Source organism: Pelobates fuscus, chromosome 6 (genome assembly GCF_036172605.1).
Source record: "Pelobates fuscus isolate aPelFus1 chromosome 6, aPelFus1.pri, whole genome shotgun sequence".
Classification (NCBI taxonomy): domain Eukaryota; kingdom Metazoa; phylum Chordata; class Amphibia; order Anura; family Pelobatidae; genus Pelobates; species Pelobates fuscus.
The window spans coordinates 91836734-92059399 of record NC_086322.1 but is presented as its reverse complement, the minus strand read 5'-3'; the positions used below and the strand labels follow the sequence as shown (position 1 = coordinate 92059399).

General features: G+C 41.9%; 2 protein-coding genes across 2 annotated transcripts; one reads left to right on the top strand and one right to left on the bottom strand.

The window, feature by feature from the left end:
• Window positions 1–39817: 39817 nt before the first annotated feature.
• On the bottom strand, window positions 39818–65246 carry EXOC1L (exocyst complex component 1 like). Its single transcript, XM_063459980.1, has 3 exons — window positions 64872–65246; window positions 42495–42625; window positions 39818–40410 (listed from the first exon to the last, which is right to left on the bottom strand). Exons 1-3 carry the CDS (start codon window positions 64990–64992, stop codon window positions 40147–40149), a joined length of 516 nt encoding a protein of 171 aa, XP_063316050.1. The 5' UTR covers window positions 64993–65246; the 3' UTR covers window positions 39818–40146.
• A 9924-nt stretch (window positions 65247–75170) lies between these two features.
• On the top strand, window positions 75171–192452 carry LOC134615461 (uncharacterized). The gene is made up of 17 exons (XM_063459979.1): window positions 75171–75241; window positions 76988–77099; window positions 79778–79852; window positions 86207–86295; window positions 90682–90841; window positions 92061–92141; window positions 110453–110517; window positions 126598–126675; window positions 159685–159745; window positions 161083–161230; window positions 162688–162767; window positions 174826–174886; window positions 182660–182700; window positions 183380–183457; window positions 189234–189281; window positions 190818–190865; window positions 191985–192452. Exons 1-17 carry the CDS (start codon window positions 75222–75224, stop codon window positions 192189–192191), a joined length of 1452 nt encoding a protein of 483 aa, XP_063316049.1. The 5' UTR covers window positions 75171–75221; the 3' UTR covers window positions 192192–192452.
• Window positions 192453–222666: the final 30214 nt, after the last annotated feature.

Sequence of the window (222666 nt, the reverse complement as noted above, 5' to 3'; positions counted from 1 at the left end):
AATTAAATTAGGCCATGCCTCCTCCATGACCTCATGGGAGGTGGAGAGATGAGCAGCTCAGAGGCAGGAAAAAGATAAGTAAAATGCTTTATTTTAATAAAACGTATAAATAGTTGCCAACATTTAAAAAAATATATCCAGGGACACTTTGCAGCACAGTTATGAATCACTACCTTGAAAATTTACCATACCCACCACCACAAAGCTCTTCCCACTATGTCCAACCCACATAATTAATCTCCTATAATGCAGATTATGGGGTCTACTCAATAAAGAGAGAATTACAGGGAATTGAGATGGTAATTTTAAACTTAAAGGAACACTACAGTCACCAAGCAACTTTAGCTTAGTGAAGCAGTTTTGGTGTATAGAACATGCCCCTGCAGTCTCACTGCTCAATCCTCTGCCATTTAGGAGTTAAATCACTTTTGTTTCTGTTTATACAGAGGTCACACCTTCCCCGAATGTGACTGACACCGCCTTCCTTTAAAAAAAAAATAGTTTCACTTTCAATCAGATGTTACTTACATTAAACGTTTTTATCTCCTGCTCTGTAAATTTAACTTTAATTACATACAGGTGGCTCCTGCAAGGTCTAGCAAACTATTAAAAGAGCAGGAGATAAGGAATTCTCAATTACACAGAATTTGCAATAAAAGAAGTGGAAACATTAGAGGACTTTTTACAGGAAGTGTTTAAGAAGGCTGTGTAAGTCATGTGCAGATAGGTGTGACTAGGGCTGCATAAACAAAGTGATTTAACTTCTAAATGACAGAGAATTGAGCAGTAATTCTGCAGGAGCATGATCTATACACCAAAACAGTGTCCCTTTAAGGCCAAAGTAGCCAAGTTGAAAAAATTCTCCCATTCTGCTGCACTATTTCATCCTAAAGTTTGAAATTCTCATCTCAATTCCCTGCAATTCTCTCTTTATTACTGAGTAGACCTTTAGAACACCAAGTTCCCACCAACAGTACCATGCATACTTGGTGTGCGATAGTTACATTCGCAGCACAGTATCTATATCAGGCAGGTACATTTGATCTCTTTTAGGTGAGTTGTGTATCAGTGGTGACACTGTCAGTGCTTCAGTCAGAGAGCTATGTCTATACAACAACATACATTAGTTCACAAAAATAATTATATTGGAGAGTGAATATAGTAGAAAAACAAGCTGAACATATCTGCCTAGCTTACTATGTTTCTTTTAAAGTAAAAATGTGCAAACCCTGCTTGCCACTGTTTAGCCTATGTTTAAATATAAAAGCACGCTGTTGTGGCGTATGACTATGCTTTGTAATCACCTGCAAAACAAAAATAAAGAATATATATATTAAAAAAACAAGCTGAAAATAGGTAATGAATGATATAGAAGGAAAATTTACAGAAGGAAATTAATGAGTGAAATTGGAGCAAAATGAAACCATATGCACATACTCCATTACCTTTTCTCATGCCACCAATTGAACATGTTAAAAGTCTCAGATTGAGGCTTCAGTCACCACTCCACTGCTTCTGATTCTTCTAGTTCCAGGAGTCTGCGGGTATTATACGTGTATTATACAGAGAGCAGCACTATACAGAGAACAGCACTATAAAGGGAGCACTGACTGTCCCAGGATATTATACACACAGACCTGTATTATACAGAGAGCAGCACTATACAGGGAGCACTGACTGTCTCGGGATATTATACACATACCTATATTATACAGAGAGCAGTACTATACAGGGAGCACTGACTGTCTCAGGATATTATACACAGAGACCTGTATTCTACAGAGAGCAGCACTATACAGGGAGCACTGACTGTCCCATGATATTATACACATAGACCTGTATATATAGAGAGCAGCACTACACAGGGAGCACTGACTGTCCTGGAATATTATACACACAGACCTGTACTATACATAGAGCAGCACTATACAGGGAGCACTGACTGTCCCAGGATATTATACATACACCTATATTATACAGATAGAAGCACTATACAGGGAGCACTGACTGTCCCAGGATATTATACATACACCTATATTATACAGATAGAAGCACTATACAGGGAGCACTGACTGTTTCAGGATATTATACACATATACCTGTATTACACAGGGAGCACTGACTGTTTCAGGATATTATACACATATACCTGTATTACACAGGGAGCACTGACTGTCCTGAGATATTATACACAGACCTGTATTATACAGAGGGCAGCACTATACAGGGAGCACTGACTGTCCTGGAATATTATAGACACAGACCTGTACTATACATAGAGCAGCACTATACAGGGAACACTGACTGTCCCAGGATATTATACATACACCTATATTATACAGATAGAAGCACTATACAGGGAGCACTGACTGTTTCAGGATATTATACACATATACCTGTATTACACAGGGAGCACTGACTGTTTCAGGATATTATACACATATACCTGTATTACACAGGGAGCACTGACTGTCCTGGGATATTATACACAGACCTGTATTATACAGAGGGCAGCACTATTCAGGGAGCACTTACTGTCTTGGGATATTATACACATACCTGTATTATACAGAGAGTAGCACTATACAGGGAGTATTGTCTGTCCTGGGATAATATACACACAAACTTGTATTATACAGAGACCTGTACTATACAGAGAGCAGCACTATACAGGGAGCACTAACTGTCCCAGGATATTATACACACAGATCTGTATTATCCAGATAGCTGAGCATATACCCCATGTCCCAATCTCTAGACTACTAGTACCTGTCAACCACAGCTCCCAGACGCCTGTAACAGGGCTTGGCAATGCAGGCTTAAGTGTGTGCAGCTCACACAGGTGATTCAGTGGTAAAGCGCACTCGCTGGCAGGGCCGGACTGGGAATACAAAGCAGCCCTGGAAAAAAATGTATGCCAGCCCTATAAGCCAGCCTTACAAGCTCACTGATACACATGCTCAAAGACAGACAAGCTCACTGACACAAAACACAAACTCACTGACAGACAAAACTCTCTAACTCACACACAAGCTTACTACAGACAAACTCACTTGTATAGACACACAAGGCTAACTACAGACAAGCTCAGTGACACACGCAAGACATACAGACTGCTGAATACACACACACATGCACACATACACACAGACAGACTGAATACAGACAGACTACTGAGTACACACAGACAGACAACTGAATACATACACACAGTACCCTGAATACACACACAAACACATGCACACACTCACACAGACTGCTGAATACGCACGCACAAACACACATAGAGACTGCTGAATACACACATGCACAGACTGCTAAATACACACAGAATGCTGAATACATAAACAGACTCCTGAATGTACACAGACTGCTGAATACACACACAGATTGCTAAATACACACACACACAGACTGCTGAGTACACACAGATTGCTGATTACACACAAACAGACAGAGTGCTGAGTACACACACGGGCTGCTGAGTACACACAGTACACTGAATACACCAACACAAACACACACAGAGACTGCTGAATACACATACGCACAGACTGCTGAATACACAGAATGCTGAATACACACAGACTGCTGAATGCACACATTCTGCTGAATACATACAGACTGCTGAATAGAAACACAGAGACTGCTGAATAGACACACAGAGACTGCTGAATACACACACAGAGACTGCTGAATACACACACAGAGACTGCTGAATACACACACAGGGACTGCTGAATACACACACAGAGACTGCTGAATACACACACACAGACTGCTGAATATACACAGATCAACTGCTGAATACAAACAGGCTTCTTTTACACACACACAAAGACTGCTGAATACATACAGACTGCTGAATACATAAAGACTGCTGAATACATACACACACTGCTGAATACACCCAGACTGCTGAATACACACATACTGCAGTGAGGGATGCAGTGTATGTATTTGTGTGTAGGGGTGCTGTGTGTGTGTGAGGGGTGCTGTGTGTGAGGGATGCTGTTTGTTCATAGGGGTGCTGTGTGTGTGTAGGTTTGTGTGAGGGGTGCTGTGTGTGTGTGTTAGGGTGCTGTGTGTGTGAAGGATGCATTGTGTCAGGGGAGCGGTATGTGAGGGATGCTGAGTGTGTGTAAGGGGTGCTGTGTGTGTGAGGGGTGCAGTGTGTGTATAAGGGGTGCAATGTGTGACGGCTACTGTGTGTGTGTGTGCTGAGTGTGTGTCAGAAGTGCTGTGTGTGTGAAGGTGCTCGCGGGAGGTGCGCTGTGCCTGCCAGGTCCTCCCATACTCACTGTCACTAATAAGGGCCTTTGGGCCGATGGGGGCGTTCTTTGATCTCCTCACCGGCCCGAGAGGGCCCACAGCAAGAAAGCAGGTCTTCTCTGTTGCCATGGGCACATGGGCATCACGGTGGGGCCCTCATGCTTGTGGAGCCCCCAGGCAACTGCCCAGCATGGCCATGCGGAAAGATGACCCTGCACACAAGATCACTAAATACAAGCTCACTGACACACACAAGCTCACTACAGATAAGCTCACTGACACACACACAAGCTCACTACAGACAAGCTCACTGACACATATACACAGGCCCACTACAGACAAGCTCACTGACACACACACAAGCTCACTACAGACAAGCTAACTGACACACACACACAAGATCACTACAAACAAGCTCCCTGACACACACACAAGCTTTCTCACTAGCAGGCACACACATACACACAAGACTGAGTATATCAAGCCTACCTGGCACGGGAGGCTGTTGCTGGGAGGTCAGGTAGCCATCTTGGGCCTCTTCCTCCTGCAACAAGGTCTGCTGCTTAGCGGGGGTGGAGCTTTCAGATGGGAGGCGTGACTTCCATACGTGGGTGGAGCTTGCATTGTGGGTGCGGAGCCTGCATCCGCGAGGCAGATCAGAAGCCTGTGTGCTGGGGAAGCTGCTGGGAATTCGTTAGGGAGACTCTCAGTGCTCCCTCCGGCCCCCAGCAGCCTCAATGCAGCCCCAGCACCTCTCTCCAGCCCCCAGCACCTCCCAGTAACTCTCTCCTGAATTCCCTCGGACTGTAACAGGCTGTTACGGTCCGAGGGAACATAATAAAAGCACATGGCCCTGCAAGTTGCCTGGACTGTCCCGGGAGAGTAAATTGCAAAAACAGGACAGTTGGCAACTAGGATTTAACCTCTATATCTAGGAAGGTTGTAGGAGTTGACGAGTTAAGGGGAATGCTGATAGGCTTCTTTAAAATAGTATGTTTTTATGGATTTTTAGAAGGTCTGCAGAGACCGTGACCGTAGGATGTCCCGCAATAGGGCATTCTATAAAATGGGGTAACCCTGGAGAAGTCCTTCAGGAAAGAGTCTAGGTTGAAGGACAGGACTACAACAGGTTGTGGCTGAATGAAGAGGCCAGGGTGGAGCATTTCTGCTACTGAGGGATTATATGTAAGCAGGGGCACAGTAATGGAGAGGTTTGTAACTAAAAACAAGAAGTTTGTAACTAAGGGCAAGAAGTTTGAACCAACTCATAAATGAAACAGGAAGCCAGTGTAGAGACTGACAGGGGTGAGGTATGTGAATTCCTTGAGTTAAGGTAGATGAGTCTGGCAGAGGCGTTCATTATGGACTGTAGAGGAGCAATCTGTTTGCTTTTCACTCCAAAAATCAGATCGATATAATAATCATTCAGGAAACAACATGAGAACGAACAAGCATTTTATATGCATCTCGTGTGAGCATGTAAAGCGCTACAGAATTTGCTGGTGCTATATAAATAATAAACTAATAATAATGGGGCGAACGTACTATGTTTTTAAGACACGCCCATATATTTTAACTCTCGAAATTTAGAAGAAAACTAAAATAAAATGAACTAATAATTTGAATGTCTTACTACCTTTCGCACTTTTTGCGTCGTATTTCATTCAGATTTAATGTACAAAAATTTCATCAGAGTTTTGGATCAGTGTTTTTTTCTTTTTATTTAAAATACATTGTAGTATTCAAATACTTTCCCTACTAATACTAAATGCTTCCATGAGAGGGTTGGCAAGGGGGACAGGGACAGTAGGTCACAACTACACAGTTCTTCTGCTGATTAAAACCAGCTTGAAGTGTGTTGTTAGCAGGGAAGGAATTGTGGTGGACCTATGCTAGCCCAGCAATGTCTTGATTTGTTCATGGTCTGATATACCGGAATTCCAATGTCCTCCATGTTTGTCCATTGTGATATATTCCAGTGTCTGAGGTTGACCTGGCTTCCAGACCATGATGAAAATATATGATGTCCCTGGAGGTGTTTACAAATGACAGAGTGAGTTGTGTGCTCATAACATTTAAACAGTTTGTCTTTGGTGGCAGTTGAAGGGACAGTTTAGGCACCATAACTACTTCACATAAAGATTCCCCATTCACAAGTTTCTTTCAAGCCAGTTTTATGAGTGGGTATTCACTGATCTTGAAGAGATTAACCCCATAGGGCAAGCCAGTACCAGGGACCTCCTGGTACCATAAAAACTTCATTATCATGATGTTGTTTTGGTGCCCAGAGTGGACTTTTAAGTCTTTTTCTCATAGATGCTTACAGACATGAATGCTTACAGACTGTGAATGCTTTCCAATGCTTTACAGTTAATACTGATGGGTATTTGCTTGCATACACTACAACTCCAGCAGCCTCGGTCTACCAAACCAATATATACCATTCTCTGCGTGAAAATGTCGAGCCACACTGAGATCTGTGTGTAAAAAAATATATCTAATTTGCACTTACCCTAGGCCAACATTTACCAGCCCCTTGGATGTTTCTCATTACCCATCTGTTTTCATCTTTACAAAGAACCTATGCAGCAATATTTAATTCACTATTTGTATATATATATAAAAAAAAAGGACCCGCTGAACAGATAAAAATAATCAGCACATGGATAAGACTATTTCTAATTATCTTAAAAAAATAACATAGGCCATCTTTTTATATAGGCAGCCATGTTATTTGAGCTTTTATCTTACCCAGCGTGAGGATACATCAGCATTTCCTCATTATATCAAATCAATATTTTTAATAGATCAGCTGAATAAGTTTGCCCAGTTCCACATTAGGGCACGATGCCAGGCACTGCTTGGAAGCAGACCACTTCATAATGTGTCTGTGTCAAGCTGTGTGAAACTGATCACTAGACTTGTATGATTGTCTTTTTGCCAAGTGCTCATAATACTGGATGTATTTAGAGAGTGCTGAGATAGAATCACTGTGACCACCTCTCTAGTGTTTGAGATATTTGCTGTGCATTAGGATATAAAATTTATGAAGTGGGACATATGGAGAGGCTCATGGTCTGTAAAGGGCTGAATTTGTAATATGTTTCTGAGTTGGCTGAATTCTTAAATGCTGTGTGTTTACCTTGGAGAATATAATTTGCCGGAAAGTGAAATCCCTCATTAATCTTCTGCTAATGCGAGAGTATGAACCATTTTGAGGTGCTATTAAGTTGGAAGAAACACATTGTACTTTAGCCTAATGATAGAACTCTGAAGGTTCTGTTACCTCACTGCACCCTAATGTTTCCTAATACAGGCAAGAGGCATGTTTGTTCTTCTTTGATCCTCAAACTATCACTCTGTCAGTCTGTTAGTTCTGTCATTTTGGGAAAACTGTGAGCCTTGTAATGTGCATTTTATTTACCGATGTCATTATTATTATTTTATTATTTATATAGCGCCATCAGATTCCGTTTATTAGAACCAACCCATCCAATGGGTAATGACTAATGTTTTTATCAATTCTGTAATGTATTTGGCAAATCAGGAGTTTCAGGGCTATAATATTACATTTACGGATTAAAACCAGCTTGTCCATCAAGAAGATAGTGTGTACATTTTAGTATACCTTTTTAGTATGCTGATCCTACAACTATTTTAAGAAAACTAGCAAGATTTAAATGGAACCTTCAGTCACTAACATTGGCTTCCATTACTCCGATGCAATCATATTAACAAGGTCTACACCTACTCCTCCTCTGCTGCTCTCCAATTTGCCCATGCTCCTCCTGCGACAATCACTGATTTAACCTGCTTGAGGACACTTCACCAAGCAGGCCAAACGTCCTCAGTGATGCCGACATGTTGGCTTCACTGCTTGCACAATATATAGATGGAATTTTATGCTCTTTTCAAAGCGCTAAAGTTGTTTTCCCTTAATTTGATTCCCTGGTGTTTTAAAGGGACACTATAGTCACCCAGACCACTTCAGCTCAATGAAGTGGTCTGGGTGCCAGGTCCCCCAGGTTTTAACCCTTCACATGTAAACATAGCAGTTTCAGAGAAACTGCTATGTTTACATTGCAGGGTTAATCCAGCCTCTAGTGCAGGGGTAGGCAACCTACGGCACTAGTGCCATGCACGGCACTCAAGGTGTCTTTGCACGGCACTCAAGGCTGCTAGAGCCAAACAGGATCTGGCCTATCAGGAGTCCCAGTAAAACTTCAGATATCTGCTAATCCGAAAAGGTGGTGAAGGACAATCCTCAATTTATGCAATGCAGCACGTAGAGGTAGTGATCTCAGATCACTTCCTCCCAGCACCTGTGAAAATGGAATCCACACTGTAATAGAGCAGCTCGCAGTTGCTGTTGCAGCTCATGTCCTTGACATGTACCTGGCCGGCCTAGTCCCCACTGGAAGGCACCCACACTGCTAGATATACACAGAAATGCAGAATAACCCTCCCATGATACAAATAATACGGACAGCCCAGACACAAACATACACACAATCCGCACAAATGAAACACCACTAACAATCCACATGCATACACACAACCCCACATGCAATACCTCAAACAGCCCCCACACACTACCAAACACACACACTGTGACATATCCCTCCACACACACACACACACACACACACAATTCCACAAGCAGCCCCCATACACAGCCCACATTCATATGTATCATACACAATACCATAAACTACTCATGAACATATACAATATAATAGCTCATATATGCAGGGCCGTCTTTAATGCAGGGCAAACTGTCCAGCTGCACCGTGAGCCCTGCTGGCCTCAACAATTTCTAACCCTCTGGCCGGTAATCCGCACACTAAGGAGGCCCACCGGGTGGCCCATGCACAAAGGACCACCTGGTGGGCTTCTGTCAGCAGGGGCCCGGTCACACGCTGAGGCGCTTTAACAGCGGGAGCGGGCCCCTTGCTTTTCGGCAGCGGCTGGGAGGAAGTGACGGCCGCGCACCACTTCCTCCCACAAAGAGAGGAGCGCGCGGGAAAGAAGAGTAGGCAGATTGGAGGGGGGCTGGCCGCGAGCGCTAGACCCCAACTCCCAACACCTTTCAGCCACCAGTAGGAAAGGTAGGAAACTGGAGGGTTGGTTTTAAAGTGTATGTCTGTGTCAGTATATCTGTCAGTGTGTGTGAGTGTCATGTTTGTGTGTCAGTATATCTGTGTGTGTGTGTCTGTGTGTCAGTATGTGTCAATATGTCTTTGTGTGTGTCAGTATGTGTATCAGTATGTCTGTGTGTATCAGTATATCTGTGTGTGTGTCAGTATATCTGTGTGGGTGTCAGTATGTTTGTATGTCAGCATGTCTGTATGTGTGTCAGTATATCTGTGTGTGTGCGCGTCAGTATGTCTGTGTGTGTATCTGTGTGTGTGTGCGCGCATTTCAGTGTGTCTATATCTGTGTGTGTGTGTGTATATGTGCATACATCTCAACATTCACACACTAACACTACACACAAATACACCCCTGCATTCAAATTTCAACACTATGTACAAACACATGTCTGTGTTACACACCAAAATTATATGTAAATACACCCCTGCATTCAAAAACCAACACTACACAAATACATGCTTGCAATCACGCCAACACCACAAACAAACATATTCCATACAAAAACCTGTTTACATTCAAACACACAAAAACTGCTTAGTGCTAAATACAGACCTGCAAACATGGGTAAATGGTAGAGCCCCAGCTGTCAATGCATTCTGGAGTTGCACGACAGATGGGGATCTACCTTTTAATCATCCGTGCAACAGGGAGACCCCCCAAAAACTCTTGCACCTCTCTACTTTAGGTCCGCCACTGCGTTGAGGTGGAGGACGTGATTGCATGCCTGGGGAGGGGGGACAGGGTCCAGGGGGCCCCAAGCAAATGCTTTGCCCAGGGTCCAGTCACTATTAAAGACGGCCCTGCATATATGCACAAATACAACGACACAAAGCAATTACAGAAAAAATAACACAAGCAGAATACGGCAGCATACACACCTCGATAAAAAAAAAAAAAAAGGACCGGCACGCTGCGGGACATCACAATCCTATATCGGCACAGTGCTGCTAAAAGGTTGCCTACCCCTGCTCTAGTGGCTGTCTTCCTGACAGCCGCTAAAGGCGCTTCTCGATGCTGGATGCGAAAATCGCATTCAGCGTGCACAACGTCCATAGAAAAGCATTGAGAAATGTTTTCCTATGGACTGTTTAAATGCGCGCGCGGCTCTTGCCGCGTATGCGCATTCCACTCCACTCGGGAGCCGACGTCGGAGTGGGAGGAGAGGCCGCCAGCACCGAGGGGTTTTAACCCCTTCAGCGCCAAGGGATGGGGGCCCTGAGGGTGGGTGGACCTAAGAGTTGTATAGTGTCAGGTAAACAAGTTTGTTTTCCTGACACTATAGTGATCCTTTAAAACTTCAAATTGTATTAGTTTCTTTGCTATTTAGTAATTGTTGTTTGCTTTAATTTCACTATTTACCTCACTTTGGATGCTTTCTTTAACAGAGCTCTGGACCAGAGTAGGGTCTTTCCAACACTTTGTCTCCCTCCTTCAGTTCAGCCACCCTGGGATCAACACAGCAGTGACTAAAGCCTCTATCCCCATACACTAGTCGAGACTTAGGGAGGGTAAAACAAACACATTTTTATTCAGGGTTGGGATGTGTATTAAATCTGCAAGGGGTGATTACTAGAACAATCACAAGTTCCTTCCCTGGTGCCAGTCTGTCTAGGCTAATAAGAGTTAAGATGATCATAGTTAATGATATTTCCCCCCTGTTGTGTCCTCTCCAGACAGGGGCACCAGATAATTAGAGAAAACTCCCACCCACAAACACATAAGCACTGAAAACCTTGCAATCAGGGCTCGAGTCCTGTAGGAACACATGGGAACTGCGTTCCTGCACTTTTTTCACAGCAGGAACCACGTTCCCGTTGCTCCTGCAGGCACTCAGGGGGCGGCAAAAAATGCCGCCCCCAAATGCCCCCCATGGTCCCCATGTCATGGGGGGGCCCAAGAGGTGGCCTGATGGCCACCTGATGGACCCACCCCGGCGGGCGGCTGTCTGACGCGACGAGGGAGCTGTGTCCTCTCTGCTCTGCTCCCTCTTGCCGTGTGCGCTGTTTGCTGATGCCGGGAGGCAGAATATGACGTCATATTCCGGCTCCCGGCATCAGTAGACAGCCCGTGCGGCAAGAGGGAGCAGAGAGGACACATCTCCCTCGCCGCGTCTGACAGGGAGACAGCCGCCCGCTGCACTGAAGCCCCACTGGACCCCAGGGACAGGTCCATGCTAGCTCTCCAAGTAGGGAGACTGGGTGGACTTTTTAAATAAAAAAAAATAATAATAATAATTTGTGTGTTTCTATGAGTGTATGTGTGTGTGTCTGTGAGTGCATATCTGTGTGTGTGTGAGTGTATGTGTCTGTGAGTGTGTGTCTGTGAGAGTATCTGTGTATGAGTGTAGGTGTGTGTGTGTCTGTGTGTGTGATACCGGAGAAACTGACGGAAGCGAAGCACAGAGAGATGGACACAGGTTTCTTCAGGAAGGAAGAGATTCTTTATTGGATCACCGATCGGGACTCAGAGGGACTAACGTCACCAAAATACAGCAAGTTCTGAGCCCCGGACAATAGTGCAGGCTCCTTATATAGGCACATAACTCCTCCCATATTAAGCTCCACCCGCACATTCTCTTGACCAATCAATACAAATAAGAATTAACTTCCTGCTTGACCGCATGGCTTGTCCAGCACAATGGAGGAGGGGAATACTACATCCTGTATTCTTGCACATGCTCCGTACACTACTGATCGTATCTTGCCTCGTGCAACCAACTGATCGATACGTCAGCATATGCACGTACACATGCCACGTGGTAATCTCGGCCTACTAAATTTATTTTTACCGAGATTCCACCACATTCCCCCCTTTGATGCCTCTTGATATTTCACAATTACTTGAGGCATCACTTAACCTTGGTTTGCATACACCGCAAGTTACCTTGAACCAGACCAGACTTATCTTATGATGTGAATCTTCAACACTCATCTTCCTGCATTGGTTCTCCCTGATCTAGAGCCTCATATTTATAAATTGCCATTATCTGTGCAGCAGCCTTCCTCTCTGCTATATTTTCTATCAGGCTTTGCACAGACCTAACTACTAAGGGTATAAGACACGGCAGGAGTAGACACAACATTAAAATCAGTAGGACTCCACCTACCACTGCCTTAAGCCCTCCAAACCACTCATACCAGCTACCAAACCAACTACTTGGATTATACCCTTTCCATACCTGAGTAGGCACATGCGCTAGTTTAACCATATGGCTAGTAAGCTCAGCTATTGCTTGCCCTTCGTCATCTATTTGAAGACAGCAATTGCTCAGGTTAAACTTCCCACATACACCTCCCTCTACTGCCAAAAGGTAATCCAAGGCTAATCTATTTTGGTAGACTGCTGTCCTCATCCTGGTATTATGCTTCGCTAGAAGATTGAGCGCTTGTGATGTCTCGTTAGTAATAATCTCAACCACCGCCTGTAATCTTATAATACGGTTGAGCATATAAATAGGGGTTCTATAACCAAAGGTACCATCTTCTGCCTACGTGGCTGGCCCATAATAATCTATAATACGCTGGGGAGGCCATTCATTATCTTCCCAGGCGCCTATCTCTATGGGTCCCCTTTTCTTCCTATGATTCACATCATATACTTTAACACCTAAAGTCTCACCTGTTTCAATAGGTAACAAGAAGAAGGATGGTTTGAGCATACCCAACACACATGCCCCTTCCCAGTCCTGTGGCAACTCCGAATAGGCTTTCTTACCACAGATCCAGTACAAATTTGCTGGGGCTCTCCAGGTAGATGTGATAGATAGGTCAAACCACACATCCTTTAAATTGGCGTATCTAGCAAACGGGTTAGATGGTTCTGAGACATTTGAAGCCGACCACCAAGTTGTATTCTTTGTATCATCATCATAAGCTTTTTGCCCTAGACAAGTTAATTCTCCTACAGAAGTATTGTACATTATTCCTATCCTTGCTATGCAAACATAACCTATGATGGAGGTCTTTAATCTCCACTCAGATTTACCTCTAACACTCATATGATAATCGGCTTGTGTAGATATTAATTGGTCAACTGCCTCAGAACCGGACATTACCTCCTTTGCTTCCCAAGGCCATTGGTCTCCCATGTTAGTACCTCCACACACATAGCAGTTGGTAACATTAAGACTACCGGCAATACTTTCGGCTAAATCAATGAACAGTTTTTTAGCATTATGGGGGATCTTATTATCTATACTCATCTCTTCATAAAAGGAATGGTATACTTGATGAGTTTGGGAGGATACCGTATCAGTCTCTATCCCTATAAACAATACTGTCCCAGGATCTAAACCCGTCCCATATATTTGAAACCCAAATAAATTGCCATACTTGTCTAAGAACTTATCGGGGTTATTTATAAGTATATGGACTGGATTGCATTCCATAGACTTACAATATGGGCTGGTAGGCAACTTAGTCACTATCATGTCTTTGTCTACTGTCTGTCCCCAAGTTGCCCACCCCACACAAGACCAATATGGGCAAAAGTTATAATCTCTATTTGGGCATCTAGGACTCACATATTTATTTTTACTACTGGGACAAATATATTTATCGTTAGACCCATACGTCCTCTCCCATCTAAGATCCCCACATACATTCCACGGCTTTCTACCACTTGATATCGCCTTACATGCATCAAATAGCAGAACACCCGAAGAATATACGGATTCTAATACTGTCTTGTTAATTAGGGTCCCCTGAGGATCTCCATTCCTGAGAGTCAACCAAATTGTACGGGGTTGATACTCTGGACTGAAGCACTTAGGTTCTCCTACTCCTAAATGGCACACACTATATTCTATATTTAGGTATCTACATCTTGATACATCTCCTTTACACTCGTATTGTGAATGCCAAATTAGGGTTTGGGAAATATGGTTACCTGTTCTTGTAGTCTTAATGCATACCTCACAGCTAGGAGTGTCGGTACCTCTACCTTCCTGAATATAAAAATACACATAAATAAACATTATCAAGAACACATCTTTTGCCATCATCCTCAGTCTTCGTCCGTGCGAAGGCACCTCAGCTTCCAGGATGTAAGGGCTGCAGGGAATGGAGTTCTGCTCGTCTTCACAGGAGTCCCTTCGAGACTTTCCCTGGCTTATACACTATACGTCGGTGGGCGGACAGGCTTTATTATGGCCTTCTCACTCACGCACCAAATCCCTGAAACAATAAAATTTTGTAATCCACAAAGTTCCTCGTTACTCCGACTGAGTCGTGCGTTTTAACCGGATCTTGCTGGGATTCTCTGGGTCTGCTGTAACTTGCCAAGAATCGACTGCTGCTGGTTTAACCCTGGAGTGATGTATCCACGGAGTCACTTCGGCTACTTTTATCGCTGTAGGGGTAGACAAAAGAACAACATAAGGACCTCTCCACTTGGGCCCTAACGGTACATTATTCCACTCTTTAATCCACACTTGGTCTCCTGGATGGTAACTATGAACTGGGGGATAAATATTCACAGGTAATCTATCTTGTACCCATTTCTGTACCTCCTCCATAGTCTTACCCAACTCTACAACCTGCTGCCGGGTAATTCCTTCTCCCAACTGACTCAAGTCCCCCCTTAAGTTACCAAGTACGGGAGGTGGTCGCCCATACATGATTTCAAAAGGAGAGAGGCCCATCCTTCTGGTAGGGGTACTGCGGATTCGCAATAGAGCTATGGGTAAGAGAACGTTCCATTTAAGTTGGGTTTCCTGACACATTTTAGCCAACTGATTCTTAATAGTTCTATTCATTCTCTCTACCTTACCAGAACTCTGGGGTCTATATGCCGTATGAAGCCTCCACTTTATACCAAGCATATGAGTCAGTTGTTGTAGGCACTGATGAACAAAAGCTGGACCATTGTCCGATCCTATAGAGCAGGGTAGTCCATATCGGGGTATTATTTCTCGTAGCAGGAATCTCACAACTTCTCCTGCTTTCTCTGTACGAGTAGGACATGCTTCTACCCAGCCTGAATAGGTGCACACAATTACCAGCAGGTAACGATGTCCACCCGATTTAGGCATCACTGTAAAGTCAATTTGTAAATCGGACATGGGGAGTCCCCCCATAAACTGGACTCCTGGTGGCTTTACTGGTCCTTGTCTTGCATTATTTTTAGCACACGTTACACATCTTCGTACAATGGCCTGAGTCAAGTTGGACAATCTTGGTATGTAGAAATGTTTTCTGAGAGATTCTTCTGTGCTGTCTCTCCCAGAATTTCTACCGCTAGAGATGCTGGAATGACTATTCTTCCATCTTCTAGCTGATACCACTTGTTCTCCAAATACTTTCCTGGTTCAGTCTTTAACCACTCCTCTTCTTGAGCTGTATAAACTGGAGTCCATTGAGACAGTGGAGTTGGTATAAGGGCAGCTATATGCCCCACATATTCCTGTCTTCCCGATTCAGCGGCACGCTTAGCTGCACTATCTGCCATCCGATTTCCCTTAGTTACATCACCATCTCCTCTCAGATGCGCTCGACAATGTATGATACCGACTTCTTTCGGCTCCCACACTGCTTCCAATAGTTGTAGGATTTCAGCTGCGTACTTGATTTCTTTGCCTTCTGAATTCAATAGTCCTCTTTCTTTATACAAAGCTCCGTGGGCATGAGTGGTTAAAAACGCATATTTGGAGTCCGTGTAGATGTTCACTCTTAAACCTTCAGCCAATTGTAACGCTCGTGTCAGTGCTATCAATTCTGCCTTTTGTGCTGATGTTCCTTTCGCCAGTGGCCGAGCTTCTATCACCTTGTCTATTGTTGTTACTGCATATCCTGCATAGCGGATCCCTTCTTTCACATAACTACTGCCGTCGGTATAATATTGAACATCGGGGTTCTGGATGGGAAAATCACAAAGATCTGGTCTACTTGAAAATACTTCATCCATTACTTCCAAACAATCATGTTGACTTTCAGTAGGTTGTGGCAAAAGGGTAGCTGGATTTAAGGTGTTTACAGTCTCTAAATGCACTCTTGGGTTTTCACACAACATTGCTTGATACTTGGTCATACGGCTGTTACTAAACCAATGATTTCCTTTGTAATCCAACAACGTCTGTACTGCATGTGGGACTCGTACATAAAGTTCTTGACCCAGAGTGAGTTTATCGGCTTCAGCTACTAGCAGGGCGGCTGCAGCTACGGCTCTTAGACAAGGTGGAAGTCCGCTGGCCACTGCATCCAATTGCTTAGACATGTAGGCAACAGGTCTTTGCCACGATCCCAAGTACTGTGTCAATACTCCCACAGTCATTCTTCTTTGCTCATGTACATACAGGTAGAATGGTCGTGTGTGATCAGGTAGACCTAATGCTGGGGCACTCATCAAAGCCTTCTTCACATCTTCAAATGCCGTTTGCTGTTCTTGAGTCCATAAGAAGGGGTCGTGCTCTGTACCTTTGATAGCTGCATACAGAGGTTTTGCCAGTATCGCGTAGCTGGGAATCCATATCCTACAGAAGCCTGCTGCCCCCAAGAATTCTCGCACTTGTCTTCTATTCTTGGGTATCGGTATTTGGCACACAGCTTCTTTTCTCTCTGGCCCCATAATTCTTTGACCTTCAGAGATATGGAATCCCAGATATTTGACAGTTGGCAAACACAACTGAGCCTTCTTTCTAGACACCTTGTATCCTGCCTTCCAGAGAATGTGTAGTAGATCGTGCGTTGCTTGCTGACATATTTCCTTTGTAACTGCTGCTATCAACAAGTCATCTACATATTGTAACAATACACACTCTCCTGGGATGGACTCGAAATCCAGTAAATCTTGACTTAGAGCTGAACCAAATAGGGTAGGTGAATTTTTAAACCCTTGGGGCAGTCTTGTCCAGGTCATTTGGCGTTTTGAGCCCGTTACAGCATTTTCCCATTGGAAAGCGAAAACACATTGACTTTCTGCGGCAATTCGGAGGCAAAAGAAGGCATCTTTGAGGTCTAAGACTGTAAAGTAAGTAGCCCCGCCCGGAATTAAAGCAAGCAGGTTATATGGATTGGGTACAACTGGATGTATACTAACAACCGCATCATTGACTGCTCTCAAGTCCTGCACAGGTCGATACTCATCTGTACCGGGCTTTTGAACAGGCAGCAATGGGGTGTTCCAGGGGGAAGTACAGAATTTTAGGATACCATACCGTATGAACTTATCCAGATAAGATTGGATGTTCTTCTTAGCCTTCTGCGGAATGTGATATTGTCTTAGGCTCACTGGATAAACCCCAAGTTTTAGTTCAATTTTAATAGGTGGAATATTGCGGGCCAGTCCTGGTGGGTTGTTCTCTGCCCAAACTCCTGGTATGTTGAATAAGGACTCATCACTCCTAGGGTTTTGGCTAGTCAACGCTGTATAAAGTCGCCACTCTTCTTCCTTTGGTACGGATAATGTCATAATACCTGAAGGTCCATTAAACTTTAAGGATGTTGTTCCATTTGGTAGGAACGTAATCTGCGCTTGTAATTTTGATAGCATATCACGTCCCAGCAATTGGACTGGACATTCAGGCATATAAAGGAATTGATGTTTTACTACGTGGCCTCCCAATGTACAGAGTCGACTTTTAAGAACCGGTTTTTCAGCACTTCTTCCAGTTGCTCCTATTACAGTAATAGTCCTTCCAGATGGAGGAGCAACTAGATTAGTCACCACTGAATGTTCAGCACCAGTGTCGATCATGAACGCACTCCTTTTTCCCCCTATTGATACATCGACCATAGGCTCCGCTCGACCAAGGGGGATGGAGCCCGGTCGGTATCAATAGTCCTCCATGACCGTGTCAGCCAATCCTACAAAGTCCCTGCCTTCTCTATCGCGGGACCTTTGCGCTGCTGGGAAATACCTATCTTCCCTAACACTTCCTCTGTTCCCATTGCTCCCTCTATTACCATTACTCCCTCCGGGGCCTCCTCTACCTCTCGCTCTGCCTCTAAAGTTTCCATAACCTGCCCTGGGTTGGTCTCTCTCGTACTGCTCTCTTTGTGGACACTCGTTCCTCCAATGCCCTTCTTCCTTGCAATACGCGCACTGATTCCTACTCAAAGGCTCCCTATTCCATCTACTATCGCCTCTATCTGGGCCCCGTCTATCTACGCCTGCGATTGCTACCGCTAGCATATCTGCCTTTCTACGCATCTTGCGCTCTTCCTCTTTCTTACTTTCTGTTTCCCTGATCATGTATACTTTATTCGCTACCTCCATTAGTTGGGTGATGGACATACCTGCAAACCCTTCTAACTTCTGTAGCTTGCGCTTAATATCTCCGTAAGCTTGGCTGACAAAGGCGGAGTTCACCATTCGGGAATTATCTGCGTCTTCAGGATTAAAGGGGGTATACAAGCGGTATGCCTCCAATAATCGGTCATAAAAGACACTGGGCGCTTCATCACTTTTCTGAATCACCTCAACTGTCTTCGACATATTAATGGCTTTCTTTCCTCCGGCTTTCATGCCAGCAATTATAGCGTCTCTATAGGCTCTGAGTTGAACCATATCAGCACCATTTACATTCCAATCGGGATCGGTGTTGGGATAATGTGTTGCGGCCCATGCTGATGGATTGGCTTGATTCAAAGTACGGGCTTTATCCTCTAGCGCTTTAATGGCCGCTTGATTAATTCTTGTCCTTTCCTCATTGTTAAACAAAGTCATTAATAACTGCTGGCAATCAGCCCATGTCGGGTTATGTGTCTGTACTATTGAGGTGAACAGATCAGTCATAGCTTGTGGTTTCTCAGTATACGAGGAATTGTGGGTCTTCCAATTCAAGAGATCGGTTGTCGTGAACGGGACATATACGAAGACTGGGTCAGCATGTGCCATTTGACCTGCGGCATCGATATAGGCTGACCCGGGATTCAGACGAAGAGGCATCTGATAATGTTTTAATTGTTGGGTACCAGTCAGTTGTCGGGTTAGTATGGGGCTACGTGGAGGGGCGTCAGTTAGAGGTTCCGGTCGGGGGGTAATAAAACATGAGGATGTGGGAGCTTGGTTTTGGGAAAAGGTAGTAAATAAAACACTTCGAGCCGAGCTAGAAGAAGCTTAACCGGAAGTCTGAAGTGGCGCCAAATCAGGATATTCGGATCTAATGGGGGTTGGCTCTGGTTCCGGAAGGGGAGATTTAGTACGAGAGGGGGTGGATTCTGTACTGGAGGAGGAAGCGGAAGTGGATGAGGGCAATGAGGGAAGGGGTGCAGGACTTCCTGCATTTGCGTCACTTCCTCTTAACGGAAAGTAAGGGGGCGGCAAAGGGATCTCGGACTCAGGGGGCGTGTCCAAAATGGGCCTAACACCAGTCCTAGTGGACAAACAAGTCCTAGCCACCATGAGGCGACATTGCTCCTCGTGGCATGTCTGAATCCATTTTGGCGAGTCATTTACGGCCTGTCTCCAACAATCAATATAAGGAAACTGCCCGTAAAGTTCAGGCCTACCTGATACAGCCACGTGTAAGCGCTGTACCAGAGTTGGATCCAAACTGCCACGTGGCGGCCATGCCGCAACCAAAGTAGGCCACTCCCTAGTACACAAAGTGACCAAACGTACAGGAGACATTTTAACCCCAAAATCACATGTCTTGAATCCCTTTTTAAAATTCTTCACCATACAACCTAAGGGATCCGGAATCGTTGACTGCGACGCGCCCATACTTATCAATGGAACGTCGTTGGCAACGAATACTATGCACGCGTACTATTCAACAGTCACACCCGTTTCCTCTGGCAACAGCACCACGTGGTACAGTTACCAAGTGAAACGTATACAATAACACAATAAACACTCAGGGAATTCCCGTACACACACAGCTGTTACACCAGTCACTAGATAATCAATATTATGCCCTTTGGCGAAACTATACAGTCACCCACGCTATAATTCTCTATATACGAATTACCCGTCTATAACACACCCCAGTAACATCGTCTTTTACAAATAGCGGTTACAGTACGGTTAGCATAGGTCAAAGCACAATTTAAGGTCACAATACAATTATTAGTGGTTATGGTGTTAAACATGCAATGGACGACAATGATTAGTACTTATATACAGTGTCAGTAAATATACAAGGTTATGGTACCGTGCACTATAATACAGCAACACACTATTGACACTCTCGCTAGACGGCTGAGCTTGCGCTATCTAACAAGATATACACTTTACTAACAATCTTTATCACATTTACAATTCCCAACTAAACTATTGGCCAGTACCTTGAATGGACTACCTAAAACTATGTACACCCGTTTTGGTTAGCCACACTGCCCAAGCACCACATATAGCGAGCTAGAGGACCGAATTTACACAGACGCCTCTTAGTCGATTACTATCAAAAATCTAGTGGGTTCCAAATTTACACGCCTTACCACTTAGCCAAGATAGGTTGAGAGCTAGCGAACCGAATTTACACAGGCGCCGCTTAGTCTCCCGGTCCCTCCGACCTAGCGAACGTAATATACACCCTAGAACGCTAGTCTAGACAAGACACCGGTGTCCGGCTAGGGCTATTTACACAGGACCCCGCCTGACTAACCAAATCAAACGGTCTGACTAAAGAGCGTTCGATTGAGCGGTGCGCCTTCGCTCCTTCCCTCCGACAGAGGGGGCCGATTCCATACACAAATAACCCCTTATGGGCCTACCGCACAATCGGTATACCCCTAGTGGGTCTGCCGTCTAAAACAGCAGTTGTCTTACCTCCTCGTTCCTGAACCTGAGTTCACACTCATCGACGGGGACACCCCAGCACTTCTTACGTAGAGGCCGATGATCTCCTGGACAACAGACCAGTGGCGCCGAGACGAAGGGAGGTCCACGCAGAAGTTCAGGGGTGCAGCCGTAGAGAACGTGGGCAAAGATAGACCGTCTCACGCCTCTGCCTCTCAGCTACCGTTGAACGATGAGCTTCCCGGCCAATGCACCAAATGATACCGGAGAAACTGACGGAAGCGAAGCACAGAGAGATGGACACAGGTTTCTTCAGGAAGGAAGAGATTCTTTATTGGATCACCGATCGGGACTCAGAGGGACTAACGTCACCAAAATACAGCAAGTTCTGAGCCCCGGACAATAGTGCAGGCTCCTTATATAGGCACATAACTCCTCCCATATTAAGCTCCACCCGCACATTCTCTTGACCAATCAATACAAATAAGAATTAACTTCCTGCTTGACCGCATGGCTTGTCCAGCACAATGGAGGAGGGGAATACTACATCCTGTATTCTTGCACATGCTCCGTACACTACTGATCGTATCTTGCCTCGTGCAACCAACTGATCGATACGTCAGCATATGCACGTACACATGCCACGTGGTAATCTCGGCCTACTAAATTTATTTTTACCGAGATTCCACCACATGTGTGCACGCGTTTATATATGCATACGAGTGTATATTATTATTTTTTGGGGGAGGGGGGTGATCTTGGGTGAGTTCACACTCTTTATTCCCCAGGACTTGACCCCTGCATGCAATCCTAAATCCTCAGCTACCTCCTGTTCAAAGAATATCCTGATTTCTCATACTTTGTCCAATTGCCACCTGTTTAAAGGTTTAGGCTTGGCCTAAGTTTCAAACCAGTCTATAGTTCTGAGTCTCACCCTAGTTTTTATCAGAGTAATATCACAACCTCATGGATGTGAGAGTAGTCAACGTTCTGTGCCCGCAGGGAGGCTGGCCTCCAAGCCCTTTCACAACAGGGGCATCCATTACATTTTTTTTTTATATTTGTTATAGTTTTTAGTTTCTATTAGTTTTTTAAGTAAAAGCGAGATTGTGTCTGATTTTAGATAGCCCTAGCTATAGGTGTTTCTGTACTTTCACTACTTAAACAGGGTTGGTAAGTCTTTTCATTAAAATAGGTTAAACCAAAAGTGTAGCAAAGTGATATCAATATCCTCCAATAACACTGTATATTGAAGGTGAATTTGTTCCCTTTGCTAATGTAATCATTTTTCAATGTTTTTAAGATACACAAAGTATTTATGTTATTTTTCTTTTTCTCATTCACCGGTTTATTAGTATAGATGAAACTTGGTTTGCAAAACAACAACAAATATTATAATCCAATCAAGGAGCATATCATAGATCCATATGATTTTGTGTAAACAGCATCACGATTATGGTGAAACACAGGTCTCACGAATAAACTAGGAATATTTCCCAAAACAGGGAGGGAGAAATATAGATCTCATATGAATTGTAAATTAAATCGATACTATAAAGAAAATAGGGTGAAATAAGTTGACATAGTAAAATCAGAGAGTCAGGACATGGTAACGAGGGTGGAATTTCTGTTCTAAACTGCCATTGTGAGTGGTGTTAGTCTTATATGCAATGAAATGGTTTTCTCTGTAATGGCACGTTTGCGATCAAAGACAAGTTAGTGAGGTGTTTGTCTATTCTCAGTGTTCTGATAAATGCTGTTTTGTGGGTCTTTAAAGGAAAACTCCAGTGCCAGGAAAACAATCCGTTTTCCTGGCACTGCAGGTTCCCTCTCCCTCCCACCCCCCAATCCCCAGTTGCTGAAGGGGTGAAAACCCCTTCAGTCACTTACCTGGGGCAGTGACGATGTCCCTCGTCGCTGCCTCCTCCTCCGCGCCGCTCCTCCTACTGACTCCGTTGGCCGGTGGGCGAGACTGATCCTGCCCACTGGCCGGGGAGACCTAATACGCATGCGTAGACAGCCACTAGAGGTGGAGTTAACCCTGCAAGGTAATTATTGCAGTTTATAAAAAACTGCAATAATTACACTTGCAGGGTTAAGAGTAGTGGGAGTTGGCACCCAGACCACTCCAATGGGCAGAAGTAGTCTGGGTGCCTGGAGTGTCCCTTTAACAATTTGCCTACATCCTGTGATGTTTCACTTTCAGCTCATTTGGTATGAGACATTTGGATGAAAAGTTAGGGGCTAATTTACCTTGGTCGAAGTAAGTGTGGTAGAACTTACTTCTTCCTAAATCCCTCAACATACCTCCTTTCCTTTTTAAAAGTCGAGAATCATCTCCTACCCACGAGATAGAATTGTTTATTAAGGAGAAATAACACAAAAAATATCCTAGAAACTGTTGCCAAGATGGCTAGAGATATAATGTGCTTGTATTATGTATTTCTGCTATTTTATTCTACAAACACCAAAATGCTATTTAGTGTACTAAACAATGAAGCATAATGTATGAGAACAATAAATTTGACTATTGATGAAGGGAATATAAAGCAGCATCTTTTTTTATGTTTATTATTAAGTCTTAAAAGATTTCAAAATGAAACACTAATTTAGAAATATCTTTTTCAGGTGATATACAATAACTCTCCAAGACAGACTGGACGCAGGATTATATTTGAGATTGACCTGATGTTTAGATTATTAAGTCTGTCGCGTATCCAGTTAGATTTAAAGCCACTTAAATATTGAATACATTCTCTTAAACTAAAGGACACTAAATGTGCTGTATCATACTGCTAGCTATGAGGTTTATTATGGGTTTAAGTAGTATTGCCGGTTCAATTTAGGTACTACTCAAAGCTGATCTATAGAATATATTGGCTAGTTCTGGTTGTCATATGAAATAGACATTGATGGGTCTGTGGTCATTCTCAATAAGTGCAAAAGAACAAAGTATTCTTTCTAAGGTAGGTTCAATTTGCACTGAAGGGCAATATAGAAAGCATAATACTGTCGGTCATGTCACTGAATCAAAATGACCACAAATATCAACTTGCGGTCTGGAAGATATAAATGCCTACATCTCAGAGAGAAGTGTCTATGAATTCTCAGTAATCATATAAATAAATAAACTTATTGGATTCTTTCTTTTCATTTCTAAAACCAAATGGGCTAAATTAAGACGTAGACATTGTGTCCACTTATAAAATTGATTTTTTTTTTCTTTGTCTGGGTTTTGTTTGGCTTTTCTGTTTTTTGTTTAGGTATGTTTGATGGGAATTTTGAAAAAAATATTGTGTGCAAATATTTTATCTGTATACATATATTTTCTAAACCATTTTGTCTTGGTTTGGTAATGGAACTGCAACCCAACAGAAGGTAACTATAAAAAATTGAAAATGATGAATTAGACTCTATTATCAAATTAAGACTTGTGCTACCTTGACTAGGCAGCTATCCTGTATAGTGCATTTTAGATTTGTGCATGGCAGAACCATTTTTTCCAAAAATGAAATTTAGTTAGGGACGGCTGACACTGTTTCAGTTTCCTATTTGGCTTGTCTGATATCAGGTTGTGATATCATGTCTTTACAGTATGCAGCTAATCAGAGTGCTCGTACGAATGAGGCTGGTATGGGCATGCTGCTGGAGACTGCAGTGGAGAGAGACATACATCAACCACAAGGTAAGTTAGGAGAGGGCCCTAGGCAGAATGCCAGATTTGGCCCCCCTCCTAGAACCATGAGGTCTATTTTAATGAGTAGTGTGGGTATGTATTCACTAAGTGTAGTGTGTGTGAGTGTGTGTAATGGCTGCGTGTTGCATGTGAATGTAGGTGAGAGTGTATGTTTTGCCCCCACCCCTCCTGCTTTCCTTCCTTGGTGCTCCAATGGAGATTGAGCTAGATCCATGGTTGTCCAGTGGGGGAGAAGATAAGGTCTAATATGTGTCCAACTTGATGTTTAGGGGATTGGACTACTGTATGAGTCCATTAGAGCTGCAGAAGGCAGATGCCAATCCTACCAGACATTTGTTGGCTGAGATAAACAAACAAGAAATGAGTGTCCTATCAATAAAATATAACTTTTAATAGTTCTATTAAAATTAGTGAATTGATAAAATATCCAATTATCAAATATATGTAAACAAGTATTCAATATAGTGATGTACCAATGTGCAAATGCCAACTAGTTAGTAGAGGAAAAATAGATCACATTGTAAGATACTTTAAACCTTTTCAAATAGCTCAAAAAATATGCATCCAAATTTCCTCTAAGGTCAGGTTTAGAATCCTGAACCTTCTGATGCAATGATTAAGACGCAAAAAAGATAAAGAATTCTTAAATAAGAGGGTTAAATAACCATAAATCCGATCTGAAAAGGTAAAATATTACAACATTGGGAGGTTCTGTTCTAAAGTTTTCAGAAACCTACTCCCAAATACATGTGCAAAACATAGTTTTGCAATCCACAGTGGTCAAATTAAATGTTTATTGTTAAATGATTCGTGCAGAAATAGTCTCAATATTGCATTGTTACCCGCTGCTAAACCAATGCAATGTTACTGTTCTCTAACCTCTAAGTAGAAAACTAACATCCCTTCGTTATTGTATCAGAAAGGGGTGTACAAAGATAAAATGTTTCAAAGCTCAAAAATGAAGTTATGTTCCTAAAGAGGTACAGTAATGCTGCCTCTGTGCATAGAAAAAAAAATGGTGATTGCTGTGGGGACATAAAAGGGCTTTCTGTTTTAAATAAATGTCGAGAATAGCAAGATAGCTGAAAGTATAAAGAAAAAAACCCTAATCGTCTGAAGATAGCAATGACGGTTAAAAAAAATATATGTACTCAGGGCACGAGCTTGGTATAAATGAGAGATTCAAATAATAAATGTCTTAATAGCTCTAAGTCCCCGAGTGCCCATCAGATGAGTTGTGGGCGAAACGCGTGTCAGGGGCACTCGGGGACTTAGAGCTATTTAGACATTTATCATTTGAATCACTACTAGTGATTCCATTATAAAGATTTCACCCCCTTCCTCTCAGTGAGTCAGTAGTCGGGGGTGTACATGAAATGGAGGAATAGACATGAAATGGGGGGGGAGTGGGAAAATGGACATGAAATATGGGGGAGATATGGGGTTAAAAGTTTTAATAAGTTTTTTTATATGTTTGTTTGTATTGATATTTATATGAGTGCGGGTCTGTGAATGTATGTATGCAAGAGTGGATTTGTATATATGTGTGTGGATGTACGTATGTGTATATATATATATCTATATACATAGTGCACACCCTAATGCAATAGGCTGCGCACGCCTATGGTCACATTTAGATTTTTTATTCACATGGCAAAACTTTTACTAGTTGCCTCTATAAGTTTAACACAAAACATACAGAGAGATGGCAAACTGTTAAGCTAGTGCAGCAATCGCTAATTTTCATGATGGAAACATGTTCTTCATAACTCCATTAATACTCATTAGTCTTTATTAATCTTTCCTTATTCTTTCGTATTCGTGATAAATTAGTGTTTGTGAGTATGTACTAATGTTTATTTATATGTAGAGATAATTAAATATTTAGGATTTAAGAACGGATTTTCGGAAGAAAAACAAATAACTTGCGATCTTATGTAAATTAATATGTTGGTAGATGTTTAAAAAATCAATAATTTTGAAAAATCTGTATATCTAAACAATCTGCATTTATTGTTAAGAATTTTACTTTAAAAGCACGCATAACAATTATTGATGTACCGAACTATTCGCTGGCGAATAGTTCCCGGCGAACATAGCGTGTTCGTGTTCGCCACGGCGGGCGAACACATGCGCGGTTCGATCCGCCCCCTATTCGTCATCATTGAGTAAACTTTGACCCTGTGCCTCACGGTCAGCAGACACATTCCAGCAAATTAGCAGCAGACCCTCCCACCTCCTGTACAGCATCCATTTTAGATTCATTCTGAAGCTGCATTCTTAGATAGAGGAGGGAAAGTGTAGCTGCTGCTCATTTGATAGGGAAATTGATAGCTAAGCTAGGGTATTCAGTATCCACTACAGTCCTGAAGTACTCATCTGATCTGTGCTGTAAGGACAGCACCCCAAAAAGCCTTTTTTAGGGCTAGAACATCAGTCTGCTTTTTTTTTTGTTGCCTGCCTGCCTGCCAGCTTCTGTGTCAGGCTCACAGTGGATACTGTGCCCACTTGCCCAGTGCCACCACTCATATCTGGTGTCACAATAGCTTAAGAGAGTCTGCTTGTTGTCAATGTGTATCATGGTCTCTGAGGACAGGTGTCAATCCATATCTGCCAAGTGACCCTATGTAGGGGCAACAGTCTCTATTCTGCTCTGTGTCAGTGTGTATCAGGGGCTCTGAGGACAGGTGTCAATCCATATATGCCAAGTGACCCTATGTAGGGGGAACAGTCTCTATTCTGCTCTGTGTCAGTGTGTATCATGGTCTCTGAGGACAGGTGTCAATCCATATCTGCCAAGTGACCCTATGTAGGGGGAACAGTGCCTATTCTGCTCTGTGTCAGCGTGTATCAGGGATGTCAATCCATATCTGCCAAGTGACTCTATGTTGGGGGAACAGTCTCTATTCTGCTCTGTGTCAGCGTGTATCAGGGGCTCTGAGGACAGGTGTCAATCCATATCTGCCAAGTGACCCTATGTAGGGGGAACAGTCTCTATTCTGCTCTGTGTCAGTGTGTATCATGGTCTCTGAGGACAGGTGTCAATCCATATCTGCCAAGTGACCCTATGTAGGGGAACAGTCTCTATTATGCTCTGTGTCAGTGTGTATCATGGTCTCTGAGGACAGGTGTCAATCCATATCTGCCAAGTGACCCTATGTAGGTGAACAGTCTTTATTCTGCTCTGTGTCAGTGTGTATCAGGGGCTCTGAGGACAGGTGTCAATCCATATCTGCCAAGTGACCCTATGTAGGGCGAACAGTCTCTATTCTGCTCTGTGTCAGTGTGTATCATGGTCTCTGAGGACAGGTGTCAATCAATATCTGCCAAGTGACCCTATGTAGGGGCAACAGTCTCTATTCTGCTCTGTGTCAGTGTGTATCAGGGATCCTTAGGATAGGTGTCAATCCATATCTACCGAGTGACCCTATGTAGGGGGAACAGTCCCTATTCTGCTCTGTCAGTGTGTATCAGGGTCTCTGAGGACAGGTGTCAATCCATATGTCAAGGTGTCAATATGTCATATGTCAGGTGTCAATCCATATCCATTGTGATTTCGGAATGTTAGGTGATTTATGCCCTTTATGGATTAAAACCAGACTCTGCATCAACTGTGTAATTTTCCATGGGAGTTTTGCCATGGATCCCCCTCCGGCATGCCACAGTCCAGGTGTTGGTCCCCTTGAAACAACTTTACCATCACTTTTGTGGCCAGAAAGAGTCCCTGTGGGTTTTAAAATTCGCCTGCCCATTGAAGTCACTGGCGGTTTGCCCGGTTCGCCCATTCGCGAACGTTTGCGGAAGTTCCCGTTCGCCGTTCGCGAACCGGAAATTTCGTGTTTGCGACATCACTAATAACAATGCGCATAACAATTATAACAAACAATTATGACTTTAACTGTTAGAATTTCGTTTTTAACACTTACATATAGCTTATCAAAACTCTCTGTAACATTTTTTACATGATCTTATTTCCCATAAAAATCACTAAAATCAAAATCAGTATTACGGTATAGCATTATTTATCTTTTTAGCAAGGTTGGGTGCATTTGTACTTATTTATATAGTACATCACTTTGTTCTGTAGTAAAGGTAAATTATATTCATTGTAGCAATTATGGTGCAAGGACACTTTGGGTGCAGTCCTTCCTTTTAGTATGAAATTTTTTGAGTGTTAGGATAAAAAGGGTGTTCTCCTGGAACCCAATGTTTAGCCCTGACTTAGCTAAGACTTAATAGTCTATTAGTGCCACACTAAAATATTTTTTCCTATTAAAGGGACGCTATAGTCCCCAGAACAACTACAGCTTAAAGTAGTTGTTCTGTTGAGAATAGTCAGTCCATGCAGGCTTTTTGCAGTAAACACTGTGTTTTCATAGAAAAGGCATTGCTTATATTAAAGCCTAGGGATACCTCCACTGGCTACTCCTCAGGCATTCAGTGTCTCCTTGCTCTGCATGGAGATGCTGAACTTTCCTCATAGAGATGCATTGATTCATGCTGATTGGTCACGCTGTGTTACAATGCTACAATCCTACGGTGCTATAACGCGTAAATTGAGGATTGCCCCTCACCACATGCAATCACCGCTAGGGTTTCACTAGCAGATATCTGTCATCCCAGTGGGACTCCTGTTTGGCTCTCGCAGCCTTGAGTGCCATGCAAAGGCACCTTGACTGCCACAGGTTGCTGACCCCTGCCCTAGAGTAGGGGTTGAGAGCTCTCCATACCTCTATTCAGGCATACTTCCTGCAGAGGGACTGAAATGCTGCACCTAGGGATGTTGGGTAGTTGAGGGTAGAGTTGACGTGATTTGTAGAGGTATCCATAGTAAGGTCGAGTGTAATATCAAAATCGTCACACCCCAAAGTGTGTCCCTGGGATCCGTGTTTGATACTGGTGAATAAGGATTTAAGAAAATGTATTTGTTTAGTATTTGATGCATATAAATAGTGTATAGTCTTGACCATTGATGGTGCAAACTAAAATGATGAAACGGCCTTTGGCATCAATAACCTGGGCCTAAAGCTGAAAGGACAGGGGTTTATGTATGAGAATAGGTACTCCTGCAGACTGTAAACTGTTACCCTATGGGATAATCTGATGTATGGAGAAAGGGGTGTTTCAATGTTGCAAAATGTGTTTCTTGCAGACATACAAACTCAGAAGAGCTGGTCTCAATGAGAGGATTTTAAGAGCCATAATTTGTACTAATAACAGACATATGGTTGGAGCTCTCCCAGGGTACCTTAGTTGACCCCCCTTTGCCCCGGGCTCGTCGAGTAGGCTTCCATTCTGCTCCTCCCTCCCTTCTTTCCCCAGTCTGTCAAACTCCCACACATAAATATATGGATATGTATGTAACTTCCATCGGTCAAACTGAGCAAGAAAAACAGTACAGTAGCTACCAATGAACAATTTGTACAAAATAATTATACATAAATAGGTTGTACTATAGCTAAATAGCAATACATTGGATATCCTTCTGACCAAGATGAGATTAGCAGAAATATGGGTAAAAATAACATTACATGCGGCAGGTGCCACAGCGTATTTTGGCATAACTCTGGTGGTAGTCTCATCCCTTTAAGAAACTGAAACCCAGCATACAGCAAAGTATATCATGTGAGATATCGGATACATGTGCCCGACATTCCACAAAATGTTACACCTTATAGCAGGCTTCCCCAAACGCCGGCCCTTTCAGATGTTGCTGAACTATAACTCCCATGATTCTATGAATGAAATAGGCTAAGAATGATGGGAGTTGTAGTTCAGATACATCTGGAAGGCTGGAGTTTAAGAAAGCCTGCCTTATAGCATGGCACTCTGCCAGACTGCAGTGGTGGAGGAGAAAAGAGAAGCCATGAAGACGAAAAAGAGTGTGACAGAGGCAGAAATAGACAGCAAAGAAAAAAGCAAAGATTAAGCATGTAGCGGTGGCCTTGGTAGGGCAAAATGACCAAACTGCTCCAGCACAGGTGGGGGGGAAGTATCATCGGCATTCAAAGCAACAGGACATAAAACCATTCACTACTACGTGTTAGACATGTGCAATTCGTTTCGGTCCGATTCGGATGAATTTTGTGCAGTTTGGACATTCGGGTACTTCTGAATGTCCGAATAGCCGAAGTGCCGAAATGCCGAGGTCCCAAAGTTCCGAAAATACAGAATTGCCGAAGTGTCGAATTGCCGAAGTTCTGAAGTTCCGAAGTTGCCGAAGTTCCGAAGTGTCGAAGTTCCGAGGCACAGTATTGCCTAAGTGCAAATATACTTACCCAGTGGAATAAGAAGAATATTACACTGTATACAAGTTTAAATAAAAAGTATACAAACATAGCCAGGATTCAGCTTTAAGGATTTGCAATATTCTAATATAATAGGTCCACCCCCATTCTAATTTAGGGCCCCCACCTACCGCTCAGGGGTGGGGGCCAGGGGGGAGGACATTAGGTACCCCCCCTAATTAGTATTTAGGGCCCCCACCCACTGCTCAGGGGTGGTGTCCAAGAGGGAGGACATAAGATCTACCCCCCAATTAGTATTTAGGGCCCCTACCCACCGCTCAAGGGGTGGGGGCCAGGGGGGAGGACATTAGGTCCGTCCCCCCTCATTCTAATTTAGGGCTCCCACCCACCGCTCAGGGGTGGGGGGAAGGAGGGAGGACATTAGGTCCCCCCCCAATTAGTATTTAGGGCCCCCACCCTCCGCTCAGGGGTGGGGGCCAGGGGGGGGGAGGACATTAGGACGTTAATAGTATCATTGAAAAGGATAGTTGCCATTTCCAGCCTTGGTTAGATAACATCCCTAGAGGGCAATTTCTAAGATTAAGGAGAAATTGTTCACAAATTGAAAAGTATGACCTCCAAGTGGACATATTGTAACAACAATTTTTGGAAAAAGGTTATGTAGACGCAGATTTAAATGAAACAATAGACCAAGTGAGGCAGATGAACAGAGATGAACTATTGGAGTATAAACAACCAAAAGAGGAGAACGCAGAAATAGTTCCATTGATTTTAATAGAAATCATGCTCAGATAAAGAGGATTCTTGGAAAAAAAATGGCATTTGTTACAACAGGATAATGAAATGAGGGGAGCACAAAACTTAAAACAAGTCTTAACAACAAGTTTTCTAGAAAAAACAGACAAGGACTTTATAAATATCAATAGAGAATCACTAAAGGGTTTTAATTATTGTAAAAAATTGTATGGGGTGTAAAATCTTGAAGAATAGGGAAAAGAAAATGATAACCTTTACTTCATATTCTAATTTAAGGCAATATGTAATAAGGTCATTTATGACATGCAAAACTAAAAATGTTATATATGTGCTCGAGTGCCCGTGTGGGCTACAATATGTGGGTAAAACCACTAGATGTGTGGCCAGTAGGGTACGAGAGCACATATATAACATTAAGAGAGGGTTTAAAAATCACAGTGTTTCCCTACATTTTTTGGAATGTCATGGGGAAGATCCAAAAGGGACGAAATTCAATGGAGTTCAAAATATCAACCGCCATTGGAGAGGAGGTGATTTAAATTCAGCCCTTAGTTCATGTGAAATGGGCTGGATCTTTAATCTAGATACTTTATCACCCAAAGGTTTAAACTGTGACATGCCTACTACATGTTCAGAAAAGATTGAATTCCAAGCCATATTTGGAAGAGCCAAAATAAGGTTTATGAAATTGTGCTCAGTAGAACCTGAAAATAAATGGAAATGGAAGAAAAGTATATATATAAATATTAAATAGTGTAACTGTCAGTTTTTTAAAAAGTGTCAGTATGGGATGGTATGATTAAAATGCAGTCCAGCAAACAAATTTAAAAAAAAAAAAAAAAAAATCTCAAACGATAGTTGGTAAATCTGTGGCCAGATTCCCTGGGCCCTGTCCTCTAAATCAGTGACTTTCAGCTTTAGCTCCCTTTACCTGCACAGGGCCAAATGTTCATCGGAAAGAGTATTATGGTGGGTGATAATCTCATCTGCTTTCTCCTCCAGCATCTTAGTCCAGGCCCTCACATGGTTCCACGTGGTGGATTGACTCCTCCAAGTCAGAGGCCTCCACCTCTTGGTTCCACCATCAGAGAATTTCAGTTGCAGAAATTGGTAAATATTATGGCTCAGAACTTTAATTTGGTGTCAAAAGGAAAATGGTCTGCACAGAGTTGCTGTAGAACGTGTCCTGTTTGGCAAAAAACCTAGGCTCTGCCGGAGAATAAGAACCAACTTCTTTTCTGCAGCTTATCTAATTGAATCCAAGAGCTAAGCGGACTTCTGCATTAGACATCCAGATGTGGACAGCAGTGATCAGCAGACAGTTCTAGGGATTGGGCTAACCCAGCACTCTTAGCCTCTAAGAGCCTGGATTTCTGTCAAGCTGCTCAAACGGCTTGACCACACTGGGTCACAGGCACTTATAGACATTTTGCACTATAACCACTACAGTGAGCCATAGGGATTATGGCACTTAATGTACCACTTTAAATAACACATAAATCAATGTTCCACAAACTTCAATTTTGGGTAAAAAAAAAAATCTGAACTTTATTCAATTGTAGTAACAAAAAACAAAACAAAAACTCATATAACTAAAGTGTATCCTGAGCAATGCTATAGAAGTCACCCCTGAATATTATAATATACTGTTGTCTTATGACTTTTTATATACTTCTCTAACCTTATATTTTTAGGGTAACAGACCATAAATAAATAATCATCAACATACCTTAACCTGTATTCTTATTTCTCCAAACTGGCGTGTATATATTGATTATAGTCATGTGCAACAGAAACAGTTAATGTTCCATATTAAATCCCTGTACAGCTAGCAGGAAATTCCAATCAAATATACTAAGCACATCATTACATGTCAAAAATGATATATTCTGGATACTTTAGGTAAATAAACACATGTTTAAATATGTAACAGCAATAATGCATTTCTTATTATCCTGTACTTAAATATTATGGATAATTAAACACCCATTGGAATTTCACAAGGAAGTCATTTCATCTTCTAATCCTCTTTCATTAACACACAGTATACAATGATTATATGGAACAATTGGGGATTATTGAATTGCATTCTAATTCATTTATTATAGTTATAAGGATGGAATGTTTTTTGGTTGAATGTTGTGTCCAGTTTTCAGTTAAGTGCTGCTTTAAAACACTATGTGCAGAGAAACAGGTATAGGAGCTCTCCTTACACCATAACTTATGCCAGGGCTAAATATTTCAAATATTAACCCGTTAGCCAGTCTTGAAATACAGAAATACGTATGCAACAAAACTTTACATTTTCTTCAAAAGCATGGTGCTTAAACATGGGTGTGAGTATGGTGATGTGTGTGGATGAAATATCAGTTGAGTAAATGAATACCTGAGTGTGTGATATGTATATTTCCCCTCTCCTTCTCATATTACTGGTCACATTTATCCAGGCAAAAAGTCAGATCTGAATAAATGGGGACATTTCATTGCCACGTTTGTCTAAGTGTCACTGTTCCCCCTTCTTTCGAAATTCACTCCCTTCATTTTCACTGACTTGCTTTTTCCATTTCACTGTCTCATGGGTAGATTCTGACACTGAATTCAGAAGAGGCACTACTGGATGTTGTGTCAGATTTTTATGTTTAGAAAATGGACACATACATTTGCACAAAAAAAGAAAATTGACAGACACACACTCGAAAAAGGAATACAGCGACAAGTACCTACAGGGTGGGCCAAAATGCAGAGTAGGATTTGACAGGTAAATAACTAATTTGTTAGCAGTTATTTTTTTGTTGTTGCAGGTACATATTATCATTATTATTATTACTGCCATTTATATAGCACCAACAAATTCTGTAGTGCTTTACAATATTATAAAAATGGGGAGATGTAACAATAAGTAAGACATTACTGTAATTTACAGGAACAATAGGTTGAAGAGGACCCTGCTACAACAAGCTTTCAGTCTAGAGGATATTATAACTGAGTTTTAGGAGATTATTCATGGGTAATTTCACGAAGCAACAACAAGTAAAAATACATATCGGTATTTGATTGAAATTCTTTTAGGTCCTGTATTGAAAAATTGTCCTGAAATGGTCATACTACCCATACAGCCAGGGCCACAATGGACCTTCTGAGATAACTGTGCGGTGAGCAGATAATTTCAATAAATTCCCAGATTAATAGGCCACCATCTTTGCCCAACCTCTCCGATCCAGATTACTTCCTGTAGAGACATCTGAAGAAGCGGAGGAACATGAACAAACTCCGTCCACTCGAGCAGATCAAGGAGAATATTTGTGCAAAAATTCGAGCATTAAAGGGACACTCCAGGCACCCAGACCACTTCAGCTCATTGGAGTGGTCTGGGTGCCAACTCCCACTACCCTTAACCCTGCAAGTGTAATTATTGCAGTTTTTTTAAAACTGCAATAATTACCTTGCAGGGTTAAGTCCTCCCCTAGTGGCTGTCTATTAGACAGCCACTAGAGGACACTTCCTGCTTCATAGCACAGGTTTTCTGTGCTAGAGCGTCGCTGGACGTCCTCACGCTGTGTGAGGACCTCCAGCGTCGCTCTATTCCCCATAGGGAAGCATTGAAATTCATTTTCAATGCTTTCCTATGGGGTGCGCTAATGCGCATGCGCGGCATTGCCGCGCATGCGCATTAGGTCTCCTCGGCCGGCCGGCGAGATCAGTCTCGCCCACCGGCCGACGTAACCAGAAGGAGGAGCGGCGGGGGAGGAGGAAGCAGCGACGTGGGACCTGTCGCTGCCCCTGGTAAGTGACTGAAGGGGTTTTCACCCCTTCAGCAACTGGGGATTGGGGGGTGGGAGGGAGAGGGACCCTCCAGTGCCAGGAAAACGGATTGTTTTTCTGGCACTGGAGTTTCCCTTTAACTAACATTAAACAATAACTAATGTTATGAACAATGCAATTAAAAGAGTCGGACTTTGCGAAGCAGAAAATGGAGTTCATTTAAAAGATGTCATCTACTGTACCTAGTCAAACAATAGAAATTGGTTCATTAATAAAAATGATATTGACTCCTCGAACCCTATTCTGAATTTTGGCCCACGCTGTATATCTACACTTCTACATTTACAAATTCATATATATAACCAAATATAGACATAGACATACATCTACATACAGACAAACACATAGATATACACAACCACACAGAGATAGATACACAGAATCATATATACAACACAGCTACATGAATTTGGTGCATCCATGCAGCCAACACCATCAGCCAGATATAAATGCTCTGGACTTCTCAGAGGGAGCATTTGATTATTGATGTTGCTATACTCTCTCATTATACGCTGATTTTATGGGCCTTAAATGAGGACATTGATGATTGGAGACATCTACACTTTAAGGTCAAGTAAGCAAAAGTGGTAGATTAGAGCATGATTGCCATGCATTTGTTCTCTAGTAAAAAATGGTTTAAGGGACAAACATTAACACATAGAAATTTATTCAAGAATGTGCAAAATGTAGAATTATTAATTTGTGAAAATAAAAATAAAAAATAGATTTTTTGATTTTTTTTGGGGGGGGCAGGTTAATTTACAACAATTGAATGAGTAGGAAATAATTTGCAAACATAATTTTTTTTAACATTCTGATATATGTTTGAGCTACTGCAAGATATTGCGAAGACGTTAGTCACACAGTAACAAGCTCACCAATACTAGATTTAAAAAAAATAAAGAGGGGATCTGCACAACATTCATCTGGGCCATTATGAAGTGTAACAATTATTAGGTAAGTGTTGGGGTTCCAGGGCCAGATTAATAGCCCATTGGGCCTCGTGCTGACAATTAAAATGGGCCTTATTACAGAATTGTATTGACAAAAACACATGCTAGTCATACCTCCCAAGTATCATGAATCTGATGGAGGTGGTGTTGGTGGGAAACTTACTTGATGCAGCTATAAGAAAACACATACCCTATGCTGGTCTCTCATTTTTATCTCTCAAGCAAATCCATACCCTCTAACAGCAGATCCGACAGCATGCACCGCACAAAGGATGAACGCATGACAGGCTGCCTGCCAATCATGCAATTTAGCCAACTAAGGGCGTAATATGCAGACCGCATTCGGAGCTTTGCGCAAATGCGTCTAATGATTTGCTTGCTCTACTCCTGTTTTTTACTTCTTACTAGCAGGCAATAGCTCCTGGTATGCAGTCTGGGACAGAGAAAAGGTGGATGTAGTGAGTGTAGAAGAAAGGGGACACACTAGTAGAGAGACCAAAACAGCAAGAGCATTTGCACAGTGTGCAAAGTCAGCTTTAGCTTAACTAATTTCATTATCAGTTTTCCACACCAATTTTGTTCCCTTACATTCTTCTTAAGTTTTTACACATTTCCCTGTGCACAAAGAAAGAACATGTGAAAAGTAGTTTTATATATTTTTTTAAATCAATAGGCCTAATCCACGGGCATGGTCCCGGAGTTTCAGCCCCTATTTCATCCGATCCTGCCCAGATCCATATTAACTAAGGTAGGCCACACTATCCATCCCCTTGTGTACGTAAAGTGCCACAGCACTCCCTTTACAATTACAAACTGTCCCTCAAATAATATCTAATCTAACATCATATAACAGTAAGATACAATCAGTGCCACTACATACAATTAATAGGGTCCCGGTTGCATAACCAGTTCTCCTGGGTTAAGGAGCCTAGGTTAAAAAAAAGTCTAATAGGGTCAATTGAAGTAGAGTCTAAGGGGTCAAGATGTGGAGCCTATAAGATTTAGGGAAAGGAGTGTGAGTGGCGAAGGTATTTGGTGAAGAAGTCCTTGCTTTGGGTGCAAGACCCACATGTTTTTGGAACTTAGCAATATACCTGGAGATTGCATATTCTATCCATTAAAACATGCATTAGAAGCTACAAGTTTAAAGGAAATAGCATGTCGTGTATGTTTTTGTTTGTTCTTTGCATGCACCAAGACAGTAATGTATCATAATTTTGTGCTATTTTGCATAAATAAATGGCTTATCCATTGTACAGTGAGTTATGGTGAGCTAACAAACAGGTTGGAAAATGTAACTCGAAACTGAAGATTTTTTTTTTTACCTATACTGACATTTTGGTCTACATTTGGCAACTTGGTTGGCAGACCACCACAAACCACTGATATGTGACATAGTTTCCGAAGAGTTATATTGGTAATGTTATCTGTGACCAGTAATCATTCGATATGTAAAGACAATCCAGATATAGAAAGGATATCGTTAAGCATTGTAAAAATGTGTTAGAGAGCAGAGAAAATGCTATTACATTAATAACAAAGTGAGTCCAGCTCTACACAACATCTAAAAAGAGAAAGCCGAGCATTTGCTGTAACATTTCGATACCTTATATACAGGTAATAAAACAATCAAAAACAAATCAACTATAATCAATTCAAAAAAGCAACTTGGGGAATAGATGAAGATGCTGGTAAATCCAAATGTTAATACAATTCAAGTACACTGCATGTTGGCTTATAGTCCAATGCTTTTGAGTTTCTTCCCACTGGTTGGTGACAGATGCAGAATCTTTCTCTTCAAATGGAATGGGTTGGGGAGACCAGGTCCATCCTCTTAGAATGCTGACTGTAGGCAGAGTACAGTGCGCACTCACTAAACAAAGGAAGGTTCCATTTCTAGTTTACACTGACACAATAACTTGTCATGGTATTCCACTCTCTGCAATACAAGTGCCAGAAATGCATGATGCTCACAGCTTGAGGGCATGGAAGAGGAAGGGGCATTATACCAACATTTTCTACATTCTAGAATGCTTTTGTAGCTATGGACTGTGTACAGGGCTGAGGTTGCTTTTGATGAAGGGGAGGTTCAATTTAAATGAATAAGATTAATCTTACAATCATATCACTTTACAACAAAGTCTCTCTTCCCTCCCTTACTTTAGTCATCACTTAGCTTACCAAGAATTGCTCCTCACATTTCTTCTCTATTGTAGATCCTTGACCTTCTGTCTCTATCACCCCACCTAATGCTATATTGTACTCTTGCAATAGTAGAGCCCTCTGTCTGTCTGTACCAGTGTGTAAGTATGTCAAAGTTTATTTTAATGGGACACTATAGGCACCCAGACCACTTCATCTCATTGGTGAAGTGCCCCTGTTCTATCAACCCTGCAAGTGAAAACATTGCAGTTCCAGAGAAACTGCAATGTTTATATTGGAGAGGTAAAACACCATCTTCTTGGACTCTTATGTGCGAGGTGTTCGCCACACATACGCATTAGGTCCTCCACTGGCGTGATGGAGGAGGAGAGCGAGCCAGTGCCGAGGTAGCCTCAGTGCTGGAAAGAGGTAAGTGTTCTCGGGAAAAGGAGATCTAGTTAGTTAGGGACATGAGTAATATAGCGTTAGGATACAGGTTTGTATTCCTAATGCCATAGTGTTCCTTTAAAGACTATTAAACATCAAAGTGTCTGTAATCCTGTTATATCGTAAATATGAAATCTGTTTGAACTCTATGAAAGATAAATAATAATTACCCCTTTTGTTTCTGCCCAAACCATGCTATTTAAATGATATGCTACCAAATTGACTTTCTATTAACTCAAGCTCCATTTGAAAATATATTCTGTAATGTTATGGTACACCCTTGCCCACACATGGATAAAGATAGGACAAACAGCGTAGGACATTAAAAAAACAATCTATGCTGCTCTAGCCAACCTGCTAAATTAGGCGAACATATCTGGTTAGAAAATTGCTCTCATTCTTTTGGGTATTTTTCACTAGTTTTTGAGACTTGGCAATGGAATAAGACACTTTATACCTAAACAAATTAAAAAGAAAATTCTAGAAATAGCTTAACTACTTTGGTATAAAATTTTGATATTAAATTCGCAATTCCGGCAAATTCCCAGTTTAGTATAAGCCTCACGAGGACAGATTTTCCCCCCAGCTATTTTCATCTACCTTTTGCTATAACTCTATTTTAAGTGAACTTAGAGCTGTTAATAACGGCAATTTTTATATTTCATAGTTCTATAACTTTAATAGCAATCTGTGCTCAATCCCATGTGCAACTAGCTAGTTTTGACAGAATCAGTTAATTTCCATATGAAAACTGTTTGGTGATGTCCTGATATCCATGTCTAAGATGATAGACTTTGATTGTTCTAGTAACAGCTTGGGTAAAAAATTACTTTGCCTAATTAACTTTTGACCCCTTGACTATGCATGCTATAACACTATCATTAAAACCATATTTTTTATTTTAGTAGAAATTCATACAGGAGTTACTGTGTTGTGGGTTAATTAAGGTCATCTTCACAGATTTGGACCATATCTCTTAGGGCATGGGACACAAAGAAAGGCAGAGAAGATTAGATGCATAAAAGCATATTCTCATGAGTACTAAACAATCCCCATTGTTTGAAGACCATATGACACCCTCTTCTATATAGGAAGAGTCAAAATTAAGCACTTTGATGTCCTTTTTAGTGTAGAGTGTGTTGAGTTTAATTATACTTCGTGCAAAGGCGTATTTTGAGGCACAACTATAAGCGTCCATATTGCAGACTTCTTCAAACATCATGTCAAAATTTGAGTTATCCTGTTGGATGAAAATAAAACACTATTATTGTAATGATGATGATGATTAATAACTATGACAAATTATCTTCTCATATAGGTAATATTCACATATATGCTGTATTTTATGAACTAGTTTATGAAAGAAATATGGAATTCAGTATGTAGAGCTACGTTAAAAAAAAAAAATGATCTTCAACAAACTTGAAAATATAACAAGCTGAAACAAGCTGTCAGAAATCCATGGAGATGTTGTGCTAATGCATATAGTGATTGAAATGTCTGTTTTTAGTCTTATATATTTTCCCAACTTAATAAAAACCAGGTGTCAGGTCAGATTGGTACAGACTGTGGTGTGTGCCGACGTGCAGCCATTGGAAAAGAGGTAGAACATTTTTATTATAGATAATTAAAAGGGGGCTGGGCTGATGAAATAATAGAAACCTCTTACGAGGCAGCAACAGAATACCTGGCAACAGGTAACAATTCTCACAAATAGAAAATATCTATAATTAGAGAGCCTGAATATAGAACAATTTAATGTACTAGGAAAATCGTTGGTTGTGGGCAGAAAATAACTAGAACAAGCCCAAGTTGGAAATAGAGAATTAGGATTTAAGGGATAGTAAGCCAAAACACAAAAGGTTATCAGAATAACATTTGTGCTATACCATTGAGTAAGTAAAATCAGCTGATGCCTGATATATAATGTGCATTAATATATATACATACAGCAATGGCACAGAATATTACTAGTGCTGGATTTAAAAAAAGGCAGGTATTTTACTAAATACCTTTTCTTCCAGTCTGCTGGTGCTGGCCCTGCCCATGATCTGCCTCCTTTGCTGACATCATCAGAAGTGTTGATCTAAGCCAATCCTATAGGAAAGCATTGGATTGGCTGAGATAATCAATTCTGTTGATCCCAGCCAAGGAGGCAGTTGGGGGCAGAACCAAAAACTGCCCTGGCCAATCAGCATCTCCTCATTGAATCAATGCACCTCTATGAGGAAATGTCAGTGTCTCCTTGCAGAGAGTGGAGAGGGTGTGCAGCACTGCTATAAGAAGCACCTCTGGTAGCCAACTGGGAAGTGGCCACTTGTAGTGTAGCAAGGTTGTAATGTAAACACTATCTTTTCTGTGAAAAGACAGTGTTTAACCCCTTAAGGACCAAACTTCTGGAAAAAAAAAGGAATCATGACATGTCACACATGGCATGTGTCCTTAAGGGGTTAAAAGGACACTATAGTGACCTGAGGGTCCCGCTCCCGTGGCACTGAAGGGGTTAAAACCCCTTCAGCAGCTTACCTTACTCCAGCGCCGGGCTCCCTATGCGCTGGTAACCTCTCCTCCCCCGCCGATGTCAGCTCCCCTGTCTGACGTCAGCGTAGCCAAAGTATCAAAGTGTCCATAGGAAAGCATTTCTCAATGCTTTCCTATGGATGCTCTGCGTGATGGAGGCATTATATGCCTCCAGTGTCACAGATGCGCCTCTAGTGGCTGTCCACTAAAGGCTGGCTTAACCCTGCAATGTAAATATAGCCGTTTCTCTGAAACGGCTATGTTTGCATCTGAAGCGTTAAAACCTGAGGGACCTGGCACCCAGACCACTTCATTGAGCTGAAGTGGTCTGGGTGACTATAGTGTCCTTTTAACCCCTTAAGGACACATGACATGTGTGACATGTCATGATTCCCTTTTATTCTAGAAGTTTGGTCCTTAAGGGGTTAATGCAAAAATCCTGCAGGGAATGACTATACTCACAAGAACAAATACAATAAGCTGTAGTTGTTCTGGTGACTATGGTGTCCCTTTAAGCAAAAGTTGTTTTGGTAACTATAGTGTTAGAGAATAAATGATGCTTCGAGAGAATCACAAATTAAATGTACCAACATTATTGATATGAAGTCAAGACTTCGCTAGCTTTAAAATCCATCCTACAAGCCAGACAATTCGATGGACTAGATTGAGTTCTGGATCTTCTTCTGTTTTTCCCATATAAAGCTGTGGAACAAATTTACGTCAGGGGCTTAAGAAAAAAAAAAATTGCAAAAAAGTACTGCACATTTGCATAATTATCCCCAAAATATTATTTGTACCACTTACAGTTTCAGCCTCCTTGCCATCAATGTACTCCAAATCTTTGAGTAGCCACTTCTCTGATATCTCATACTTTTCATCCAGACACACTCTGTAGTGCTTTACAAGGCATATGTGAACTTCCTGCTGTTTAGAAACTGTAAGAGATATATTTACAGTGTTATACATTGCCTCTGGAAGTGATTTACACATTAATCAATTGTCTGAGACGTACAGACTTCAATCTTGCTCATGGGACTGTTTGTAGTGACAGTTTGGAAAAAAATTACTTGATTATGTATAGATGTTTTCCATTTATAATTTATACAATTACTTCTCTGGCAATCGGGTTGGTGAGATTTTCCTTTGGTACTTAGCTGCAGGTAAACAATTATTATCAGGATAATATTCAAATCCAGTGCTCCCAGAATATTGCACATGTTGGTAGGATTTTGAATAAATAAAGAAAAAGTTAGACACAAGCATACATTCAGAAAGTCTGTGGTCGTTGTACAATAATGTAATTTTTAGAAATGTATTCCCCAGTAACATTCATGTTCCAATAAAGACAAATCTGTAACCAGGTCCCGTAGGTCTCCTGGGGTTCCGGGCAAAACAAGCCCAAAGTTGTAGGAAGTATTTTACATGACATGTGCACAGTCGTCCTTGTCGGCATATGCACAAAACCCCCCACCACATACTTAATTATAATAATGACACTGACACCTGGGTTTTGGCAAAATTATATCACAGCTTTTATTTATTAATTAACATAGAATTATAAAGGTCATTGTCACACAACAGGCCCACGTTGGCCTGCACAGTTTCCACATTATTTTACAATTTAACCCCTTGACAATGACCCACCCCAACGTAACATCATAACATAATACACCAACATTGTAACATATTAGCTTAATCTGAAACATGACCATTGCCACCGAAGGGCATCAACCATTGCCACCAAGGGCACCATCCATTGCCACCAAAGGGCACCACCAGTGTAGGGGCATACCGAGACACCCCTACACACCCTGGTTCGGAGCTACCTACGAGCTCGAACCTACCAAACCAGTCCAAAGGCCTACCTATTAGCCCTGAACTCCAAACTGTCCCCCCTCTCACTCTTTTCTCCCCCCAACTTTACTCTCCATCCCCCGCCACAGCTCAGAGCTCGACTCCTCGAGTTCCTGAGCGACACACCCCCCCCCCAGGGAAAAGATTGCCCGCTGGAGGCCCTCCTGGAAACCTAGCAGGAGAAAATCTAAGCCCACGTCTGAGAGGTGAACCCCATCCCGCCTGAAATAGCCTGGCAGCATATCCTCCAACTCTCTGTGCCTAATTACAACCCCCCCCACTCGCCTCACATATGCCGCCATGATTTTGTTGACCTTACCCTTAATTTTCGCCACCGCGGAGGGGTTCCGCGCGTGCCGCCAATAAAACCTCGGAACCATTTCCGACCACACCACTATAACCCCTGGCACTAACTCCTGCAACTTGCCTACATCCCTCTTCATACTTTCGATCAAAACCTTCTGCGGCAATGACCCCACATCATTGCCTCCTGCATGCAGTACCACAATGTCCGGGACCTGGCCCAACAAAATTTTCCGAAATACCTCCCCACAAATAGCATTCCAACCCCAACCCCGGTATCCAAACCACCGGAGTTGCACCACGGAGCTTGGAAAGCCCAGCTGTAGACCCCGATGTCGAACTGCAGCTCTCCGATGTGCCCAGTAAATATATGAGTGGCCAACCACCCATGCCGTCCAACCTGTAAAACATAAAACACAATTCCAACCGTGACACAACATTAACATAACAAACCCCTCTGAACCACCCATAGGCCTCACACCAACTTGTCTGGCCTAACATACGACCTGAACCGCAGGGACTCCCACCTGCCGATCCTTTTCACCCTATCATCACCCAACCCCAGCCTCGCCGCTTCCGTAGCCGCACCAATCCTGAAGGAATGGGTCCCAAACTGCCTTGGGTCCACTCCCAACTTGTCCAAAACCTTCCGCATCACCTTGAGGAACTGGAACTTCGACAGCGAAGAACCATCCTCGTGTCGAAAATATGAACCTCCGGCCGCCGCCCGGACTCCGTGGAAGGCCGTGGCGCACTTGACCGGGCACGTGCCCCCACCTGGGAGCTCCCGCAGCGTAACCAAGGTCCCCTTACCCATCATGTCCGTTTTGGACCGCCTCAAATTGATCACCACCTTGTCACTCCACACCTCCACATCCGTTGCCTGAAGCCCCCCCGCCCCTTGGCGGTTGCTGCTGACCAGCTCGCTGATCCGAAACGCCCCGAAAAAGGCGAAACTAAAAACCACAGAGAACAACAGAACTTCGTAACTCAAAAAACACACACCGGGCAAGGCCCCCACAATCCGTTGCAGCAGCACAAACGACACCGGCCTCCTGGAGTCCACCGACACTTTCCCCCTCCTTAGCCCTTTCAGTGCCTGCCTCACCAGAAAGTGTTTCGTGGCGTCCTCCCAACCATTGAATTTAAACAAGAAAGCTAGCGCCGCCAGCTTTCGCCCTATCACCGCTGCTGAAGATCCTTTGGTAACCGATCTACACACAAGCCACAACAGCGTGTCCAACCGGCCCTCCCGCGAGGGCTGGCCCCCCGACTGTTGCACCAAGTCCTCCCATTCCCCCCACACCTTACTGTAAGCCGTCCATGTAGCGGGGGCCAGGGAGTCCCGTATCAGTCCACCAAGCATGATGTCCCGAGCCGCCACATCTCTTCCGGGCAAGACATCCCCTCCTCCTGTGCGCCCGGCGCCGCCTGCCGAAACCTCTCCCACTGAGATAACGCATCGGCAATCACATTCAACAGACCGGGCACATGCCGGGCCCTAAAAACAATATTGAAACGCATACACAACAATACAAAACGGCGGAGAAGCCGAACCACCGGGATAGAGGACGCTGACAGCCCATTCACTGCGTCCACCACTGCCATATTGTCCGAAAAGAAAACGACCTTCTTGTCCCTCAACTGCGGACCCCATAGTGACAGTGCTACGACCAGCGGGAATAACTCGAGGAACGCCAAGTTGCGGATCAGCGGGCTGACCCTCCACTCCATTGGCCAAGTCCCCGCGCACCATTGCCCGGAGAAGTAGGCCCCAAACCCAACGCTACCTGAAGCGTCCGTGAACAGCTCCAGTTCCTGAGACGAAGCCACCGGCTACCGAAAAAACACCTTCCCATTAAACTCCCGCAAGAATTCACCCCAGACCTCCAGGTCGGCCTTCATGGCCGCCGAGACCCGGATAAGGTGGTGCGGGAACGCCACCCCCGCTGTCGCCCGGGCCAGGAACCTGTTAAATACCCTGCCGACTGGGATCACCCGACAGGCGAAGTTAAGCCGGCCTAGCAGCGACTGAAGCGCCCGGAGTGTGACCTTCTTTGCTCCTCGTACCTCCACCACTGCCTGCCGCAGCGCCACCAACTTATCCTGCGGCAGCCTACACTCCCCTTTGATCGAGTCGATCTCCAAGCCCAAGAAGCTCAAGCACGTCGTGGGACCCACCGTTTTGTCACCCGCCAGGGGGACTCCAATAACATGCGCCACCCATTCCAGAGTCCTCAATCCCCTCCTGCACTCCTCCGAACCGGGAGGCCCGACGCACAGGAAGTCATCCAGGTAATGGACCACCATCCTAGTGCCCGCTTCCAATTTCACCACCCATTCCAGGAACGTGCTAAACTTCTCAAAGTATGCGCACGATATCGAGCACCCCATGGGTAAACACAAGTCCACATAGTAAGCCCCCTCAAAATGACAACCCAGCAGGTGATGGCACTGCGGATGGATTGGTAAAAGGCGGAAAGCCGCCTCAATGTCCGCCTTAGCCAACAACGCCCTCCGTCCCGCTCGCTGCACCAGACTCACCGCCTGATCGAACGAAGCGTACGAAACCGAACAGAGGGCCTTGTCGATGTCGTCGTTGACCGACGACCCCTTGGGGTAGGACAGGTGATGTATCAAGCGGTGCTTGCCGGGCTCCTTCTTAGGAACCACCCCCAACGGTGAAACCCTCAGATTAGGTAAGGGGGGCTCGCTGAACGGCCCCGCTACCCTTCCCAACTGCACCTCCTTAAGCAACTTTTCCCTAACCACCCCGGGAAATTCCCCGGCCGACTTCAGATTGCGAAGCCGTGGCACCCCGTCCCGATCCCGAAACGGTATTACAAACCCCTTAGAGAACCCCTCTTCCAACAACCCAGCATCCGCCCTGTTAGCGTATTGCTTTAGCCAGGGCAGCATCGCGCCAACTTTCACTGGCGTTGCTCCCAGTGGCAGGGGACGCGGCCGAACCTCCGCCCGCTGCGGGAGCGGACTTCCCCTTCTTAAAGCATCTGTGGAGGCCGTGAGTTCCTCCGCACCCTGAGCACTCGTGCTTAAAGCGACAGGTGGCCCCCCACTTGCACTGCCCCTCGTTGAATGACCAACAGTAGCCCCGTTTCTGGTTGGCCGACACGGCGGTAGAAGTGCCCGTGCCGGCCCCGGACTGAAAGGGGGACGCTTTTTGCGCCATCATCAATTTTATCCAGAGCGGTAGGTCCATCTGGTCCCACCGCATCCCCGGATTAGCGGCCAGGCGCTGACGAAATTGCTCGTCGTACCGCCACCATGCTAGGCCCCCGTACGTCCTATATGCTTCCCAAACCCCGTCCAGGTAACAGAAGAGCTGCGAACAGCGCTCCGCCGCCTTCTCGCCCATCACGCTGGCCAAGATGCAAAAAGCTCTGAGCCAGTTCCCAAATGTTTTGGGAATCTTCCTGTACCTCCGTTTCTTTTCCTCCTCCTCCTTTTTTGCGTCTTTTTTTATCCTCCTCCTTGAGGTCAATGTATTCCTCAAGGGGGAGAAGCGAAAAGAGCTCCACAAATTCACCTTTCCAGATCCTCTCCTTCACCTCGGGCTTGAGGTGACAGCCTAAAGGACCCGCAAACGAAACGTGGACGTTCTGTCTCGCCGCCTCCGGGACCCCCCCAAGCAGATTCTCACCCTCGGTCCCTACACTGGAAGCCTCCGCCGCGGGGGTCGCGCCCCCGCCTCCGTCTACACCGCCCCCGGCCCCGGAAACCCCGGCTGGACTAGACCCGAGGACCTTCCCTTGTGAAGCCCAAACCTGACTACAATCCCCTTCCTTCCTATTCCCCTCACCCCAGGAATCAATCAACTGTCTAATGCCCGCTAAAAGCTCCCCCGACTGCTGAAATGACAGTGCCTCACCTTCCGAACCCCTTGCCGCCGAAGGCGGTGGAGTTGTCATCCGGCTCTGTGCGACCTGCCCCAAGCGTTCAGCTGCTCCAGGCCGTGGGCCTGTGGCGCTGGGTCTCACCCGGTCCACGGGCGACCTTGACGACTCCTGTCCTGCAGCCCGGTCCGCCTCGCCCGCCGGCGACCGTCTGGAAGTCCTCGCTGCGTAGGGTCGCGCCCCCTTGGCGGGTGACCGTCTGCGAGACCTGCAAGGAGAAGAAGACATCTTGGGTAGGCTGGTCGTAGGAACCCTGCCCCGTCCTCCCTCCTCCTGGGACCAGTCACCCAACTCCCCTCTATTCGTCCGCCTTCGAGGGGTAAGAGCCTGCGCCGCAGTCCGCACTCCCTTCGAGGAACTCCCGCTCCTGGAACTGTCGTCCCGCAGCGTCCGTCCCCTACGCCTGGCGGGGGGCAACCCACGCCGCCCCCGGGTGTGCACCTCCCCGCAGGGGCCCCTGCCGTCCGACTCTGATCCCCTCCGGTGGTCGCTCCGCGACCTGTGTCTCCTAGCTGCTTGCGCTCCGGCCCTGCGGGCCTGCCCTTTAGCGGGCGCCGATCTCCAGCGCTGTCCCTCGCTGGTGCTACCGTCCGTCAAGTCTCCGCTTTCCCGACCAGCCTGACTACGCCCCCGGCCTAGTCGCACGGGAGACCCAGGCGAAGCGCTGCGCTCCTGCCCTCTGACTGGGGACCCCCCATGGCGTCTCGTAGCGCTGAATCTGTCCTGTTCCCTCCGAGCCCTAGCAGTCCCCTGCTTACCACCTGCCACCCTACCGTCACCAACCATGCCAGTACCGGGACCCACCCCCGGGGTAGCCCGTGGGCTAGTAACTGAGGGGGCAGTAGCGTTGGAGGGCGACTCACCCGGGCGATTTGCAACTGTGGCTCCTGCTCCTCCAGCAGCACTTCCAGCACTCCCGGAACCTGCTGCCAAGCCTGCCGTACCGCTCCTCTTCCGTCCGCTGGCCTGCGCCTGCAATGGCCGCTTCCTCGAACTCCTGGCAACATCAGAAACTTCTCCGTCCCTTCCTGTAAAAGAGGACACAAAAACCGAACGTTCGGCAGTTTTGCTGCCTCCACGTTCGGCAGCCGAACGGCCGGCAGTAGAGCTACCTCCACGCTCAACCCCCGAACGTTCGGCAGTGGACTTGCCTCCCCGTTCGGGAAACGAATGTTCGGCAGTATTATTACCTCCACCTTCGTCTCCCGAACGTTCGGCAGTTTCGGCCCATTCGCCAGATCTCCTACCTCCACGTTCATCTCCCGAACGTTCGGCAGTTTCCGTCCGAACAGCGATCCGCCTACCTCCACGTTCGCTCCCTGAACGTTCGGCAGTTTCCGACTCGGTTCCTGAACCCACGGCCTGCGACTCCGGCCTCGCCTGACGGCCGTTTCGTGCTGCCACACCGCGACGACGCCCGCGGCCGGTTCCACCTGCGGCCTGCCCGCCAACCGCCTCACTGCCGCCCCGACGACCTCTGGAGGGGCTCCTCGGACGCCGGGAAGCTGGAACCACGCTGGGGCTCAGCCTCTGCGGAGGCCTCGTTCTCCTCACCGGCCTCTGACCCTGGGAGCTACCAGATCCGGACGGCAGAGCATCACCAAGACGGTCCCTCAGCCACTCGAGACCCCTCTCCTGCACAGCAGCCCTGACTCCTTCCAGCCAATCTTCCATCTTCCTGACAACCTGCAGAGGAGACAAAAGAAAACAAAGCCACACAAATCCTGCTACAACGAACAGGTAAGTGTAACTTTGGATTAAAAGTGCCGCTAGACCTAAGATGGCCCCTCCTTTAACCCCCTAGTAACTCCTCCCCACTCCATGTCCTCAGACCAGCCCCCAACTACTGACAACTAGCTGCCTGCCTCCTGGCAATGTCAAGGCCCATTCCCCTTAGCTGCGCTGCTCCATGGGCTTCATGACATTAAATCTATTACAGTTTTATTTTTGCGTGCTGTTTTGTTATCACATATATTGTAATTTGTATTTTTGTGTGTCTGAATGCAGGTGTGTATTTAAAATTATCTTTGCATTCACTTTTAATCCTCACATGGCCACTCCTCACATGGTTGCTAGAGGTGCTTCCTGGGGCAGTCTCCACCCTCTGCATGCAAACACTGAACTTTCTTCAAAGAGATGCACTGATTCAATTAATCTCTATGAGGAGATACTGATTGGCCAGGGCTGTGTTTGAATTGTGCTGGCTCTGCCCCTGATCTGCCTCCTTGACAGTCACAGACAATCCTATGGGGAAGCATTGTGATTGGCTCAGAGAATCACTACTGATGATGTCAGCCAAGCATGCAGATCAGGGACAGAGGCAGCAGCTGCAGACTTGAATACAAGTACAATTTTACTAGATAAAGGTAGGCAAGGGCGGCAGAGGGGGCTAGATGGTGATTTTAACATTATAGGGTCAGGAAGACATGTTTGTGTTCCTGACTCTATAGTGTTTCTTTTAAGCAAAACAGCCGACTAGGAAACATTCTCGAAGTCAGCTATGCATTCAGTTTGGCTACTCTGGCCTTAAATTTGAAATTCTCTTTGAATTCACCTTGAATTCTTACTTTAGTAAATAATCCTATGCAGATGCCCATAATCATATGAATGCACCCTCAAAATCATGAGGTGATGTCAATACTATGGCTGCAGAAGTGCTGTGGACGTAAGTGTGTTTTCTACTCGCACCAGTAACACTGCGCAACCCAGCACTTCAGTTCCAGTTTAATGATTTATTACACTGAGTAATTACGTACATAATATAATATATAGCCTAACTTTTAAAAGTCCCATTTGCTTTTATTTGTGCTAAGTTAATTGGCAAAATATCAATCTTGGCTCTATCTAACACATTTTCTCTTATGGTGCATTATTGTATTATAGTTCACGTTACATTATGTATTATCTATAAACGTATATTAATTGGCAAAATGTCAGCCTTGTTTTTGTCTAACATATTATCGCTCATAGTGCATTATTGCATTGAAGTAAATCTTAAAGTCCTATGCTACTAGCCAGGCCTTAAATGTTACTTGCCACTGCAAGCCTGGAGGGTGCATGGAACACTCAACAGCAGTGGTGTATTTTGGATATGTGCTGCCCTAGGCATGACGGAACTCTGGCACCCCCTAATTTACATTTGCCCCACCCCTTCTTGTCAAGGCCACACCTTTTCCTGTTAAAGACTAACACACACTTTGACTGACAGAAACACACTCTCAGATACACTGACATACACACACACTCACTGATTTGCCACAATCTGACAGACACACACAATCACTGACTCATTCACAGACACACACTGACAGACACACACACAATCACTGTCAGACACGCACACACTCACTGACATACACACACAATGACGCAGACACACACACACTTACACACACATTCACTAACAGACACACACACTCACTCAGACACACAGGCTCCCTCACGGACACACACACACTCACTCACAGACACATTGACTGTCCATGACTGTAATTCCCATTAAGCCACATCTATGTCCCAGTTCTACCCAGAATAGTCCTTTAATTAATGTTTATACTAAACTACAATATCAATAAATAGTGACTCCCACACTATAATACAATACACTAAACATTAACACCTAAACTACTCCACTACTCCCTTACGATACTACCATTATCACAAATCATTATGCCTTACATTACTCCATCGCTGAACATTAACCCCTACACAAAAACTAGGCTAGCACTAAATATTAACCACTACACTAACTCTAACCATGAACCCCTTCACTACCCCAACCTAACCACTACCTATAAATATCATGAAATATAAAAGATACATGATGGGGAAGCATGGTTTAGAGTGAAATTATTTAATCTCACAGTTAGGGATAATTTATAAATTACTCAACCTTTAATACTGCATGTTTTATGATGTCTCCAGAACCCTTCAGTGATATAATTTTCATATCTTAAATGGTTTGCCATTCTGTATCCTGCATATGTTTTCTGTCATATAGACATAGATCATTATATACATATCTAGATTTACATTGTGACGGGACGCCACAACTGAGTGCCATCCCCACATGTGCCCATTTGCTTGCCTGCATTGTTTTCAGGTGCATCGCCCTACCTGCTCCTAAAGGAGCCATAATCACAGGCTGGAGAAGATCCAGGTGCCTCATGCCTGCAGATGGACTGTCAGCAAGGCAGAGGCTCCCTACCCAGGAGCTACGACTCCAGACTCGTAGCTGCCCAAAGAGCACTCTCTCCGGTGCTACCTACGTGGAGATATCCACCGGAGAACGACGCAAGCCCCAGCAGAATCCTGAGTCAGCTTCACGGCCGCAAAGTCACGCTGGACGTCTGGAAGTCTGTGCTGTCCAACAGGAGAAGGGCTACCATTCAAACTGGTTTTGCGCCCTCTCTCCTGATTGGCCAGCGAAATACCTCCCCGAGCGCCGATTGGTGCGAAGTTTGAATCTACCGGCCTAAACCTTATGATTCTGTGGAACTGTTTTCAGGAATGTACAGAGCCTCAAACCCAGACTTTACATGATGATTTCTCGGGCTCTGTACATCCGATAGCTCTGCTATTTGCAGAGATCATAGCTGGGATCAAGAGCTATCCAGGGATGTATGTTTTATTACCTTCCTCTAAGTTTCCCCAAGTGTATGTGATGTGCATTACTGTATGTATTTATTGTACTGTTCTCCAATAGCGGGAGATGGTTATCTGTAAGCCATCCCCCTTGAGCCTGGGGCTTGTACTCACTAGAATGGAGACTAGAGATGTCGGCAAACGCGAGTTTCCGCAAATGTTCGTGAACCGGGCGAACCGCCATAGACTTCAATAGGCAGGCAAATTTTAAAACCCACAGGGACTCTTTCTGGCCACAATAGTGATGGAAAAGTTGTTTCAAGGGGACTAACACCTGGACTGTGGCATGCCGGAGGGGGCTCCATGGCAAAACTTCCATGGAAAATTACATAGTTGATGCAGAGTCTGGTTTTAATCCATAAAGGGCATAAATCACCTAACATTCCTAAATTGTTTGGAATAACGTGCTTTAAAACATCAGGTATGATGTTGTATCGATCAGGTAGTGTAAGGGTTACGCCCGCTTCACAGTGACAGACCAAACTCCCCGTTAAATGCACCGCAAACAACCGCAAACAGTCCATTCGCACAAACTCAAACTCCCCATTTGCACAAGGTTGGATACCAAGCTAGCCATGTCCCGTTCCTTGTCCTCACTGATGTCATTGAAGGTCTCTTCCTCCACCCAGCCATGTACAACACCAAGGGTCCCCGAAAAGGCGACAACAAGCCCCCTGGGACGCCTGCTGTGTTTGGTCTTCCACCTCCTCAAAGCCACCTTCCTCCTCTGACTCCTCTTCTTCAGACTCCTCTCTCTGCATTGCCTCTCTCTGCGTTATTATAAGGTGTGTTAAGTAGTACTATTCCTATCAGTTTAATCCCTGTTACGTCCCCTATCAGGGGACGTGTATATGGCATCGATTTTAGGAACCGGGAGATGGAAAAAGATGCTTGGTCGGTCCTCCTACTTCAAATTTGGGGCACTGCGCGTGCAATCTAATGTGCCACCAGATAGGAGTGGTGTGTTAAGTAGTACTATTCTTTTCAGTTTAATCCCTGTTATGTTACCCTCATCAGGCCTTTTTTAGTCGAAGGTATCGCCCACTGTCAGTCCCTTCGGGATCCATCCCTCATTCATCTTAATAAAGGTGAGGTAATCTAGACTTTTTTGACCTAGGCAACTCAGCAAAGGAAGCAGCAGCGGGTACAACATCATCATCATCACACCGTACGTCCATGTGTGTAATGCTGCCTGACTGAGACATATCCCTGTTATCTACATCCTCTGGCAATAATGGTTGCGCATCACTCATTTCTTCCAACTTATGTGTATATAACTCCTCTGACAGATCAAGTGAAGCGGCTGTGGTGCTAGTGTTGGTGGTGGCAGCAGGAGTGGTAACTTGAGAGGTGCCCGAAGCTAAGCTGGAGGAGGATGGTGTGTCAAGGTTCAGAGCGGAAGCTGTAGAAGATTGGGTGTCCTGTGTTAGCCAGTCAACTATGTCCTCAGAACTTTTCGAGTTCAGGGTACGTGGCCTCTGAACACTGGGCATTATTCTAGGGCCAAAGGGAATCAACGCACCATGACCACGACGGCCCCTGCGGGGTGGCCTGCCTCTGCCTGTCATTTTTTTTCGATTAGTGGTACTATGCGTGCAAGCTACTGTGACAACAGATATGAGTGGCACTGTGCACTGGCAGAAGTTGGCAGAGTAGACGCTGTAGGCCTGACACACACGCTTGCAGACAACTAACTGCTATTCAATCTATTACAGTCAAAAAAGTGTTGTTTTTTTTAAATGTACACTACTGTTACACCAGATATGAGTTGCACTGGTGTGACACTGTGCCCTGGCAGGCCCTGAAACGCATACGTGTGAAGGAAACCGACTGCTATTATATTACAGTCAAAAAAGTTTTTTTTTTTTTTTTAAATGCAAGCTATTGTGACACCACATATGAGTGGTGGCACTGGGCAAGTGGGCACAGTATACGCTGTGAGCCTGACACAAACGCTGGCAGGCAGGCAACTGCAATTAGATTACACAGGAAAAAAAAGCAGACTGATGTTCTAGCCCTAAAAAGGGCTTTTTGGGGTGCTGTCCTTACAGCAGAGATCAGATGAGTCCTTCAGGACTGTAGTGGACACTGAATACACTAGCCTAGCTATCGATTTCCCTATTAAATTAGCAGCAGCTACACTGTCCCTCCTCTCACTAAGAATGCAGCTTCCGGGGGGCGGGGCCTAGCTGTCATGGGGGAAAGACGCACTTCGTGTGAGCTCCCTCAATATCTCACTTTAAGCAGCTATCAACAAGCGAATTTCACCCCTGACCCAGCAATGTTGCTCCTACCTGACCGACCCGACATGCTTAATAGCGGTCAGCAACTCAACAGAGTCTTACTTACCTCCACGTGGCAAGTGTAGCCTGATGCTCACCGGGCGGGAGAGGTGGCCGATCTCCCGATCCTGGGATGCCCAGGAGCAGCTACTTCCCGGCAGGAGCTCCATTACCCCCCCCTTCGGACCGGTGGGGGTTATCCCGGTCCACCCCTGAGAGGCTGTCTGGAGCTAATGGACACACAGAGCACAGCCGCCCAGGCTGACATACTCATCTGCGACTCTCCCAATATGGCGGCAGCCGCGTGTCCTCCTGGTACCAGCAAAGCATGGCAGGATATTGAGTCTAAGCTGGACAGACTCTTTAATCAATTTTGGAAGCAAATAACAAGCAGGAAGTCCCAACAAGCTCCACCACCGCCCCAACAAGCTCCACCACTGCTAAGCGAAGCAGTCCACATTAAAATCCACCAACGCAAAAGGCGTCGAAGACGGGACCGGAGGCACAAACAGAAATGCAGAACCTGCCCCACGTCAAGCACTCGCCTCCACCTTAAGCCACCACAATCCCGCACCGTACGTGAAGCACCACCGGGACAGATCCGACCACCCGACAAAACAAGCTTTCCACCACCTCAAGCCGCGAGCACAAGCAGTAAACAGCAGCCTGCCAAGCATATCCCACTATAGCCGATCCTCCACACCATGCCTTTGATCACATGAACTGCTCTCTGCACATTAACTAATCGTAAAGTAGCAAGCGTTTAAACATGTCATTATTTCACCTCCTAAAGAGTTTATTGTCGTGGTTCCTTACATGCCTTTACCTTAACCATTCATGTATTATGTTATTCACTAGTCTCATCTCATGGGGCGACTCACACTTGATTTATAACTAGTGGTGGAGCTGCTGATATAAATACACAGTTGATAACGTGCAAGGTACACCCTAAACATGCAAATATTTGCATATACCTATTGAAGACAAGAGGAAGTCTTCGGGGATCTACCTGGATACTCCACCTATGATATAGGGGAAGTCCTGGTTTGCTTTCATTTATATTTTCTTTTCACTGGGTTGTGTTCACATATCTTGTTGTTTTTGTTTGTACATCAACACCCTAAACATGACAGCCATCTTTCACAACAGATACCCTCAGTGCAACTAGCCATGATATACGCACATTCAGCCTAGCATGCTCAAATATAACACACTTCTGTCTAAAAAAAAAAAAAAAAATGCAGCTTCCGAATGAATCTAAGATGGATGCTGTACAGGAGGTGGGAGGGTCTGGGAGGGAGGGTCTGCTGCTGATTGGCTGGAATGTGTCTGCTGACTGTGAGGTACAGGGTCAAAGTTTACTCAATGATGACGAATAGGGGGCGGACTGAACATCGCATATGTTCGCCGTCCGTGGTGAACGCGAAACTTCATTGGTAAAGACAATTTATACACGCGAACCCCTGTGGGGGTCTGTGTATAAATTGTCTTTACCAATAAAGCATTTTGTATTGTACTTTCAGAGCTGTGTGTCGTCCAGTTACTGGGGGAATGGATGTCTGTTTAGTTTAATGGTTCCAGAGTGGCTGAAGGAAGGAATTAGCTGATGTAACTGGTCCGGTTACCCGGGGTTCGCTACATAAATATATATGATCTGTAAATGTATCACTGTTATTTTAACTCTGTGAATATGAAATGATCCTCAGAAACAGGATCCTGCAAGAAGTTTACATTTGAAAAATCTCTTTAAAAATTCCCTTCTGTGATGCAAACCTATTAACCTTTAAATCATTAAGATACAATGGAAAACTGCCAGACTTAGTATATATAAAAACCAGGAAGGGCATATTATCAATGATGGGATTCATTGACAGTTTAGAAATTAACCTCCCAGATAAAAATTTGGTTAAATTGGAATTGGAGTGATTTGGCTTAGAAACGGGCTAAGCATGGTGAAGCTATAATCCCATGTTCCTCATATGAGATAGACATTTTTATATAGGGGGTTCTTCACAATTTATTAAATTCTAGATTGCAAAATTTAAGCTTAAATAGACTGGAAACATGCTCTAAATAAGTTATATATTTAATGCTTGTCTATTTTTCTTCATAACACTAACTGTAATAATAATTGGTGACTAGTGAATAAACCCCATAGACTTTATTTGCAATAATAGTTTGTAATGTTCCATTATGGTTACAAGCTGTTTTCCACAATTTAGAGTGAACTGGCACAGATGCAATAATTGTGTGCCAGGATCTCGTGCTTCCTGCATTAGTACATCGCCATAATTTTAGAAATCGTTATATCTACTATATTGTAGCTATTCAAGATAGACGTTGCATTTATTTTGTTTGCGATTGTTTTTACGCCTGTAGAAGAAAGTTACGGTAACCTGGAAACAGGCAGTCATTTGGCTCACTGATAGAAATATGTCATACAAACTGCTTAGAACCTACCATAGGAAAATAATTACAAAATATACAAATATAACATATTGACCTGAGCCAAAAACTAAAGTGAGTTTCCCTCCTTGATAGTCTGACACTTGGCTCCTTCCCAAATGCACTCCTTAAAACCTTCACGCTTTATCCATTGACCACTCAGAATCCACCTAAACTGACATCTACTGGTCTGTCTGTCTATCTATAGCTGTCTGACTAGCTATCCATTTATTTATCTCTTAAAACTCACAATAAAAAAAACTCCACTGTAATATAGTTCATATCAATATACAGTGCACCGTGTGTGCTTTTTTCCTGTAAACTCTGTGTATTCAGCAATGGATGGATCTAGGGTACACCTAAATTGCATGCCTACCCCAGCCTCTCTCTGAACATGTATTTTTTTTTTTTTTTTTTTAAAGCTTAGCTCAGGAGAGTTGAGAAAAGCTCCTACTTAGGAATTTCTGTCTCTCTAAAGGAAGTAGTGAAGTCGGTGAGAGGCCTGGTGGATATCATGTAAGAAGTCAGGCTGTTCTAAAATAATTTTCTCCTTACAGTAGGGGAACCAGGGAACTCCGGCACCATAACCACTACATAGCGCTGTACTAGTTATAGTGCTTGGAGTTTTACTCTGACAACCCTTACTACAAAAAGAATGTGAGTGGATCAATTAGTAGATCAAAAGCAGAATAATCAGTTACACTACATCGCTAGAGGCTTGGAGGCATAACACTTAGATAGAAATAGGATATTTTTCTCTAGATAGAAGTAGGAAATATCAGTGCTAAACTGCAGAAATGCAGGCCAGGAATAGATGATAAGCAAATGATTAACTGTTTCTGATAAACACAACATGGAACTGATGCAAAACAGGTGAGGGTTGAAGCCAGGTCTAGTATACTGGAACACTGGGTAGGACAAAATCAGGGTGAAGGATGTAGCCTAATATACACTGAAACACTCGATAAGACAAAACTAGAGTTTTGGTACACAGGAACAACAAGACTAGGTATAGGATAGCGCGCTTAGGGCCTTTGTGCAATGAATAGTGAGTTCTTTAACAAGAATCCTTTGGGAATTTTAGAATCCTGAGGGAGCCTGAGCATGAGTTCTGCTAAAATGTGTGTGAAGAAAACACTGTAAATATTGAACCTTCTTTTTGGGCAAAAACAACTTGATCAATGTCATCTAAGCATTTTTTTTTCTTCTATTTCAAATATCACTCAGGTTTACAATGTAGCAGACTCCACACAGAACATGCACTCTAGGACGTTTACGCATGTTACGCTCTACGACGCAAGGAAATACACATGGGGCAGAACCTGAACTTCAGTATACGTTGTATTATTATTATTATTTTATTATTATTATTTTATTATTTATATAGCGCCATCACATTCCGTAGCGCTGTAGGTTCCACTGATCACACGCACGGAGAATCATGTGAAATCGATCAACAATTGAAGTACCCTTATAAATGCCCGTCAGATATACAGTAGAAGTAACCCTGATAAAGCCCAGGACCTGGATGAAACGCGTTGGAATCAGATTTTTTTTTTCTGTAAATGTAGTAAAACAAGTTACTCCAGTGCCCAGTGGGCTTTAAAGGACCAATATAGGCATCCAGACCACTTCAGCTCAATGAAGTTGTCTGGGTGCCAGGTCCATCTAGATTTAACCCTGCATGCTATACTGCTATGTTTACATATGGGTTAATCCAGCCTCTAGTGGCTGTCTCATTGACAGCCGCTAGGGGCACTTCCGCGCTTTTCACTGTGATTTTCACAGTGAGAAGATGCCAGCGTCCATAGGAAAGCATTGAGAAATGGACTTGCCGCACATTCAGCCGATGACATCCAAAGGAGGAGGAGAGTCCCCACCGCCGAGGGAGCCCGGCACTAGAGAAATGTGAGTGTTTAACTCCTTCCTCCAACTTCAGCCCGGCGGGAGGGGAGCCACTATAGGTCCTGGCACTATAGTGGTCCTTTAATAAAGTAAGAAAATAAGTTCACCTTGTTCTGTTCCAGGCAGTTGGTGCTGATACATTATTGTTTCCATGATTAAAGTATACATTACCATGGTTGCTATGGTCATGATCAGAGGATAGTCTCCATAGAGACACATGGGGCAGCACTTGACCAGATGTTATTGCAATAAAAAAATACCTATTGGCTGTGACAATGACTACTAAGATTTTTTCCCCGAAGATTAAAGGATTACTTTAACCAAAAAACAGTGTAACTCATTCTATCCTGCACTTCTCCCTATCAAACAATACAAAAAAATAAAAAATTAAAGCAATAACTTGCCTCAGTTTCAGTGCCAAGACCAAGTTCTCCCCTCAGCCTGATCCTACTCTACTCTCTCTCTGATGCTATCCAGGGTAGGGACAAAGAGGATGGATGGGTTAAGTGGAGGGGGCATGCCACCATGTGATCCCTGTCTCCAGCATTAAGGGGTAATGATGCTTGAAATAACCCTAAATATACCTAAGTACATTTACACAGTTGTAATTAGTGTGTCTCTCCACTGATATTGTATAGCTAGGTTGTAGCGGAGTAGCAAGGGTTAATCCACGATCTCTCAGCTGGTAACCAGGAATCAGCATACAGAGCACAGGTAGCGTAGTATAATCCCTTTTTCCCAATGACTAGATGACACATAGTCTGGGAGTCAACTGAGGGCTTTATTGAAACAGCACCAAATTTATATGATTTTCACTGTACAGGGTTTCCAGACTGGGACAGCGGGGGTTTTAATCAGGTGGACTGTGTGGGAAACTGACCGTGCAGGGTCATTTCCCAGCATCCCCTGCTGTGCAAGGACAAAGATGACATCAGGCATGGATAATTATATAAACAGTGGTTACAGTAAAATCTGTTATTTTACATTAAAATGTACAATTTAAGTAATTTCCAACAGATTTCCACAAATGACCCCTCATTAGATTGCATGGATCTGAATGTACAATCTCACGAATTACCGCTCAGATCCCTGCAGAAATAGGCGAACGCCACACAGAAAACCATTTTTAGTGAACTGGGTCTAGAAAGGGAAAACTCACGAACGGCTTCAATTCACAGAAAGAGCGAATTTCCCGAATGCTATGGAAGTCAAGCGGTGTTTGGAAATCAAGTAGCCAATTTGAGTTTCAGGCACTCGATGACCAAACACCGCTGAACTCTTAGCGAACAAACATGGCCGCCGCCACGTGTTCTGTACACAAACGGCGGCCACACACACAAAACCAATTAAACGCTTGCAACAATGTTGCAACTGGGCTAATGAGAGACACACAACCTCATCGGGGTGGTCTCTTGTTCGGTAGTTAGGTAGTTTCCCGAACAGGATTGCAGATTACTGTTTGGGAAACGAATGTTGGATCCCCATAGATGAACCATAGGTGATACGGCCATTTAAAAGTCCCGAACACAGTTTAGATTAAGAAAGTCTTTTTCAATCTCCAAGTGGCTGTGTTTGCCACATAGGTGCAAAAAAAAAAAAAAACTCACAGTGCTATTAGAAAGAAAATACTGTAAATTCCCTACATATTTCAGGTTAGACTTTGGAAAGTCCTCCTTTTTTAAAAACCACAGCATGGGTTGTGATCCAACAGGACCAGTGACCATATATAAACCAGTCATGCACTGTGGTTGGCATTACAAGCATTCAGATGAAGCCATTTGAGCTAAAAGACTACTTTGCTTGCCAAAGTCTTAAACCATCATAGTCACGGGATACAGTGTTTGTACATTGCTCAGAGTGACTTCTTGAGCCTCCGTGGCAATATCAGCATTGAGAAGGATACACTATTTTAGATGGATACAAACAGCAGTTTTGTAGAATTTCCGTTGGTGATCACAGAGCAGCCAAGAGGACACAGTGAAGCGCAGGTTAATTTGTGCTGTAAGGCAAAGTTCTCACCTTTAAACAAGGAAGCAGTTTTGCATTATGAAATCAACCAGAATCAAATGTTCTTACACAGATTATGCAGCCTAGCTGATAGTGAGGATGCAGTGATAATTTACACCATTTTAATTCATCTGTATGAGGTTTGATTTGCAATGTGTTGCCATGGGACTCTTGATACATAGTAGAGAAATTGCTTTGTTATTTGTACCATCATCACCTCTGCCGGTGAGGGTCTTTAGTAATGTCTCTGTTTTGCCCTGATGCCATTAGCCTGAGAGACTGAGCACTTTTCCTTGTTCTGACCTCCACTTCCTCTGCTAATTACAAACACAGGATTGTATCTCTCTCTAGAAAGAGTGATAACCATGCCATAGGTGTAGAAGAAATTCCATCTTGAAAGGTAATTACTGTGGGCATCCAGAGCTAAAATCTCTTGTTAGTATTTAGAGCTTTGGCAATATACAGCCACTTAATATGGTGGCCAAGCCCATACCTCAAATTACATGTTCTTTTAAAGAGGATTTATTTTTGTGACGGAGCTCCAGTACTTCGACTGAGTACCTTTGTCAAAGTTCCCTCTTGCTGGAAAAGAAAGCACTGAAGTGGCTAGAGTCTTTTTTTCCCAAACACCAGACAACAGTTGGTGAAGGATAAAGCAACAACACTTAATTGACACATATTTATAGGGACCAGCACAACAGGGGGAGGGTCATCAATGGTGACAATAGATATCCCTCGCTGTGTAACAAAAATATACCCCAACACGCAGGATTCAGCTAAACAGAAGACAACACAGAGGGAAGATACGTCTACCGGACCTTAGAGTGGCTGGACTCGACGTATATAGGAGAAGTACAGAGTCAGGAACGATCCAAGGTCAAGGCACAAAGAGACAGCGTAAACTAGGACTAGCTGGGGTCTGGAACACAGTAAACAGTAAGCCGGCAAACAGAACAGATAAGGATAAAGAAATAACGTAGTCAGAAAACAAAGCCAAGTTCAAGTATGAAGGAACACAACTGAATACAACAAGCGCTAAAGGGAACTGAAACAGAAACCACGATAGGGCAAGGAACCAAGGGAAAAAGGTGAGTATAAATAACTAAACATCTATTTTGATTGGTCCCTGTCATCTCCACGCCCCCAAAAGGTGATTGGGGTATGGGGAGTGTGGCATGACAGGGACCAATGGGAGGCCTTTTCCAATTTAGGCTCCCACTGTCCCTTTAAGAGCGCGCCCGAGACCCGCGGCGCGCTCTTAGAGTCAGGCGGGACACGTGACCGCTTCTCGCGGTCACTGCCCGCCTTCCTGTTCCTGCCTTCAGATGAGCTGCGCACGGCTCGTGCAGCAGCAGGACCGCGTGCGGCTCGAACAGAGGACCCCGGCCGGCCCCTGGAAAGGGTAAGTACCGCTACACCCTGACACCGATGTGTCTGGGGAATAACTCAGTTATCAGATATTCCCTGCCCGAGTAATCTTTGAATGAAGTTTTGCCAGGCCACAGCCTTTTTATGATCTCGTGCAGAGTTCCAGGATGCCACCGGCTAAGAACCAGGCATGAAAAAGAGTTCTCCTGACTCTGGAGAAGAGGGCTCCTCCTGGTTCTCTGTGCAATTCGATTGTTCCTCATCTTCCCCATGTTCCCCCTCAATTAGTGCTTTTCTGGAGGACTGGGTAACTGATTAGCAATAGGTGTAAGACTTACTGGGCAGCTTCATCATACTTGTCCAATTTAGAGTTCCTGGCAGTTAATGCCTGACCCTTCTAAAGGAGATGCGGCTGCCCTGGTCCCATGAAACTGTCCCAGGGATGGAAAGTAGAGTGCTCCGTTGCATGGAATTTGGGAAAGAACCAGGAAGAGTGATTATACTCTTTTAGGGGTAGTTAGACTTTGTGTCCTGAACCAGTTGAAGTGTGATCGGAGCAGGCTCCATAATAATCTTGCACCTGTTTTTAATAAAAGTATAAGACACAAAACAAAACTTTAATATTATCACCTTTCCAGGTTCCATACCATGTTCAAATCCACTGTCACAAATGATGGCAGACACTACTTCATGTACAATACATGCCGTTTCTTCTTTTTGTCCATCTATAAAACATGTGAAAGACCTTATGATCCCACATGGTATTCCACAGAATCCCAGTTTGCATTCTCACATTTGTACTGTGGTGATCTAGTTCCTGGCATGCCAGTAGGGTGAAAAAAAGATGGCAGTCCAGAGAGGGGAAGGGCTGGAGGTGAATGGATTGTTTATTTTCTGTTACTATATGTCATTTGTTGGACATATTACATAGCTACAAATCTTCTAACACTCTTTCCAGTTTTAAATTTTTGTAACTAATGTTTTCAATCCCCTGAAAAATCTCTCCACCACACAATTCAACAAACTACTCTAGTTGATATTTATATATAAAAATGTCCAAGGCACATCGATTTCCAAATGTCTATCAGTAATCCTGAACAATAATTAGTGCATTTCTAAACATTAACTTGATCTTGTAATGGAAAATTCAGAAACACTTTCAGTGGGGTAAGAACACAAATAATCTTTAAATTGCAATTACTATTATTAAAAACAAAATGTTATCCAGATAACATGTTTATTCATAAAACAACATTGTGCCGAAGAGAACATGTGGAATTCCCAGAAATTAGATTTGACACCTCTAGTCATAAAGTGAGGATCAATTTATGTTATTTTGTGAAATTACATAAATATATAAAAAAAAAAATCTCTCTTAATTTTAGTTGAGAAAACTGAAAATATTAAAGCACATTTTATACATAAAAGGTTGGGAATGTAATAGTCTTTCCAGGTTAATAGGAGTTATATATTTTAATACGAGCAATACATGTTGTATTTTATTTTATTTCCATTCTGCGTTAAAGGGACATGGCTTCTTCAATGCAGATTCTATCCACTTACGGAGACTCACAAACTACGTAAAAAGCAATAAAAAATAAGACCACGTGGCCCAGACACAGCTATCTGTACGTTACGATGTCTTTTTTTATGGACTTCTTGAAATTATACAAATGTATATTGTGTATATTCACTGTTTTATTAATTGTCAATTTTCCTTTACGAATACCAATGAATTACATTAGATTGTTATACAAAGAGGAAAAGATTTTTTTAAATATGGTTTAGAAAGCAGAAGAACAAAATTCAAAATAATTGACTATATGTTACATTGAGCACCCCTCTTTTACTTAGCTCCTTAGATGTTAACATTAATTTCTACACAAGCACACATACATTGTGAATTTAACAAACTTATAAAAAGCTAAACGTGTTTTTAAAATTTTAGCAACAACCTTAAATGATATGAGTGAACCCTTACAAACAGCCTTAAACCGTAAAAATCAAAACAACTTACTTCCTTTTGCTCAATATTTATTAATAAAGGAACCTACAAATAAAATGGTCTTTTCCTGTGTATTCTCAAATGTAATCAACGAATGTGATTCATATTAAATGACTCATCACTTCAAAACATTTGTCACATTTTAGAGAAATCTGTTTGAATTAATATTTTTAAAAGATTAGTTTCACTGCTACTTTTAAGAGTAAACTCTAACCTGTTCATATAAATATCCCCTATCAAGAATACATAACCAGCAAAATTCTGTAACCATAGAGACAGAGAAGCAATAAAAATATTAATATGTGAACAGCCTTTGAGAATCACATATAAACCAAATAATATGTTAAAGTCACACACACATACAAAAAACACCAGAACAAAACTATAAAAAATCCCAAATGCTAAAGTAACTTGGTCATAAAATAAATAAATACATATCTATAAAATATATTACCTGATGTGCAAAGATAAAACCTCTCTTTAGATTTGGACTTAGTCTCTATAAACTCATAAAGAGTGTATCCTTTTGGCTTGAAAAGCTTTTTTTCCATATCTTCCTTTAGTAAGGATGACATTTCCGTCTCTTGACAACACGGATATTCTAGAGCAGAATAATATTATCCACATTCATAAGAGTGAACTCCTGTCTTCCCTTGTTGGACCTTTCCTTTTTCCTCTGGCCTTTAAGTAACATAGAGTGGAAGTCCCAGTCTCCCTGTTCTATTAAAAGCAAGTTCATCAACCTGTTTGCAGTACTTTATATCCTGGTTTTGGATTTTCCAAGCTCCCCTGAGCACTGAGTGTTGGTAGGAGCAATCATATTTGCACATTTAAGAATACGTGACCTTTGCCTCATTGTCATTGATGGAGACTTTTGAAAAAAACAAAACGTCCGAAATGAAAGAAAAATAAAAATGGGTTAGGTTCCATTATAATAATCAGTTAACAGCTGCCTTGATGTATTGATTGAGCTTATCTTCCATTAAGACTATTATTACAAGTAGCAATGGGGGCAGGACTGCTCTCTGATACGGCTGAACACTTAACGCTTCCCACAAGTCTATACCCATGACGTTGTCTTGGAATGAGGAGCCAGACAATTCCCAGTTCAGAACCACTTTGTAAACGATGCAGCAATCCCCTTACATTAACGCTAAGAGCTCCACTTCATGAAAAGAACAGTTTTCATTTGTAAGCGTCACTGCATTTCAGAAAAGCATGAGGGTTATTTATTAAAAGACACTCTAAAAATATAGATTTTTTTCTTTATTTTTTTTTTTAATATTAACTAATTGGTGTTGTTTAGGAGATGGTTCTGTATTCCAAAAAAAATCATTACTGCAGCCAATATTTAAAGCATCTTCTTTCTAGTACAGGGAAAATAGTGTCAGACTAAGTCATAAAGTTCATGGTGAATAGGTGCTGGTCCATGCCACTGTCCTCTCTCACCTTGACTACTGCAATCTGCTTCTCAGTGCCTTAAGTGCTCCCAACTTGCCCCATTGCAGTTTAGAATGAATGTGGCGGCGAGGCTCAACTTCCCCCCACACCTCGCACGCCTCACCCCTCTGTCAGTCCCTGCATTGGCTTCCCATAAGATATAACATTCTGGTTCTTGTTTTCAAATCTCTACATAATGCTACTCCCACCTATCTATTCTCCCTAATACACAAGTATGTCCCGTCTAGGCCCTTACACTCTGCCGAAGACCTGCGTCTATCCTCTGTTCGTACTCCCACCTCTGATGCTCATCCTTAAGACTTCTCTAGGGCTGCACCGTTCCTGTGGAACTTCCTTCCCTTTCCATTAGATGCTCACCCAATCTCCACTCCTTCCAAAAACTCACTTTTTTTCACAAAAGCAATTCATTTAAACTGGTGATGGAACCCCCCACCACACTAAGTCTTCATTAAATACTATGATACCAATCTACTTCCCTAATACTTCACTTACCTTTTGTGTCACTTTACCACACTCCCATTAGCATGTAAGCTCATTGAGCAGGACCCTCGTCCCCTCTGTTCCTGTGCTTCCAACTTGTCTGGTTACAATTACATGTTTGTTAGTCCACCCATTGTAAAGTGCTTCAGAATTTGTTGGCTCTATATAAATATAATAATAATAATAATGAAAAGGAATATGGTGCAGACATATAGAGGGTCATGCACTACGTTAGGAGTTGGACTGGGTTGGTGCGGGAATGCCAACGTTTTGGCTAAAGCCACTGAACTGGAGATTTTTTCTAATTTGAAGTTCCCTTATCAGTTATTTGTGATTCTCTTTCAGTGAATGTCTGTATTTGTTTTCAACTGAATTTGAAACACTAGTGTCTTCTTTTTCAAGCAATTTTTTGGGTGTGAAAGTGTAATTGACAGAAGACGTGTAGACTGCTAAAAAACAACAACAACAGTAAGTGTTTTTAAAGCATCCTTTTATATAAAATTTTACATTTTTATTTCATCATTGCCTGATGCAAGAGAAATATATAATTTTGCTATGACTATTTTTCTTGATCTTGATCTGCTGATTAACAGTATTCTCTTACACATTGATATGTATATTATTTCCACTTTAGGTCCACAGTAACGCACTGGTGTCATATCAAGAAAGTTTGAGAAATATATTCCGTATTAGGAGATACAAGTATATGATAACAAAAAAAAAAAACTTACATTTTCTCCCCTATGCTGCAAAGGTTTAAAAAGACCAGGCTCTGGCTAAATTTAGATTTTCTCAGCCAACTCATTTATCCTGATTTTCTGTTTTTTGGGAGCTTGTGTATATAGCATAAAACTCTGCTCAGGAACTGGTGAGAGGGGTGTTGTGCGTTTGATTGATTGCCCATAATTAATTAATAATTTGATCTGTTCCCTGTCTATGTTTCGGCAGCCCGTGGGTAATAAACCCCTTGTCTTGAAATGAAGTCCACATTTTCTACCCTCATGTCCTTAGCATTATTAAAACTGCTATAATCCTTCCAGCTCCCTGACTCCTGGTAGGGTGAGTAATAGTAGGTTTGTGAGTATTGGTGTGTTTTAGATGCCCTGAGTAGGCATTTCTCTTATATATATACTAACGGCACACAGTAGGCATGTTTGTAATTGTGTGTAGCTCTTGGTGTGGTTGCATTGCTAGTATAAAGTAAGCCTGGGTGTGATGGTGTGTAGTGGGTACAAAGTGGGTATGCCTGGGTACCTGTAGTGGCATAAGGAGGTTGTGCTAGTGGTAGAGTGGATCTACTTGTATTGTGTGTCTCAAGTAACCGGTTCATATATGCTTCCTTGTAGTTAATAATAGATTTGTCACTAACTGTTCACCACTATATTTTGTTTTCTATATTGATACGCAGATTTATTTACTTACGTGAGAATTCAAAGTGAATTCAAACAAAATTGAAAATGCAAGACCAGAGTAGCTGAAATGAAAGCAGAGCGGACAGAGAATTGTTCTAGTTTGGCTTTTTTTCTACCCTAAATTTGAAATTCAGTTTGAATTCTCACTTCAGTATATAAACCTAAGAGAGGTTTGAGTCTTTTTTCTGAGACACTATAAAAAGCAATAAATTATTCAGCTAATTGTCCCCTGTTCCTTTTCTGTTAGTTCTCACACTTGTGATTCCTCCTTAATTGCCTATGAATTGTCCGTTTTCTATCATTACCTATCCGCTTCCAACCAATTACCAGTCCACAAAATTCATCTTATTTTAATATTGGGACATAGAGGAGCAATTTCACTCCTGAGACCCACCAGCATCAATGAAGTAAAGCCTTGAATATTATGTAAAACATCTCGTTTTGGATGTTCTTTCCTTATCATATTCCTGTCAAAGGACTGAGCAATGTACTGGACATAAATGCACTGCCTGCGTCCTGCACTCAAAATTACATTTACTGTTCTAGGAAGTAGCACATATACGAGCGTTATTTATGACAGTCTCCTCACAGCTCAGTTGAGTAAAACATTCTCCATTAGCATGCGTCTAGTGTACTTTTAATGGAGCAAAATAGTATTCATTGTCTGCAAGAGTGTTTATTTCAAGCCAGGGGATCCCTCAGACTCCATTAACAAATCAGGTAGGAATAGTAAGTATAAAAACCATAAAACAAAACCAGCCCTACAAGTTTGGAACTGTCCATAAAACATGCAGTAGCTACAGAATACTTTCAGGCTCTCAAGACCCACACATTGGGCCAACGCAGGTTTCCGGCCTACCTTTCATTCTTTACATAGTCCAAAAATAGCTGAGGTGGAAATGAGCTGAATTTAAGAATTTTTCCAATTTGCTTATTTTAGCGATTTTCCACTATTTGTATTTATGTAATAAATGCTACTATTTGCCACTGTGAATATAATAAGCGCTAGAAAATCAGAAGAACTGTCATGATGCGTTAACTGGACTTCCAGAACTCAAGCTGCTTTAACTTTTCAAAACGTCCACAGAGGTAAATCAGTGCTTTTAAAATCCCAAAAACAACAATTATTTATTTTGGGACTATAGTCTCACTTCTATTGCTGTCAGCACTGTTCACCCCCTTTGTTTCTAAAAAATAACATTTAATAAAGATTACTTACTTTCAGCACCGAGACATTTTTATTGACATACAATATTTCACATCTCAAGTTTATTCTTTACATCTGACATTTAGATAAATGTTTGCATATATTTACATTGTTTTACAATTTATACAAATTAACAGATTAACGAAAATATATACATATATAATAAAAAAAAATGAAGAGACGGGGAGGAGTGGTTATTATTTGGTAGTTATGTTCCTGTGTATTTTAATTATAACATATAAGTTTAAAGCGCTAGATTTCCATTTATTAATCACTATAACTCTAATTTGCATTTACATCTTCCCTTTACCCAATTAATACATTTTAATTACCGTCATATTGGTATACAAATTTACAAATAAGTGAATAATAAGTAAAGGGCAAATTTTTACCCCTAATCTCTCAGTATTCCTTCCTTATAAACACTATAGGGTCAGGAACACAAACATTTATTCCTGATCCTATAGTGCTAAACCCACAATTTAGGTCACTTGCCCCCCCCCTCAGCCCCCTTAAAAGTTAATAAAACTCACCTTATTTCCAGAGTCGTGCGGGTCCGCCGGTGTTGGCCTTGCCCCCTTGGTGCCGATTGCCGATTTTTAGCCAATCCAATGCTTTCCAATGGGGAAAGCATTGGATTGGCTAAAATTGGCAAGGCGGCGGGGCCAAATGACATTTTGGCCAATCAGCACCTCCTCATAGAGATGCATTGAATCAATGCATCTCTATGAGGAAAATTCAGCGTTCCCACGTAAAGCATGGAGACGCTGAACGGCACTTCTGCCTACTGTGCAGCACTGCCCTAGGAAGCATCTCCAATCTCAGGAGTGACCACTTGGAGGTTTCCCTAGAATAATGTGCATGAAAATGCCTGCATATAATGAATATACTCACCAGAACAATTACATTAAGCTGTAGTTGTTCTAGTGACTATAGTGTCTCTTTAATATTTAATATTATTAGTATATAAAAAAAAAGGAGATTTTTTTATGTCAGGAGGATGTTCTTCCCAAGTGCTTTATGCACCATGAAGCACTGCCTCTCCATGCTTCCCTTTGGCAGCGAGATCATCAATAGTGGTGACATCCCAGTTAGCAGAGCTGCAGCAAGGAGACCCTCTCACTGCTGGATTAGAGATAAGCTTAACAGGAAAGAGGGGGACAAAGAGGTCCCAGAAGGGGGCGGGGCCTGACAGCCAAGATGGCCAGACGCACTTGCTCTTGGCTCCGGTGCCGGCGGGCATATTCTCAGACCCAACTGTGATTACCGACACTTGAAACGAGCAACCTGCCACGGGGGACTGACCGGCACCCGGCGAGATGCCCAACGGTACCTGAATCATACCCATCGCCCAGCAGAAACCGGAGCTCGGCGATGCGGCCTGATCTTCAGCATGGCAGGCGGGGTAGACGGGGAGGGACGGCTGCTCTCTTTCGGGTGCACCATGCTCACACTATGGCAAGGGCCCCTGCAAGTCCCCTCCTTTGGACCGGTGGGGGTTATCCCGGTCCCCACCAGCCCCAGACCCACAGCTCAGCATGCTGCCAGGCCACTCTGCAACTGGAGCAACATGGCCGGAAGGCCTCACAAAATGGCGTCCGAGCAACAGCACCCAGCGTACACACAGTACGATCAACAGGGCACTAACCCTATATCCCACTTTATGGCACAGCTTGACAAGCTCTTCCAGAGGTTCTGGAGACTCCTGGAAGACCGCAGCAGGCACGAGCAGTCCCAACGTGAAGCAGTAGCACAAGACGTCGGAAGAGGGATAGGGGGATGGTCACCACGTGGCAAACTCCATGGAACCAGCTACATAGACCGCACTAAAAGCCTTCCCAGGCCGAAGGCCGCAGGGAGAAAGCCTGCACGGTGCCGACCACATTGCAGGAGGCCTAACCGCCGCTGGCGGCGGCGTAACACCCAGGCCTCCCATGGCGCCCGACGAAAGAAAGACCCGGCCTCACAAGGACAACGAGTCTGTGGACCGCAGGTACTGGCCTTCGCACCGACCTGGGGCTGGCCGGCGGCCTATACCAACCCGCACCCCTCTGCCCCCCAATGGACTATTCCAGCTCATACAGCTGCCTTCCCCAGTAGAGGCATCGGCTGACCGTGAGCTTGCTGCCCCAAAGCCCCACTCACCACCACTACTGGCTGAGAACCGATTGGGACGCGGTCAGAAAGGCCCAAGAAGACGCCACACGAAACCCCCCTACCTGACATGCATGCTCCCCTGGACTTACCTTTTTCCTATCTTTCTGAGGACGGTTGGTGGATAATTAAGCGTGAAGCCGCTGGACTTTCCGATCTGTAACCTACCTACTAGGGCAAAACTGCTGGACTCATAACCATAACTCTCTTAATGGTTATGCTGTGTATAGTAAGGGTTAGAAAAGTTGAAACCTGCACACACTAGAATGTTCAACATATGCTATGCCTGACAAACATACCAAACATTGAGCCTCACATTTCTCGTGACCACTTAGCGTGTTAAGCAGTGAAAAATGCCTAGACCAGCCGATATAGCACACACTATTTTGGGGAGTTAACGCAAACACATGCTTTAAGACTGGCAAGCCCTGCAAAGCTACAATCGGGCGTCCCATACACCAGAATGATGGCAGGACACTAGATATAGGCAACATGGCACACACGACCTACTGTACTCTATTCAACGCCCAGAGGCCATAAGCTCTCACCAAACAGAATCAACCTGCTTTGCCCAATAGCTAATCATAGTGAGATGGATCGGACTGTTCCAAATGTTGTTCTAGTCATTTGTTCATAGTCTAGCAATATAGTTACGTACCTGTTTGACCATTACTTTATACACATAAAAAGAGGCTGACAAGTCTCTAAGACAATATGCATTGCAATGTGACACTCCCAACATGTACAACTTATTATTGCCTTCCCCTCTCTTTATTCTGTACCCATAACCAAATATGCCTCAATAAAATAAAGATTGACAAAAAAAAGAGGTCCCAGGAAATTCACTAACACTCCAACTTTACAAATAAATGTATTTATTTCTAACTCAAGAGTGTTGCTTTTGACTGAGAAACAAGCTCTAAATATCTTCCATGCCCAACGTCATGCAATAATGGTGTTGTGGTACTATTGCCATAGTATTATGAAAATCGTGTAAAACAAGCTGCACGCTGCTAAACACAGGGGAAACCACAAATTCTTGTGACTTGCCTTCTTTTGCCTCCTTGACGTTTAATACGATAGTCAAAGAACGATGACGAGCCATGAATACGAGACTGACAGCAATTATGTTGCTTATGGGTGATGGTAAACAGCACTGACTGGCATCTTTTAGCTAGAGTGAGTTATATAGAGCGATCCTTATTTAAATGTATTTCCTACAATAAAACAGACATGTCAGTTAGAGTAGCTGTCATCTCCTAGTTACATGGAGTAATAGGGAGCTATAACAATTTAAGGCAATTTCCTGTACACAATATAACAAAGCTCCCTGTTAAAGTAACATGCACTTCCTAGTTACACATAATAACAGAGAGTAATGTTAGTTTTAAATGTAATTTCCTTATGACAATATCCCATGCCTTCTGGCAGCTCAATAACTATGTGGAACAGGTATAACAGAGAAACATCTAGAGGAATGAGGAGGAAGCAGTAGTTTGTCTGATATTTTAGTTAATTTCTTTTCTATATATAAAGCAGCATCACAGAGATACTTTGAATTTACTTTAATTCCATTTTTTATTATTAATTCTTTATTTTTGTGGTGCATTTCAGTGAGTGCATGCTCTTGTTATGCCACAACAGCAGTAGCAAGAAGGGTGAATAACATAGTTAAAACAGACATATGGCATGGATAGTTATTGCACACATTTTTAAAAGGTAAGTAGCATAGTTTTAGGCTTTCCAACGTGTCTATAGTGTGTGTAGAGCATTTTCATCGTTAGTTATTTAGACAGATTGGTAAACATGCATGAGTGTGTTATATAGCAAACTAGTAGGCATATAGATAAAGGTGACGCTTATGGGTGAGATAGTACAGGCTTGTCGTCAGCCTCTTAAGTAAGATTAGAGGGATGCGTCCCGGCTACAGCAGGCAGACATACAGGTGCATTGCTAACGGGCTATCAGTGATGGCGTCAACATTAGTATTAAAGACATTAGTACAGAGCTCTGTCCTGGTGAGTTAATGCTGAGATAAAGAGCTTTGGGGACGGTATTATAGCTTATATCAGAGGATTGGGGCCACAGGGTACGCAGAGATGTTAGAATCAATGAATACTGTGGGTAGGCAATCTAGGAATTTTTTATTTTTTATTCTCTTTTATAGAGCACCAGAAAATCTGAGCGATATAAGAGGTATACACACTAGTTGATAATTTAGTGACTGCGTTGGAATTTCACTGATATTCCAACACAAAAATATATACATATTCCAACACAAAAATATATACATTAGGCACATCCATTGGTCCCGGTGGCACCATGGCTCTAGGTGGCACTTTTACAGAGGCAGCATTTTGCTGCACCAGTACACTTTAAGTTGCCTGCTGGGGGCCCGGCTATTTGCACACATATATAATATATATAAATATAAATATATATAAATATATATATGCTGTTCCAGGCCCCCTCTACCTTGTCTTGTGTAGAGGGGGCCCAGAAGTCTAATCTTCCTGAAGCTTCATGTCCTCTCCTCTTTGCCTCAGGTTGCCATGGCAATGCACCAGCATGCATTACGTGCCGCGTGGAGCATTGCCATGGGAACTCGTGCCAACGCCTTCGTGCGGCTCGCAAGAAGAGAGGAAACTGCATGAGAGAAGATTAGACTTCTGGGCCCCCTCTTCACAATACACAGCATAATGTGCCACAGGAGCACCAGGGAAACTAGTGTTCCCCCACCCTGACCACAGGTAAGAAGCAGGGAGGGGGGGAATAAACTAGTGTTCACCCACCCTGACCACAGGTACGAAGCAGGGAGGGGGGAATAAACTTAATTGTAAATTAATAAAAAAAAAAGCCCCTTACACACACTGCACACACTACACAAATACACTATATTCAATACACACTCTACAGCCACAACAAACACACTCTGCATCCATTATACACACACTCTACATCAACTACAAACACTGCATTCACTACACACACACTCTGCATCCACTACAAACACTGCATCCACTACACACACACTACATCCACTACACACACACTGCATCCACACACACTGAATCCACTATACACAAGCACACAATGCATTCACTACACACACTGCATCCCTTACACAGACACTGCATTCACTACACATACTGAATAACATAATTGATGTGCGCGTAGTTTGGGGCAGGGGGATGGCAGCATTTCATCCTTGGACCCAGGCAGCACAGTGTCTTTGGCCGGCCCTGATCAGACGGCATAGAGACTACTCTGGCTCATGTAGGATCCTGCCTTCTCCCATCAGCCATCACTGTCATACATGCCCCAGTGCTGGCCTAAAGTTCATGGCTGTCATGTTGCAGAGGGTCAGTTAGGCTGTGCAATACAGGTTTTGCTTAGATGCACAAGATCTAAAAACATATTCTGCCCTTTGAAATAACAAGATATATATACACGCACATTAATAATAATAATGCACAAATTTAAATCCTGGGATAAATGCCAGAAAAAGAGGATACTGGAATAAGACCCGAAAACTTGGATGAGCCCCAAAAAAACTGTTAGCAGAAGCTGTGTAAATGGGAATTAAACTACTGCCTTGATGATACAGTAACACTGTTCCCATTTTCCTACATACATACAGATATGGAAAACTATTTTTAAGTCTTGATGTAGGATTGCAAGTAAAATCAAGTGCACATTTTGTTTCCCTGCTCTAATCCAGTAAGTATGTAGATGGTTAACTATAATCACATACTGCAGGTGACGAGAATCATTTCTCCAGAATTGTCACCCAGGCTACGCATACCAAGGGATCAGTGATCTAGGTGAGTCTAACTCCTCCTTGCCTGTGCTATGTTAGCATAGAGTTAGGCTCATAACAACTGAGTGTTGTCTGGTTAGAGAACTACAGACTGCATCATGAACGATCTCCATACCAAAGTCCAGGTAATTCTCTATGATAGGAATTATGTTAGTAAGATACTCACAGTAATTGTCCTATCCTGCCTTCTAACTTTATAATTATTTCTTAATGCAGGGGGGATGTCTCAGATTTCACCAGATTGCTACCAATATAAGACATGTGTGTGGAATGCTCCTGAGTTTAAAAAGGTACATTCAGCATTACGTGACACGGCCTCAGTGTCCAGACATGACTTTAGGATTAAGGTCCTTGATTCTTTCAAAGTGTCAGTCACTTTTCAAGGCAAAATTGTAAGCTAAGGTGTGACTTGTCTACAAGTCAAAGTGAGTTCAAAGTGAATTTCACATTTTAGACCAAAATAGAAAAAAAGGGAAAAGTCATTTTAAATCAACTATTATTTCAGTTGAGAATTTTTTGCCTAATGTTTGAATGCACATTGAATTTCCAACAATCCATTCTTCAGTAAAAAAAAAAAAAAAAACCTTCATGGTATACTACTGTTTTTGAAGTTTTCTAATTACACCTATGATTTGATTGTGTATTTCTGGGAACAGGTGATGTATTGGTGTAGGTGGTCCATGTTTTAATTTTCTTTTTTAATATTTTTATTCAGAGTATATTGAAACAAGTATCATTATACTTTAACAGTGCAGTCACAAAGTAAATAATATAATAAAAGTGTGATACTTAACAAAAAAATGTAGAACACAGGAATTTGGTCAATGTCATTAAGAGTCATTTTATATTGTATGTATTATTATGTATTATGTATGGATTACATAATTGTATGTATTATTATGGTGTTGATATCGAGTGAAAAACTAGTGAAAAACATTTAGAAATTTAGAACGCTCAATTAAAACTGGATGTATAAACTTATAAACTCAGAGTAGTCAAAAGTTAGAGGTAAAATGAAGGAGAGGAGAGGGGATGAAGGAGGAGAGAAAAAAAAAAGGCTTCTTGGGCATGTGGCGGGAGAGGCGACTACAGCGATCGGGCCTGTGTGTTCCCAATGGGGGAATGGGCTGCAGGTAGGTAACAATGGGGGATTTCCTATCACATTTTAAGAACCCCAGCAGTGAGGACAAACTGGGAGGTAAGAGGCCCACTGAGAACTATGGGAATTTTAGTCCAAAGCAGCTGGAGTAGCACCCTCCTTTTTAAAGAGGAACTTAACCAATTTTTGAACAGTCAAAAAAAGAAAGCTGTTGGTTGTGGAGTCAGTGACTCCCGATTCTTGAAACTGGCTTAAAAAAGGTAAGTTTCTTTCCAAGCCAGTTTTATGGAATGGGGCATCACTGACTGGCTGATAGTTTCAGCTAACCGCTCTCAGCCAATCAGTGGTGTCACTGCCTGGCGGCACTCTGTACTTCTTGAAAATGATATTTTGAAGCCGAATGCCGCTTGAGGGACCTGAGGATCAGCGCTGGAGGCTCACTTTGGGGTTAAACTGTAAGAGAACAATTTAACCCTTTCAGGTGAGAGTACACCCAAGGGCCTCCTGGCACCATAATAACATAATTTAGCTTAAGTAGTTATGGTGACTGGAGTGCTCTTTTTAATTTCCCACTAGTGACGGCCGGGGGCTTGACAAGGCTTCACCTTTTGTCACGCTTGTTAAGAGTAGGAAAAATATGAGGACAAAGTAGCCCCTACTTGGTTTTAGTATATCTTTTGACTGCTTTGGAATTTCAGTGGAAGTCCAACACAGTCAATGTGAGCATTTCATAAAGATGTTATTTTTAAATCATTTTGGATAGGTGGGAGGGTGACAGTGCTTTAATGAAAACCATTATCTTGCTTTAATTTCCATACAAATCTGTAATATGTCATGAACTTAGCTTTTTAAAATGTGTTCATGGCATTCCATTAGTGGTCCCATTAATTATGATTTTAAGTCGTGTAATTGTGGTTTACCTGGTGTTTTTCCATAGGTACATAGGGAGGAACACCGTTGTAGAGTGGGCACTGTTTCACTTACAAATGCAGATCCAAAGCAGACGGGATCTTCTCTTCAACATTAGTAGCTTTTCAAAAACCAACATGGTCAGTAATCTTCATAAGCAAATGTAAAACAGTTGTTTCATAGACTTGTGGGAAAATGTGTTTTTGACGGCTCGTCCAAATCAAATTCCTTTTAATCCACACCCAAACAAATCTATTGTCTAGGATTTACCTGTCAACTTTTACACACTTGTTCTGTGGTTTGTATGTTTTGCTACAGACACTTGTTGCGCTGTCTATGTTTTCCAAATGTTAGCTTCCTTGCGTAAAGATTCCTTTCCTTCAGCACTTTGGATTGATAAGCAATTGATCATAAATTTGAATCTGAGCTAAACCTATAGAAAAGCATAGGTTTTTATTGTTCTATATGTGTGACCTCTGCCACTATAAAAATATATACTGACATTTTTCCTACATTGTTTTTACAAGCACACTATTTGAGGATAAAATGTAATTTGCTTCTATTACCTAAAATAAATTCCTGAAGTCAGTGATAGTGGAATGGGGATTCTAAGAGTTCCAGTCCATAAAGGCCAGCGTATCATATATCCCTTCCCAGGACTGCATACTCCTTTTTTCCCCTCATTTTCTTACCCAAACTATAGAACTAACTTTCATACTGCGAAGATTGTAGTTATATTTTCTGTCTTGAAAATTAAACTTATAAACAGGGTTTTTCACTAAAGGGCCCCGGTGCATCTGTCAAACTCCTACGATGTTATGCCAGCTGGAGATTCACCATTTGCCCATCCTTGTAGGGTTGAATTTGTGAGCAGTGTTTGTGCGTTTGAATGTAAGCATGTTTTTGTATAGTGTGTGTGCATGTAGGAGTATATTTGTATTTACCGTTGCCATTGGAACGCATGGTATACTCGTGTGTAGTGTTTGAATGCAAGGGATCTGTTTTCTATGTAGTGTTGGCTTTTACATGAAGGTGTGTTTTGTGTGTAGTGCTGGTGTTTGAATGAAGAGGTGTTTGTATATAATTTTAGTGTTTTTAATATAGGGGTGTGTTTGTCTGTAATGTTTGTGACCATTTGTGTGCAGTAGTGGTTACCTGCACATAGTGATACAGTGCCCTATAAGTGAGAAAAGGCACCCCAGGGTTGAAGGTTTTTTCCTTCACACTTCACTTTTCTCACTTATAGGGCACTGTATCACTATGTGCAGGTAACCAACACCCTAAGTATGGTCCTGCACATTAGCACGTCTTTATTATAACACTATACTTTTTCTCTCCTGTCACTCATATATATGTAGTCTGAATGGAGCTTTTTCTGACGATTCTAGGAGTTGGAATTTTTTAATTTTAAGGTTTACCTATTGGGCTAGATGCTACAATTAGCGAGTTTTCAGTTGTCATTAGATACAATTTTGGCTAAATAATAGTTACTCACTGAGCAAGTCCTGTACATTTAAACTCGCTACAGTATCACTCCCACTGTAAATACATCTGAATCTCTTCAGATCATTTGTAGCAGATATCAGTCAGATCTAAACGACTAGAGGTATTTTTCTGATCTTCACTTTATTTTGCAACCTTTAATCACTATATGAAGGCAATTTATGTAGATATTTCTGACTATATTAATCTCCATTTAGATACTATGAGCTTATAATAAGGTTCTTTTTCATCTCGAATATTTCCCAGACGTGGACCATTTTCGATTACATTAAAGTCCAGAGTCTGAGTACTGTAGATGTTCTTAAGAGCTTTGAAGACAGGAGGTGAGCCACTAGGCTTGGTTAATTTTTTTTTATCCACCTATGACCATTTTCTATCTTTCTAAGACCTATCAATTTTATTTTAGTACATACAGATATTCCCAATATCTTTCCAGTTGATACTCCTGTCTCTGGTCTTAGTAGCCAGCAACAGGAGGATCTTTTTCGACCTTTAGATGATCCTCCGCTGTAAGAATATTACGGGAAAATCCACTTACTTTAAATTAATGACATTATATAGCAAACCATATATATATATATATAAACATTATTTTCAGTGAGTTTAAGCAGACAATTGTAGATGCAATTAAATCCTGATGATTCATAGTTAGTATAACATATAAGCATCTTGAGACCACTTAAACTTGATCATTGCTTTTGTTCATCACTTTACATTCCATAGCCATGGTATTTTTTTGTCTTTTCTTTTATGAAGGCGAAGATAGAAAACTCAAGAAACAAAGCACTTAAACTAAAATATAGAAACTGACATATTATATAAGAATCACTTTCTCAACAAGTACAGTCAATTATAAAAAGTAAAAAAAAAAAAAAACATCTAATCGGGTTTCCTATATATACTGTTGCTGGAGTCTGGACAGCATTCGACTGTGATTAAGCGATGTGTAAATGAAAATTTGGAAGTCACAATTCTTCCAATGTCTTTTTGTATGCCAGCATAAAGCTTTATTAATTTGAATGAAGTTGGCGGTGTTAAATTATTTTGTTTTTTGAAGTATCAAGTACATTTCTGTGTTATTGCCTTCAACACAACATATTTACCTTTATCTTTTTATGATTTTAGTATACTTTGGGGTGTATTCTCATTATTTGCTCCAGAATACATGTTGAATCCGTAGAAAAAATATATTTGGTAAAATATAGTATAAAATATATTTAAAAACATCAAAAAAGATATAACACAATATTTTCTAGTTCTGTTGCTTATTAGAGTCAAACGTATTATATTAATTTTGATATTTGTTTTTATGCAGAGGAAGGACTTCGAAAGGCTAAAAAATCTGTTGTCCGTACCTCCAAAGCAGAGATCTCAACAAATCCTCAGACAGGTAATACATAGTCTTTTAACAAAGATAAAATAATGAGACAGCGCTGGTTAACTTGTAGGCAGCAACCCTTAAGACATATAAAAACAATAAAAAAGGCTGCGCCACAATCAATAATATAAGATAAAAGTATGCAAAAAGTCCAAATAGAAAAGAAAGTCCAACTTTTGTGTCCTTACGAATGGTCTGTAGTGCAATGGTGAGGTCTTCTAATACTGTAATGGTTCCACTTTATATAGAAGATAAAAAAGAGAGAGGGACAACCAATAGTGCAATATGTAATGATCAAATGTGGCCGTAAAAGAAATAGTGGTAAAAAAACTCACATTTGCCAGAGCTTATGTCCAGCTCTAGAGTAAAGTGCGTACAGCGGTATAATCCCCGCTTATGGGATATATATTGGGTCCCTCTCCGTCACTGGTGTCCTATTCTCGGAATAAAAGAGACAGCCGATAGTGCTCACTGTATAACAGTGTCAATAAAATAATAAAAGAATGTACTTACAGATGAAGAGCAGACCGACTGCTCTGTGATGTCAGTTTGGGTGGATTAATCCCCACCTAGGATTTCTTTAAGTACAGGAAACTTCCAAGGGTATTTTTCAGGGTTTTTATAAAACCAATAAAAAAAAAAGATAAATAAAATAATAATAAAAAGCCAGGGTAAAAAAGGTTATGTGTCTATAAAAAAGGTAAATGGCACAAGCAAATGACCAAAATACTTTAATATAAATAAGAAAAAGACTTTATCAAATGGAATAACATGTAATACCTGGCTAGTAGGTGTTATATAGGAACACAACTAATTGAAATATTGGCGCCCAAAATTGGTGCATCCAATCAGAATAGAGAACAAATTTGTCAGATTAAAATACATAAATAACTAGATAAATAGATAGTTTATAGTACTATGACATATTTCTGATGTATTTAAATCTAAAGCGAGGGTGGGAAAGTGTAAATTTAAGCGATTGAAAATGGTCACGTGACTTTCGGCACTTCCGCGTTTCGGAAGTTTAGCCGCAATGCCGCATGGGAAATGTAGTTTTAATGCCCGCAAATGGCGGCCGTGTAGATAATAAGAGAAGGGGAACAAACACCAATATAAAATACTAACGTGGCTATAATTTAAAATTCAAAATGTAAATACATGGAAAGAGGTCATATTAAAAGAGAAAAATGTAAAATCCATAAAGTAATGTAATATTTTACTTTTAGGTCGTGCTTTTTATTGTTTTATGTTTATGATATGGAAGACATTGAGGAGTCTTCGCACTTCCTATTTTGGGGTATTTATATAATTTTATATATTTTTCCCCTTCTGATAGCCACAAGGGTTTTTTTGCATTTTGTGCAAACCACTATTTTCCGTTTGTATATCACAGAGCAGTCGGTCTGCTCTTCATTTGTAAGTACATTCTTTTATTATTTTATTGACACTGTTATACAGTGAGCACTATCGGCTGTCTCTTTTATCGCCAGAATTGGACACCAGTGACGGAGAGGGACCCAATATATATCCCATAAGCGGGGATTATACCGCTGTACGCACTTTACTCTAGAGCTGGACATAAGCTCTGGCAAATGTGAGTTTTTTACCACTATTTCTTTTACGCCCACATTTGAACATTACATATTGCACTATTGGTTGTCCCTCTCTCTTTTTTATCTTCTATATAAAGTGGAACCATTACAGTATTAGAAGACTTCACCATTGCACTACAGACCATTCGTAAGGACACAAAAGTTGGACTTTCTTTTCTATTTAGACTTTTTGCATACTTTTATCTTATATTATTGATTGTGGCGCAGCCTTTTTTATTGTTTTTATTTATAATACATAGTCTTTTGTTTGCTTTGTTAATATTTATTTAACATTATTAGCATCGTAGTTTCACATGCATTGTGTTTTAATGACTCATTCATGGCGACCTGTACTGCAATAGAAGCACTCAATACACTTCTATAACCTGACGTACATTCCTCGACTGTTATACAAACTCTGCTTAAATAATTAATGTTCATTTATCAATACAGTGTGTTTGAAAATGTAAATATAAGACCCAAATATTTCCAAGTGAGAATTCAAAGTGGATAAATTCTCTATGTCAGCTAGGCTTTCAGTTCAGCTACTTTGGCCTCCAATTTGAATTTAAATTGAACCTGACGGGGGTGGGGGGCTCGGGCGTGTTCTCAACTACAACTACACCTTAATTTACTACTCCACTCCCAACTCTCCCTTTATCTTAACTTACTCCTCTCTGCTACATGCTCCTGTACCACACCTCTTAACCTTCGGTCAAAATCCACCCTCCTGATGGGTGACACTTCACCCATGTCTCCCGGACATGGCAGCAGTGTGGACCTGAGAGGGACGGGTTAGACACCCCCGGGACAACACTATGGGCACAGGATACTCAACATGTTTACAATCAAACTGTGAGGACGTAGTTCACTAACTTATGAACCCTGATACCCGCATAAAGTGACGGTCCCACTCCTGACTAAAAAACGACACTAAACATAGACCAAGTCATTTGACAAATAAGCCATACTTGTCTTGAAACTTCCATATACAGACACCAAACTCGACTCAAGTGCCTATGTACACACACCAGATGTGAGCTGACAGTTCCGTGCAGCGATACTTACTCAAGCTCCACGAATTATGCTTTTCTAGCTATTACACCGTGGTTTAAGGAAACCCATACCCCTCAAGACCAGTCACAGTTACCCAGAGTTTATACAAATAATATTAAGTGCAACAACCGTGACGACTGGGCTGGAGGGACCCATAGGAAACTGTAAGCGCTCACATACTCATTCTATCCAACTTTAGTTAATAGTGTCTTTAGAATGCAGCTATGCCTGGAAACTGAGTCACATGACCACAAAATAGATAGGGCAAGCAAAATTCACCAGACTCACTTACGCAACTACTATGATGCGTATGATGTTGATTGTTATGCAAAGACCAAACTTTTTTTACTGCATTGGAGACCTGCGAGTGTCAGGTTATTTTGACGATCTTTCAATTCTGTTCTATTGATAACAAAATAAAAACTTGATATACGAAAAGATAAATAAAACGCAAACCCCCCACCCCAAAAATATATATTTTTTTACTTTGAATTCACATTGAATTCTCACTTTAGTAAAAAAAAAACGTTAGTAGAAAACTAACTGGAAGGAGAAACATAAAAATAAATAAGTAAAATCACATAAAAACATCATATAGTTACAGGGGTTACCTACTAAGCTCGAACTGAGCATAAAACTGCAATCTTCTATTATAATATCTCAGTCTATACTGCGCTTACTTTACTAACTCTTTTCTCTATAGCTAACTGGATAGCTCTGATTGCATCTGTTAGTGCTGTATATATGAATAAAATGATATCTTTGTCTATGCAAATGTTTAATCAAGGGACTTGTATTGAAGAGGCGTCCAAAGTGGTTCTAGTATACACATAGTGGACCTACTCTGACCACATAATCTTCTTGAAAACAATCTTGAAAAATGCAATCAGTTGTCTAAGGCCTCAAGAAATATTTGACAATATTATTTGCAATAAGAGATTGGTGATCGACCAACCCCATGCCACGATTCCTGGATTGATGGTGTAACATATGCAATATTTGGAGGAATTAGTAGTTAGGCAGTAAATAAAAACTTTAATTTATCACTTGTGGCATGGACTTTGACAACACAATGGAGTTAACTTGGTTAGAAACAACTTAGGCAAATATAACAAACAATAATGGCAGATAATGATATTTAGAATATATATACAATATTACATAGTTACATAGTTACATAGTTACATAGCTGAAAAGAGACTTGCGTCCATCAAGTTCAGCCTTCCTCACATATGATTTTTGCTGTTGATCCAAAAGAAGGCAAAAAAAAACCCCAGTTTGAAGCACTTCCAATTTTGCAACAAGCTAGGGAAAAAAATTCCTTCTTGACCCCAGAATGGCAGTCAGATTTATCCTTGGATCAAGCAGTTATTACCCTACATAATATGAGTTCCTAAAGCAACTTTGAGGAATATTTAGATGGGTAGAATCTTCTTATGTGTTTTAATATAGTTTGGCAGTAAATAAACTGTTTAGTTATGGGTGCCAGGAGACATACGTTGAGTCAGGTGACTCAATAATCGAGCAGTTAGAGAAGGCATGAACGAGTTTTAAATAGGCAGAACATGATTATAACAACACGAGACAACAAAGCATCTGGAAACCATGTCCTAGTATGAATCTCCAGTTGCCTCTCATCTGTCTCTGATTGGATTTCCCTTCTAAAACTTAATCTGTCAAAAAATGAGCTTCTTATCTTCCTTCCTTGTAATAAGAATCCTCCTCTGCCAATCTACCTGCACGAAATGTGCATCAGCCGGTCCTTGCAAGCTCACAATCTTGGTGTTATCTTTGATTCTGGGCTCACCTTTATGCCTCACATATACTCTATCACCAAAATCCTGCCAATTTCACCTTAAAAACATTTCCATCACCTGTCCCTTTCTTACACAAGATGTTACTTAGGAACCTATCCACGCTCTTTCTTGCATTGATTACAGTAATTCTCTCCTAACTGGTTTCTCTAGAAACCATACTTCCTCTCAACAGTCCATTAATACATACTGCTGACAAGCTGATTTTTCTTTCCTGTTGCTCCTCTCATACAATCTTTACACTGACTTCCTGTACACTATAGAATTCAAATAAAAATATTAACTTTTACCTACAAAGCTCTCCACAAGACTAGCCTAGCTGCATTTCTTAACAAATTCATAGGTAGATTCCATCTCGGCCACTCTGCTCTTCCTGTGACCTTCTTCTATCTGCTGCTCGTACTGCTAACCCACGCTTACTTTTCTCCATTCACATGGAACAACCTGCCTCCCCCATCGAACTCTCCAATAGTCTTCAATCCTTTAAGAATTCCCGAAAAACCTACCTTTCAAAATAGTCTATGGAATCCCAAAGTACCTGTCATTACTCTCTCAACTTAATTAGTGGGTCCATTCTCCACTTCAGTCTCACCTCAATTCTGCTGCTGTTCCACCCTGTCATCTGGTTGGTATCCCCCATGCTACCCTTCCTGTTGTGTTTTTATATCCCACCTTTCTTATACCCAGCCCTCACCACTCTATCATCCCTATTACATTTTAAGATAGTTTGTCTCCTTTATTGTTACAGTCCCTTTTTGAACTGTGGAATAAGTTGGCGCTCTTAATAATAATAATAATAATAATAATAATAAGATGATATTACTGAGCAAAGAATATGAGGTTAAAGGGACACTCTGGGCACTAATACTACTTTATTTCATTTATTTGTTGCTGGCCTCATTAATATCTTTTTTTGAATGCTCAAATCTTTATTGTTTTCTGCATATGACAAATAAATGTTGTGCAGAATGGTACACCACAAGACTGCCTCCTTAGCCACGCCCCCTAACTCCAGAAAAATACTTCCTTATCAAACGTATGCACACAGCTCAGCCACTGACAGTACTGAATGATCTGAACTACAAAACAAGCTGCGTTAGGAGGAAAGGACACCCAGGGAAGCATGTAGTAAGGATATCACTATCTGTATGTAGTTTCATTGACTGTCTGCAGACAGGTTGTGAATTAAAAGCTGTTAACTCATTGCTGTTGGGGATGAGACCGTGTGCATATTTTTGACACAGTAGTCTTTCTGGCGTGGACAAAATACAGCATGTTAATGAAGCCAAAATCTATCAAATGCATTAGAGTTGTATTGGTGCCTGGAGAGGCCTTTACGTCCCTTACATGAGGTGTTCTGACATCACATCACCTACAATTTCAATGCCAATAAGAAAGTCGGAATCATTGTCATAGACTATCTTACTATCTTGCTACATTTCTGTCATGACGCATGGTATCTATTGCAATATACACCTGGCTGTCTATCCCACTACTCAACATATAGTTTATATTGGCCCATGTTAATCCATATCTACACATACACACACAAACACATTCATACGTCTCTGACATTACTTTAGCTCTACCTCAGCATATTACTATTTCATTTTGTTGTTGGCTGTTTCCCCAGTGCTTGTAATATACCCTGTTGTGTAATAGCATACAAAACATTGATGAAATCGATATTATGCTATTGATCACATCGTTATACTGTACAAATACTTGTAGAACAGGAAACGAAGAAAGCCGAACACAGAGCCACGGTGGATTAAACGTTAAGTGCAGCACATATTTGCACAGTATAATAATTGAGTTTACTGCCAACGATAGGGAAAAAGGGCATGCTTTATAAAACAGTAATAAACATTTACAAATATCTAATAGGAATTCTTATTTTACAGATTCAGTTTTGCTTAAAGAAAAACAGAGCATTTCAGAGTCTTCGGGATAAAACTCAGCTGGAACTCTGTCAGCATATAGTCTACCAAATGTAAGTAAAGCATTCTACCGTCTATTATGGAAACTTACACGCATTCTGTTTTTATAGAGGAGTGATCTTGAGAATAACTGGCCAACCAAATTTAATCTAGAATGCTTCTAGAATGTGATTGTTCTAATACTCATGACCTTACCATTGCTTGTACCATTTCTTCTTCTCTACAACATATTGGTTTAGAAAAAAATATTCTATTTCATATGTTGCTAGCCCAAAAAATGTACCATTAACAATTTGCCAATAATAACAGCTTTTTCTAATAAATACTATTTACGCTGAAATTAAAAGTGCAGCAGGTCCCAATGTGCCTTCTGGGATCATTAAAACATACTCACAGGATACATGCACTCTAAAACCTTATACCATATCCATTGTTTCTATTTCCTCTCAATACAATGCACGTTGTTACCAGTGGGCAGCTCAAAACCTTCCCAGCATCTACCCTCATATCCTCTAAGCCTTTTAGTGATTGGCTGTGTCTCCATGTGTCAGTGTGTGTGATTGCGTGAAGATGTGTGCATATTTGAGAAAGGGTGTATGTGCCACAAACTCACACACACATATTCAGGAAGGGCTTCTGAGCGTGAAGCAGGTTTTGTCTGTGAGTGAGCAGCACATATTTTTGTCTGGGCCTAGGACAACATTAAAAGAACACTAAAGTCACCTAAATTACTTTAGCTAAATAAAGCAGTTTTAGTGTATAGATCATTCCCCTGCAATTTCACTGCTCAATTCACTGTCATTTAGGAGTTAACCCCTTAACGCCGTTACAACGTGCTATGCCGTCACGGTTTAAGTGGGCTTTAAAGCCGTTGTGACGGCATAGCACGCCGTAACGGCTGAAGCCCCTGGAGCGCCCGTTATACTCACCTTCCCGGCGCTCCGCTTCGGGAAGACTGCCTCACAGCCCTGGCAGCCCTCCCACGGCAAATCAGGCCCCCAGGGGCCATGTGATCGCTCTCAAAGAGCGATCACATGGCCCCCTATAGCTGGCTGTGGATCTGCCAGCAGGGGGACTGTCTAAAATATTAGACAGTCCCCCTGCTGGTAGGAGGTGTAAAAAAAAAAATTAGACAGGTTATAAAATAAATTAAATGCATTTTTATATATATAATATATGTATATATATTATATATATATAATATATATGTATATAATATATATTTAACGTCATACATAGTGTATTTTAATACTAATATCAGTATATATATTAGTATTAAAATACACTTAGAATGATGTTACATATATATATAATATACATATATTATATATATAAATATGTATAATTACAATAATAAATAAATAAAATAATAAAATTAATAAATAAAATATTGAAACAAAATGTAATATAAATTATATATACATATGTAATTTCATTCTAACTGTATTTTGTTATTAATATATATATATTGGTAACAAAATACACTTAGAATGACATTCTATATATATCTATCTATATATAAATATAGATATATATCTATCTATATATAAAATGCAAATAACCGCAAAAATATATATATAGATAAATACATATAATTACATAAAAGATTACACGTAGAATTTAAATACCTATAAATGCATATATATTAAAATTCTACGTGTATATTTAAGTAATCTTTTAACATAATTAGGTGATTTGATTAATTAAAATTTACCTGACAACACAGGGAGAAAGTGCTGAGAATTTAATTTGCAAGCACTATATTTGACCCTGTAACTCTCCAAGACAACATAAAACCTATACATGGGGGGTACTGTTTTACTCGGGAGACTTCGCTGAACTCAAATATTAGTGTTTCAAATTGGTAAATTGTATTACAATGATGATATTTTAAGTAAAAGTGACGTTTTTTGCATTTTTTACAAACGAACGGCACTTTTATGGACTATATTATTGTTGTAATATGTTTTACTGTTTTAAAACACTAATATTTGTGTTTAGTGAAGTCTCCCGAGAATAACAGTACCCCCCATGTACAGGTTTCATGGTGTTTTGGAAAGTTAGAGAGGCACATATAAGGCTTGCATTTCATTTTTTTGACATTGAAATTTGCCAGATTGGTTATGTTGCCTTTGAGAGCGTATGGTAGCCCAGGAATGAGAATTACCCCCATGATGGCATACCATTTGCAAAAGTAGACAACCCGAGGTATTGCAAGTGGGGTATGTCCAGTCTTTCTTAGTAGCCACTTAGTCACAAACACTGGCCAAATATTCGTTATTTGCTTTTTTCACACAAAAACAAATATGAACGCTAACTTTGGCCAGTGTTTGTGACTAAGTGGCTACTAAAAAAGACTAAACATACCCCACTTTCAATACCTTTGGTTGTCTACTTTTTCAAATGGTATGCCATTATGGGGGTAATTCTCATTGCTGGGCTACCACACCGTCTCAAAGGTAACATTACCAATCTGGCAAATTTCTATTTGAAAATGGAACGTTCTATATTTGACCCTGTAACTTTCCAAAACACCATAAAACCTGTTAATGGGGGTACTGTTGTACTCGTGAGACATCGCTGATTACAAATATGTGCATTTTTGTGCAGTAAAACCTAACAGTATTATGACATTCACAGCTAAAATGTCAGACGGAAATACAAATTTAAAAAAAAAATCTTATTTTCTCACATTTTTTTAAAATTTTATTCATAATGAATTATGTTCCATATATGAATAGTTAATGATAAATTAAAGCCCTGTTTCTCCTGAACAAAATCATATATAATAAGTGTGGGTGCATTTAATATGAAAGAGGGGAACTACGGGTGAACAGACATATAGCGCAAATTCTAGTTTTTGTTAACGTTTTGTTTTGATCAGAACGTGCACTATTGACTCCGTCCTGAAGGGGTTAAATCACTTTGTTTCTGTTTATGCAGCCCTAGCCACGCCTCCCCTGGCTATGATTGACAGAGCCTGCATGAAAAAAAACTGGTTTCACTTTCAAACAGATGTAATTTGCCTTAAATAATTGTATCTCAATCTCTAAATTGAACTTTAATCACATACAGGAGGCTCTTGCAGGGTCTAGCAAGCTATTAACATAGTAGGGGATAAGAAAATCTTAATTAAACAGAACTTGCAATAAGGAAAGCCTAAATAGGGCTCTCTTTACAGGAAGTGTTTATGGAAGGCTGTGCAAGTCACATGCAGGGAGGTGTGACTAGGGTTCATAAACAAAGGGATTTAACTCCTAAATGGAAGAGGATTGAGCAGTGAGGCTGCAGGGGCATGTTCTATACACCAAAACTGCTTCATTAAGCTAAAGTTGTTCAGGTGACTATAGTGTCCCAATCTGGGCCAATGAATGGCTACTACCCCAGACAGTACAAATTCAGCCTCCTACCATATTTCAGTAAGGTCTAACCCTATGTGTGTTTTTAAATGTATTTATTTTAATAGGGAGCACTGATCAGTATAAGGGAGCGGATAATTTTTCGCTAACTACAGATCTACTTTATTAAATTCATTTAAAATATCAGTGCCACTGGGGAGAGCAGCACATATTGAAAGAGTTAACTGAACTGGTGTAGTTTCATTCTGCCTAAGGTTAGTAAGAGTAACGCCTCCAGGCAGTAGCAATTAATTATGTTTGATAAACAGTGCAATTATTTTATTTCGCTCTTCTCCCAGCATACCATTATAAAGAGTGGAGCTAAATTAAAGACAGCAGCTGCAAATATCGCCCACTACGTGGGATTATAATTCCCACCAATATATCAAGGCATAATATTCCAATGCGTTCCTAAACTTGAAATAATCCTGCCTCTGCCTCTAGCTCTAACTCAAATCTTACCGCGGCTCTAAACCTAATCTTAACTCTAAATAACCATGTAATATAGAACATACATAATGTTGAAACATGAATTATGCTAAAATATAAAATCATCAAACACACACACTCTCTCTCGTCCAGTCTGTCATATCCAATTACCGCCCATAGTCTAGCAGCAGGTAATGTAGAATGTGTAGACGCCAAGCTTGGTGTCATACCTTCAAGCAGGCATAAATACTGTTGCAGTTGATGGGCACATTAAGGTGATTGATTGCACTGTCACAGCACAGCATTCATTACAAACACTTGTCTGTACTATTCATGCCCTATCTTGCTATGTTCTGGAGATACAGGTTTTTCTCTCTTTCATTATCTTTTTTTGGAGGAAAATCAGTTGCAAAATAGAAATTCCACAAACATATAATTATAAGGCATATATAATTATATGGAGCCACTTATTGTCAGCTACCATTGAAGCCATTACAGAGACCATCATCATGCTGTACTGTGTCTTATTTATTTTTAAACAATGTTTGACAGTTGGGGGTTTGTATTTAATATATGATTATATTTGCCGATGTATGTACTTTATTCTTCTAGGTATGAAACAAAAACCTTAGTTATAAAACAAGGACACGTGCCCTGTGAGTGCTACATCGTATTGTCGGGACATTTAAATGCCGTCACCGGAGTAGCGGACGCGAAAACGAACGCCACCTCTAATACATTATATGAAGTAGAGGAAGGAGACTTTGTTGGGGTAAATCTTACAATGTTTTACTTTGATTTGTTTACAGAACTTTTCTTATTGAGACATTTTGTTGTGTTTTTTTTTAATAACAACTGGTTAAATTACTCTTAGATTTTTTATCATTTATTACATTATAATACAAGCAAATGTGACAAATTAATTTTGGCATATGGAAACAGGAGGTGATAGGGGGCAGCTCAAGTTCTGTGTTTTGCTCCATTGAAATAAGTGGCACTGACTCCCTCAGGAATCCTTGGTTCTGAGGTTTTGTAACCAGTGCTACTCTTTAGAAGGTTTCCCAGGCAAAACCTCACAATGTACAACTAATGGGTCCAATCTGTGGCCACACAAGGGATAGTTGTGTGCCGTGGCATTGTTTGTGTTTGTGAAAAGTTGGTGTATGACATTATATCACAACCCACATACCAATACAGAAATAAAGAAAGGGACCCGGCAAATGGTGTTTGCCAAGTCTACATCATGATACTGATATAACACTTAAGGGGAAGAGGGGAAATGGCACTGTCCATGAGATCTTAAACCTCATTCTCTCAACATCAACCCCCTAACCTTTATTTACATAAAATAAAAACATAACTATCATAACCCTACACCCTAACTTTACTTTACATAACCCTAACCCATAACAGCAATTCTCCTAAACTTAAACACCTAAACCCTATTTTTTTAAAACCCAAAACCTTATCCACCCAAGCCCATACTGCTAACCCTACGTGTTCCCTAACCCTTTTCTAACTCAAAACCCTATAACCATAATTCTCCTAACCCTCTCAAGCATGACTCTAATTCTCAAATCCTAAAACTGCAAAGTTATATAGGAAATATAATTCTTTGCCCTGTAGAATAAGCCTTTTTCCATATATTCAGGAATTTAAGATGTATAAACAGGGTTGTAATCGGGAATCATCACAAGTATTGAAGTCAATCGAGATACCCAATACTAGCGAGCAAGTGGAACCTTTATTGTGTGTGCTGCACCCTGTAATACAAAACCAATGGCATTCCATATGTTTTAGTCACTAACTGGCATTGCAGCAATTGCATCTCTAGAATCTCACTTGCAGCCCCCTAGTCAGTGAGAAAGAGGACACAACGTCATTATTTTAATCTACATTTTGCTATTTGGATTTTTTGGATTTTAATTTGCTACAGTTTAGAGTTTAGTGAATAATTATGTATGTATATATTTGTATTTTTATTTTGGCAGGATATTGGACTCATCACAAATCAGAGACTGATTTCATTCATATGTAAAACAGATGTGGAACTATTAGTCATTGAGAAAGAGGTACAGTAATTACAGCAAATAAAATGTCTTAAAAAATATCTGTACATTATAAAGTTCTGGTGATCTAAACAAGTCACTGTATCAAAACTTAATGGATACAAATGTTACTTCAATAAAACCTTTGATATTTAGAAATGACTCTTCATAAATAAAACTGTCATCAGATTTGCACTTCTAATTTTTATTTTTTTTTTAACATTTCTTACATTTAATTAAACTTAATGATTTTGAAAAAAGATTTTTTAAATGTGAATATTCTAAGGAACTTCAAGTAGCTCTCCTGAGCTTCTGACTTCCCAGCATTCATAGTGGATGTAAGAAGTCAAATCATTCAAAAATAGGTTGACTCCTTACAATCAAAGGGTGCCTGGGCACTCCCGACACCATAGCCACTACAGCGAGCTGTAGTGATTATTGTGCTTGGAGTTTTCCTTAAAAGCTAAATGAATATTTTTTTTCTTACATTTTGCCATAGTTTGCCTTCAAAGTATTGATTTCGTTTTTCTTTCCAGCTTAGAGGTCCCTGTGAGTCTATTTATTACTTGCATCTTGCAAAAAGAACACTTGTAAATGTTAATGCAAAAATGTTCTGAATATAAAAATGATTTCTACATAACAGCAGCCACAACCAATATAATTGCTTTCTTGGCACAACACACATGGGGAGGATCATCCACTGGTCAGGAATATCCCAGCAAGATCAAGTACAGTTTTAGTAATGTATGCATTACCATCAGTGTATCCTGTTAATTTGTGTAGGATACTAAAATACATAATTCAAGAACCAAAGGAGAATGCTTTTAGAATGTGGGTGGATTCTGCTGCATTATTCTATAGTTATCCTAACGTATGCAAAATGTAGGCACCAATAAGATTAATAGAAAAAAAAAAGAAAATACGAAAGTCACACTGAAACTGCAAAATGATTGAAAACTGAGAAAAAAATGAAAATTCAGTAAATTATTAAGGCCTTTTTCTTAAATTAAAGTTTACAATTCTCAGTATTGACAAAGTGTTTCAAAGAGACAAGCGTTTCAAAGAGACATGTTGAGTGCAGAACCTAACTATTCTGGAGATGTTTCCCCTTGATGTAGCTCTGGAGGTATGGGGAGGTATGCATGGTTTCATGGAAGTATAATAGTGTAACGGATCACGTGGCACCCCGACTGGGTACCTCCATTGAAGGATGCTCCTAGCGCTTCCTTAGGGCTCCAAGCACTCCAGCCAACACCATAACCACTGTAGACTCCTCCAGAGACCAAGACAGGAACAAGCTCTTACAAGAGCTTAGTAGTGATATAGCATGGGAGTAGGAATAGCATAGCAATCCCTTGTAGCAGATTCCTCCAGTAACAAGACGACACTTCGTTTTGAGGGTTAAGCAGAACCTGACCGTACTGGCACATACAGCCTCTTTTATTCCCAATCCACAAACATAGTACTGCCCACAGGGTTTTACAGAACAACCAATCAATCCGTACAATACACACAGACACTGCCACACAAAATCCTCCCCTCTGCCTGTGATATGATTACTGAACACGATGGGTGATATAATTATCACAGGCAGAGGAATACAGTTTTTCCACATTATTCATAACTTTGAAAGTATGCATCACATTCACATTTTCATAATCAGCATACTCTAAATACAAACATATGTCAAAATCATCCAAATTGGTCCATTGGTCCAAAAGATAGATCGAAGTCCTTTGTGACCAAATGATGCATGGCTTTTCTGCCCAAAACCAGTTCCACAGAGTCTTCTATCCTGTAGATAATTGAGAAGTAATCCGATTATCTCCAAGGACAGAGGCAAAACTCCATTAAGCACATGACAGTAAAAAGACAGTAAAATACAATAAAATACACAAGCTTACATTTATTACATAAAATACAGACATTCTACCTATCCCCAGATATCTTAATGAGGGCACATTATTACCGGATGGCGCTCAGATCACATACATACAGTTCAATTGCCATGGAGCTAAAGTATTTCATACAGTCTTTCCGTATATGGCTGGGCTCCATGGCATAGCTTTCTGGGGTAGCATGGCTTTAACAGTCCGCAGAAAGGCACAAACCAGCCTTTCTGCAGGGAAAAAGAACAGGGGCCATAGTCTAAAGGCAAGAGGGGGGCAAGCAGCCCCCTCCAAGGACACGTGGCGAGGTCGGTTTCGCCACAAATAGTACTGTCATCATCTTCTCCATCAGTATTATCTGTGTTGCACATTTTTGTTTTGTTATACATGTGCTGTAATGTGTAGATCACTGCATGGCCTGCACCAGGTGTGGATAGTAACATTGTTGACATATGTAGTATGTAGTGACATATTAACTTATTCTCTCCATTTTATTGTGGAAGATTATCTAGACCTTCTGCTATAGTTCTTCAGCAAGTCCCTATCCTGCCAGACTTGGGAAAGGTATTTATGGTATGGAAGGAGTAGTTGGGCTTTAGAGAGCAGGGCTGGTATATTCACTTGGCTCAGGATAATCTTTATACAATGTTTTTTTACTTAGTGACCACGCAATATGGGGTCAAGGGCAGTGTGCATGGAATCAGGGTGTCAGCTTTGTTGTTTCTATGCAGGTTTTTGGATTAGGTACTACATTTTCCCCAATCTTCTTGTTTGATTGTAGTTATCCCTCTTATCCTTATGTAGATTTTGGGCCCCTATGTCGATTTTAGGTTCCCTTGTGCATAAGTGGATAGAGGTAAAGCTACCCAGGTACACAGTTTCTAAACTCCTCTCATGCTGTACTGCTGCTTTACATGGGTATGGGGTGAACAGTGCTATTGGACCTAACACTGAATAAATGAATGATGTTATTAAAGCTACCTGTATACTCTTTACCCTAAACCATCATAGTGTAGTTTGTCATGGCATACAGGGCATACTGGAGAGTTATTCAAAATTGTTAATGCAATGTAAAAAATGCAGGTGGCAGAAGGGGCAAGGTGGTAATGAGATGCTGGAGTGCAGGATACAAAATAAAATAAAAATAAGAAAAAAAGTGGTGGCCTGGTGTATGGAGATTGTTTTGGGTCCTTGCCAGCCTTAAGGAGTAATTTATTAGGCGGATGTTACTTGCATGGTTGGCATATCTTGTCGATGTTAGTCTTTTTAAAGTTGTGAATATTAGCGCCATAAGATGTTGTAGCGCTCATTGTATTTTGGGGATAAAATTGCTAGGAAATGTTTGTTCTGGTGGAATAGAACTCATTGGAGGTCACTTACTCAGAAAGACCTAATAGGACTGTAAATGAGCTCACCCCTGCACTGTTCAGAAATGTACACAGATCAATGTGTACAGGTTTCGGGTACAGTCTGGGAGTGAGAGGGAGGGTGAGGGAAACCAATGCCCTGTGCTGTATCTTTGCATTCTGCTGGCATTTTAGTATTCGGGAATCGGACTGACAGAAATGATAGCAGATTAATTACAAACGCCCAGTAACATATCATGTGCCACTCTTTCTTTACATTTGAGTTAGAAAACTTGTATATATGAATTCACACTAATTTATATATAAAGTTCTATAGAAATCCATTGAACAGATTATTTGGCTCCAGATTACAAGGTTATAAGTAGAGATGTCGCGAACATAAAATTTTCCGTTCGCAAACGGCGTACGCGAATTTCCGCAAATGTTCGCGAACGGGTGAACCGGGCGAAAGGCCATAGACTTCAATAGGCAGGTGAATTAAAACCCACAGGGACTCTTTCTGGCCACAATAGTGATGGAAAAGTTGTTTCAAGGGGACTAACACCTGGACTGTGGCATGCCAGAGGGGGATCCATGGCAAAACTCCCATGGAAAATTACATAGTTGATGCAGAGTCTGGTTTTAATCCATAAAGGGCATAAATCACCTAACATTCCTAAATTGTTTGGAATAACATGCTTTAAAACATCAGGTATGATGTTGCATTGATCAGGTAGTGTAAGGGTTACGCCCGCTTTACAGTGACAGACCAAACTCCCCGTTTAACGCACCGCAAACAACCGCAAACAGTCCATTTGCACAACCGCAAACTCCATATTTGCACAAGGTTGGATACCAAGCTAGCCATGTCCCGTTCCTTGTCCTCACTGATGTCATTGAAGGTCTCTTCCTCCAACCAGCCACGTACAACACCAAGGGTCCCCGAAAGGTGACAACAAGCCCCCTGGGACGCCTGCTGTGTTTGGTCTTCCACCTCCTCAAAGCCACCTTCCTCCTCTGACTCCTCTTCTTCGGACTCCTCTCTCTGCATTGCCTCTCTCTGCGTTATTATAAGGTGTGTTAAGTAGTACTATTCCTATCAGTTTAATCCCTGTTACGTCCCCTATCAGGGGACGTGTATATGGCATCGATTTTATGAACCGGGAGATGGAAAAAGATGCTTGGTCGGTCCTCCTACTTCAAATTTGGAGCACTGCGCGTGCAACCTAATGTGCCACCAGATAGGAGTGGTGTGTTAAGTAGTACTATTCTTATCAGTTTAATCCCTGTTACGTCCCCCTCATCAGGCCTTTTTTAGTCGAATGTATCGCCCACTGTCAGTCCTTTCGGGATCCATCCCTCATTCATCTTAATAAAGGTGAGGTAATCTAGACTTTTTTGACCTAGGCGACTTCTCTTCTCAGTGACAATACCTCCTGCTGCACTGAAGGTCCTTTCTGACAGGACACTTGAAGCGGGGCAGGTCAGAAGTTCTATTGCAAATTGGGATAGCTCAGGCCACAGGTCAAGCCTGCACACCCAGTAGTCAAGGGGTTCATCGCTCCTCAGAGTGTCGATATCTGCAGTTAAGGCGAGGTAGTCTGCTACCTGTCGGTCGAGTCGTTCTCTGAGGGTGGACCCCGAAGGGCTGTGGCGATGCATAGGACTTAAAAAGCTCCGCATGTCCTCCATCAACAACACGTCTGTAAAGCGTCCTGTCCTTGCCGGCGTGGTCGTGGGAGGAGGAGGATTACTTTCACCTCTTCCCCTGTTAGATTCCCGTTGTGCTGTGACATCACCCTTACACGCTGTGTAAAGCATACTTTTTAATTTATTTTGGAACTGCTGCATCCTTTCCAACTTGTGGTAATTTGGTAACATTTCAGGCACTTTCTGCTTATACCGGGGGTCTAGTAGCGTGGACACCCAGTACAGGTCATTCTCCTTCAGCCTTTTTATACGAGGGTCCCTCAACAGGCACGACAGCATGAAAGACCCCATTCGCACAAGGTTGAATGCTGAGCTACTCATGTCCCGTTCCTCGTCCTCAGTGATCTCACTGAAGGTATGTTCTTCCCCCAAGCCACGTACAACACCACGGGTACCAGATAGGTGACAACGAGCACCCTGGGATGCCTGTTGTGGTTGGTCTTCCTCCTCCTCCTCAAAGCCACATTCCTCCTCTGACTCCTCTTCCTCACAATCCTCTTCCAGCTTTGCCGCAGGTCCAGCAAGCGATGCTGATAAGGCTGTTTCTGGTGGTGATGGTGACCACAACTCTTCCTCTTCCTCTTCACGCTCATCTACAGCCTGATCCAGCACTCTTCGCAGGGCACGCTCCAGGAACAAAACAAATGGTATGATGTCGCTGATCGTGCCTTCGGTGTGACTGACTAGGTTTGTCACCTCCTCAAAAGGACGCATGAGCCTACAGGCATTGCGCATGAGCGTCCAGTAACGTGGCAAAAAAATTCCCAGCTCCGCAGAGGCTGTTCTAGCACCCCGGTCATACAAATAGTCATTAACGGCTTTTTCTTGTTGGAGCAGGCGGTCGAACATTAGGAGTGTTGAATTCCAACGTGTCGGGCTGTCGCAAATCAAGCGCATCACTGGCATGTTGTTTCACCGCTGGATATCTGAAAAGTGCGCCATGGCCGTGTAGGAACGCCTGAAATGGCCACACACCTTTCTGGCCTGCTTCAGGACGTCCTGTAAGCCTGGGTACTTATGCACAAAGCATTGTACGATCAGATTACACACATGTGCCATGCACGGCACATGTGTCAACTTGCCCAAATTCAATGCCACCAACAAATTTCTTCCGTTGTCACAAACCACTTTGCCGATCTCCAGTTGGTTCGGAGTCAGCCACTGAACCACCTGTGCGTTCAGGGTGGACAGGAGTGCTGGTCCGGTGTGACTCGCTGCTTTCAGGCAAGTCAACCCCAAGACGGCGTGACACTGCCGTATCCGGGATGTGGAACAGTACCTGGGGAGCTGGGGGGTGCCGTTGATGTGGAGCAAGACGCAGCAGCAGAAGAGGACTCAGCCGAGGAGGTTATGGAAGAGGATGGAGTAGAGGAGGTGGCAGCAGGCCTGCCTGCAAGTCGTGGCGGTGTCACCAACTCCTCTGCAGAGCCACACATTCCATGATTGGCAGCCGTCAGCAGGTTTACACAATGCTCAGTGTAGGTGATATACCTGCCCTGACCATGCTTTGCAGACCAGGTATCAGTGCTCAGATGGACCCTTGCCCTAACACTGTGTGCCAGACATGCCATTACTTCCTTTTGCACAATCTAGTACAGGTTGGGGATTGCCTTTTGTGCAAAGAAATTTCGTCCGGGTACCTTCCACTGCAGTGTCCCAATAGCTACAAATTTTTGGAACGCCTAAGACTCCACCAGCTTGTATGGTAAAAGCTGGCGGGCTAAGAGTTCAGACAAGCCAGCTGTCAGATGCCGGGCAAGAGGGTGACTTTGTGACATTGACTTCTTATGCTCAAACATGTCCTTGACAGACACCTGACTGTGGGCAGATGAGCAGGAACTGCTCAAGGCGAGAGACGGAGTGGCGGATGGTTGAGAGGGGGCAAGGAGGACAGCAGTGGTTGACGTGGCTGAAGATGCTGGACCAGGAGGAGGATGGCGGCTTTGAGTTTGTGTGCTGCTTGTACTCATGTGTTGATCCCATAGGTGTTTGTGATGTGCGATCATGTGCCTTCGCAAAGCAGTTGTACCTAGGTGGGTGTTGGACTTCCCACGACTCAGTTTCTTTTGGCACAGGTTGCAAATGGCATCGCTGTTGTCAGAGGCTGACACACAAAAAAAATGCCACACTGCTGAGCTCTGCAATGACGGCATTCTGGTGGTGGCAACAGCATGCGTTGATTGGCGTGCTGTCTGGCTGACCCTGGGTGCTGATGCATGCTGTCTGACTGTGCCACTAGCTCCTTGCGACGACCTCCCTCTGCTTCCAACTCGTCTCCTCCTCCTCTCTGTCTCCCCAGCTGAACTTTCCCCCTGTTCTTCTTCTCTTCTAGCGGGCACCCACGTGACATCCATGGACGCATCGTCATCATCAACCGCTTCACTTGTATCTGACAACTCAGCAAAGGAAGCAGCAGCAGGTACAACATCATCATCATCACACCGTACGTCCATGTGTGTAATGCTGCCTGACTGAGACATATCCCTGTTATCTACATCCTCTGGCAATAATGGTTGCGCATCACTCATTTCTTCCAACTGATGTGTAAATAGCTCCTCTGACAGATAAAGTGAAGCGGCTGTGGTGCTAGTGTTGGTGGTGGCGGCAGGTGGGTGAGTGGTAACTTGAGAGGTGCCTGAAGCTAAGCTGGAGGAGGATGGTGCGTCAAGGTTCCGAGCGGAAGCTGTAGAAGATTGGGTGTCCTGTGTTAGCCAGTCAACTATGTCCTCAGAACTTTTCGAGTTCAGGGTATGTGGCCTCTGAACACTGGGCATTATTCTAGGGCCAAAGGGAATCACAGCACCACGACCACGACGGCCCCTGCGGGGTGGCCTGCCTCTGCCTGTCATTTTTTTTCCGATTAGTGGTACTATGCGTGCAAGCTACTGTGACAACAGATATGAGTGGCACTGTGCACTGGCAGAAGTTGGCAGAGTAGACGCTGTAGGCCTGACACACACGCTTGCAGACAACTAACTGCTATTCAATCTATTACAGTAAAAGTTGTATTTTTTTTTTTAAATGTACACTACTGTTACACCAGATATGAGATGCACTGGTGTGACACTGTGCCCTGGCAGGCCCTGAAACACACACGTGTGAAGGAAACTGACTGCTATTATTTCACAGTCAAATTTCTAGTTTTTTTTAAATGTACACTACTGTTACACCAGATATGAGATGCACTGGTGTGACACTGTGCCCTGGCAGGCCCTGAAACACACACGTGTGAAGGAAACTGACTGCTATTATTTCACAGTCAAATTTCTAGTTTTTTTTAAATGTACACTACTGTTACACCAGATATGAGTTGCACTGGTGTGACACTGTGCCCTGGCAGGCCCTGAAACGCACACGTGTGAAGGAAACTGACTGCTATTATTTCACAGTCAAAAAAGTTTTTGTTTTTTTAAATGTACACTACTGTTACACCAGATATGAGTTGCACTGGTGTGACACTGTGCCCCGGCAGGCCCTGAAACGCACACGTGTGAAGGAAACTGACTGCTATTATTTCACAGTCAAAAAAGTGTTGTTTTTTAAAAATGTACACTACTGTTACACCAGATATGAGTTGCACTGGTGTGACACTGTGCCCTGGCAGGCCCTGAAACGCACACGTGTGAAGGAAACTGACTGCTATTATATTACAGTCAAAAATGTTTTATTTTTTTTAAATGCAAGCTATTGTGACACCAGATATGAGTGGTGGCACTGGGCAAGTGGGCACAGTATACGCTGTGAGCCTGACACACACGCTGGCAGGCAGGCAACTGCAATTAGATTACACAGGAAGAAAAAAAAGCCGACTGATGTTCTAGCCCTAAAAAGGGCTTTTTGGGGTGCTGTCCTTACAGCAGAGATCAGATGAGTCATTCAGGACTGTAGTGGACACTGAATACACTAGCCTAGCTATCGAGTTCCCTATTAAATCAGCAGCAGCTACACTGTCCCTCCTCTCACTAATAATGCAGCTTCCGAATGAATCTAAAATGGATGCTGTCCAGGAGGTGGGAGGGTCTGGGAGGGAGGGTCTGCTGCTGATTGGCTGGAATGTGTCTGCTGACTGTGAGGTACAGGGTCAAAATTTACTCAATGAGGATGAATAGGGGGCAGACCGAACATCGCATATGTTCGCCCGCCGTGGCGAACGCGAACAAGCTATGTTCGCCAGGAACTATTCGCCAGCGAACTATTCGGGACATCTCTAGTTATAAGTACTAAAATGTAAGTATCTTAATTTAGTTTTTTTGGTGCATACGTGCTGTGCCTTTTCTGAGAAATGGAAATGTTTATATTTGGCCAAAAACACACCGCTCATGGCTTTCAGGCAGACAACCACTAGAGGCAAAAACTCGTTAAGAACTTTGATTTCGGAAGGTCTTCATGTTCAGTGTCATACACGGTTAATACTTCTCATGGAGAAACGATGGATTCAATGTCCCATTGGTAGCTTGGTAGATCATGGCGTTTGCTGTGCATGTACTGCAGGTTGGCAATATTTCTCTATATAAATATACTGAACTGCAGGAGTTAGTGCATTCTGGTACTGAATTATAGGTAAGTTTAGTTTTTTTGTGCAGTTTGTTTTGTTTAACAACAAAGTGGTCATAAACATAAAATAATTATATTTATTTCTAACATTATTGTGTCCCTTTAAGGAGTAAGTAATGCAAGTCTGGTACCAGCCTTTTTTTCTTCTAAGTGTAGAAAGCTCAGTGGCAAATCTTTTGGTAATTCATTTATTTTCAAATAACTGACAAGAGGATTTATGATACTTCATCAAATTGTCAGATTTCCAAAAAGCATGCCAAACTTGTGAGGAGCGGGAGTAGTTCTAGACTGTGGCACTCCAGGCGCTGTGGACTACATCTCTCCCTGATGCTTTGCCAGCATTATGGCTGTAAGTGCATTATGGGAGATGTAGTCCACAACATCTGGAGTGCCGATGGTTGCCTACCCCTGGTGTAGATCTATGAAACAATTCCAACTAAACAACACAGTATCATAGTACACATAAAGTCTTACAGCAAGTCATAGCAACATGCAATCCATGCATCTTTCAATCCTACTAGATTTGTGCTGATTCTAGGAATTGGGGAGTCCTTCATTCTATAACTTTGTTGAACACTGCCATACAATTCCTTCAAGGGTTACTACAGCCTAGGATTCGCCCATGGTTATTTTGTTCTGTATGGATGCTGAGTCACTGGCATCACTGTCCCCATTTTATGAAATTGAAAAAAAATTAAAATAAAATAAAATAAAGGAAAACACATACTGTAAATCCAGTGCTGAGACCAAGTTCTCCCCGAAGCCCTCCATGCCTACAACTGCAACATCCAGTGTCACTCGTTCTTGGTCCCAAGTCCAATCAAATGCTTTCATAGAAAAGCATTGTTAGACCTTGGGCCCATGAGTGGTTGTGCTGCGACCTCCAGTCAGATCATTCTGATAGAAAACCATTGAATTTTCTATCAGGAGCAGAGAGATAAGCTCAGAGAATGCTTGTCTTGCCACTAACACCAGCACACTAGATGATTTAGGAGAGAGCAGGCTGGAGAGAGGGAGGTGTGTGTGTGTGTGTGTGTGTACTGGGGTGGACAAGGAAGGGGTAGGAAACAAAGTTTATTGCATAGAGGGGGCATAGAAGGCTGCTGGGCTTAAGGGAAGTTTGCTGCAAGGTGGGAGGAGGAGAACTGTCACCAGGGCGCTATTATTTTATATAATTACCCTTTCATCAAGTTTTGAAAGGAAATCGATTCTTTGTTAAATTAAGTGTATGTAAAAAATTAGAAAAAAGTCCTCCCTACCTTTAGTATGGTATGATAATGATAGGGTAACCTTAGCTCCCTAACAACAACATGAAGTTACGTGAATCCAAAAAAACATGGATGAAGCAAACCTAATCTAAATTATGTAAATATTTTTTTTCTGTTATGCAACCCTAATGTACATAGGCGAATTTTCAGAATGCAATGTGAATACAATTTGAATTTAAATTTTTAGGTCAAATAAATAAATTGAAAACATAGTTGACTTGAAGAATTTTCCCAGTTCGATTGAGTAGAATTTAATTTCACCCTGGATTTCCAACAATTCACACCTCAGCAGACTTTCTAAGTTACTAAATGGTATGCCCATTCCTTACATACCTTGTATGACCCTACACTGGCAAACTTTGCCACTCCAGGTGTTGTGGACTGTATCTCCCATGATGCTTTGCCAGCATTATGGCTGTAAGCGTATTATGGGAAATGTAGTCCACAACATCTGGAGTGCCGAAGGTTGCCTACCCCAGACTTACAGGAATGCAAATGGCGCCGGCTTTATGCAGAAATCCCTTTTCATCGCCTTCATGCCTTAATTCACAAATAAATAAATAAATGAAATGTCTTCGCACCTACTAATCAGAGCTCAGCTGTGAAGTATTTAAAGTAGTTGTGTGTTAATACTTAAAACACGAGTCATACATAGTTAATAGGTTCCTGCTGGCAATGTGGAATATAATGAATCTTGTGGTGAGTTCTGTATTGAATATACCGGTGCGTGCTGCCAATTTCCCGACAATAACAATTATTTATCAGTTTTCTCATAGAAGCGTCTTAAATGCTGCAATAAGGGTGTTATCTTACTAACGATAATTTCTTATGTTTAAAACAACCTATTATGTTAATGGACACAAACTCAGGCATTTTTCAGAAAACTGTGGCTTACGTAGTGTCCTTAACAATAGACATTCTCAAGCTTTAATGTGAATTTCTACGAGCAGTTTGTAACCCATTATTCTGCTTCAGTGAAGCTATGACCTAACAGCAATGTTTCTATTATAGAAGACTATAGGGTTTATTCACTAGCCAACAAAGTGTAAAGATGTATGAAACCTTGGCTTGTAATAGCTGCAGATCTACTAGCCGTCCCCTTCTTTCCTAGTACAAGCTTTCCATGGCTGTCCGAACACAGACTGCTCAATGAGTTATTATTATTGCCATGTATATAGCGCCAACAGATTCCATAGCGTTTTACAATATTATTAGAGGGGGGTTTAACTATAAATAGGACAATTACAAGAAAACTTACAGGAACGATGGGTTGAAGAGGACCCGTCTCAAACGAGCTTACAGTCTATAGGAGGTGGGTTATAAAACACATTAGGACAGGAAATAGCAATCAAATAAGGTGGGAGTGAAGCAGAGCTGGAGGAGAGAGTAGAGTGCTGCCCTATAGGAGAGAGCAAGAGACAGATATGTGAGGTAGAGGTTAGTCTGGGAGGCCTTCGTAAAGAGATGGGTTTTAAGGCACTTCTTAAATGATTGAAGACTAGGGGAGAGTCTGATGGGGGTAGGCAGGCTATTCCATACGAAGGGAGCCGCCCGCGTTGCATTACAGTTCATTGACAAGCCTATGCAAGGCAGATACCACTTGTTGAATTTGCTCAATGTATTCAAATTACAAGGACGAAAGGACTCATACCCGCGATGTGGAAACAGACACAGCCACCAACGTTAACCCAATGGTACGACAGGGTTGAGGAGATCCGCTCCGCAGAAAAGGTGAGGGCGTTCCTCATGGGACAAAGGAAAAATACGTGGAGCGATGGGGGCCGTGGGTGGGGCATGTTGCTGAGGGACGGGTGATCAGAGGCCCGGGCGGCCACGCCGGCGGGGCGGAGGTGGAGGGGAGATAGGGGCCACACACGCCTGCCAAAAGACGGAACACCCACAAGGAAAACCACCACATGACCGATCAGACACTGGGGACCAAGCCCACTGACCGACATACAGGACCCGACCACACGGGGAGGATTAAGGGAATCGATCAACACGAATATACACACGAGCCACCTCTAGAACATACTAAAACAAACAGAGACGTTCATGGGTGATAACTCAGCGCACGTACCATACCCTAAGGTTAAAAAGACCCCACCGACCGGGACACGATGAGCAAACAGCCTTGATCAGGGAGGCACACACGAGACGATAGGCTTACCCTGATTCTAGTACCTTCACCGCACATGACATGCCACCTCAAAGCAACTACCCGGGTCACAGCAGAACATTACCCTCACATGTCACCCGATAACCACACAGGGAAGCCAAGCCAATACACCCCACAAACGAAGGGATGCAGTCATCCTCCGACCACACGGACGCACACACACACCGACTTCTAACGGCTTGGGACGCCCACACGCTACTATAATCACCACCCGAACTCCGGCAAGCGACTGCAGACAGGATGGGGGACCGCCTGAAGGCCATAATCCCGCTAGCCCAACATGTCACACAACAAATTGACACTACTGTATCAGAACACAATGTTTTGTGCTCCTCTTTCTGACCACTCGACACTAGTTTTCTTATGATTGTTTAAGTTTACAAGTTATGGGTCATCTGACTAGGATACCTAGGGACCTTCGTATCTCCTTTTATGCCTATCTCTCGGGAACCTAGACACCTCACAAGACCTAATAATGGAAAGCAGGTCGGAAACCTGCGAGTTCCCACCAACCTATTTACATGTTATGCCACGAAACCTGTTACATATTATCGATATAAAAAAAAAATAAAAAAATTATTACATGAGACAAAGGCACTCACTATTAGTTGTTTGGAATACGTGGGACCTGCGAGTCCGCATCGTTTATTGGGGCCTGCGAGCCCAACTGCAAATACTTTATGTTGTTGTTTCCAGGGACCTGCGAGTCCCATCCCCTCTTGCTTATTTCTTGTTGAAAATACATTGCAAATACATTAATAAAAATCATATTTACAAATTACAAGGACGCTGTCTGATTGACAGCTGGGGAAGTGTCTATTTCTATTGAAATACAACACTTTTTATAAAATGAGAGAGAATTACATGCTCTTTCCACATATACTACTTCATCAAGAGATGCTTTCTGTGATTGCAGTGTTCCTTTGAATTCAAAATTTCTAATGAGATAAAAGAAGCTATTATAAAAACCCTACAAGCTAAATAACAATGTGAAAGGCTGACCGTTTTTTGACTTTTATGTATTGTTCAATCTATTGTTACTAATTATGCATTACTATGTTAATAGTTACTGATGAGACGTTAATTATAGTGACAGGATCACAAGCACATTACAAATGTTTTCAACAGTTTTGACATTTTCTTTTTGCAAAAAACTCCTTCATGCCTTACATTAAGAAACAATATATCCAGCGAGGTGCATTAAAATTAAAATTAATAGAGTTTTACTTACCTTTTTCCAGCATTGAGGCTATCTTGTTGCTGCATACCTCTCCACCTCCTGTGATGTCACAGAGGAGCCATGGCTTCCTCTGCTGATGTCCAATCCAGTATATGAGGAGCTCAGTGATTTCCCATAGGGTATTCCATGTCCAGTGGCCGAGTTTTACATAAAAAAACACCTGTAACGATAGCCACTAGAGATGTAAATATTGCAGTTTTTGAAAAACGTAAATATTTTACATTGCAGGGTTAAAAGAACAGGGACACTGCATCAAGGCCACTTCATTGAGATAAGGTGGTCTAGTTGACTACAGTGCTCCTAAAGTTTAAGCAGTCACAACCACAACATTTTTCTCTTTACAAAGTCAACAAAGTCAAAAATACCTCCCAAATGTCCTTAATAAGGAGGGTCGGTCCCTATTTTGGGCCCAAATCTCTCTGTCCCTCTTTTCTATCCTAATCTCCCTCTTTATGAGCTTTATATTGTTGGTGTGCCTCAGTGTATAACAGAGCTCCACCATAATTGTACTCCAAGTAATGTGTCTAAATTAAACTAAATAAATGTTTTGAGGAATCAGTTTGTATAAATATGATACATTGTTCTTGTTCTAAAAAAATGTTTTAGTTGTTTAAATTGTTATTAGTAAGCCACTTAACATTTCTCAGAACAGCCCCAGTTTCTTTCTTCGTTTATTTAAAATGTAAGGAGGAATATAAAAGGACTTCAGAAACCACTAACAAGGCTTTTAAACATTTGCAGCTTCCAAGGTGCACGTGATTCCAGGTTAAGACATTGGCTATTTACAATCTTAATTTGGATGCAATTAATTTAATAAATTTGACACTATTATTATGCAGTATTTTTGCAAACTTTGTAATTTTTGCAGATTTAAATATATATATATATATATATATATATATATATATATATATATTTATATATTTTGCAGAATGCAAAACCCCAAGCCTGTCTCCTTAGCCTTGACCCCTCATACCAGGAAGACTTCCTCGTCAAAGGTTTGCACACAGTCTAAGCCCTAACAGCACTGAGTGAGCTGCCTTAACTTACAATCTGGCTGCAGGACATCCGATAAACTATAAAGAGATAGTGATATCCTTACTACATGTCTCCCTGGGTGTCCTCTCCTTCTAATGCAGGTTTCTTTGTTGTTCAGATCATTCTGTGCTGTCAGGAACTGAGCTGTGTCCATACCTTTGATAAGAAAGTCTTTTTCTGAAGTGAGGGGGCGCGTATGAGGCATGTTTATGGTGCAACATTTTGCAAGATATATATTTTTATGCATAAATTGTAGAGATTTGAGCATGCAAAAAATAAAGCATATTAATAAGGACAAAACCTATCAAATGTATTAAAGCTGTATTAGTCCCCAGAGTGTCCCTTTACGTGTCCTAACAATATATCTGCCTATATCAAATCCTCATAAAATGGAAGGTGTTTGAGGGCCTTCTTTACTTCTAAATATACTCGTTTTATAATTGTAAATACCTGCAGAGTCTGTTTGAAACACACATATCACAATCCACTTATGGAACTTAATGAGCCAATTACACACCTTGAAGAAGTTATTCACTATAAATATGGCACTAGCATGCATAGTGGGTGCCAACATGGACACTGTATGGATGGTTCTACTTCTAAAAGGCAGACCAGAAAACTCAGCACCAGCCACAGAACCAGCTTCAGAAGCAACAGCAAAGAGTTGTGGTGCACAAGAAACCTGAGCAGCCTGTGACGGGGGCTGGCCAGGTGAGAAGTGGCAAAGACGTCTTCAAGACTCCCTTTAGTAGTGACAGACAGAAAGCCCCTAGAATAATACACGAGCTTGCTTGAGATTAGGGATGTGCATTGGCAAAAAAATTTGGTTCGATTCGTTACGGAAATTCAGGTAAGTAAAAAAATTTGTCGGAAGCACCAAAAGCATCAGAATGTCTGCATGCCATGAAATTCATATGAATGTACATTCGGAACGAAATGAATTGCACATGTCTACTTTATATATCCTATATAATAGCTGGCTAAGGATGTTTGTCCGATGCAGTCATGCGCAGTAGAGACTGCGCGAGACTGCATGAGACAAACATCCCATGCCAGGCGGCGAGGGAGCAAAGTACTTACTGTGCTCTTGCAGCACAGCTTCCTCGCATGTCCTTCAGGGTCCACTGGCAGCCGTGATGTGACATGTACAGGATATGATGTCATTGCACAAAAGGAATTGGCTTATTGGTCAAGATTCCTGTCATCATTCACATAATTTTCCCTCCCTCTATCTTGTTTTGTCACTTTTCAGAAATCCGAATCACTACAGAGCTTCGGCACTTCCGAACTACGTTCAATGCTTCAGGACTTTGGGACTTGGACATTCGTAAGCATCCAAATGGCATGAAATTCAGATGAATGTACATTCGGAACGAAATGAATCGCACATGTCTACTTAAGACTTTGTATGAGACATATGATATGACACATGCTATTTACACAAACTGAAAGATACCGCACTATCTCCTCAGACCCCAGGTGCTCCAGACCCAGGGCTGTCAAACCCCAACATAGTAGATCAAAATAAATCAAGTCCAGGCACTCCAGGTCTCTCAAATAGCAGTCTTATTAGAATAAGAAAAGCAGCAACGTTTTGGCCTACACAGAGGCCTTTGTCAAGCTTTGACGCATGGAATAATCCTTGATTTGTACAATCTGCTGAATGATGACTTGGAACCACAAATTCATTCTCTATCAAGCTTCATAGAATCATATTGCAAGTTTAACAATGAAAAAACAAACAAATAATGCCTTTCTGGTCTTTTCGTCCACATCACAAGTTGAAGGTTACAGAGAGCTAAGTGCACTAATGATGCTAATTGATGACGAACTTGTAACCGACCAATTATGCTACATATGGACATTGCAATGTGTGAATTTCTTGAAGGCACCTCTTAAAGGATAGTGTTTTTTACGATGTTATTGATTTTGCTAGTTACGGTTTACAGTGCTTATTTGTCCTTTAATTGGCTGTAATTAGTTAACAAGGAATTATTGGTTGATGTTATTTGTATGCATTGTCATTTCAAATTGTGGTTAATTCTGCTCATGCACAAAAACAGCACTATTTTGGGCTATTGGTTATTTATGAGAATGTCAGGTCCTTTAAAGTGTTGAATTTGGTAAATTTGCGATGGTCAGCTAAAGTGTCACTAACTGCTCTGCAGTACTATGACAGCTGTGAACATGGTAAAATAGTTGTTCAAAAGTATCCGAGTGGTGGCATTGTACTTATTATTATTATTATTATTATTATGTTATTGATGTAGCGCCATCAAATTCCGCAGCGCTTCAATATCAAATGTGCTATTGTATTTGAAATTCACACCTATATTGCAAAGTTTGTGTGCACTTGCAAAATAAAGTTGAAATAAAAAAATTCAAATAGTGGCTGCATGCAAAATGTAAAAATGTCCCATCAACACTTCCTTGATATTTTACCTTTAGACTGTTCTGTATTTTATCTGTTGATCTATATCATTGGGCTAATAAATTGCTGTAGATGAGAGGTGAGCTAGGTAAACCAGTCTGTCAAAATGTAAGTCTGAAAACTAAAACGGCCATGTCTTTAATTTAAACATTGCTGAAGCAGTTTTATATATGTCAATATTTTAATACTGTAGCCCACATTATGCTCCCATTAAATAACATTATAGTGTATGGAATAAAATCGAGTGGTCCAGTGTACAATTATTATTATTATTTTATTATCATTTATATAGCGCCAACAAATTCCGTAGCGCTGTACAATGGGATTTCACCTTCCTGCTACAAATTGTCTTTATGGTATCTCCAGGATTACGCCCAAAACACTTAGCATTTCTGTCTTGAAGAAATTAATACTTTTTCATTTAATTTATTGAATATAATAAATAGATATATGATTGTTATCATTACTGTCCCTTTAAATAAGTACGTTGTTAATTAGTATAAAATCAAGTATTATCAGCAGGAGATTTATTTTAGGAACAATGTGTCCTGGACTGCTGTGTCCACTAATACTTACCTCAACCAATTCATAATTAATGCTAAAACAAAGTGCATCGTGTGTTTTATGAACTGCAGACAATATTTTGAAATATGATTACTGAGATGATTTTTTTCTCCCAGGTGTTTAATGAAATCCTTGCAGCAAAGGTGCGGGAGCAACATTCCAGTCTTTGTTCTTTCCTAAGGTATTTTTTGCTATCATTACTGTCTGTTCCGACGTGACACTTTAATGTCATTTATTTGTGTTACACTCAAAAATAAATATCTAAACAAAGAATTTTAAATGACATGGAGGGTACTTTACATTACTGCTAGCTGGTAGGAGACAGAGATAGATACAGAAGGATATCAAGTGTAGGTTGTAAGCAGGGCTTAAAGGGACACTATAGTCACCAGAAGAACAACAGTTTATGGAATTTGTTCTGGTGAGTAGAATCATTACCTTCAGGCTTTTCGCTGTCAACACTGTCTTTTCAGAAAAAATGCAGTGTTTACATTACAGCCTAGTGATAACTTCACTGGCCACTCGGATAGCTGTTAGAGATCCTTCCTGGGTCATGGCTGCCTAAAATGCATCCAAACATTCAGTGTCTCCTCCCTCATTGATTCAATTCTTCTCTATGAGGAGATGCTGATTGGCCAGGGCTGTTAGTCTCAGCCAATCCTATGGGAAAGCATTGTGATTGGATCAGGCTACCACTTCTGGTGATGTCAGCACATTGCTTTTTATTTTAGGCAAACAGCATGCAGATCTACAGTTTCTGGCTTGAATACAGTAAGATGTTGCCAGATTTATGGAGGCATGAGGGGCCGGGGGGGGTTGGGGGGGAGGGTGTGGGGGGGCTAGATGGTGGTGTTAACACTACAGGGTAAGGGATACATGTTTGTGTTCCTGACCCTATAGTGATCCTTTAAATTCGAGAAAGATAGATTAAGTGGTGTGATAAGTACAGATTTCCAGAATTCCAAGGATTGACATAAAAATAAAGAAAATGTAATGATGGCAGTGACAGTGCAATCGTGAGGAAGGCTGAACTTGATGGACGCAAGTCTCTTTTCAGCTATGTAACTATGTAACTATGTGCCTTGTTCAAGCAAACTAAAGAAGTTGTTGAGCGTGAAGTCTCCCTTTAATTCCTAATTTGAGGAGATTGTTCTAACTCAAAACCGGAAATTATTTCATCTGTAGAAATGTTTACATGGGATAATTAATCATGGGCATCAGCTGCAACCATTATATATGCCACTCAACCGCTAGGTTCTTTTATTTACCTATGTACTGCCATGATGTTAGGGTGTATGTTGAACCATTGCATCTATGTTGGACCATTACATTCTATTAATTATTTTAGTAGTCTTGTAGTAGCTAGGAACCAGTGTTTAAGCTATAAGGGGCACATTTGGTGTTATTGTCAGGAACAACACAGGGATCCAATACGCAGAGTGCAAATGAGAAAACGTATACCGGACCAGACTAACGTTAGAAAGGACAGAAAATAGTCAGGGACGAGCCGAGGTCAAGGAAGCCAGAAAACAGGCAAAGTGGTAAGTACAAGCCGAGTCACAGGGAAGGAAAACAGAGTAGTCAAACCAGAGCCAAGGTCAGAATACCAAATATATCAAACCAGAAAGCGCACTAGAGGGGACAAAGTAACTTTGAACCACAACAGGGCAATGGTTCAAAGCTTTTATAGTGTGGCTCTTTAAAAGATAGTCACGCTCCCAAAACTTTTGATTTCTAATGTTTAGTTGGGCAATGATATCATTGATGCCATGACGGCGGCGTGCTCACGCCGTGCCATAAAAAGGGGCGGGGTCACATCGCCCGGTGTCAAAACCGATGAGATAAAGGGAAGGAGGCAGAGCATGGTTCCCCTCCTGTTGGAGGAGATCCACAGTCTAAGTCCCAGCCTGGGTAGAGAGAACAGGTGCCCTGACAGTTATTTAGGGTGAATTTGGGTCTTTTCAGAGAATATTTCAATTTGCTCTAATTCTAGGTAGACCTTCATTCTCAGTTTGGAGGATGAATTAAATTAGCAACTTATCTCCAGTACATAGGTCTGGATTTCTCCAAATTCACTCCATTCAATTCAATACAGCACATATTGAGTGTTAATCAGTACTGTTTGAATTTCAAAAACTGCCACAAGAGGGCGTTTGCAGTCTGTTTTATCCACAAACTGTGTATGATTAACCCCATAAGGACTGAGGCAGTTGCACAAGTTCAGATCAAAACAAAACGTTAACAAAACCTTGAATTTGCGCTATGTGTTTGTTTAACCATAATCCCCCTCTTTCATAATAAATGCACCCACACTTATTATATATAATTTTGTTTAAGAGAAACAGGGCTTTCATTACATATCAAATATTTATATGTAAAACATCTACTCCATTAAAGTAGTAATAAAATACATTTTTATGGCCATCCTGATTAAAGCCCATGTACTAGTGCTGAAACGTCGATATTTTTTAATATCATAAATTAAAAGTTATATTTTATTACTACGTTAATGAAGTCCTTGGAGTGCGGTCATTTTCAACCTTTTCTGTATTTTGTGCCTGACCAGCACCGGGCATCCATATTCGAATCCAGGAGTGCAAGCATCACAAATTATATTGGCTTCACTTGAGTTATGACTGCAAATATATGCAGTGAATAATTAGAATGTTGATTCATTCAGCCCCTGATACTATATATATATATATATATATATATAGAGAGAGAGAGAGAGAGAGAGAGAGAGAGAAATATATACATAAATATAAACATATTAATATCAAAAACAGAACAAAATTACACATGTATATATCATTTTTATTTATATATATTATTTTTAAATTTCAATTTTTTTTTTACTTATCTATGTATTATATATATATATATATATATATATATATATATATATATATATATATATATATATAGACAAAATGTTCAAAATCTGGCACTCTACCTTTAAGTGGATCCCAAAAAAAGCCTCGGTGCTGCAAGCGGAGGTATGTATACAAGAAGTGAGGAGAGCACTCCAGAGGACTTGTTTGAAGAGCTTTATTACGTGTGGAAAATCGACGTTTCGACCCTCAGGTCTTTATCAAGATATTAAACAAAGTGCAAGTGTGCCATTATATACCATAACAAATTACAAAGTAATCACTTACCCTGAGAAAGCTGTGCGCCCCAAACCCATGTGTAAACGCTAATGGGTGATTGCAGAAACTGCCGTGGCGATCCCGTCCGTGAATGATGACGTCACAAGAAATGCGACTAGGAAAAAGCGTGATCATGTGTCTAGGTAACCAGGGAAACCAAGTGTGGGCAGACTGACGTGATGTGTACATTTACGAAACTTACAAATATTAAAGAAGTATGGGAATGGACTAAATTTATCAGTGGAGCTAGGTGCTAAATTGGACATGTGCTGTCTGAATGAAGTGGGGCTCCTGATAGTACAAAAGCCTTAAAGACGGCATAATGTATATAGATGAAATAGATAGCGATGTACTGAACAAAGTTAGTATACTTATGAATAGTTGGTCGCAGAGGGCATGAGCAGGAAGGTGAAGATAGGGAATGCTAAGATATATGAGAGTAGAAGTGATGGGTCGTGTAGGCACAAAAAGTGTACAGAGGGAGTGTGTATGAAACGTGACCAACCAGAGAAACAAAAAAAAAACGATAAAAGTGAGAACCGGTGAAAAGTGACCCTAAGATCCAGTGTGTATGTATGAAAATATGTACACAAGATAATGAAAAAGAGTAGTGGCATGCATGTGGTCGTGCATCAGATGGGCACAAGGATAGGGATAACTAGTGGATGTGGATAAGAGAGTGAATAGAGCCCAGAGCGCGACCGTAGACTTGGTATAGACTATGCCCAAATATGTGCAGATAGTTGCATGCAGATAGACAGGATCAAGTACAAAAGTACCTAGATGGCGTGTAACAACGCCTAAAATGGTAAAAATCCTCATAATGCAGGAATTAAGCAGAAGAATGAACAGGTAGACCTTCTTGGTCAAAAACATAATAAGGAAAAACATCATAGTAAGCAGATAAATATAAATAAAATTAAAATAAAAATAAAAATAAAAATAAAAATGAAAATAAAAATAAAAGTAAAAAATGATAACAATATTGCCGACGGCCAAAATAGAGGTGTCCAAGTATTGGTAGTCCTGACACTTTATGGGTTTTTTGAAAAAATTCCAAGAGAATGCAAAAGGAGTCAGCGAGTATCCAAGAAAGCATGGAGGGAAACGTATTCATTCAGACCCCTGGGGTATAAGGTGTCCAGTGTCTTGATCCAATAGGCCTCCCGTTGGAGCAGGATCCTAGAACGATCACCCCCCCTGGACAGGGGGGGGATGTGATCAATGGCTATGAATTTGAGCGTGGGTAAACGGCGGTTCATCTCCAAGAAATGCTTGGCCACCGGTTTGTCTGTCTTGCTGTCCCTAAAGGCCGTCATGATGCCTGAACGGTGGCCCCGCATTCTGTCTCGTAGTGTGAGGTCAGTTTTACCCACGTAGTATAGTCCACAGGGACACGATATTAAGTATACTACGTGGGTGGTGAGACAGGTGATGTGGTGTTTAATAGGGTAACGTTTCCCTGAGTGTGGATGGGCAAACGAAGAACCTGTGAGCATGTGGCCACACGTGACACAGTTGGTGCATTTAAAGCAGCCTGTTTTACTGTGCGTTTTTAGTGTCCCGTATTGTTCAGGGTAGTCATTGTGGACCAAAATGTCCCTGAGGTTCCAATTCCGTTTGAAGGCAATGCGGGGGGGATGTACAAAGGCAGAGTGAAGTGAAGGATCGGTGGATAATAGGTCCCATCTCCTGCGGATAGCCTTGGCAATTTGATCACTAGCCGTGTGATATAACAGGGGTAGTGTAACGATCCTGGGTTTGTCAGACGGCGTCCTGGGTAGTGAACCAGGTTTGTAGTGGATCTCACAGGCTCTGTGAGATCCACCGATTATTATCCACCGATCCTACACTTCACTCTGCCTTTGTACATCCCCCCCGCATTGCCTTCAAACGGAATCGGAACCTCAGGGACATTTTGGTCCACAATGACTACCCTGAACAATACGGGACACTAAAAACGCACAGTAAAACAGGCTGCTTTAAATGCACCAACTGTGTCACGTGTGGCCACATGCTCACAGGTTCTTCGTTTGCCCATCCACACTCAGGGAAACGTTACCCTATTAAACACCACATCACCTGTCTCACCACCCACGTAGTATACTTAATATCGTGTCCCTGTGGACTATACTACGTGGGTAAAACTGACCTCACACTACGAGACAGAATGCGGGGCCACCGTTCAGGCATCATGACGGCCTTTAGGGACAGCAAGACAGACAAACCGGTGGCCAAGCATTTCTTGGAGATGAACCGCCGTTTACCCACGCTCAAATTCATAGCCATTGATCACATCCCCCCCCTGTCCAGGGGGGGTGATCGTTCTAGGATCCTGCTCCAACGGGAGGCCTATTGGATCAAGACACTGGACACCTTATACCCCAGGGGTCTGAATGAATACGTTTCCCTCCATGCTTTCTTGGATACTCGCTGACTCCTTTTGCATTCTCTTGGAATTTTTTCAAAAAACCCATAAAGTGTCAGGACTACCAATACTTGGACACCTCTATTTTGGCCGTCGGCAATATTGTTATCATTTTTTATTTTTATTTTTATTTTTATTTTTATTTTCATTTTTATTTTTATTTTTATTTTAATTTTATTTATATTTATCTGCTTACTATGATGTTTTTCCTTATTATGTTTTTGACCAAGAAGGTCCACCTGTTCATTCTTCTGCTTAATTCCTGCATTATGAGGATTTTTACCATTTTAGGCGTTGTTACACGCCATCTAGGTACTTTTGGACTTGATCCTGTCTATCTGCATGCAACTATCTGCACATATTTGGGCATAGTCTATACCAAGTCTACGGTCGCGCTCTGGGCTCTATTCACTCTCTTATCCACATCCACTAGTTATCCCTATCCTTGTGCCCATCTGATGCACGACCACATGCATGCCACTACTCTTTTTCATTATCTTGTGTACATATTTTCATACATACACACTGGATCTTAGGGTCACTTTTCACCGGTTCTCACTTTTATCGTTTTTTTTGTTTCTCTGGTTGGTCACGTTTCATACACACTCCCTCTGTACACTTTTTGTACCTACACGACCCATCACTTCTACTCTCATATATCTTAGCATTCCCTATCTTTTTTTTAAATTCTTTATTTTTGCAGTGCTTAGAATGGTTACAGGTTTACATATGGTACCCCAACGGCATTCCATACGTAGATTGCTAAACATTTGTTACAGTGGGTATTAGATAGACAAAGCACTTTTTTGTTTTATGTTACATATCAAACAGGTTCAAACGTAGATTGAGAATACAAATTATATGAAGGTAACAGATTATTAGGCATCGCTTATGCAGTATAATATGCTTCAGGATATAGCTAGCTGCGCTTTAGGTGACTAAGTAAATTATGTGATAAACGTTATGTTACTTATCGCTAGGTAACGGTAGCTTAGGGCGAAAAGTTATAGTGTATGTCATCGCTTTAGTAGTTAAACAGTGGTTCGGTTAGCAAGGTGATTAACTAAAAATATCCACGAACAAAGTTGGCCTTAGGGGCGTATTAAACATAGTATACGGTTAACATACAGGCATGAGAGACATAACATATACAGATTTGTAATGCACCTAAGGGTAAACTGCTCAGTTGAGGTATTAGTAGGTATTGAATCAGTGGAAGGCGAGTAGAGAAGAAATTAACAAGATTATTGCAAATGTACACAATTTCGGTAGATATATGTATGAAGTAGGGACTGACTCGATATCTCTGTGCTAGGTGAATTAACCAGTATGGACTATGTTAAACAGTGAATAACGTTTATGGACCTGCCCGCTGTGCATTTGGTGCTTCAGCTATGTGCGTATAGTAAAATACATATCTGTTTGCAAAGCTCTGGCACGAGCGGGTAAGTTCGGTTAAAGTTCAGCCGATCCCTGACATTGGGAAGCGCTGACGCTCTGTCGGGCAGTTCTTCTGGGTCCCGAGCACACACGGGGGTCCCCGCTTTTCCCCAGTGGGTCGTGAAGGGGCTCTCCGCCGGTTTTGTCTCCCTGGGTGTTGTCTCGCTGCTTTTTGGTTTGCGTAGTCGTGGGCTTTGTGGATGGTAGCGTGCAGGCTTGTGCTGTGCCAGTCCTCTGTTTCTGGGACCGCTGTGCGAGGTGTATATCCGAGCCTGTCTCGGGGCCCGGGACGATGAATTGTGGCAATCGAGGGATCCGGCTTTGTTTCCCGCCTCTTGCGTGAGCTTTGGTGCCGCTTGGTTTTGGATGTCGCTCTGTGTTTGCGAGGGGGATGCCATTGCAGGGTGCGTCGCGTGGCCGGGCGGATCCACGCCACCATTTCCCTCATTGCCATCCGATGAGGCTGCCTTCTGGCTTTGAACTTTGCCCAGAGGTAGGAGCATATTAAGTTTAGGAAGTCCCCTGTGTGCTTTGGTGCGGTGCATGGGTGCTTGGCCCCAGGTCGCGTCCGCGCCGCCATTTTAGCTGGATCCTGCAGTTTTCGTCCGTTTGACGACTGGGTCGCTTGTGCAGGTATGATTGTGGGGGTAGTCGTCCCCAGCGAGGACCGGGATGTCCCCCGCCGGTCCACAGGGGGGGGTGGCAGGGCTGGTTCTCGTTTAGGCGTGAGCCCCTGGCCGGTATATCGGCCGCCAACTTCAGGCTGCAGGCTTTGCTCCGGTGTAGGCCGCATGGTAGTGTGAGGCTTGTCCGCGTTGTGTCGGTGCCGGGATGGTATCATTGTGTTCCCACTGCCGTTCTGTGACTGTTCCCGGTCACCGGGCGCCGTTTATATTATAGTGTCAGTCGGTATTTTCAAGTTTTCGTCCGCGGTTGCTGGAGCTCTCAAATTGTGCGGCTGGCCATCTTGGCTGTGAGCATTCCCTATCTTCACCTTCCTGCTCATGCCCTCTGCGACCAACTATTCATAAGTATACTAACTTTGTTCAGTACATCGCTATCTATTTCATCTATATACATTATGCCGTCTTTAAGGCTTTTGTACTATCAGGAGCCCCACTTCATTCAGACAGCACATGTCCAATTTAGCACCTAGCTCCACTGATAAATTTAGTCCATTCCCATACTTCTTTAATATTTGTAAGTTTCGTAAATGTACACATCACGTCAGTCTGCCCACACTTGGTTTCCCTGGTTACCTAGACACATGATCACGCTTTTTCCTAGTCGCATTTCTTGTGACGTCATCATTCACGGACGGGATCGCCACGGCAGTTTCTGCAATCACCCATTAGCGTTTACACATGGGTTTGGGGCGCACAGCTTTCTCAGGGTAAGTGATTACTTTGTAATTTGTTATGGTATATAATGGCACACTTGCACTTTGTTTAATATCTTGATAAAGACCTGAGGGTCGAAACGTCGATTTTCCACACGTAATAAAGCTCTTCAAACAAGTCCTCTGGAGTGCTCTCCTCACTTCTTGTATATATATATATAAATAAAAAAGCTGTAAGTCCTTGCACACAGTCTTAAAGTATACCAACAAATGCTGGGTGTCAGCCAGGGCCTTGAGTATCCAAACGAAGAAGGGAGGAAGCTGCACGCTCGGTCTTCAATTGAAATCTAAAACTTTTATTCAATATGCATTAAAATAGATCAGCGTTTCAGTCCCTTGTCAGGACTTTCCTCAGGATCAAACATAAAAATGTGGGATTTTAATTCAAAACTGAGCGTGCAGTTTCCTCCCTCCTTTGTCTATATTTTTTTTATATTATATTGTTTTTACTATAATTATACTACCATTTTTACATATAGTTTACTACAGTAATATTTTGTACTTGATGTTACATGTAGCTATTAATAATCTGGCTGTTAGAAATGTGGTTGCCAAATACTTACTTGTTTATAGCAAATGGCTAGCTTGCTCCATTCACCCCCCCCCCACTCCCCCTTACCCCTCCTGCTTGCCACTCCCAGCTGTAAATGTCTCTAAAGTAACTGTTTTAGCTCACTTTCTTATCCCCAAGTCATCATACATCCCTGCATGAAGTCCTTTTAGTTTTACTCGGCACTACCCACCCACCCTGGTTCATTCTAACTATATAGCATGCTCTTCCAGCTGTTTGGAACCATAGACAATCACCTCCTCATTCCCTTCACATGCTATCAGCTGCTGCAGCTATTCTATTAATTATATCTGCTATCACATACAAATCCCTCTGCTACCTCTCGTCTCATCTCCCCAGTTTAACTTTTAGATTGTAAGCTCATGGGTAGGGTCCTCTACATAGGCGTGCGCAGCCTGTTGCATTAGGGTGTGCACCCTAAAGCACAAACACACACGCCGCGTGTGTATGTATTTTTATATACACACACATACATATACATACACACACACACACACACACACACATATATATATACAAATACAAATATACGTAGGTGCAGTGTATGTGTGATTGTGAGCGGTGCAGTGTGTGTGTGATTGTGAGCGGTGCAGCGTGTAAGGGGTGCAGTGTGTGTGATTGCGAGGGGTACAGTGTGGTGTAATTGTGAAGGGTGCAGTGTATGTAATTGTAAGGGGTACAGTTTGTGTAATTGTGAGGGATTCAGTGTGTGTGGGGTACAGTGTGTATTATTGTGAGGGGTGCACTGTGTGGGCGACAGGGGTTAGGAGGCTGGAGGGGCAGCAACAGGGGTTGGGAGGGTAGAGGGACAGGAGGTGGGGGGTAGAGGGACAGGAGGTAGGGGCGTGGAGGGGCAGTGACAGGAGGTAGCGGGGGTAGATGGTTAGTGACAGGGGTTAGGGCGTAGAGGGGTAGTAACAGGGGTTAGGGATGGTAGAGGTGTAGTGACAGGGGTTAGGGGGATAGAGGGGTAATGACAGGGGTTGGGGGAGTGGATGGGCAGTAACAGGGGTTAAGGGGGGCGGAGAGGCAGTGACATGGGTTAGGGAGGTAGAGGGGCAGTGACAGGGGTTGGGGGGGTATAGGGGTAGTGACAGGGGTTAGGGGGTTAGAGGGGTAGTGACAGGGGTTAGGGGGGTAGAGGGGTAGTGACAGGGGTTAGGGGGGGTAGTGACAGGAGTTAGGGGGTTAGAGGGGTAGTGACAGGGGTTAGTGACAGGGGTTAGGGGTTAGTGACAGGGGTTAGGGGGTTAGAGGGGTAGTGACAGGGGTTAGGGGGGCAGTGACAGGGATTAGGGAGGTAGAGGGGTAGTGACAGGGGTTAGAGGGGTAGTGAAAGGGGTTGGGGGTAGTGACAGGGGTTAGGGGGTTAGAGGGGTAGTGACAGGGGATAGTGACAGGGGTTAGGGGGTAGTGACAGGGGTTAGAGGGGTAGTGACAGGGGTTAGGGGGTAGTGACAGGGGTTAGGGGGTAGTGACAGGGGTTAAAGGGGTAGTGACAGGGGTTAGGGAGGTAGAGGGGTAGTGACAGGGGTAGTGAAAGGGGTTGGGGTAGTGACAGGGGTTAGGGGGTTAGTGACAGGGGTTAAGGGGTAGTGACAGGGGTTAGAGGGGTAGTGACAGGGGTTAGGGAGGTAGAGGGGTAGTGACAGGGGTAGTGAAAGGGGTTGGGTAGTGACAGGGGTTATGGGGTTAGAGGGGTAGTGACAGGGGTTAGGGGGTAGTGACAGGGGTTAGGGGGTAGTGACAGGGGTTAGAGGGGTAGTGACAGGGGTTAGGGGGTAGTGACAGGGGTTAGGGGGTAGTGACAGGGGTTAAAGGGGTAGTGACAGGGGTTAGGGAGGTAGAGGGGTAGTGACAGGGGTAGTGAAAGGGGTTGGGGTAGTGACAGGGGTTAGGGGGTTAGTGACAGGGGTTAAGGGGTAGTGACAGGGGTTAGAGGGGTAGTGACAGGGGTTAGGGGAGTAGTGACAGGGGTTAGAGGGGTAGTGACAGGGGTTAGGGGGGTAGTGACAGGGTTTAGGGGGGTAAAGGGGTAGTGACAGGGGTTAGGAGGGGTATGGGGGCAGAGGCAGGGTGGGGGGGCAGTGAGTGACAGGGGACAGAGGGGGGTTTAAATACCTGCTCTGGTGGTCCAGTGGGCGCCCTCTCTCTTCAGTCTGCAGCTCCGCTGGGAGTGAGCTGCAGACCACATGGTGAGTCTCGCGATCTCCAGTCAGGGCGTTGCCGCGGCAACGCTCTGACAGGCTGGAGATTGCGAGACACCTCAGTCTGCAGCTCACTCCCAGCGGAGCTGCAGACTGAGGCTGGATCTCCATCAGGGCAGACGGACAGGAGGGGCCTCTCACCCGGCGGCATTGTGTGCACGCCGCCGGCCCCCTCCTGTGTCGGGTCCTCGGTCATAGACCGAGGACCCGACATGTTAGTCTGCCCAAAGGTAGTGCAGCACGGAGGTGTGATTAGGGTGTGCCCAGGCACACCCGGCACACCCCGTGCGCACGCCTATGGTCCTCTACCAGTTGTATCGGTCTGTTCTTCTTAAAGACATAACGGGGTTAAAGACATAACGGGGAGAGGGGTAGCACAGATATAAGGAGAAAAGCAAATATGGGAGGGGTAGAAAGGAAACATAGTGGGGGGTTGAGACATGTTCGAGGTAGAATACACTTGTAAGAGACAAGATTTAAGAGACACAAGGGGGGTACATAAGACACACAATGCAGGTAAGTTATGCAAGGGGGCTTAGGAGAGGCTTAAAGGTACAAGAGACACACCAATTGTGTTCCACTGTGATGGCAGATTGGGAGTATGCCATTTTTACGTATTTATATATATATAACACAACTAAAAAATTACCTGTGTCTGATTCCAAATCCCTATGTTTAAACAAAAACTGTGGTATGAAAGAACTCTGCTATTTAAATGTAAATGTGTTTCATTCTCACTCTTCTTGCTGTTAAGGGTTAAATAACAGAGGTTGCAGGTAACGGCAATTTCCATTAATGTATAAATAATTAACCCTTTTATAGAGCACATATAGAGTTGGCATCAGCACTAAAACACACACACAAAAAAAAGCAAATAAAAACTCAGAGAAATAAGTCCTGCACTCAAGCTCCCACTAGTCTTGGGCAACACCAATGGCTATAGTATGCATCTGCCCAAATGTATTAACAACATTTTAAAAAAGTTACCTCGGTTTCCCTATGTACTTTTAAAAAAACTGTGGTATTAAAGACCTCTGTTATTTAAATGTAAATGTACTTCATTCTCAATTTTTTTGCTGTTCCAGACTTAATTTCAGCAAACTGTTTTTCTCTACCCCAAACCCCTATAGCAGTCTGTATATATTTGCCATTTTGTAAAGGAATTAACCAAACCACAGTCCAATTGTAATGCATCTCAAGAAAATCAGTGCACATAAATGAACACTAGGGGGCAATATAATTACTCATGTTTGACTTGGGATAAAGTTGTAGTGAGCAACGCGTATCAAACTGAAGAAATTGTCATTAGATGGAATATAAATGATCAGTTACATATTATAGGTTATGGAATTATCTATCTGATCCCTCGGAAAATGTACTTAGTCATACACAATATCTAAATGATTTTGCTGTTTTATGCCTCTGTGAATTATTGCAGACAAATTTGATTTTAACAGTATTTTTCTGAAAATGCTTTTGAACTCTTCAATTATGGCATTATGATGTAATAGAGATTATTGTAATAAAACATTTTTTTTTTCATTTTAAAACATGTATCAGATACCCACAGTGCGCTCTGTGTGCTTTCCAATTTAACTGTAAGTTTAATATCTTGCCAAGAATTAGGTTATTAAGTTTTCTTGTTGAGTTTCTTATTAAAAAAGAACACACTGCTACTGAACTAAACCTTTTTGTTATGCTAATTTTTATTTGAAAAAAAAATGAAATACTAGTTATTTGTGTAAATTAATAAAATTACTTGATGCCCAACGCATTCCAGAGAAAATAAATCAGATTACATTTTACTAGTCTTACACTAATACTAATATACTAGTTTTACAAATCTTATACATAGATCAGGACGCTTGAAAAGAAACCTTTCGAGGTCTTGAGAACTTGCACAATCCTACGTCTCCGTAGAATTTGTTGAAGGTATTGAAAGTTTGTCTGTAAAGTAAAACAGTTAAAGGGACACTCCACGGCCCAAATAAAAAAAATCATAGTTTAGTTGATATACCACAAATGAAAACTTGCGTGCATTTAATGATGCATTTTTGAGAGTATATCTAAATACAGCTTGCAAAACCTACAGGTCTATTGTCTGCAGCATGTGCAACCTGTCCCCTTCTAAGCCTGCCCAGACTTTATATGGCTGTCCAATCACAGACTTTACAATGCAGCTCAATGAGAAATCTTTGCAAAGCAGGTGCTCTGGGAAATTGGCTGCCTCTCGACTTTAGCTCCACTGAGCTAACCAAACCAGGAAGTAACAGGACCTGCTGTGTGATTGAATGCCAAGGGGACACACTCTTCACACATAAAGCTTTTCACCAAGCTAAAGTGCATTAGGGGTCTGGAGTGTGCCTTTAAAAGTGTGCTGGTCTTTTTAGTATATTTTTTCTCTTCCCCTATTCATATACCAGCAAAACATACCTAGCAGTGGCAGCTGTTAAAGTTTTTAAGATAGTGGAGCACCAGACTCCTCACCCAGAATATGACTCTGCACATTAGCTCTGTAGCCACCATCTTCTGACCCGTGGGGTCTGTCCGCTTAACCTTATGTAGTCAGTCCCAAAGGTAGTCCCCATACAATACAGCTGCATACAATACAGAGACACCCATACAATAATCAGAGGCAAGTATAATATAGAGATATCCATACAATGCAAGGTACAATACAGAGATAATAATACAATACACAGGTCTGAGTGCAAAAAAGAGATTCTCATACAATACAATGAGATGGGAATAACACAAGTATACCCATAAAATACATAGAAAAGAAAAAAACAACAGAAAAAAAAAATCAAAGTTGGCTTAAATTACTGTCAATACATTTTATCTCCCCATAAAAATTTGGGTTCCCCAAGTTCCCCAATGGGCAATCCTTCACTGATACCTACGTTATTTGGTACCCATGAATTGTGTGTTGGTACCTACCCCAAATACATATTTTGTGCAACTCCATCCTCTTTGTGTGTCTCTGATTTCTAAATGATCACTATTCTAGGTCACATTCCCAGTATATTTCCTAATATCCTACACTATTCTTAAAGGGACACTAAAGGCACTCAGACCACTTTATCTTATTGAAGTGGTCTGGGCACAGTGTCTCTGTCCCCGTAACCCAGCCAAGTAAAACACTGCAGTTTCAGCCTTGCTATAGGTTAGGACTGGGATATGTTCTGGGAGAGTGCAGAGTGTTTTCAGTTTTAGAGGAACTGCAATGTTTTCATTGCAGCTTAAGACTGCCTCTAGTGACTGTCTCCCAGACTGCTTCCTGCAGTTTCACAGAGTTTAACTGAACTCTGCATGAGGACATCCAGTTTTGAGCCCTTCATTTGCTGCAGGAGGGTAGGGGCATGGGGGGCAGAGAGGACTATAGTGCTAGGAAAACATTCTAGGTTTTTTTTTAAAGCCTTGACGGATTTACATTTACTGATGTACGTTAAAATATATTGCTTTACTGCTAGAAATACTGCATTGCTAACTAGATGGCGCTACTAATATAATGCATAACTATAATACTGCACTACTAATACAATATATTGCATAACAATGTAAACTACATAACCGCATATACTGTATCAATGTGCACGTTGATATCATCCAAATAAAAAACATAAAAAAAAAAATAAATATATATATATATATATTGCTTTGTATGAGCCTCAAAATATATATAACACCCAAAAAAGTTATGGTGGGGGAAAAAAAATGTGATTGAAAACCCCTTCCACCTGAAGTCATTGGATAGTTAATAGAAATGTTAAACAAAAATCTGCACACCAGTCAAGCCATAAGACTTGCTTTTCCTACAGAAATCACACATTTCCAGTGTTGTTACTACAATATATATAAAAAAAGTCTAATACTTGAGCCATAATTATAGAATTTGTGAATGATAAATCATGTTTACAGCTATTTACACTGCCTAAGACAAAAAAAGCTTCTGATTCCATGAATGTTACTTTACACTAAATATTGATCTCACACCAGCACAACATATACACTCCTGGGAGAGTCTCTAAGAAATGCCTGCTTTAACAACACCTCATTCTGACCAGGTCCCTATTCAAATACTGTTATTTTAGGATGGTGTCTAAATATTTTTAACCTTATTTAGGTAGAGCAATCGTTAGAAGAAAAAAAAGTCTGTGAGAAAGATAATTCATAAACCTGTTGATCGTAAAGAAAAGTTAAACAAGCCAGTGTACTTTTAGTGATGTATGGCACTTGTTCAAAACCTTTTTTAGATCAAGGTATGACGCAATTAGAGAAACAACTAGAGAAAAATCTACAGGACAAACCTATTCTATTTTAATGTTTAGCAGTGGCTTGTAAATGCCGTATTTACTTAAAGAGATACTATAGAGATACTATAGGCATCAAAATAACTTTAGCCTAATAAAGCAGTTTTGGGTTATGGATCATGTCCATGCAGTCTCACTGCTCAATTTTCTGCCAGTTAGGTGCTAAATCATTTTTGTTTCTATTTATGCAGCCCTAACCACATCTCCCCTGGCTGTGACTCACACAGCCTTCGTGAAAACAAAACAGTTTCATTTTTAATCAGGTGTTAACTTGCTTTAGACGTTTTTATCTCCTGCCCTGTAAATTAATGTTTAATCACACACATGGGCCACCTGTGGGCTCTAGAAGGCTACTAACAGAGCAGGAGATACAACATTCTAGATTAAACAGACTGTGCAATACAAGAACCTAAAATATCTAAAGTTGTTTTGGTGCCTATAGTATCCCTGTAAAGTCTTACTAGATATGAATAAATCTAGCCAGATTTGTTATCAGTTTTAACTGATTGCCAAATTAAAATCCCAAGTTCAATGCTGACACATTAAAAAGGCACATTTAAATGACTACATTCAAACTATTACAATACTGAAATCAATGCATTAATGGCAAACTGAATTGGTTTGAGTAACACCAACATGCTACAGTGCACTGGCCAAAAACAACTACTCTTCGGTATTCTTGTGCTGACGATGCTTTAACTGGCAAGAGAACCAGCTTGTTTCTAACCATTGTTTTTCATATTTATTTCTAAAGGAATATGCCATTGTTTTCATCCTGGCCTCCAGAAAAAATGGACCTTCTAGTGCATTGTTCTCTGCAAAGAAATTACAGGTCAGAAATAACAATACTATAGAAAGATGTTAACTTCACAATTGAAAAAATATATTTCTAATAATTGTTTCTCTGTGTTTGTATATTTTGACGAGCTTGGTTTGGCTACATAACCATTATCTCCTGGTCTGGACCTGTCTGTGCGCTATCATTCAAGAGTCTTATTAATGTCAATTGCCATAGTGTAACTAATAGCAGAATTTAGTCCTGTATTAGGAGAGACCAAATAAACATACTAATAGCTAAATCCTCAGACCTTGAATTCGTATACCAATTACTAACAAAAACATGGAATTTATTATCTGGACTCATGGTAATAATTGACCATATTCCATAACATTTAATAGACAACTCTGGAGCACATATTATAAAAAAAAAATGTTCTGTTAAAAAACAAAATACAGAAATAATAAAAAAATAAAATTAATAATTACCAATACGTATAGAAGTCCCCCTTTGGCAGTCACAATCCATTGACAAGCAAATATCTATATTTGTATGGGAATACTCAGACAATAGATATTATGTAATTTAATGAAAATTTAAAAAGAAAAAAACAACAATATTATTATTGTTGACCAATTCATAAAATTCACCAGTAAAATTGGAATACAAATTAATGCACCAGGCAAATCATGTTGAGGTGGTGAAAAGCTTTGTCAACTCTAGTCCTCAGACATTACACTGATTAGCCACAGCATTAAAACCACTGACAAATAAGTGAAAAACGATTATGTTGTTATCATGGCATCTGTGAAGGTGTGGGATGTATTAGGCAGCAGGCGAACAGTCAGTTCTTGAATTTCATGTATTTGAAGCAGGAAAAATGGGCAAGTGAAAAGATTTGAGTGACTTTGACAATGGCCAAATAGTGATGGTTAGATGACTGGGTCAGAGCATCTCCAAAACAGCAAGTCTGGTGAGGTGTTCCTGGAATGCAGTGGTTAATACGTACCAAAAGTTGTGCAAGGAAGGACAACCCGTGAACCTCCATCAGGATCATGAGCACCCAAGACTCATTGAATGCACGTGGGAAGCAAAGGCTAGCCCAACTTGTCTGATCCTACAGAAAATCTACTGTAGCTCAAATTGCTTAAAAATTTAATGCTGTCATTGTAGAAATGTGTCAGAACACATGAACATGAACACACAGAACACTGCATCGCAGCTTGCTGCATATGGGGCTGCATATTCGCAGACCAGTCAGAGTGCCCATAATGACCCCTATCCACCATTGAAAGTGCCTTCATTGTGGATGTACGCAACAGAACTGGGCCATTTAGCAATGAAAGAAGGTTGTCTGGTCTGATGAGTCATGTTTTCTTTTATATTAGATAGATGGCTGGGTGCGTTTCCATCATTTACCTGTGGAAGAGAAGGCAGGTCAACTGAGACAGTGTTATGCTCTGGACAATGTTCTGTTGAAAAACCTTGGGTTCTGGCATTCATGTAGATGTTACTTGACACTTACCACCTACCTACAGAGTGTTGCAGACCAAGTACCAACCTTCATGGTAAAGATGTTCCCTAATGGCAGTGGTCTCTTTCAGCAGGATAATGCATCCTGCCACACTGCAAAAATAGTTCAGGATTGGTGTAAGGGAAATGAGAAGAGTTCAAGGCCTCCAAATTCAATCCAATTGAGCATCTGTAGGATGTGCTGGAACAACAAATCGATACATGGAGGCCCCAGCTCTTAACTTGCAGGATTTAAAGGATCTGCTGCTAATGTCTTGGTGCCAGATAGTAAATGTTTATGGGTCTTGTGGAGTCCATGCCTTGACACATCAGAGCTTTTTTGGCAGCACGAGGGGAACCTACATGATATTAGGCAGGTGGTTTTAATGTTGTGCCCGATCAGTGTATAATAGGTTACCCACCAAGAAAGTAGTTCAATTAAAGTTTACAAGACATAAATTAGAGGGACAATGTGTTCAATTGTTTTTATTTTTTGGACATCCATCTTGATTTATTTTTTATTTTGTTTTATTCTAAATTTTATAAACAGTGTACAACACTATTTAAATTACACACATAATTTAGATTACATTACAAACGTTTCTGTTGTTCAGTAAACTCTTTAACCGGAAGTAAAGGTAGAACAAAACCCTTACTCCATCTATATAACATGGTCTCTCTACCCAATGAAGTCAACTATGTCCCCCAAAGGGAAATTCGGGTAATCTAGTCTACAGCCATGCATCTGATAATCATTCTAGATGCATGCGATCAGAGTTTTATGATGCATTAAAAAGTGACCTTTCTCATAACCCTGTGTTATGCATCTAGCATGAAGTGTTGAAAATTCTCACATATAGCTGACCGGCTACTTCCAATCCTGACACTTAACAAAGGATTCTGGGTGAAGCGTGGGCATTCATAACTATTGAAGTAGCTGAACCATGAAACGTTTTTACTGTTTTGTACTTTATTTAAAAAAAAAAAAAAAAAAGTAGTTGATTAATGAATATGGGAAAGTAGTAATAATAAGAGTTAAGCTTTTATATGAGAAAATACCAGTAAAATCCATCTCTGTACAGTAGGATATTCCATCACCCATTGCTCAGATCTTTTACTAATGTACGGTTGGGTGAAAGCTCTATATTTTGTGTAGAAGTGAAGAGGGAACCAGCTGTCTCTCTCTCTCTCTCTCTCTCTCTCTCTCTCTCTCTCTCTCTCTCTATATATATATATATATATATATATATAAATTCATCTGCAGATGATGGTGCGCTGGAAATGAAGAATTAAATAAAGAATTAGCAGATTTCCTGCTAAGGCCATTAAAATGAAACAGAGGGGAAGGCGAAGATATTAAAAGTAGATAGGGTGACACGATTTCTCCAGACACCATATATGCATTTTGATAACCAATTAAATATAAAAACAGCTGGCTTAAACTTCTCCACTAGCTATTTCTTTAAATTTCCCATTAAAGTGGGCTATTTTCCATGTCCATACGAGTTTGTCAGTTACGTTCAATAACAGGTTAAATTATTAATTTAATTGGGACCCAGTACTCCACCACACCAATATTATTATTTATAAAATATTTTACCAAGAAGGATACATTGAGATTTCTCTCGTTTTCACAAAATACCGGGTCCACAAAATACTGCATGATACAATAGGGTACAATAAAATACAAAAACAATATTAATACACAATATATACAAAATGTAACATATTTATATCTCCGTTATAGTTGGTTGGTCTGGACAGGAATTTAGTTTTTACCTTTGCCCTATAAAACACAGAAACATAACGAATTATATTTTTAAATTGATTGCACATAATTACCCAACTACTTTATTAATGCTTTATTTATGCTTTTTTTTAATTTAATTTTTTATTTTTGTTGTGCATAGGGGATTACAACATTGCTTGTATAGCCACGACAGCTCTAACAAGCGCAGTGTTCGTAGAGTGGTGAACATATTTGTGGCATAAGAGTAACTTGCACATTTTTTGGTTAAGTAGACGTTTCATATAACACATAGTAGTTGCTAGGCATTGCACATTTTCTAGTAGTTAGTTGCAAGATAAGGTTACATGCAGGCAGTATATTTAGTTTAGCTAGGTACATGCTTAGTTATGAGAGATATAACATTACCCCTTAGGCCCCTTAGCCACACACGAATGCAGTAAGTAAGGTATGAGAGATACAGCATCAACCCTTATCCACCTATAGCTACACATGAATGCAGTTAGCACAGTAAGACAGATAATATTTCGACATAGTTATACTGGGGAAAGTAAAGACTGGTTAGGTCATGTTTAAAAAGTTCCCTTGTGTCTGGTAAAGTCCTGCCTTCCGTCGATTCAGCTTGTTCCTGCTGTTGTCCGGTGGTCTGCCCGTGTTGTGGCTGCTGTGGGCTGGATAACAGGTGCTGCATGGGGTGATGTGCGGCATCCGACTCGCTGGACTTGGACCCGGTGTGTCCAAAAGGTGATGTGGTGCAGAGTAGGGGCTGATGTGCCCTGCCGATCAGGTAAATGCAGGCTTGGCGCGCTGTGCCCCTTTTCCCGCCGCTGGTTGCTGTTCAATCTCCTTACCGGAGCCGAGAGCTTAAAGAGAGTCACCCGAGGTAAGTGTCCCGGTAGGGTGCCAGCGTGCGAGTATACGGCTGGATCTTATGGGTGGCTGATCCTTTAGAGCTGTTGAGCCACGTTGGATGCGGCGTTTGTTGGGTAGGCATCTCCCACTGAGATCTTGAAGTTAGGTGCGTGGTCTCCGCCATTTTAAAGTCTGCCTCTGGTAGTGCTGCGAGGCCCTAGTCCCAGTCGTAGCGGTCAGGGCTTCAGGGTGAGGACCGGGATCACCCCCCCCCGGTCCAGGGGGGGGGGGACGGAGCCGGTTCCTCGAGGGCATAAGCCCCAGGCTGGACACTGTTTCGGCATAGCGGGGCGGCGGCCGTCCGCTCCACTCACCGCCGGAGTAGGCCTCAACTTCAGCATTGAAGATTTCTCTCCCAGGGGACTAATACTCAGCGACCAAGCCTCTCCCTGGGTCCAGTTCACTTTGCCCGTCGAGGGCCGCCGTTGCTGGCCGGAGTTTTTGGCAAAAGCTGTAGTTTAATGGCTGAATGGCTTAGGTTTTGCTGGAGCTGGTCTGTCTTGCGACCGTCCAGCTCGGCGGTCCGGCCCCGCCCCCCTATTTATGCTTTTTAACACTATTTTTTTTATGTCCTATAAAGTGCTGTCTAAATCAGCAATTACGAAATGATGCTGTCGTTTTTTTAATATGCAACATTGAGCATATTCTCCCTAATCTTGAACCTTTTATGATTTTTAAAAATTATGTCAAAATATGGATATTTTTTTCAGTATGTTTTTTTTGTTGAAAAATAAAATAGTTTAACAAAAATGTAAAATTAGTTAGCAATAAGTGCTCCATTAACTAAAAATACTTAGCACAAACACGATTGCTTGTCCCGGAACTCTCCCCAGTACTGATATCTAGCAAAACAGTTCCTCTGAAACTGCAATGGTTTACATCACAGGGTTAAGGGGACAGTTCACCCAAACCACTTCAATGAAATGGGTGCCTGTTGTGTCACTTTAACCTCTTTGAAAGGATCTTGGCATGTAGTATAATGTAAGTATTTAAAAGGTATACTGGTTGTAAACTGGAACTCAAACTTTGGTTTTATCTTTATTGCATGCAGCTATAATATTTGACATTATTAGGAGTATTATTTAAAAAAAAATCATATATTTGGATAAAATAGTTTTAACAGTAATGAGGAACTATTTTTTTTTTTTATTTAATTCATTTTTTTCCTTTTAGTATTCTGGTCTTTGGGGTTGCTGCCAATCTGAGACAGAGCTGATCTCTGCTGTTCTTGCAGGATTGGAATAGAGCATGTTTCTACACATTTCCTCAACAAATAGAATTAGGAAAGTCTCATTTCCTCAACATTTTAACATTTACACATAACCACCAGCATATGTCTTTCTAAACAATGAGCAGCAGATTTAAAATTCAGATTCTGCAAATAAGTACGGTAATTAAAAAAACATTGTAACTACATGACTGTCTCTTTGTTTGTCTTGTACATATATAAAATGCGTTGATGGATTTTGGTCAATGTTATGACTAATAGCTGACGAAGCATGAGAGGTATTAAGTGATTTTCCTCTTGCTGAATTCCAGTTTTTATACGCACTTTTACTTTGAATAACATGTTTGGAGCATTCATTTTTTTCCTTGAAGTCCTTTGAGCTTCCTTTCTTTTCTTCATTGTTGAGTCCATTTAAGGCGGTTGCATGCACCGGGGAACATTAATTGAGAATGAGAAAAGGGAAATCAGACGCTATCGTCCCAAATCTTGAGTTTTTTCATGTGTTAGGATTTTCCACTTTCCCTTCGCATTTCCTTAGCTTGTGACGTTGTTGAGCAATAAAATAAAATGAACATTGCAAGTCCTAAAACCACCAGCTACCACCACCACCACCAAAGCTCCCAGTCTGTTTCCTTTCATCGTGTTCCTTTCAGCTTCCCTCCTACAACTAAAAGATCTTGGATGGGAACTATGCACACTGGGATGCTCATGTTGTACAACTGTGCAAATCCCAAATTACTGTGTGTTTCCAAATATAAGATGCATACATATTTCAACTGGAAATTTAGAAGAAAAAGAGTAAAACAACAATACCATAATTTGTTTGTTTAGCCAATGATGGACACAGTGTGTGGTTTTAAGGGAGTTAGTGTGTGTGTATATGGTTACTGAAGTGTGTGAAGTGTGTGTGATTATTAATTGGAGTGAGGATATATGGTGGTCCGTTGGTGAGTGACTCTAGTCTGCACCTCCACTGGGTGCAGACTAAGTATGCTCTCTCGCAAACCCTGGCACTGTGTACTATCCAACGACGCAATAGCACACAGAATGTGTGCTCTACACATGGAAGTGCCCTCTAGTGGCTGTCTAGTAGACAGCCACTAGAGGAGGAGTTAACCCTGCAAGGTAAATATTGCAGTTTATGAAAACTGCAATAATTACACTTGTAGGGTTAAGGGTAGTGGGAGGTGGCACCCAGACCACTCCAATAGGCAGAAGTGGTCTGGGTGCCTGGAGTGTCCCTTTAATAACACCAGTTGATTGTGGTGTGCTGGAACCGTCAATGTAGTAGTCCTGTAAAAAATAAGCCCCACCTTAGAGGTTGATGTGAATAAAGGGAGTGGTGGGAGTGGTAACTCGCCAGACCAACAACGGTAAAGTGGGAGAGGATTGGAAGCCCTTATAAAAGGGACCCAAGCCTAGGGCCGGACTGGCCCACCGGGATACCGGGAAATTTCCCGGTGGGCCGCGGCACCTGGGGGCTGCTCTGGCAATATATGTGCCACCGGGTGGCCGGTCCGGTGGCACACACCTCGAGGGGGCCGGCCGGCAGGCGGCCGCATTGCACGCTGCAGCCTCGCCGGTCCGGCGGCACACCTAATGCTGAGGGCTGAGGGAGGAGCATGTCTCTCTACCATGCTCCCTCGCGGTTCCCACAATCCCCAGCAGCATCCGTGCTGGGGATTGTGGGAACCGCGAGGGAGCATGGTAGAGATATGCTCCCTCCCCCTTCAGCCCTCAGCATTAACAGTGCTGCCGGACCGGCGAGGCTGCAGCGTGCAATGCGGCCGGCCCCCTGACTCCTCTCAGGTGGGTGGGGGGTGAATAGAGAGAGAGACAGAGGGGGGTGTGAAAAGAGAGAGAGACAGAGGGGGGCGTGAAAAGAGAGAGAGACAGAGGGGGGGGGTGAAAAGAGAGAGAGACAGAGGGGGGGTGAAAAGAGAGAGAGACAGGGGGGGGTGAAAAGAGAGAGAGACAGCGGGGGGTGAAAAGAGAGAGAGAGACAGGGGGGTGAAGAGAGAGAGACAGGGGGGTGAAGAGAGAGAGACAGGGGGGGGGTGAAGAGAGAGAGACAGAGGGGGGGTGAAGAGAGAGAGACAGGGGGGGGTGAAGAGAGAGAGACAGAGGGGGGTGGAGAGAGAGAGACAGAGGGGGGTGAAGAGAGAGACAGAGGGGGGTGGAGAGAGAGAGACAGAGGGGGGTGAAGAGAGAGACAGAGGGGGGGTGAAGAGAGAGACAGAGGAGGGGTGAAGAGAGAGAGAGACAGAGGGGGGGTGAAGAGAGAGAGAGACAGAGGGGGGGTGAAGAGAGAGAGAGACAGGGGGGTGAAGAGAGAGAGACAGAGGGGGGTGAAGAGAGAGAGAGAGACAGAGGGTGGGTGAAGAGAGACAGAGGGTGGGTGAAAAGAGACAAAGGGTGGGTGAAGAGAGACAGAGGGGGGGTGAAAAGAGACAGGGGGGGTGAAGAGAGAGAGACAGAGGGGGGTGAAGAGAGACAGAGGGGGTGAAGAGAGACAGAGGGGGGTGAAGAGAGACAGAGGGGGTTGAAGAGAGAAGGAGGGGGGTGAAGAGAGACAGAGGGGGGTGAAGAGAGACAGAGACAGAGGGGGTGAAGAGAGACAGAGACAGAGGATGTGAAGAGAGACAGAGATGGGTGAAGAGAGACAGAGACAGAGGGGGGTGAAGAGAGACAGAGACAGAGGGGGGGTGAAGAGAGAGAGAGACAGTGGGGGGGTGAATAGGGAGAGAGAGACAGTGGGGGGGTGAATAGAGAGAGAGACAGAGGGGGGGGTGAATAGAGAGAGAGACAGAGGGGGGGAGAGTGCACAGGGAGAGGGGGGAGAGTGAGACACAAGGGGGGAGAGAGGGGCAAATAGAGAAAGACAGAGGGGGAGGGAGAGTGCCACAGGGAGAGGGGGGAGAGTGAGACACAAGGGGGGAGAGAGGGGCAAATAGAGAGAGACAGAGGGGGAGGGAGAGTGCCACAGGGAAAGGAGGGATAAAGAGACAGAGGGGGGAGAGTGAGACACAAGGGGAGAAAGAGGGGCGAATAGAGAGAGACAGAGGGGGAGGGAGAGTGCCACAGGGAAAGGAGGGATAAAGAGACAGAGGGGGGAGAGTGAGACACAAGGGGAGAAAGAGGGGCGAATAGAGAGAGACAGAGGGGGAGGGAGAGTGCCACAGGGAAACTCTAGCCCTGGAGCTATGGGCTAGAGTTCACTCTCACCACTGCGACCACCAGGGATTCCTGGTGGTCCAAGTGGTGAGAGTGAACTCTAGCCCCATACAAACACTGCCCACACACACACCATACACATTCACACACTGCCCCCCATACACACACACACAGACCCCCATACACACATTGCCCTACACACACAGCCACCCATACACACATTGCCCCACGCACCCTACACACTGAACCTTTCACACACATTGCACCCCTCACACATTGCACCACTGCTCCTATACCCTACTACAGCCCCATATCCCAGCAGACCCCAGGTAAGTTGTCAAACTGTACTTAAACGGTTTGACTACTTACTCTGGGAGCGGGTCCCGGCACTCCTGGCACCATACCCACTACACAGAGCAGTAGTGGTTATTGTGCATGGATTATTTCTTTAAATAATCTATAGGTTCCCCTCCTGAGATCAGGCTCTGGATCCGCCACTGATTTATATATATATATATATATATATATATATATATATATATATAATTATGCCTATTATATTTACACATATATTAATGTACATTTATATATGCATAATACGCTAAGAAATGTCATTGATATGTACAATATGTAATAAGCAGTTATTGGCCCAGTCTTGTTGCTAGGTGCATAATCCAGCACAATAACATATTTAAAGTGAAGAGTGCACCCACAGGACCTCAAAATAAACAAGATAACGTCATTTTTTACAGTTGTGCCCTACATACATTCACCATTTCAGTCCCATTACCAAGCTTTCCTTAATATGTCATGGTAGTTGGACTGAAAGATTGGTTATATGCAAAGGCACGTCTGCTTAAAATAAATCTGCACTCTTTTTTTTAAGCCTATATGTGCTTTTTTTCACGTTGGAGTAATAATTTTAATTTTAAGTTATCTTTTCTAACTCTGTATCTGCACACTATGCTGGCGCGACGCATTATGGGGCTGGTAAATATTTTTTTTCCAGGGCTGCTTTTAATACCCAGTCCGGCCCTGCCCAAGCCCCTCCCACAACTAAAGGCCCAGTCTTAAATTTGTGGTCAGGGCAATATTGCAGTGATGGTAAGATAACATATAATTCGTATACAAGAAAACATAATAACACCAGTCGGTTGTGGTGTGCCAGAACCAACAATGCAGTAAGCCTGTAATAAAGAGGGCAAAAAGAAGTGTACCATACACAATTTTATTCATACTACAAACATCAATTATTTGGACAAATCACACAATGCTTGCTGTAACTCTTTAACTGGGTTTGGTATGTATAGAGTGTAAGCAGATGATTTCCAGCATCCCATAGCCTTTATTATATGAGCTGGAATGTGGTTGGAGGAAGCAGATGGTGCTGCCCCTATGCGGAAGAAGTGTCCTGAGTAATGATTTGCATTTAGGCCAAGTCTAGTCAATAGCATACGGACAAAGAACATAAATTTAGCAGTAGTGAGAATGGAACCGTGTAGTTCTAATAGTAGTTGGTGTGGTTGTTTGTGGAAAGAGTTGAAATATGTATTCAAAACCTTAACGGGGCAACATTTATTATCAGTAGGGAAAAAAGGTATGTCAACCGTGCGTCTACAGATTTGTGGATATCGGTTATTATAATGTAGTCTGTGGCTGTTACATTACTGGTAGTGAATTCCCTTGGACATAAGAATCCATAAAATGCTAGATAGATGGCTATTTTAAGTACCATATTGGTCATATGTTCGAACAGAGCTGTATCTAACAAATCTGATAATGCTTGGAATATTTTATTGTGGATGAGTAGTCTTTGAGAGGGTAGATGTGTATTTGTTTTTTTAAATTCCCTTCAGCAATGGTTTTCTCTGGTATGATGAAAGGAATCCTGTTTTATTAGGATGTTGTAATATCATGTGGTGTTGCAGGGGCGTATTAGCCGCGAGGCAAACAAGGCATTTGCCTTGGGCGGCATTTTCCAGGGGGCGGCAAAAAATGCCGCCCCCAAATGCCCAGGGCAAATGCCTTGTTAGCCTTGCGGCTAACTGGGCTGCCGGTCGGGCTGGCTGCTGGGCGGGCGGGCGGGCGGGCGGCTGGCGAGGGAGCTCTTCCTCTGAGCTGTCTGCTCAGCTCCCTCGCGCGCCGCAGAGTGAGGCTGGGAGCCGGAAGATGACGTCATATTCCGGCTCCCAGCCTCACTCTGCGGGCGGCGCGAGGGAGCTGAGCAGACAGCTCAGAGGAAGAGCTCCCACGCCAGCCGCCCGCCCAGCAACCAGCCCAGCAGCCCGACCGGCAGCCCCACTAGACCCCAGGGAGAGGGAGAACCCCCCCCCCAGCATTCCCAAAGGTAAGGAGGCTGGGGGGGTAGGTTAAATTAATTATATATTATATTATATATATATTATTATATATATATACATCTTTATTATTATATATATATTATATATATTATTATTTATATATATTATTTTATATATATTATTTATATATTATATTATATATATATATAATATATTATATTATATTATATATTATATTATATTATATATATATTATATTATATATTATATTATATTATATATATATTATATTATATATATATTATATATATATATTATATTATATATATTATATTATATTATATATATTATATTATATTATATATATATATATATTATATATATATATTATATTATATATTATATTATATATATATATTATATTATATATTATATTATATATATATATTATATTATATATTATATTATATATATATTATATTATATATATATATTATATTATATATATATTTTATTATATTATATATGTATTATATTATATTATAATATATTATATTATATATATATATATTATATTATATATATATATTATATTATATTATATATATTATATATATTATATATTATATTATATATTATATATATATTATATATTATATATATATATTATATTATATATCAGAGAGTGTGTGTGTCTGACAGTGAGTGTGTGTGTCTGCTAGTCAGTGTGTGTGTGTCTGCTAGTGAGTGTGTGTGTGTGTGTGTGTGTCTGTTAGCTAGTGTATGCGTATCTGTCAGTGAATTTGTGTGTGTATTTAGAAGGCGGGACGGGGGGGCGGGGGGGGAAGGGTTGGGTGGGGGTGACGCGCGGGGGGGGGGGGGCGCCTGAGTTTTGTCCTGCCTAGGGCAGCACAAATCCAGGATACACCACTGTGGTGTTGGATGCCTTTAAGTTAAGGTGGCAAAAATAAGTGAACCCCAATATAGTCTCCAAAGCAAACATGTCCTAAACTTGAAATTCCGCTATGAACTTGGTGAAAATGTGAAAGGCCCTACCATAGGTTTTCCTACAGTTAACCAAAAGTGGGAAAGATTGCATGCATGAGTCAATAAGACATCTAATCCAGGAGCATATCTTGGAATGAAGGGGAAGGGGTATCCTGCCGGGAAGTGGTGGGCAGAGTCTGGAGGAAGGCCTGAAAGCAAAACCGAGATAAGTGATCAGCTGATATTTTTGTGACACCTGGAACGTTAACACAGGTGATGAAAAATTGGCAAGTGGCCAAAAATGACCAAAGATGAAGACCGTTTTTTATTTACAATGTGGCAAGTGGCTAGGTTTTCAGAAAAACATCTGACTGAGTGACCAGCCCAGTCTGGCCCCCAGATAATAGCAGCGGCCACCATTGGGTTTAATTCAAACATGGCCGATGTAGTGGAGAAGTGTCAGGATCGGGACAGGGATCCAACACGCAAAGTACAAACAGGAGGTAGGTACGTATACCGGACCTTAGAATGGCCGGACTAACGTAAGGAGTAAGCAAAGAATGGTCTAGAGACAAGCCGAGGTCGAGGGAACGAGAGAGCAGATAAGCGAGAGACAAGCCGAGTCAAAGGGTAATAGAGGTAAGCAGGGAAGAACAAACAAGCCGGGTCAAAACCAAAGAGACAAATAGATAACAAGAGCACTGAGTGACTAGACAAGCTAGAACCACGACAGGGCAATGAGCAAATGCATAAAGCCCTACTTTATACCCTGGTTCTAGATAGGTAATCACGCCCCCGACGAGTCCTGATTCGTGGTCGGGACTTGATTGACAGGTCGGAACGGATTGTCGTCATGACGTCGGCTACTGAGCGCCGCGTCATAAAAGGAAGCGGGTCCCTCGCGGCCGGCGTGTAAACGGGCGAGAGAACTGCGAGGAACGAGTGAGTCAACCCCTCTGAGAGGATGAACGTCTAAGTATCTCACCTCCTCTGAGGTAGAGACAACAGGTACCCTGACAGTACCCCCCCTCTCAGAAACGCCCACCGGGCGGAAGGAACCGGGGCGAGATGGAAAACGAGAGTGAAAAGCCCTGCGGAGGCGAGGAGCATGCACATCCTCCTGAGGTACAGAAAACCTGGAACAAAAGCCGGAGCCGCCCTTCTACGCTTATCAGCGTGTTTCTTGAACAACGCGGAATTATGCAGGAGAATTTGTCGAGTTTGATCCCACAACTTCCTCAAATTGGCAACATGAACATCAACCGACGGTACCCCTTGGGAAGGAGAAACCGAGGGAAGAATGGAAGGATGAAAGCCATAATTCATGAAAAAGGGGCTAGAACGAGTAGAATCACAAACGAGATTGTTGTGTGCAAACTCCGCCCAAGGAATCAGACCGACCCAATCGTCCTGGTGTTCGGAAACAAAACAACGTAAATATTGTTCAATCTTTTGGTTGGTGCGTTCAGCAGCTCCGTTAGACTGGGGATGATAGGCAGAAGAGAAATTCAATTTGATGCCCAGTTGAGAACAGAAGGATTTCCAAAAACGGGAAACAAATTGGGAACCTCTATCAGAAACAATTTCGGAGGGTATCCCATGTAAACGAAAAATCTCTCTCGCGAATATCTCAGCCAATTCGGGAGAAGATGGCAGTTTAGGTAAGGGCACGAAATGAGCCATCTTAGCAAACCTGTCAACCACCGTGAGGATAACAGTCTGTTTTTTAGAAACAGGCAAATCGACAATGAAGTCCATAGCCAGACAGGACCACGGTCTCTCGGGAATTTCCAAGGGATGCAAAAGCCCACATGGAAGCGTATGAGGTTGTTTAGTCTTCATACAGACCTCACATGCTCCGACGAAATCCCTAATATCCTTACGTAGTGAAGGCCACCAGAAATCTTTGGAAATCAAGGCACACGTCTTGCGAATGCCAGGATGCCCAGCCACCTTACTGTTGTGAAAGCACTGTAACAGTTCCAGTTGGAGTTCAGGAGGAACGAAATACCTTGCCCCAGGACCCTGTCTAGGAGCCAGATGCTGTAACTTCATGATCTCGGCCAGCAACGGAGAATGAATCCTGAGACTCGTGTTGGCGATAATATTGCACTTGGGAACTATAGAAGACAAAACCGCCTCAGATATAGTAGAAGGTTCATGTTGGCAAGACAAAGCATCGGCTTTAGAGTTCTTAGAACCAGGTCTATAAGTGAGCACGTAATTGAAATGAGTGAGGAACAAGGACCAACGAGCTTGCCTGGCGGACAAGCGCTTGGCCTCCCCAATATAGGACAAGTTCTTGTGATCCGTCAAAATAGTAACAGGATGCAAGGTCCCTTCCAATAAATGTCTCCACTCCTTTAAAGCCATGATGACCGCTAGTAGTTCCCTGTCACCAATGTCATATCTGCTTTCCGGCCCAGATAATTTCTTGGAAAAAAAACCACATGGATGTAACGGTTTATCCACACCTAACCTTTGAGACAAGATAGCGCCTACCCCTGTCTCTGAGGCGTCTACCTCGAGTAGAAAAGGCAAAGTCGTATCAGGGTGAACTAAAATTGGTGCAGAAGCAAAAAGTTCCTTGAGTGTCTTGAAAGCAACGAGAGCTTCAGTAGACCAAGTCTTAGTGTCAGCCCCCTGTCTGGTCATATTGGTAATAGGGGCAATAATAGAAGAGTATCCTTTAATGAAACGCCTGTAATAATTGGAGAATCCAATAAACCTCTGAATGGCTTTGAGACCCCTGGGTAATGGCCAATCTAAAATAGACTGGAGTTTATCCGGATCCATTTTAAACCCGTCCCCAGAAATCACGTAACTAAGAAAGTTTATCTGAGATTGGTCAAAACTACATTTCTTCAATTTGCAGTACAACCCATGTTGTAGAAGTTTGCGCAATACCCTTCTGACTTGTCTGTGGTGGGTCTCAATTTCTCTAGAGTGTATTAGTATATCATCCAAATATACAATAACGCAATCCTGTTGAAATTCCCTACGAACTTCATTGATCAGGTCCTGAAATACTGCCGGTGCATTACAGAGCCCAAAAGGCATTACCGTGTACTCATAGTGCCCATATCGGGTATTGAACGCTGTTTTCCACTCGTCACCCTGCTGAATTCTCACCAAGTTATACGCCCTCTGAGATCTAACTTGGTGAAAATCTTGGAGCCTTTTAGACGATCAAAGAGCTCAGTAATCAAAGGAATCGGGTAGGCATTTCTAATCGTTATTTTATTCAAGCCTCGATAATCAATGCAAGGCCTTAACGTACCATCCTTCTTATTCACAAAAAAAAAACAGCCCCGGCAGGGGAGGAGGATCTCCTAATGAATCCTTTGTCTAGGTTCTCACGAATATACTCCTCTAAGACTAAGTTCTCCTTAGTGGATAAAAGGTATACCGTACCCCTCGGAGGCATGGTCCCAGGCAGGAGTCTGATCTTGCAGTCAAAGGGCTGTGTGGAGATAAAGTGTCAGCATTCTTTTTGTCAAAGACTGCCTTTAAATCCAGGTACAGAGGCGGTATTTGTACGTCTGTAGACTGGGTAGAATTAGCCGGTGCGTTAACTACGCAAACCGGTGAGACTTTCTGTAAGCACCTGCTCTGGCAACCCTGACCCCATGATACTATCTCCCCTAGTTCCCAATCAATAATAGGGTTATGTTTCTTTAACCACGGATACCCCAGGACTATAGGAACAGAAGGAGACGAAATAAGCATAAGAGATATACCTTCCTCGTGTAGGATACCAACAGTTAAGTTAACAGGTATGGTCTCACGAAAAATAACAGGTTCAGATAATGGTCTACCATCTATGGCCTCAACGGCCAAGGGTGTATCCCTTAGCTGGGATGGAATAGAGTGTTTAGTAACAAAAACTTGGTCAATAAAGCTCTCAGCAGCTCCGGAATCTACCAACGCCATAGTTTTTAGTACTCCCTTCTCCCAAGCTAAAGAAACAGGTAGCAGAAGCCTGTGATCTTTATAATTATGTATAGAGGACAAAATAGAAACACCCAAGGCCTGTCCTCTAGAGAAACTTAGGTGCGAGCGTTTCCCGGGCGATTAGGACAATTTAGGCGTAGGTGCCCTCTTACTCCACAATACATACACAACCCCTCCCTTCTCCTGTACTGTCTCTCTTCTTCTGAGAGGCGAGTATTGCCTATCTGCATAGGTTCTGGAAAAGCTGAGGTTGTGGATTCAGGACTTTGAAATGAGGGAGCTAGTTTAAAGGAAGGTCTACGGGTTCTATCTCGAGTGTTCTGCCTCTCTCTTAAACGTTCATCAATACGAGAAATAAAAGAAACTAAATCCTCCAAATTTTCAGGAAGCTCTCTTGTAGCAACCTCGTCTAGAATTTCATCTGATAGTCCGTTTAAAAATACGTCTATATAAGCCTGTTCATTCCACTGCCGCCAAGGACCTGAACTCTAGTGCATAATCCACAAGGGTTCGGTTATCTTGTCTAAGGCGCAACAATAATCTAGCTGCATTGACCTTTCTACCTGGAGGGTCAAAAGTTCTTCTAAAAACAGCGACAAAGGCATTATAATTATAGACTAACGGGTTATCATTCTCCCACAATGGATTGGCCCATCTCAGAGCCTTATCAATGAGTAGTGTGATAATGAATCCAACCTTCGCCCTATTTGTAGGGTAGGAGCGGGGTTATAATTCTAAATGAATACCTATCTGGTTTAAAAAACCACGACACTTATCCGGAGAGCCACCATAACGTACAGGAGGAGTAATACGGGAAGAAGCACCTACTGTGGCTACCTCTAGACCTGAACTTACAGGGGAGATGGATGTAGTACGCATCTCTTCTGGTTGATTATTAGAACGAGATAATAAAGCCTGCAGCGCTAGAGCCATCTGATCCATTCTATGATCCATGGCCTCAAATCTAGAGTCGGAAGAACCAACCTGAGTGTTTGTACCTGCAGGATCCATTGTCCCTGTCGTAATGTCAGGATCGGGACAGGGATCCAACACGCAAAGTACAAACAGGAGGTAGGTACGTATACCGGACCTTAGAATGGCCGGACTAACGTAAGGAGTAAGCAAAGAATGGTCTAGAGACAAGCCGAGGTCAAGGGAACGAGAGAGCAGATAAGCGAGAGACAAGCCGAGTCAAAGGGTAATAGAGGTAAGCAGGGAAGAACAAACAAGCCGGGTCAAAACCAAAGAGACAAATAGATAACAAGAGCACTGAGTGACTAGACAAGCTAGAACCACGACAGGGCAATGAGCAAATGCATAAAGCCCTACTTTATACCCTGGTTCTAGATAGGTAATCACGCCCCCGACGAGTCCTGATTCGTGGTCGGGACTTGATTGACAGGTCGGAACGGATTGTCGTCATGACGTCGGCTACTGAGCGCCGCGTCATAAAAGGAAGCGGGTCCCTCGCGGCCGGCGTGTAAACGGGCGAGAGAACTGCGAGGAACGAGTGAGTCAACCCCTCTGAGAGGATGAACGTCTAAGTATCTCACCTCCTCTGAGGTAGAGACAACAGGTACCCTGACAAGAAGCTAGTTGGGGATTTAACTTCTCTAGGCCATGGACCCCAAAGCCATTTGTTGCCCAGATGGTGCAAAGCCAGTATTGGCCACAGCATCTGTCCAGAGTGTCGGAAAGTGGGGGGATGAACATGGCTTGCCCATTCCAAGATGTGAGAAAAATGCGCCACATAAGTAAGTCAGCTGTTGCGTGTGTGTCTAAAGTGATGCGTAATTTGTCTGAGGGGAGGTCCAGTAACAAAGAAAGTAGGTGGGAAATGAAAGATCTACCCTGGGAATGAGCCTCATTGCAAAATTGAACAACCCAAGCATAGATTGAAGTTCTTTCTGGTTACAAGAACCTAGCTGTAAGTACAGCTCAATGCTCAATAGTGTGCGCTCAGTCTAATCCTGGGGAAGACTTGCCTGTATGTGAACCGAGTCTAGTTGAATCCCCAGAAAATGTATAACCGTGTCCGGACCTACCGTTTTTTGAAGGGAGACCGTTATACCCAGGGATTCGAAAAGAGCATGTGTTTGAGGCTGCTAGGGAGTAGTGAGTTGTCTTCAACCGTGAAGAAGTCATCCAAATAGTGAATTACAGTCAGACATCTACACCCATTAAGTAGCAACCAACACAAGTTCTCAGCGAAGATATCAAATATTTTGGGGCTGCTCTTAGAGTCCGAAGTGAGCCGGGAGGAGAAATAATATAAACCTTGCCACTTAATGACGTGTACATGGTTTTTGCGTGAGCCCGGAAACAGAAAACACATACGTGTAACAACCTACAAGAACTAAACCCACAAGTGCCCGCATATCTGGGACTTGCCCAGGTAGACAATGTCCCTACCCAGCTTATCCTTCAAACCTCTGGTTGATCTTGCAGAGTTAAGGCCTGAGTGACCCTGTTCAATATCCGCTGTATTAGGTCATAGGTTGGTAGAGTGTGCACAAACTGCACAAGCAGAAGTCCTGAGGCTTCAAAATGCCTGCAGAATAACTCAGTATTCAACTTACTCGAATTTATGCTGTAGTTAAACTTAGTCAGTTCTGCAGCCACTTTTGCAGAAAAGGAACAGTGGTAGTCTTAGAAGGCTCTACTACCGTATTTGTGCCCCAAATCCACCAGCTTGCGCATGTATACATCCAACTCTCCCCTTTTCTCAGGATAAAGAGAGCAATACACATCCCTATAAATCCCAAAACACAAATTCAGGTATAGACAGTTTTTTATTCAGGTTAGGACCTCTTGCCCTGAGCATCACTGATATGTCCCCATACGCAAAGGTCCTGTTCTCAAGGACATCCTGGGAGAAAATTAGGAGCGGGACTAGGTTAACATCCTTGCACTCCAGGATATCCTTTTTGAGATTAGCCGGGACCATATGTGATGGGTTGATACTTTTGGGGACCTTAAATGGGGTACTGAGAGTTACCAGGTGTGGCAGCTGAGCGCGAAGAATCTGGAATAGCCGGTCCTGCAGGCACATTAGAGGAACAGACTGCTACTAATTTCTCCATTCTATTACTTATTAGTCCAATAGAAGACATTAATGAGGTCATCATAGCATGAACAGCCGGCATCTGGGTCCCTGCATCTGAGTTGTCTGTGTTGGTATTGAGAAGTCTGAATAACTCCGCTTTCCTGGCAGTAGCTGGGAAAGGAATACATCTTCTGCAGAGCTCTGCTGTGAGACGTTGAATAGTCCACGATCTTAGAGAAGATGGACTGGTCGCATCAGCTCCGTGAGCAGGGGTACAGGTCCTAGCAGAGGTGCTAGGAAGGAACAGTTCCTCTGGTACTTCGGGAACTTGAGACATACTGTAATATATATATATATATATATATATATATATATATATGTAATTACCATAAGTGAGACAACGTAGCCTGATACTGGCTGGCTAGCTAATGCCAAGCGGTGAAAAAATTATACTACCACGGAGAGACAGGTGAATCCCTGCTAGTTGCCAAGTGGCATGAGAGGCTCTAACTATGCGTTGGCCCAAGGGGATTTGAGTGTTGACTGTTGTGGCAGGGGGTTGGCCTTTCAGTGATAATTAAAGCAGAAGATAGTATGGGAGTAACATGTGAGGCCCTCTCTATGCAACCATGCAAGGCGAATAACTATGCTTTGGATCGATGGGCAGCAATTTTTTTTTTCTCTAGAATGACTTTACAATTATCTGTATGGCTTAACAGGTCCTTTGTTTAACATTTATTTGGGCCAAGGGGTTCTGATTTGAGGGGCAGAGAGCCATGGTCCATTTTGTCTCAGAAACCCAGCTGCAACTGTGTTCCCCTGCTGTTTCTGTTCTTTGTCTAAGGAGCTTTTGCAGACTACTACAGGTTCACCCAAATTCAACGTATGCATTTGCAGTTGTTTGGATGATTGCATGTCAGAGTATTATTATTATTATTTTATTATTTTATTATTTATATAGCGCTGTCAGATTCCGTAGCGCTGTACAGGGTGGAATGGTAATATTCTGCAAATTATAACACAAACATATAGCACAGGTATATTGTACAGCGCTACAGAAAATGTTGGCACTTTATAACTAATAGTCATTGTACTAATCATAAAATGCTCAATACTTAATACAATTTAAAGAAGCCTTTTGTTACTGGCTAGGATATAAACACAGTTATCTTTATATTTCGTGCTAGTTGTCTTCATGTACACCATTTAGTCTTACAGGGTTAATGACTAAACTCAGAATTCAAGGTGAATTACAAATTTAAAGCCAAAGCAGTCAAACTGATAGCGTAGCCAATTTTGAGAATTTTTCCAGTACCTTAAGTTTGAAATTCATTTTAAATTCACCTTGCATTCCCACTATATTAAATAACCCTGTAAATGTCAAGTATTAAAGAATGGTAAAAACAAACAAACAAACAACCAAAAAACTTACCACTTCAGTGAATGGGTTAATATTTTGGAAATATTGTTTTTAATATATTTATGCAAAGAAAATGTGACATTGCCACCTTAAGGTCACATTTCAACAGCACAAAGTTGTAAAATGCGACCATGCAAATCATTTAATCTTTTTAGGCTGGAATCAAGTTACATCATTATACACAAATACAGAATGCGGAATTGTAAAACACATAATATTAAGAGTATACCAGCACTGTTTATAATATATCCACTAACAACATCAAAACATAAAAAAGGTTTTCCCATAGAAAACAACCCAAGAAATAATTGAAAGCCTCACTGATTTGTTTCTGTAGGAAGATGCCAAAGTACATGAGCATTCTTATACTTACCACAAAATAAGAAATAAATGGTCTCGTTTCATTCTCTCTTGACCTTGTCATCTGAGAAACGTTGACCTTCTGGTTTTACAGCCCTAAGCCTTGACACATAAAGCAATTTGGATTTAAAACCTACTCAATGTATATAAAACACTACATTGCCACTTGACACTAATTGCTGCTTTATTTATATAAGAGTTCTTATATACTCTTACAATATGTATACATTGCTTCTTTGGAACCCCATAGGTATAATATAAAAGAAGTTGGCTAACATCTTCCCGAGAATAGAAAAATTATTTTTGTTTTTGTGTGACTTACTTGAAGTTGTGAAATTTCAGTAGACTAAAAAGTTGAAATGGCAAAAGATGACTAGTTCTGTAATTATCAATGGCTTTTCTCAGCGTTGACCAAAATGATTTAAACAACGGAGAAAATGCAATTTTACAACATACTTATGCAGGTTATAAACACTTTTTGTAGCATTGTTAAACTAACAAACATTCTTTTATCTTGTACAGTTGTGCTCAAAAGTGTGCATACCCTTGGAGAATTGGTAGCACATGTACAATTTTTAAAGAAAACATGAGTGAGCAGGCAAAACATATTTCCTTAATTTCTTATGGGATTCATATTTAACTGTAGGTTATAACAGAATGGCACAATCATAAAACAAAACATGGCAACAAAGAAAAATATGAAATGACCCCTGTTCAAAAGTCTGCATACCCTTAGTTCTTAATACTGTGTATTGCCTTCAATGACAGCGTGCAGTCTTTTGTAATAGTTGTCTATGAGCAGGTGGTATGGATGCCCATTCGTCTTGGCCAAATGCCTCCAAGTCATGCAAAGTCTTTGTACGTCTTGCATGAACCGCACGTTTGAGATCTCCCCAGAGTGGCTCCATGATATTAAGGTCAGGAGATTTTTTTGTTTGATTAGAAACCATGACTTTTATGGTTTACGTTGAAAAACCTAACTATTTTCATCCACCAGTAAAAAGTGAACATTTATCCTAAAGGAGGGTATTATGTATTTTATTTCATTTTTGAAATTAGGCCAGGATCTTGTTCAGTTGTTTACTTGACGTCCTCCACACAATAAATCAATGCAAGGCTTAGACCAGCTTTACTGTTGTCTGTCATTTTGGGTTTGAGGGAATCTGGAATGGTCATGAACAGAGCTTTCTTTGGAAATATGGGCTTGGTATTATTATTATTATTATTGGCATTTATATAGCGCCAACTTATTTTGCTGGTCTTTACAATAGTAACAATAAATGAGACAATCTTAGGTTTTTACAGAAACAATAGGTTGACTTGACGAGGAGCGTACAAGCTCGAGGAAGTGGGGTATAAAAACACAATAGGAAGGGCAATAGCAGAGTCTTCACCATTAGTGATGTCGCGAACATGAAATTTTCCGTTCGCGAATGGCGAACGCGAACTTCCGCAAATGTTCGCGAACAGGCGAACCCAGCGAACCGCCATAGACTTCAATAGGCAGGCGAATTTTAAAACCCACAGGGACTCTTTCTGGCCACAATAGTGATGGAAAAGTTGTTTCAAGGGGACTAACACCTGGACTGTGGCATGCCGGAGGGGGATCCATGGCAAAACTCCCATGGAAAATTACATAGTTGATGAGTCTGGTTTTAATCCATAAAGTGCATAAATCACCTAACATTCCTAAATTGTTTGGAATAACGTGCTTTAAAACATCAGGTATGATGTTGTATCGATCAGGTAGTGTAAGGGTTACGCCCGCTTCACAGTGACAGACCAAACTCCCCGTTTAACGCACCACAAACAACCGCAAACAGTCCATTTACACAACTGCAAACTCCCCATTTGCACAAGGTTGGATACCAAGCTAGCCATGTCCCGTTCCTTGTCCTCACTGATGTCATTAAAGGTCTCTTCCTCCACCCAGCCACGTACAACACCAAGGGTCCCCGAAAGGTAACAACAAGCCCCCTGTATTTTTTTTTAAAATGTACACTACTGTTACACCAGATATGAGTTGCACTGGTGTGACACTGTGCCCTGGCAGGCCCTGTAACGCACACGTGTGAAGGAAACTGACTGCTATTATATTACAGTCAAAAAAGATATGAGTGGTGGCACTGGGACCACCTTAAAAATATTGGATATCGCTAAAAATCATGATCACTATATACTTTCTCTACAAACCTCTAAAACGAACCAAACTACTCATCCATCCGCTATACCACTTTATCCCACCTAGAACTAGTGCCCAGTTAAAATACTTGACTCTTACTTACCCACACTCAGTCATGCCACACACATTTCACCACTACTCTCACTGAATCCCTCTGACTACGGCTAAATTCATCTTCTACATCAGAACACTACTCCTAAGATTGGGTTGCATCCATGTCTCGGGTCTTTCATTTAGAATAGGGGCAGCTTCGGTCTCCTTCAACACTGACACTCCAGTGCATATTATTAAAAGATTGGGCAGATGCAAATCCTCAGGCTACAACCGATATATTCCTCATCCCAAGAAAGAAATGAGGAAAGCTTTTAAAAGTTTGGCTTTGTAAATTTGATGCAATAAATGTGTTTTTCTTTAATACCTTTTCACCCTCTTTGCATGAACCCGATTTACATATATTACTAATATGTTTCTGAACATATATATTATATTATTCACTCACTCACTCACTCTCTGGGCCGGCCTAAGACATCATGCTGCCTAGGTCCAACGATAAATGACTATGGGGGATAATGTATAATAGACACAGGTTACTGGCTATGGGGAGGATAATGTATAATAAACACAGGTTACTGGCTATGGGAGGATAATGTATAATAAACACAGGTTACTCGCTATGGGGAGGATAATGTATAATAAACACAGGTTACTGGCTATGGGAGGATAATGTATAATAAACACAGGTTGCTGGCTATGGGGCACGAATAGCTGCTAGCAGACGAACAGGAAAAGCTCCCAAGCGGCTTACACTCCTGGCAATCAGTCTCTAACAGCATACAGTGAATCCCCCCAAAGACGAGACAGAGCTCCGTGTTGAGGGTCAAGCAGTGGTCTGGTTTATTATGGGCTACCCGCCCAGTATTTATGCAAGTCTCCCAGGAGGCAAGACTCCATTATACACGTGGGGACACAAAGACAGTAAAACACTTTAAAATACATGAAGTCACCTTGTCTACATAAAACACAGACATTTCACATATCCCCAGATAGCTGGGATCTGAGCGCACAAAACTACCGAATAGCGCTCAGATCCTATTCACACAGTTCAATTGCCATGGAGCCAAAGTCTTTAACTACACAAATGGGCTCCATGGCATAGCTATCTGGGTTAACACATTCACATAAAATAACTTACCGAATAGACATGTATTCGTTAAACTGTACGAACAGGAACCAGGCGGCGGACGGCTCAGCGGTGTTCGTGCAAATAAGTGTCCGTTTTTAGTTCCATAGTTTAAGTGCTGAACACCGCAGGCCGTACGGGACTTTTAAAATGTCCGCCGCCACGTGTTCGGTAAATGAACAAAGACCACCCTGTATTCGTTAATTAAGCTGCGGTAAACCGCAGCTTCAGGGAGGTAAATTGGCTGCACAATCCAGCTCCTAGGTGGTCTGGTAGCTATTTCGCCAGTTTGTTCGGTAGATAAAATCTACCGAACACCCCGGGAGAAAGGCACGAATACGCCTTTCTGCAGGGAAAATAAAGTATTTTAAAGTCTGGACCATAGTCCAAAGGCAGCAGGCAGGCAACCAGGCTTCTCCAATGCAATGTGGCGAGATTGCTCTCGTCACATCTCTCCCCTTTTCCAAACAGACTAACAGGGTATCTGACCTCCTGCCGGTCAGTGTCCTTGTTAGTCCAGCAGCCCACCCACAAAACAGAAACAGCAGTACAGCCCACCCACAATAACTGGTTACTACACCTGGGTAGAGGAGAAACTTGTCCATGTCCAGGTGCCTCACCACGGCTGTGTGGGGGACTGGTAGGCTGCCTTGGTGGGTTGCTGAGTGGGCAGAGACCAGCGGTACTCTGCCCTGATGCCAGCACTACCACGGGAGTAGTCTGGTTGAAGCCTGGTTGCTGGAGACCGACTGTCTCCCCTTTAGCTGCACAGCTCTGCTGCTGGAGACCGACTGTTTCCCCTTTGGCTAAACAGCCCGGTCGTTGGGGGGCAGGACCGACCGTCCCTACCCCCTGTGTTGTAAGTGCAGAGACCACGGTCCCATCTGCACAGTTGTGGGGCTTACTGTCTCCCCCTGGTATGTTAAGCTGCCGCTGGGGAGAGGGGGTAACAAGCTCCTCTCCCATATATACTTCCAGCCGCAGGGGAGGGAGACCGACTGTCTCTGCTCCCAAAACAGAGTCCTGCTGCTGGGGAAAGGAGACTGGGCTCTCTATTCCCTGTAGGACACTCTGCCGCTGGGGAAAGGAGACTGGGCTCTCTATTCCCTGCACATTAGTAATCTGCCACTGGGGTGAGGGGGTAACAAGCTCCTCTCCCATATATAATTCCAGCCTCTGTGGAGGGAGACCGACTGTCTCTACTCCCAATACAGAGTCCTGCTGCTGGGGAAAGGAGACTGGGCTCTCTATTCCCTGCTGGACACTCTGCCGCTGGGGAATGGAGACTGGACTCCCAATTCCCAAAAAATAACGCTGCCGCTGGGGATCTGAGCCGACTGCCCAGCATCCCTGTAGCTCACCCTGCCGCTGGGCAGGGAGGACGCTGCTCTCCTCTACCTGCAAGGTACACTGCAGCTGGGGAATGGAATGGCATATCACTCTGGAATGGCATATCACTCTGCTGCTGGAGGGCAGGAACAACTACCTCTGCCCCCTGTAACTCAGCCTGCCGCTGGGGAATGGAGACTGGGCTCCCAATTCCCGGCATATCACACTGCCGCTGGGGAATGGAGACTGGGCTCCCAATTCCCGGCATATCACAATGCCACTGGGGAATGGAGACTGGGCTCCCAATTCCCTGCACATCACACTGCCGCTGGGGAATGGAGACTGGGCTCCTAATTCCCAATAAATCACACTGCCGCTGGGGAATGGAGACTGGGCTCCCAATTCCCGGCACATCACACTGCTGCTGGGGAATGGAGACTGGGCTCCCAATTCCCAGCTGACCTTCTCTTTCTGCCCGGTATTGCAGATTCTTGAATACTCGGTCCCTCATGGACTGCACATATTTCTCAGCTGGATTGGGTCCAAAGAACTTCAGCCGCAATTCCATCATATTGTCAAACTCTCTCATAGAGTAGCTGTACGCCACTGCTGGTTCCATCCTGCTGCTGTCAGCGTTGCTGTACTGGGACATGCGTTGCCCTTAACTTGTAAATCCAAAGAAATGGTGTCTCCTGTAGCTGTCCTTCTGGCTGTAGGAACGATCCCACCGCTGCCACCAATTGTAACGGACCGTTTCAGCAGACAAGGGGTTAAAATCCGTTTAGGCGATCTTCCCCTTTCAGATATAAAGGCAGCTACTGTAGAACACCAAACTCCCGAATTGAATACAAGTGAATGCACCAAACTCCCGAACTGCATACAAGGGAATAAGGTAGCACTCCAAACTCCCGAACCGGAACCTCACGAATAGCTGCTAGCAGACGAACAGGAAAAGCTTCCAAGCGGCTTACACTCCTGGCAATCAGTCTTTAACAGCATACAGTGAATCCCCCCAAAGATGAGACAGAGCTCCGTGTTGAGGGTCAAACAGTGGTCTGGTTTATTATGGGCTACCCGCCCAGTATTTATGCAAGTCTCCCACCTGGTGGACACTCCCCTAGGGGACCAGATGGAAGACTGTGACAAGGGACAGACATACACCAATTACAGACACACAGCAGTAAAACATCCCCACATTGCATCCTAATTCCCTCCCTCTATCCTGGAGATAATTGAGAAGTAATTCAATTATCTCCCAGGAGGCAAGACTCCATTATACACGTGGGGACACAAAGACAGTAAAACACTTTAAAATACATAAAGTCACCTTGTCTACATAAAACACAGACATTTCACATATCCCCAGATAGCTGGGATCTGAGCGCACAAAACTACTGAATAGTGCTCAGATCCTATTCACACAGTTCAATTGCCATGGAGCCAAAGTCTGTTTAACACATTCACATAAAATAACATACCAAATAGACATGTATTTGTTAAACTGTACGAACAGGAAACAGGCAGCGGGCGGCTCAGCGGTGTTCGTGCAAATAAGTGTCAGTTTTTAGTTCCATAGTTCAAGTGCCGAACACCGCTGGCCGTACGGGACTTTTAAAATGGCCTCCGCCACGTGTTCGGTAAATGAACAAAGACCACCCTGTATTCGTCAATTAAGCTGCGGTTAACCGCAGCTTCAGGGAGGTAAATTGGCGGCACACTCCAGCTCCTAGGTGGTCTGGTCGCTCCTTCGGCAGTTTGTTCGGTAGATAAAATCTACCGAACACACCGGCAGAAAGGCACGATCAATCAAATCATTTTTTTTTGCAATCTACAACTAAATGAAGCAGACAGAATACAAATACTGGGTAACTGATTAACAAGAACTGGACATGGCTAACATAAAGCTATCAGATGGTCATTAGCAGGCTAGAGTAGGCACATTTGCTAAGAAGGATATAGATAGATCAGCAGTGGCCAAGGCCAGTAAGGTATTGTCATGCATGAAAAAGGGCATTCATTCTCGGGACGAGAATATCATTTTGCCTCTCTATAAATCACTGGTAAGACCACATATTGAATATGCTGTGCAATTTTGGGCACCTGTTCTAAAGAAGGATATCATGGCACTAGAAAAAGTGCAGAGGCGGGCTACAAAATTAATAAAAGGAATGGAACATATCAGCTATGAAGAAAGGTTAACAAATTTAAACCTATTTAGTTTAGAAAAACGTCGCCTGAGAGGGGATATGATAACATTATACAAATATATTCGGGGCCAATACAAACCATTGTGTGGAAATCTATTCACAAACCGGACTTTACATAGGACACGAGGCCATGCGTTTAGACTGGAAGAAAGAAGATTTCGTCTAAGGCAAAGGAAAGGTTTTTTTACTGTAAGAACAATCAGGATGTGGAATTCTCTGCCTGAAGAAGTGGTTTTATCAGAGTCCATACAGATGTTCAAACAGCTACTAGATGCATACTTGCAAAGACAGAATATTCAAGGATATAATCTTTCAATGTAGGGTAATAACTGCTTGATTCAAGGATAAATCTGACTGCCATTCTGGGGTCAAGAAGGAATTTTTTGTCCTAGCTTGTTGCAAAATTGTGCTTCAAACTGGGGTTTTTTTTTTTGTTTTTTTTTGGTTTTTTGGCCTTTTGGATCAACAGCAAAAAACAGGTGTGAGGAAGGCTGAACTTGATGGACGCAAGTCTCTTTTCAGCTATCTAACTATGTAACTATGTAGATAGATAGACAGACAGACAGACATGGTAGCGTTGGTATATAGATTATCGTGATTAGTATTTTTTATTGAACCAATTTAGGGGGTATGAAAGAGTTAAAATAAAATCCCATGCAAATTGTGATAGATACTCCTTTTTATTATTTTGCTAACTCTTTGTGCCATTTTTTTTAAACAGTGGCATTAACACTAATCGCACAGCAATTAGCTCTGAACCTCTGACCTTGATGGGGAAATTACTTAATGTCATAGATGAAAATGTCATGTACAGAAATCAAATTACATTATTAATTGAATGCCATTTATTTTCTTCTAATGTATCTTAATTGTTATTGTTTTGTCTGGTTGTTATTTAATTTTCATTGATTCTTTTGACTGTTCAAATTATACATTTTTCAAAACGCATACAATTTTAAGTGAAATTAAGTTCTTTATGAATGTCAGAATAGAAGAAGTTTTCCAAATTAATATTTTAGGCCAAGTTGTGCCATTTAGATTTAATTTCCTAAAATTCAGAGTATAGCCAATAACCCATTTTGAATTATTTTGCATTACTGATCTTAACTGTGGTCTGACCTGCTAAGTCAGGTTTCTAGGCAAAGACAGTCCCCGTAAATTAATAACACAAACAATTGTACTCCTCATTGTTAATACTAAGCATATTGTTCAAAATTAACAGTTTAACCCCTTAAGGACAAACAACGGAAATATACTGTCATGATTCCCTTTTATTCCAGAAGTTGTATCCTTAAGAGGTTGAAGTTGAGAAATTCATGCAAATTTTAGCTAACAAGTATGCAATTAATTAGTATGTCAATCTTGTAGCTGACTGAACATCATAATAATAATAATAAGCTACAATAAACATTTTATGTAGTTGCTGACCATACCTGCACATATATTTGGAGGAACTATGGGCATTTTTAACCAACAACAAGCTGTTACAGTTAATCTATATTTCTTCCATTACTTAAAAAAATATCTTAAAGTCATGTCAAATATGTCAATTTGATTGCGCTCTGGACCCTAACTTGGCCATTGTAGAACATATTTCAATCTCTTTAAGTTATTTCATTACTGTTTTACTACTGTACCTTTGGTTGTTGTCTATTTTTGAATCACTCATTTTCTATTAAGCTTCGGGTGATGGACTGTTACCCCTACCTTCTATTACAAATCTCTTGATACACTTTAGTAATTCACAGTTTTTTAATGATCCCTAAACAACGATGCTCCGTCAACCATATATCTGTGCAGTGCTTAAAATGAGCAGCAGGTGCAACAATATTTAGTTTCTCATAATTAGGCAGTTCAATGCCCTGCTTGAAAGTTTGGTGTGAACAGGGCATAACCACTGCTCGCATCAGGCAGTCCCAGGTATCAATCAATTTAAGAAGTGTGTGTTAATGATGAGAAGAAGTGAATTTGTTTGTGTGTTTAGAAAGATAATGATAATTTATTATGGTGAAAACTCTGGATAAACCCATGATGAATGCAGCAATCAAGGTGATTTCTAATCAGTTTGGAGTATTTTAAATTTCCAGCTGTCATTTTATGTTTTCAAACCCATAATTATTTCCCTGTGGATTACAGGTTTTGTAAAAATCACTGGGGTATGTCAACATAAGACAATGTATACATCCTGGCTCAATAACAGCAACGACTGGCACACTACTCATTGGACCACTGACCATTTAAAACAATGTCACATTGCAGGAGTAAGCAACATCATTGCTTCCCAACGTTTATTCCCCTTCTGGTGGAAGACATCATAAATTAGATTTATAAAAACTTTTGGTGTGGGAGGGTGCGAGAAACATGTTTTTTCCTTTTATCGCTTTCTTTTCTTCTTTACCATTTTACTTAGTTGAATTATTTTTCTTATAATGTTGACTTTGTTGTAATATAAATGTTCAATATAAAAATATTTGAATAGGAGTGTGAATGGGATGAGGCCACAGGACTGTTCAGGAACTGTATGCATCTGTAACAATGTATCTTATTTATTATACACATATTTTGTAGTTTAAAGGTACATTACCGTGAGTATTATTGCCGTGGAGCACAGTCTACTTCCTACTTCCTTTGATAACTATTTGATATTAAACTTCTCATCGTTCTGTCATTTAGTTAATCACATAAAAGTAAATGGTTGTAAGAATGAAGAATTTTGGAATATGCTGTTTTACTGAATATTTTTCATGTTGTGTAACTAACATTGCATGTAGATGTTCAAATGGTATTAAATATTATCTGTAAAAAATCTCAAGTTCAATCAATTTTAAAGCAAAATTCAAAATACTATTTGTCATATAACATAAAAAACACAAAATGTTGAGATATGCAGTTCTTATGGATCCAGAACCCGACAATAACAAAAAATTCACATACATGCCCCAGGGTGTCCCCAAGTCCTGAGCCACCTACACACAATAACATTTTTACATACCTCTGTCACCCTAACAATACTGAATGTGACTAATAAATCTAAAACTTGTCCAATAAAAAGGTATACTTACCTTTAAATGTCTTATAATGACATGAATTACCAATGCTACTATTAAAACAAAAAAAACAAAGTGGTGCACTGGCAGTGAGGACCTATGAAAGGTAACACAGTCGCTAGTTTTTAGCTAGCTGCTGACTGTTTAGTAGGTTGCATGCCAAATCTCCCTGATAGTATTAAGGGGGTCAAATTGCCCCCTAAATAAATAAATATATATATATATATATATATTTTTTTAATGACTAATGTTAATGACTAGTCATTAAAAAAAGGCCAATAAGGCAGTGCCTGACCGCCATGCCGGGTGGTCGCATCCACCCGGAGCTCCGATCAAATCGACGAATTTAAGCCCCAACTGCCGAGACACTGTCAAGCCAACCGGGCACAACGCATACTCACCCCACGGTGGCCTCGGCAGGAGCAGGGATGGAGCATAGTGGCCTCGCCAGACGCACCCCGAGTGGCAGGTCTGACCCACGGCCTAGCGGGTGATGCGGAGTGGTTTAACGCGGCCGGTCTCCCGGCTCCGAAGTCCCGCAGGGCATCGTGAACCCCTTCCTCCCCCTTTGGACCAGTGGGGGTCATCCCGGTCCACCACAGCACTACAGCAGGCCTGGAACAGCGCGCACACCACCAGGTGGAGAGACACAGACGAGAGGATGACTCACCAAAGATGGCGGCTGCCTGCACTGCGATGCAAAACACGCTGATCCCACACGCCTGAAGCGGCTATTTACAGCAATCAGGTGGCGAACACCTCAGAGGATGGCGGAGGGCGCCGGTCTGGAGACCCCACAGCGGTATACCCCTCAACAGCGACAAATGGGTACCCCACAACCCGCGAAGAACAGCATGACCTCCCTTGAGGCACACAGGCAACGGAAAGCGGCGACAGCCTAACAACATGGCACTAACTTGCCTCTCTATCGGCTCCCACTCTGGACTAGCTGATCAAGCCACTAAAGTTGGTAGGGGGTGAAAAGCCTGAACCGCCCCTGGGACTACTCATATCCCAGTGCAACCCAGCAGGTTTAGCCTATAAAACAAGCTATGTGTTTTAAACTGTTATTTTATGTTATTCTATTGTATGATGCAGCTGCTAATATGGATGTGCCTCTCGGTGAGATTATTTGCCACTGAGCTCCAGAGTTAATGCTGGGCACTTCTTCCCACTGGGGGATGTGTAAAATCCCATTGTCACAGATGCTGAGGTCTCGCAAAAATCTTGCTTTCCAACTACATATGTGCTTAAATACCTAGAATGTTATACTCTATAATCTGCGACCCATGACCTCAGGTTTAGGCCTGTAGTCAGTAACCCTCTCAATTAAGCAATGTTTAGCTTAAATATGCTCATTTATGATATTGTACTGTCAGGATATTACTAGAACTGATAAGCTATGCTAAAACCGAACACCACTAGTATCACCATTGTTATGCTTAAACATGATGATCATCTTCTTAACTAATTAAAAATGTGCAAGTAATCCTGTATATTGTTGTTATATTTCTTTGCACCAAAAAAAAAAAAGAATTAAAAAAAAAAAAAAAAAAGCCCAATAAATATGCTTTTGATGCTGCCAATCCAATTATCGGATTCAGCTGCTTCAATTTCGACTGGCATTAAACCCATTTAAAAAAATGGCTGAAAAAGACAATAATTATAGCCGATCATTGTAAAGGAAACTAAAATAGCACTGCTAGATATGTCGGTGCTTAATAAATAAAATGCTAATCCCAATAATAATGGTAATGAATGGTGGATCCAACAGAACAATACATTCTCAGGTGTACATATATACATTACTCAAATTTCATTTTGATCAAGTAAGTTGCAAAGAATTCTTGCAAAATGAGTGCTTGCAGAGGTTGTGTCCCTTCTAAGTATCTTATTTATGAAACATGGCTCTACATATAATATTTCTTAGAACAGTGTGATTCTTTTCTTTGTTAGTTGAAAAGGACATTTGCAGCATTCTGTCCCATTGACGACCATTAACTATAATAAGAATAGCTGTTGTTCCCCTGTGTACCACTTAATCATCCTTAGAATGTTCTATGTGCTGAATAGTCATGAGCACAGGAGGAAATCCGAGCGTGCTGGTGTCATGATGGAGAAAGCCCTATGAATACGTATACGTTTGTATTCCGCAACACAGGGGACCTGTGATGTAATTGTTTTTTAAAGATCCCCCTCCAAACAAAGTTTCAAACTGATACAGTATGGAATTCAGGAACCCGCATTATTTTTGTGTTACATTATTGTTTTGTTGAAAGCTAAATTCCTTTGTCAATTGTGACTCAATATGACAATTTAAACAACATTAATTGGGCAAATAATGCGGAGAAGCACTTTACATTTTGTTATATCGCATTGCTGTTATGAGACACAAAATGATATAATCCATCTGTGTGTCTAAATTGGTAGCAATATGGTTAGTTATATATAGCTAACATCTTGTATCTGTTTGTGTAGGGCTGGAACAACAGTGGTTTTGGATAGCACCAATTCTTCTTTACTGGTGCTGATCAAATCTGTAAGTATAGAATGTCTTTTATTAGACCATGCATGATAAAATGCTCAACAAATGTCAACAGTAAGGGTTTAGAAGTAACTTGTGGGATAGTGGACATACCTTATTGTCCTAATTGGGTTTAAAAACTGAAGCTAAAGTAATCCTAACAGAGAACAAAGAAGAGACCAGATTTGATTGTTATAAAATGAGAAAAAAATAAATGTCATAGTGTAATAATCAAAATACCATTATTAATTACAATTAAATCAAAATATTCATGGTAGTTTTTAACAAATCAAACAAAGATAAGTAACAGACTCAATAACAAAGTCAGAAATAGTAACCTAAAATCAAAAACTGTAAGAAGCGGGTAAGGCCTCCTTATCTTATATGTAGAGAGAAAATGAAAACACATAATGGGAAATATCTAAAACTGACTATCACCCCCCCTTTCTACCCGCCACAGACGGCAGCCCTTATCTCCTAATATACTACAGCCTTAGTCGCCCTTGCATATTACAGCTTCCATCCCCCACACTACAGCCCCCATTACCCTCACATACTACAGCCCCTGTCCCCCCACACATGCACTACAGCCCCTATCTCTCTACACAAAGACAAACTACAATGGTTACACTGCAACCCGTCCCATTCACCGAAACAACAACCCACATGCAGCCTTCTCCCACCCGCAATTCTTCCAGCACCCTCTCTCTCACATTCAAACCCAGAAACAAATTCCCCACACACGTGCAACTCCACATGTAGCTTTTCCAAACACACTAAACCTCACATGCAGCATCCCCTGTAAAGAGGCATACACCACAGGTGCAACACGCAAACCACCACAAGAACCATGAAGCCCATGCATGTTCTTAACGCCACTTCTCTCTTTGTAGGCTATTGGTAGCAGCAACAATGCCATTGGTCACATTCGATGGCACATAAACCAGCTATCTGTTTAATTCAGGTAATTTCAGACTGATATTCATACATATTCATACTTTCTCCCTTGTCTCATTATCTAACATATTAGTGGAGACAGAGGTCTACGAGTCAGAACATCATGGAATGTGGCTTCGCTAACTGCTTTAAGGCAGTCATTTGGGAGAGGAGGGAAGTTATAGTCACCAAAGAGTATAGTTTCTAATCTCTTTCACTGAACTATCAGAACTACACACCCAAACCCCCCAGTAAGATGTTTAATAGTTTGGGCAGAGATGTAAACCTGAATATATTCTTGCTCTTGTTACATGGCCAAGAACCAGTTAAACATTAGTCGTTAGTTAGCAGGAATAACATAGTGACTTGTCAAACCTGTAAATGTTATTGATAACATGGACTTTGTTGTTCCACAGGGAAGATGTCTAATTGTGGTCGAGCTCACACAGAATAGGCCATCTGCTGATTCTGGAGCCTCAAGAAATTATTCTTCTCTTGTGGAGAGGTTTCCAACTATACCATTCCTTCTGGAGAAAAGTGACTCCTTGTATTCCACATTCCAAAGTAAGACACTTGTCATTCTATGTCTAATATCCTTTTTAATATTTCCAAAATTCAGTATGCTTCTGAACTTGACTTTTATGAAACATTTCAAAGCTTGTCAAATCTTGTAAAACTTGAGAAGCCTGTTTTAGAAATTAGGTTAGTAAATTTCAAATTTAAGGTAAAAACACCCAAACTGGAAACATTATTTTAGCCAGTTATGCTTTCAGTTTGGCTCCCTTGTATCTACATTTGAAATTAACTTTAAATTCACTTTGAATTCTCACTTTAGTGAACAACCCTGTTTCAAAGCAAATAGAAATGAAAAAAACTTATAGCAACTTTGGGCATTGAGGTCCAACTAGTAGGTGGTAATTATTAAAATTAATAAAATTTATGTATGGATTTAATTCCTGATGGAAATATGCTTTAAAATGTAAAGAAAAATAAAGTTACTTAATGACATTCATAAGGTTATTGTCCCCCAAAAATGATATATTTATTTATTTAATTATTTTTGAAAGTTAGGACAAAGAGTTGTCAAAATAAAGTAAAAAACATTATTTATATATTGTTATATTCAAGGACACCTAAACATAAAATTATGTAACATTAAATATAATTTATTTTTGTAATGTTCAACTATACAGAAATTATACAGTGGGGAAGGGGCAATCATTTCTTAGAAATGAAGTAATATATGTTGCCTTCCAATATTTTAGAGAGGGTCTAAGCTATTATCAATAAGCAGAAAAAATACAATATAAAAAAGAGAAATAAAATGATCAAATATCCTGCTTATGTAAATTTGTAGGAAGCCTAATAGCATTTTTGGGAATACAGCTTCCCAAAAATGCCTGCATAATACAACCATGCACCCATCCAATTCAGAACAATTCAGTCTGCTATTACAATGTGAATAGACTGCCTGTAGTGTGCTTAGTGTCCTCATCCCCTTCTTGTCTGCAAGTATGGAGACAAAGTATATGGGTCATATGACTTTTGTACAGTAAGAGACGACGCAAGGTATACATCTCTGTTGTTTCTGTATAGAGGGGGGAGGGGGGAGGGTTGTCATTATAGAACTTTATGTTTATTCTTGATTCCACTAATTTGATATGTTATTGTTTTACCATTTGTGTCTAATTAAATCATATATTTTGTTTCTTTGAGGAGTACATGTACCATAGCTATGTATACCCATCTCAGCATGAAGGTACATGTACCATAGCTATGTATACCCATCTCAGCAGCACCAATGCTTTTTAAACTACTTATTCCCAACTTACCTTCCCGTTAAAATCCTACTCTTCATGCCTTCCATGACATGGTACTGCAGGTATTGATCACAAGTCGTCCTGTAGAATTCTGTTGGTCACACATAAGAGTTCTAACTGTCCATTTACAGCAGTTCCCTCCAGTTGCAGGCAGTAGATAAAGTGTGAACCTAACTTTTTTCTGTCTTATGTTTTGGTCAGAACCATTGTTACCAAGGGCGTCCTATTCAGCTTCCATCAGAACTGCGCCAAATCAGATACATGTGAGACCACGTCCACAGGTACGGCTGCTTTTCTTTCTACAAAATACTGTGTATTTGGAACATAGTATATGTGCAGAATATGTTCACATTTTTTCATAGGACCCCAATCAGTAACTTCTAGAATAAAATGTATTATTATTATTTTATTATTTATATAGCACCAGCAAATTCCGTAGCGCTGTACAATGGGTGGACTAACAGACACGTATTTGTAACCAGACAAATAGACGCACAGGAACAGAGGGGATGCGGGCCCGGCTCAATGAGTTTACATGCTAGAGATCATATATAGCTTATATGTTCTCATGTTTTAAGAAAGAATTACTTTGACACTCAGATTATTCACATATAACACAATGTGCTTAATGCAAACTGTGGGATATTTCCTTTCTGTTTTCATGCTGGAACACTTGCTAAAAAAGTGCATGAATGGAATTCCACAGAACGTTCATGCAAAAGCCATCTAAGGTCACCTTTAATAATCCCCAGAATTGTAACACTGACCTTTCTGGAAAGGAAGACTACATACAGACTCTGCAAGTGATGATGATCGGGAGTTAGTTATTTAGTGACATTACAGAGTATTGAAACATGCAGGGAAAAAGTAACATAGGGGAGAACTGTCAAGAATTCAAAGTTGGGGCCAAAATTCTTGAAGTCAGCTATGCTTCCAGTTTGGCTTATTTTGCCTTAAACTGAAACTCACTTTGAATGCTCTACAGTCCTCACTTTAGTGAATAACCTTGTTAGTCTTTCTACATGCAGAATACTTCACTTTTAGGTGCATCATAATCTTCTGCTCCAAGTCCAAAACCAGCTTAATGCAGCACTGCCGTAATATTTGAATACAATTTTCTTGAGCTTACTAACACAGAGCAGCCTCTGTAATACTAAATGCAATCTTTATTTGTTGCGGATTGAAAAAAAAAAAAACTGGTAAAGGTCCGTGCTAACAATAATAATTTAGATAACAAGGAAACAGATGTCGAAAAAGTATTTTAGAAACCAAAACAGACACATTAAAGAAAAGATAGAAAACACTATTAATAATAATAATTAATAAATCTATTTACCAGCGGCAAACCTCAGGTGTGAATGGTACATCATATAATGATATAGGGAAATCCATATGTATCTTTAAACATAATTATAATGATATGGATTGCAAAAAAAAATAAAAAAAAAATAGACGTACTTTCTCCATTATAATAGTAATTAATATTGGCATAATTTTTGTAATAGATGACTTTAAATTGAATGTTCCGTGGCTGAGAAATAAAATGAAGGTCGTGAGGAAGATTCTATCATTGCTTGCTATTGCTGTAGTATTTAGCAGAGTATACATGCATAAATGGACTTATCTCAACCATTGTTAGTCTTGCAAGATCCACCATAGATATCTCAAGCGCAATTAACTGTTTTATCACGTTGAAGTGAATGCATAAACTAATGAGTAAGGCTTCAGAAGTAAGTGGGATAGTGGACATACCTTATTGTCCTAATTGGTTTGTAAAACTGAAGCTAAAGTAATCCTAACAGAGAACAAAGAAGAGACCAGATTTACCAAATGTTCATGGCGACACTATATTAATGTCTTTCCTTCTATTTTTGACATTGAGCTGCCACTGGCCTGTTTATTTAAGTGGTATCTCTCTGTTATCCATCCTATTATAGACATCAATGAGACATCTATTATTCAATTACGAGAGATAAGCTTATCTCATCTAGTAGAACATTCTTTTCGGTCACCCTCTCTGTCCACTTTCTACTTTGCAGCTTGTGTTATATTCATCTTGTGTTATATACAACTGGATGTTCGGGTTCGCCGGGTTCCGCCAAACTTCGGCAAAAAGTTTGAGTTTGGACTCGAACTTGACCCGAACTTGAAGTCAATGGGGACCCGAACTTTTGGGCACTAAAATGGCTCTATATAAAGTCCTGGAAAGGGCTAGAGGGCTGCTAAAGGAAGTAAAATGGGATAAGAGTAGGATAAGTGCCCTGCAAACAAATTTGGATAGGGAAATAACGTACAATAACATAAAATACATAAAAATTAAAAATAATAATTTTGAACTAGGAGGAGGAGGTGGATGTGGAGTAGGAGGTTGAGGAGGCGGTGACCGTGGCTGTGTAGGTGGAAGCGGCGGTTGAGGCGGAGGAGATAGCCAACTGTCACGATTCGGGGAACCAAACACGCTAACACACACACAGAAAAGGCGCTGTACCGGACCTTAGAGTGGCCGGGCTAAGCACACAAAGAATAGTCAGGAGACAAGCCGAGTAAGGAGAACCAGAAGACAGAATAACGAGAAACAAGCCGAGGTCAAAGGGTAGGAGAAAGTCACAAAGTCAGATAAACAAGCCAGAGAGTAAGTAACCAGAAGCACAAGTTTCAGTAGCAATACTAGCAAGCAAAGACCACAACAGGGCACTGAGAGATAGGAAAGGTAAGTATATAAATCCTGTGTTTAATTCTGATTGGATAATTTCCAATCAGAATTAACAATCACACGAGGGAGATATCTATACCTCCCACTGTGATTGTAGTGCTGTGACTTTAACGCCGGGTCACGTGGCTGACCCCGGCGTTTATATGAATGCGCGGTCTCCCAGCGTGCAGCGTTATACATGCTGCCGCTGGGAGACGAGAAGGAGGATGCGAGCGCCGTCCGGGGCTGTGAGGACGCCGCTCGCCAACAGTTAGGGGAAGGGGAGACCGCGGGCATCCTGACATTATCGCCCCCTCGAAGACCGCCCAGAGGGCGGGAAGCAGAAGGCTTCAAAGGAAACCGGCATGAAAGGAGCGGACCAAAGAGGGAGCGTGCAGATCAGAGCTCGAAACCCAAGACCGCTCCTCAGGGCCGTACCCCTTCCAATCCACCAGATATTGCAGCCGACCCCTAGAAACACGAGAGTCGAGGAGGGCAGCCACTTCGTACACAACACTAGGGACAGCGCGAGGGGAAACGGGCCGCCTGAGGGGACGAGAGAACCGGGTACACAGCAAGGGCTTCAAAAGCTAGTAATGCAGTACTGGGTAGAGCAGGTAACACCCGTGTATCCATCCGTCTTTGACTACGCCTCTCTCTAATACGGTTATCAATAAGAATCATATAATCTATAACATCATCCAGAAGAACAGGCAATTCTCTGGATGCTATTTCATCCAGTATGTAAGCGGCCAAACCCTCCTGAAAGGCTGTTACGAGGGCGTCATTATTCCAAACCACTTCAGCTGCTAGAGTGCGGAATTCGATAGTATAATCCGCTACAGATCTGTTACCCTGTCAGACCCTAAGCAGAGCTTTGCCAGCAGAAGCAACCCTACCGGGTTGATCAAATGTGCGTTTGAAAGCTGTCAAAAAATCTGCAAAGGACATAGAAGACGTATTTTCCCACATGGGGTTGGCCCACGCTAAAGCCCTCCCGGACAAGTGGTTTATCAAAAAGGCAATTTTGGATCTGTCAGTGGGATAGGAACGTGGATTCATCACCAAATGGATATCAATTTGGTTGAGGAAACCACGACACAATGCTGGGTCACCACTGTAGCGCTGTGGCAGCGTCATATGAACTACATGAGCAGGAATGGGTACCGGAGTGGGAATGGGTTCGGGCACAGCAGCAGCAGCCTCCTGAACGGCAGGCTGCAAGTGTGCAGTACGAGCCAGTATGGTTTGTAAAGCTTGAGCAAACTGATCCATACGGTGGTCTAAACCATCCATTCTAGCCTCCTAATTAACTAGGACAGAATAACGAGAAACAAGCCGAGGTCAGAGGGTAGGAGAAAGTCACAAAGTCAGATAAACAAGCCAGAGAGTACGTAACCAGAAGCACAAGTTTCAGTAGCAATACTAGCAAGCAAAGACCACAACAGGGCACTGAGAGACAGGAAAGGTAAGTATATAAATCCTGTGTTTAATTCTGATTGGATAATTTCCAATCAGAATTAACCATCATACGTGGGAGATATCTATACCTCCAACTGTGATTGTAGTGCTGTGACTTTAACGCCGGGTCACGTGGCTGACCCCGGCGTTTATATGGATGCGCGGTCTCCCAGCGTGCAGCGTTATACATGCTGCCGCTGGGAGACAAGAAGGAGAATGCGAGCACCTTCCGGGGCTGTGAGGATGCCGTCGCCAACAGGTAGGGGAAGGGGAGACCGCGGGCGGCGAAGAACTGAGGGTGAGTGCTGCAAGCGGATTGCAGCATCCCCTTACAGCCGCCCGCGGGATCCTGACACTGATGTCATTGAAGGTCTCTTCCTCCACCCAGCCACGTACAACACCAAGGGTCCCCGAAAGGTGACAACAAGCCCCCTGGGATGCCTGCTGTGTTTGGTCTTCCACCTCCTCAAAGCCACCTTCCTCCTCTGACTCCTCTTCTTCAGACTCCTCTCTCTGCATTGCCTCTCTCTGCGTTATTGTAAGGTGTGTTAAGTAGTTCTATTCCTATCAGTTTAATCCCTGTTACGTCCCCTATCAGGGGACGTGTATATAAGGCATCGATTTTAGGAAGCGGGAGATGGAAAAAGATGCTTGGTCAGTCCTCCTACTTCAACTTTGGGGCACTGCGCGTGCAATCTAATATGCCACCAGATAGGAGTGGTGTGTTAAGTAGCACTATTCTTATCAGTTTAATCCCTGTTACGTCCCCTATCAGGGGACGTGTATATAAGGCATTGGTTTAAGGAAGCGGGAGATGGAAAAACATGCTTGGTCGGTCCTCCTTCTTCAAATTTGGGGCACTGCACGTGCAATCTAATGTGCCACCAGATAGGAGTGGTGTGTTAAGTAGTCCCCCTCATCAGGCCTTTTTTAGTCGAATGTATCGCCCACTGTCAGTCCCTTCGGGATCCATCCCTCATTCATCTTAATAAAGGCAAATTGGGATAGCTCAGGCCACAGGTCAAGCCTGCACACCCTGTAGTCAAGGGGTTCATCGCTCCTCAGTGATCTCTCTGAAGGTATGTTCTTCCCCCCAGCCACGTACAACACCACGGGTACCAGATAGTTGACAACGAGCACCCTGGGATGCCTGTTGTGGTTGGTCTTCCTCCTCCTCCTCAAAGCCACACTCCTCCTCTGACTCCTCTTCCTCACAATCCTCTTCCAGCATTGCCGCAGGTCCAGCAAGCGATGCTGATAAGGCTGTTTCTGGTGGTGATGGTGACCACAACTCTTCCTCTTCACGCTCATCTACGGCCTGATCCAGCACTCTTCGCAGGGCACGCTCCAGGGAGAACACAAATGGTATGATGTCGCTGATGGTGCCTTCGGTGCGACTGACTAGGTGTGTCACCTCCTCAAAAGGACGCATGAGCCTACAGGCATTGCGCATGAGCGTCCAATGCAATGCCGCCAACAAATTTCTTCCGTTGTCACAAACCACTTTGCCGATCTCCAGTTGGTGCGGAGTCAGCCACTTATCCACCTGTGCATTCAGGGCGGACAGGAGTGCTGGTCCGGTGTGACTCTCTGCTTTCAGGCAAGTCAATTCCAAGACGGCGTGACACTGCCGTATCCGAGATGTGGGACAGTACCTGGGGAGCTGGGGGGTGCCGTGGATGTGGAGCAAGACGCAGCAGCAGAAGAGGACTCAGCCGAGGAGGTTATGGAAGAGGATGGAGTAGGAGGAGTAGAGGAGGTGGCAGCAGGCCTGTCTGCAAGTCGTGGCGGTGTCACCAACTCCTCTGCAGAGCCACGCATTCCATGCTTGGCAGCCGTCAGCAGGTTTACCCAATGGGTAGTGTAGGTGATATACCTGCCCTGACCATGCATGCAGACCAGGTATCAGTGGTCAGATGGACCCTTGCCCCAACACTGTGTGCCAGACATGCCATTACTTCCTTTTGCACAATCGAGTACAGGTTGGGGATTGCCTTTTGTGCAAAGAAATTTCGGCCGGGTACCTTCCACTGCGGTGTCCCAATAGCTACAAATTTTTTGAACGCCTCAGTCTCCACCAGCTTGTATGGTAAAAGCTGGCGGGCTAAGAGTTCAGTCAAGCCAGCTGTCAGACGCCGGGCAAGGGGGTGACTTTGTGACATTGGCTTCTTACGCTCAAACATGTCGTTGACAGACACCTGACTGTGGGCAGATGAGCAGGAACTGCTCAAGGCGAGAGACGGAGGGGCGGATGGTTGAGAGGGGGCAAGGAGGACAGCAGTGGTTGACGTGGCTGAAGATGCTGGACCAGGAGGAGGATGGCGGCTTTGAGTTTGTGTGCTGCTTGTACTCATGTGTTGATCCCATAGGCGTTTGTGATGTGCAATCATGTGCCTTCGCAAAGCAGTTGTACCTAGGTGGGTGTTGGACTTCCCACGACTCCGTTTCTTTTGGCACAGGTTGCAAATGGCATCGCTGTTGTCAGAGGCAGACACACAAAAAAATGCCACACTGCGTAGCTCTGCAATGACGGCATTCTGGTGGTGGCAACAGCATGCGTTGATTGGCGTGCTGTCTGGCTGACCCCGGGTGCCGATGCATGCTGTCTGATTGTGCCACTAGCTCCTTGCGACGACCTCCCCCTGCTTCCAACTCGTCTCCTCCTCCTCTCTGTCTCCCCATCTGAACTTTCGCCCTGTTCTTCTTCTTGCCGAGCAGGCACCCACGTGACATCCATGGACGCATCGTCATCCTCAACCGCTTCACTTGTATCTGACAACTCAGCAAAGGAAGCAGCAGAGGGTACAACATCATCATCATCACTCCATACGTGTGTAATGCTGCCTGACTGAGACATATCCCTGTTATCTACATCCTCTAGCAATAATGGTTGTGCATCACTCATTTCTTCCAACTGATGTGTAAATAACTCCTCTGACATACCAAGTGAAGCGGCTGTGGTGCTAATGTTGGTGGTGGCGGCAGGTGGGCGAGTGGTAACTTGAGAGGTGCCTGAAGCTAAGCTGGAGGAGGATGGTGCGTCGAGGCTCCGAGCGGAAGCTGTAGAAGATTGGGTGTCCTGTGTTAGCCAGTCAACTATGTCCTCAGAACTTTTCAAGTTCAGGGTACGTGGCCTCTGAACACTGGGCATTATTCTAGGGCCAAGGGGAATCACAGAACCACGACCACAACGGCCCCTGCGGGGTGGCCTGCCTCTGCCTGTCATTTTTTTTTCCGATTAGCGGTACTATGCGTGCAAGCTACTGTGACAACAGATATGAGTGGCACTGGTGTGACACTGTGCCCTGGCAGGCCCTGAAACGCACACTCGTGAAGGAAACTGACTGCTATTATATTACAGTCCAAAAAGTTTCTTTTTTTTTAAATGCAAGCTATTGTGACACCAAATATGAGTGGTGGCACTGGGCAAGTGGACACAGTATACACTACGAGCCTGACACACACGCTGGCAGACAACTAACTGCTATTCAATCTAATACAGTCAAAATTGTATTTTTTTTTTTTAAATGTACACTACTGTTACACCAGATATGAGTTGCACTGGTGTGACACTGTGCCCTGGCAGGCCCTGAAACACACACTCGTGAAGGAAACTGACTGCTATTATATTACAGTCAAAAAAGTTTAGTTTTTTTTAAATGCAAGCTATTGTGACACCAGTGAGTGAGTGGTGGCACTGGGCAGGCCCTGAAACGCACACTAGTGAAGGAAACTGACTGCTATTATATTACAGTCAAAAAAGTTTATTTTTTATTAAATGCAAGCTATTGGGAAACCAGTGAGTGAGTGGTGGCACTGGGCAAGTGGGCACAGTATACGCTGCGAGCCTGACACACACGCTGGCAGACAACTAACTGCTATTCAATCTATTACAGTCAAAATTGTATTTTTTTTTTTTAATATGTACACTACTGTTACACCAGATATGAGTTGCACTGGTGTGACACTGTGCCCTAGCAGGCCCTGAAACGCACACTCGTGAAGGAAACTGACTGCTATTATATTACAGTCCAAAAAGTTTCTTTTTTTTAAATGCAAGCTATTGTGACACCAGATATGAGTGGTGGCACTGGGCAAGTGGACACAGTATACACTACGAGCCTGACACACACGCTGGCAGACAACTAACTGCTATTCAATCTATTACAGTCAAAATTGTATTTTTTTTTTAAAAATGTACACTACTGTTACACCAGATATGAGTTGCACTGGTGTGACACCAGGGCCGGCCTTAGGCATTTTGACGCCCTGTGCGAAAAATCTTCACAGCGCCCCCCCCTCCCCCCCCGTCATCCATGTATGCTGTAATGTTTGTGTTGTCTGTGTATGTGATAGTAGGTGTGCTGACTGTGTGTGATATGTATGCTATGTGTGATATTTGTAATGGGTGTATTAACAGTGTGTGATATGCGTGTATTGGTTGTATGTGACACACACACACACACAGAGTCAGACGGCCATACACACACACAGGAAGACATCCACACACACACACACAGGCAGACAGTCATACACACACACACAGACACACAAAGGCAGACAGTCTCACACACACACACAGACACACACAGGCAGACAGTCAGTCATACACACAGACACAGACAGTAATACACACAGACACACACAGAGGCAGACAGTAATACACACAGACACACACAGTCATACACACACACACACACGCAGACAGTCATACACACAGACAAACACGCAGACAGTCATACACACAGACACACACAGGCAGACAGCCATACACACAGACACACAGAGGCAGACAGCCATACACACAGAGGCAGACAGCCATACACACAGAGGCAGTCATACACACAATCACACACACAGAGGTAGACAGTCATACACACAGAGGCAGACAGTCATACACACAGAGGCAGACAGTCATACACACAGACACACACACAGAGGCAGACAGTAATACACACAGACACACAGTGGCAGACAGTCATATACACACACACACACAGGCAGACAGTCTCACACACACAGACACACACAGGCAGACAGTCAGTCATACAGTCATACACACAGACACAGACAGTAATACACACAGACACACACAGAGGCAGACAGTAATACACACAGACACACACAGAGGCAGACAGTCATACACACAGACACACAGACACACACAGAGGCAGACAGTCATACACAGACACACAGACACACAGTGGCAGACAGTCATATACACACACACACACACAGGCAGACAGTCTCACACACACAGACACACACAGGCAGACAGTCAGTCATACAGTCATACACACAGACACAGACAGTAATACACACAGACACACACAGAGGCAGACAGTAATACACACAGACACACACAGAGGCAGACAGTCATACACACAGACACACACAGAGGCAGACAGTCATACACACACACACAGACACACACAGGCAGACAGTCATACACAGACACACACACACAGGCAGACAGTCATACACAGACACACACACACAGGCAGACAGTCATACACACAGACACACACAGGCAGACAGTCATACACACACAGACAGTAATAAACACAGGCAGAGAGTCACACTCACCTGACAATCCCACAGTTACCTGTGGAGTTCATTGTGGAGGCAGTGCAGCTCCTGGTGACTGTTTGGTGGGGAAGCAGGGACTCCTTCCTGCTTCCCCTGCAGCAGTTTCCCGGCGCTTTTAGCTCCGCCCCCGCCGCACGGTAAGCTCCGCCCCCGCTGCAAATTTAAAAATAAAATAAAATATATATATATATTTTTTTTTAAATCCACGGCGCCCCCTGCTCCATGGCGCCCTGTGCGGCCGCACAGCTCGCACACCCCTAAGGCCGGCCCTGTGTGACACTGTGCCCTGGCAGGCCCTGAAACACACACTCGTGAAGGAAACTGACTGCTATTATATTACAGTCAAAAAAGTTTAGTTTTTTTTAAATGCAAGCTATTGTGACACCAGTGAGTGAGTGGTGGCACTGGGCAGGCCCTGAAACGCACACTAGTGAAGGAAACTGACTGCTATTATATTACAGTCAAAAAAGTTTATTTTTTATTAAATGCAAGCTATTGGGAAACCAGTGAGTGAGTGGTGGCACTGGGCAAGTGGGCACAGTATATGCTGTGAGCCTGACACACAGGCTGGCTGGCAGGCAGGCAACTGCAATTACATTACACAGAAAAAAAAAAAAAAGCAGACTGATGTTCTAGCCCTAAAAAGGGTGCTGTCCTTACAGCAGAGATCAGATGAGTCCTTCAGGACTGTAGTGGACACTGAATACACTAGCCTAGCTATCAATTTCCCTATTAAATCAGCAGCAGCTACACTGTCCCTACTCTCACTAAGAATGCAGCTTCACAATGAATGTAAAATGGATGCTGTCTAGGAGGTGGGAGGGTCTGGGAGGGAGGGTCTGCTGCTGAATGGCTGGAATGTGTCTGCTGACTGTGAGGTATAGGCCAGGGTCAAAGTTTACTCAATGATGACGAATGGGGGCAGACCGAACAGCGCATGTGTTCGCCATCCGTGGCGAACGCGAACAAGCGATGTCACCAGGAACTATTCGCCGGCGAACAGTTCGGGACATCACTATCCCTTAATAGCCGTTCAAATAATTTCCCAGTCACAGAAGTTAAGCTCACAGGTCTATAATTTCCAGGCAAGGATTTTGAACCCTTTTTAAATATAGGAACAACATCTGCCTTCCTCCAATCCTCCGGTACAATACCTGAAACAAAATATATTCTTAGAAAAAGTTTGGTTAGCTGAATTAGGAGTGTAAATGTTAAATAAATAAAATAGTTTACCATACAAAGATCACACTACGAAGACATATCTAACATCCCCATAAACAGTAACATCAGACACTTGCAAAGAGCAACTGTTTCAAATGAGAATTTCCACTCCTTTAACCTTGATGAGACAATTTTAAGTCCAATGTTGGCCACCCTGGAAAGATGTGTGTCCGAATAATATATTAGTATTAAAGGGAAAGTGTCATATAAAATGTGCATTTGAAATGTTGTAATATATATAGACAAATCCTAATTTACAAATTTGTAATTACAATAGCGCTGTAGTTTAAAAGCATTTTGGTAATGGTTAAATATGGTCTCTCAGCTTGACATGGGCTTGTTAGAAAGAGATAATATGTGAGCGGTAGAACTCTATGGAGAGTGGATCAACAGTTAACTTTCCATTGTGGTTCTCCTTTAATACTGTCTGATATACAGTTTATACCTTATAACAAGGGTGTCACTGTTGCCATATGGTTTATTGGAAGTATGTGAGCAATATGTACGTGAATCATTCATTAGTGAAATTGCTTAAAGTAGGCTATTTTGGTAACTAATTAAATTTAATCCTGTTTTATTTTAATTATTATTATGCTTGAGATTTCTAATGTTACTGAAAAAATCTAAGAAAAGAATATGTAGGAGATAATTAAAGTGACAGCTAGGACACCTGACTCAGGCCCCTATTTGACAGTCGTCACTTATAGTAAGCTGGAGAGCTCCACATTCAACCTGTAGAATCCAAGAAACATCTAGAAATTATAAATAATAAAAATACCACTTACCATTATAAAATGCCAGTCATATTCAGAAACAGGTCATATCTATCCAAGGTAATTTAAAAGCCATGTTTCTGATCTCACACACGCTTTTAATAAAAGCACATATTTCAGTGAAATATAACGATGACTCTCTATCAGGTTGCAGAGTTTGAGAAATTAGTTTAATATACGATTGAATGTAAAATGTGATCTAAGGTGGATGTATCTTGGCGTTGGGATGACATCACTTCTCAGACGTGTTTCTTAATGACATCTGACAATTAACATAAAATATAGCTTAAGTAATACCGCAAAAATAAATCCTAATTTCTTATGTATACCTGTGTCACATAGAATAAAAGGAAGATGATCTTTCATCAAATGTAATAGCAGAGCTTGGCATTCCGTGAAGTAATTAATGGGAAGCTGCTTGTTACGTAGCTAGAGTGGCAACAAACACAGAGCTCAGTGACAGTGTGACACAATGAAGTTGACAGAAATAAGTAGACAAAGGTACAGACGTACTGTCATGACGCTAGTTACTAGAGCCTTGAGGAGTCAATATATCTTTGAGACAAATACCTTAATTTATTTCTGTTTAATGCCTTTTTTTAGACCGTGGGACCATCAGCCTTATTAAGAAATAGAAAAGAACCCTGTGATTTGGGCCTTAAAGGTAATAAATCTTCTAAGATTATAGTAATGTTGTGATGGTGTGAACATAAATTTTTTTGGATTGCTGTCTTCTTTGGTACCATTACTAGAAAACCATGTGTTTATGTTATACGCCATTATCTGACTGATCACATCATCATGGAGTCATGAGAAAGCAGGTCAATACTGTCAGTACGTAAGTACATACCAGATAATGGATGACTAAGGATGGCTGGGTAATTGGTGTAATGTTTCAGTCATGAAACCGTAATCACACTGAGTTGACAGTAATGTTGAATGGTAAAGGAGATGTGGTGTTATTACAGTGGTATATGCAGCAAAGGATTCCTATAAAGGTTGTCTATATTCAGATATAAAGCTATAAACAATATCAGGGGTGTACAACGAGTCCTGGTAAAACCTAGCAAACTAAGATTATGTAATTAACTGCAACAAAACATTCCTGAGATTATTTGTTACTGACTCAAGTAAGGAACATTCAAATTAGGAAAATCTCAAAACAATTCAGCATAGATATAAAGTTATGATTACTCTAAATAGGGATAAGGTAGCGTTTATCCACAAGCACAGGCCTCTCTGTCTGTTAATATAGGCCATTCTAGGTATGTCTGTTTAACTATCTGGTTTTGTCTGTCTATCTATCCATCCATCCTTTATATTCTCTTTTTGGTGGAGACCATTACTGACCAAGTCTGCTTTTTTTTTCTTTATTTTTGATATGAGCCATAGAAAACAATACATACGTATAACCATAGCCTTTGAGCATTGTAAGACAATACGTATATCATGAGTGTTGCATTACCAAAACAGTACAGGAAAATAGTTCTGCTTACATTCATCTTTGTTAAATTTGGTAGAGTATTTATTATCTCACAAGAGTATATAACGGTCTAGGGTTATTTACTGCCCACATCATTTAAAACTGGTAAGTAAATAAAGAAGGTTCAGAGGGGGAGGAACTGGAAGGAAGAAGGAGAGGAAAAGGGGGCATGCACTGTGATAATATAGGATTATTAGTAAAAAAAAAAAGTGTGTCTTATCCATAGGACATGGTATATTCTTGCCATGGAATCCAAACTTTTTTTAAAGAAGGGACAATATTATAAAATAATGTTGTTAAGTGTTTTTATTGCATCTTAGCTCTTACTTCCCCTATTGGTGGAACTGCTGTTCCCAGCCAGGCAACTGCAAGGACTCTCCTTGCAGCTAATGTTATCTTATTGCAGGGCTTCTAGGCAGTTTTCTGAAAGGCCTCTATAGGTCGTGAGAATATAATAAAGCCAGGGGGCCAGTGCAAAGGGTCTGTGAAAAACCACTGCTAGTAAATTCTCCCACCTCTTTCCACTCTGGCCATGCGGTGAAGCTGGACCAGGGAGGTATGCCATCTAAAAAGGAGTTTATACATCTGTTCTTGGGAGATGACACATATAACTATCCCCCTAGCTGCTTCCCATATATCCTAACATGAATCTCAATCCAACATAATAGCCCCCAAATTGAAGAGCTGTAGCAGTTATAACCGCATATTATAGAGATAATGCTCTTTTGCTTGGTCCCCTGTAGACACATACTTTTGTAAAAAAGTTAATTGCATAGTTATATATATCTATATATCTGTCTATGCATATATGTTTTTTTCATCTGTCTGTCTATGTCTGCTTATCTATCTGTCTATCTACCTATAAGAACATTTAAAATAGCACTTTATAGGCTACTGGAGCCCAAACGATTCACACTGTTCTGGGCTGCTTCTAGTAACCAGAAAGGGTTCTGTGCAGGGCTGCCATCAGAAATTGTGGGGTACCTAACACAGCTCAAGGTCTGGGCCCCCGTGTGCCCGCCTCCAAGCCCCGCCTCCAAATCCCGCCCACCGGAATACACACACACACACACACACAAAAGGACACAGACACAGAAAGATACACACATACTAACAGACACACACACATATAGACACATACACAGACACACACACACACTGATATACAGACACACACTGACGTACATACATACTCACATACTGACACACATACATACATACTGACAAACAGACATACATACAAACTGACATACAGACATACACATAAATACATAACGGCATACATACACATACATACACACACACACAGATAGATATATACATACACAGATACATACATACACACATACATACACACTGACAGACATACACACACACTGACATACACACTGACATACACACACACACAGACATACACACACACACAGACATACACACACACAGACATACACACACACACAGACATACACACACACAGACATACACACACACAGACTGACACACACACAGACAGACACACACACAGACAGACATACACAGACAGCATACACACACACAGACATAAACACACAGACACACACAGACAGACATACACATAGACAGCATACACACACAGACATAAACACACAGACGACATACACAGACATACACACACACACACTGACATACAGACATACACACAGACAGACATACACACTGACATACAGACATACAGACATACACACACAGACATACACATACATACACACTGACATACACACACACAGACATACACACTAACATACCGACATACACACTGACATACACACACAGACATATACACACACACACACACAGACATACATACACACAGACATACACACAGACACACACGCAGACATACACACTGACATACACACAGACACACACGCAGACATACACACTGACATACACACAGACACACACGCACACATACACACTGACATACACACAGACACACACGCAGACATACACACTGACATACACACACACACTGACATACACACACACACTGACATACACACACACAGACATACACACACAGACATACACACACACACAGACACACAGACATACACACACACACAGACACACACACACAGACACACACACACAGACATACACACAGACAGACATACACAGACAAACACACACACACTGACATGCACACACACACACAGACATACACACTGACATACACACACATAGACAGACAAACACACACACACTGACATACATACACACTGACATACACACACCTCATTTATCAGCCACCCTCCTCTTACCTTTAAGTTGCAGGAGGGTGGCTGGGGATGATGGGAGTGAGCGGATGCCTCTCCTCTCTCCTCTCCTTTTTCCTCTCCTCTGCTCTCCTTCCGCGCGCAGTAAGCTGGGAAGAAGTGACCGGACGTCACTTCCTCCCAGCAGCCCTTGCGGTGCTGCCGCAATTTTTTTTTTTTATAGGGGCTCGGTCGCGCAATTACCCGGTCGCAGCGCTGACCGGGCCCCTGAAGATATAGGGCCCATCGGGTGGCCCTAAATGCTTGGGCCACCTGATGGGCCCTGGTGCAGATGCACCTGCGGCAGTTTTGCCGCTCCACGTGGGGGCCCGGGCGGCCGGGCCCCCCAGGGCCGCCGGGCCCGTGACAACCATCATGGTTGTCACCCCCTGATGGCGGCCCTGGTTCTGTGCACATGGTTCCGGGCGTCTAGCCCAAGCAAAATGCAATGACTACTCCTTGAAGGCTGCATCCAAGACCAATCCCCAATACCACCTTTACACCAATGTTTTCTGTATCCCTCACACCCAATCCTGCTAGCCACATTAGCAGTGACAAAGGCAATTTCAGTGGAAATATTTCTTGGTCCATCTGATGGAATAGAAATCACTTGGAATGATTCCCTGGTGTTGCTGAGTTGCCTTATTGGAAAAAGTTCATTGACGGATACGGATGGATTGTGTATCGGATGTGTGAAAGTAGATGTGTATTAGAGAGTTGCAGTGTGTGCAATTTAAGGTTGTGCCTCTGCCCATCCTGCTAAGACATTTGGACTTTTTACCCTAATAGGGTTAGCTCTCCTTGTCTCTCTGCAATTCCCTCCATGTCCCTCACATGTCTCTGCAGTTCTGCCAATGTCTTATTGTGTTTCACTTAATTCCCATCCACACTTTATTAGTCTTTCCAATCCCACAATTGTCTCTCCCGGCTGCTGCTTCAAATTCTCCAGTCCCTCGTGTCTCTGCTATCTTCAGTTGTCCCTCATGCAACTCTGCCATCTTCAGTTGTTCCTGATGTGTCTCTGCTATCTTCCCTTGTCTCTTATATGTCTCTGCCACTTAAGTCCCTTCCACACTGTATATGTCTCTCCAATTCAACAATTGTGTATCCCTGCTCCTGCATGCCTATATGACTGCTGCAGAGGAATGCCTTTCCCTCTACTTGGTCTATCCATTCCTGTTCTGTTGCTGGGTGCTTTATGAGAGAAGATAATGGGCAGGGATTTGATGTTTCTCTGTCACCTCCATTCACACAGCATGGGTGGCAGATTTAGTACTTCAAAAGCCATTCCTCTGTTCTAGACCTCTCTCCATATGAATGACTTCTGAGTGCAACCTCTTCCCTGCTGGCCGTCACTTTATGCCACTTCTTCCATATTCCCTTAAAATTGCCTTGTTTTCAACTTGTCAATCAACCTTTTAATCACAACTATTTGTTATTTTACTTCCCTTTCTCTGTCTCAATACTCCAATTATTTTGAATTTAAATTTTAAAAACGAAAATGGTTTGAGAGGAAACTGAAGAACAGCACTTAAACAATAGTTTATAATGGCTATGGTGTTTAATCATTCGTGCAGACGCACACACGTTTCTTTACTGTTTTGTTTGTTTTATTCTAGCCCTTTGTTTCTTGCAGATCCACACATTTATAAGACAATCGTGTATTTATAGAACAAAATAGCTTACATAAACTAATCTGTATATCTGTTAATTAGTTGGCTGCTGAAAAAAAGGTTATTGTGATTTTATGCCAATGTAAAAATTAAACACAATAAAACATTTACAATAGACACAATTTTAATGGACCTTTATGGGGTCATCAGTGGTTGTCGTTCAACCACTTCAGGACTGTGTTTTTAGCGTTATAATGTGTTGGGTCATGGCAACTCTGGCATATCTGCTATGTATGTGTTTGGTCAAGCTTAATTTCTCTCCTCATTTAGTTTATTTAGTTTTAGAGGAATCAGAGCATTGGGCATGATAATGTCATATTCTTTGCACACTGATTCATTCAGCCATTTCAGACCACATAAGAAAAGAGAAACTTTTATAATGATTTAATATTTAAAAAAAAAATTCATTTTGTATTATGTTGATTTCTTTTTATATATATTGATATTTGGTTATATATATATATATATTTTTTTTTTCATTTTTATATTAAAAACAAAAATAATTCAAACATATTAAATAATTTGAAAAGCTTATCCAACAATATTAAATCGAGGCCAATATTAGAAAATATTTAAATAAATAAATTTTTAAGTAGAACCACAAGGAGTTGACAGTTTATACCAGGTCTTTACTGATGGTATCAGCTGATCCAATGTTTATTTATGGTAAAATACAGATGTATCGACTTTGCTACCCCAGTTTGCATTAGTTTATATTCTGCAGGACATGTGCAGCTTTGTTTGCAAACTTTACTAGACACTTGTACTATATATTTTATCACCAAGCTCTTTCAAAGTTTGTTATATTTTTACTTTGTCTTTTCCCACAGACATACAGTGGCTTTGTGGTTACAATGTGTAGGCCAATACTGAATAATACAGTTTGTGTTCAACTATTTCCCTCAAGTATAGAAATATCCGATATGCTGAGCAGGCCCCGAGGGGGTCTAGTCAGTGTGTGACTGTCTTACTAACGATGTTCATAATGGGTGTGTCTGTCTGTAAATGGGGTTGGCCTGCCCACTGAAGGGCCAGGGCAGCATGCCTGGCTGGCCCCGTACTGACAGGACCATGCAGGGAAAGTGCTGGGACATCAGGGAACTAAAGCATGATGGCGGGACAAGACCCTGAAATTGGGACTGTCTCACCAAAAGGGGGACTGCTGAGAGGCATGTTTACACAGTACGGTTTTAAAAAAAATGTACCTTGCCCAGGCATATATTTTTTTGCTGATATATGCTATAATACACTGCAACGTCTTCATGGGCCGGGAACTGAGAGTTTGATGGGCCTAATGAAAGAAGTTGAATTTATATATTAATTGTCATGGTAGCTGTTATGGATTGTGTGTGTGACATATGACAAGCTTAACGATCAACGTAGACTCTGAATTCTGCCCCCTGTGTACTTACAATGCTACATAACTGGTTTGGGGACTGAACAACACTAAACGCAGTCACCAGGCACAATACAGTATGATTAATGTACAGTGACTGGGAAACAATGAATAAGACAAAAAATGCATTATAAGTGGAACTTGGAATAAATACAGAAATAAATCATTCTTACATTGTAGCTTCCTTTTTCAAAGCTTGGCCCTTGGAGAGTTGCTCCAAAAGTCCCTAAGTTAATCACTATGCAGTAGGCATGAACCAGCCTGCTCCTATTCCTCTGTGACTTCAGCGAGAAACTCTGACTTTTTATAATACTGATACTGGAGTAGGTTGTTTCTGCTCTAACAGTTCTATCGAGTCATTTGTATCTGAATGGCTCTAGATGACCAAGCTTGTCTTTTTTTTTTTATGTATAGCATAATGATGCCCTTCTAAGATCATGTTACACCTTTTTTTTTTTTTTAATGTATAGCACAGGGGTAGGCAACCTACGGCACTAGTGCCATTCACGGCACTCAAGACGTCTTTGCACGGCACTCAAGGCTGCTAGAGCCAAACAAGCTCTGGCCTATCAGGAGTCCCAGTATCAGATATCTGCTAATACGAAGAGATGGTGAAGGACAATCCTCAATTTATGCGTTGCAGCACGTAGAGGGGATTTCAGATCACTTCCTCTCAGCACTTGTGAATGGGAATCCATACTGCAGTAGAGCAGCCTGCAGCTGCTGTTGCAGCTCCTGTCCTTGACCTGTACCTGGCCGGCAGGGTCCCCACTAGAACCCAGGGAAGCCACCCACACTGCTAGATATACACAGAAATGCAGAATAACCAAACTCTCATCCAAATAATATGAACAGCCCACACACAAACATACACACAATCCGAACAAACGCAACACCACTAAAAATCCACATGCATGCACACAACCCCACATGCAGCCTCTCACGTGCAATACCCCAAACAGCCCACACACACTACCAAACACACAATGTGACATATCCATCCATGAGCAGCCCTCATACACAGCCCACATTCATATGTATCATACACAATACCATAAACTATGCATGAACATATACAATCTAATAACTCATATACTCACAAATACAACGATACAAAGCAATTACAGTAAAAATAACACAAGCAGAATACGGCAGCATACACACCTCAATTTAAAAAAATAGGACGGCACGCTACGGGACATCACCATCCTATATCGGCACAGTGCTGCTAAAAGGTTGCCTACCCCTGGTATAGCATAATGATGCCCTTCTAAGATCATGTTACACCTTTGTTAAAGAACCACAAGTCATTTTTTTTTTTCATTCTGTGTGCAAAGTTTTTTAACATTTGGCTTCTGATAATCGAGTCAAGGTTAAAAAAAGTTTAGTGGCACTTTGAAACTGAAATATATTCAAGATAATTGACAATTTATAAGCTCTGGAGAACACTTAAGATTCAGAATCTTGGCATTATTATGATTACATTCCTTCAAAGTCCAATTGAATTTAATTTTTAAACTGCAATATTATATTTATATATTTAAACTTAATAACTAATACTAAGAAGACACTTTCTGTTTTTGTTCAGGCAAAAGACATTCCGAAGATAAGAGAAGCTTTCAGCCACAAGTAAGCCAACATTTTTCATGGAAACTCTCTAGACACAAATCAATTGATCAGTAACTAACCTCAGAGACCATTTTTATTGCGTATGACAAATGTCACTTATACTTTTACTTCCATACTGGTTTTGTGCACATTCTCCCTTTTCTTATTTAAAAAAAAAAAAAATCTGTTATTCCATCCTTTATATATTATCAACACTTCTAACTGTTTTTTCTAACCTTTTTTCCAGTTTAATTTCACCATTGATTAGACAAAATAAGCAGACAACTTAGTAATAATGCTAGGAACTAAAGGCACATTTGCGATTTGAAGGTTTTTTCTATACAATAAACAAAAAGGGAAAATGTGCTTACCTGTCTCAGAAAACCCACCACTCACCTTTTTTGTAAACATAACTGTATTTTATGTTTGTATGAATTGGTATGGTTAGAAATAAGTGTGTAATATCTGTCTAACCTCCAGTAGGGACAGGGCTGTGGGTGACAAGAACCCTTATTTAGTGTTACACCGCTTGAATTGGTTTAATACTGAATGGAGGGACACTGCCAGAGGACTCCGGCACAATAACCAATTCAATGAAATTAAATTGGTATAGTGCCTCCAGAGTCCCTTTTTATTTTACTATGTATCCTCAATTAAAAGCAGTTTTCAAATACAACTGTTCATCTCTTATTTGTTGTAGGCGACTGAACTCTCATACAAAACTCATACAAGAACTTCCTTTATAACTGTTGGCACTCTGGAAAAAGGAGGCATATTTGTAAGTATCTGAAAAAGAAAAAGTGCCTTGTATACATAAAAACGTGCTCTACCTCTGTTGTATAGGTTATAGGTCCAGTGTTTAAGCTTGTAAATGCATTTTCACCATCAGCACCCAGACATCTACTTACTTAAAAGAACACTATAATCACCAAAACAACTTTAGTTTAATGAAGCAATTTTCGGTTATAGATCATGTCCCGGCAGTCTCAGCGCTTAATTCTCTGCCATTTAGGAGTTGAATCACTTTTGTTTCTGTTTATGTAGCCCTAGCCACACCTCCCATGGCTGTGACTGACACAGCCTGCATGAAAAAAATGGTTTCATTTTCAATCAGATGGTACTTACTTTAAGGGTTTTTTTTTTTTATCTCCTGCTCTAAAAATTTAACTTTAATTACAATCAGGAGACTCCTGCAGAGCCTAGCAAGCTATTAATAGAGCAGGAGATATTCTTACTTAAACAGAATTTACAATAAAGGAAGTGTAAACATTAGATGAATCTTTACAGGAAGAGTTTTGGAAGACTGCATAAGTCACATGCATGGAGGTGTGGCTAGGGTTACATAAACCCAGTGATTTAACTTGTATAACTTATTATAGCCTTAGTAAGCCAAAGATTTTTCGTGGCAATAGTTTCCCTTTAATTATGTCCTCTCTGAAAATGAAAGAGGGCTGCTCTATAAATAAGGACATATCTGCCTTATTTCATACTGTGGTTATAATTATGCCCCAGAACGGTGGGCTTATTGAATTACAGTTTATATGTGTGCTTCTTGGTGCAATGTTGGAATCCTTATTTTTAATGTAAGGTCTCAAAGTGCAGCCAATTCATTCCCCATAGAAGAAGTGTAGTAGTGTACCAACAAGCTTGGAGTAGTAGGCACTCAGTTAGACTTAAGTATCTGCTCATATCTATTGATAAGTCTAATTATACCAGACATCTAGCAGAGCCATACAAAGCAACTAATGGAGCCATACTCTTTTGTGACTAGACACACTCTTACAACAGAAATTTAGTAATTGTGGTATGTATCAAATAAATGCATCTAGTAAGCACAATACAACCAAGGCAGATACAAAAACGAGATTAATTAGAAAATGTAAACTGATTAATATAAAAAAAATACAAAATAAATTAAAAAAAAAGGTAACTTAAAAAGTTATTGTAAACAGTGAATCTGTGAACAACAAAAGGGAATGTTTAGTGAATTAATTCTGCGCCAACTGTCTGTTGGGAATGCTGGAAATTCAGTTTTATCTTCGGGAAAATAATTTTTTGTCTTATCACATCATTTTCTACAAGTGACAAAAAGTGTCAGTGTCTGAATATAATTTGCGATTGAAAAAGTAATTCTACTGGACCGCATTCGGAAAAACCAGGGGATAAAAGGGCTAAGTTACAAAACGCACGAACACAAAGTCGCCGCTTACGCGGACGATATGCTGTTTTTCCTTAAGAACCCAGCAGATTCCATACCACAGTTATTGACCAAATTCGAAAACTATGGGCGCCTCTCAGGGCTAAAACTCAACCTGACGAAGTGTGACATTCTTAACATCACCGTACCTGAGACCGAATGCATGCAATTGAAACGAAGATTCCCGTTCCACTGGTGCCATGAACGAATAAAATACCTAGGACTATGGATCACACATGAAGTACAGGACATCTACGCGCACAATTACACACCCCTTCTAACTACCATCCTTGGAGACCTCAAGAGATGAAACTACGCGCACATATCATGGCTGGGGAGGATAGCGGTTATAAAGATGAATATCCTCCCCAGGATCCTGTACCTTTTCCACACAGCGCCACAAACGATACCACAATCGTTTTTCGCGACACTCAAATCGGCGCTCATACAATACGTATGGAGGGGGGACAGGGCACGAATTAGTTACGAAAAGCTTTGCTCCCGAGTCGTTGGGGAGGACTGGCGCTACCGGATATCAAACGATACCACCAAGCCACGGTACTACAGAGGCTGAGGGAACTACACATAGCTTCACCCCACAAAAGGTGTGTGACACTATGGAGAGACGCCACATACAATCGACTGCACACGCTGATGTGGCACAAAGAAACGGAAGCACAAACAGCCCTGGGAGAGGACTCCCCAGTTACACAGACGCTAAAGCACTGGAACATACTGAGAAAGGAACCACAGATCTCGCCCAAGCCGAGCCCGCTAATCAGGGCCGCCATCAGGGGGTGACAACCATAACGGTTGTCACGGGCCCGGCGGCCCTGGGGGGCCCGGCCGCCCGGGCCCCACGTGTAGCGCATGCTGATGGGGCCCATCGGGTGGCCCACTCACTTAGGGCCACCCGATGGGCCCTGTATCTTCAGGGGCCCGGTCAGCGCTGCGGTCGTGCAATAGCGCGACCGGGCCCCTTTAAAAAAATCCCAGCCGCAAAGTACTGCTGGGAGGAAGTGGCCGTCACTTCCTCCCAGCTCCCTCCCCTCCCCTCAGTGCCGCGCGGGAGGGAGGAAAGAAAACCGCCGCTGGAGCCACGCCGACTCCCATCAGCCACAGCCTTCCACCTGCAAAAAAGGTAAGAAAAATTATCTGTATTTGTGTATGTATGTCTGTGTGTATGTCAGTATGTCTGTGTGTATGTTAGAATGTCTGTGTGTATGTCTGTGTGTATGTCAGTATGTCTGTGTGTATGTCTGTATGTCTGTGTGTATGTTAGAATGTCTGTGTGTATGTCAGTATGTCTGTGTGCATGTCTGTATGTATGTCAGTATGTCTGTGTGTATGTTAGAATGTCTGTGTGTATGTCAGTATGTCAGTATGTCTGTGTGTATGTCAGTATGTCTGTATGTATGTCAGAATGTCTGTGTGTGTATGTCAGTATGTCTGTGTGTATGTATGTATGCCAGTATGAATGAATGTATGTCTGTGTGCATGTATGTAATGTCGGTGTATGTATGTGTAAGTCCTCATGCATGTGTGTCTGTATGTATGTTAGTATGTGTCTATCTGTCACTATGTATGCCTGTGTGTCTGTGTATGTGTGTGTGTGTCAGTATGTATGCCTATATGCGTGTATTTCTGTTTCAGTATGTGTGTCTGTTAGTATGTATTTTTGTGTGTGTGTGTCCTTTTGTATCAGTGTGTGTTTTTGTGTATGTGTGTATTCCTGTGGGCTGGATTTGGAGGCGGACCCTGTGGGCGGGATTGGAGGTGGGCCCCAGGGGGCCTAGACCCTGAGCTGAGTTAGGGGCCCCAAAATTTCTGGTGGTGGCCCTGCCGCTAATCCCCTTAACCCAAAACCCACACCTGGGCGATGGACTTGCGCCGTCCGCCTGCCCAATAGACAGCCAGGATGGATACATACCCATACACATTGTGCTTAATAATACGGGAGTAAAACCGCTATGAGAAATAGCAGACGGAAGATCGGCCACGCTCCTACACCAATTCCATTACACCCAGTTGAAACACTACTACCATAACCTGCCACATACGGCTAAAATCCACAGAGACCTTACGTGGTATGAGACGCTGTGCTCACAAGCACCGGAGGCAGATGGGAGAGTCTCGGCGATATACCAAACCCTAATCACAGGAAATAGAGCAAAAAACAACCTATACAAGCGCCAATGGGGAGAATTGGCAACCAAATCCTTCACGGACGACCAATGGGAAAAAATCTTGATACTGCAACACAAGAGCTCATCTAGCTCCCACTTCCAGGAGGTAAACTACAAGTTGCTAGTGCATTGGTATCGCACACCATCCTTACTCAGCCGATACATCCCGACTATCCCGAACACTTGCTGGAGATGCAACGAGGGCTCTGGCTCAATACGGCACATCTGGTGGGACTGCACGAAAATTCAGCCATACTGGAGGAGCATAGAACATGAAATACCAGACATACTAGATGACCCCCCACACCTAACAATGGAAACAGCCCTCTTACATCACACGGAGTAACCCCTTTCTACCTATAAAAAATCGATCATGAGGCATCTGCTGAATGCAGCGAAATCCCTGATCCCACTGCATTGGAAGAAAGAAGATCCACCCACAACGGAACAATGGAAATGCAAAGTGGAAGAAATGCGTACTGCAGAAGCCAAGATAGCAGACCTGTTGGGAAGAGGAGAACGGCACACGGAAATCTGGAGACCGTGGCTGTTATATATAGTGTAGGAGATGAGGCGCAAGTAGACACACAGTAGTGTTCACACAGAAGAGGGGAGACGAGGGACCCGGGCGCGCCAGGAGGGCAACCCGCACACCTCAGCCTCACTGCCCACCCCAACCGACCCTACATGTCCTCCCCCTCCCCCTCCCCTCACCGACCCAACCAGAGACAACACACAAACACAAACACGATCCAGATCAAGACACAAGTAGGGACGACACCCTTGATACCGCTGTGGAGCTGGAGACGAGCGAAATCCACGATATCGCTGGGGCTCAGGAGGTGACACGTGGGGTTAAATGAGGCACAAAAGGGGAATTCACCCAGAAATGTGGAGAGCCGCCGCAGACAAAGGAGGACACAAAGCAATAACACAACAGGGGAAACTTGGGACACCACAACTGACATGGCCCCACGATACGCCAACACCACATGTATAGATAGAGGTACAGATACCCACTGACACACACTGATCGACACAGGAAATAAAACCAGGAGTCAACCGCACCAACACTAGATCGAACAAACAAAAGATTCCGACTATCTCCACGAGCAAGGAACCCACATAGGCAAACACACAACAACTAGAAAAGGCCACACACGCGACCACTGCATACTACCCAATCAATGACCACCAAAAAAATTGCAAACCAGATGGAAGCAATAACAAACACATAATATTAGACGGCAGAGACGTGGGGAGGGAGACCGCAGGACATAGGAGAAACCTAGCGAATTGCTAGGAACATGGTCCAGCGAACATATATCGAAAATATAACGCATAAAAGGAACGCACAAAACTGACATCTAGGTCGTTACGACTAATCCCCACGTTCTCAAAAAAAAATAAAAAAAGGGAGCCTACCATAGGACAGGATCCCGAGACACAAAACACACATGGGGAAGACTCCAATAAATACAGGAACCCAGGGGACTTAGGGGACAGAGTCTCCCAGGGTATAATCAGATAATCCTACCTACCCTAACAGAAGGTGCACAACACCCTGAGCACAGGTACACAAATCAGATAAGGGGAATTGCAGCGGAAAGGAAAATGGGAAGAGAGGAAGCTGGCAAACGTACTGAAACACGACCTACTGAAAACGAGGCCTGCGAGCCCATAGGAATATGATGTCAAGTTAGATGCATTGATATATAACATTACGCATGAGACCTGCGTGTCTCCTCACCAACTTTGCATGCTTGTACACATCTGCATTTTCGTCAATAAAAACCATATTTGCATAGAAAAAGTAATTCTAATGTATAAACATTTTGCAAAGTTTTTTAATTTTCATTATGCATGCAACAAAAGTCCCAGTGGACACGTTTTGGTGAGAATTTCAATGAGAGATGAAAATGGGAAATACGTTTATTAAATGTAAAAAAATACTGTCCCTATCTTAAGTCATCCTAAAAATATAGAGCATTTCAACCTCATTTATTGTTGTAATACACTCATATGTTAGCAAGATGCCATTGGTTTCCTTAGCATTTACGCAAGGTATATTTTATTATAATAAACATGAATGAAACATGTATATGAAATGATTGAATGTACAATATTTAAGTAATATTGTGTTTATATTTATCTTATATGTTTATTCATAGGGTCTGACAGAAACGATGATTAAGTCCTCTGATTTACGATTTAGTCTGGTATGTTTGTTTTGTTTATCTGTCTGTCTATTTATCTGTCTGTCAGACTTATTTGATACGGATATGGTGGGTTCAGTCAACCGAAGAATGAATCACCAGAGAATCCTAGAGATCTTCTGAATTTAGGTTTGTCAGAGGAAGTCTTGATTACACTGCAAGCAACTAGTGCAAGTCAATACCCCCAACGATATCACATATTAGTTGCACTCATTGCACAGGTTAGTGGCTTGCACACTTGTAGCGATATCTGCTCCTACTTTTCAATCTTGTCTCTGATTAAAAAAAAAAGAGGGCTACTCAATAAATAGGTGCAAATCTGCTTTATTTGATAGTAGGAGTGGAATTGTACTCCAGCCCAGTGGTTGTTTAGGGGTGAATTCATCAAAGTGAAGTTTCAATATGTGCGTAGGATTCATGGGGAGTCAGAGACTCCGGTAGAATTTGTGAGTAGTGTTTGTGAGACTCTTTACCTTAGAAATATGAAACACAAACTAACTAAATAATGGAACCATACTAGACTTGTTCACAAATTGCTTGAAGTCCCACACTCCAACATGTTTTATTGGTGAATCACAAAACAAATAAAATGGACATTGGACAATGCACAAAATCGCTTTGTTTGATTCGTTGTTTCAGTCTGTGTGATCAACAAAAACTATTATTAATGGACAGGGGACAGCCATCAAATTATTTTATTTAAAGGTCAAGTGAGAAGTGACCACTGACCAACAGAGGAACAAAAGAAGAAGAAATGGAAAAAATTAAATTTAAATTTTATATAATTAATAAATATATAATTTTATAAATATAGATTAGTATTTTTTATTTTTTTTTTAAACCGATTTTTCTATTTTTCCCTTTATTGATTACTTCTCAATTGGTCTTTGAACCATTGTGGTTCATCTAAATAGGCTGGGTAGATATTAAACACAAACGTTCAATAAAAAAAACACAACCAAAGAAGTAACAAAAAGAAAACACAAAGAAATGTAGATTTAGTGACTAAATTCCCACCAATCAACTATTGTAAAAGCCTGAAGTATTTAATTTGCATCAAAATATGTTTCAATTTACTTATTGGAGCATTGTATACAGATGCCAAAAGATGTTAATGCTTGGATATTTGTCTCTTGAAAAAGCAGAACATGATCTTCAAGCATTTTGCGATGTTCTATTGATTTTCATTATACAGCAAATTTCCAGTAGATATGTTTTGGTGAATTCCAGTGACACAGATAAGTAATAAGTACAATAAATATAAAAAATAGTATACTATAACTTTCCTCTGGCATCCCACCCTCATAAAATTCAATATTAAAGGCACATTATATCTAATCAAATTTTAAAGGGTCATCTTACTAACACATAAATAACTTGCAACAATAATTGAGGTTAATAATATGTTCATTACCGGCCTTGACATTTCTGAAAGTTATATTTTATTACAATCATGAATTCACATTTGTTTAAAATTATGGAATGTGTAATAGCTTCTTACTATTTTGCTTATACCTATCTATTATGTCCATCTCATAGGGTCTGACAGAAACAATGATGAAGTCCTCTGATTTACGGTTTAGTCTGGTAAGTTTGTCTGTCTATCCAATCGTCTGTCAGCTGTCTTTCAGTCTGTCTTTATGTCTGTCTACCTATTTGTCTATCCATCCGGGTCTCTGTCTGTCTGTCTATCCATTTTTCTTCATCTAGGCATCCATCTCCATGTCTATCCATCCAACTATATGTCTGTATGTCTGTCTATCCAACTATCCATCTGTCTGTCTGTTTATTAGGATACTTTTGGCTGCTGTAGGTCAGTAAGTTTGATTATGACAAAGGGTTCTTCTTGGTCAATATTTCTATGTACGATACCCTGAAAGAAGGCCACATTTATTTATAAATGCAGATCAGGATATAGCTCGGCATTTCCACAAGTATTTTAGAACAATAGTTTAGTACAGCGATCCAGGAGCCATGCTATATTTATAGATAATTAGATCCCTTGTGGCTCATTTATGGTAACATTTAGTAAGGTGACAACAAAATATATTTTACATAGACTGCCTATCACTTAAGCATTCGTATGTGAATGTGTGTATATAATAACATTATTATCTTTCAATAACAGCAAGATTTAATATCGTAAAAAGTTTGTAAATATTGATTTGCTATTAAAAACGTGTTTTCTAATTATTTTTGCTTGAATACTTACTGTGACTTCTTGTATGCAAAATGTTATCTTCGTACAGCGCTGGATTTGAGATGATTTAAAATTGTCCGTCAGTTATTTATTTTTATTTTTTTTATTATAAACTGAATAAAATATTTTTGCTAACCTTCAGCTTTCCCTTGGGTATGTTGGGCAGGCCGCCATCAAGGACTTCAAGGAACCTGTTATTTTCTCCTGTACCTTGAGAAACTCACATAGAATCAAATAGTTTTTAAAAAATAATGGGACTGGTTAGAGGCATATGACAGTAATGGTTAATGCTGGCTATAAGGAAAAGCTGATATTCACAGTGAACGTGTGGTCAACCTTTTTTATGGTTCTTGCATGCCTGACAGCAGAACTCCCTTAGGACATTATAATTCCAGATAATCATCATTATAATCTTAAGCCAACTACCAAATACCTTTATTATCTGCAGTTTGCATTTCCTGAACGGTTATTAATATATTTTTATGTTCAATATTTTTAATATTCAGATAAGTGAAGGCGCGGAGTGCATTTTCATTCCCAAAAAACTATTCCACGCAGAAGCACCTACAAAGTCCAGACATGTTGCGCAAGAGCTGATAAACTCCTTCCCTACGGAGAACAAGATCCGATCCTACTATGCTAGTCATCGAACATGGACGGCCTATAAGAACAAAATTATTGGTCAACAGTTAACTAGAACTGTTAAACATTAAATAAAGTGATAGCAACAACTCAAATTCAAATAAATGGAATATATTGCCAGCTAGATAAACTATGACTTTGGAAAATAATTTCTTCTATGTGGACAGACTGCGAGGAATGTAAGGAGTTATGGCATCCACGTAATATTTTTGGATAAGCTTTTAAAAAGATTTTTTTCAAAATGTTAAAATATCAAAAATAGATCATACATTAAACAAATACATGAAAATATGAAACATATCAAATATTAAAATATTTTTCAAAACATTAAATGATTTTAAAAGTGTATACAAAAATATTAAATCATTTGAAAAGTTTATCCAAAAATATTAAATCATTTAAAAAGTTTATCCAAAAATTTTAAATTGAGGCCTATGTGACTTGCAACAACTGTAGCTTAGCCCCCTACCACTGTAACTTTATACACTCTTTTATAATTTAGGAAGTATTTAAATGAGGACATACTACCTGATCGTAATACTGGTAGCTGTCATTTTAAGCAGCATAACCAATACAGCAGAGTCTGTGGGCACCATATGGGGAAGTTGGACATACACCTAGACCCTGGACTGCCACTTGCTCTTTTGATTATGATGCTTAGGGCATTCCTTTAAATTAATTCAAACTGTATTATCTCGTAGCTGATGTACACTCACATTAAAGGCACACTATAGTTACCAAAATAACTTCAGCTTAATGAAGCAGTTTTAGTGTATAGATCATGCATCCTAAGTTTCACTGCTGAATTCACTGCCATTTAGGAGTTAATTAAATCACCTTTGTTCTTGTCTATGCAGCCCTAGCCATACCTCCCCTGGTTGTGATTCACAATGGTTTTATTTTAAATCCTGTTAACTTTAAAAGCTTTTACCTTCTACTGTAGATGGAATTTTAATTGCATACTGAAGGCTCCTGTAGGGTCTAGCAAGCTATTAACAAAACAGGAGATACGTAATTCTAAATAAAACAGACTGTGCAATAAAGGAAGTGTAAACATTAGATGACTCTCTGCAGGAAGTATTTAGGAAGGCTGTGGTAGTCACATACAGGGAAGTGTGCCTAGGGCTGTATAAACAAAGTAATTTAACTCCTAAATAGCAGAGAATTGAGCAGTGAAACCGCATGGGGCATATCTGTATACCAAGACTGATTTATTAAGCTAAAGTTGTTTTGATGACTATAGTGTCTCTATAAGCCAGTTTGAAGCTTGTATAATATATTTAATGATGAAAAATTACCACAACGTCAAACTATTTAAGTTGTGCTATGAACGGCACCATTCTTAACATCCTTTCTCAAATGAAAACAAAATTATTTACATTGTTCTTTAAAAAAGTCCTAGGTTTGATTGTGGGGTAACAACATAAAGCAGACTGTAGAACCACTTTTGTACATTGGAACCAACTACTGTGATCTTAAATATGTAGGCACGATTCCAGTCTTCTTTCACTGGGTACTTCTCATAGTCATAGTAATCACTTATAATCCATATATTGATAAAGAAATAACCTTCTCTGTTGTGGCACTGAAATGATTATTGTTATTATTATTATTGCCATTTATATAGCGCTTCCGTACAGATTGCTGCCCTTTAGGAGAGAGCAAGAAATAGGTATGTGAGGTAGTGGTTACTCTGGGAGGCCATAAGCTTTCCTATAGAGATGGGTTTTAAGGCACTTTTTAAATGATTGAAGACTAGGGGAGAGTCTGTTGGCGATAGGCAGGCTATTCCATATGAAGGGAGCCGCCCGTGAGAAGTCCTGCAAGCGCAAGTTGGCCATACGGTGCGAGCAGCGGACAGGAGAAGGTCACGGGCATAGCGGAGAGACCGAGAAGGGGCATACCTATGGATCTGTGAAGAGATGGGTTAGTACTTTGAGTTGACTCCAATAGGACACAGGAAGCCAATATAAGGACTGACAGAGGGGTGAGGTGTGAGAGGACCCACTATAGAGGAAAATCATTACAGACTGTAGCGAGGTAATTCAGCACAATAGGAACATCTTTGCAGGTAGCATGTTGATTTAGTATGCCATGGCTGGGGGCATGCCCTCCTTGAGGTGCATGTTTGGAGCGGGGCTGCAGTGTTCAAGGCAGAGGTGAGGGTAGTGTTATATGTGGAGATGGCCAGTGAGAGACAGGAGAGGGAAGGGATTGATAGCAGTTGTGAATCAATATCAGCTGACAGCTGCTGGAGGTGAATAGAAATAAGGTTCCTCCTGAGTTAAGGGGGGTTAGGCTGAGGTTGTTTGGTGGGGGCGTACTCGAGAGCAAACAATGAGAGGTGGTGATCAGACAGAGGAAATGGAGTGTTGCAGATATTAGATACTGTACATGCATAAGAGAAGATGAGGTTGAGGGTATTGCCAGCTACATGGGTGGGAGAATTAGCCCACTGAGATAGCCCGAAGGAGGAAATAATTGAAAGTAGTTTAAAGGCTGCTGAGGTCAAAGTTGGGTTAATGGGAATATTACAGTTCCAGAGAATTAGGGATGGATTATTAGAAGAGAGGAAATAGGGTAGCCAGGCAGCAAAGTGGTCAAGGAAGAGGAGAGGGGACCCAGGGGGGGTGATAAATAACAGCAATGTTAGCAGAGAAGGGTTTGAAAAGGCAAATCAAATTAATTTCTAATGATCAGAAAGAGAGGGAATGGGGGTGGGGGGTGGGGAGAGGTTTGAAGGAGCAGTGAAGTGAGAGGAGAAGCCCTACACCACCACCTTTACATTCAGAGTGTCTTGGTTTATGGGAAAGTTGAAGACCACCAAAGGACAAAGATGCAGGGGTAGCAGTGTCAGAGGGGGAGAGCCATGTTTCTGTTAAGTCTAGTAAATCTAGGGAACAAGAGATGAAGAGGTCGTGGACAGCAGTGGATTTTGTAATATTGCAAACAAAGAGTGTATTCCAGAGGGCAGTATTGAAGGAGGATTTAGAGGAAGAGTAACGTGAGATGGGTATGAGATTGGTGTGCTTCCTTGAGTTAGTAGGTGGTGAGTTTGCTGAAATGGGACCGGGGTTTGGAGAGACATCGCCAGCTGCTAGGAGCAGAAGGGTAGAAAGGAAGTGAAGGTGGGAGTAGAATTTGAAAGTTTTGTAGGAGGGTATGTGCATAGAGGATTTGGGAGGAGTTGGAGGAGATAGGCTGGAAAGGTATATGTAGAGTGCATGGGATGAGTAGAGAGGGGAAGGGAGTAAGGTGGAAGTAATGAAGATGGCGTTGCCAGAGACAGGTGAGCAGAAGGATAGGGATATTTTAGTAATGAGTGAAGTTAGTTTGAAAGTGAAAAAAAGAAGGGAGAACATTATTTAGATAAAATGTGTTTTGTTGTACAGTTATGAAGATAATACATATGTACATATATAATCATAGGCATATATATATACACATATACCTATGAGTGATTAAACCATGGTTAAGGGTGCATTTTGTTAACAGAAGGATTTCAGTTGAGGAGAGGTTTAGTGACTTGATTGGTGTGTTTTGAAAACCAGCTGATCTGCACTATCTATAAGTATGGTAATGACCATGGGGTGGGTGGTGTGGGAAGGGGAGGGTGGCTAGCCTTCCTTCCAGAGATGATACCTCTGCTTAGAAGATTCTGCAGGGCTTGGTTGCTTGTGTGTACTGGGTGTAGTTAATCAATGCTGTTTTAGGGGCCTAGTCTGAAATTTAAAGTGTGGGGTTAGAAAAAAAAAAAGAGAAATAAACACACCATTATGGGTGGGAGACATGGAGATATTGAGGTAATAAGAGATGAAAAACCAGAGGAGATAACATTTGAGATAAAAAGATGTGAAGGATCAGATAGGTGAAAGTCATAAACAGTGAACATAAATTTACAAGATTATCAGAGAAAGAAGTAACACTAGCTAAACAAACAATTAACAAAAAAAAGTCATAAAGAAAGAACATAAAATAAACAGGTCGGAGGTGGAATAGAACACAATTTTAAATTAAGAAATAAAAGGAAACAATAAGTAGTACAGGAATTCTTGAATAGATCTTCCAGAGATGATACCTCTGCTTAGAAGATTCTGCAGGACTTGGTTGCTTGTGAGTACTGGGTGTAGTTAATCAATGCTGTTTTTAAGGGTCCAGTCTCTGCATAGAAATATTGTTGTGGCTTGTCTGGCCAGGCAGGCAGGCTAATCTACGTACCCTAACTGGTGTTTTACATCTAGTAGGCCATTACACCCACTAAGTATACTATATATGGCAGAAAGATACTTTTATACATGAGAATTTTGCATGTGTTTAGGTTATCTTGCTATGATTTTGAAGAAAAGATCATGCACACTCATGGTTTATCTGGTTATCACTAAATAGAACAGTGTATTTATTTACATAGGCATGTTTTAAGTAAGGTTTAGGTGTGAATGTTCTATAGGTGCACACCCTCATGTAATGTGCTACATAAACCTATTCTTAGTGATCAGTTTACTAGTGTCTGACGCTATATTTGTTCCGTAGCGGTTGTCTTAGTCTTAGTGACAATTCTGGACATCGCTACATACATATATTATGTTATCAACAGGACTGCCGTTTTTCATTGTTATTTTATTATTCATTTTTCATTACAGACACAAAATGCAAGTAAGAATAGTAAAATTATATTTATTCGATATAGGAAGCAGTTGGCCATTCAGAAAGATCACTTGAATTCTGCTTTTTTTGTTATTAGTGAATAGAAATACGGATATATTTGTGAAGCGCTATCTCATAAAATTGTCTCTAAACCCAGAAGAGAGCCATCGTCATGTAAAATTGTTAGTGACTTAATTAGTAAAATATTACACTATCAAGCAGTCATTTCTAATGTTTAGAAAGTCATTTGTAATCTCTTTAGACTCAAAAGCAATTTACTTGTCAATTTATTAAATGAAGCCGAGATAATATAGTGCAAATCAAGCTGTTAAAGCATATCTGGTTACCCTTGTTAAAAAAAGTTTTATTTTACTTGAATTAATTAGATTACTGTTAGCCGAATAAGGTGAAAGAACTTGCTGAACTAAATGTATTTTAATTAATACATTTCATGCATTTAAAATTAATTAGCATTATGGTACATGTGTAAGATCATTGTTAATTAGTTTTTGTTGAATGTTACCTACTCATTGTGCATCTTAGACCAATCCTGACAATGTTAAAGTTTCTCCTTATTTTAATTATTCCACACTCTCATCTGAGATTCAAAATAATTTGCTAAACCCTGAGCTTTTGGTATTGGGACATCTAATCTTGAGAGGAGCCTCGAGCACCTTTGCATGAGCTTTGCTTAAATTCAGGTAAAATAAAACAACAACCATTTTTACTGTGTTGAGCAACTTTCATAATCTCAAAAGAGCCCCCAAAATATTGCACAAAAAAAGATTAATTATTGCATTTTTGCTCTATTTTTTATCAAGGATATACACTATATTAATGTGAAAACATAGTAATTAAAAGTCCATCTAGAAAATAGATGTATGTCATCAAGTTAGACACACTTTATACTTGCAACTGTCAACAACAACTTATATTGGTACCTTAGAGAGAGTTCAAAGAAGGGCTACTAAACTGGTTCATGGATTGCAGGATAAAACTTACCAGGAAAGGTTAAAGGATCTTAACATGTATAGCTTGGAGGAAAGACGAGACAGGGGGGATATGATAGAAACATTTAAATACATAAAGGGAATCAACACAGTAAAGGAGGAGACTATATTTAAAAGAAGAAAAACTACCACAACAAGAGGACATAGTCTTAAATTAGAGGGACAAAGGTTTAAAAATAATATCAGGAAGTATTACTTTACTGAGAGGGTAGTGGATGCATGGAATAGCCTTCCAGCTGAAGTGGTAGAGGTTAACACAGTAAAGGAGTTTAAGCATGCGTGGGATAGGCATAAGGCTATCCTAACTATAAGATAAGGCCAGGGACTAATGAAAGTATTTAGAAAACTGGGCAGACTAGATGGGCCGAATGGTTCTTATCTGCCGTCACATTCTATAACAACTTTTTATTACAAATGTAATATTTAAACATACCTTGTTGGTACCTATTTTAGCGCTATTTATAATGTTCTCTAAGTGAATAAAAAAGTTTGAAATAATCAATAAATATTGGAGACAACTATGAAAAGCCTGTAAAAAAAAATATTATTTAAAACTTTGCGTCCTCAGGGCCCTTTTAAAATAATCAAAAGTCGGGGGGCGTGGCCTGACCGTTCAAGGGAATGGACGTGTGAACGATCAGCTCTGTGAGAGAACCCCGAAATACAGCGATTATTTTAGCATCAATTGAGAGATACAACCGTATAGTGGACACAGCGGCTAGCCAGGACACAATGGCACAACGTTTGCCCAAAAAAACCAAAGTCAAAGAGGCAGCTACACTGCAAATCTCGGCCATGACTTCACCGCCACGCCGCAAGCAAGATGGCGCCGAGAGGCCTACTTCTCCGGCCTCGAGCTCCGGACGGAGCGACATCACCTCCATCTCACATAGAGACCTACCGGCCACGGAATCTGCGATACAAAAGATGATGAATGGCCTCCAAACATCATTGAGAGCAGATTTTGCCCTCCTAGCCAAGGAAATTAGAGATGATGTTAGGGCGCTGGGGGAACGCATTGACTACCTCGAGAACAAAACAGAGGAAGTTATAACTGCGCACAATAATGCGATGACAGCTTACGAAGGCATGGAAACCAGACTATCGTCTATCCTCGTCAAATTGGCAGATCATGAGGATAGAGATAGGCGGAACAATATCCGCATACGAGGTATACCGGACAACATTGGCCCTAACGATCTGGGTGATTATGTCCGCCAACTCTTCCATCTATTGGCACCGGACTTACCAGCTAATACACTCCTGCTTGATAGAACACACAGGCTACCTAGGCCTAAACACCTTCCACAGTCTGCCCCAAGGGATACTATAACAAGAATCCATTACTATACCACTAAAGAAACCATAATGGTGGCTTCCAGGAAACATCCCGCCCTACCTGAAGAATATAACAAGATTCAACTATTTACAGATCTTTCCGCCCATACATTGAATGCCCGGAGAAGTTTTGCACAGGTAACCAGTGCACTGAGAACAGCGAACATACCTTATAAATGGGGCTTCCCTGCACGCCTTATCGTCAGGAGAAACGGCGTTGAACGGCATATTGTTGATCTGGAAGAGGGGAAACGTGCCTTAGCGGATTGGAATGTACCGTTAGCCGAAGACAAATCACCGCCAGCAGTCACCACACAATCAGCACCCTCCAAGGTCACTTCACCATTGAAAATAACACACGACTGGGAAACACGGGCTAAAGTTAAGTGACTTTGTTTGAACTTGCCCTCTGTGACTTTGTCTGATAGCCTCAACGGATCGCTTCCACACCATATGGAAGACAGGCACCGGTAACAAGTATTTTGTGTTGTGTGAAGTTTTTTTTTCTCTTTTCTTTTCAATTCATTATTTATCTTTTACCTAACATTTTGATTTACATATGCAGCCACTTTCAGTTGAAGCGGCTATGTTTGTGACACAAGGCTGACTCTGCTAGCTTTCTAAGTTTGTTACACGGGCTTCATTGTTACACGCCCGCTAGTATTATGCACACCGAAAACCTAGGTATTAAGAGGTAGTTGTTGCTACATGCAGCCCTTATGGCGCACAAGGTTTAAGTTACGATGGCGTACACCGCTGGCTAAATATTACACTACGCACCTACACTTTAACAGAGGGTCGGGTTAAACATACCGGTTTTCGGAGTTGACACCCTCCTGCGAGTCCGGTCAGTAGTACTCGGTACCCCCACTTGTCCCAAAGTACCTTCCAGTGGTACACCAATAAGGTTTACAGGTCCTCCGGACTGTTTTTTGGACACCTTGGTACGGCTAATAGACCCACGTTGGTGAGCTAACCTTCACTATGAAGGGGCGAGGAACAGGCCCCGATACATATAATTCTTTGTACAGATAACACTATTCTCCCGCTCCCAATGGGTCACTACCGGACTAATGCATCTATTTTGACGGGTAATCCGACATGTTGTTTCATGCCTTATATTATCTGTTTTCATTTTGTGCTTTTGCTTTGTTTTCTCTATATTTTATAATTCCTTTACAATGATTAACATATCATAGGTTGCGTTGTGCTGCAGACTGTAGCGCCTAGAGTAGTGGTCGCTGGTGAATTTCCCAGGAATGTGCCTGAATATGAGCCTCACTAGGTATAATTGCTCATCGCTCATAGGACCACACTACTATGCTCCTACTTCTGACATGATTCCTCCTTCCCTATGGCTTACACATTCTACAAGGTATGGGTTAGACTATATCTTTCGGTCCTGCATAGGTTGTAATCCTCCCTCCTACTAACGGGGTCTTTCAACCCCCCGGTAAGGGCTTCAGTGCCCAAGAACAACATGAACATAAGGTCCTACACTGGGGACCTCCTTACTGTACATAGTTGGTTAAATTCCTCCTTGTTACCTCCCCCCTATAATTCCCCTTCCCCCTCCAAGGTGACTCCGTACTACCACACTATTAGGCTATATACCCCATGTACCTGTCAAAAATGGCAATGTATCTACCGTGAGCCGGTACACCATGGTATAGTATGGTTGTCTTATACGGTCTCCCACAGACCTACCACTATAACAAACGCTGATTTCCACTACGTAGTTAATCCTGTATTGTGCCGAGAGATAACTACAATAGTCCTCCGTCTGATCTTACATGACCCTTAATTTTTTTTCATTCAATGCCAAAGGGCTCAATTCACCTCATAAACGCCGTATGGCACTGATGGGAGCAAAGACGCAAAAAGCCCACATAGCTTTCTATCAAGAAACACATTTTCAGACATCTGCTTCACCTAAGTTTTTTTCCAAGCACTTCCCAACAGGCTTTCACTGCACTTACAAAAAAAAAAAAAGAGGTGTCTCTATCCTTATCAGTAACGATATTTCATTCCAATTGATAAAAAGAGTAAGCGACAGGAAAGGCCGATACCTTTTATTACAGTGTATAATTAACAACGCTCAATATACGCTGGTCAGCATATATGGTCCACATGATAACCAACATATATTTCTGGACCAGATTCTTACATTAATAACCACGTACAAATTTGGAGACGTTATAATTGGGGGACACACGAATTTTATCTTAGACCAAAATTTAGACACAACGTCTTCCCCCAAGATCTCACTTAAAACTACAAAGCAAAGAACCCGCTCCACCTCCCTTATAGAAAACATCTTACACACGCATGGGTTCACCGATATATGGAGAACTCTACATCCGCTGGTCAGAGATTACACACACCATTCTCTAGTCCATGACACATACTCCAGAATTGACCGCTTCATCATCCCACTCTCACTTCAATCACAAATAACTAAAGCCGACATAGGCATTATTACTTGGACCGACCATGCCCCTATCACAATGGCATTTACAACGCAACATCCTACGAGTGGGAACCGCACCTGGCGGTTGAACGACACGCTTCTAGTTGATCACAAACTGGTGGCACAAATTACCAAGGAACTAGACGCATACTTCACTTTAAACGACACGGGCGAGATAGAAATAGAAACCCTATGGCAAGCACACAAAGCGGTACTTCGAGGACAATTCATTAAACATGCTAGTTATAACAAAAAACTAAGAATGAAAACCTACATAGACACGCACAAGGAGCTAGCTACACTTACCCAGGCAAACAAACAATCACCCTCATATGCCATTACAAAACAAATTCACGTACTACAGTCTAGACTGAAAGATATGGAAATGGCGAAAACAACATATCTATTAACAAAATCAAGACACAAATTCTTTAAAGAAGGTAATAGAGCAGGGAAAACACTAGCAGCACAACTCAGAACAAAATCGTTGTCTTCTAAAATTGCATTTCTTACCACAGGACAAGGCAATAAGATTACTGACCCACAGGCAATAGTAGAAGAATTTAGCCGATACTATAGCGGTCTCTACAACCTAGAGAAGATGCCAGACTGCCACACGCCTACACAATCAGACATAGATACATACTTATGCGATATTCACCTACCTACTCTTACCCAAGAAGAAAAACATAATTTACTCCAACCCTTTACGGCTCAAGAAATAATACACACCCTCAAGCAATTACCGAAACAAAAATCACCTGGCCCTGATGGGTTTACGAACATGTACTATTGCACTTTTCAAGACCTCCTGGTACCCCACATGCTAAAACTGTTTAATCGGTGCTTTCAGACAGGGTGCATGCCCAATGCCATGTTACAAGCCCATATCTCGACCCTACCGAAACCAGGGAAACCCCCAACCCAATGCTCTAATTTCCGACCGATATCGTTGTTAAATTGCGACACGAAAATTTATGCCAAATTGCTAGCGAATAGGATTAGCCCCATTCTGAACCGTATCATTCATAACGATCAGGCAGGTTTTATTAAAGGCAGGCAAGGCACTGACAATACCAGGAAAATTCTTAACATTCTATCTCACATTACTACGGCAAAAACAGAAAGCCTGTTGTTAGCTTTAGATGCCGAAAAGGCGTTCGATAGGCTTCATTGGACATATATGACATCAGTCCTCGCTAAATTCGGATTCCCACAAGAAATGGTTCAAGGCATAATGGCGTTATATAATAAGCCGACGGCTCAAGTGTCCAACTCAGGATTTACTTCACTGCCGTTCGCCCTCTCTAACGGCACCAGGCAGGGGTGCCCGTTGTCCCCCCTCCTCTTCATCCTTGCATTAGAACCTCTAGCAGTCAAAATTAGAAAAGACCCACTTATCTCAGGGATACCTATAGGGAACTCAAACTTCACACTCTCAATGTTTGCTGATGATATTTTGGTAACCCTCAGCGACCCAGTGGCCTCGATCCCACGCCTTATGCAACTATTAAGGGAATATGGCGCAATATCGTATTATAAATTAAATCAAAGCAAAACGCAAGCATTGCCAATCCATATGCCCACACCAAAAGTTGATAAGTTACGCCAAGATTACCAGTTTGACTGGAGACAGAAATATATCACATATCTTGGAGTAAAACTTGCACTACACCCCCATATTACTGTCTCTTTAAATTACGGACCGCTGTCTCAAATATGCACCTCTCTTTTCCAGTCTTGGAGACATGTCCACTTATCTTGGATGGGACGCATCAACGTAGTTAAAATGATCCTGCTACCCAAAATCTTGTATATATTTCGCATGTTACCGCTCCAAGTAAAACCGCAAACGCTTAAAACCCTTCAAACAATACTATCTAGATACATTTGGGATAAGGCAAAACCGCGCCTGCCCATGTCCCTACTCCAACAGTCCCAAGCCGAAGGAGGGCTGGGTGTACCTAAGATATCCGCGTACTACGAGGCTGCAATTTTAGAATCAGCCATCCGTCTCCACGCTACTAAACACACATTCCAATGGGCAGACATGGAGTCAGAAAAGATTCACCCGCACTCGATGTTACATGTAATGTGGTCGCCTAGCATTATATCCGACATCTGCGTTAACTCTGAAATATTGGGACAAATTGTTAGCCACCACATCAGAAAAGGGGAAATATTGCATTGAGGCCCCTATAGAAGCGCTGGTGAGCCTGACTCCATGGTTGTCACTTAAAACATGGGCCGCATATGGAGTTAGACGCATCAAAGACCTATGCACGATACAGAACATCAAAACGTTCCCGGACCTACAGAAACAATTTAATATACCGAATTCCCATATATTCCAATACCTCCAACTGAAAAGTATCGTGACCGCTCAGGTATCATGGCAACATTCGCCCTTACCCCAACGTATAAATGGAACATTTGCTATTATCTCCAGATGTCATAATGCACCACTAAAACCTAAATCCCTTTCCCTATGCTATAAAACTATACTAGAATACCGTGCCCCCCTTTTACTTTCATACAACAATGGGAAAAGGAGGGGGTCTCCATCCTTCCGAATGACCAATGGCTCCAAGCTATAAATGCTCTGAAAGGCCTTACATCTTGCTTTTCACACGTGGAAGCACATAAAAAAGTGCTATATAGATGGTACCTTACCCCCCAGAGGCTACACCAAATATATCCTAGCACAAGCCCAGTATGTTGGAGATGTTTGAATGCCATAGGTACTATGATGCATGTATGGTGGGAGTGTACAGAAATTAAGCCATTGTGGACACGAGTCCAGCAAATATTACACCAGACAATGAGATACGCTACACCTGTTACACCTGAACTTGCCCTTTTGCTTCTCTTCCCAACACATTGGAAGCAATCAGATAAGAAGATAGCCTCCCTTGTAATCTTAGCGGCACGGCATTTACTGGCTCAAAAGTGGAAGAGTACTACATGCCCCTCCCGTACAGAATTACTAGAAAGGGTAAATCTATATTACAAATATGAGGTACTCTCCGCCGACTCCTACATAAAAAAAAAGACAGACAGAGCAGACATGGGGTCCCTGGGTCGAGTTACTCGACAGACACAAAACCCGCGATATACCCCTACAATTTTAAATCGCTCACATTCGAATCCTGTCACATACGTTCTGGTTTATACGTACGGAATACATGACGGTTACACTGTAGTATTAAAGGGAGTATAGATAACATAAATGTCTTACAACGAGGTACCGAATCTATACATGAATGTGGTGTTCTTCTATTCACAAGCACTTACAGGTGAACGCTCAAAGGCAGTACATTGTAGACGGTTCCGGATGTATGTTGAATTGTTTAGAATACACTGTATACACCATGGTTCGTCAACCTGGTCCCTACCGCCCACTAGTGGGCGTTTCAGGATTCCAGGTGGGCGGTAGGGATTTCCAGGTTGATCGGGCGGGCGGGTGCGAGCCGGCGGTACCCGTGCGACTGGGTACCGCCGTGACCATTTGCGGCTCCGGCCCGCCCGGTAAACCGCCGGGGCCGCCTTCCAAAGTGTCCATCGGGTGGCCCATGCTGTCAGGGCCACCCGATGGATGCGGATTGTAAGGGGGCCCGGTCGCGCTGTTAAAGCGCCCAGCGCTGACCGGGCCCCCTGTGATGACATCAGAGCTGGGAGGAAGTGATTCCCCGGTCACTCCTCCCAGCTAAAACTGAGAGCCACGCGGGAGGAAGCAGAGGGAGTCAGAGTGGGAACTCTGACTCCCATTCACCTGAGCCACCACTGGACCCCAGGGAAAGTCACCCTCCTGCACCTTAAAGGTAGGAAACAGGAGGGTGACTTAAATATAGTGTGTGTGTGTGTGTGTCTTTGTAGCTATGTCTTGTGTGTATGTGTCTGTCTGTGTATATGTGTGTGTGTGTGTCTTGTCTTTGTATGTATATGTCATTGTATGTGTGTCTGCATGTGTGTGTGCATGTCTGTGTGTCTGTTTGTATGTGTGCCTGTCTGTTTTTATGTATGTGTCTTGTGTGTATGTGTGCCTGTCTGTGTCTTTGTGTCTTTGTGTGTGTATGTATGTGTGTATGTGTGCCTGTCTGTGTCTTTGTGTGTGTGTATGTATGTGTGTCTTGTGTGTCTGTATGTGTGCCTGTCTGTGTCTGTATGTATGTCTTGTGTGTGTGTGTGTGTGTGTATGCGTCTGTCTGTATATATATGTGTGTGTGTGTCTGTCTGTATGTATGTGTGCCTTGTCTTTGTATGTATGTGTCATTGTATGTGTGTGTCTATGTATGTCTTATGTGTGTGCATGTCTGTTTGTATGTGTGCCTGTCTGTATGTATATGTCTTGTGTGTGTATGTGTGCCTGTTTGTGTCTTTGTATGTGTGTCCTGTGTGTGTGTCCTGTGTGTGTCTTGTCTTTGTATGTATGTGTCATTGTATGTGTGTGTCTATGTATGTCTTATGTGTGTCTGCATGTGTGTGTCTATGTATGTCTTATGTGTGTCTGCATGTGTGTGTGCCTGTCTGTTTGTATGTGTGCCTGTCTGTTTGTATGTATATGTCTTGTGTGTGTATGTGTGCCTGGCTGTGTCTTTGTATGTGTGTCCTGTGTGTGTGTCATTGTATGTGTGTGTCTATGTATGTCTTATGTGTGTGTCTGCATGTGTGTGTCTATGTATGTCTTATGTGTGTGTGCATGTCTGTTTGTATGTGTGCCTGTCTGTTTGTATGTGTGCCTGTCTGTTTGTATGTATATGTCTTGTGTGTGTATGTGTGCCTGGCTGTGTCTTTGTATGTGTGTCCTGTGTGTGTGTCATTGTATGTGTGTGTCTATGTATGTCTTATGTGTGTGTCTGCATGTGTGTGTCTATGTATGTCTTATGTGTGTGTGCATGTCTGTTTGTATGTGTGCCTGTCTGTTTGTATGTGTGCCTGTCTGTTTGTATGTATATGTCTTGTGTGTGTATGTGTGCCTGGCTGTGTCTTTGTATGTGTGTCCTGTGTGTGTGTCATTGTATGTGTGTGTCTATGTATGTCTTATGTGTGTGTCTGCATGTGTGTGTCTATGTATGTCTTATGTGTGTGTCTGCATGTGTGTGTCTATGTATGTCTTATGTGTGTGTGTGTCTGCATGTGTGTGTGCATGTCTGTTTGTGTGTGTGCATGTCTGTTTGTATGTGTGCCTGTCTGTTTGTATGTATATGTTTTGTGTGTGTATGTGTGCCTGGCTGTGTCTTTGTATGTGTGTCCTGTGTGTGTGTCTGTCGGTATGTATGTGTGTCTTGTCTTTGTATGTATGTGTCATTGTATGTGTGTGTCTATGTATGTCTTGTGTGTGTCTGCATGTGTGTGTGCATGTCTGTTTGTATGTGTGCCTGTCTGTTTGTATGTATATGTCTTGTGTGTGTATGTGTGCCTGTCTGTGTCTTTGTGTGTGTGTCCTGTGTGTGTGTCTTGTGTGTGTGTCTGTCTTGTGTGTGTGTCTGTCTTGTGTGTGTGTGTGTCTTGTGTGTCTGTGCCTGTCTGTTATAGTGGACTATAGTAAGTGAGCTACCTAGCTCAGCCTTCCTACTGGGCATTGCTATAAGGACGGTTAAAAAATAAAAAAAAGGGGAAAAAAGGTGGAGAATTGAGGAGGGAGAGGAGATGAGCTGACGCACAAATGAGAAATCATATTATGCGCAAACAGAGAAGTCGTCTGAATATCACTGAAAGAGACCTTCGTTTGTTCCTTACGAAAATCGAACCAGATATCAAATATTTAGTCTCGCAGCATCAACCTCAAGGATCTCATTAATCACTAGTAAAGGTAATTTCAATTTACTTTATTGTTTTCTCATTAAACGTTATAAAGTTAAAAACCTTATAAACCTGCATTAAGTAGAAATAAAAAGATAAATGTACGTACATTTATTTTTTTAAAAAACACCCTCCTTTCTTAAAAATATTCCGCATTTGCGCGAAAACTGGTGGGCGGTAAGGAAATTTTTTCAACCAAAAAGATGCATTAGTGGGCGGTAGGTAGAAAAAGGTTGACTACCACTGGTATACACAATGTATTTCCGGTATGTTTTACCACCTTGGATGTATCCCCCCCTGTACCCTTCCCTAGTCTTTGTTCTGTACCCTCTCCCCCTTTTGATTTTCTGAAAAAAATTAAAATCTTAAATTTGAAAAAAAAATAATCAAAAGTCATACTCAGAATGCGATGGTGGAAAGGGCTATAATCTGAAGGTCATTTATGGAATTGCTGACCAGTCTGTTGAACTAGCCCCATCTAATATTTCTTGATTACGAGTGGCGATAATGTGTTTTCTTTCTAAATTTCCCCAACAACCAGTTAACTGTTTACTAGTATTCAAATAGTATAGAATCATTCTACGATAATTTGTAATGGTGTACATGATTGCAGTGTGGAGAATAGAGTTGAGCCTTATTCTGTGACTCTCATTTCTTAGAACATTGGGGGTGAAGGTGGGTTTCTCCTTGTTCTTTGGCGTGTTTTATTTTTTTATACTCAGTTCTAGTAATGAATCACTCCCCAAGCTTTAAAAACAATTTCTTACTTTTAGGGAACGTATAAAAAAAGTATCCTGTACAAACAGGTGCTATCCATTAATGAAAGAATAGATGAGACTGCCTTAGATTTAATTCGACAAATAAAAACATTTTCTGAATAGTTTTTCATTTGAATTTCATGTTAACAGAGAACCTTGGGCTTTGTCAGGTGTAACCTAATTTCAGAATGTGATGTATATTCTTTTCCTGCATCTCAAACCATACATAACAGTACAACAGTAACGGTGTCACTATTTTTAAAGGTATTAACTAATTGTGCATGGTGAAATAGGCCCCCGAAACATCTTATCTTTTGGATCACTGCATTGCAGAGCAGCTGAAGCAGAATCATAATATATATTCCCTTGGGATCCTTTTGTTTAAATATGACAACCTGTGACTAACATAAGATTTTTGACAGATCCCAATATGCAGAGAAAAAAGTAATACTTTTTTTTGTGTGTTGATGACCACAAAATAACCTAAACAGTTCACTGTTCGCTAATTCCTAATTTTTTTGTTAAGCTGAATCATTCAGAGTCTCCCACAAAATTATAGGCAGGCAGCCAGATATGCATTCACGTCAGGCTGACCTAATTCTTCGGGCAGACACACCAACTTGTTGGCATGTTTGCCCCTTTGAGTGGTTTTGGTTATGTTATTTGCATCAGTGTTCCACCCGTTTACCTCGCCCACCGAAATCCTGCTTCACTGGACACTGCTCTTAGGGGGTATGGATTTACTTGAAAGCAAGAGATTAGCAGAGGGTATGTGTTTTCTTATAACTATATCCAGTGAGTTTCTCTCCAGCACCACCTCCACTAGATATATGTCGCTTGGGAGGTACGCTTGTTTTAGGGTTTTCTGTCGATATGATTCTGTAATTATGCCCATCATAACTGTCAGCACCAGGCCCAATCGGCTCTTAATCTGGCCCCAAGTGTGCAAATTGTACAGGTCTTTGTTGGCTGAGGACGAGAGCATTAGCAGACACTGCCAGACTGTAAATGATATGATAATAAGGAACAAAACTGATATTGCTGAAGCAGAATGGAAACTTATGTCTTAGCTATATCCGTACAATCAGGGGTAACGAGGGACCCAGGAAGGTATCACACTGCATGAAAAGAGTTTGACCTTTTAGGTTGGGACAGCCCCTTGTTACTCTAGACACCATAACCACTACAATGACTGCAGTGTTTATGGTTCATGGGCTGCCTCTTTAAGTATAATTCTGTAGCGGTTGAAATCAAACATACAGGATCTCTCTGGTCACTTGTTGAACATATTTGCTAAGTTACTTGTAAGTAAAGTATAGTACCAAGAGGCCCTAAAAAAGTATCAACATTTTATATTAAAAAAAATCTGTCTGAAATAAATCACAGGTGCACTTACTTGCATTTAAAAATATTGAACTTCACCTGACATGCTGACCTTTTAAGATAATTCTGTTATTCATCAGAAGAGAGGAAATTAAGGAACAATTCATATTATCATGCAGAATTTTTCCATACTCCACAATTCTATACATTTCTTATATATTGATGGAACATGAAACAGCTTTGTAAGTGCTAATTATCCATATTTAATTTCTTCTTAATTTAAAGTAGTCAATGTTGATGTATCAGGTGCATTCCAATTAATTACTGTTATTCAGAAATACACAATTAACTACTGGGCATTTGTTAATATACTCAATTAGCTGTGCCAGAAATAACTGGTAGTATAAAAATGGCTGTATTTAATTACCAGCAAAAGGCATTTCTGAGTATCTGTTCATGACATTGTTGATACATTTTAGTATTTTCCTCAACTGCTGGAGGTAGAATTGATGTGATTTTGATATTCTATGATTTAACCCTCTCCCAATTTTAGGACTGTATCTCAGTAGACAGATCATCAGGCACTGTTCTGGACTGCTTAGATCTGTTCTGGACTGGATAATGATTAAATTGACAACTGGTGTTCCTGGTAATCATTAGGCCGTTTATTGTAACAGCTATTGACCCATTGTATGGCACCGTTGGAATTATTGAATACCAATCTGCAGAATGCCAGTTTAATCCTTTATTAGTCATTGGCTTTATCCGTGGTTATTACAATCTGTTTTAAAGACCTCATTCCAGCATAAAATGCCCTGCTTATTTAGCATCAGCAACTACGCACATCCCTACAATCATTAAATGAGCAATGGACATTGCACTTGGGACATATATTTTGTTTAAAGGCAGTCTAATAGGATGTTAGAAACATTTATAGCAACTCTGAACTCCTTTTACTGTTGGAGGGCTTCCTTGACTAAAAAAAATCAGCCTTGACATAGGAACCACCAAAACATAAAACATATAAGATAAAACAGATTATCAGATAAAACATATATACATATATACATATCAGATAAACAAATATAATTAGTCTTGAGCAGATTCATTAACTATAGTATTCAACCTTAATGTTTAGGTGCAATGAACCAATAAAAAGTAACCAGTCATCCCATATACCAGTATTTTGTTATATTATAAGATGTAATTCACAAGAGGCAAAGTATTATAAGATGGCATTCACAAGAGGGCATTAAAAATGAGAGTTAAAAAAATTCATTTTGCATACAAAAAAACAGGCATTAAAAAAATACACAGATGTGTTAATCTATATTATGATTTTATGGTTTCTTAAGACTTTTATACAGATATCACAATCACACCACATTCTTTTTTACTTTGTGTGACTATTAACACATGCTACTCTCGTTTACTGCAGTACAACTAAAATCTGTCCTGGATCTCCATCGTAATTACACTAGCGGGTTGTTAAAAATAAGAAGAGATGTGTCACATTGTCTAAGATATACTCAGTAAAATGTGCCATAATAATATTACTCATAAGTCAAACCCTAGATTAAGATAGTGTCAGCTGGAATTCAATCAAATTTTGCAGTCACAAAAGATCTTCAGAGATGAGTTTGAATGGGAATAAGGATGAAGAATGACCTTAACCCCTTAAGGACACATGACATGTGTGACATGTCATGATTCCCTTTTATTCCAGAAGTTTGGTCCTTAAGGGTTAAAAACCAAAAATAGTAAGCATCGGCACTTAAAAATTGTTGAAATTATGAACAAGGTAACATATCAGAAAACTGAGATTTGCAATGGTTAATCACAAAGAGATACAAGATATTGCTTGACTTATTGTAATCTTTAAAATATTGGGACATGTTATTCTTATGAAATGTTATATCCTGTAATATTATCTTGATTAATAAAAAAAAAAATTGATTGGACCAGAGAGTGCAAGCTGCGTCTGCTTGTATCTGTAGTCAATGAAGAAAATTATGAACAGAGCTGCCAATATGCTGATAGAAGCTGATATACAGTTATCCACCTTAGCTGCTCGTGTTATAGTGAAATGGACAATTCAAAATGTATCATGGATTTACTTAATTTGAATAAAAGCTCTCTTTATGTCACAATCTCATGAATCTTAACTGATCTAAAGTAACAATTCCACTTATGGATACACCTTGACTTTAGCTCAATAAAGGTACAATGAAATACAATGGGTTCTGCAAATAGAAAGAGGACATAGAATATTTCAAGTCAATATAGTACAAGTAATTAATTCTACTGCAGGGAATGTTTTATATGAAGGCAAATTAAATAAATGTGACGGTGATCTATGTTGCTGTCACAGAAATTTATGTCAGAGAATAAATAATATGTGCGTAAGATATTTCGGGTTTTTAATACCTTTCTCTTGACACGGAAGAAAGTGCAGATGTTGTTCTGACCAGAAAACTAACCTTTTCACTTAAAGGCCACAGTCACAAGATAAATAAAATAGGTCATATCAACACACATGCCACTGTATCACCTTTGTATTCAATCGTCATTAAATGCCATATAGCATATCATATGCATATCATCAAATATTAAAATAATAAAAGCAATAAAACTTCCAACATTTTACTATTTTGGACTCCTGGACGCCAGTCCTTCATTGGTGCAGGAATTCCTGGCTATATAGAAACGGTTGTAGCGGACCAGTGTGGATATTGAAAGTATTTTACAAAGTTGCAATTTTTTACAAAGTTCTCACACATCATGGGCAATATGACTTATTACCTAAGGGCCAATATTTATTCCCTTTAACCCCTTAAGGACACATGACATGTGTGACATGTCATGATTCCCTTTTATTCCAGAAGTTTGGTCCTTAAGGGGTTAAACTATTGACTATTTTTAAATTGACAGAATCTAAGTCTCAATAAGCACTTCAAATTATAAAAAAAATAGAAGTGACTGAATATATATTTTAGTGTTATTTTCTTCAGCAGCTCAAAACTCCCCATGTGTTGCCCTTTTCTTCTACACAAAAATTAAAAAAAATGTATAATTAAAAATGAGCGGATCGTTGATAAAGTTTATATGCAATAAAACATGTAAAACAAGACTTTTAATAATAATCTGTATTATTACTTTTTTATTTCTTTCTTTCTAGATATTTAACCCCTTAAGGACACATGACATGTGTGACATGTCATGATTCCCTTTTATTCCAGAAGTTTGGTCCTTAAGGGGTTAAGTAAGTCTTCCCCTGGAATTCGTACAATATATCATTTGAGTGTACACTTTTTTGCACATTGTGCTATGCACTTTGGAGTTTGCAATTTATATTGGTGCACTTAATACTGTATGCATTTTATGAAGAAGCTTATTTGCATGTTTTGTTGTATGAACAGTTAATAAGCATGTCACTCATGTCCAGTTTTACAATTAATTTTAATAAGAGGGCAACTTGTTTTGACTTGTTCCTTAAACTAAATTTGAACTTTTAGCTCCAAGACCTATATTTTGTAGAAATTGCAATGTTTAATTGCAGAGTTAGGTACACCTCTTGTGATTTTGATTGGAGGAGCGCTGTTTTTGGCTGTGCATGTGTAGCTCCAATCCATTGCTACTCTATGACAACCATTTGATTGGTTGAGATTGCGGAATGAGTCAGCAGGCATACTAACGTCTTCGGGAGCAGAGTAGCCGGCCGCAGTGGAGGAATCTTGGTGCTTGGTGGAACTTAAACGTATTACCAGATTCTACTAATTTCATGACGTAAAACCATGATTTTATTAAGGATACGGAGGCAAGTATTATGCTTATCTCTTTCTTTAATCCTCAGTAGCAAAGAAAGTATACTGTAAATATTTAAAGAAAAAATACAACATGTACCCTAGAGGATTAACCACAATACAACATATTAACCAATAGGAATGCTCCATGCACTATAATGTCCCATGTGACCTTAAGCCGCTCCTCTTTCATACTGGTGCCGATGAACATCCCAACAAGACCGAAACAGACGCCCAACTAGGTGTGGAGAACAGCGACTCTGGCATAATCCAACAACGGAACTTGGACTACAACTTGCACACATCCGTTCGAGAGTGTGAGGGACTGATGTGGACTGATGTGAAACCAATTAAGAGGCTGTAAAGACAAAGAAATAAGTGGTAAAATATGCCCTTGGATATTAAATTTGATACGCAGTGCATCTAGTAACAGAGCAGTATATCCAATTCTTTAACATTAACATCAACAGAAATAGTTCAATTAGGTGAAAACCCACATTAGTATGATGACTGTATACTTCTCGTGAAATTATATACCTATACCCCAGGGAGGGTGTGACATACCTGTGTCGGGTGGGATAATACTCGCCTCCGTGTCCTTAATAAAATCATGACTTTACGTCATGAAATTAGTAAAATCTGGTAAATTTATTAAAGGACACGGAGGCTCATATTATGCTTGTTCAAAGCTGTGCAACCACCGTAGTGGAAAAATGAGGAACTGGATGAAAATAGAATTCCTGAAAAGTAGATTTCCAGGACCAATCAGCAGCACGGATGAGGTCCGCTAACCTGTAACCTAAAGAGAAGGCTTTTGATGCCATAGCGCCTCTAACAGAGTGTGCTCCATACTTGGAAGTGTCAAGGTCAGCCGACTTAATGATCCATTTGACCCAACGAGATAAGGTCACTGTAGAAACATGTTGATATGGGCTTTTAAGGGCTACAAATAAATCAGCATATGTAGGATCACATATGGAAGAGGTCCTCTCCTCCTATTCCTTGAAACAGGCCACTAGACATAGGTTAACATTATGTGGAAAGGCTGTATAAATAACCGAGGTAATGGATGTCTTCGTACACCTTGAGATGTCAAAGGAAACGCCATCTGGAGTAAAGGAATGTGCTGTAATGTCCAGTGTACGAATGTCTGAGACACTTTTACAGGAGATGAGGAAAAACAACATAACTAACTTTGTCGTGAGTTGCTTGAACGAAAGGTCTTCATTCTAAAGCCAATTTTAAAAGAGTCAAAGAACGAGGCTCAGAGGCGGCTCTCTAATTATGCGGTTTAGGCAGTCACCTAAGGCCTCTTGCTGGCTGGGGCCTCGCGGCTGTCTAAACCTCCTTAGGGCAGACTGTGTCAAGTCCCCGGTCAGTGCCTGAGGATCCGACACCAGGAGTGGGCCCGGCGGCTTGCTCAGTATGTCGTCGGGTGCGAGGCCCCTCCGTGACATCTGCACTGGAGCAGAGCACCTGTGGCCGCCAGTCTGCAGCTCCGCAGTGTGCAGAGCTGCAGATCATGTGTCTCGCGGGATATGGCCAATTAGAGCATTGCCACAGGTTACCACGGCAATGCTTTGCCGGGTCTCGCGAGACACATGGTCTGCAGCTCTGCATACTGCGGAGCTGCAGATCGAATGTCACCACCGGACCACCAGGGAATGATCTAAGGTATTTAATCTAACCCCCTTCCACACCACTATTACCCCCCTCACTATCACCTTCCTACCAGTATACCCTCTCCCTTCCAGTAACCCCCTCACTATCACCTTCCTCCAAGTATACCCCCTCCCTTCCAGTAACCCCCTCACTGTCACCCCCTTCCAGTATACCCCCTCCCTGCCGGTAACCCCCTCACTATCACTCCCTCCCAATATACCCCTCACTATCACCTTCCTCCAAGTATACCCCCTCCCTGCCAGTAACCCCCTCACTATCACCCCCTCCCAGTATATCCCCTCCCTGCCAGTAACCACCTCACTATCACCCCCTCCCATTATACCCCCTCCCTTCCAGTAACCCCCTCACTATCACCCCCTCCCAGTATTTCCCCACTTACAGTATTACTCTACTCCCTCCCAGTATTCCCCCTCACAGTATACCACCTCCCTCACACCATCACCCCCTCCCAGTAACCCCCTCCCTATCACCTCCTCCCAGTATACCCCTTCCTCCCAGTAACCCCTTCACTTTAACCCCCCTCCCAGTATACCTCCTTCTCCCAGTAACCTTCTCACTATCACCCCCTCCCAGTATACCCCCTCACTATCACCACCTCCCAGTATACCCCCTTCCTCACACTATCACCCCTCTCTCCCAGTTTCCCCCCTTCCTCACACCATGACCCCCTCCCTCCCAGATTTCCGCACACTATCCCCCTGTCTCACACTATCAGCCCCTCCCTCCCAGTATTTCCCCACTTACAGTATTCCCCTCCTCCCTCACAGTATTCCCCATCACAGTATTACCCCCTCCCTCACAGTATTCCCCCTCCCATCAAATAATTATCCTCTCCCTCACTCTATTACCCCCTCCCTCACACTATTACCCCCTTCTCACACTATTACCCCCTCCCTCACATAATCACCCCCTCCCTCACAGTATATCCCTTCCCTCACAGTATCACCCCCTACCTCACACTATTGCCCCACTGTCCCACACTCTATCACCCCACTGTCCCACACAATATCACCCCCCCTGTCCCACACAGGATAACCCCCTCCACGCAGGATGAACCCCTTCACAGAATCACCCCACTGTCCCTCACAGGATCCTTCCCTCTAGACAGGATAACCCCCCGACACACAGGAACACCCTTCACACACAAACTGTCACCCCCTCACACACACTGTCAGCCTCCCTTATACACACTGTCACCCTCCCTTATACACACACTGTCAGTGTGCTGGAACTGCGAGGGAGTGCGGTAGCCCCAGCAGCACACTGGACCACCAGGGAATTTACTAGCAGCACACTGGACCACAGGCAGATTGTTACAGCTGAAAGGGAGATCATTTGTTCTACCTGCTGGCTTAAAGAAAAGGGCTTGATCAGAGCCTGCAGGACCACTAACGGGAACGGCGTTCCTACTGTGGAAAAAGTGCAGGAACGCCGTTCCCATACGTTCCTGAAGGACTCGAGCCCTGGTTATCAGACTTGGTCCACATAGCTGAAAAGATGGCTTTTCATGAAAAGAGGTGCATTTTATTGATGGCATTTTGAATGCATCTGGCTGCTCGCTGTCATTTGAAACTGGATATAAATGTATCTTGTATAGAAGTGTAAAGAGTACGGTAATAGTATGTGTAAAAGGTAGCTATTTAGATCTAAATAGCTACTTTTTCTTATTGCAACATTGTACACAAGTAGGGGCATGCGGCAGGATTTCACCTGTGCCAGGTCCCCCCTTATTCCACTTATTGCACTAGTGACTGGGCAATAGCTGCCCAGTCACTAGTAGTTTTAAAATTGGTGGCATGCCGCGAGTAGGGGCATGCGGGAGGATTTAACCTCCCTCTCATATATATAATGGGGTCACTGTGACCCCCATAGGATTTAATGCAGGCGGGTGTGGAGGGGGGGATGGAATGAATATTTATTACAAAGAGGGAGCTGGTAGTGCTGCCGACTCCCTCCTTGGGTTTTTTTTCCGCACATGCGCACTGTTATTTCTCCATGCTGGGGGGATTAATTCCCCTGCGGCACGCAGTCTGTTAAACTAATGAAACAAAACGAAAAGGTAATGCATTCGGCATTTGCTCTTTCGTTTCATTTATATTTCATTTGAAGGGCTTTTGTTTACCTTTTTGAAAATGAATACAAAACCCCCCCGAATTTTTGGACGAAATCGTGTTCGTACGAAAATGAATGCACATGTCTAGTCCCCAATACAGTAAACTGCACATTTTAGAGTGGCCTTTCATGTGGCCAGCCTAAGGCACACCTGTGCAATAATCATGCTGTCTAATCAGCATCTTGATATGCCACACCTGTGAGGTGGATGGATTATCTCTGCAAAGGAGAAGTGCTCACTAACACAGATTTAGACAGATTTGTGAACAATATTTGAGAGAAATAGGCCTTTTGTGTACATAGTAAAAGTCTTAGAATTTTGGAGTTCAGCTCATGAAAAATGGGGACAAATACAAAAGTATTGCGTTTATAATTTTGTTCAGTGTATTTTGGATGCACATCCTGTTTCTTACTAAATGGTAAATTGAAAGCCAAAATTAATAGTAGAATAGATAAAGAAAAAAAATTCTCATCTATATTCCAATTTGGCATTTTTTCCCCTAACTTAGACATTTTTATGTCTTGGCACAATTCAATGTTAAGTGAAAAAAACTTTTAATGTCTCAACCCTTATTTTTCTTTTTTCTTGAGAGTATTGTGGTCAAAGTGACTTGTTCCGCTGTTTGTGATCTAACATTTCATTGCACTTTTTACAATGTAGAGCAGAACTGTATGGCATTGCGCCTTGAGCATAACTTGGAAACTTTTTCCAGTTCTTAAAGCTACCAGCAGTAAAATCCACTCTCAGGGGTTTTCTGGGAACATCTCATTAATAGAGACTCTGTCACTGTATATTCTCCAGGGTGTAGGAAGGAACGCAAGGTTGTACGGCAGTCATCGTACATTCTGCCTGATTATTTAACCAACAGGTATGCATGCAAATAACTTTGCAAATGTCAGTTGGTTTCTAATTACAGTTTCAATGCATAATGTATCTATCCTTTAGTGATTTAGAATACGTTTTAGTTCTGGTATCCTCTGTGATAGTGTAAGCTGGACCTGTGAATGAATACTAACAGTATCGATAGCTAGATTTTCCAATTTACTATCTGATTGACACTTCTAATACTTACATGTTACAAAGAATAATCACCCCAGAACCTCATCACCTCTCAAATACATTGAAAATATACATATGGCATGTAAAGAAGCTTGTGGGGTAACTGCTCTCCTAGAGACTATGGCTCTCTGGTGACATTCCCTAAAGGGTAACTAAAAGGGTTCTGCTCATTTGATCTTTTTTTACAATATGTATTATTTGGACCTACAACTGATAATTTATCGATAACACTACATCTTAGTGGATACAGTATAGGAAGCAAGGAACCTTGTGTCCTTAAGATAAGTTGATTTCTCTAACATGTTCTGGATCTTTGGAAAATGTGTGTAAGAATTAGACTGGTCAACTGAGCCACTGTTGTGCTGAAAAAAAGTTGGTGCTTTATTGTTGGAGTAACATAAAAGGTTTATGAACACTTTCACAGAAACACAGAATAAATGGTCTCTTACAGATTGTGTCTGTTTTGCTTTTTGATAATGCTTACTGGAGATCATAACAGAAACATAAAAACGTTGCACTTAAAGAAAAAAAATTCGGAGAAAATGTGTATTTCATAAAGTATAAAAAAATCCAACACTTACATCCTCTGAGTTAATAGGTAGAAAAACCACGAGGATGAAACTTACATCAAATCAAAAGTCCCACCAGAAATATCAAATCCTCCCATTCCAGACTGTACATTAAAACAAGGCAAAATAAATAATTCACTATAAAAGCTGTTAGCACTGTATTACCATATTATACAATGTAGGCTGTGCAAACCAGTCTTCCCATAAACAACAAAACATAAAACCTCGCACTGGGTCAGATTTAGCACAGAAACAAAATCAACAAGAAAGGATTTACTTTCCTTTACAAAACCACCCACACTATTCCTTTAACTAAAACAATCCCCTTTCTAGTGCACTGTCTATGTAAGCATGTAGTAAACTTGTGACGCAAGTTGCAAACTGTAGAAGCAGGGGTAGGCAGCCTTCGGCACTCCAGATGTTGTGGACCACATCCCCCATAATGCCTTTACACCCATAATGCTGGCAAAGCATCATGGGAGGTGTAGTCCAAAACATCTGGAGTGCGGAAGGTTGCCTATGCCTCCTGTAGGGTCTGGGGCTGTTTTTTTTTTTTTTTTTTTTACTAGGCTAGCTGTGATTACAGGCTGCTCTTCATCATACTGACACATAACGCTTGCATAGTACAGATAGCATGGACCAGGCTATTCATCATTGTAGCTGGTAACAATCCTGTCACTCTATATGTAGCAGGTCATTTTTAATATCCAGTTTTAAACATAGGTTTCAGACTGGAATTATACTGCGTGTTGTATAAAGTGATATATTTTGAAACATTAGGCATTAAAATAATTGTGAGAAAATGATATATCACAGAAACTGTATATCTTGTAAATATCTCTGCAAATATTATTGAATAAATAATTTTAAAAAAGGGAGTGTATTCAGTGATAAGAATGTTAACAGTTAAATGGACATGTGGTACTATGAGACACCTGCCTTCTTTAAAAGCTTTAGCTATAGCCTTACTCTGTAGGCTGAAAAAAATCTGGTAAATATGGTTTATTTTCATATTTACCTGCTGCTTCTTTCTTATGCTTTCCACACCCATGCCAGGAGGTGGACACTGATCTAACCAATCAGTGTCCTATCCCTTGGAATACTGGAAATGTGCATTGGGCATGCTTGACAAAGTCACATATGTACAGTTGACCTGGCAACATCCTAAAGGTGGAGAAGAGAGGGAGTCTGACCAGTGAGATTAATGCGGGCTCTGCTGCCGAGTTTCTATCTCCCTGCTGTCAGAACATGGGAGAAGGAGGAACTTGGTGCTGCTACACAATGATGTCCTATTTCTGTCTTCAGTGGACTGGCCTGGACTGGATTAGTGGGTTGGTAATGGGAAGGGGGCTGTAGAAACTACGCAGCTGAAAGGCATTTCTCCACCTAATGCACTACACTTATAAAAATGTCCTAGAGACTGCTAAAAAATGGAGAATGGAAATTCCATAGTTAAAAAAGATATATTTTGACTTGAATTGTTTCTTTAAATTCTTTTCTCAGTGGAGTTCCTGAAAATAAGTCATAATAATGTAGTTCTCAGCTTGATGCCAATATTGTATTATATATTGTGCTAGCAACACACCTTGGAAGAAAATTGAGTGATTTCATAGATATTATTTTGTAGCAGAACTAATTAAATTGAAATTGCTTAATTTTCCAAGACTTTACAGATATGAAGATTTTAACTGTTTGTCTATCATCTCTAAGTGAATAAATACCTTTTGGACAGAGGTAAAAGATGTGTACAAAGAGAACATATCTCACATGGCAGTGCTCTGTGAAATGAGATGCAGTGATAGTCAGGGCCGCCATCAGGGCATGGCAACCATAACGGTTGTCATGGGCCCGGATTGCTCAGGTCGTCCCGGGCCCCACATTAGTTATGTGCACACATATATAGCGATTAACGCTATATATGTGTGCACTGAGGGCCCCCCGCTACCTCTATTCTGCAGGGGGCCCAGCACACTTGAAATATACTGCCCAGATGCTCTGCTCTGTCAAAGTCTCGCAAGTAACACAATCATCAGAGCGTTGCCACAGGTTACCATGGCAATGCTCTGCACAGCTCGCGAGACTTCAACAGAGCAGAGCATCTGGGCAGTATATTCAAAGTGTGCTGTGCCCCCTGCAGAATACAGGTAGCAGGAGGGCTGCACCATGCCTCAGGACCTCTGGCTCCAGTCACTGTGATCTCCCCCCTCCATGGCCACAGGCGAGATGCAGGGAGGGGGAATAGGGGGCCTGAAATGCCTATTCAGTGCAGACTTGCCTGTGACAAAGTGCCCTTCACCACTTGTGCCTGGAGGAGACTACTGGCTAGCCTCCTGCCTTCCGACTATGGCCCCTGTGCTGATAGCTGTATTTTACCCTGCAATAAGGTTTATTTGGGTATTTCTGCCGGGGTGTTCGGGACTTTCAGTACGTGAGTAGTGCTACCCCAGATAGCTATGCCATGGAGCCTATTCGTGTAACAAAAGACTATGGAAAATAATTTTGCTCCATGGCGATTGAATTGTATGTATGTGATCTGAGCGCCATTCAATAATAATGTGCACTCAGATCTAAGCTATCTAGGGATATGTTGCATGTATATGTTTTATGTAGTAATTGTAACATTGTGTAATTTTATGTCTTTTTGTAACCATGTGGTTAATGGAATCTTGCCTCTGTCCTGGGAGATAATTTGATTACTTTCCAATTATCTCCAGGATAGAGAGGAGGGATTGTGATGTCACTGTGGGAGTGTTTTGTTTGTATTGTCTGAGATTGGCTGATATCCAATATGTGTCCCATTGTTCCATCAGGTCCCCTAGGGGAGTGTCCACCTGGTGGACACTTGCATAAATACCAGGCAGGTACCCCTCAATAAACCAGACCTACTTGACCCTTTCTTGAAGCCTTAGCTCATGCTTGGGGGAAGGGATACCTACACTCTGGGGATTGCTATAATCACATACTCCCCAGAGTCAGCTCTTGCAAGAGCTTGTTTTGTTCCTGGTTCCTGCTCTCTGGATTTAGGAGAGGTTCACCCACTGGAAGCTGGATCCTGGCCTTGGATCCAGGGTGGGTGAGAGACGGCGAGACCCCGGCACAGCTGCATCGCTGGAAGTGGGGTCTGCAGTGCTGATGGTGTCGGTTGGAGTGCTCGAAGTCCTCGGCAAGCGCTAGGAGCATCGATTGGCGGAGGTACTCAGTCGGAGTGCCAGCGTTCCGTCACTTTGCCCACTATGGATTTCAATAACCTCCCACCCTGAGAGCCCACCCAACCGTCCCAATGCTGAGAAATGTATTATAGTCATGGGTTTTAAACTTTAGGGGGAAAAAAAGACAAGCTGTTTTATAGTAAAGCATTAGTGAGATCACAATGCTCACAATGCTGATCTATGACATCATCTGTATAAGTGCAAAACAAAGAAGACTGTCCATTACAATTAATGGAGGGGGAAAAAAATACTATAGGCTTTTCCCCCACATTATGCAGCCCCATATATTTACACACACTATACACTAACAAAAACACACACTATACACTAACATTAACACACTATACACTAACATTTACGCACACTATACACTAACATATACACAAACTATACACTAACATTTACACACACTATACACTAACATACACAAACTATACACTAACATTTACACACACTATACACTAACATTTACAAAAATGATACACTAACATTTACACACACTATAAACTAACATATACACACACTATACACTAACATTTACACCCACTATACACTAACATATACACACACTATACACTAAAATGTACACACACTATACACTAACATATACACCCACTATTCACTAAAATTTATACACACTACATCCTTACACAAACATACACTCTGCAGTCACTACACACACTACATCCTTACACAAACACACACTCTGGAGTCACTACACAAACACACACACACACTGCAGTCACTACACACACTACATCCATT

Excerpts from the sequence above, each read along its gene's own strand:
- EXOC1L (XM_063459980.1), bottom strand. The coding sequence starts at position 64,992 with ATGTCATCCTTACTAAAGGAAGATATGGAAAAAAAGCTTTTCAAGCCA. Across the intron at positions 42,626-64,871 it reads GTTTTATCTTTGCACATCAG|TTTCTAAACAGCAGGAAGTT; the intron begins GTAATATATTTT and ends TATCTCTTACAG. Across the intron at positions 40,411-42,494 it reads ATGGCAAGGAGGCTGAAACT|GATAACTCAAATTTTGACAT; the intron begins GTAAGTGGTACA and ends TTCATCCAACAG.
- LOC134615461 (XM_063459979.1), top strand. The coding sequence starts at position 75,222 with ATGCTCCTGAGTTTAAAAAG. Across the intron at positions 75,242-76,987 it reads ATGCTCCTGAGTTTAAAAAG|GTACATAGGGAGGAACACCG; the intron begins GTACATTCAGCA and ends GTTTTTCCATAG. Across the intron at positions 126,676-159,684 it reads TCTCTGCAAAGAAATTACAG|GGCTGGAACAACAGTGGTTT; the intron begins GTCAGAAATAAC and ends CTGTTTGTGTAG.